The 287,106-nt window shown below is 50.1% G+C and overlaps 1 protein-coding gene, 2 long non-coding RNA genes and 1 other non-coding gene across 16 annotated transcripts; 2 read left to right on the top strand and 2 right to left on the bottom strand.

Moving 5' to 3' along the window:
- Positions 1-90,620: 90,620 nt before the first annotated feature.
- Positions 90,621-99,216, bottom strand: LOC137756586 (uncharacterized). The gene is made up of 3 exons (XR_011072238.1): positions 98,930-99,216; positions 96,287-96,380; positions 90,621-93,277 (listed from the first exon to the last, which is right to left on the bottom strand). It is a non-coding gene; the product is annotated as an uncharacterized lncRNA (long non-coding RNA).
- A 4,797-nt stretch (positions 99,217-104,013) lies between these two features.
- Positions 104,014-104,120, top strand: LOC137757585 (U6 spliceosomal RNA). The gene has a single exon (XR_011072423.1). It is a non-coding gene; the product is annotated as a U6 spliceosomal RNA (small nuclear RNA).
- A 51,562-nt stretch (positions 104,121-155,682) lies between these two features.
- On the top strand, positions 155,683-270,376 carry BCOR (BCL6 corepressor). 11 transcript variants are annotated; one of them, XM_068532962.1, is made up of 16 exons: positions 225,745-225,800; positions 226,089-226,792; positions 245,657-245,782; positions 247,099-247,177; positions 248,123-250,963; positions 251,628-251,681; positions 252,152-252,338; positions 258,138-258,398; positions 258,718-259,062; positions 259,666-259,991; positions 260,308-260,562; positions 265,470-265,636; positions 266,836-266,981; positions 267,399-267,476; positions 267,679-267,835; positions 269,367-270,376. In XM_068532962.1, the coding sequence occupies exons 3-16, from the start codon at positions 245,697-245,699 to the stop codon at positions 269,656-269,658; spliced, it is 5,274 nt and encodes a 1,757-aa protein (XP_068389063.1). In that variant the 5' UTR covers positions 225,745-225,800; positions 226,089-226,792; positions 245,657-245,696; the 3' UTR covers positions 269,659-270,376. The 11 variants fall into 11 exon arrangements, with proteins under 11 accessions (XP_068389064.1, XP_068389069.1, XP_068389071.1 ...); XM_068532963.1 differs by lacking the exons at positions 225,745-225,800; positions 226,089-226,792 and adding an exon at positions 155,683-155,872; XM_068532968.1 differs by lacking the exons at positions 225,745-225,800; positions 226,089-226,792 and adding an exon at positions 184,291-184,347.
- Positions 207,416-214,857, bottom strand: LOC137757007 (uncharacterized). Of its 3 annotated transcripts, none has more exons than XR_011072287.1 (3): positions 214,781-214,857; positions 209,264-209,339; positions 207,416-208,794 (listed from the first exon to the last, which is right to left on the bottom strand). It is a non-coding gene; the product is annotated as an uncharacterized lncRNA (long non-coding RNA). The 3 variants fall into 3 exon arrangements; XR_011072286.1 differs by having other exon boundaries at positions 209,264-209,342; positions 214,781-214,855; XR_011072288.1 differs by having other exon boundaries at positions 207,416-208,645; positions 209,264-209,342; positions 214,781-214,855.
- Positions 270,377-287,106: the final 16,730 nt, after the last annotated feature.

The following is a 287,106-nucleotide window of genomic DNA, read 5'->3' as shown; positions in this document are numbered from 1 at the left end:
CATCTATTGAGTGGTTCATCCATACAATGAAATATTATTCAGTGATAAAAAGAAATGAGCTATCAAGTCACAAAAAAGACACGGAGGAACCTTAAATGCATATCGCTAGGAGTGAAAGAACTCAGTCTAAAAAGGCTACATACTGTATGATTCCAACTACATGACATTCTGGGAAAGACAAAACTATAGAGTAAAAAGATCTGTGGTTGAGTTGGTGGGAATGTAAATTGGTGCAGCCATTATGGAGAACAGTCTGGAGGTTCCTTAAAGAACTAAAAATAGAGCTACCATATGACCCTGCAGTCCCACTCCTGGGCATATGTCCGGAAAAGACAAAAACTCTAATTTGAAAAGATACATGCACACCAATATTCACAGCAGCACTATTTACAATAGCCAAGACATGGAAACAACCCAAGTGCCCACCAACAAACGAATGGATAAAGAAGATGTGGTATATATATACACTATATGGAGTAATATGGAATATTACTCAGCCATAAAAAAGAATGAAATATTGCCATTTAAAACAACATGGATGAACCTAGAGATTATCACACTAAGTGAAGTCAGACAGAGAAAGACAAATATCATATGATATCACTTATATGTGGAATCAAAAAAAAATGATGCAAATGAACTTATTTATAGAACAGAAACAGACTCACAGACATAGAAAACAAACTTATGGCCACCAAAGGCAAAACAGGGGGTATAAGTTAGGAGTTTGGGATTAACAGACACACGCTACTATACATAAAAGAGACAAACAACAAGGATCTACCGTATAGCACAGGGAACTATACTTGATACCTTGTAATAAGCTATAATGGAAAGAATCTGAAAAAGAATATATATGTGTATATATACATATATAAAGGAATATATACATATATGTATAACTGAATCACTTTGCTGTACACCTGAAACTAACACAACATTGTAAATCAACTATAGTTCAATTAAAAAAAAAAACTCAAAAAAAAAAAATCAGTGGTTGCCAGGGGTTGTGGGCAGGGAAGCAGGAAGGGATGAATGGATGGAGCACAGGGGGTGTTTAGGGCAGTGAAATTGTTCCATATGATACCGTAATGGTGGATACATGACATCATGCATTTGGCAAAACCCATAGAATGTGAAACACCGAGAGTGAACCCTAATGTAAATCATGGACTTCAGTAAATAATAATGGGCCAATATTGGCTCATCAGTTGTAATAAAGGTACCACAACTAATGCAAGATGTTAATGACCGGGGAAAGTGGGGAGGAGGGGAAAGGGGGACATGGGAACTCTGTATTTTCTGTAAACCTAAAACTGCTCTAAAAAGTAATTTTAAAACAAACTTAAAAATAAGAAACCCAATTATATCTGTTGAGTTCCCACAGAAGAGACATAGGATATGCGGCCTACGGAGGGCCACTGTTGACCGCCTGAAGGGTCTCACTGCGGTGGGCGACAGGCTGCCTCCCAGCGTGGATCCCGGTAGACAGGTAACGCGTGAAGGTGCCAGTGCAGACATCTGAGGGAAATGTCCCCCAGGTGGTGGGACCAGGGCCTGGAGGGCCCCAGGGCAGGGGAACTGATGAGGTGGGTTTGCGGCTGAGGCTGCCACTCGCCATCGGCCTCCTCAGGGAGCCCGGCCACCCTCGAACAATCCAAACGGGAGGTTGCGGAGCCCCAGCTGGACACTGCTTACCACGCAGTTAAGTGAGAACAAATCCAAAGCAAATACTTGCGATATTTAGAGCTTTAGGATATGCCTATGTTTTATTCATCCACATTAGCATGGGGTCTGCAGGCCCCCGGAGTCTGAAGGAAATTAGAAAATCACAGAATGTCAGGACTAGAAGAGGCCTGGAGAGTGATCGGAGCCAGGCCTTCTTTTGCTGAAGAGGAAATTGAGGCCCACAGAAGGAGGTGACCTGAGGTTACAGACAGAGAAAGACAGCCCCGCGAGCCCTGGGCTGCTCACGCTCCCGGCCATGTGTCTCTCTCTCTCTCTCTCTCTCTCTCCCCGCCCACCCCCCCTCCCTTCCCTTGCCTTTCTTTTAACACATCTGTGTGCTTACTTTGTGCTACTTTCCGAGCAAGGTCAGGGAAGGTCAGGGATATACTGCCGGCTACCCTCACACCCCCTGGAGGTTGGGGACCATCTGAGGCCGCAAGGTCCGGCTAGGCCTTGGGAAATCACAGGCCCGCTCCTGGGATCATTATAGGGCCCCGAAGCCTAGAGGGCAGGTGGATTAAAAAAAATAAATCACACTGTGCGTTCATAAGAATTTTAGTCAAAACTAGAAATGGAGTCCACGGCGCCAGTGCAATCTTTCTTCCAAAACTCTCTCCCTCCAGATGCACCAGCCCTCCCCCAACTTGCCTCTCCTCCAACGGTGAGGCTCTAGAAGGTAGCTGTCCTTCCTTTCGTAATTACAAGTGACAGCACAATTCTCGGGTCCTGGATGCTGAGTATGGCAGCCGACTCTGTGCAAGTCTGATAGAATCGGGGAAGTCTGATGTTGACTTCAGGCTTAACTGTGATGTGAGGGAGGTTGTGTAAAGGGCTAAACGCCCGTGGGACATCAGGTGGAGGGGATACACAGATGGCTGAGCAAACAGGAGGGAGAGTGGGCCCAGGGATAGGCATCTGGAGTCCTCCAGCAGCTGATAAGCCTGTCCAAGACAGCAGAGGTCCAGAGAAGGTGCCTGGGAGTCCGACAGTGAGGCTGTGGGAGGAGGAAGAGGGCTCAGTGAAGGAGCCCTGGGGCCTTGAGGAGGACCCTCTAGGTTGGCTCACTCCAACTCCACCCTGACTCTCCTCTAGCCAACCTGCCTCTACTCCAGGGTCCAGAGAGCTAAAGCCATGCCTCCCCAGATTCCCTTGCAGCTAGTGGCGACCATGGGATGCAGCGCTGGCCAATGAGACATTCGTAGAAGCCAGCTGGTGCAGGTACCTCTCCTGCCCTCCCTCCTTCTTTCTGTCTTGACTATGGATGTGATGGCTGCACCTGCAGAAGCCATCTTGGCATCATGAGGGGAAAGCAGAGAGAATTGCTCTGACATCTTTGAGCTGCTGAAATGACTAAATGCTAGCAACCAAGTCCCTTCAGAATTCTTATTACCCAAAGAAAACAGAATAAAACCACAAAACTTCAAACACTTAAGCCATGATTGTTTGGGTTTTCCATTACTCAAGCAGAAGATAGTCAACAGTATTGAACGCTTTGGAGACGTGTGTCAGTGAGGACCCTTTATGTAACAGAAAAGACAACTCATGTTAACGTAAACCTTGAAGAGAGTTACTGGCTCACACAACTGGAAAGTGCATGATTGGCATAGGCTTCAGGATAAGTTTAATCCAGCAGTTTAATGATATCGCCAAGGACCTTGTTTCTTTTCATCTTTCCATGCCCACCCTTGAACCAATCACGGTGATAAAAGAGAGAGGATCAGGTTGAGTGGCTTTGGCCAATTGGACCCGCCCCTGGAGGGGTCATTCCCTCCCAGATCTCACGGTTGCTAGACAATGGAGGAAAAGGGGTCTGGGAAGGACAATCTAGGTGCTATTATGAACGGTGAATGGAAGCTAGGTGAGTAAGCAATGAGTGTCTACAACAGCTATCTATTCTGGGAGACAGAGGATTGTGTGGAAGCCATTGGCCATGGTCATAAAAAGGTCATTAGCAACCTTCTGTTGGGAAAGAGGCAACGCCAGTTGTGGTGAGCTGTGCCGTAAGTGGAAGTGAGGAGGTGTAGACTCCTCTCTCAAGAAATTTGGGACTTCGAAGAAGAGAGAAATGACACTATCTGGCGTGAGGAGGCAGGGTTAAAGAAAGTCAGCCCGAGCTGACTTAGACAAGCACTTTATCAGCCCCTGGAACCACTGAGGTCCCAGCTCACCTTCTCTTGGCACCATTAGCTAGAAACTATGCCAAGCTCTTTTTATATATCATTTCCACTGAAGTCTTACAACTGCTGTGCAAGGAAGATATTTGCATAATCTCTTCCCAAAAGGGGGAGGCTGAGATTAGGAGGAAGCAAAGTGACTATCCCAACTCAGCAAAAGGCTTGAGCCTGTGCTTTCTCCTGCAATCTGCCAGCCCATGGAGGCCACACCCTATGCCCTTTGGTCCAAGGGGGACTTACCTTGGACTTATCCTCATCATGGGTCTACCTAAAAGGTAGCATGAGCTGAGATTCCCACAAAAGCTTCAGCTTTGACACTGTCTTTGAAACTACATGACCCAGGGTGTCTACCAACCCCCGTGCTGAAAAGAGGTGTCCAAACAGCCTGCCTTAAGCCGTCGGTCACCTGGAGACCAGGTAAGGCTAGCCCATCTGGGGAAAGTGAGCTGTGCAGTGAAGACCCTGAAATGAGTGCGACGGGATCGGGGAGGGAGGGGAGTGCATCCAGCAGTGGAGGTGTGAGCTGAGCTACACTGGCTTCCCTCCCCGGGTCTCTGCGGATAGCCCCTCCCACAATCCAGGGCTTGCTTGCCTAGATGCGGAAGTCACAGTGCTGGCCCGGTGATCTATTAATACTCCCCAATTTGCATTTCTGCATGTAGCCTACCCAGCCTTCATCAGTAGGGCTGCCAGATTTAGCAAATAAAAATACAGGGCACCCAGTTATGCTGGAATTCCAAAGAAAGAATGAAGAATTTTTTTAGTAGAACCATACCCCCAAATATTACATGGGGCATACTTAGACTGAAAATATTATTTGTTGTTTATCTGAAATTCTCATTTAACTGGGCATCCTGTATTTCCTTTGGAAACTCTACCCAGAAGTTTTAGCCAGCAAGCAGAAAAGCTTAGGAAGAAAAATGCCCCATGGACAAAGATCCATCATAAAACACTTTTAAAGAGTCTGTATACAGGTAGCTCACCCTCCTCTACCACAAATACACTCTCCCTCTCTCCCTCTCTCCCACACACACACACACACACACACACACACACACACAGTTTTACTCCTCCTTGACTTAGTGTGAACCTTGAGTCCCTTGACAAAACCACCCCTGACCTAAGCCTGACCCCCAACCCCAGTCCTGCATTGGGCCTTCACAGCACCTACCAGGTACCCAATGATTTACCTGCCACCAGGGTGGGTCCTACAAGTGTGACTGATGAGGGCAACCCTGGGTGGGAGCTGAGACAGACTGGGCTTACTAGGGCTTTACAAGTGGTTTTAGCATACAGTACCCAGATCACCTTTCAAGGTATTTCCTGTGTCTCCAGGTGAGATCCCTGGGAGCTCATCCTTGTTAGTCGATGACCAGACAGGAGCTTTCAAGGGAAGGAACTCATCTGCAAGGGTGCTATGGACTGAATCATGTCCCCCTCCAAACCCGCATGTTGAAGCCCTAACCCCCAGTGTAACTATTTGAAGAAAGGGCCTATAAGGTCATTAAGGTTAAATGAGATGATGAGGGTGGTGCCCTGGTTCAATAGGATTGGTGCCCTTATAAGAAGAGACACCAGAGAGCTTCCTCTAGCTCCCTGCCCCGCCATGTGAGGACACAGGGAGAAAGCAGCCATCCATAAGCCAGGAAGAGAGCCCTCACTAGGAACCCATCCATGCTGGCACGCTGATCTCAGACTTCTAGTCTCCAGAGCCGTGAGAAATAAATTTCTGTTAAGGCACCCAGTCTATGGTATCTTGTTATAGCACCCCAAGCAGACTAAAAGCGGGGGTGACTGGACCCTGGATGTCCAGAGAGAATGCCCTCCCATGTCTTCAAAGGCTCCCTGGCAAAAAGGAAGAGGCTGGGCTCCCAGGGCACAGGGAAGAGCTGTGCCTTGTGCTAACATCTGGGTCCAGCAGGGTGGGCAGAACAGGAGGCTCTGAATCCTGAGGGCCAAGCTGGCGGGTGATGTAGTAAGAGGGAGGCTCAGAGAGGATGACCAGCTGCTCAGTTTGGTGAGGGCTGCTCCAATTCCAAGGCTACAGAAAAACTGTGGCTTGGGGAAAGGTTTTAAGTTCCCTCCTGCTATAGGGGCATAAGGCCTCTCTCCTGCCATGGGGCATGGATGTTGGAGCCAACCTAGGCTCTGGCAGGAAGCAGGCTGTATTAGTCAGGCTTCCTCCAGAGAAACAGAGCCAATATGATGTGTGGTATATATATATATATATATATATATATATATATATATATATATATATATATATATATGTGTGTGTGTGTGTGTGGTGTGTGTGTGTGTGTGTGTGTACATATGTGTGTGTGCATATGCATATATATATAGATTGATGATCATAAGGAGTTGGCTCATAAGATCATGAGATTATGGGGGCTAGCAAGTCCAAAAGCTTCAGGGTGGCCCAGCAGGCCAGAGACACACAAAGAGCTGATGGTGCAGATGAAGTCCAAAGGCCGTCTGCTGGGAGAATTCTGTCTTGCTCAGGAGAGGCCAATCTTTTGTTCTATTCAGGCCTTCAGCTGATTGGATGAGGCCCACCCATATTAGGAAGGGAAATCTGCTTTACTCAAAGTCCACCAATTTAAATGTTAATCTTATCCAAAAACACCCTCAAAGAAAATCCCAGAATAATGTTTGACCACATATCTGGGCATACTGTGGCCCAGCCAAGTTGACACCTACAATTAACCAACATACAGGCCTTGATCCTGAAGCTCTTAGACACACAGGCTTCTCTCTCATCTCTCTCGAGGGCCCAGCTCTCCCAGCCGGGAGCACTGGGGGGACCGCACTTTCCTCTTTGCTTCTCCCTGGTGCTTCACCCTTGCACTGGCTTCTAAAAGCTCCCTGCTACACTGTTGGTGGGAATGTAAGTTCGTGCAACCACTATGGAAAGCAGTCTGGAGGTTCCTTAAAAAAGTAAAATAGAGCTACCATATGATCCAGCAATCCCCCTCCTGGGCATACATCCAGAGAAAACCCTAATTCAAAAAGACACATGCACCCCAATGCTCATAGCAGCACTATTTACAATAGCCAAGACATGGAAGCAAACTAAATGTCCATTGACAGATGAATGGATAAAGAAGATGTGGTATATATATACAATGGAATATTACTCAGCCATAAAAAAAGAATGAACCAATACCATTTGCAGCAACATAGATGGACCTAGAGATTATCATGCTAAGTGAGGTCAGTCAGGCAGAGAAAGACAAATATTATGATATCACTTAAATGTAGAACCTAAAAAAATGATACAAACGGACTTATTTACAAAACAGAAATAGACTCACGGACACAGAAAACAAACTTACGGTTACCAAAGGGGAAAGAGGGGGAGATAAATTAAAAGTATGGGATACACACTACTATAAATAAAATAGATAAACAACAAGGATTTAGTGTATAGTACAGGGAACTATATTCAATATCTTGTAATAACCTATAATGGAAAAGAATCTGAAGCTGTACACCTGAAACACAATATTGTAAATCAACTATAGTTTAATAAAATGTTTTAGTGAAAAAATAAAAATAAATTAAAAAAAAATAAAAGCTCCCTCAGGGCACTGAGAGAATTTCTTCAACCACCTTAAGTTTTGGGAAACAAACTCAGCCACGATCCTCAGAGCCCGTGGAGTAGTGAAGGGGAAGGAAGAGGAAGGAGGAAAAGCCTTCTTGGGAAACACACACGTACCACCGCATACATGTGCACACACTACACACACATACTACATATACATGCACATACACACTACACATACCACATATACATACACACACACACACACACACACACACACACACACACACACACACTTCAAAATCCCCCAAACATTCCCCAGCTACCTTGACCAATGCCACCTACCCTAATACTATAGCCACCGTGGGCAAATGCTGCCGTGGGGCTGTTTAAAGCACTTCTCGTGAGTCTCAGGAGAGGCAGGGTCATTTATCAGGGCTGGTGACCTGCTTTGTCCCCATCTGGCCACCAGACCTGAGCCAGTAACTCTCTAAGCCCCCATTTCATCTGGAAAACGACAACCAACTGCCGTCCCCACCCCTGCGGGTTGTTGTACAGGGAAGATCGGCGCGTTCATCAGATGTTAGCGAGGCGCGCACTCACTCAGGCTCTGGGCTGGGATGCCGGATGCCGCGGTGACGGGTCGACGTGGTTTGCTGTCATGCAGGCCACGGTCAAGGAGAAAAGATGAGCAGCTAACTCACTCTGAGGGCGCCACGCTCCGGCAGCTGCATGGGGGTCAGCGGGGTAAGCCTGTACACGTGGGGAGGGTGGCCCCTCCTTGTAAGAGGAACAGCTTCCCGCGCGATGTTGCCCGGAGCAGCGGGGGCGGGGCTCGGCCCCTCCTTCCACCTCTGCCTCCGGGCCCACCTGAGGCGAGGAGGTCAGACCGGGCCTGGGCCTCGTCCGCCTTTGCTGCGGGCTCCATCTGTCTGCCCAGGCGTCCCTGTTCACGGGGCTGTCTCCTCTTATTGTGATTAAAGCACTGAGTTCTACTGATTGATCACGACGTGAGTACTAGCGGTTCCGAGTTACACAGCATGGCCGGCCGCCCTGGCTCCTGGATTCCCTGCCCTGGACCTCCCCTGACAGACGATTATCCAAAAAAGACAAGGGGATTTCTTCCTTGTAAGAAGAAATCATTCAGTCACTTTAGCAATAGGGCAGCAAAGCCCCCGCCTCCCAGTAGGAGCCCCTCACCTTCAAACCCTGGGAGCTCACCCCAGAGCCTCCCCTTCCATCTCTGTAGCAGCTCAGGACACCAAGAAGCTTTTAGAGCTGGAAGGGACGTGAGACGTGAACCTCAGACATGAAGGTGGAGGCCCCATCTTGCAGATGAGAAAGTTGAGGTCAAGAAAGGAAGTGACTTGCCCAAGGTCACATAGCTGAAGGCAGAGGCAGGCCTTCCCCAGGGACAGCCTTCCTGCTCCCTGCGCAGCCCTGGCCTCCTCCTGCCGACTGCTGCCTCCTGGCCTTGTAGGCAGATGGACCTTGGAAGTCCCAGCTGAGAGTAGCACGAGGATCAAGGTCTGGCAACCGAGGCCCAGAGCTGCCCGGGCTCTGGGTCTCCTCCCTTGGGCCTCCTGGGGTCACAGGCAGTCCCCTCGAAGGCCAGCCTCCCCCAAGGGCGCTGCCCAGGAATGAGAAAGTGCCTCACCGCACCCTTTAAGCAGTGCCTTCAGGGGGCGGGGGACTGGGAGCGATCCCACAGCCACGGAAGTGGGTGAAAGGTGATGCTGAGCGAGTACCCAGATTCCCCAAAGAGGGATGGGGAAAACCAAGGCCCGGCCGAGGGGGGGTGTCCAGGCGCAGGTGGGAATCAGGCCCCAACACGCACCAGCTGTGCGTGGACCACACTTAGCTTCCTCATCTGCAAAGTATGGTTAATAATAGTACTTACCTCGTAGGGTTACTCTGAGGATCCAGTGAGATACCCACGGGCCGGGTTTAGCAGTAGATCAATTCCTTGTGCTGCCCTCGTACTGTGCAAGCCAAACAGCAGGGAACACGCCCGAGGCAGGACCCAGATGCCAACGACTGGAGCCTCGCAAACACACGGTTGAGCCAAGAGCAGCCCGTAGCCAGAGAGCAGGACGACAGGGAGGTACAAAGGTTTTCTAGGCACACCACCGAACTTTACGTAGCGATACGCAGCGAGGTCATAAAAACATAAAGACGTGTATAGAAATGACGGTCATCAAGTTCCATTTGCTGGTTACCTCTGGAGTAGAGACGGGAGATGCGCTCAGGAAGCCTCCGTCGGTATTGGCAGTGCTTTATTTCATTCGGTGCAGGAAACTTAAAACAGACACAACTCCCTGTACCCTCCGGAGAGCTGTCATGTACATTTGTTGAATGAATGAATGAACGAGCTCAGAGTGACTGAAAAACCCACCAAATAGGGAGTCTCTTGGCTCCCTATTCCCCCTCCCGACTAGGGGAGCTTGGGAGCAAGCGGCAGTGGAATCAAATCACAAAAGAAAGCATCTGCTCCTAAGAGAACGCTGGCAGGGAGGCCAGGGCCGGGATGGTGGTAAGGGAGTCAGGGAGGTTTTTCCACACGCTGCCCTAGAGACCCTAGTCAAGGCGGCTCCTCTTCACTGATTTTCCTGGGCATCTCCCGAGATGGTGGCGATTATCCCTGCTTTCTCTGAGGGTGGCTCACACCACAATTCAGCTACTCCACAAATGTCAACCAACCTCATCCCTCCCCCGCAGACAGAGTGTAATGAAAATACACGTACAAGCAAAGTTCAGACCAAGCTGTCCTATGTTTAACTCAGTGGGGGGGGGGGGGAGGGAAGGGCGGGGAGAAAGCTGGGATTTCTCCCCAAACCCCCTCACCTCCCACACATCTCTATTCTGATCTAAACCCTCTGGGCAGTGGCTCTCACAATGTGCATCACCTGGCAGCTTGTTCGAAATTCGAATTCCCCAGGCCCCGGCCCACACCTAGGGAATCGGGTGCTCTGGGGGGGTGGGGCTGGCACGCTGTGCTTTAACAAGCCCTCTAGGGGCTTCGGATAGGCTGACTACCTGGCTGCGCTTGGAGTCAGCTGGGGAGCTTTAAAAGCTGCTGATGCCTGCCTCCCCCACCCTCAAGGAGTCTGATGTAATTGGTCTGGGAAGAGGCCAGGTGATTCTACCGTGCACCCAGCGGGCAGGCCTGAAACCCGCTCCCCTGATTCTGTGCTCTGGGCAGAGAAAGAATTTCTCGCTTACAAAGGTTTTCTTCCAGTGCTGACCCAGCACAGTGTTTCGCAAACTTCTGAGCACATCGGAATCCCCTAGAGGCTTGTTAAAGCCATTGGGTTTCTGAGTCAGCCCGTCTGGGGCTGCCCGAGAGTTTGCATTTCTAACCAGTTTCCAGGTGATGCGGATGGTCTGGAGACCTCTCTGGGAACCACTGCCCTAGAGGATCCTTAGAACAACCCTCCGAGGGGGTGGGGGACTGGGAGCTGCATGCAAGTCCAGCCCCCCTAGGCTTCCCTGAAGTCTCATTGCACCTCAGCCCCTTCCAGACCCACACTCTTGTGTCAGCTGTCACTTTCTCACTAAGCACGGTTGGCCACTATCCCTCCTGTGGACACCCACCTTCAACATGGAGAGAACTTATCAAAGTTAGTGGACCTCTCAGAATGGAACTTAAGGCATTAATGTGAGAACCTTACATCACTCATTCGTTCATTCATTCAATCATTCATTCAAACAGCCATTCATGTAACATTTATGGAACCTCATGTCTGTAACAGATCCCATACTAGGTGTTGGGAATTGAAGGATATGGAAGACTTGGGCACTGCCATTTTTTTTTTTTTTTTTTAACTGAGGAGACAGGCAGGGAGACAAATGCTTTGGGAAAACCAGGGAACAGAAGCCAGGGATTCTACCTGGCTTGTTCACTGCCGCCTGGAGCAGAACTTGGCACATAGTAGGTGCTCAATAAGCATTTGATGAATGAATGAATGAGTTGAATGGGGAAACTGCCTGAGAGAGTGCCCTTTTTTTTCTCCCCAGGTGTCAGATGAGCCCAGAATGTTCTAGCTCACTGATGTGTCTGTTTGGGGGTGATATTCAGGTCGACTATGGGCGCCCAAAGGGCATTTATGGACCCTGCTCAAGAAATGCCCATTCTAGGCCCTCACTGTGCTTCTAGTCTCCTCCTGCCAGGGTGCTGGGCTCCCACAGGGTGCCTGGAAGCACTCGTGGCCCCCAAGGAGAGAGTGGAGGGCAAGCAAATGCCATGCACGAAATGAGCAAAACTGAAACAGGAGGGAAGGGGGCAGGGCACAACCTTTAAAAAAAATGACATAGCCCTTGAGGATACGACATAAACTGGTTAGAAACAGCTAGGTCCAAGATGGCGGAAGAATCGACTTCCAGTGGACCTTGAGCCTTATTATATGCTCATTGTAATATATTAGCATATGCTAAGTGACACGCCCACAGGCACCATGACAGTTTCGAGGCCAACCATGAAAGGCCAAAAAGTGGGCGGTGGCCCTGTTCCTGGAAATCCCCGCCCCATCCCCAAAATAGTTGGAATAATCCTCCCACTTATTAGCCTGTGAAATTACCCAGTCCATAAAAACTAAGCACCCCATATTTCAGGGACGCTCTCGACTTCTGAGATGGCCCACACTCTGTCTATGGAATGTGTATCTCTCTCAATAAATCTACTTCTTACCTATCACTTAGCCTTTCACTGAATTCCTTCTGCACTGAGACATAAAGAACCTGAACTTCAGCAAGTCCTGGGGCCAGGTGTGTGATCTCAATTAAAAGATAGTGTGTTCAAGTCCCAATCTGAGTTCTGCGGTTTCAAAACCACTGGAGAAGAAAAAAAGGGGGGGAGGGGAGCAGCCAGAGGGTGAGCCGCAGCCAGGGAGACTGAACCATCCCAGCTTGCCCGGAAATGTCCCCATTTCAGATTTTATTGCTCAAAGTCTCGCAGCCCAGGAAACCCTCAGTCCGGGGCATAACTGGACGTGGGTTACCCTAGTTTCAGGGACAGGGAGAAAGTGGGATCTGGACATACAGGAAGGGAGAGGAGGCCCTGGGGGACGTGGAGCGAAAGAATAAACGTGCAGAGCGGAGCTCAATGACTTGTTTCCACGCCTGAGATCAGGGGCTGGAGCTGGTTCATCTCCAGATCGCCCACCAGGGCAGCCAGCAGATTCAAGTTTTCAGATGCTGGAATCAGCAGACCAGGGTTTAAATCTTCTGAGTCTGCATTTTCTCAGCTGTAAAATGGGCAAATGAACCATATTTTCCTCACCGTTATTAAAAGGGTTAAATGAGAGAAGAAATGTAACGTACTCAGCACCATGCCTGCCACATAGTAAATAAACAGTAGGTATCAGTGGTGCTCAATAAATACGTGACCCTCGATGGCCCCTCTTGATCCCTGGTGACGAGAGTGGGGTAGAAGACTGGGGCGGGGAGGCTGGGAGGTGGGGGTAGTGTGTGTGATCTTTGCCCCAGGCTCATAGCCCCCTCTAACCCCTACTGGGGGAGGCAAAATACACAGGTCTTCCCCTTAACCTCTGTTGATGCCGTTGAAGACAGTCTGGGGAAACGGGTGTTCATTCAAGAGGGAGCCAGGTCCATCTACGGGTAGGTGAACCTTCCACCAGCCTGGCCTCCCCATTTTCTGACCTCCTTGCCTCCACTGCTCTTGTCCCCATCCTCCCTCACTGCCCCAGCCGAACATTAGGCCTTATCCCTGAAAACTGCAGCTCCTCCTTCAAGTCAACGTCATGCATCCTTCTTTCTGACTAAGGCCTCCTGACTTCCACTGTCATTGACCCTCCACCTTTCCAGTGTCCCTCCTCCGCTGGATGGTCCCTGTCCCCTCCTTGCGCTGTTCAGATGCCATGACTGATGATTCCAATCACTCCCGGGCAGAACCCTCAGCTTCTACCTCTCTCTGGCCTCATGGTGCTCACCACACCAAACCACAGTCACACGCAGCTCTACACCTATTCTGGCTGCACCCACGTGGAGAAAACTTCCAAGCAGGCTGACCGGACCCACTCTAAGTTAATGACCCTGAACTTCATTTGCGCCCTAAATGCTGCCCAGCAATCATCCCATACTTCCCCAGTCCATCCGCCCTCCTACTTTCCTAGGTAACAAGGTCCCACGTCCTGCGCTGTCCTCCCATCTCTAATACTTCCTCTGACGTCCTCACTCAAAGCCGATGGCCTTGCTTCCCGGCTGATGGGGCAGACTGAAGCAATGGAAGAGGACTTGTGTGGCCTCCACCACATCGCCCTTGCGACCACATCTGCAGCATCGGCCCTGCTGCTTGGGATGGACCATCCCCTGCTCCTGGCTCAAGCCAACACCACGCCCTCTCATCCACACAAGGATGGGGCTTCTCTTCTTTATTTCTGCTGCATTAATTATTCTTCCATCACTACATCACTCTCATTAGCATACAAACGTTTCTGATCTTTCCCATCCTAAAGAACTTTCCCCTGAGCCGGCTTCCTCTTACAGCTACCACCCCATTTCTCTGCTTCCTTGAGGAGCAAAATATTCAAGACTTGTCTATGCTTGTTGTCTCCTTTTTCTCTTCTCACCCCTCTCGCTTTCCTTTTCATTGTGAAATGTAAAGCATGTAAAAAGTGCTTGAAACATTAATGTACTCATGTGACCCAGCAATTCCACTCCTGGCTACATACCCAAAGGAATTAAAAGCAAGGACTCAAATAGAGTATGCCAACATTGTGCTACAACGTTCACAGCACATATTCACCATAACCAAAAGTTGGAAACAACGCAAGTGTCTACCAATGGATTAAGGGATAAGTAATATTTGGTATATCTATACAGTGGAATATTATTCAGTTGTACAAAGGAATTAAATTCTGATACCTGCTACAACATGGATAAGTCTTGAAAACACTATGCTAAATGAAATAAGCCAGACACAAAAGGACAAATATTGTTATGATTCTACTTATATGACATATCTAGAACAGGCAAATTCATAGACGCAGAAAGTAGTATAGAGGTCATCGGGGGCTAAGGAGATGGAAGAATGGAGAATCAGTGCTAAATAGGTACGGAGTTTCGGTTTGGTGTGATGAAAGAGTTTTATCATGACCTTGGGCATGGCAATGCCTTTTTAGATATAATATCAAAGGCACAGTTCATGAAAGAAATAATTGATAAGCTGGACTTCACTAAAATCACAAACATCTGCTCTGCAAAAGACAATGTGAAGGGAACGATAAGACAAGCTGCAGACTGGGAGAAAATATTTACAAAAAAACACATCTGATAAAGAACTGTTATGCAAAAGTATACAAAGAACTCAAAACTCAGCAAAAAGAAAATCAACAACCAGCTTAAAAAATGAGCCAAAGACCTCAACAGACAACTCACCAAAGATGTACAGATGGCAAATAAGCATTTGAAAATATGCTCCATATCATATGTCACCATGAAAATGCAAATTAAAAGAACAAGATACCACCATACACCCATTAGAATGGCCAGAATCAGAGAAAGAGTAATATCATATGATATCGCTTATATGTGGAATCTAAAAAAAAAAAAAAATGATACAAATAAACTTATTTACAAAACAGAAATAGACCCACAGACATAGAAAACAAACTTATGGTTACCAAGGGGGAAAGGGGAAGGGGAAGGATAAATTAGGAGTATGGGAATAACAGATATACACTACTATATATCAAATAAACAATAAGGACCTACTGTATAGCACAGGGAAATATATTCAATATCCTGTAATGACCATATAACTGAATCACTTTGCTGTACACCTGAAACATTGTAAGTCAACTGTACTTCAATAAAAAAATTAAATTAAATTAAATTAAAAAATGAAAATAAAAAGAATGGCCAGAATCCAGAACCTGATAACACCAAGTGCTGACAAGGATGTGGAGCAGCAGGAACTCTCATTTATTGCTAGTGGGAATGCAAAATGGTACAGCCACTTTGGAATACAGTTTGGCAATTTCTTACAAAACTAAACATACTCTTACCACACGATCCAGCAATCATACTCCTTGGTATTTATTCAAGGGAGTTGAAGACTTATGTACACACAAAAACCTGTGCATGAATGTTTATAGCAGCTTTATTCATAATTGCCAAAACTTGGAAACAACCAATATGTCCTTTAGTAGATGAATGGATAAACTGTGGTACATCCCAACAATGGAATAATATTAAGCACTAAAAAGAAATGAGGTAGCAAGCAATGAAAAGATATGGAGGAATCTTAAATCCATATTACCATATTCATTCAGTGAAAGAAGCCAATTTGAAAAGGCTACATACTGTATGATTCCAACACTATGGCATTCTTATAAAGGCAAAACTATGGAGACAGTAAAGAGATCAGTAGTTGCTAGGGATTGGGGGAGGGGTGGGAATGAATAGGCAGAGCATAGAGGATTTTTAGGGCAGTGAAACCACTCTGTATGACATAGTAATGGTAGATTCATGTCATTATACATTTGTCCAAACCCATAGAATGTACAACACCAAGAATGGACCCCAATGTAAACTATGGACTTTGGGTGATGATGATGTGTCAGCGTAGGTTCATCAGTTACAGCAAACATAGCACTCTATGGGGCATGTTGATTATGCAGGAGGCTCTGCATGTGTCAGGGCGGGGGCTATATGAGAAATCTCTGTACCTTCCTCTCAATTTTGCTGTGAATCTAAAACTGCTTTAAAACAAAGTCTTTTTAAAAAGGTTGGAAGTAGACAATGATGGTTACGTAACCTTGTGAGTGTAAATAATGCCACTGAATTGTATACTCAAAAATGGTTAAAATGGCAAATTTTGTTATTTATATCTTACCACAATTCCAAAAACAGTAATAATGTAATATGCCAAAACCCACTGAATTGTACACTTTAAGTGGGTGAATTGTATAGTATGTGAATTATATCTCAATAAGGTCATTAAAAATAAATAATTAACTACTTGGGTAGATGATGTTACATTATTTTTGAAAATGTTATATCTTATACTCCCCGCTAGTAGTGTATGAAAGTTCCTATTGTTCTATATCCTTGCAAAGACTTAGTATTGTCATTCTTAAATTGTAGCTATTCTGGTGGGTATGTCGTAGTATTTCCTTGTGGTTTTATTTTCCATTTCCTTGACTACTAATAAGATTAAGCCCCGTTTCAAACATTGATTTGCACTCTTTTGTGAAACACTTGTTCAAATCTCTTGCCTACTTGTCTACTGTGCTCTTTTGTCTTTTGCTTATTGATTTGTAGAAGTTCTTTATATATCTTCAGTCAGAGGTTTTTGTCAGATATATGAATTGCAAATATCCTCCCCCATCCTGTGCCTTGCCTATCAGTCTTGTAATGGTGTCTTTTAATGAAGAGAAAATCTTAATTTTAATGTGGTCACATTTATCAACCTTTTCCTCTTATGATTAATCCTTTTTGCGTACCATTTTAAAAAATCTTTCCCTACCCCAAGGTCAAGAAGACATTCTCATACGTTAACTTCCGAAGCTTTATTGTTTAGCCTTTTACATTCAGGTATTTAATCTGCCTGGAATTGATTGTGCATGGTGTGAGGTAGGGATCAAGTTTCATTTTCGTAAATATAGCTATTCATTTGCTCTTGGACCATTTATTGAAAAAGACCATCCTTGTCCTGCTGTTCTACAATGTTGCTTTTGTCATAAATCATGTCCATATTTGCAAAGATTTGTTTCTGGGCCCTCTATTATGTCATATTTGTTTATTTTCTATCTTTTTACTAACTGCATGCTGTCTTAATGACTGTCAATTTATAATAAGTCTTGATATGCAGTAGAACAAGTCTTCCCACTCTTCTTCAAGCATGCCACGGCTCTTCTTGACTCCTTGAATTTTCATAAAATTTTAGTACCAATTTTTCAAGATCCATAAAACAAACAGACAAACAAAAACACCTGTTGGGATTTTGATTATAATTTCATTGAATATGAAGATCAATTTGGGGAGTACTGACATCTCTGTAGTATTGAACCGTCCAGTTCTAGAACATGGTATCTTTTATTTAGTTTTTTTCTTTTTAATTTCTCTTAGTAATGTTTAATAGTTTTCTGCAGAACATCTTATGCTCCTTTTAAAAAATTTTTTTCCTAGGTACTTGATCTTCTTTGATGCTACTGTAAATGGCATCAAACTTCAGTTTCTGGTTTTGGCTAGTATATATAAGTACAATTGATTTTTATATTGGCCCTGTATACAGCAGTTTGCTAAATATTAACTTTAATAGTTTATCTGTGAAATATTTTGGATTTCCTACTCTGTGTACCCAGTAACATCATCTACACATAATTACAGTTTTACTTCTTCTTTTCTAGTTCTCATACCTTTTATTTATTTTTCTAGCTTTGCTGCAATGGCTAGAACCATTATAAGGAAACTTATCCTTTTCCTGATCTCAGAGGAAAGCTTTCTGCATCTCAGTCACCACTAAGCATAATTTTTGCTCTAAAGTTTTTGTATATCGTGTTTATCAAAATGAGAAAGTTTGCTAAGAGTTCTTATCAATAAATGAATGTTACATTTTATCATTTTTTCTTCATTTATAAAATAGATTGTGTGATTTCCTTTCCTTTTTCTGTTAATGTGGTAAATTCTACTGGCTGATATTCTATTATCATAATAACTCTGCATTTCTGGATTAAATCTTATGTGGTAACGGTACATTATCCTTTTATTTCCCTCCTATTTTCCCCCTCTGGCCATGCCACGCAGCATGTAGGATCCTAGGTCCCTGACCGGGGATCAAACCCACGCCCCCCTGCAGTGGAAGCACGGAGTCCCACCCACTGGACTGCCAGGGAAGTCCTCCCTCCTGTTATATTGCTAGGTTCAGTTTGCTAATATTTGGTTAGGATAGTTTGCATCTATGTTCTTGAGAAAGATAGGTCTGTAAATTTTCTTTTTTTATCATGTTCTTGTTGCATTTTGTTATCTAGGTAATGTTGCCTTTACCAGAGGAGTATAGGAATGATCCATCTTTTTCCACTATCTGGAAGAGTTTTGTAATGTTGGTATCTCTTCTCTAAATGTACGGTAGAATTCTTGGATGAAGTCACCTAGGCCTGGAGTTGAGGCGGGGGAGAGTGGGGGGGATGGGAAAGTTTTAAAAGACTCAATTCATTCAATAGTTATGGAAATATTCAGATTTTCTATTTCTTCTTGTATCCTTTTGACATGTTTTATTTTTCTAGTAATTTGTACATTTAATCTAAAATTTTTATTTTATTGGCATAAAATTGTTCATAATATCCTTTTATTATCTTTGTAATATCTAAAGGATCTATAGTGAGCCTTTTTTTTTTCATTCCTGATATTGATAATGTGTGTCTTTTCTCATTTTTTCTTGGTCAACCTTGACATGGATTTATCAATTTCATTAATCTTTTCGGAGAACCAGCTTCTGGTTTTGTTGAATGCTTCTATTATATCTTTACTTTTTATTTCATTGATTTCTGCTCTTATCTTTATTATTTCATTTCTCTACTCTCTTTGGTTGAAATTTGCTGTTCTTTTTCTACCTTCCTGATATGGGTGCTCAGCTCATTAATTTTCAGGCTTTCTCCTTTATTAATATATGTATTTAAGGTTCTACATTTCTTAGCTTTAGTACTGCTTTAGCTGTGTCTCCCAAGTTTTGGTGTATAGCATTATCATTCAGTTCAAAATATTGTCTTCTTTTCACTCTAATGTCTTATTTAGTCATTTAGAAGTATATTTCTTCATCCAAACTTGTGAGGATTTTAAGTTATGTTTTTATTATTGAGTTCTAGCTTATAAGCATTATGGCCAGAGAACATACTCCGTTTCTTGAAATGTGTCTAGTTAATTTTTGTAACTGTTTCATTGGAGCTGATAAAGAAGCTATTTTCTATAGTTGTTGGGTACATTGTTCTTTATATGTCTACTAGGTCACGTTTGATAATTGAGTTCTACAAATGTTCTGTATCTTTACTGATATTTTTGTCTGCAATGTACTAAGCAGTTACTAAGAGAAGTATGTTAAAATTTCCCACTATGATCAAGGGTTGGGTTTTCCCTTTGTAATTATAATTTGCTTTATTTGGGGGTCTTCTGATCAGAAGCATACACACTTAAAATTGGTATATCTTCTTGGTGAATCAAACATTTAAAAAATCATTATGAAATCTCTTCTATCTCTAGTAATACTTTTTCCCATAAAGCTTATTTCTTTGAGAACATAGTTACATCTTCTTTCCTTTGGTGAATATATATATATATATATCTTGTTACTTTACATGTAATATAATTAATGATCTATTTAATTTTAAGTCTATCATTTGCTGAAGACATTCTGTTTGTCCTGCAAGTTCTGTATTTCCTTTTCTCTCCTTTTGTGACTTCATTTGAAATACTTTGGTAGTTTTTAGTATTATTGTATTTATTAGCATTATTATGGAAGCTCTCTATATAGCTTTTACTTTTTGCTTTTAATTGGTGATCTGTCATCCACAACGTTTTATTGTTTTTCTCCAATGAATCAATTGCTCCCAGAAATATCCTTTCAATTCTATAGTCTTTATAATTATTATTTCCCCTGTATCTCTTAAATGTCTGAGACATTGCACCAGGCCAATGAATTCCTTTCCATCAGTGTCCCATCCCAACTGCATTAAAAGAGACTCTTATCTCCTGCAGCCACCAGATAGAAAAAGCTGAGAGTCAGGCCCAGGACTTAATTATAAGAGTAGCAGAGCTCTAGAGAAAGTAAAATTCTCAACTCCAGCAGGTGTGCTGTACCAAGATCATGGTCCTGATTGGGAAGGAGCGGGACCCTGAGATATAAAATAGGGACATCTGGATCAGTGCAGTCAACAAAATCTTAACCTGCCATATACCCCTAAACCCTCTGGACCTTCAGAAGTGGCCTACTTCTCCATATTAAAGGCTAATGCTAGCAAAAATGGCAAAGTAACAAATGCCAAAAGTCCATCCTTCCATGAAAGCAATGAAAACAACTGGCAAAAACTGTCATAATCAACTTTTTCAGAACTCTGGAAAGTAACCAAAACGTTGTAGCAACGAGGGGAATGCTTAGTCAAGAAAAACAGGTTGAATCTCAATAAGAACAGTGAGCTTTGTGACATTTTAACTAACCCTGGTCCTATCACCTACTCCCCATTACGGCAGTGGCCTTGATGATAACAGCCTACGTTCCCAGTATTAGTGTTGGTACTGGAGGGAGAAGAATGGACCTTACTCACGAAGAACTGTGGTTGTTTATTTTGACCTGTCTGATGGCTTCCTGGAGGACCAGCTGAAAGGGCTTGCCTTTATCTCATCTAACTCAGAACTCTCCCACTGTTGAGATGACTACCAGAGGCATTTGTTGAAAACATTTACAGGCAGCTATGTTAGTCACTGCTGCCTGGGGCAATAGATAACAGTTGGGGCAAACAAACAACAGACTAACTAAAAAGCATGGGAGGAAAAAGCTGTGTAATGAGGTGCTTTGGGAGTAAGGGCTTTGAAAAGCTCTGACGTATTCCTAGGATGCTAGAAGGCCACATGCCTGCCCAGGGCTGTATGCATGCTCAGGAAAGACCTACAAAGGCTCTAAGCTCTGATCTCTGAGTGACCTTCAGGCTCTGTGCAAGCAGGAAGTGAAGGCTAAGGCAGGGTTGTAAACTACTGATACCTGGCTGAGTGTTGAAGGTGTACTCCAACATACACACAGAGCTTTTTTTTTCCTTTTATTGGTTTCTTGGTTCTAGGAGTTTAAAGAAATCTTTCTCCAATTATAGTTGACAACTAAGCTAATGGAACAGTGACCTCAATGGCCACACACAACAAAGTATACAGACTTTAAAAAATTAGTTCAAAAAAGTCTGTAAACAAGCAAACAACTACTACTACTACAACAAGAAGCAACAAAAAATCCCAGGGTGAAAGAGAGTCTAATTTCAGAGTTGCCACATTATAATATTCAAAATGTCCAGTTTTTAACAAAAAAATTTATGAGGCACGTAAAGAAACAAAAAGTATAACCCATACACAGAAACAAAGCAATAATAGAAACAGTCCCTAAGGAGGCCCTGACATTGGACTTACCAGACACAGATTTTAAATCAGCTAGTTTAAATCTGTCTAAAGAGCTAAAGGAAACCATGAAAAAACGTCTCACCAAAAAAAAAAAAAAAAAAAAAGAATGTCAATAAAGAGATAGAAATTATAAAAAGGAATCAAATAAAAATTCTACAGTTGAAAAGCACAATAACTGAAATGAAAATTTACTAAGGCGCTTAACAGCAGATTCAAGCAGGTGGAAGAAAGAATCAGCAAACGTAAAAATGTGTCAATTCAGATTGCCTAGTCTGAGGAACAGAAAGAAAAAAAGAATAAATAAAAATCAATAAAGCTTAAGAGAACATTGGGACATCATCAAGCATACTAACATGCATAATGGAAGTCCAAGAAGGAAAGGAGATAGAGAAAGAGGCAGAAAGAATATTTGGAGAAATAATGCCCAAACTTCCCAAATTTGATGAAAATCATTAATATACACATCCAAGAAACAAAACAAACTCCAAGTAGGATAAACTTAAAGATATCCACACATAGACACATAATAATCAAATTGTTGAAAGACAAAGAGAGAGTTTTTGATAACAGCAAGAGAGAAGAAACTCATCATGTACAAGGAATCTTCAATAAGACTACTGTGGTCTGAATGTTTGTGTCCCCCTGAAATTCACATGTTGAAATCTTAGCCCTCAAGGTGATGGTATTAGAGATGGGGCTTTTGGAGATGATTAGGTCATGAGAGTGGAACCCTCATGAATGGGATTAGTATCCTTATAAAAGAGACCCCGGAGAGCTCCCTCGCATCTCTACCATGAGTGGAAACAGTGAAAAGACATCTGACTATGAAGAAGGAATAGGCCCTCACTGGGTGCTGAATCCACTGGCACCTTGACCTTGGACTTCCCAGACTCCAGAACTGTGAGAAATATATTTCTGTTGTTTATAAGCCACCCAATCTATGGTATTCTGTTATAGCAGCCCAAATGCACTAAGACATAGATTAACAGCTGACTTCTCATCAGAAACCATGGAGGCCAGAAGGCAATGAGACGGCACATTCACATTCAAAGTGCTGAAAGAAAAAAACTACCAAACAAGAATTCCATATCCACCAAAACTATCCTTCAAAAACGAAGGGCATTCCAAGCCTACCTGAATTCTGTGTTTTCTCTCACAAATAGAATTTATACTCAAAAATTAGTGCTCTAAATTTCTTCTGAAATAAATTCTTGTGAAAAAGAACAAATAAAAATAATTGATATAATTTTTTAATGAAGGAGAAATTAAGATACTCCCTGATAAACAAAAGCTGAGTGAGTTTGTCACTAGCAGACCTGTCCTACAAGAAATGCTAAAAGGAGTCCTTCGGGTTGAAATGAAAGGACACTAGCAGTAACTCAAATCCACACAAAGAAGTAAGAATACTGGTGAAGATAACTATACAGATTAACTCATTATTGACCAGGGGATTTTTGCGGAAAGTAACGCCTGTGCCTAGCAATTTTTATTTTGGCCAGCCAAAAATTAATTCTGTTATTTCACTAACACTTTGTGGGTTATTACATTCAACAGTTACACCTGCCACACCTGTAAAGTCTTCTAATTTTTGTGAAATGTTTTCTTCAATCCACTCTTCTGTAGAAGCAAAGGACCATTCTCCAGCACCATGAGTTTCGTTTTCACTTTCCGTATAAGAATCAATCACTAAGGTTTTCTGTTTTGTTGGTCTAATATTCACATCGTCTGAATTAGAACTATATTCTGAAGAACTATCATCTTCTGAGACACTAGTATATATGTGACTCAGACAATCAGAGAAAGTATATGCATAAAATGCACCAAAAAATTCTTCTTCACTCAAAATTTCACAATGCATCATTTTTAAAAAGTTATTTATTTATTTATTTATTTTGGCTGCATTGGGTCTTCATTGCGGTGTGTGGGCTTCTCATTGCAGTGGCTTCTCTTGTTGCAGAGCACAGGCTCTAGGCACGTGGGCTTCAGTAGTTGTGGCACGTGGGCTCAGTAGTTGTGGCTCATGGGCTCTAGAGTGCAGGCTCGGTAGTTGTGGTGCACGGGCTTAGTTGCTCCGCGGCATGTGGGATCTTCCCAGATCAGGGCTCGAACCCATGTCCCCTGCATTGGCAGGCAGATTCTTAGCCACTGCACCACCAGGGAAGTCCCTAACAATGCATCATTTTCGAAAATTTTATGTTTATAATATACACAAGATTGGAACAAAAACCGAATGGAGCAAAATGTGAACGACAACAACAATCATAAGTTGTATAATGAACCCTTGCTCAATTTTAAGCTCTAACAACTCCGCACAGTGATGTTAATTGTATCACTCTATAAAAATGTATTGATACATCTCCGGTCAATAAAGTTCGGGTAACAAAAGACGTATTAATATGTCTCCGGTCAATAATGTGCTAATATAACAGTGAGTATTAATGTATTTTTTCAGTTATACACATATATACTCTTTTTCATATTCTTTTCCATTACGGCTTATTACAGGATATTGAATATAGTTCCCTGTCCTATAGAGTAGGACCTTGTTGTTTATCCATGTACTTTGTATTTGTAACTCCTCTTTTTCCTATCTGATTTAAAATACATCTGCATAAAAAAATTATAAATCTACTGACCATATTGATGCGCACATAATGTATAACTATGTACTTTGTGACAATAACGATATAAGGGGGAATGGAATTCTATAGAGAAAAGTTTTTCTATACTATTGAAATTAAGCTGGCATTGATCTATACTGGATTGTTATAAATTTAACATGTTAATTGTAATCCCCAGGGCAATTGCTAAGAAAATAACAAAAATATATAGTGTTAGAAATGACAAGGGAATTTAAGTGGTACACTAGAAAATATCCATTTGATATGAAAGAAAGCAGTAATAGAGGAATTGAGGAATAAAAAAATTAGAGACATACAGGAAAGCAGGTAACAAGAAGAGTCACTTTCCTGGTAGGTTTAATTGGCCTTGATCTTCAAGAGGAGGTAGGGCTGTGTTACACAATGGAGACAGGGAGGATTACATTTGGCATTCAGATGATAATCTTGGGCACTTCTTGGTACTTCCTTGGCCAATTTTGATAGGATATGGACAAACGTAGCCACCCTGGCCTAAAAAGGGCATAGTGACCAGGGCTCAGACCCCTCAGGGATGAGACTCTGCATCATGTTAACAGATGAGTCACCTACACTGACAGAGTTGCTCTCAAAGCATGGAGAGAATCTAGAACAGGTAGTGGAGAAAGGAGACAGTGAATATCAGTTGAGACCTTGAGGCCAGTTGCAGTACCTGGGTCTGTAGTTCGTCTCACTAACCTTCTTCTGGTAAGTTTTTCCAGGAAATAAAGCCCACCTGAATCTTGGAGGAGTTGCTCCCCAACTTGATTCTATGAAGCAAGTGGATCTGAGTGGCACAAGGGGTGGACTGTAGCGGGTGCCATGTCACAATGCCCAAATGTCCCACTGTGGAACTGAAGCACTCATCCCCTCTGCTGCTGGGAGTGTTGGCAGCTAACAGCTGTCTGCTTTCCCTCACTGGGGACTGCCTTCAGCTGAAAATACCTATCTCATGTTCCCTTCCCAGGGGCAAGCCCATATCCAATGACCAGTCAATGTGGAAGTACAAAGCCCTGCCTCCCTCATCTCAATTTGGAATAATTCTGAAGAACCATCCCAGCTTCAGAGCTCCCCATGGGATCTTCTGGGCCTTGGTTGCAACCAACCATCACAGTTAAATTTCCTCTGCCCAATTCTGCATCCCTCATGCCTCTCAGGTGGAGATGCTGAGAGCATTGCTCAATAAACTTCCTGCATGCAAATCTCAGTCTCAGGGTGATTTCCCAGGAAATCTGAACTGTGACAAACTGTTTTGCAGTAGTATTCTTGGGAAGTACCCAAGTAAAATACTGGGTATATTTTCAGTGACTGAAAAGTTATTGCTTCCATCCTTACAGCTTTGAGGAACCCTCATGAGTCTGAAAAATCAACACCAGTGACTCTGAAGGACACATTTCTATTCGTCTATCTTTCTCAAGTAATAACTGAGAGGGATATTTTACCATTGATCAACTGGACAATTCCACACTGACCTAACTGCACTCTGAGGTCATTAATTATTCTAGCAGCAGACCCCACCCCTGGCTTAACCCCACAAGTCTTTGCAAAGACTAACTCATAGGGTAAAAATAAGTGAAATATAGTTACAGACAGAATGGTATTCAGACATCATACTTACTTTATCTGTGTGGAGACAGCTGAGGCCATTCTTGTTGGATGGTCCCATGGTAATTCAGCAGGACTGACTGTAAAGTTTGAACAGTGTGTGACATATGGGGCAGTGAGCATGCTCATCTTTCCAGTAATCTGCTTTAGAGCATCCTTAGCACATTGTACCAGCTTTACTGTCTGCCCATTTATCTGGGGGTATGGGGGAGGATGGCCACAGTGGGATAAACTTCCTGTCCATAAATCCTCTATACTCAACTGAGGCAAAGGCAGACCCATTACCAGAGATAAGTGACTTGCAATGCCCGTGCTATAAATTGCCCATTGAAGATCTGAGCGTGTGAGAGCAGGGGGTCTGAGCTAGAACAATGAGCTTATCAAGTGATTCTGCAAAGGAGCTTATCACAGTCAAAAAGTCCCGTCTCTGGATTGGTCCTGCAAAATTCTTGGCCAGGATTTCATGACCTTCTCAAGGAGAAGGTGGTGCATTTGCTGAAAGGCCAGGCACGTATCATCAATATTACTGTCTTTCCAATATTAGACTCTATTTTCATGTTTTCCTGTGAACAGTTCCCTGATATATGTACTGTGGCCAAGGTAACAATTTGACCATCTTCCCAGAATAATTGCAACTTTGGTGAGAGAGTATATTGTGACAGATATAGTTACCAATTATTGATACATTGAAACTGGAGTTGACCTTCTGCTTGCATGTTCAGCTCTTATTGAAAACAACTGCAAATACTTGGCTCGATTCTGGCAGAACTCTATGAAATAGAGAACAGCAGCAAAAACCATAGGCATTATTTTAAAAGTCAAGAGCTGGTTCTGTAAAAAGACTTTTAAAAAGACAGACCTCTGGCAAGCATTAATTAATTACTAAGTAATGCTTAATTAGTAACAGTTCTTTACCTCCCATTCTTTTCAAGAACGAAAGGGAGAAGATGCGAATAAATAAAATACAGAAATATAAGGAAGAAATAACTACAGACAGAAAAGTGAGGATTAAAAAAGAGAAAAGCATTATGAATAACTCTGTACTACTAATACTGAAAATAAAAACGAAATAAAGTTCTAGAAATATATAAAATGTCAAAATTTAATCAAGGAGAAGATGACTAATTCCAGGCCAGTAAGTCTAAAGTGATTGAAATGGCTGTCAAAGACATCCCCTCCCCCAAAACTTCAAGCCCTGGTGGTTTTATAGGTGAGTTCTATGAAATTTTTAAGAAACACTTAATTCCTATTTTACAGAAATTGTTTCAGGGAATTAGAAAAAGAGTGAAAGCTGTCCAGCTCATTTTATGAGGCCAGTACAATCTTAACTCCAAAATTAGTTAGTGACAAAATTTTAAAAAGATACTTATAGGACTTTTTCATTTATGAATACAGATGTATAAATCCTGAACAAAATATTAGCTAACTGAATTCAACAGGTTTTTTTTAATCCATCATACTAAAAGTTTTATCCCAGAAATTCAACTAAGGTTCAATATCAGTAAACCTAGCAAACTAGGAATATAAAGAAACTTTGATAAAGATTATATATCAAAACCTATAGCAAATACACTCAGCAGACAAACTTTAGACACATTCCTTTTAAGACTGTAAGACAAGGATGTCCTCATCACTACTACTGTTTGATATGGCGTGAAAGTCCTGACCAATGTTAGAAAATGAAAATTATTAAGAGGTTATATTAGTCTAGGTACCAATAGGATGTAGATAGATAGATGAGAGAGAGAGAGAGATGGAGATTTATTTTAAGAAATTGGCTCATGCAGTTGTGGGGGTTGGAAGGGCTGAAATCTGCTGAGTAGGCTGGCGGGCTAGAGACCCAAGGAAGAGCTTATGTTGTAGCTCAAGTCCAAAGACACTTTGCAGGCAGAATTCCCCCTTCCTTGGGAATGTCAGTCTTTTTATTCTTAAAGCCTTCCACTGATTAGATACAGCTCACCCATATCATTCTACTTTATTCAAAGTCTACTGATTTCAATGTTAATCATATCTAAAAAAAAACATTCACAGTAACAGCTACATTGGTGTTTGACCAATAAACTGTGCACCATAGTCTAAGCAAGTTGACACATAAAATTAACCATCACAGAAGTATTATTTCTGGAAGGAAAAAAGATTAGACTGCTATTTGCAGGTGATATGATCATCTATCTAGAAATCAGAATGCAATCAACAAACTCTTAACTCTAATAGGAGACATACATAAGTTTTCCAGCTAGAAAATCAACCTACAGAAATTAGTAACAGTTCTTTACCCCCCAGAAATAACTAGGAACTATAAAATGTAATAAAAATAAAACATCATTTATAATAGCTACAAAACTATAAAGTGTCTAAGAATTAACTTAATCAAGAATATATATAAGCCCCCTCTAGGGAATACAATGAGGTACTAGCACAAGGATAAACTGATCAATGGAAAAGAATAGAAAACCCAGAAGCAGACATACATTCAGATCATTATGACAGTGTGACTCTGGTGTACAGTGGGGAAAAAAATGATAGCCTTTTAAATAAATGGTACTGGGTTAATATTGTACCTAATGGAAAAAAAAAAAAAAAAGGGCTTCCCTGGTGGCGCAGTGGTTGAGAATCTGCCTGCCGATGCAGGGGACACGGGTTCGAGCCCTGGTCTGGGAGGATCCCACATGCCGCGGAGCGAATGGGCCCGTGAGCCGCGGCTGCTGGGCCTGCGTGTCTGGAGCCTGTGTTCCGCGGCGGGGGGGGGCCGCGGTGGTGGGAGGCCCGCGCACCGCGGTGAGGGGTGGCCCCCGCTTGCCGCGGCTGGGGAGGGCCCTCGCACGGAGGCGAAGACCCAACACAGCCAAAGGTGGATAGATAAATAAATAAATAAAGTTACATCTGTTAAAAAAAAAAAAAGAATCTGGATCCCTATCTCGTACCATACATATAAATCAATTTTGGAAGAAGTGCAGATCTAAATATGAAAGATAAAATAATAAAGCTTTTAGAGGAAAACATCTTCATGACTTGGTGTGGGCAAAGACGTCTTTAACAGAACACAAAAAGGGCTATTGGACTATTTGAAATTAAAAGAATTAAAAGGCAACCTACAGATTGAGAGAAGATATTGTCAGTACATATATCGGAAAAAAGACTCATATCCAGGCTATATAAAGAACATTCAAAAATTAATAAGAAAAAGACATAAACAACACGAAAGAGAAACAGGCAAAAGTCTTGAGCAGACACTTCAGAAAAGAAGATATTCAAGTGGCAATTAAATATTTAAAAGGCATTCAACTTCATTAGGCATTAGGAAAATGCCAATTAAAACCACAATGAGATACAAGTATATTCCCACCAGAATGGCTAAAATGAAAAGAAGATGGAAAATACCAAGTACTAACAAAGATGTGGAGCACCCAGAACTCTCAAACCATTCTCTCGGAGTGTAAATTGGTACAACCACTCTGAAAAACTGTTTGGCAGAAAATACCAAAACTGAACATATGCATAGCCTATGGCCCAGTAGAAGTGTATACATAAGTTCAACAAAAGATGTGTACAAGAATTTTCACAGCAGCACTATTCCTTATCGCCCAAAACTGGAAACTCCCCAAATGCCCATTAAAAGTAGAATGAATGGGACTTCCCTGGTGGTGCAGTGGTTAAGAATCCATCTGCCAATGCAGGGGACACAGGTTCAAGCCCTGGTCCAGGAAGATCCCACATGCCGTGGAGCAACTAAGCCCGTGCGCCACAACTACTGAGCCTGTGCTCTAGAGCCTGAGAGCCACAACTACTGAACCCTCGTGCCACAACTACTGAAGCCTTCGCACCTAGAGCCCATGCTCCACAACAGAAGCCACTGCAATGAGAAGCCCACTCGCCACAACTAGGGAAAGCCCGCTCGCAGCAACAAAGACCCAATACGGCCAAAAATAAAATAAATAAATAAATTTATAAAAAAAAAAAAGAAAAGAAAGATTCACCATAGAGAGGGGCAAATAATGAAAGTGAGGTATACAAGTTAAAACAAATTGATAAATTTAAAACAATAATAACAAAAACACTTGGCCCACAAGTGGGTGGGGGGAGGGAAGAGCTGGGAGTTTGGGATTAGCAGATGCAAACTATTATATAGAGAATGGATAAACAACAAGGTCCTACTGTATAGCCCAGGGAACTATGTTCAATAGCCTGTGATAAACCAGAACGGAAAAGAATATATAAAAAAAGAATGTACATATGTATAACTGAATCACTGTGCCGTACACCAGAAACACAACACTGTAAATCAACTATACGTCAATAAAATAAATTAAAGAACAAACAAATACTTGGCCCAGTCCCTCTGAATAAGTTACAACAAGGATTCAATGTCTTGGACCAGTCAAGGTAATGTGAACAGCTGTCAGCTTCACAGCTGCCACTACTGTCACTGCCGCCACTACCAACTTTATTGTCCCCACCACTACCACCACCATCTCACCCATCCCCACCATCTCTGGCAGCACTGTTTCATAGCGAGTAACAACTATATGCCAGATGCAGCGCTAGACATTTGTGTATATATATATATATATATATATATATATATATATATATATATATATATATATATATTATCTTTAGTTCTTAACCCCAAAAGGTGGATAGTATAATTCTCATTTTGACATGGGAAAATTGCTAATCAGAGGGATTGTCTAGTCACCCTAGAGCACAGCTAGTAAAGAAAAGTTTCGAGTTCCCACCTGGCTGGCCATAAAGCCCGTGCTCGTTTAACCCCTGACCCCTCGGCCCTGCCATCACTTCCTGACCCCAGCCTGGTGGATTTGAGGATCATGATGTCTCAGGTATGTCATGAACCTGCCCTCCATCCTCTTGAATCTTCCAGATGGGCACAGGCATGGCCAGGCCACAGGGCTGGAATAACGGGGCTGGTTTTGCAAAGGTGGGGTGGGAGCCACCCCTGCCCTGAGTTCCCACCAGCAGGGTCTCCAGCCTTTGACCCAAAGGCTGCTCCTTTAATTGCTGCACCACCTGGGGCTGGGACATCACTAACAGGGCCTAGCCATGGGTCACTCTGTGTGCCCAGAGTTCAGGTTCATCAAGAGGTTCTGTTACATCAACCTGCATGTGTCTCAGAACATATGTAGATCCTAAGCATCAAAGCCCTCCCCATGCTGGATCCCATCTCTGATGGTTCCATTTCTAAATAAGGTCCAAGCCCTCTTGAAACAGGAGGGAAGAGGGCAAGGCACAACTTTTAAAAGAATGACTTGGTCACTGAGGATATGATATAACTGGTTAAAACTGATTAGGCCCAAGATGGCAGAAGAACTGACTTCCAATGGACCTTGAGCCTCATTATACGCTCATTGTAATGCATTAGCATATGCTAAACGACACACAGGCGCCATGACAGTTCCGAGGCCGACCATAAAAGGCCAAAAACTGGGCAGTAGCCCAATTCCTGGAAATCCCCGCCCCTTCCCCCAAATAGTTGGAATAATCCTCCCACTCATTAGCCTATGAAATTACCCAGCCCATAAAAACTAACCACCCCATATTTCAGGGCCTCTCGCCTTCCGAGATGGCCCACGCTCGGTCTGTGGAGTGTGTTTCTCCCAGGGCTGTTCTCGCCTTTTGAGACAGACCGCATTCTGTCTATGGAATGTGTATCTCTCTCAATAAATCCACTTCTTACCTATCACTTTGTTTCTCACTGAATTCTTTCTGCATCGAGACATAAAGAACCTGAAGTTCATTAAGTCCTGAGACCAGGTGTGCGATTTCAATTAAAAGACAGTGGGTTCAAGTCCCAAATCTGGGTTTCGGCTGGGTTCGAGTCCCACCCTGTGGGTTCAAGCCCCAGTCTGTCGTGCGGTTTCACTCTGACTCTAAGCCCAGAGTCCTTCACTTTACCTAACAACTACTTCACTATGATGAGGATCACGATTTCCAGGACACAGACTGAAACCAAACAGCAGGTCCAAGAGGGAGGGGATATATGTACACATATAGCTGATTCACTTCGTTGTACAGCAGAAACTAGCACATTGTAAAGCAAGTATACTCCAATTAAAAAAAAAAAAAAAAAGGGCATAGGCCTTGAAGCCAGAGGTGAGAAGTCCCAGCTGAGTAGCCCTGGGTGAGTGGAAAATGAGATCAGCCATCAGTGCAAAAAGAAAATGAAGGCTGTGAGCAAACACATCCCATTCAGGGGAACTATTTAGAAGAGGAACGCAAAATGGCATTGCCATTATGAAAACTCAAACATAATCAGCTACTTGGGGGGTCTGTTAAAGAAAGAATGTGCTGGCAGAAGGGGTTTACTCTGCAGCATTTATAAAAGGGGAAGCTCAGAGAGGCCACACGTGGCTTGGGACCAGCACTGCTCAGGGAAGTGGACCCCCTGACCTTCAGAACACTTGGGTTTTTCTGAGCAGGCAGAAGGAAATGGATGAGTCCAGCACGGAGCCTAGAACTATCTCACCCTCCCGCCGTGACTGATCTACACCCACCAAGCTGAATCCTGCCCCGTTTGACTTTCCTTCTGGCTTTGCCTAGAAGTCAGTTCACCAGATTTAGCAAATAAAATACAAGTACTTATACTAAAAAATTATTTGTTGTCGATCTGAAATGCTAATTGAACTGGGCATCCTGTAGTTTATATGGTAACTCAAACTACACAGCGGGTTGGCTGACAGTTGAGTGAAAGAACCTCCCATGTTTTCACAAAAGTGCCCAGACCGTGCTGGCCGACCCCGCATCTCATCGGCACACTTCACACATGCTGCAGTTGCCTGTTTATCTTTTGCCTCCAGGCCACGAGTTCCTTCAGAGCAAGGACGGTGCCTGATCCACCACCAAATCCTGGAGGCGCCTGGTATAAACAGAACTTTTTATAATGTCTGCATTTTATTTTTGAAATATTTCCACCTGAATAGTGTGACGTTATGTCTGTGTTAGTTAAAACTTCAATTCTGGAGGTAGTCATTTGCCCTCCATCGAAAATCCCCTCTCCAGCTAGTCAGCTAGCTTTGCATCAGAAAGGCTATATCTAAATGCAAGATCACAAGGGCTTCATCAATACCTGAGGCTTCGCTAATTAGCAAAGTGAAAGTCAGAAATAGGTTTTCATTGATGAAACTGGTGCCTTGTTAATTAGCATGACGGATGTTAGAAATAGGCTCTTGCTGGTGAAATTAAAGGGATTCAGGATCTATGGATTTGCTTACGTATGTTTGAGATACTCTCCACCTTTACATGAACAGGTTTTCAGAATCTAGGAAGACCTGTAGGCTGCACCTTAGAGATGGCACCTGAGGCTTGGTCCAACTGTTAGTTTTGGAGGATTTCTGGTTCCCTGATGCTTCTGGAATGTTGCATCTGCCTCTAATGGACCTTTCATGCAAAGAGTAGGCTGAGAGCTGGGGCTTCTCAAGCCTAGAGAATAGGTTGCAGGGACTTTTTTGTGCCTGGTTGCTAATGAATGCCTGTTTAATAAACGTTTCCGTGAACTTCCCTGGTGGCGCAGTGGTTAAGAATCGGCCTGTCAAGGCAGGGGACAGGGGTTCGATCCCTGGTCCGGGACGATCCCACATACCGTGCAGCAACTAAGCCCCTGCGCCGCAACTACTGAGCCCGCGAACCACAACTACTGAAGCCTGTGCACCTAGAGCTCGTGCTCTGCAACAAGAGAAGCCACCGCAATGAGAAGCCCGCGCACCGCAACAAAGAGTAGCCCCCGCTCGCCGCAACTAGAGAAAGCCTGCGCACAGCAACGAAGACCCAATGCAGCCAAAAATAAATAAACAAATAAATTTTAAAAATAACAAATAAACATCTCCATGTGTGATGTTTGGTCAGAGACTTGCTTTTGTGTGAACTGGTAGTGAGGTTATGGGGAGGGGCTTAGCTCACCCTCACTCAACCTCAGACTTTTCGGAGATGTGTCAGTTATTAAGATATTGTGTCACAGCTCCAAACCCACCCTTCTTTATGATGCCGGGGCTCTGCAGACCACGTTTCTGCATTGCCAGCTGCTCCTTGTTAGGCTCTGCCCGTAGGAGGTGCTAGAGGAAGACTCACAGCTAGAGGACGAGGTAGGGAATTGTTTCTTTCTTCCTTTGGGCATCTGCTGGCTTCCTGTTCGCTTCCTGACCCTGTGAGCTGCATCGTCCATGTTTCTTCACTCCGGCAGCAGCAGTTTCTTCCTGTAGCAGCAGCTGAATCCAGTTTGCAGTTTGCCTGACATCCACAGAACCGGCCAGCATCCCCTCCTCAGAGGTCTGGGTCCGAGCTCCATCAGATTGCCTTTCTGAGCTCAGAGACATCAAAATCAGCTGGCTAGCATGCCCCCCTCAGGGATCTGGGTCCCACCTCTATGGGCCGCCTCCTCTGAGCTCAGACACCAGCACCAGCCAGCAGGTGCCCTTTCCTCAAGCATCTGAATTTTAGCCCCATGTGATCCCCACTCCAAGCTTCTAGGTTTTAATCATTCCAGCTTTCTCCTTGTTCCCCCAGGAGTGGTAGTTACCGCCTGAAATTACAACCTCCGTGATGCCTTAGAGCTCCCTTTTTGCTTTTTTGGTTCTTTGGTGACTAGTTAATAATTCCTTATACAGGCACACCTTGGAGATATTATTGCAGGTTCGGTTCCAGACCATTGCAATAAAGTGAATATTGCAATAAAATGAGTCACATGAAGTTTTTTGTTTCCCAGTGCATATAAAAGTTATATTACACTATACTGTAGTCTATTAAACATGCAATAGCATTATGTCTAAAAAAATAATGTACACACGTTAATTAAAAATAACTTTATGGCTCAAAAATGCTAACCATCATCTGAGCCTTCAACGGGTGGTAGCAGGAACATCAAAGATCACTGATCACAGATCACCATAACAACTATAGTAACAGTGAAAAAATTTGAAATATTGCAAGAATTACCAAAATGTGACACAGAGACACGAAGTGAGCAAATGCTGTTGGAAAAATGGAGCCGATAGACTTGCTAGAACAGGGTTGCCACAAACCTTCAATTTGTTAAAAACGCAATAAAGCGAAGCTCAATAAAATGAGGTATGCCTGTATCTAGCTAACAATTCTCTATATTAAATTTCTCTCTGTTAAAATAACCAGTGTGATTTTTGTCTCTGGCCTGAAGGCTATGTAACCTTTCAGAAAGAACTTTTGGGTTATGCATGACCAAACTGCCTTAGGTCAGCACTCAGATATTCATGGAATAAATAAATGAGTAAATGACTGGATTTCTCACTGTAAATTAATAATAACTTTCCAGGTTTTTTATACCAATCTCCAGTGATTTTAATTACCGTGAGTCAGTCCCCTGAGCCCTCCTGCTTGTGAAGGAGAGTAACAATCAGACCTAAAAAGAATAAGATACCAAAAGTTTAAAGGAATAAGAAGTGCAGGAAGCCAGGGCCACAGCAGAGGTAAGTGGACCCACCACAATCCTCTTCCGGTGATTTTCAGTTGATTCAACTGATTGAGCTCTGCACTGGAAACTTCTCACCTAACCTAAAAGTCCGCTTCCCTCTGGCCCAGACGTCCTGCTTTTCTTTGATCTCACTCTTCTCTAAGCTCAGAACCATCTGGGCTCTTCTGGGGGAAGCAGAGAGGCACCTTTATTCACCAACCCTCCACCCCATCCACACACACAAAGTTGACATCCTCAGAAGGCATCACTCATTCAAGGGAACACGTTGGCGGCTGAGAGGCTGCCCAACTGGCCTCAGGATCAAAACGATCATTCCAGAGCCGGCTAAGACCCTAGTGCATGCCTTGACTTCTGCCTTGTTCCCAGACAGCCATGGTTCAGTCTTGATCCTCTGCATTAGTGGACATTCTATCTTCCATCCCTTTGGCAACGGTGATTTAGGTGGGTTATATACTGGGCCTTGAGCTGAAGTCTGGAGATACGAAGTTGCTTCCATGGAGCTCACGGCAAGAGCAAAGATGATTGTAACAATGGCCAGAGAGGCACAGAGGAAGAGCAGCCATCGTGCTCTGGAAGGGGTGAGGAAGTCATAAAAACTGCTTGCTCTTTACTAAGAATCATTGTTGCCAATGTCAATGTTGGCCCCGGCTTCCTCTGGATACTTCTGTACTGTTTGGGGGCGCCCACTGGCTTCAGTGAGCTTCTGTTACCAATAAGGAACACTTGTCTGTTCTTTAGAGTTCCTGCCCCCGGCTCCTGGAGCAGCTTTATTCAGGAGAGCTGGAAATGGCTGGAAATGTATCGCTCCCAAGGGCAGGGCAGCCTCTACCCAGGACTGATGGGTGGGGGGAGTATGATAGCCCAGCTCCCTCACCATGGGTGGGACCACCCTGAGGTGTAGCACGCTCCGGAGCCCCAGCCCCAGGGTCAGGCTGAATGGAGCCGCAGGACTTTATCTGAAATGGACCCCTGGCTTCTTCCCCCAACCTAAGCTGCCCAATCATCCGTGTCTGTCCCTGGGGGCTGGGGGCCTCCTTTGTTTCCCTCCCTAGGTGTCCATCCAGTGCCCGCAGGGAGCGTGAAGAGCCTTTGTTCTCAACGCACGTATTCAGCGGCAGCTCTTCTGAAGCCACTGTGTTGCCAGCCTACTTGTGTCAACTGAGGGAGGAACTCTCAAATTCCTCATGGATCCCGCCCTGACACCCGCCTTCCCTGTCCACCGGCCCCTTTCACCAGGCAGCTCTCAGCAGAAGGGGGGCCCCCCGACAGACTCCCCCCTCCCCGTGCAGCGCCTACCCTCATCCGGCATCTGCAAGTGAAACCGTGCAACTCAGATTGGGACTTGAACCCATGGTTTTTTCACTGAGATCGCACACCTGGTCTCAGGACTTAATAAAGCTGGATTTTTGATGTCTCGTCGCAGAAAGAATTCAGTGGGAGACAAAGTGATAGGTAAGAAGTGGATTTATTTAGAGAGAAATACATTCCACAGACCGAGTGTGGGCCATCTCAGAAGGCGAGAGAGCCCCGAATATGGGGTGGTGTTTATGGGCTGGGTAAGTTCATAGGCTAATGAGTGGGAGGATTATTCCAATTATTTCTGGGAAGAGGCCCACCTTTTGGCCTTTCATGGTCAGCCTCAGAACTGTCACGGTGCCTGTGGGTGTGTCATTTTGCATATGCTAATGTATTACAATGAGCATATAATGAGGCTCAAGGTCCATTGGAAGTCGAATCTTCCACCATCTTGGACCTAGCCGGTTCTAACCAGTTTTTGTCATGTCCTATGGCTGTCATTCTTTTCAAGGTTGTGCCCTGCCCCCTTCCCTCCTGTTTCACAAGCACTGGGGGCCCTCCACCAGCAACCACTCCCTTCCAAGCCCTCACTCCTGAACCTCTCTCAGCCTTTCCCCCTCAACTATTTCACCTGCGCAGATGACTCCGGAGCAAATCTCACATATTTAATTCAGCTTCAGGTACTGAGGGCCATTACTGTTCCCAGGAAATAGTCAACAGGGATCTTCAGCATCTGAACCCAAATACCAGATAATTCCTGGAGCAGATGTTGTGCAGCCCATATCCCCGTGACCCACCCAGAGGGATGTCATCTGCTGACATCCCTGTGCTTGCCAGTGGCTTCTGACTTACAGTTTCCACTTCAAAGCTGTGTGACCTTGGGCAATTCCCTGTATTTTTCTAAACTTTGGAGTCCTCATCTGAAAAATGGGAATAAAAACACCTACCCTACCTCTCCACCAGGCTACTTCCTACTAAAGCATACCTTTGTACTCAGTCACCGGGTGTGGGCTGCCTGGGAAAGGCATGACCTGCAGCAAGGTGGCTCTCTGTACTGAGACAGCTGGGGGCTGTCTGCTCGTCATATACCCACATACCTAGGGACGGGCAACAAGAACTTCCTTGAAGGTGGATCTGGGCACACATCTCTGTGTCTACCACAAGAGGGATAGGGGATAATACCAGAAGAGTGGTCCTCCTGAAACTGAGCAGGACCCTGTGGGGCTCCTGGACATGGAAGCCTTTCCGTGTCCCCCGTTCCTTGTTTGTAGGGAAGAGACTCCAGCCTCCATGACCTTCCCTGAGTCCCAAAGGGCAGATTCAAACAGTTGCTAATCAGGGAAGGGACGGGATGCAGAGACAAGGGAGAAGCAGTCAAGAAACAATAGTGCAGGGGCTTCCCTGGTGGCGCAGTGGTTGAGAATCTGCCTGCCAATGCAGGGGACACGGGTTCGAGCCCTGGTCTGGGAAGATCCCACATGCCGCGGAGCAACTAGGCCCGTGAGCCACAATTACTGAGCCTGCGCGTCTGGAGCCTGTGCTCCGCAACAAGAGAGGCCGCGACAGTGAGAGGCCCGCGCACCGCGATGAAGAGTGGCCCCCACTTGCCACAACTAGAGAAAGCCCTCGCACAGAAACGAAGACCCAACACAGCCATAAATAAATAAACAAAACAAAACAAAAAAGAACTAATCTACCGCAGAAGTCTTTTAAAAAAAAGAAAAAAGAAAAAAAGAAACAATAGTGCAGCGATTAAAGCAGGGCTCTGGTTCTGCCTCAAGGGATACACATAACAATTTCTTTGAGCTCTTTACAGAACTAAAACCCCCAACAAATGGAAGATGTTAGCATTCTTCATTCCAGAGGAGACCACCTGAGACCAGATTAAAGGAACCAGAGAAGCTCATCAAGAGACTACCTGAGGCCAGATTAAAGGAGTGCAGGCCCTGCACACACCCTAATCTTACCAGCAAGCCCGCCCTTGAACCATTGCTATAAAAGTCCTCACCAAATCCTCCTGGGTTCGGACACACAGTTTTTCAGGGCCCACACACGAGGCCACTGTGTCCCCCTTTGCCTGGCAAAGCAATAAAGCTATTCTTTTCTACTTCACCCAAAACTCTGTCTCCGAGATTTGATTTAGCACCGGTGCACAGAGGCCGAGTTTTCGGCATCACTCCCAACCATTACTTAGTTCTGTTATTCATTTAGACAGAGTGGGCCAGTCGACAGGTTTTTATCAAGGACCTTCTCTATGCAAGGGATTAAACTAGGTGCTGTGGAAAGATAACTCAAACAAGACAAGGTACCACCATGGTTTATATTCCCTCAGAAGCAGATCCTGAGATAAGAGGTGAGTGCTAGCTAAACGGTTTACTTGGGAGGTTCAAGGAACAGCACAAGTGAGACAGGGAAGGAAAGTCAGTCAATGAAGGGTGGGCTTTACTGGCTACCACAGGGAAAACTCAGGATGATGGTGTAGAGCACACGTCTCAGCGTTATCCCACCCAAGGGGCAAGGGAATTGGGGTATTTATACACTAGCTCCCATCTTTCATCGGTTGAGAGCTGTGCTCAGGAGCCATTGTCAGTCCCTGGCACTTTCAGCCTGCCCTGTGCTGCCGGGCACAGAAATGGTAATTGCTGAGAGGATATGGGGCGGGGCAGGGCAGGGAACACGGGCTGTGGGTGCTACACTCACATCAAGCACTTTACAGTATTGAGGGGAAGACTGACCATCAGAAAACAGCCTGACAAGTTCAATGACAGAGGCATGCTTGGAACACAAAACAGAAGTCCCTAATCTGAGAGGCCTCCTCAAGGAAGTAGCCTAACACATGAACTGAGTCTCAAAAGGCAGCAAAGCGTTGGCCTAGAAGAAGGGGCTGGGAAGGAGCCCCCGAGGCTGTGACAGAGTTTTCAAGTCATCCAGTGTAGCTGGAGCATAGCCAGCATGTGAAAGAAGAAGAACAGGGGGATGAGGCAGGGAGAGAAACTGGTGCTAGATCATTCAGAGCCTGAATGTGGCTTTCTACTTCCTATGGAAGGATTGGGCAGACTTGCTAGGATTTTAAGCACAGGTAGGTCATGAATCTGATATACTTTCTAGAGAAATCACTGTGGCTGCAGAGCAGAGAATAGATTTGAGGGGACAGGACTGAGGGCAGGGGGCAGGGAGCCCAGGAGAGAAATTACAAAGGTTGAAAACAGAGAGGTGGCAATGGAGAAAGAGGAGGCAATAGAATCAAGAGAGATGAAGAATGCACAAGGCTTAATGGCAAACAGCATGAGGAGCCCTCGAGAGGCATCAATACCAGTCATAGGTTCCCACCCAGAGTTTTAATCCATTCAATACCTCTGAACTTTCTACCACACCTGGAAGGACTTTTTACTTGGAACCAGGATACAACAAGGAGATGTCTGTAAGTTTTACCATGAGATCACAAGCATAAACTGTGAGTGGGTAATTGAGATGCAAGTACCAAGTCTGTGTTATTACCCTGAGAACATTCCAGGACCAAAGTCAGACAGAGGGCCCCAAAGTCTTGATTTAAATCCATTTTCAATGAGAAGATTCACCACCACGTATTTTTTTCAAGGCACACAAAATGTTAGCAGATTGCTAGCAGGTTAAAGGTAATCTTTCCAATTGGATTTCCCTGTGTCATATTAAACAAAAATTTTTTTAATTGAAGTATAATTGACATATAACATTATATTAGTTTCATGTGTACAACATAACGATTCAAAATTTGTACATATTGCAAACTGATCACTACAATAAGTCTAGTTACCATCCATCACCAAACACAATTACAAAAAAAATTTTTTTCTTGGGAGGAGGACTTTTAAGATTTACTCGGTTAGCAACTTTCAAGTATACAGTACAGTATTATTAACTATAGCCACCATACTGTACATTACATACCCATGATGTAATGATTTATTTATTTTACAACTGGAAGTTCGTACCTTTTGGCCCCCTTCACCCATTTCGCCCTCCCCCACCCCCCATCTCTGCCAACCACCAATCTGTTCTCTGTATCTATGAGCTTGGGTTTGTTTTTGGTTTTAACCCCACATATAAGTGATATCATACAGTATTTGTCTTTCTCTGACTTATTTCACTTAGCATAATGCCCTCAAGGTCCATCCATGTTGCTGCAAATGGCAAGATTTCCTTCTTTTAATGGCTGGGCAATATTCCATTTTGTGTGTGTGTGTGTGTGTGTGTGTGTGTGTGTGTGTGTGTGTGTGTGTGTGTGTGTGTGTGTGTGTGTGTGTGTGTGTGTGTGTATAACAATGTATCCATTTAACAATTTCTTTATCCATTCATTCATCAACGGACACTTAAGCCGTTTCCATGTGTTGGCTACTGTAAATAACGCTGCAGTGAACATGGGGTTGCATATAAATTTTCAAAATAGCGTTTTCATTTTTTTTCAGATAAATATCCAAAAGTGGAATTGCTGCATCATATGGTAGCTCTATTTTTAGTTTTTTGAGGAACCCCCATGCTGTTCTCCATAGTGGCTGCACTAATTTACATTCCCACCAACAGTGCACGAGGGTTCCCTTTTGTCCACATCCTCGCACTGTATCATTTTCAGCTCCTTTTTCCTCCATTGACTTTTTGATCCTCATACCTTGCCTAAAGTACGCTGTTTTGGTTGCTGTTGCGCTTGTTTTTTCCTAACAGGCACCAAAGCAACCCATGTCTCATTCAGATAAGGTAGGAAGCAAAGATGGTCATGGTGCAAAGTGTTCCTGTCTCTCCAATTGCAATGGTGTCTCCAGTAGACTCTGATGTATTGTTAAGATCAAGGCCTCAGGGGCTTCCCTGGTGGCGCAGTGGTTGGGAGTCCACCTGCAAATGCAGGGGACACGGGTTCGAGCCCTGGTCCGGGAGGATCCCACATGCCCCGGAGCAACTGGGCCCGTGCGCCATGGCTACTGAACCTGAGCTCCAGACCCCGCGAGCCACAACTACTGAAGCCCGCGTGCCTAGAGCCCGTGCTCCGCAACAAGAGGAGCCAACCCAATGAGAGGCCCGCGCACCGCAACGGCAGCCCCCGCTCGCCGCAGCTAGAGAAAAGCCCCCGCGCAGCAACAAAGACCCAACACAGCCAAAAAAATAAATTAATTAAAAAAATTTTAAAAATAAAAAAGAAATAATTCCTCTCCTCCTTAAAAAAAAAAAAAAAAGATCAAGGCCTCAAAGATAGACATTACCTGGACGTTGTATACACCCTTTCTATGTACAGCCCATTGGCCAGAACTTAATTATATGGCTGTATCTAGCTGCAAGGAAAGTTGAGAAATGTAATTTTCATTTCTAGTGGTCATATATCTAGCTGAAAAATGAGGCTTTTTTTTTTTTAACGAGGACAAAAGAAGGGACATTGTGGGGCACCTGGAGGTCTCTGCTGTGTTAGCTAGCTATTGCTACCTAAAAAACCACCCCAAAACTTAGTAGCCTAAAACAACTACCATTTTTTTTCTCACGATTCTCTGGATCGGGAATTTGGGGCGGGGGGTGGGGGTTGGGGGTGGGAGTATGACTCATCTCTGCTCTGCACGATGTTGGCTGGGGCTGGAGAACCCACATGGCTCAGCTGGGGTGGATCAAATGCCTGAGGGCCCACTAGGATGTCTGGGCCTTTGTCTTCTCATGGTATTGGCAAGAGTCACTAATATGTCTGGGGGCTTCGTTCTCCTCCAAGTGGTTTCTCTCTCCAGCAGGATAGCCTGGGCTTTACATGGTAGCTGGAAATCCCTCCCCAAGCAAAATGGAAGCTACAAGTCCCCTTGAGGCCTGGTAATTCCACCTTTTGATGGAAGCAGCTAAAGATACTTTGCAAAGGGAAGTGAACCCTGGGAGACATGATTCTTTGGAAGCCGTGTTTTAGAATCTACCACCATATGATCCTGCAATCCCACTCCTGGGCATATATCCAAAGAAAACCATAATTCAAAAAGACACACGTGGGCTTCCCTGCTGGCGCAGTGGTTAAGAATCCACCTGCCAATGCATGGGACACAGGTTCGAGCCCTGGTCTAGGAAGATCCCACATGCCACAGAGCAACTAAGCCCGTGCGCCACAACTACTGAAGCCTGCGCTCTAGAGCCCGCGAGCCACAACTACTGAAGCCCACGTGCCTAGAGCCCGTGCTCCTCAACAAGAGAAGCCACTGCAGTGAGAAGCCCGCTCGCCACAGCTAGAGAAAGCCCGTGCACAGCAATGAAGACCCAACGCAGCCAAAAAAATAATAAAGAAATAAAATAAATTTTAAAAAACAGAAAGACACACACACCACAATGCTCATCACAGCACTATTCACAACAGCCAGGACATGGAAACAACCTAAATGTCCGTCGACAGATGAATGGATAAAGAAGATGTGGTCCACATATATAATGGAATACTACTCAGCCATGAAAAAGAATGAAATAATGCCATTTGCAGCAACATGGATGGACCTCGAGATTATCATACTAAGTGAAGTAAGTCAGACAGAGAAAGACAAATATCATATGATATATTTATATGTGGAATCTAAAAAAAGACAATGGTACAAATGAACTTACATACAAAACAGAAATAGACCCCCAGACATAGAAAACAAACTTAAGGTTATCAAAGGGGAAGGGCAGGTAGGGATAAATTAGGAGTTTTGGGTTATCAGATACACACTCCTATATACAAAATAGATAACCAACAAGGACCTACTGTATAGCACAGAGAACTATACTCAATATTTTGCAATAAGCTATAAGGGAAAAGAATCTGAAGAAGAATATATCAATATATATACACACATACACATATATATATAACTGAATCACTTTGCTATACACCTGAACTAACACAACATTGTAAATCAACTATACTTCAATTTTAAAAATTTAAAAATAAAAAATAAATTAAAAAAAACAATCTACCACACCTGCAATTGGGGGTGTACTAGTCTACTTGAGTTGCCTTAAGATAATACCACCGACTGGGTGGCCTAAACGACAGAAACTTATTTTCTCACCGTTCTGGAGTCTGCAAGTCCAAGATCAAGAAGCTGGCAGGGTTGGTTTTTCTTGAGACCTCTCTCCTTGGCTTACAGATGGCCACCTTCTCATCATGTCCACACTTGGTCTTTCCTCTTGTGATATTGTGATCTAAAATAAATATATATTTGGTCTTCATCCCTGTTTCTGGCACAGAGCTCCTAAAACTATTGGAGTTTCCTAAGTGTTGAGAGCAATAAAGGCATCTTTTGTTATGTTAATGAGGTGACTTTTGGAAAGCACACAGGTAACCTGAGGATGAGGGCCGGTTGCCAGGGGACCCAACCATATGATCTGAGGATTGGAACTTTCAGTCCCTCCCCTTACCCCAACTTCCGGGAAGGGGAGAGAGGCTGGAGGGTTAATCGATTGCCAATGGCCAATGATTTAATCAATAGTGCGTACGTAGTGAAGCCTCCATAAAAACCCAAAAGGATGGGATTTGGAGGACTTTCAGGTTGGTGAACCAGAATGTTTCCACTTGCCCGCCGTGCTGGGCCCCAAACTCCAAGAGGACAGAAGCTCCTTTGTTCAGGACCTCGCCCTGTGTATCTCCTCTTCATCTGGTTGTTGATTTGTATCCTTTAATATCCTTTGTAATAAACCAGTAACCTGAGCTCTGTGAGCCACTCTAGCAAATTAATTGCACCCAAGGAGGGGGTCGCTGGAACCTCCAATCTGTAGCCTGTCAGTCAGAAGCACAGGTGATAACCTGGGCTTGTGAATGCAGTCTAAAATTGAGGGGGTAGGGCAGGAAGTCTTGTAGGACTGAGCCCTTAACCTGTGGGATCTGATGCTATCTCTGGGTAGACAGTGTCAGAATTGAGTTGAATGGTAGGACACCCAGCTGGTGTCCCAGAATTAATTGGTGGTGTGGGAAAAAAAACCCATACATTGTAATTGGTGACCAAAATCCTTACCTCTGTGCTCACACATCCCTGGTGTCTCTTCCTCTTCTAAGGACACCAGTCAGATTGGATTAGGGCTCCATCCTTACACTTTATTTAAACTTAATCGCCTCTTTAAAGGCCCTATCTCCAAATACAGTCACATTGGGGGGTTTCAACATATGAATTTTGGGAGGACATAATTCAGTCGATAACAGGGGGTAATATATTAAGTTTGATCAGTCATTTACACCATTTACCACTGCTTATAAGCTAGTCTTACAGAGACTGAGAATTTTCTTTTGAATTCCACCATGTAAATACTGGTGCCTTGGTTTGGTTACATATGCATATATCAGGGATCTGAAAGAAACCAGGAATTTAACAAAACATTAATTCTTGCACTTTTCCTATAGAAGCATCTCTCTTCTATAAAAAAAAAAAACCAAAAAAGCAGTCTGCTTAGGATACAGAATGTTGGAAATAGCACACTAGTAACAACAACAAAAATCTGGACAATCTGAAAATCACAACTTTTCTTAAACTCTTCAGAGAGCTGAGGTCACAGAGCAACCAAGTGACCTGAATGCTAAGAAAACACGGGTGCCTCCAAGGTGAGACAAGATGTGAGCACCTGTTTGCCTGGGGTGGAAGCCACTGGACACTGGCCTTAGTGAAAAAAGTACAACAACATGCAAGATCAGATGGGTAATTTCATCAGAGAGAATAAAACTATAAGAAAGAATCAAATGGTGGGACTTCCCTGGCGGCCCAGCGGTTAAGACTCTGCACTTCCACTGCAGGGGACACAGGTTAGATCCCTGGTTGGGGAACTAAGATCCTGCATGCTGCACAGCACCGCCCGGCCAAAAAAAAAAAAAAAAAAAACTTTCCTTAAATGCATACTTGTGTTGGGTTAACAATGTCTGAGTAAATTAAGTATTAGAAAAAAAAAGAATCAATGGAAGTACTGGAAATGAAAAACATTACTGTGCCTTTAATGGCTCAGCAGGAGACTTGACACAGCTAAGGAAAGAATCAGAAAATTCGAAGATAGGTCAATGGAAATTACCCAAACTGAAACACTGAGAAAAAAATTGTAGGAGAAAAAAACAGAACAGAGCATCACAATGCTGTGGGAGAATATCAGTGTAACATATATGTAATAGGAATCCTAGGAGAAGAGAGAGAACAGGGCAGGAGAAATATTTGAAAAAATAATGGCCAAGAATTTTCCAAAATGAGTGAAGCTTATCTACCACACAAATTTCTCATCCCAGCCTCTTCAGCACTACACTTGGGGGTTACCTTAAACAGCAGAGTCACCAACAAAAAGCTCAAAAATGTGAGTAACATGGCACTAAACAGACCACGAAAAAGACACTTATTTATAGTAGGAGAGCCAAAACAAAAAAGCAGAGCATCACCATGTTCAACCTCAGCTGGGAATGGGCACTTTGGATGACTCAAGTTTTTCACCCCTCTGCACAAGCCCATGAATGACCATGACTGTGCCATGAGTATTTACTTTGTGGTTACAAATAAATTTTAGTGAGAAGGCAAATTTGTAAATAGGGAATCCACAAATACAGGTATTCCTTGATTTTCTAAAGTTCGCTTTATGCCACTTCACTTTTACTAAAGACCTGTATTAGTACCTGTTTTCACTAACCCTGAGAAATTCGAAGAGGATTTTCGCTTTTTCAAATAAAGGTGAAAAGCGAAAATAGCGTTCAGTGTTTGTTTTGCAGCAAGCTGTTATAGAGGCAGCGCCCACCCCAAGCAGCAAGAGTGGTCCCGCCAAGCTCCTTCCCTGGGAACTACCCTCAGCATCAAGCCACCATAGCTTGCACCTGTGTCTGTGAGCATCTGCGTTTTATTTATCTCCATTTATTTTGTGCACCTGTTAGCAAGATGTGTCCTAAGGTAATTGCTTCTTTGCTTTACGCCATTTTGGCTTACAAAAGGTTTCGCAGGAACACTCTACTTTCAGATAGCAGGGGAAATCTGTAATGAGGAGCTATTGTATTTGCACACGACTTGGAAGGCTAAAGAGCGGCAAGAAGCCATAATTATTGTTCCTCCAGCAACAGCAGGCAGACACAAAGCGTACAGCAAGTGGAAATTTTCATGGCCACCTCCAGGCACGTCTCTGAGAATCACCTACCTTGGTCCTGCACCAGCATGCAATTCACTGTACTCTCTGACGCTCTGGGAGCTTGAAGGAATCTGAGAGCTGGTATCAGCTTTCCTGGACCTTGGCTCTTCCAACTCTTCCAATTGTTTTGTAAGCACCTGATCTCCAGTATTAAATCCCTTCCTATTTGAAGCACCAAGTGCTGTTTTCCCAACCAAACCCTGACTAATACACATTCCCTAAAAAAACATACAGCTTGGAGGAAGATTGGAACAAATATTAAAAGTCCAACTTTGTATAAGTTGTCACAGCTCAGGATTTGCCGGTAAGGCTGGGGTGTGACCTAATTCAACCTCAAGGGCTTTGCGAGTCACTTTGGCTTCTTCATCACAGAGGGGCACATGACAACAGAACTGCTTTGTCTTCAAAAGTGCTGTCCCATTTCCTATTTATATTTTCCAGGGTAAACCCTTATCTTAGGCCACGAAGACACTGTGACAGGATTTGTGTGCAAGTGATTTATGAAGGCAGTGCTTCCAGGAGAGACCAGTTAAGAGAGTGAGGAAAGCAGGACAAGGAAAGGAAAGCAGTCGAGCAAGGGCGCACACTTGGCCTGACCCCGCCAGGGCTCTTGAGTGTAAATTACACTTTAGTCTTTTTCCCAACTCCAGCCAAGGGAGCTGGGCTTGCAGACTCCCGCGCAATGAGTCATTGGCGAAGTGCCATCCCAATTCCCAGGCGCGGACTGAGTGGCTCCGGTAACCGGAAGGCAGACCTCTGAAGAGTGTTGCACGTGCCGTCTGTTAGCAGCAAAAGTACAGAGAAGTCAGGGAAGAGGCACCCAGAAATCAAGAAAAGGATTTGAGGAGGGCTGTGTGAAACACGCACCCTTTCTTTGCTGAAATGGAGAAGAAGCAGGACATCGGGGTGACTAAGCCCCAGGACTCGAAAGCCATTCTGATTGGGTTTAAATCCCAGCTGTGGCAGACACTGAGTTGACCCCTGATATCCATTTTTCTTAATACAGAAGCTCTGACTGTCAGCTGGGCCCATGGCTGCCCAGAATAAAAGCCATATTTCCCAGCCTCGCTAAAAGCCATGTGTGGCCAACGTGAGGTGAGCAGTAGTTTGGGTACTGACTTCCATGAAGTGTCTTTAAAGGGAGCGAGACCCTTCTTTAACCCTCCTCCCTCCTGCTGCCTGAAGTGTGGTCCTAAAGGCTGGAGCGCACACAGCCATCTTGAACCAAGAGGTGGAGATAGGGTTGCCAGATTGAGTAGATAAAAATATTTTATTTTTACTTAATTTTTATTCAATTGAAAAATTTCAATACTTTAATTGTACTATGTTAGTTAATTATTTAATATGGCACAGGACATACTTAAACTAAAAAAATTGTTAATCTGGAATTCCAGTTTAATTGGTGTCCTGTATTTTATCCAGCAACCCAAGGCAGAGACCATATGTTGTTTTTCTAAGAAAGAATATCTTTCTTGTTTAAGCCACTCTTTTCTTCCTCCCCGCCCCCCACTGTCTCTGGCAGCCGAACCCAATCTAGTAACACTGGATTAAGTACAAAACTTGTTGGGTGACCTTGGAGAAGTTACCTAACCTCAAGATTGCTATCGTTTAAATGGGGGTGATTATCATAATCTACACCGCAGAGGGCTGTTGTGAAGATTAAATGCATTTCAAGTGACCAGATACAGTAGGCAGGGTTCAATAAGTGTTAGCTATTATTGAAGCAGTGGGGTCCTCCTCTCACTTATAAATGATCTCCAACACATTTCCCCTCCCCAAACAACATCATGGCACAGCATCCGGGTTCACATCTTCACCCCTGAAGACCATAATTCTATCTCCTCTGAAGGTCTAACGTCTCCCGATTTACAGAACCACTATTCGGCATCAAGCACTGCACCCTTAGGAGGTAGCTCCTGAATCTATTTCTCTCAGTCAGTTTTGTAGGGATTAAAAAAAAAATACAGAGAAACTGGGACTGACCATGCGACGCGAAGTCTCCCACGGATAAGAGTCTTTCTATCTTCGCTCAGAATTAGACACAAGAGGAAAACCGCTGGCGCATTCTCACCTTCCGTCTAAATTTAGAAATCTGAAAACACTGTTCATTTTGCCAGACATTTGGTGCCTTCCTTGTGGGCCTGAAGGTGGAGAATTAAATCTCAACACTTTCTTGCATGAGAAGAGTGTATGGAACATTAGACAGTGATCCCCAGAGACAGATCCCCACAGCGCGATCCCCTGTGTACTTACAGGACAAGACTTTTCCTGCAGAGAGAACCAGCCGAACCAGTGTAGGCTTGCAGGCCTTGCAGCCACTCGCTCAGCCCCTCCGGCTGCCTGCAGGTGTCTGTTTCCAATATCTGAACCCGTTCCATGCAGAGGTCCATTTGAAATCAAGAGAATTCTGTCCCAAAGGCAAGGGGAGAGCCCACCCAGATCTGACAACTTGTAGATTTCCTCCTGTCAGCATATTCTAATGGCCTGATTAGCAATTCTATTGTATTTAATTTGCACCCAGGGTAATTCACTGTCAGCCAGAAGAGCCATCAGCATGAAAAATGGCACCAAAATTAAAAACCAATAGTCAAATTTCAGTTGGAATGAGCTCTCCAGGCATAATGATGAAGCAGGATGAACTGGAGTCAGTGGGTCCAGCCCACGGGGTGCAAGCATGTTAGTTACTAACATGCTGCCTGGAGTTTGAGGCAGGCCTTTCTGCATCATGGGAAACAAGCAGCCCAATAGAAAATCGAGAAGGAAAAATGTGTTGGTCCAAACTGTCAAGCCAAGTGGCTGTTTGCCATCTCCTAGCCCACTGTGGTGGTTTTAAAACATGTCCCCAAATTCTTTGACAGTCCTCTCATCAAAGGGTGGAGGAGGCTAATCCCTTCCCTGGAATATGGACTGGCTTTTCAGACTCGCATGGGATGAATAGAATATGGCAGAAGTGACGCTGCGTGATTTCCAACACTAGGTCATAAAAGGCGATACAGCTTCTGTCTGGTTCTCTTTCTTGGAAGCCCTGGGCTGATGTGTAAGAAATCCCACTGCCCTGGGACTTCCCTGGTGGTCCAGTGGTAAAGAATCCGCCCTCCAATGCAGGGGATGCAGGTTCGATCCCTGGTGGGGTAACTAAGATCCCACATGCCGCGGGGCAACTGAGCCCACGCACTACAGTTACTGAGCTCGCGCGCCTCAATGAGAGAGCCCATGTGCCGCAAACTACAGAGCCCACGCGCTCTGGAACTCATGTGCCACAACTAGAGAGAGAAAATCCCCACGCCACAACTAGAGAGAAGCCCACGCGCCACAACGAAGAGCCCACGCCGCAATGAAAGATCCCGCATGCCGCAACGAAGACCCGATGCAGCCAAAATTATAAAGACAAAACAACAACAACAAAAGATCACATATTAAAAAAAAAAAAAAGAAAGAAAAAGAAATCCCACTGTCCCAGAGAGCCCCAACTGAATCTCAAAGGAATGTCGTAAAGAGGCAGAGACAATGACACCATGGTGGCAACCTCAAAGGTCTAGCAGTGACAGTGCCCTACGGAGGCTGGTGGAGGTAGGGGTGGGTGCTAGCAAGTCACACACACACATTCCCCGCACCCACCAGAGTATTCTTGGTTACAAGTCCTATCCCCTTCTGTCAAGCAGGTCGACCACCTCACACCTTCCAGAAATCCCTTTACTACTGAAGTTGGGTAGCATTAGTTTCAGTTGCTTGAAACCAAGAAGCCTGACTCAAAAACACCCTCATCCTAGCTGAGCCCAGTACACAAGTCTAAAATTAGCAAGAGGCACCGAAGTGCTGCCGGTCTCACGAGGGAGGCCACAGAAGCTACAAGGATCCAAGACCACAGTGAGCTGTGTTACATGCCCATTCCCCACTCTGGCTTCGGCATGGAAACTAACCAGAGGTCACCTTTGCAAACTATTTATTACAGGGTCATACAGTATTACACGGATAATCCAATATAAAAATATATATTCTAACTAAACCTTCCTATGAACACACATGCCACATACACACACAATTTCCTTTAGGGCAGAGGTTAAAGGCCATAGTAGCTTAGTGCCTAGGCGGGTACCTAAGATAGCCTATTATTCATCTCATAGGCCTATGCAGGAGATGTCACCATCACTGTCGCTGCCCACAAGTCCCCTCACTCTTACCGCTTATTGTATCCAGGCCCAACTTTCAAATGGCAATCCCTGAGTTTCTTCACGCAGGGGCTTCTACTGATCACCAATGCTGCTCTGCCTGTCCCCGGGCAGACTGGGGGTGTGGGAATCAGTGGCGCCCCCCCCCCTGGAAAGAGCCCCCAGTGAATGACTGATGCAAGTTGGTGGATGAATCCCCCAGCTTCCTCACTGCCCTCCCCTCCCACCGTGTCTTCACACGGTTGTCTGTGTCTGTCCTACGGATACCAGTCAGATTGGATCAGGCCTCATCCTTAATGACCTCATTTTACTTTAATCACCTTGTTAAAGATCCTATCTCCAAATACAGTCACATTCGGAGGTCCTGGGGGTTAGGATATCAACATATGAATTTGTGCAGGGCACAATTCAGCCTAGAACGGTTGCCCACAGAGGTACCTGGCTCGCTTGTGCATCCTTTAATAACTGTCTTCCCGCATACCTGCATGCCCCTGCTTGGTGCTTCCTGCCCTTGAATCTTTGTCTCAGGCTTGCTTCTGAGAGAACCCAAACAGTACTACGGTACGGCCACTCCCTTCCTCTCGCCCTCGGCAACTTAGGCTGTCACTGTGGATGGGATCCAGCACCGGATCCATGTCAGAGCAAATTCCAAGTCCCCCACGGCCTCTCCCCTGGGCTGGGAGTGAGAGCCATCCAGCTGGGGAAGCTCAGGCACTTACACTCTGCGGTGGAGAATTCCCTTCGTGTGATTCGTTCCCCCAGCAGCTCTGCTGTTCATACCTTGGCTGTGATTGGCTGCATGTAAATTAGCTAAGCCTAATCCATTGATCCTAGTTGTGATTACTGCACACACTGCACTACCCACCCTGCTGGGCTGGCTGTAGGCTTGGTATGGATATGCAAATTAGGCAACCCTCATTTGTTGATGCTGATAAGATGTGGGATGAACGAAGTCCTCCTGTGTGGCATCGATAAGGTGCTGAGGCTGGAACTGAGATTCGGAGTCGCAATTCATAGGCTCACACACTCCACAGAGACCATCCCTGCACACCCAGGAGCCAGGACACACTGATTGTGAAACGGTGACGGAGTCAAGACATCTAGGGGCCCGGTGGCCTTTCCTGCCTTTATAGCCGTTGTTTGGGTGTCACATCACCCCAGCCTACCAGTGTGACCCTGCTGATATGACCACGAGATTCTGTTCCACACCATCACCACCTCACAACTGTGCCAAGTGACACAGCTTACAAAATGTCGCTTCTTACATCAGCTCCTTCGTGACAAGCCTGCAAAGTAGAGGGAACAGGAATTGTCATCGTCCCCCTCGATCTACTTCTGTTTTCCTCCTGAGGTGTCAGAAACTTTGCCTACGGCCCCACTGCTCAGGGACTACGTGGCTGGAGCCAGGGCCCCGGCCTCTGGCCTCTGGGTCTGGTCCTCTCCCAGGTATCACTGCACCCTGCTTTGACAAACTCAGCTGGCAATGCTGGGGCAGCCCGGGGCCTCGGGTCCCTCTGCCACATTCCTGGGGAGCGGGGGGGGGGGGGGGGGGGGCGGGGGGAGCAGCCTGGGTGAGGCAGGTGGAGAGGAGCCAGATTCTCACAGGTTCTGGAGCCTCACACACCAGCCTGATTCCATCTCTCCCCAACTCCAGTGTGGTTTTCAGCTGCGGCTTTTTCTCCAATCCTGACCTTGGCTCCTAGAGGCCCAGCTGTTTTCAATTGCCGGCACTGGGGGTGGGTTGGGCAGGAAAAGTCCTATTCACACCAAATCTCAAGTGTAGCAATGGAATGGCGGGCCCTAGCAGAGCGGAGCCGAGCGCACTTTGGTGCCTCAGATGGATTTATTCAAAGTTCATAATTACCCTGAAATCTCTTAAAATGAAAACATGATTGAAGAATTAAACCTGGTAAACAAATTAGTCAGAAAGAAAACCTCCGCATAGCAAATGACAAAATCCCAAGATCCAATGCAGCAAATGAATGGGCCTGCGCTATAATTGGCAGCCAGGGCTGCAGACAGACCCAGGGCCCTGGCAAAGGCACGGCTGGAGAAGCAGCCAGCCCCTTGGGCTAGGGTAGGCTGGGCCCCTGGGGCCGTGCGGTCAGGGCCCGGGGAGGGCTGTGGTCGGGGCCCTGCTGCAGCCGCAGCTGCGTGGGCAATTGTAAGTGCCTCCGGGCTCCACCGTAGCCCACCTTCGGGAGCCTTGCCCTGGCGGAGGCTGGGGAGGACGGCAGCTGCGGGGAGGCCTGGCTGCAGCCTCAGGCCCTACAGCTCTGTCTGCGAGCGGGTTTTGGGGAGGGGCGGTTTCTTGTGCTGAAAAGAGCTGTTTCTATTTTCTGTGCTCCCCCCGCCCCCCCCCTCCATCTCTCATCACAGAACCACTGGGAATTGGGGCAGGGGTGCTGGTTCACACAGGATATATTCCCTTTGTCTCTCCTCTGAATCAGACCTATTTCTCAGGAACTGCTAACCTCCGATTTGGGGCTTTCTCTAGACAAGGAGGGGGTGTCCTGATTACTATTGCTGTGAGACACACCACCCCCAAACTTAGTGGCATAAAATAGCCATTTTATTATCTTCAAATTCTGTGGGTTGGGAATTCACACAGGGACAGCAGGGACAGCTTTTCTTTGCTCCATGATTTCTGGGGCCTCAGCAGGGAAGACTCCATGGCTGGGGGTGACTGGAGAGCTGGAGGCGACTGGAGAGCTGGGGGCTGGAATCATCTGGAGGCACGGGGTGCTGGCTGTCAGCTGTCTCAGCTAGAGCTGCTGGTCAGAACACCTACGTGGGACCTCTCCATGTGGCCTGGGCTTCCCCCCAGCATGGCGGTCTCAGGGCTCCGAAAGCAAATGTTTCCACAAAAAAGGCAGACACTACATTGCCTTTTCGGATGCACCATTGGAAGTCACGCCACATTCTTCTGGTAACAAGTGAGTCGCAAGCCCATTCAGGTTCAAGGTGAGGGGCAGTGACACCACCTTTCCATGGGAGGAGTGTCAAAGACCTTATGGCCACGCTGTAAAACCAGGACCAGGGGGTTCCTACTGGTCCAGCTCTTCTTGGCAAGACTGTATCACATTCCAGGGACAGCAGATCCTTTTTCTTAGGTTCAGGGCCCTGGTCCCCCTCTTCCCATGTGTAGTGGGTTGAATGCTGGCCTCCAAAAAGCTATGTCCACGTGTTAACCCCTGGAACCTGGGAATGGGAGCTTATTTGGAAACAGGGTGTTTGCAGACATATTTAAAGTAAGGATCTTGAGACGGGATCTTGGATTATCCAAGTGGACCCTGGATCCGGTGACAAGTGTCCTGATAAGAGACACACAGAGAAGATACATGAAGAGGAAAAAAGGCCATGTGAAGACAGAGGCAGAGATTGGAGTGATGTGGCCACAAGCCAAGGGATGCCCGGGGCCACCAGAAGCAGGAAGAGGCAAGGAAAGATCCTTCCCTAGAGCCTTTGGAGGGAGCGCAGCCTAGCCAACACCTTGATTTCAACTGCTGGCCTGTAGGACTGTGAGTGACTCTGCTTCTATTGTCGTAAGCCACTCGGTCTGTGGTAATTTGTTATAGCAGCCCTAGGAAACTAATACACCATCCACGGGACCTTGGCCAAGTGGCCTTAACTTCATTGAGTCTCAGTGAGATGGGGATAAAAATAGTATCTGCCTCCTAGGGTTGTTGGGCAGATTCGTGAGATGACCTGTGTAAAGTGCTCGGCCCAGCATCTGGCACTATTCTTGCACTGTTATTTATTAATAGAGTCATATAGAAGCAGGTAGAGGCCTATTTCAAAAAAAAAAAAGGAAAGATTAGAAAGACAATGGAGTGTAACACAAAGGCAAGTGATGTCTACTTTATCCAAGTGCTGCCTACCACGGTCCCTTCACACATCACCTGCCTCCTGCCCGGACTTGGGACCCTTTAGGCGAGTTTACCCATGACCTAGGACCCACCCTTTAAGACGTGGCCTGCCCTGCCAGCTCTGGCCGGCCCTCTTCTTCCCTGCCTTTCTCCAAGGCTGCTTCTCTGCGCCCCTGGCCCCACACTCGCTGACCTGGGGACTGCTGCCTGGAGTTCTCTTGGCCTAAGAGATGTCTGCACCCTCTGAAGTCCCCACCCACACCGGGAGGGTCTCCAGGGCGGGAGCTGCACTTTTCCCTGTAAATGACCATTCCCATAGAGATCAAATAAGATTGGCGACGAGTTGGCAATTACCCGAGCTGGGCCATGAGATCATGGAAGATCACTATATTATTCTTGCTATTTGTGTGTGTGTTTGAAATTGTCCCCAGTAAAGCTGTGAAATATGTGTGTGCGCGCGCCAGCTGCGGCAGTTTGGGTTTCCTAGGAAGTGGACTCTCAGGTGGACTTTAATAAGATGCAGGATGCTTATCAGGGAGAGCCCGTGGCACCAACCCTTGTGGAAGGGCGGGAGGAGAGCCGGACTGGCCAGAGGGAGACCTGGCAGCAGCCTCCGGGCCCTCAGCCCCAGGGAGCGCTGGAGCTGGACCCACCTTCAGAGCTGTACTAGTTTCCTACTGTTGCTGGGGCAAATTCCCCCAAACTTGCTGCCTTCCACCACCGCACATTTATTCTCTTATAGTTTAAGAGATCAGAAATCCAAAATCCAGGTGTTGACCGAACTGCGTTCCTTCTGGAGGCTTCAGGGGTGAATCCGTTTCTTTGCTTTTTCTAGCTTCTAGAGGCCACCTGCACCCCTTGGCCCTGGGTGCTACCTTCAACCTCAGAGGCAGCAGGCACATCACTCTGACCTCTGCTTCTGTCCCATCTCCTTCTGCGACTCTGATCCTCTTGGCCCCCTCTTATAAGGCCCCTTGTCATTACATTGGGTCCGCCTAGATCATCTCTCCATCTCCAGATTCCTAATTTAATCACATCTGCACAGTCCCTTTTGCCATGTGAGGTGACACGCGTGTTCACAGATTCCCAGAACTAGGACGTGGACATCTTGGGAGGCTGTGGGGCATTACTCAGCCTTCCACAGAGTAGTCCAGAGGTGGGCCTAGGTGCCTAGGACTCTATATCCCTATATTAAAAGGTCACTGGAAGGGCATGACTTTGACCGAGGCACTCTCTGTAGCTGAGGCACCCCTGAAGGTGCTAATCGCCGGAGGGGGCCCCTGAAAGCACTCCACAAACCAGGACAGCAAGTGGTTTCTTTTTTTTTTTTTTTTTTTAAGATTTATTTATTATTTATTTATTTAATTTATTTTTGGCTGCCTTGGGTCTTAGCTGCGGCACACGGGATCTTCGTTGAGGTGCAGTCTTTCATTGCGGTGCACGGGCTCTTCGTTGTAGCGCGCGGACTTCTCTCTAGTTGTGGCACGAGGGTTCTCTCTCTCTAGTTGTGGCGCGCGGGTTCTCTCTCTCTAGTTGTGGCACGTGGGTTCTCTCTCTCTAGTTGTGGTGTGCGATCTCCAGGGCGTGTGGGCTCTGTAGTTTGCAGCACGCAGGCTCTCTCATTGAGGCGCACGAGCTCAGTAGTTGTGGCGCAGGTGCTTAGTTGCATGGTGGCATGTGGGATCTTACTTCCCTGACTGGGGATCGAACCCACCTCCCCTGCATTGGAAGGCGGATTCTTCACCACTGGACCACCAGGGAAGTCCCAGAAAGTGCTTTCTTAAAGGGGAACCTGGGCAGTATATTATGGCGTCCACTACCACACTCCGTCCCCAAATCTTAGCACAGAAATGGGCACCAAGTAGGCTCGTAACCTTGACTGTAGGTGCATAAGTTGCCACCTAGACACTCACCCACAGAGGAATTCCCAGAAACGGATCATAATGGCAATGGCACCCACTGACTGAGCACATACCATCCATCTGCCAGGCCCTGCACTAAGCACGAGACTCACATGACCTCACTGTGTGCCCGCCCCTGCCCTATTACTCTTCCCATTTGTTTAAACAGAAAAGGAAACTGAGGCTCAGGAAAAGTCCTCTGTCTGAGGTCACACAGCCCCAGGAAAGGCAGGACTCAAACCCATGTCCTTCTAGCTGACCAGCACCATGACACAGTCCAACTGAAGTGATGCAGCCATAGCAGAATGAACTGGACACTCAGAGACCAAAAGGGTCCCCTCTACTGTCACCAAGCCTCGCCATGTAAGTCTGGGTGTGTCCTCCCTGGACCCTGCCATAATCCCTCCATGTGGGGGTGGTCCTCATCTCATCCCCACCTCACCAGCTGGTGTGGAGAGCAGTACCCAAGTGTCTTTAAAAGAGATTCTCGTGTATTGCTGGAGGGAATGTAAAATGATGCAGCCTCTGTGGAGAACAGGATGGTGGTTTCTCACCAAGTTCCACATAGAATTACCCTGTGACCCAGCAATTCCACTTCTAGGTATAGACCCCAAAGAATTGCAAGCAGAGATTCGAACAGATAAATACCCATGTTTGAACACACCCACGTTCAAAGCAGCATTATTCACAATAACCAAAAAGTGGAGGCAACCCAAATGTCCATAAGCAAAATACGGTTTATCCATGCAATGGACTATCATTCAGCCTTAAAAAGGAATGAAATTCTGACACAGGCTACAACATGGATGAACCATGAAGGCATTATGCTAAGTGAAAGAAGCCAGACACAAAAAGACAAATACTGTCCCTTTACTCCTGAGCCTGTGTCACGTGGACCACAGCAAGATGGAGCCCAGAAAACCCAAGTGTGAGCCTGGGTCTGATCTGCCTTTGACTCCATCCACACTGGCATCCTCCTTGGGCACAGGCGGGCTCAAGGCCTCTCCAGCACAGTGGTACAGAAATAACAGGTGGTTGAAGAAATGTACACAACTGTAACAGATGCTGTGGGTACCTCTGCATATGCCTTTGGTATGCACCTTTCACATCTCCAGCTCTTTTCCCTAGCTACAGGGCAGGCTGTGAGGGCCAAGGAGTTATTACCCTCAGGAAGCAGCCCTCAACTAATGACTGATGGGACTGGTAGATAAATACCCCAGCTCCCTCACCCCTTGGGTAAACTCTATACTCATTCCCAGAGGACCTGTCAGGATTGAGTCTGTTTCCCATCTGCTTATCCACTCACCCTCTACTATTTTTTTCCCCTTCCCTGTCTCATTCCCTCCTTACTGATGTCTCTGGAGATCACCTCCCAAATAAAATCCTTGCACTCAGTGTCTGCTTCTGTGTGTGTGTCCTGGTTGTATGTTTTTTGCTGGTGAATGAGGTCAGGTTTATGCAAGTTTTGATAAATAAAAACATAAAAGTGAAAAAAAATTCAACTCAAACTAGGACAAAACATAGCACAGAGAACACATCAGACTTGGTCAGGTGAAATCTCGGAAACCAGATACTTTTGTTGTTGACATGTGAAACCTGGGCAGAGAACACATCTTCAACTGCCACGGAAAAAGAGGTAGGCATTTCTTTTCCTTCACTCTATCTGTCTCTCCCCTTTCTCTCTTCAGCTTCATCTCTGCCCACTCCCTCTGGCAGATACCACAGTAAAACATGCGCTCATTCCCTGAATTACTTATAGTTCTCTGCTCTTTCAAGCCTCCATTCCATTCCATGGGTTATTTCCTTTGCTGGAATGACCTTTCCCCCTTTGTCCAACCTGGAAAACTCTTATTCAGCCTTCAGAACCCAGTTCCATCATCCTTTGAGAAGGCCTTTCTTGACTCCTCCCATCACCTCTGTGCTTCTTCCCTTGGTGTTATAACTGAATTTGTTTCATATCTCTAACAGGACACCCCCCCCCCACACACACACACAGTGAGTTCCTTAACTGAAGAGCCTTCTAGACTCCTAGCAAATGGGACCTACAATGCTTAGCACATATTAGAAACTCAATACTGAAACTTAGTATGGCTTATTCCCTTTTTGTCTTGCATGAGAATTTTGGAAAGTGTGTATTATAAAGGTGATCCTTTTAAAACCTAAGTCGAGAATAAAATATCTAGGATTAAACCTACCTAAGGAGGCAAAAGACCTGTACTCTGAAAACTATAAGACACTGATGAAAGAAATCTAAGATGACACAAACAGATGGAAAGATATACCATGTTCTTGGATTGGAAGAATCAATATTGTCAAAATGACTATACTACCCAAGGCAATCTGCAGATTCAATGCAATCCCTATCAAATTACCAATGGCATTTTTCATAGAAGAAGAACAAAAAATTTTAAAGTTTGTATGGAAACACAAAAGACTCTGAATAGCCAAAGCAATCCTGAAGAAAAATGGAGCTGGAGGAATCAGGCTCCCTGACTTCAGACTATACTACAAAGCTACAGTCATCAAAACAGTATGGTACAGGCACAAAACCAGAAATATAGATCAATGGAACAGGTTTGAAAGCCCAGAAATAAACCCATGCACCTATGGTCAATTAATCTATGACAAAGGAGGCAAGACTATACAGTGGAGAAAAGACAGTCTCTTCAATAAGTGGTGCTGGGAAAACTGGACAGCTACATGTGAAAGAATGAAATTAGAACACTCCCTAACACCATACACAAAAATAAACTCAAAATGGATTAGAGATCTAAATGTAAGGCCGGATACTATAAAACTCTTAGAGGAAAACATAGGCAAAACAGTCTTTGACATAAATCGCAGCAATGTCTTTTTGGATCCACCTCCTAGAGTAATAAAAATAAAAACAAAAATAAACAAATGGGACCTAATTAAACTTAAAAGCTTTTGCACAGCAAAGGAAACCATAATCAGAACGAAAATACAACCCGCGGAATGAGAGAAAATATTTGCAAACAAAGCAGCCAACAAGGGATTAATCTCTAAAATATACAAACAGCTCATGTACCTCTATATTAAAAAAAAAAAAAAAAAACCCAATCAAAAAATGGGCAGAAGGACTTCCCTGGTGGCACAGTGGTTAGGAATCTGCCTGCCAATGCAGGGGACACAGGTTCGACCCCTGGTCTGGGAAGATCCCACATGCTGCGGAGCAACTAAGCCCGTGCGCCACAGCTACTGACTCTGCGCTCTAGAGCCTAAGAGCCACAACTACTGGGCCCACATGCCACAACTGCTGAAGCCCGTGCACCTAGAGCCCGTGCTCCACAACAAGGGAAGCCACCGCAATGAGAAGCCCATGCACCACAACGAAGAGTAGCCCCCGCTCGCCGCACCTAGAGAAAGCCCACACGTAGCAACGAAAATCCAACGCAGCCAAAAATAAATAAATTTTTTAAAAAAGAAATTAAAAAAAGGGCAGAAGATCTAAATAAACATTTCTCCAAAGAAGACAGAGATGGCCACAAAGCACATGAAAAGATGCTCAACATCACTAATTATTAAAGAAATGTAAATCAAAACTACAATGAGGTATCACCTCACACCAGTCAGAATGGCCATCATCAAAAAGTCTACAAACAATAAATGCTGGAGAGGGTGTGGGGAAAAGGGAACCCTCCTACACCGTTGGTGGGAATGTAAATTGGTATAACCACTATGGAGAACAATATGGAGGTTCCTTAAAAAACTAAAAATAGAAGTACCATATGATCCAGCAATCCCACTCCTGGGCATATATCCGGAGAAAACCATGATTCGAAAAGATATATGCACCCCAATGTTCATTACAGCACTATTTACAATAGCCAAGACATGGAAACAACCTAAATGTCCATCGACAGACGAATGGATAAAGAAGATGTGGTACATATATACGGTGGAATATTACTCAGCCATAAAAAAGAATGAAATAATGCCATTTGCAGCAACATGGATGGACTTAGAGATTGTCATACTGAGTGAAGTAAGTCAGACAGAGAAAGACAAATATACAATATCACTTATATGTGGAGTCTAAAAAAATTATACAAATGAACTTATTTACAAAACATAAACAGACTCACAGACTTTGAGAACAAACTTAACGGTTACCAAAGGGGAAAGGTCGGGGGGAAGGATAAATTAGGAGTTTGGGATTAACATATACACACTATTACATATAAAATAGATAATCAACAGGGACCTACTATATAGCACAGGGAACTCTACTCAATATTATGTAATAAGCTATAAGGGAAAAGAATATGAAAAAGAATGGATATATGTATAACTGAATCACTTTGCTGTACCCCTGAAACTAACACAACATTGTAAATAAACTATACTCCAATAAAAAAATTAAATTAAAAAATAATGAAATAAAACCTAAGTCGGATCATATCACTCCTTTACTCAAAGCCTTGCAGTGACTCCCTATTTTACTCAAAGTAAAAGCCAAGGTTCCGACACTGGTCTCCAAGACCACTGGGTACCAGAGGGTCCAAGAATCTGCCCCACCTCTCACATCTCTGCTCATATCTCCTATTCTCCCCCTCCCTCTACCCCAGCCACCCTAGCCTCCTTGGTGCTCCTGTAATGTCCCAGGCAATCCTGCCTCAGGACCTTTGCACTGGATGTTCCCTCTGGCTAGAACACTCTTTTTTTTTTTTTTTTTTTTTTAAACATCTTTATTGGAGTATAATTGTTTTACAATGGTGTGTTAGTTTCTGCTTTATAACAAAGTGAATCAGTTATACATATACATATGTTCCCGTATCTCTTCCCTCTTGCATCTCCCTCCCTCCCACCCTCCCTATCCCACCCCTCTAGGTGGTCACAAAGCACCGAGCTGATCTCCCTGTGCTATGCGGTTGCTTCCCACTAGCTATCTATTTTACATTTGGTAGTGTATATATGTCCATGTCACTCTCTCACTTTGTCACAGCTTACCCTTCCCCCTCCCCATATCCTCAAGTCCATTCTCTAGTATGTCTGTGTCTTTATTCCCGTCTTGCTACTAGGTTCTTCATGACCTTTTTTTTTTTTCCCTTAGATTCCATATATATGTTAGAACACTCTTTATCCAGATAATTACCCGGCCTACTCCTTCACCTCCTTTGAGCCTTTGTTCCAATGTCACCTTCTTGATGAGACCTCCCTGACCACCCTATTCAATTCAGCCACCATCCCCATCTCATACTCCCAACCCCGCTTTTCTCCTCTCCTTTTACATTTTCCATAGAACTTCTCTCTTTTTTAAGAGATGCGATAATTTACTCATGTGTTATGTTCATTGTTTGTCTTGCCCCATTCCTAGAATGTATACTCCATGAGAGGTGGATTTTTTTTTTTTTTTTGGGCCACACCTCACGGCACGTGGGATCTTAAGTTCCCCGACCAGGGATCGAACCCAGGCCCCCTGCAGTGGAAGCGCGGAGTCTTAACCATTGGACCGCCAGGGAAGTCCTGAGAGGTGGAATCTTTTGTCCATTTTGTTCACCAATACGTCCCCAGCACCTAGGCCAGCTCCTAGCACATGGCAGTCACTCACGAAGTATTTGTTGGATAAATGAACCTAGGTTATCAATCCCTCTTGGATTAGAAAAAGTAGGCCGGCCCTCCTGGAGGTAAAAGCATAAAAGCAGCCAGAGCCCCCAACTTGTCTGCCTCCCAGGGAAGCTCAGGGCAGGGGTCTCCCTCTTTCCTGGAGATTCTCCCAGAAATGCTCCTCCATGTCTCCTACGACAGCTTTCATTTGATGAGGAAGTTCTCCCCTCACAGGCACCCAGTTGCCCTGCACATCCTCAACTCTCTGAGCAGGGCTGAGACTCAGGGACGGGACAAGAGCCCAGGAGCAGGCCAGCAGAGGCCCCCATGGCCTGTGTCGGTGGCAGGGAAACCTGGCCGCCGTGGCCTGTCCTGAAATGCGCCCCAAAAGCTCGGAGAGGCTTCGCCACCTCAGCACACACCTCCCTTCGAGTTCTGGGGCCTAGCGGCCTAAACACCCCAAGGAGGAGCCCGTGGGTGACAGAGGGTCCATTCTGAGCCGTTACAACACAATCCCTCGAAGCCATCTCTCAAGCCCTAAGGAAAATTCCACAGGTTCTCCACAGTGAGCACTTACAGGAATGTCTACCCTGTTCAAAGGAAAAAGACAGGATACTCATAATGACTACTTCCTTCACTGGGCCAAGTTCTGGGAGACCAGGCAGGCCCTGCATGTAATTAGATAGCCCAAGAGGCAGGCGTGATTCACCCGTCCACCACTTACAAGCACATCAAAATTTCAGGTTTTGCAACTGAGGCTCAAAATGAAACCGTTTGGGTTTGGCAGACCTGCTACAGTGTGCTGGCTTCAGCCTCAAACTGGTGATTTAGTAAACAACTGTGTGGTGGTAGGGGGGGAACCCCAGCTCCTCGATAGGCAAGACTCACCAGCCTGGCACAGAGGGCCGCGGCAGCATTTTGATAAGAACAGGAACGAAAGCAGAGAGAGGTTTCCGAGTTGAGAGGACTCCAGGGGTGGCGGGGATGACGGCGCGGGTCTTGAAGGCACGGCAGCAGGTCAAAGGACCCCCTCAGGCCGAACCTGTGGAAAGTGCTTTGATCTCCTAATCACATCTATTTATCCTGGGTCCAGCCTGAGACAGAAGAACTGCCCAGAAGGACCAGCCTTTGAGGGCAAGCCGGGCTCCTGAGGACCTCTCTGAGCTCTTGCTTCTCTGGAGGTACTTGGGGTTCTGTGGGTACTTCTTGGGCAACCAAGAAGGCAGTCCTGGGATCCCTGAGCCCCAGATGGACCTGGTTTACTAGGGCCCAGAGAGCTGCCAAGGGGGAAAAGGGGGTAGAAGCCACTGGGCCGTGACCTCTGTGGCAGCCGGATACAGAGGCGAGAGCAGCAACGTCCATGGGATTTACTTGTCCTCAAAGACCTCCAAGTGTGCGACGTGGGGAGGAGGGCCGGAGGGCGGGAGAAGCCAAGTTCGAAGTGGCCTTTCATTGTACTCCCCGACATCTAATAACAACAGTGATCACAGCACTTACTTCGCGCTTGGCACTTTTCTTCAAACTTGCCCTTTACTAACCCATGGCCATGCTACTGTAATTCCCATTTTACAGATGAGGAAACTGAGGCACAGAGATGTTAAGTAACTCACAAAAGGTTACCCGATTTGCAAATGGTGCAACAGGAGACTTCAACCCAGGCCATCTGGCTCCACCATCCACGTGCCTCACTACTGAGCCCACAGCCTCGTCACCCTGTTTTTTCCCCTCCTGCCTTCTGACCCTGACACGGTAGCACGCGGGCAGAATCAGGACCTCAGGAGCCCTGATCTGACTCTAACATCCGGGTTTATCATTTTCAACCTCCCTGGGTCCTGTTCCTCACCCATTTTGTCAAATGAAGCTTGGGAGATGCCAGGAACGTGAACACGTTAAAAAAAACAAACAAACAAAAAACACACCACCACCACTAAACGTCTGTTGTTCTTTTCTTTCCTCTTCTCAATTCCTCTAGGCTTCCTGCGAGATCAAACTTATGAGAGGTGTGTGAAAAGAGTTTGGGGGGCAGAGCTGCCTGGCAAGAGGGGGCTGGGGTCTTTTCCTGACTGGAAAGGGCTTTGAATCTAGTCTCCTTTTAGGGCCTGCCAGCAGAGCCGTTTGGCTTTAACTCCGGGAGGTGCCATTCACATAGGATACACACTGATGGTGACCCTTGGAGTCATTCAACATGCCTACCAGGCTGAGTGGGAGAAGCTTCTCGAAGAAAGGGCACATTTGCCTGGGGAACAGCCCAGCCCTGACCACAACCCCTGGGCGTGCGGAGCAGGGACTTAAAGGCCTGAGGCCTTGGGGGCCGGGGGTTAGATGAAGGGCAGAGGCCAAGAGAGGGGTCTGGGAATGCCAGGTAGGCAAAGCGGGCCTGGGACGGGGCGGGGGGAGCAGCCATGAGGGAGAAGCTCAGGGACGCCCGCACCCACACCCCCCGCTGGGCTGTGGGAGGGAGACCCTGACCACATCAGGGGTGTGTGGCGAGGAAATGAGGCCTCCTCAGGAACGAGCTGCAAATGAGAACCGTATGGAGTTTCGGGATCCCCGCAAGAACACAGGGAAAGGATACAGTTGCATCCATGGGAAAGTTATTATCATCTCCGCTGAAGTTAAACATTCAGGAGGCTCTGTTTTCCATCTCCTCCGCCTGGGAGCCTGTGAAGGGGGAGGCGGATGGGAGGGCGGGGGCGGGAGGCTTGTCAGGAGGGCCCGGTGGGTCACGTTTTCCGAGGGGAGTCAGGGACAGAGAGGCGCTGTTAGAGGCGTCCCGGAGGAGGCCAGCGTCTGCTCGCTCTTTCTCCAGGGCTCGGGAAGCCGGTTTGCCAAGGGCAGGCTCTCTCTGGGAGCTGTCAGAGGCTGCTTCACCTCCGCAAGTCCCTGGGCAGATGGTGGGGAGGAGGAGGGAGAGAGGCCTTGGGCCCTGAAGAGACAAACAGGTCATGTAGAACTCGGGCCGAGCTGCAGGAAGGCGAGGGCTTCAGGCTTCTGGACAGTTTTCTATCCCTTCAAAGTGTACTAGGAATGGAAGTGCCGGGCAGAGAGGTCCAAGAAGGGAAGAGGATCAGCCTCCAGCTGCTGGGCCTCCACCAGCATCCACTAATGACCTTTGGGACAATAAAGCTGCCTGAGAGAATGGTCCCCCTGCTGCGGCTGCCCTCAGAGGGCACGGAGAAGCTGGGCTTTCGGGCTTCAAGGGAACAAGTGTGCTGAGCACGGGGCCCAGCGACCTCCAAGCCTGAGGAGCCCGAACACCCATCTCAGAGATGCCTCCCTCCCTACTCTCCCTCTGCCCAGGGATGTTCCTTCACTGAGCATGGAAGGCAGAAGGCTGCCTGCTACCTGCCTCACAGCTGCTCCCGACCCTCTATCCCATAGCCCTATTGAGATTTTCTGGGCTTTTCTCTCAAGGATAATAACAGGGAAAGACAGGAGGTTTTTAAAGGTTCCTTTCTCACACACACACACACACACACACACACACACACACACACACTTTCCTGGACAGAAGGATGCCTGTCTGGGTGCCAGCGAGGTGTTGTGGGATCTGCAAAGGCCATCCCAACATTGCCCAGCCTCGGAGGACCTCCCAGGCACTGTCCCAGAGACGAACAGGAAGGGGACTCCAGTCCTGTCTGCACGGATGAGAAGTGTGGTGGAGCAGCTGTGGGCTCTGGAGCCTGCAAGACACAGGCCTTGGCCCCAGTTCTGCCACTAGTCAAGCCACATAACCTCTCAGACCAGTTTTCTCAACTGTTAAAGTGAGGAAAGTAACACTAGTCGCCAGAATGGTTTTAAGGATTAGCTGACAAAACACATCTAGCCCATGGAAGACACATGCCAAATGAAGATTCCCTTTCCGGCCACATCCCTGACCCTGGAGACACAGGCCTTGAGGACTGGAACTGAAATGAGTTAGCAATCAAATTTAAATACTAACAACAGAGACCTAACTACAGAGGCTTACACAAACTTGAAGTTTATCCTCTCTCGTAAAAAAGAGTCCAGCAGTAGGCAGTCTAGGGCTGGTATGGCAGTTCTACAGTCATCAGGGTCCCAAGCTCCTTCTATATTTCTGCTTTACTTTCCTTAGCATGGGGCTCCCATCCTCAAGGTCACAAGATAGCTGCTGGAGCTCCAGCCATCATCATCACAGGAAGGAGAGGTTTAGGGAGAAGGAGAAGAGCAAGGGGCAAAGGGGACTCTTCCCAGTTAAAAGAGCCCCTTTGAAGACTTGCCCTTATTATTATGAGCCACCTCTAAGCTTCAAGCAAAGCTGTGGATGTAGTCTTTTAGAGGCACACAATGCTGCCCCTAATAAAATCCAAGGAAGACGAGGAGAAGGCAGAGTTGATATTCACGAGTACGGCAGCACTGTTGTTAAAATAGTGAAATATCTCCATACTGATGATAAGTGGCCCCTTCCCCAAGCCTCGCTCCCAATGTCCCTCCTTGTGGCCCTGACCCCTCCTCTATCTCCCTATGACCTAGCAACCGGAGGGTCAATGCCTAGCCCAGCAGAGGACCTCAAGAACCCCGGTTCAGCACTGGGCAGGCATCTGCTCTGATTGGTCATTGCCTGTCCTATACGGCGGTGAAATATTTCAAATGTCACCCTTGGAAGGATGGGTGCCAGGCAGGTGAAGAGCCCAAATGAAGTTTCCTAGTAGCTGCACAGGAAGACGGAAAAAGAAATGAGTGACAGCTCGAAGGACACAGAGCAATTCTACCGAGCACGACTTAGTCTGCTCTCTAGGATAAGAAGTACCCTTAGAACTGGGCAATCAAGGCCCCTGGCCTGGGTCCCATGCTCTAGAGGGCCCTGCTCTGGCCACACCCCTGCCCATGAGGCAAGGCATCCACAGGACCAAAGGGACACCCACTTGGAGTCTCTTCTCCCCTCTGGACATGCTCTGGGATCCTGGGACCCCAGAATTCCCCTCCAGACAGCCCTAAGTTCACTACCAGGGACTGCCCAGGCCTCCTCCCCTTGTCTGTCCTCCCAAGGGCACACATTGCCATCTGTTCACACCCTTAGGTGCCAGGGGTGACTGTTTGCAGGGGGATTTGGGGGAGGGCAGAAAGTGGACAGAGCTGGACCAGGTGGGTCGGAGGGTGAGCATTTAGGTGCACCAGGCCCCTCCCAGTGTGGAACGGGAACGGGCAGAGCGGGCCCAGGAGCCAGCTGTGCTCTAGTGCAGAACGCTGTGGAATCCAAGAATTCAAAATTCACACCTGGCTTTTCACATCACTGTGAAGTTACATTTGTCAACATACTTCGGGAAGGTTGATTTGAGTTTTGAAATATTTAGAGGTACAGAATGGGGGCTTCTGTGTGTACTCCTGTCCTGGCCCCCAACCAAGTTAGGGGTGGGCGTGTCCACAGTGATCAGCCATTTGTAAGTCTGGCCTCTGTATCTTGGGGGAGGGAATAATCAGAACAGGGAGCAGACCTGGATGGAGTGAGTCAGCAGCAGGGCCCGGGCTGTAGCCCCGAGAGGTACCTCCTGTCCGCTGTGGGAGCCCTGGGTGTTCCTCACAGTATCGTGAGGCAGGGCTGCGGCTCTGAGGTCCGGCTGCGTGTTGTTTAATGACCGCCCTGGTCCCTGCAAGGGACACTGAGTGAGCATCTTCTGGGGCTGATGAACCAGCGAATGGAGGCGGCAGCCGAGGCGCAGGTACAGCTAGCGGTGGAGAAGATGGAGTAACCCACCAATGCCTACTCTCAAGCCCACGGAGAACTACAGGTAGAAGAGGCTGTGTGTGAGCTTAATGCTGATGGACCAGACAGACGCCACCACAGCCAGGACAGCCCTGTGAAAAGGCAGCAGATGGAAAGACCCCAACCCCATCTCCAGAGGAACCCCCATTCTCCAGTCATAGGGAAATCAAGAGCCTTGGCAATGGTCTCAGAGCTGCCCCTTTCCCCGTGGAGCCTGCTGGAAATAGCAATTTCGGCCCATCTTTCTAGGCAGTGACAGACACAGAGCACAGCACGGTGGCTGTGATGGGGACCTGACCTGCTCCTCATTCTCACCCCCAGCCTGCAACCCAGTCCCTGCTCCCCGGGCTTTCCAGGCGCAATTCCCCAGCCTCCCGCAACCTCCCTTCTTCTCTTTCCCCGGAGCCGTCTCACTACTACGCTTGAGCTTCCGGAGAAATCATTAAAGCTGAGACCCGCCACACATACCGGTCAGCCACGCTCCTAAAACCCAATGACAAATTTGATGCGTAGGCACCGTCCAGGCACTCTCTGGGGTGAGGGATGGCGGAGTCCCTAGTTTTCATGGGTCACCCAGATAAAAACCCCAATGATTTCTGGTTTCTTATGAGTAAATGCTTTTTAGTATATGTGGGTCCGGCTATCTTTTTCAGTAGGAAATCTCGTTTTGCTAACTTTCAAAAGTGTACGATAAAACCTTCCACGGCTTGGAAGAAGTAAGTTTTGGAAAGCAAAGGGGAGAAGGCGGGGGGTGGGAGAGAGAGAGGGGGAGAGAAATCTCACTTCCTGAGAGAGGCTTCGTCAACACCCCAAACAAAATCTAGACCCTCGGTTATACTCTCTTAGCATCCGCATCCGGCATTTTTCCTCCAGAGCATTATTTATCTCTATTTGTAATTATGTATTTACTTATAAGGTAATTTGTTTTCTGGCTGAAGTTAGGAATGGTGCCTAACGGCTTAGGCACTCAATAAATATGTGTAAAATGAATTTATGAATTCTTCAAGGGAATGGTTCCAAAAACAAAGTTTTAAGAATTTGCAGGAGGGTGAGACCAGCTGCCGTGTACTCTCAAACCAATGCCAGTTATTGGTTGGGATTCTGCCCCAAAACAGAAGATCTGAGAGGAGGCTGGTACTGCCCTGAGCCCCAAATATGCACCCGAACGCCTCCTGCCCCTCGACCCAGCTGTCCCAGTTATCATAAACGGTGGAACGAATTTTCCCAAGACTTAGTAACCTAAAAAAAATAAAATAATTATGCTTACAGATACTGCAGGTCAGGAATTCAGACAGCGGGGACAGCTTGTCTCTGCTCTGTGTTGTCTGGGCCCTCCTCGGGAAGACTCAGAGGCTGGGGGCTGGGGGATAATGTTGGTCATCGGCTGGGGGCCTCGGTTCCTCTCCCCATGAGCCTCACCATGTAGCCTCTCGCATGAGCCGGTTTGGATCTGCTCACAGCTTGGTAGCTGGCTTCTAAGGGAGAGCATCCCAGGTGGAAGCTGTAACGCCTTTTATGACCCAGCCTCAGAAGACAATTAGCATCATGTCTGACTCATTCTGTTCATGCAGGTAATTACAAAGTCCCACCCAGGATGGAGGAGGGGGACTCAGACTCCACCTGTTGATGGGAGGGTGTCATGGTTCTAGAAAAACAAGTAGGACCAGAAATATTGTTGTGGCCATTTTGGGGAAATAAAATCTGCCACGAGCCTGACACCAATGTGCCAGTCCCAACCCTCGTGCCCTCAGATTCCCCATTCCCCACTCCCGCCCCGCTTCCTCTGCTCAGCTTTGCCTGAATGTTTACTGGCATCCATGGAAAGCCCTGGAAGGAGACTGGAGGACAGGAGGAAGGGAGAAGCCAGGGAATTCCTCCTCCTTGCTCTCTGCCTCAGTAGCTGGAGCACCTCTGTGGCCGCAGATCCCAGGGGACAGAACTGTCGCAGCTCCGGCTCCTGCCTGCTGAGCCCACTTCCGGACTCCACCGATCCAGCTCTTCCCCACCTCCCTCCAGCTTCAGGGGCAACAGACGCTTCCTGCACTTGCCTATCTCGGTGTTTTCCATCACATGTGTAAACAATTTTATGCATTAAGTTCCATCTGCTCCAAACACCTAGAGCAGTTCCTGTATCCTTGATTGGACTTTGACCGATATAACTAGCAAGGGCCAGCAAGTGCTTGCAGAAAAGCAGACAAGGTCACGGAGTGCATGTCAGAAACCCTAGAATCGAGTCTCAGCCCCATCGTCACTCAATTTGATTCACTCTGAAAAGTTTGTCTTTCTCCTGGATTCTAAAACAGCAAAATTAAACGAGTCTTTGGGACCCCTATGTTCATAGCCAGAATTTCCAATTTCCTTTTCAGACATTTAGAGTAGTTGTCTGACTTGGATAGCTCTTCACTTTCTTGAGTGTACTTTGGACCAACAGGACCCTCATTCACAGGGCCAGGAACCACAGAGCCAAAAATGTTGGCCAGATAATGCGTGTGGTAGCTCACCTCCAAGATGGCCTCCACTGAGCCCCACCTCCCGTTATTCAGGCCCTTGTATATTCCTCCCCTGATCAACAGGATGTTGTGGGAATGACGGAGTGTGACTTCCGAGGCTAGATTATCAAAGACATTGTGGCTTGTGCCCTACTCTCTCTTGGATCAACCTATCTGGGGTAAGCCAGCTGCCATGTTATAAGGACACTCTATGGAGAGCCCTGTGGAGACGTCCATATGGTGAGGAACTGAGGCCTTCTGCCAACAGCCAGTGAGGAACTGAGGCCTATTGCCAATATCCATATAAGTGAGCCATCTTGGAAGTGGATCCTTCAGCCCCAGTCTAAGCCTTCGGATGACTGCAGCCCCAGCCAACATCTTAACTACAACCTCATGAGAAACCATGAGCCAGAACCAGGGAGCTAAGCTGCTCCTAAATTCTTGACCCAGAGAAACAGTGAGGTAATAAAGGTTTGTTGTTGTTTTAAGCCACTAAGTTTTGGTGTAATTCGATGTGCAGCAATAGATAACTAATACAGCACAGTAACATTATACTCTGAGAGCAGCTCTGCGGATAGAAACTCTGCTGTTGACCCCTGGGAGGTGGGCATCCCCACATCCAAAGGTGTATTCCAGGTAGATAGGACCAAAACTTTAACAACCTATGAAAGTACCAGAAGAAAACACAAACTAATTTTTTACATGATTGGGGTAAAGAAAAAACTTCCTAGGCAAGCCATGAAGTCTAGAAGTCATGGAAAAGACGGACAGATTTGACAATGTAGAAGTAAAACCTTGTGTATGAAAAAAGACATCATGAACAATGTCTAAGATAAGTGACAGACTGGGAGAAAATGTGTGGAGGAGAAGGTGAAAGCACACACCACAATGCCACATGGAAGGGGTATGAAGAGCAGATTTTACTGGGAAATTTTTCAAGTAAATGCTCAGCAGGAAGAGGTACATGGACCCTGTGCTCTCATCAGTCCACAGAAAGGAGCTGGGACTCTGGATGTAGGATGCACAGTGGGCTATGATCCACGAAGGGACCCTGCCCCTCCCCACTCTGGATGCTACCTTTCAATTGTGTAAGATTGGAGAGGCTTTACATACAGGGAACAGTCAAGACTTGGAGGTATGTGTGCTGGAGGAAGGGGAGCCCTCAGCCCAATGCAAAGTTGGGTTCAGTCACAGCCACTCCCACTAGGGGGAAGGTGGGAGTCCTCAGCCTGAGCAGGCAACAACAGAAGGGTTCCAGGAGTCATCATTGGACCATTCTGCTTGTCACTCCACAGAATGTTTGCAACATACATAACAGGCAAAATGTTACCATCTCTGATAAGCAAAGAGTTTCTACAAATTAGAAAAAAAATAGTCTAATAAAATGTAAGCAAAATAGGACTTCCCTGGTGGCGCAGTGGTTAAGAATCCACCTGCCAATGCAGGAGACACAGGTTCGAGCCCTGGTCCGGGAAGATCCCACATGCCGCGGAGCAACTAAGCCCGTGCGCCACAGCTACCGAGCCTGCGCTCTAGAGCCCATGAGCCACAACTACCGAGCCCGTGTGCCACAACTACGGAAGCCCACGTGCCTAGAACCTGTGCTCCACAACAAGAGAAGCCACTGCAATGAGAAGCCCACGCACCTCAACGAAGAGTAGCCCCCGCTCGCTGCAAATAGAGAAAGCCCGCATGCAGCGACAAAGACCCAAGGCAGCCAAAAATAAATTTAAAAAATTAATTAATTTTTAAAAAATAAGCAAAATATAGGAACACAAATCACAGATGAAGTATACAAGACCCAAAAACATATGAAAAGATGCTCAATTTCACCCAATGATAAGAGTAATGCAAAATTAGGGACTTCCCTGGTGGTCCAGTGGTTAAGAATCCGCCTTCCAATGCAGGGGACGCGGGTTCGAGCCCTGGTCAAGGAACTAAGATCCCACATGCTGCGGGGCAACTAAGCCCGCATGCCACAAACTACAGAGCCCACATGTGCTCTGGGGCCTACGCGCCACAACTACAGAGCCCACGCGCTCTGGAGCCCGTGCACCACAACTAGAGAGAAGCCTGTGCACCGCAACAAAAGATCCCACATGCCGCAACTAAGACCCGACGCAGCCAAAAAGAAAATTAAATAAATAAAATTTTTTAAAAAGAGTAATGCAAAATAAAAACCAAAATGAAATACCATTTTTAACCTGTTCCACTGGCAGAAAAATTGAAACAACTGACAATAGCTCATGTTGGTGGGAGGGTAAATTGGTTCAGCATTTTGGGGTAAAGCAACTTGGCAATATCTTTCACAACTGTAAGTGTGTAACTCCTCCTTGCTCAATATCCCCTACAGAAATAAATCTTAAGGAAACACGAAAACTCAAGGGGACATGAACTAGTTCATTCCAAAAATATTTATTGCATGCTGTTCCAGGTACTGAGGGCTGTTCCAGGTGTTGGCACCTTTCCAGGTGCTAGGAGATGTAGCAGTGAAAAAACAAGTCCCTGGGCACATCCTAATGGAGGACACAAAAACCTGTGGGCAAATGAGGTACCATTACACTCACCAGGGATGCTACAAGTAAAAAGACTGACAATGTTGAGTGCTGATAAGAATATGGAGCAACCAGAACTCTCATACTTTGCTGGCGGGCATGTAAAACAATTTGTCAGTTTCCTATAAAGTGAAATATACACATCATATAACCCTGTATTAGCACTCAGATATTTACCCAGAAGAAAGGAAAACATATGACCACAAATCCTTGTAGATGAACATTCATAGCACTTTTATTCATAATAGCCCCAAGTATAACTGACCCAAATGTCCATCAGCAGAAGCATAGACAGATTGTGATATATCCATACAATGATAGACTACGCAGCAATAAAAAGGAATTAACTATAGGTACACACAACATGGATGAACCTCAAAAATATGCTGAACAAAATATTATGCAGTCACATGAGTGCATCCTATATGATTCTACTTATACGAAACACCAGAAAAGACAAAAACTGATCTCTAATGGTAAAGAAAATCAGTGCTTGCCTGGGGCTGGGGGTGGGGGAGGGGATTGACTGCAAAGGGGGCACAAGGAAAATCTAGGGTGATGAAAATGCTCTAGACTTTGATTATGGTGGTGCTTACATGGGTGGTGGTCACATGGGTTACGTATGCCAAATCTCATCAATCTGTACACTTAAAATGGGTCTAATTTATCATATGTAAATATCCATCACTAAAGTTGATTAAAAGAAAATGTGTGGGTAGATTCTTGCTGTCTATGGCACAATCCCACCCACAAAACCTTCTGGAGGCAAGAGCATGGCTTCTATCTCATGGCCTCCAAATAAGGCACCAAGGGCCATGCTACAATGTGTGAGAGACACTGAACCCCACAGTCACACAGAGGAGGACACAAGGGGACACCTGGCAGGAAGTGCTCTCTCTCTCTCAGGAAGTGCAAGATAGTGTTTTGATCAGAGGCAGCAGACGTGAACTGAAATAGTACTGCTCTATGATGTTAGGGACTCATTGCCCTAAAGCTGAATCCAAGATTTAAAAACTATACCTAATTATGTGTCACCCTATGGTTTATGTGTCTAACCGAAGTTGCTCTTGTCCTTGTTACCTATTGCCACATCATGCACCCAAACCTAGTGGCTTTAGTACAACAACTCGTTACTATCTCTCACAGTTCTGTGAGTTGACTGGGCTCAGCTGGGGGGCTTGCTCAGCTGGCGGGTTTTTACTCTGGGTGTCTTGTGCAGCTGCAGTCAGGTGTTGGCTGGGGCTGGAGTCTTGAAGGCTTAACCCAGCTGGACATCCAAAATGGCACACACACGGGGCTGGCAGTTAATATTGGCTGCTGGCTGGGAACTTAACTGGGGCTTCAACTGGAATGCCTTAAGTGTGGCCTGTCCATTGTAGTTTGGGCTTCTCACAGCATGGTGGCTAGCTTCCAAGAGGGAGTGTCCCCAAAGTGAGCATTCTAGTAGGCTCAGGAAGCTTCAAGTCTTTCTGTGATCCTGTCCTGAAAAAACCACACAGCATCAATTCCACCTCATTCTCTCAGTCAAAGCAGGCATAGGACCCACCTGGGTTCAAAGGGGTAGAGACGCAGACCTCTCTACTTGATGGGAGAGTGACAGGTCACACTGCAGAAAAACATGTGGGATATTGTGGCAGCCATCTTTTAAAAATGCAACCCATCCGGCTTCCCTGATGGCGCAGTGGTTGAGAATCTGCCTGCTAATGCAGGGGACACGGGTTCGAGCCCTGGTCTGGGAGGATCCCACATGCCGTGGAGCAACTAGGCCCGTGAGCCACAATTACTGAGCCTGCGCGTCTGGAGCCTGTGCTCCGCAACAAGAGAGGCCGCGACAGTGAGAGGCCCGCGCACCGCGATGAAGAGTGGCCCCCGCTTGCCACAACTAGAGAAAGCCCTAGCACAGAAGCGAAGACCCAACACAGCCACAAATAAAATAAATAAATAAATAATTTTTAAAAAATGCAACCCATCCCAAATATATAGTGAAACCTCATTTTTCTTTGCGCTTCAATGTAGTTTTAAGTTGGGCTCCAACAACTTTGACTAAGGGCAAAGGTTTGAGAAAGGCAGGATTACACTGATGGTCAGCCCAGTGGTATGGAGGTCTTATTATATACACACTAGCAGTATTAGGTATTACAGAAGTTAGCGCCTCCTCTACAGCACTTAGAGGGCTTAGTAGTGTCTCTCTTACTCCAGGATTCCCCTCTGCTGTTAGCCCTCACCCTTCCCTCAGGATCAACCTAATCCAGAAGATATTTCTCTGGACCACACCTGACTCTACAATCACATCTCCCAGCATTTCAGTCTCTGTACACTTCCCTACAGGCATCTACAGTATTTCGTAGAGCTGGGCTGCAATGCCTCATTACACCAACAGGTGGCAACCTAACATCTGACCCAGGCTTGTATTTTAGGGAAAGGGGACGTGGGATAGGGTTGGGGAGAAAGAAAGGCAGCAAAGGAAGTATCTAACGTTCCTGTGCTGCAGTCTGCAATTTTCGAGTTTGAAACATTGATTGTTCTAAAATACCCTTTTCATCAAGCTTTGAAGTTTGATAACACCAGTTTTCTCCCAAACAAAGGACATCTATGACAGCTGTACTGAATGTTCCAGAGGGAGCCTCGATAATCCAAGATTTCATCCAATATCCCGACTCGTTTTAGAACCAGTCAGCAATCCATAATGGATAAGCCACTCTGCCAAGGGCACTCTATTAGACTCTTAACGTGGGCCATGACAAGGAAGAAATCCAGTCTCTAGTTTCAAGGTGCCTACATGGTAACTTTCAAGACACCTCCAAGACAGTGTCTAATCAACTTAAACCTGGCAACTGAGGGCTCAGGTGTGGGCCAGTGGGAGCCCACGATTGCCCTAGCAGGGGGGGAAGGGGAGAGGGGCCAACGTGGGGAGGGACAGAGTGGGAGGGCCAAAAGGAAACCGGGTGTTGATGCGCACAGGATGCAGTTGGGCAAAACGTCAGAGGGAAATGGGGAGAAAAAAAAAAAACAAAACAGTGTAAAGCGTGTTGCAGGAAAAGACAGACTTGACTTGAATGGAGGGTACAGACCCTAACTTCAAATTATAAGATGTTAGTGCCAATAGGGACCCCAGAGACCATCCAGCCCCAAGCTCATTAGCTAGGAGGGCCACTGTCGGTTAGCGGCACGTCTGGACTGGAACGTGGCACCCTGACTTCCACATGAGGTCTCTCTCCAAGTGTTGAGCGAGGATGACGTAACACAGGCAGAGAAACAGTTATTAGTCAGAATTTCCAAGAGGCAGTAACCTCTCCTCTTTTTCACCGAGTCCAGCTCAGTTTGGCAAATCTCTGAGTGACCTCGGGGAGGCTGCTTCTCCTCTGGGCCTCATTTCCTTCTCTTATCAAACGCTTACTGTACGCTTTGTGCTATTCCTGATGCTTTATATGTTAATTCATTTTGTCACCGCTACAATTGTCTGAGGTAGGTGTGATGATTACTATCCCCATGTGACAGACGAGGAAACCGAGGCAGAGGTTAGTAAACTTGTCCAAGGTCACACAGCTAGGAAGTGGTGGAGAACTGGTTCAAACTGGGGCTGTCTGGCTCCAAATGTGTGTGCTCAACCACTAGGTAATCCTGCCTTTCAGCTGGCAGGGCTGGACTAGATGCCCTCCAAGGTCCCTTCCAGGGCTGACTTGGTAAGCTTCGACCCACTTGCTTCCTCTAGGACTGGTCCAGGAGAACCCAGGAGAGTTCCAGGAAAAAATCCTCCCCGAATGGCCATGCATCCTTCTGCGCTGGGGCCCATTTTACAACCCTAGACATCATGGAAAAGGCCAATGGGGACGATCAGAATCCTGAGATGAGAGACAAATGTGGAGGGCAATGGAAGAACTTGCCTTTTTCAACCCGTTCATCTTTGTTGTTGTTTCTCTCAGTGGCTGTTCCTATGCACAGAGGGTCCACTTTTCCAAATGTGATTTTTAAACTGCAGCAGAGAGAAAGCCAAATAAACACAGAATGGTCGGCCAAGGGCCCGTACTTTCTATTCCCTGGTTACAAAGTAAAATTAGCTAGCTGGTGGCCAGGGCTGGGAGATTTATTTTGGTCTGAAGTCAACCCACAGATTAACAATATTGGCAAGAACTATACAGGAGGGGAAAATATTTTGGACAAGGCTGCATATGTTTGCAGATACATCATCTGCCTCTGCGCAGCAGCCAAGGTTAAAGAGAATGGGAGTCAGGAGCAGGATGCGCTGTGTCCTTTCTGTGAACAGTCGGTTTTCTCCCGCACGATGCCAGCTCACGCCCTCTGAGAGCAGTTGCACGGTACATCGCAGGAGACGGGGAAGGTGGCCGGGAAAGGACACTCCCCATCTTTGAGAAGACGTGCTTGCTCATCTTTTATTCCTCCTTTCCTTCCAAGACCTACATTCCATTCTGAGGGTAATTCTCAGGCAAGAGCAATTTCCGGATTCTCAAGGACTAACCGAGGGTAGTGTCAGAAAAAATTATCCAAAATTGGAAATAGGCGAAAGAGATTACTGGGTGTTCTTGCTGCACCGTGCGGGGCTGGCACCTTTGATTGATTTCCTATTGACTGGGCTATTTTACAATCCCGTAGCTGCAGAGGTTGGTTAACTTTCAGATTTTTGTCTGGTAGAGATGCAAATAATTTCTAACCTAGCTATCTCACCCTAAACTTCTTCTGTTAAACTGCCTATAGATACCTAGCCCCTCACATTCTCACTGTAACCGGTTTTAACATCTTGGAGGGTCCCCTCATTAATGAATGAGCTAAATCAAATCTTTGACATGCGGTCATTTTCTATTTGCACGAGAGTCAAGTGTTTCCACCTGTGTAAAATTCCACTTTAACACAGGAATTCCACTTTAACACGACATTTTTTTCTGGCCTCTTTGTCATCCCACCTCAAGCCCCAGGTTCGAGACCCCATACTGCGATGGGGCCGCAGATAAGACCCTGGCCCCTGGCCTCGCTCATCTCCACCCTGCCCTGGAGTATGCTGGTCCTTCAGGGAACAGCCATGGGTAGGGAAAGGGATCCAGGACCAACCCCCCACCACCACCACCACCAGGAGTCACAAGCCTCTTTTAGAGAGCTCATGAGCTTGGGCAAAAGAAGGCATCAATTCTCTGACTCTGCGGAAGTGATCTCATTCTCAAAATGGGAATAGTCATTTCTACACTGCAGATTTCACAGGGAGTTTCTAAAGTGCTTCTCAAAGTTTAACGTGCATATGACTCACCTGGGGGAATCTTAATATAGAAATTCTGATTCGACAGGTCTGGGGAGCATCTGAGGGCGTCCTAACAGCCTCTCAGGTGAGGCTGCTGCCGGTCCGCGGGCCTTTTGAGTAGCAAGGCTCTGGGGCTGTTGGGAGAGCCTGCCCTTTGAAAATCCCAGGGCACAGCAAATATACCTTTGAGGAGTTAACGATTTACACTTAGGGCTCCACTCCCACAAGGCATAGGGTCACAGGTCTGCATAAATCCCAGGAACCACCATCACCTAAACCCATGGTGTGCCTGGGCCGTTACTCGCCTGATCTCCCTTAATCCCCATAACCAGCCCGGAAGTAATTCCAATTTTACTAAAGAGGAAACTGAGGCGCACACCAGTTACATAACAGCGCTGGCTTTTGGAGCCGGGTTTGCCGAGCTCTAACCACATTACCACACAGCTTCCTTCCTCCACCGTGGCCTCGCAGGGCCGGGCTCCTCGGCCACATCTGCGGGGGCGTTCGAAAGGGACAAGGGAGAACTCTCCTTCTTACCACGTGGCCCCCATTGCCCTCGCATTCCCTGGATAATTCCTCCACCCTCTCCCCCTGCAGCTGTCAGAGGGAGGGAGGGCGTGACTTCTGATTAATTCCACAGCAGACAAACGTTCCTTGAGAACCTGTGGTTGGCAGAGCTTGGTTCTTCACCCTGGAGAGGAATATGGAGAAATTCAAAGAACGAAAACAGATCTCTGCCTTCAAGGAGGTTAGAATCCAGTGGAGAAGCTATCATGTAGATACACTACTGCAATACAAATTCAGATTGTCCCTGCCAGCCCTTTTGTTTGGGGAGCCCGTCTCTCCTCTGGGTAGGGCCCCTGTTTATCAGCAGACCTTTTGGTCTGCAAAGATAATCCTTCTGAGTTTTTTTTAATGGGACTGGGGGTGGGGAGGACAAGGCAGGTGGCAGATGGGGGCAGGGGGAGGGAGGTTGTGAGCGGCAATTAGAGTCTATTCGGTTGACGGTGTGTGCTCCCAGGGACCCAGGGACTGGGTGCTCCTTTGGCAAATGTAAATATCAAACCAATAAATGCTAATGTAGCATGAAAAAGTGCTGATCTGGGGGAAAGTTCCAATCATTTAGAGAGCTTGTCGCAGAAAGCATTTAGGTGTTCCGGCTGCAAGGGAGCTGGGGAGGGAATCAAGGGGATGGAATTCGGAGCTCCCTTCTGGGTGGTAGTACTATCCTGGCCACCCATTCCAGGAAAAGGGAACCAGCAAAGAGGGTCATGGCAAGGTGTTGGGGAGCGGGGGACAGTAAATAAGACAAAGCCAGGAAAGGGGGTCAAGTTCCTGAACATCTGGCACGAGAAGAGGGAGATAGCAAAGAGCCCTGTTATCAAGGTCTCTGTGAACTTGACACCTGCCTCGATGGGTCTTTGCCCAAGGTCATTGTCATCCTGATGGGTTTCCTGAATGTGGCCCCAGCCACATCAGCCTGCCTTCAGGGACGGCTTTCTGCTTGATGGCTCTGATCTCTCTGTCCCTCACCCCCTAGTCCCACCCCACCATATGCCCACACTTCTAACACACCTGTCAAGACCACCCCGCCCAAAGTCTGCCACACCTACCCACCTCACAGAGGCCCTGGAGGAACTCTGCAAATCCTTATGAACTTGATCCAATACAAATGGTCATTAAGGGACCTGTGAGATGAGAAAGCAGGGAAGTATGTTGGAGAGAAGACTCGGCTGGGTTCCAGGCCTGGCTCTGCCACCTCTTTGACCTTAGAAAAGATATCACATCTCTCTGAGCCTGGGAGCCTCAGTTGCTTCATCTGTAGAATGGGAATAACAACTCCCACCTGGGCAATTAAATGAGACAGTGATATATATGCAAGGGCTTGGTAGCCTACACATCCAGCTGGTCGCAGGGCAGGTTGCCTGGGAGACGAGCAGCAGTGGGGGCCTCCACAGCCAGACCCCCCCATGTGAATGACATCACACTCTGCCGGGCCCCAGGCTTGCTGGGTTCTCTTTCTGGTCCCAGGACACTGAGCAAACACCTGAAGCCTCCTTACAGCACTGCTGCCTCTGAACATCAGAGAGAAAGAATGTTCAGAGGGAAAACCACTCATCCACCGTACCTGCCTCCTGCTCTCTAACCCAATCTGGCTATCCGATCCGGTCAAGTTTACATCTAAATATCTCTGGAACCTGCCTCTTCCCTTTCCTTACATCCCTTTCCCAGAGCTGCCGCCTTGGCTCAGATCCTCTTCACTTTTGCCCGGAAACTTGCAGGCTCCCCACTTCAGTCTCCCCAACCCAGCCCCCTCTTCTTCCTCGAGGCTGCCTCCGTTACCCCACTGCTCTGCTTCCACCGTCTTTCGGCCTCATCGGGCCCTGCCCTCACAGCCCAGCCCTCCTGCTCAGAGGCCCCAGAACCTGCTCCCGCACCTCAGGGCCTTTGCATCTGCTACTTAAACAGGACAGCAACTTTGACCCGTCCTTTTTGGCCCAGCTGGAAACCCTGGCCCCTAGGTTACCCTCAGTGGGATGTGAGCTCCTTCCCATGCACTTTCTTCTCTCAGGGTTTGTACAGCTCTCAGCCTGGTAGGACAGTTATTTGGGTTTTCATGAATATGGACTCCCTCAGAACATGCTCAGAAGCCCAAGGTCAAGCTCTGGAAGGAGAGTTTCCGGTAAGGAAGGGCAGCTGGGCCCTGAGCCTTAGCGGCTGTCTCTCCCTGATTCTTCCTTTCCACAACCTTGGGATCCTCTTTGAGACCTTGAGCCCACTGTCGACCTAGGCAGAGGCATGAAAAGACCTTGCAGAACAATGTCAAGGGACTAGGGCAGAATAGCTAAGGCAGTTCTCAGTCTTTCAAACCCTCACAGAATGCTCTGAGCCAGGCCGAGCTCTGGAGATACAGCGAAGACCAAGGCAGACCCAGATTCTACCCTCCTGGAGAAACCTGCTCTAGGGGATGTCAGCCACCGTGGCATGAGGACGCTCAAGCAGCCCTGTGGAGGGCCCGTGTGGAGAGAACAGAGGCCCCCAGCCAGCAGCCAGCACCAACTTGCCAGCCACGTGAGTGAACCACCTTGGAAGTGGATGCTGTGGTCCCAGCTGAGCCCTCAGACAACTGCAGCCTCGGCCGCCTCTGACTGCAACCTTTTGAGAGAGCTGGGCCACAACCGCCCAGCCAAGCTTCAGATTTCTGCACCAGAGAAACCAAGAGAGTGGAAAAAATGACTTTTGTTGTTTTAAGCTACTAAGTTTTGGGGTGAGTTGTTACCCCGCAATACATAACTAATACTGTGCCACAGATGATTGAACTCAGGTGGGGTAATAGCACATATCATTATAGTAGCTCTCATCTGTTGAATACCCACTATGTGCCAGGCATCCTACTATACTCCGCACACCTTACCTAACCTGCTCCCCACAATGATCCTGAGGCAGGGCTTATTATTCCCAATTCAGAGAGGAGCCACTTATCCAAGGCCACACAGTCTGGGACACTGTCCTATGGGCCTGTGTGAAGAATCCCGTCTCCTAGGCTCATCTCTTCCTCCTCATGTGTCCCACTCAGCTCGGACTTGGATCAGTGACCTATGATCAGGAAGGAACAAGGACTATCTAACAAAGAGGCCTGTGTGGGATGCCCAGGGCCCACATTCCCCGAGTGCCCATTGCTCCCACCCATCAAAGACAAAAGCCTTGGGAAACTGATGTGCACAGCAGACTGTATTTTCCAAGAATGGCTGTAACAATACCATCCAGCCCACATGCTCTTCTACAATGTGACACTGACATTCCCTGTTGAGAAACTGGGTCTCCGCCCCCTTCCCTTGAATCCAGGCGGGCTTGTGACCGCTTCAGTCAACACTTCCACTGTACGTGGACGTGATGCCGGCTGACTCCCAAGGCTGAGTCATAAAAGCCCATGCAGCTTCCACCATATTTGCTAGAACAATCACACTTGAAGCCCTGAGCCACCACATAAGAAGTCCCATCATGCTGAGGCCACCATGCTGTGAGGAAGCCCAAGCTATATAGAGAGGCCACCTGTAGGTGCTCCATCCACCGTCCAAGCCTTTGAGTCCCACCGAGCCCAGGCACCAGACATGTCAATGATTGAACCTGCAGATGACTCCAGCCCCCAACTATCATCACTGGGCTTTGAGTCTTTCCAGCTGAGGCCCCAGACATTGTGGAGCACGGACAAGCCATCCCCCATTGTGCCCTGTCTGAATTCCTGACCCATAGAGTCCAATGAGCATAATAAAATGGTGGCTTGAAGTCGCTAAACTTTGGAGTGATTTGCTACATAGAGATGGTAACTGGAACAATGTGCCAGAAGGTGGGTGGAAGGCTGGGTCAGCCAGTGGGTCCCTCCCTCCCCATCACATACAGACCTGCCGCAGTTGTGTCTCAGCTCTGAAACCCAGGAAACTCTGCACCCACCTTATACCACTGCCCCCCCGCCCCACTTACCACTGAGAACTGAAACCACATAATTCCCTCTCCCTGTGATTCTCACCCCCAATATTAACTCCCTTGCCTGGTCACCTTCCATGTTGAACAAGGCGGCCCTGTATAACCAATAGGATATCTTGGAAAAGATGAAGTGAGATTTCTGAGGTTAGGTCATAAAAGACACTGTGGGTTCTGTCTGGCTCTCTTTTGAATCACTTGCTCTAGGGGAAGCTAGCTACCATGCCATGAGGATTCTCCAGCAGCCACATGGGAGGGGCCCACACGCCAAGGAACTGAGCCCTCCTGCCAACTGCCAACCCCATTTCACCAGCCACACAAATGAGCCACCTTGTAAGTGGGTCCTCCAGCCCTGGTAAATCTTTCAGATGGTTATTGGTGACCCGAGCCAACATCCTGGCTACCACCTCATGGGAGACCCCAAGCCAGGACAACCCAATTCAGCTGCTCCCAAATTCCTGATCTTCAGCAACTGTCAGATAATAAACGTTTACTGTTTTAAGTCACTACATTTGGGGGTGATTTGTTATTCTCTGTCCCTACGTTAAACAACTCTGGGACCAGGCATGCTTCCCGATCCCCATGTTTAAATCGTACTGAGAACAAAAATAATTTAGCTCTTTGCTGTAAGAAATACTTGCTCCTGGAAGATAAGACTGAACCAACTAAAATAGCTTGTTATCAAGACCAACAGCTAGCTCATCAAGACTTACTACAAGACCTCTGCCTTGCTGTGTTTCCCAAACCAAAACTACTTTGTCAGAAACTCTCCCCAACCCCAGTCAGTTTCTTGCCTTGAAAGACCCAACTTCAAAATCACCCAGAGTCCAGCCTCTAAATGCTATCAATACCCTTCCCCAGGGTCCCTGCTTGGAGACATCACTAGCATTCTGTCACAGGGGTCCTCTTCCCTACTGAAGTAGGTCTAATAAATTAAGCTTTGCTTGATTGAAAAGTTTTTCTGGGGACTTCCCTGGTGGTCCAGTGGTTAGGACTCCGCACTTCCACTGCAGGGGGCACGGGTTAGATCCCTGGTCGGGCAACTAAGATCCCGCAAGCCATGTGGCACGGCCAAAAACAAAAAAAGTCTTTTTGGGGCATCGATAGTCAATACCATACACCCCCCAAACTGGGGCATCCACTCTTGGGATTTGGTCATCTGTCCAGATATAGTCGCCACTAGCCACACGTGGCTATTTAAATTAAATGACGTGAAGCACTTTGCTGTACACCTGAAACATTGTAAATCAACGGTACTTTCATTAAAGAAATCCCCAAAAAATTACATAACGTTGAAAATTCATTTCCTCAGTTGCACTAGCCACATCTCAGCACAGATATAGAATATTTCCCTTCTCACAGAAAGTTCTATTGGATAGTGGTGCTCTAGAGGAAAGTGGATCATTTGCTTCAGAGGATGGTTACCCCTGAGGAAGCTCACAGAAGCAGGAGGGGGTGTGTGGGAGGGACTGCAAACCGGGGGCAGGCCACTGCCCAGAGGAAAGCAGACGGCCCAGCTCCTCCCGGGCTCGACAAATGCCCGCCTAGGCCGCAGGCACGACTCCACCAAGCAGGCCCCTCCGTGGGCTGCAAGAAATCACCAAGCTTCAGACCCACAGGGCACACGGGCATGCTGATTTCTGGGACTGTGCACGATCCCTGCAGAGCGGCGCTGGCTCAGCTGGAACGCAAGACAGATGATCCCCGATCAACACACAGTCTCCCTCATCAACTCACCGGCCTGCGGCAGGGCCCTGCTCTTGCTTCAGGCCTGACAGCAACCTGCTGGCCTGCAGAACCTCCTAGCCGAGTTTCCTGGATCCTCGTCATCCCCCCAGGTCGGGGACGTGGGGAGAAGTTCGAGAGGAAACCATGGCCTGGTATGTGGCCCTCGCAGAACAAAATCCGAGCAAAGTTGCAAATGAGAGATTCGTCAAATCCTCGGACTTATTTGGCCTTTTCTGGGCTTTGAGAATTTTTATCTCTTCCATGGTAACTCTTCCCTGGCTGGGGAATGTCATTTTAAATCATTCTGTCTTTAAAACCGTGGGATGAGGGGAAAGAAAAAGTCACCTCCAACCAGGTTTTCACCATGCAAATCAAGGACATTTCAAAATGCTGGCGAGCTGCTCGGGGGACTTCAAAGATGTCCAGGTCCAATTACGCTTCATTTGGGGTGTGAATTGAGGAACTCTGGGGGAGGTGGCCCGAGTGCAACGTGTCAGGGTCGATACTGTGGTAATGAACCTAGGCCTTTGTTCCTGGGAGCCCAGCTGCTGACAAGTGGGCCGTTTCCTGAAGGGCGGAGAAGCGCTGTGTCCCCCACCAGGTGCAGGAAGCAGGGTAGAGACGTAGATGCCAGTCAAAAAAAAAAAATCATTTTAGGGTGGCTTTTACTTTTCTTCCTTTTTAAAAATCAAAGGTTTACGACAATGTAATATTATACATCAACTATACTTCAATAAAAAAAGGTTTACACAATTAAAAAAATTAAAAGGGGGCGTCAACGTCAAAATCTTGTCATGTCCTAAAATTAGCCACGGTAAGGGTCTCCTGAAATTTGACTGAATTGGGATCTGGGGAATGACTCTAACTTACGGTTTAGATACGTACCGCCTCAATTTCTGTGCCTGAGTATGTTTGGACGGGCACTGGGAAAGGTCTGACAGGGGAAGATTCATCATTGAATGGTTAAAAAAAACAACAACAGCAAAAACATTTTGGGCGAATAATTTTGGTTTTGCTTGCTAGTTAGAATTGAACTGACTGCCCTCTGTGGGCAAGGCTGATGGCTTAAGGGCATTCAAAAATGATTCATTCAAGTTCTTCTAGCCCAAAAAGCCCCTCAAAAAGCCACAGCATATTCAGAAATCTCAGCCAAGACTGCTGGGTAGATTCCTAGCAGGACATGTGAGGGCAATAAATCTGCTGCAAGTGTGAGAAAGGAGATCAAAAGCTGGTCTCTCCCACTCGCTAAGATGCTTATGCAATTCATTATTTTATGTCCTTGGCTCTTTTTTCAAATGCAGACACCCTGAGAAAGGTAACACATCCAGTTACTAACACCTTAGTGCAAATGCATGCATCAGAAACATTTGGAATCGCAAAGGAATCTGGGTAAGGCTGCCTGTGAAGAGGGAATAAAAAGTACAGATGCTGAAGTCACACCCCGGAGATTCAGTTTCCTAGGGTGGAGGCCTAACAGCAATATTATTTTTTAAAGCTCCCCAGGTGATGTCAATATACGGCCAAGTCGAGAACCTCCGGGATAGAGGATGGTGGGGTGAGGACAGAGAGGGAGGGAGTGGAAGAGACAAAAGAAAAAAACAAGAGTTCTTCTCATGAAAGACCTGCTTTGAGTCCTGGCACCCAACTTGCTGGCTGCACGATCCTGGTCGAGTGACGTAGCCGCCCTGATCTTCATTTTCTTCATCTGTCAAATGAGAATAATATTCTTCGTAGAACAGTGGCTCTCAAACTTGAACTTGAGAGGGCATCAGAATCACCTGGAGGGGTTGTTTAAACACAGATTCCCAGGCCCCAGCCCCATTGCCAAAAATCCTCACTCAGTAGGTCTGGGGTGAGCCCCCAAATTTGCATTTCTAACAAGTTCCCAGGTGATGGTGATGTTGCTGGTACGGGACAGCGTTTTGAGATCCCCTGGTATCAGGGGCACCTGAGCTGCTTATTACTCATTCACCAATTTTATCCATGACAAGGCCAGAAACCAAAGGTAACACCTGTTCTCTCTTGAGAAGGGCTCAAGAGCCAAATAGGGGGTTGAACTTGCACACAAATATCTCCATTGTTTTAGCATTTTGCTAAGATACAGCCCACATTCAAACCTCAGGCCTGAAGCCACCAACGAACCGTCATGGAGAAGACTGGAAGAATTGTGCCGGGCCACAGAGAGGCCACATTTTAAGCAACACCCCTCCGCCCCCCAAGAGCATCCCTGACACATGTCGTCCCAAAGAGGCCTGGCCTGGTCTTTCTGGAACCCACTGGGCTGGGGCATCGGCACCAAGAGCAAGTGTAACTGATTTACACTGCCCTGCTCCCTGGGGGAACAATTCACACAATGAAAGCTCCAAGCATTGAGGGAGGGGCACACATTTCCTCTTTAAAATGCTCAGTGGCTTTCAGGAGCTGGAAGAGGGTCTGGGGGGGCTCCTACCTTAGCTGCCCCTTACAGCAGGGCTGGTGAGACCAGGCTTTGAAGTAGAGAAGATCATCATTTATGCGCTCTGTCCATCCCAGCCACCCACCCCTGTTTTTCCTGTTCCAGAACCCAGTGTCCTTATGCCTCCTGCCTGGGTTTTTGGTCTCTCTTTGCCCCCGACTTCCCCTACCCTCCTCCTATCAGAAGGTTGCCAGCCCAAACTTCCTATCAGAAGGTTGCCAGCTTCAAACTTGTCAGTGACAAGATGATAAAAGAGCCCAGTCTTCACATATTTGGGGGTGATAGGTTGAGGCCCTTCTCATGAATCAGAGCATTTTCCCTGGGGACTCTGAAATGGGGGCCTCTCTGGCTCAGGGATTCACAGGGGACACTGCAAGCCACAGAGGAGTCTCCAGGATCAAAATTAAAGCCAGAGCATGTCAAGTCAGGTCCAGAAGGAGACCCTCCATTGAGAAAAGGGAAAGTGAACCAAGAAATAGGAACTCTGCCCATATGGGTTACATCTTCCACTTAAGGGTCTTCTACCCCGAGTCCCACAGTCACCAATTAACTAGGCATGAAGAACCTGAGATCATTCTGGCTCACCAGGGCCTCATGCCATCTCTCCACAGCTGCCACATTTCTTGCTCCCTGGACCCTGCAGTCTGGGCCCACCCCACCCCTAGTCTGGGCCACATATGATGTCACCTGCCAAAATGGTGCCAATTTGAGTGTACCAGCTTCCTGGGGCTCCAGGCTTTGGGGGTCCAAATGATCACAACCTGATGTTATTATTTTTAAATTCATCTTATTGTTGTTTCATCTGTTAAAATGTGACACGCTCCATAGGGCAGTCACTAGCAACCTTGTTAAAGTACCAGCCCTAGCACAGTAGTTGGAACATTTTGATTGTATGGGTAGATAGGTGAGTGAGTAGATGGATTTAAGGGTGGATGAATGGATGGATAGAAGAATAGATGCATGGAAGGATAGATGGATGGATGGATGGAAGGATGGATGGGAGGATGAGGATGGATGGATGGATGGATGGATGGTCAGATGGATGAATGGATAGATGGATGGGTGGGCAGACTGACCTCCACATGTTACTAACGTACTTCTCCTATAGATACCATAACACCTAGACCAGCAGTTAACAAATGTTTAGATCTTGGGACCCCTTTACTTTTTTATTTATTATTGAGCACTCCAAAAAGCTTTTGTTTATATTGACCCATGTATCAATATTTCCCATATTAAAAATGAAAACCGAGGAAAGTTTTAAATATTTGTTAATTGATATAAAAATAATAATAATGAACTTATTAGATGAGTGGTAGGCAGCCTTTGAGATGGTATCCAGTAATTCCCACCTTCTGTCACCCACATCCTTGAATATTTCCCTCCCCTTGAATGTGGGGTGGACTTACTGAGTCACTTCTAATAGACAAGACAGAAGTGATGGGATGTCATTTCCAAAATTAGATTATAAAAAGACTGTGGCTTCTGTCTTGGGTGCTCTCTTTCACTCTCTCTGGGGGAAGCCAGCTGCCATGTCACAAGGCAGCCCTGATGAGAGGCCCACATGGCAAGGAACTGAGGCCTGCCAACAGCCATGTGAGTGAGCTGAGAGCTGGATCCTCTCTTTCCTTGGTTGAGCTTTGACATGACTGCAGCCCTGGACCATGCCTTGATTACAGCCTCATGAGAGACTCCGAGCCAGAACCACCCAGCTAAGCTGGCTGCTCCCAGATTCCTAACCCACAGAAACTGAGAGATAACGTGTGTTGTTTTCAGCCACTAAGTTTTGGGGCTATTTGTTACACAGCAATAGATAACTAATACACATGTTAACGTCAATAGCACAATTTAATAAAAAAAAGACTGTATTTTCTAAAAAAAAAAAATCAGGGAGAAAAGTGACATCGCTTTACATTTTTGCAAACCTCTTTAATAGCTGGCTTCATAGAAGACAGCTGCTTTCTCCCAGCTGCTTCAGCATCCAATCTGTTGTGATATGTGGTTTTGGTTGAAATACATGAAGAAAATCCAGCCTTATGGAGCTTGCAGTTAGAAAAGACAGTCTTGAAAAGGTCTGGGGTACCACAGGGATCCTTGGAACACACTTTGGGAACTGCTGACTTAGACAATCAGGGCCTCAAAAGAGTCTAACTCTAGGGCCTTGACCCCTAATGTTGCTTTCCTGTTTGGGACATTTGCCAGTTTCTCCAGGTGCTAGGGTGACCATGGTAACTGACACCACCCAGGAGGTCTTGTCCCCTGCTGGAAGGGATAAGGCTCTCCTCCAAGGCCCAACAGCAGAAGACAGTGATGAACAAATGCCTAGTCTTGACTGGGTCACGCCCAAGGTGTCACCCAGAAGGGAAAGGATGGCCCACTTCTAGCAGCCAAGGTTAAGGCTGAGGCATATGGGGCACAGGACGGCAGCGGGGGGTTGTTCTGTGCAGTGAAGCCTTCTGGAGACTGTGGTTTGCTGTATCCTCAGGCATTTCCCCCTCTTCACCCCTTTCCTGTGCACCTCCCCCTCCCTGCCCCCCACCCCAACTATAAGGCCTCTTTCGGCAGGAGCCAGTCTGATTTTCTCTGCCTAGTTGGTCAGAGAAATGCATGCAGCTGCACCAAAGAATAAAAATAGCCTCCTCCGTGACCAGTTTCTTCCCACTTCCCTTTCTCTCTCTTCGTGCTCGCCTCTCTGTCCCCACCTTCTGTGGAGGCAGGAAGGTCCCCGGAGGGCGCGAGCATCACTGAGCTATGCCAGGCGCCCGAGTTTCCCTCCCAGGCAGCACCTGTTCCTGATTCTATCTTGCTGTGGCCCGCGCAGGCAGGCACTGGCTTCCCAGGGGACAGGGCATTGTCAGATGGGTCCCTGCCGGCCCAGCGTCCAACCACCTCATGGGGCAGCCTTGCTCTGCTGCACACAAGCACGACAGACATTGGCACATAGAGTGCCCACCGGCGGTGCTGGGATCTGGGGCGCCCAGCCTCTCCCGTAGCCAGCCAAAGGCCTGCACGCGAGCCTTCCAGACCTTCAGGCACCTTAGAGGTTAAACAAGATACCTCAAGCTGGAAGGAAAAAAAAAACAAAACTGCCCAGGTGCTATGCGCCCAGGCTCCAGGTGGTGTCCCCAGCATCCCGGGCTTCCTCTGCGCGGTGAGGATGGAATCTGAAAGTGGGCATCGGGTTTTTTAGTTTGGAAGCAGAAGCGGAGAATCAAACCAGCAGCAGCTCGACTCCCCGAGGCGAAGGTCTTGCCTGCCTTGGGCAATGGAGCGTTCCTAAAACCCCGTGCCACCAGCGAGAACCAGGGGTATGGCACGCTCAGCCTCTCTTCCCCAAGGCTGTAGGGCCCTGCGGGGACAGAGGACAGGCCATCTAAATCATTTCAGCGCTGGCTTACGGGGTCCAGGGCTGTTCGCCTCACTGTACTGCAGTTTGGGAACAGAGTAAACCACCCCGGCAAAGCTGGGCGGACTTGTCCAAACCACACAAAAGTTCAAACCACACAAATGTTGGCTCCAACTGGGCTTGGAGTGCAGGGCTGGCTTTATCTGTCCCCGAGGGCTTTGCCCTGCCTTGCAATTGATTAGGGCTCCTAAAAACCACTGAAACGGTTTATCTTGCCCACTCAGCCTCAAGCCCCCTGATGGGCTGGAGTGGAGCCTGGATTGTTCTGGCAGCCAAGCCCCAGCCCAGCTTCCTCCCAGCTTCATGGCCCCCAGGACCACCTGCCTGGCCCCTCACCCCACAAAGACTCCTCATTTTGTGGCAGGAAATAGGGGCCAATGACATGACCATGAGAATGTTATTCACCACAGAAAGGGAGATCCTTCAAACCTGATGGGAGAGGAGGGAAAGGTTTTGTAAATACAAAGATTTAACTGGGAGGGGTACGGAATTAAAGTGGGCTTTAACACAAACTAGCGGGTTAATGGGGGAGCCCAGGCATGGGTAGGGGAGAGTCCCGTGGTAGCTGACTTTTCAGGTTCACACCAGGACACCTGCCACCTTTCCCAGCCGCCACGGCATGTCAGTCATTGCTCTAACTGTGGACAGAGAGGCTGTATTCGCCCTGAATCCACAGCAGAACCCTTTTGGCCTCCGAAAGCAGGTGACGCACACAAATTACCTGAATTCTTTCAGGCTGTCTTCTGCTCCAGCAGTTTGCGATAAAAGAACGTGTAAACAAGTGGCTCGTCACAAGGGTTTCTATCATGTTTAGTCTCCCCTGACAAAAGGGACACCCTTCCTTGAAAAACACCTAACAGACATAAAGGGCTTTACAGTTTACAAAGCTGTGTAGCACCCACCATCTCCTCTCATCCCAACAACTGTGTGAGCAATGGGGTGTGACTCCTATAGCAGTTAGGGTTCAGTTGCAGGAAACAGAAAACCTCTCCAGCTATTTTAAGCCAGAAGAGATATAATACAGGAAATTAGGTGCTTACAAAATCATTGGAGCAGGCGCTAGACGCCCGTAACACCACTGAGCTGGGCTGCCAAGACTGCTGCCATCTCTGCCATCATCAGGAAGGTGGGAAGGGAGGGGGTCAGCCACAGAGATGTTGATTTCAAGAGGACACTATTGTAGTTGCCATCCAAGGTCAGGAAGCCACTGCCACCACACCACCTCTCAATACTCACAAAGCCGGTAACTAATCAGACACTAGAATGTTGCCTCTCTCTCTCTGTCTCTCTCACACTGACACACACACACACACACACACACACACACATACACACACACACACAGTGTCTTCAGCAGCAACATCCAGAGTAGCAGGCAAGTAGTCTCTTCCCCACTGCTGCCTTCCTAACCTCACACAAGTGCATCTCCTTGCTGGAATCTAATTCTCATCTGCAGCCCCAGCTGCAGAGGTGTCTGGGAACTGTAGTTTTTAGCCTTCCAACCTCTGCAGAACATGAAGGCGCCATAGAAACAGGTTGGAATGGAGGCTGAGTGCCTGCCACCTCATCTCCATTTTACAGATAAGGAAACTGAGGTTCAGAGACGTTAAGGAACATGTACAAGGTCACATGGCTGGCGAACCCCGATCTCTCTGACTCCAAAACCTGCGCTCTCATCTGTTACACGGAACCAATGGCCCCATTCCATTTGGGGCTTTGGCAGTCTTGGGGGCATCTTTTGGCCCAGTGGCCCAGACTACAGCAGAAGCCACCACACATCTTCTGCATGCTCAAAGGCTGGACAGCAGGCTGTGAGTGGAACTGAGGCCCAGGGACTCAGAACCGAACCCAGGGTTCCTGACCCCACGTTGTGTAATGTGTTCCTGTCCTTACAGACACACACACACACAGACACACACAGACACACACACACACACTTCCATCAGCATCTGGAGGAAGGGAAGACAAGCTCAGGCTCTCCCTGGAGACATACAATCCTCTAGCACTCCCTGGGGACGGCTGGTCGACATTTTTCCAGGTGAGGTAAGTACAAGGCTGACCGGTATCCAACCCCCACTACTGTGTTTGAGAAATTGCCCATCGTCCTAGTTGCCTCGCACCAGAGAAGCGAAAAACGCCATACAATCATTTTCCCAGCTGCCACTGCAGTTAGCGTGGGCTCCTGACTTACGCTCAGCCAATCAGATGCCCCATCAAAGACTTGGGAGTCAGGAGCTAGTGAAGCAGAGATGCACAGAGCACAGGAGTCCGTTCTGGTGGAGGGTGGCAGTCACCATGGCAATGACATTCCATTCCTGGGATGGCAGGGACCATATCCATGTCCGGAGGTGGCAGGGTGTCCTGGACTTGGCAGTGGGATTGTCACTGGATGGGCCTGACTTTGGCCGTGGTCCTGACCGCTGTGCAGCCTCCTTTGTTTGGCCTGCTTTCCAAACCCGGTTCTCCAGCCCTCCTGGTTATTTTGTGAACTCACCAAGACCTTTTTGATAAAGTCCTTTTCTGCTTAAATAAACCAGAATTGCTTCCTGTTGCTCGGAGCCAAGAGCTCTGGCCGTTACAGCTCAGTTGCCAGATTTTGCCTGGCTTCCCTCAGCGAGATCACACAGGACACCAGCGATTCTAGATCCCTTGTGCATCGTGGCCCACTTCCTGGGAGCTCGTGTCCCAGGACGTCAGCCTGTTGGCCTTACATCAGGAGAACTGGCCTGGTTTGTCAGAGGATCCCATGTCCATCCTGGGCAGCTGCACAATGACGTTCCTGGGCTCCATCTCAAGACTCCCTCCCATCAAAGGCCTTCTCACTGACCATGACCTTTCCTTGGGCACAAGTCAGAGGCCTCCCACACACACACACCTCCCCTAGGTCTCCCATTCAGCACCCAGAGAACATTTCCTCTTCCTCCAGAGGCTTTGCTTTTTGTTAGCCTTCGTTCCACGCTGAGGCAGAAGAGCTACGGGCCCAGTTCAGACTCCACAAATGCAGGCTGGGGGCAGTGACGCTCCTGCAAGAGATAACGGCTGGACATTAAAAAGAATGAAATAGGGCTTCCCTGGTGGCGCAGTGGTTGAGAGTCTGCCTGCCAACGCAGGGGACACGGGTTCGAGCCCTGGCCCGGGAAGATCCCACATGCCGCGGAGCAACTAGGCCCGTGAGCCACAACTACTGAGCCTGCGCGTCTGGAGCCTGTGCTCCGCAACGAGAGAGGCCACGACAGTGAGAGGCCCGCACACCGCGATGAAGAGTGGCCCCCGCTTGCTGCAACTAGAGAAAGCCCTCGCACAGAAAAGAAGACCCAACACAGCCAAAAATAAATAAATAAATTAATTAATTAATTTAAGAAAAAAAAGAATGAAATAATGCCATTTGCAGCAACATGGATGGACCTAGAGATTGTCATACTGAGTGAAGTAAGTCAGACAGAGAAAGAAATATTGTATGATATCGCTTATATGGGGAATCTAAAAAAGAAATGATACAAATGAACTTATTTACAAAACAGAAACAGACTCACAGACTTAGAGAACGAACTTATGGTTGCCGGGGTGGGGAGAAGGGTGGGGTGAAGGGATAGTTAGGGAGTTTGGGATTGACATGTACACACTGCTAAATTTAAAATGGATAACCAACAGGACCTACTGTATGGCATGGGGAACTCTGCTCAGTGTTATGTAACAACGTAAATGGGAAAAGAATTTGAAAAAGAATAGATACATGGGGGACTTCCCTGGTGGTCCAATGGTTAAGAATCTGCCTTCCAATGCAGGGGACTCGGGCTTGATCCCTGGTGGGGTAACTAAGATCCCACATGCCCCAGGGCAACTAAGCCCGCACGCCACAACTACTGAGTCCGCGCTCTCTGGAGCCTGTGCGCCACAACTAGAGAAGCCTGCGTGCCACAACTAGAGAGAAGCCCGCGTGCCGCAACAAAGACCCAGCACAGCCAAAAAAAAAAAAAGAAGAATAGATACATGTATATGTATAACTGAATCACTTTGCTGTATACCTGAAGCTATCACAACATTGTTAATCAACTATACTTCAATATAAAATAAAAAGTTTAAAAAAAAAAGAGAGAGAGAGAGATAATGGCTGGAGATGACATCCCAGGTTCAAGGCCCCAGCTTTGCCGTCAGCTCATGATAGGGCATTGAACAAATGGCTTGTCCTTTTGGGGCCTTGGGGCCTTGAGAAGAGGGGAGAGTGAGAGTCCAGCCACAGGAAAGTGAGCAATGCTCCCTGCAACCACAAACTGGGAGCGGAAAGGACCACGAGAAGGGCACTCCTCACCTAGGTGCTGGGCCTTCAGGTCAGATCAGTGGGTGGAACTGACCAGGGCCTCAGTCAGTCAGAGGCAGGCAGGAGCCGGAAGGGGCTGGATTCCTGCAGTTATCTCTGTGGAGCCAACTCAAATCAGCTGAGTGTAGACAGGGGTGAGGGTAGGAGGCCTATCTCAGGAGTTGGCCCAGCCGGTGGGCAGACTGGAAGTCCTCTGGGATGACGACAATGTGCTATAAACTTGGGCTTATCTGCGTGATATTGTCTTTGTTCCCATGACCCTTGCTTTCCAAGAAAGGGTACCCCCAAAACAGAACTGAGGTCCAGAGAGGTGTGTGTACCCTGAGGCCAGCAGAGCCAGGATGCTGCTGTGGTTGGAGAGGCCACAAGTGATGGGGCCACCTCGGTCCTGGCTGGGACTCTGAAGGAAGCAGGAGTAGCTTTCTGTAGTCAACACGGAAGGGAGAAGAACAGAGGGGGCCCAGCAGAAGAAGGGTGCTTTTCTCCCCTTTGTCAGGTGAGCAGGAGAGGTTCAAGGACATCATGGAGTGCTAGGGCAGGATGGGCTGAAGACGAGATGGAAAATCACATCACCATCCGATTCTGGTGGGGGCGGCCACAAACACCAGCCTGCCATAGAGTCAGCCTCGGCCATGCTTTGAGGGAGAAGCACGGATTTTGGAGTCAGACCTGGGTTCAAATCCCAGCTATGCCATTCAACAGCCGTGGGAGCCTAGACAAGCCTTTTTTTGGTGGACTGTGACTTGGGCATCCCCAATAAGCCATGCTTCCCAGTATGTGTGCCCTCATGTTGTCCCCTCCCACACTGACTCTGGGTTTGGGCATGTGACTTTCTTTGGCCAATAAGGACATTAACAAGCATGATGTAAAGCGGAGGCTTGCTAAGTGCTTGCATGCTGAGGCTTGTCCTCTTGGAACACTCCCTCTTGGAAGTCAGCTGCCATGCTTGGGGAAGCCCAAGCTATCCTGGAGAAAACGACATGAGGAAGAGAACCGAGGCAGCCCAGCCAACAGCCAGCACCAAGACCCCAGGCATGTGAGAGGCCCTCTTCAACCTTTCAGCCAAATCTAGCTGCCAACTGACTGTATTCACATGATAGACCCCAGCTGACACCATCTGGAGCCCAAGAACCACCCAGTTAATCCACAGAATCATGAGAAATTATCATTCATTCATTATCATTCAGTGTTGTTTTAAGCCACTAAGGTTTTGGATGGTTGTCACACTGTAATAATTAACTGAAATACTGTTTAACCTTCTGAGCCTCAGCTGCCCCCTCTGTAAAATGGGGTGATAATATTCGTTGCCAAAAGTTATGAGGAGTAAATTTAACACACAATAACAATGAGCATTTATTGAGTACCTGCTGTGTTTCGGGCACTGTGATAGATGCCAAATGTACATAATTTAAAGCATATAATCTGTAGAGCATCTATCTCTGTGAAGTAAGTACTGTTAGGCCCATTTTCCAGACAAGGAGACTGAACTCAGAGGGGTTAAGTAACTTGCCCAAGGTGGCAGGTTAAGGTCAGAACTGGGGCTCTAACCCAGGTCCCTCTCATTCTAATCACTAAGACCCAGCAGGCACCCAGCTAAGCCCTCCACTGGCACCGATGAATGAACGACCTTCCAGGGGAGCACCAAACCTTCCTATGCTTCAAGAACTTTGTCTCTGTCAGGTGGTTGGAGGATGGAGACAGGGGGCATACTCACAAGGCCAGCATCAAGTCCAAGTACCCTTGAGGGCAGGTTAGCAGGGCTCCGTTTGGTGGCCAGTCCCCTGCTCTTGGCGCTGCTTCAGTGAGCCCTGGGTCACAAGGGATGGCAGAACTCAGAGCAAATCCATTCTCACTTCTAGGAAAACAGCTAATGGGGCTTAGCAGTACCACAGTCACAAGCAAAAGGCAGCTTGTTTCTCAAGAGGCAGGAGCACCTCAGCCACGAGTGCCCCGCCCCCGCCCCCAGAAGGCCTCAAGAAGCCAGAAGCCACCCCTTTTGTCCCTCTGAGAGACAGCCCCCCTCCACACACACACACACACACACACACACACTCACACACAAAATCACAGGGGAGGGGGCAGCTGTGGGGTCCTGGATCACAATGGGGTGGGAGTGGGGCATGACCAGAGAGTCCCGCTGGCCCAGGCGGCCGCTGCTGGGAGTCTCCCACTCTCCCAAGAACTGGTGAGTGACACTGAAGAGGGTGGCAGAGGGATCCTTTCTCGCCCTCCCCAAGCTGACGGCATCACTCTCCACCCCAGAGGCCCAGGAACAACCTTGTCCTGGGTTGGGTAGGGAAGCCCGCAGCTGAAAAAACCCACACCCTCCCCCCCTTTCCTTGATTCCGCCCATCTTACCCATCTTGCCTTCACGGGGTCCTTTTCACAAGTGTTCACACATGATACAATGCGTGAAAAGAGATAATCTAAAAGTATATTGCTAGAATGGTCTCAACTTTGCTTAAAATTACATATATATTTGAAAATTTATATATATATTTTCATAAATATACAAAAACGAGTAGCAAGAACCATCTGAAAATGTTGACAATGATTATCTCTAGGTGGTAAGATAACGTTTTTTCTTCTTTGTACCTTTTGTATCTTCGACTTCTCTACAAAGGGCACGATTGCTTTTAGAATCAGAAAATAAACTATACTATCTGTGCTTTTTAATGAATGTGCACGGCCTGGAAAAGTCACACCTTAAAACTCTTCCCAGGGACTTCCCTGGTGGTCCAGTGGCCAAGACTCCGCGCTCCCACTGCAGTGGTCCCGGGTTCAATCCTTGATCAGGGAACTAGATCCTACACGCCGCAACTAAAGATCCCGCCTGCGACAACTAAGACCCGGCACAGCCAAATAAATGAATAAATATTTTTTTTAAATGTTTAAAAAAAAAAAAAACTCTTCCCATCCAGCACCTTCATTATTGGTTCACACCTGGATTATTAGTAGTGTCTCCGGACACCTGAGTCTTCACCCAGGGTAGAGATGGGAAGGGAGTGGCCCCAGTGCCCAAGGCAAAAGGGGGCAGGGCCATTGAGGCCAAGCAGAAAGGGGCGGGGTCAGTGAGCCTGGAGCCTGTGCAGTCAGTACCTAGGACTGCTTCCAGCCCTCCAGTGGACTGAAGACCCGGTACCCAGGGCATTACAAGACTGGGCTGGAGAAGTTGCTGGAATGGAGGGCCGCCCCTGCCTGGCCTGGGAGGGCAGGAAGCCCTGGCCCAGGAGTAAAATTCCGAGGCCTGGCTCACGCATGCCGCCTGGTTCACACCGGACCCCATCACTTAGATTAACAGCCCTACCTTGCAGGCAGAGCATGAATTGTAGGAGGCGAGGTGGCGCATATACAGCGCTCATCGCAATTCCTAGCACACACAAGGCACTCAATAAATGCAGCTGTGATTATTAGGAATAAACACATGCCCATCAGCACCGGCTCTCCTGGGTAAGGCCAGCACCCCAGTCATCTGGTGCCAGAAAAGGGATGAGCCATCACGGTGCTCAGCCGGCAATCCCCCGTTTTGTTCCTTGCTGGGTCCTGCTAAATATGCAAGCAGAAAAATTTTTTCCACCCCCAGAGCAGTTTCTAGATGTGCTACCTTGGCCAAAGCAAGCTGCTAATTAACATGGGTGAGAAATGCCCAGATGATACCATCAAAGGCCATTAAAGTACCCCCAGCTGGTTGTGGGTGTTTGTTTTGCTTCCCATCAATTCTGCTCAGAACGATGACAGTACCCGGCCAGAGTGGGAGCCACACAGGGCAGGGTGGGTCTGGGGAAGGCAGACACAGCTGGGAGTGGTGAAGTTCCCTCACACAGAGGAACGGACTCAAGATGAGCTCCTCTATCCTCCTGTACTTTCAGCCTTGCAGTGCCCAGCTGCTCTCTCCCTGCTCTGACTTACACACTTGCTCCCAGGAAGGGGTCTTCAGTAAGTCATTTACACATTAGTATGAATTTCAGTATTCCCAGGGGCCTCTGGTTTCATCATGGAATAAAACTCTTTATTCTCTTCCCTTGAAATCCTACCATGTGGGGGGGGGGGTCCTTGGCCTTAACTGAGAAAATGGGAAGGAGTTCTAATTCTGTTTTAGCCATTCCTGGGCTCAGCCACCCACATTCCCAAGATCAGAACCTTCTCTACTCTCTGAGTTCAGCAGCGTATGTATTCACCTTTATTTCTCATTAAGGAAACCTGAGTAAAAGCATGAAAAGCTCTTCTCTATCTTTAAAAGAGAAGGATTTAGAGAGTAAAAAAAAAAAAAAGTGTTAAACTGATAAAAAGAAAAAAAAAAAAGACACAGAACTCAGAAGTCCTAAAGGAAAAGATGGGCAGATGTGACAACACAAACCTCCTCTGCAGGGCAATACAGCATCAACCAGAGGTTGCGAGCTGGTGTCCTGTTGATCCAACCCAGCCCGAACATGGCTGTCTCTTCTAGTGCTTAAAGTTTTTTGAATGAGTTGCCAGCATCTTAAAACTGGAAGTTTTCCCATAAAAGTCCATATTTCCAGCATCTCGTGAAGAATCAGAAGATCTGGCACACTGGTTCCCAGCAGAGGCATGTGCTCTCCCCAGCCTGCCATGGCCTCGGAGCCCGCTTCACTTATTCACATCGCTTGCCTCGCCTGCAGCAGATGCCTGTGATGTGCCGTAAACAAAACGAAAAAAAGCAAAAGGTACTTCAGGAAAACATGTTTGCAACACATCCAAGGAAAAGTTAATATCCATTATATATCAATAAGAACCCCAACAACGGTTCAATGGAAGAATGGGGGAAAGTATAAACAGGTAATTCATAGAGAAAGAAATTCAAGCAGCCAATAAACGTGAAACATACTCAACCTACGGGTGATTAGGAAAATGCAAATGAAAATGAGAAGATACCTTTTTGCCAAAGCCATCAAATTGGCAAACAATCAAAAAGCTTTCTAGCACTGCTGTTGGCAAGGATGTGGGGAAAGGAGAGCTCGTGCGTGTTGCTGCTGAGCGTGTAAGTTGGTGCAACCTTTGTGGAGGGTGAGTTGGCAGCTCCGATCATTAGTTTAAATACATGTACCTTTAAAGAAATGCAGGTAAATTTTTATTGAAGTAGAGCATGCAGGGAGAAAAGGATGCAAATCCTGAGTGTGTGGCTGAGACACTGAACGCACCCAGGTGACCGCTGCAAAGGGAGAAAGAGGATACTATCAGTACACAGAAGGCCCCCTGCGCCCTTTCTCAGTCAGTAAGTCTCCCCGAAGAGAACCATTATCCCAACTTCTAACAGGATTTGACTGTTTCTGAACGTTCCGTGAATGGAATTATGTAGTATATATTCTTTGGTGTCTGGCTTCTTTCACCGAATATTATATACTTATTTTATTTTATTTTATTATTATTTTTTTATGATTTTTTAAATTAATTAATTAATTTATTTATTTATTTACTTATGGCTGTGTTGGGTCTTCGTTTCTGCGCGAGGGCTTTCTCTAGCTGCGGCGAGCGGGGGCCGCTCTTCATCGCGGTGCGCGGGCCTCTCACTGTCACGGCCTCTCTTGTTGCGGAGCACAGGCTCCAGACGCGCAGGCTCAGTAACTGTGGCTCACGGGCCCAGTTGCTCCGCGGCATGTGGGATCTTCCCGGACCAGGGCTCGAACCCGTGTCCCCTGCATTGGCAGGCGGATTCTCAACCACTGCGCCACCAGGGAAGCCCTTATTTTATTTTTTAATCGAAGTACTGTTGATTTACAAAGTTGTGTTCATTTCTGCTGTACAGCAAAGTGACTCAGTTATACATATATATACATTCTTTTTTATATTCTTTTCCATTATGGTTTATCCCAGGACATTGAATATAGTTCCCCGTGCCATACAGTAGGACCTTGTTGTCCATCCATTCTATATGTAATAGTTTGCGTCTAATAACCTCAAACTCCCAGTCCATCCCTCCCCCACAAATATTATATTTTTAAACTTCACCTATGCTGTTCTGTGAAGCAGAACATTCACTTTTGTTGCTGTATAGCATTCCACTGCGTGGCTGGACGGAACTTTATTATTCTGTTGTACTGATGAAGAACACTTGCGTTGTTTCCAGTTTGGGGCTATTGCAAATAGTGCTGCTAAGAACCATTCTTGCATGTGACTTCTGGTGCCCATAGAAACACATTTCTGTCGGGTATACAGTTAAGCCTTGAACAACGTGGGGGTTAGGGGCGTGGGGCCCTCCACACAGTTAAATCTGTCTGTAACTTAGAGTCGGCCTTCCAGATAGATATGTTTCCTCTGTATTCACGGTTCCAAATCCGAGGATTCAACCAACCCGTGTAGTGCTGTAGTATTTACTATTGAAAAAAACCCGCCTATAAGTGGACCCGAGCAGTTCAAACCCCTGTTGTTCAAGGGTCAACTGTATACCTCTTGACACCGCTCACACTAGGAGTCTATTTTACAGAGCCCCCTGAGAGAACAAGACTTCAAGTCCAAGGCTGTTGATTATAACATTAAAACAGAGTGAGGTCAACCTCTGTGTTCATTAATAACGATACAGTTAAACAAAATGATGCAATGCTTCCCTGTGACTTGAGAACGAGCTCCATAGGTGGATTCTAATATGGAAAGGTGCTCACACATCGTCAAGTGAAAAAAAAAATCCTGCAAAAAAAATTGAGTATAGTACGATTCCACCTTTTAAACTAACAAAAGATAAAACAGACCTTTACACGCGGAGATGTGTGTCCATTATATCCAGAAGGACTTTTCACATATGAACTAGAGAAGGGAAAGGCAGTGGGGGGAGGGGGAGGAAGGGGTGAGATTTTATGTATATTCTACACATCTCAAATTCATCTACTCTTCTCCATCGTTGCCGCTGTCCTATACTAGGCCACCATAGCTCTGGTGCTGAAAACACAATGGTCTCCTTACGGGTTCACCTCTCAAGTCATCTGTGCCACCATCAGGAAGGTGGGGACTCAGGGGACGGCCCATGGAAATGTTGGCCTCAAGACTCAAGGGTACACTATTGTAGCAGGGTCAGTAAGGCTGCCCGTGACACTGCCCACCAAGTGAAAAAAGAATCTTGCAAAAAAGTAGGTAGGGTATAATCCCATTTTTTTTCTAAATAAAAATTTTCAAGTTAAAACAATACAAGTGAATATATATATATGCATTAGAAGATTTGGAAGCCACGGCCAGCGTAATATCTCATTATCTGCAAAGCAGGTGACAGGCCAGTGTTCCCCCAGGAACAGCTGTACCATGGCACCCTAGTGACCTTCCATGTATCCACACGGGTCACAACACAGGCAAAGCTTGAACCGCAGCTAATCTTCATCTTGGCGGAACATGAGAAGATGGAGGTCTGTGAGGAGTGCTCTGAGGCCATCTTCCATTCATCTCCCATGTTAGTCAGCTCAGACTGTCATGCACAGCACCACAGACTGAGTGGCTTACACAACAGAAATTTAATTCCTCATGGTTCTGGAGGCTGGAAGTGCCGGATCAAGGTGCCGGCAGAGTTGGTTCCTTCTGAGGGCCAAGAAGGAAGGATGGGTTCCAGGCCTTTCCCCGTGGTTTATAGATGGCTGTCTTCTTCCTGAGTCTTTACATCATCGTCTCTCTGTGTCCTAATCTCCTCTTCTTGTAAAGACACCGATCAGATTGGATTAGGGCCCACCCATATGATCTCACTTTAATGTAATTACATCTTTACAGGCCCTGTCTCCAAATACAGTCACGTTCCCAGATACTAGGGATTAGGATTTCAACATATGAATTTGGGGTGGGGGGGGGATATAATTCAGCCCATAACACCCCCCTATCTGCCCTGGGAGGCTTTCAGGGGATGGTTTCTCATCACCTCCTGGGTTCTGATGAGCTAGGAAATTTTCATACCACCCCCCTCAAGATAGAGCTTGTACAAAACTGCCTAGTTTTATATTTTTATACTGCCAGTCTAGAATCGGCCCATCAGGCCCATTTTGTTCTGATGTCATCCTTTTTGGGGTGAGGCAAACACCCAGGGAGCTGGCACCTCCGACTAATCTTCCTTTCACTGTTTATGTAAGTAAGAAACTGTCCAAATCTGAGAGTGGCTCACTTCATCTTTATCAGCCAAGGCAGCCAGGGCTTGGCCTTTGGCTTTCCTAGAAAGCCTTGTGTGTGCTTGACAACAGACACTGGAATGTGTTGCAAAAGCAAAAACAAAAATCTTGCTAACAGAGGTGGGAGAAAGGGAAACAAGAAGGATGGCTCCCAATTCTGTGCTCCTCCCACACATCCGGCACCCGGTGCTCTTATGCGGGGATGACCCAGGCCTCCCCACCCCAGTCTCTCGGTCACCTGTATTTGCACTTGCTTGCCATTTAGAAAATGAATTAACGAAAGATAAAATGCATGCACTGAAACATCTAGAAGAACTTTTTACATATGAACTGATGGCATCAATAATCCTCGGGGAAGGGATTTTGACACTTCATGCATATTTTATACGACGGGCCTCAGAGGACACAGGTGACCTGCCAGAGGTGGGAAGGTTGGCCTCTGACAGGCAAAGTCGAGTCCATTCACAGTTAACATCCTGTACAGGAATCATTACTCTCAACTCTTTCCCCAACAAATAGAAGTTTAGCTAAAGAAATCAAAACCATGAGGAGAGGGCTTCCCTGGTGGCGCAGTGGTTGAGAATCTGCCTGCCAGTGCAGAGGACACGGGTTCGAGCCCTGGTCTGGGAGGATCCCACGTGCCGTGGAGCAACTGGGCCCATGAGCCACAATTGCTGAGCCTGCGCGTCTGGAGCCTGTGCTCCACAACGGGAGAGGCCGCGATAGTGAGAGGCCCGCGCACCGCGGTGGGGAGTGGCCCCCGCTTGCCGCAACTGGAGAAAGCCCTCGCGCAGAAACGGAGACCCAGCACAGCCATAAATAAATAAATTAATTAATTAAATTAAATTAAAAAAAAAAAATACAAGGTGCTATAGAAGCACTTTAAAAAAAAAAAAAAAATACCATGAGGAGAGACTACTTCACGCCCATCAGGATGGCTATTTTCAAAACCCAGAAGAAACAGAGAATAACAAGTGTTGACGAGGACGTGGAGAAATTGGATCCCTTGTGCACTGCTGGCCGGAATGTAAAATGGTGCAGCCACTGTGGAAAACAGTAGCCAGACACAAAAGGACAAGTGTATGATTCCACTTATATGAGGTGCCTAGTGTGGTCAGATTCATAGAGGCAGAAAGTAGGATGGTAGCTGCCAGGAGGAAAGAAGGAGTCAATGTTTAATGGGTGCAGAGTTTCAGTTTGGGAAGATAAAAATGTTCTGGAGCTGGATGGTGGTGATGGTTGCCCAACAATGCACATGTCTTTAATGCCACTGATCTGGACTCTTCAAAAAGGTTAAGATGGTAAATTTTATGTTATCTATATTTTACCACAATAAAGAAAGAGGATAGTGCTCGCTTCAGCAGCACATATGCTACAATTGGAACCATACAGAGAAGATTAGCGTGGGCCCTGCACAAGGATGGCACGCAAATTCGTGAAGCACTCATTTTTTTAATGCAGAAAAAATATGAAGACTAGAATAAAAATTTCCTGGGGGAGGGAGGGATAAATTAGGGGTTTGGGATTAACAGATACACAGTATTATATATAAAATAGATAAACAACAAGGACCTACTGTATAGCACAGGGAACTATAGTATCTTGTAATAATCTATAAGGGAAAAGAATCTGAAAAACGAGTGTGTGTGTGTGTGTGTGTGTGTGTGTGTTTATCACTGAATCACTTTGCTGTACACCTGAAACTAAACTAAACTAATATTGTAAATCAACTATACTTCAATTAAAAAAATAAAAATTTCCTGGTATCCGAAAACCTAGCTCACCACACGCACACACAAAAAAACAGTACAAAAAAGGATCTCTTCTAAAGTAAACTTTATACTCCATACACACACAAAAGTTTAGCTCAAGATTTGAGAGGCTTTGCTGCCTGGAGATGGAATTTAAGAAAGACACCAGTTTCCTTGTTGCAGTTTTGCACGTGTTGAGAGAGGGACTGGCTTCAGCCACCTGCGAGCTAATGGCCAGAGAGACTCCCCAGGCGGGGATGGTCCTGAGCCAGGGAGGCTGGACACACCGTGGGCATGTCATTTCCCTTCTCTCTCTTCTCTGTCTACAGCCTGGGTCAGAGGACACAGGGTTAAAAGCTGAGACACGCAAAGCCTTCCTCAAATCCTCTCTGTCTCTCCCCACCCTCCTCCCATCGCATTTCTTCTGTGGAACCTTCCACGAACTCTTCCTTCCCCGAACTGCTGGAAGAGTTATTCATTCCATATGTGTCTTTCAGCGTGTCTGACTTACTGTTTAATATCACGAGCCGACTTTGCGCGGGTGTGTGTCTTCTGGCCCCAACTAAACTAGAAGTTGCCCGAAGGTAAAGACTGATGCTTAGCCTCCCTTGGATCTCTTTAGCTCTCCCATCAGTGTCTAGTGCAGAGGAAGCGGCATGTACATCCAGACGATGGAATATCGCTAAAGCGCTAAAGAGAGATGAGCTGGCAAGCCATGAGAAGACGTGGAGGAAGCGGAAATGCTGATTACCAAGTGACAGAAGCCCGTCTGAAAAGGCTACCTGCCGGATGAGTCCAACTACTTGACATTCTGGAAAAGACAAAACTATGGAGACAGTCAAAAGATCAGTGGTTGCCAGGGGTTGAGGGAGAGGGAGGGATGAATAGATGGGGCACAGAGGATGTTTAGGGGGTGAAGCTATTCTGTATGATACTGTAATGGTGGATGCATGACAGTAGGCATTGTCACAATCCACAGAATGTATACAACAAAGAGTAAACCCCAATGTAAACTATGGACATTGGTTAGTAATAGTGTATCCATATGGAGTCATCAATATTGAACCAATATTCTAATGCAAGATGTTAATAATAGGGGAAACTGGGGGTTGTATATGGGAACTCTATACCATCTGCCCAGTTCTCCTGTAAACCTAAAACTGCTCTAAAAAAGAAAATTTATCATAAATACATATATATATTTATGGAAAAGAATATGAAAAAGAATGTGTGTATATATATATATAAAACCGAATCACTTTGCCGCACAGCAGAAATTAACACAACATTGTAAATCAACTATACTTCAATAAAATAAAATTTTAAACTAAAAAAAAATTTTTTTATATATAGTTGGATAGTTGAGTGAATATTGGACCATCCACATGGACACATCCAGTTATGAGGGAGCTGGGAAGATTTACCCAGGCCTGACATTTTTCAAAATCCAGTGAAACATAGTTGGGAGTAAACGAAAGTTTCTTCTTGAAGCCAAAGAAGAAAAATTAGGAGATAAGCATTTATTTGTCAGCTAAATTTTACGCAGAAGGTTGCTAGATTTGCCTGTAGGTGTTTTTCTTTACATTGTGCCCTAACTAGTGTTATCATATTTTGTATTAAAATCAGAACTAATTTTGACAGACAATCAAAGCGTCCTCAGTGGGTATCTGACATCCCCTTTCCAGGCCTTCTCCAGCCCAGACCTCTGAAGGGAAGGAACAGGCCACATATCACACGGCTTCGTTCAGAGAACGAAGGAAGGGAGTTAAAAACCAAATGAACAACATTACAGCAGTATCACCTGCCTACCAAACAGTTTCTGGAAAGACGGTATTCAGGGAACTGCACTGCACAGAGAAACACAAAGGCTCTGATGTCAACAGATACTTGTCAAGAAAGTGCTTGACCGAAAGGCAGCGGGCAGGACGGCCATTCCAGGTGGTCATTTTGTTTCTGTAACAGCCCAGGGCCGGTCCACGGCAGTGGCCTATGTGAACTTCCAGAGCCTTCCTGCCCCTCCAAACCCACAATACAATGACATAAACAGGTTTAAAACACTTCTGTATTTCCCAAATATCTCGCCTTCACTATACTAAGCTTAATGTATCTGCAGCAAGAGCCACTAACTAATGTTATTTTGCTGGCATCCAGGGCTCATGACCTCACAGTGTACATGCGCAGAAAGGAGAGGCAACCGAGTGCCTCCAGCGGGTGGTCCTGACACTGGGTTTTGAGCGGGACTTTCCCACTGTTTCTGACTCCCAGGTAACTGCGTTTCTCAGCTTCACACCGCACCACGGTTCCTTCTTTCCTTTATCATACTCCCCCAGCAGCCCCCCATGCCAACTTCTGATTAGAGGCTGGAAAACAGGCCCTAGGAGGGAACTAATTACTTAAGTAGGGGACAGAGAGGCCCAGGAATGGCTTGGAACACTCTCCGTGCATCTCGAGGGTTATTGCTGCAGGCCATGGTGACTAGCAGTGTCTTAGGTCAGGTTCTCCAGAAGGAGAGCCCCAGACATGGAGTCTCGTGCGAGTGAAGGCTGAAGCTGTGAGCTGCTCAGCTGGGATCAATGCAGGGCATCTGTCTAGACACCACCAGCAGCCACAAAGCGCTGCCCTCTAAAACAGAAGCAGGAGAGAGGTAAGGTAGAAGCAAGAAAAAGCCTCCTGAGGTGGCAGGATTCTTTAGAAGTCCTTCCAGCTGCCTGTCATTAGAACAGATGGACAGGGAACGGCCTCAACTCAAGTGGATCTTTCTAGGCACATCCAAGCAGAATGTTTGTGCAGGTGCCCTCAGAACAGACCCAATCTGAGAACCACACACGTAATCCTGCTGTCAAACAGTAGCCTGAGACCTAAGGGGCTCCCCAGAAAGCTTCCAGAATAGTTTAGTTCTGACAACAGTGGCAACCTGTACAGATGTTACTCTGCCAGGTGCTGTTCTAAGCGCTTTATGTCTGTTACCTTCACTTAATCCTCACAACAACCATAGTAGTGAGGCATTATTATTGGCCATCCCCATTTTACAGATGAGGACACTGAGGCCCAGAGAGGTTCATTAATTTGCCCAAGTTAACAGCTGGAAGTAGCAGAGCCAGGATTTGAACCTAGGTAGCCTGGCTCGGGAGGGCTACACCACTGCTCTACCGCCCCTGGCTGTCTAGCTGGAGTAGATGATGCTATAAGGCAGGAGACCACCACCGTGGATGCCTTCAAAGGAGCATGTTTATACATCAGAATCACCTGTGGGTGACTGTTGCACTACAGAATCCAGAGTCTCATCCTGAACCTACTCAGAAGCCAGGGCTGAGGGCCAGGTGGAAATCTATACATTTAACAAGCCCCCCAGGTGTTCTGACACAGATGGCAACTCTGAAACCCCACAATGATTCAGATTGAAAGAGTAGAGGCCAGGTTCAAATTCTAGCTCTTCCACTTTCTATCTGTGTGACCTTGGAAAAGTTCCTTCACCTCTCTGAGCCTCAACTGTTCTCAAATCTAAAATAAAACTAGGGACTTCCCTGGTGGCGCAGTGGTTATGAATCCGCCTGCCAATGCAGGGGACACGGGTTCGAGCCCTGGTCCGGGAAGATCCCACATGCCGTGGAGCAACTAAGCCCGTGCGCCACAACTACTGAGCCTGCGCTCTAGAGCCCGCGAGCCACAACTACTGAGCCTGCGTGCTACAACTACTGAAGCCCACGCGCCTAGAGTCCGTGGTCCGCAACAAGAGAAGCCACCGCAGTGAGAAGCCCGCGCACCGCAACGAAGAGTAGCCCCCTCTCACCGCAACTAGAGAAAGCGTGCGTGCAGCAACGAAGACCCAACACAGCCAAAAAAAAAAAAAAGAAAAGAAATTTTTTAGAAAAGCTTTTAAAATAAAACTAATACTTCTCCTATTAAGATTTTGTGACATTTAAACTGTGAGTTACTGTACATCTCGTATAATTCCGTGTATACACATTTAAAACTGTGTACATGTATATCTTACACATATACATAAATATTAGACAAAAACCAGACAGAATAAAGTAGTAAGGGTGATTATCTCTCACGAGATAAGAGGGTGGGATAAAGGGGGGTAGAGAGTGAGATGGGAAAGGCTTTCACTTCTTACTCCATGTATTAAATTTTAATTTTTTATAAAGAGAACATATTAAAGTTTTGTCTATGTAAAATGTATTTAATCAAAACCCAAAAGACTAAAGAGAATCATCTAGATAAGTGCCTGGCCCACAGTACGTGCTCAATTAATGGTAGCTGTTGGTCTTATCATCGTCCACAAACATTTGCTGAGTGCCTATTATGTGCGAGTCATCATATTTAGGCTGCATTGGGAGGCAGAGAAGCACAAAACAAAGTCCCTGCTCTCACATGCACAAAAAAAAACCCCAAACGCCCAATGGCAGTGTTTACTTTGGGACCAATGAGTGCTATAGAAAAAAAAGCCTTTAAGAGTTGAAATGAGAGAGATCATTTCCAGCTGGCCTCTTCAGGGGAGGTGGGGCTCGCAACGAGGCATTGAGGAAAGGGGAAGATTTCAATAGGCAGAGAAAGGGGGAAAGAACATTCCAGTGGCAAAAAAGAGCTTGGTTCAAAGGGCAGTGGGACTTGGTGGGCATGTGCAGAAGATGCTGAGCGGACATTTGGCCCCGCGCGGCCAGCCCGCGGGATGCAATCGTGCCGGATCCCAGGCAGGCCATCGCGGGCCTCCCCTCCCACAACTGAAATAACACAATCTCTGGCCCCATCCCTTCCGGTGCTTGGAATGGGGCCAAGATCGACTTTCTCAACGATTCTTGACCCTTGTGGACCAAACGTAGAACGGGAAGAGAAGCGGCCAAAGAGATTGAAAAAAAAAAGTGGATCCTCTCCCCCAGCTGCTGGGCCCAAGTATATGCAGGGCACATGCTGGGGATGCGGGTGGAGCCAGGTGGGGAGGTGCGTGGTAACGTGGGTCTGGGGGCGCCGTGTGTGTGTGTGTGTGTGTGTGTGTGTGTGTATGTGTGTGTGTGAACTGACGCGTGAGCATGCACGTCGTTCTGACAGGCGGCATTTCCTGTGATTGTGTGCTGTGATCTACGGGCCTGAGTTATGAGTGCAGTGTGTGCTAACCACATTCCTGAAGGCTAATCTTTCTGAGCCACTGAGGAGGACGCAGAGGGAAGCAGGAGCCAGCAAAATATCTGTCCACGGAACACACCCTCTGCCTTCCTAGGACTTCTGCTCGGGATGAGGGTCCCAGGGAGCGTGGGTGGCACCGGGAAGAGGCAGGGAAAGGTTCACACAGGGCACTGACGAGAGCAGGACGAGAGCTGCCCCTGCCTCAGCAAATACCACACCGCAGCTGTGCACTCGGCCACCTATAAAGCACCCTGACATCTTCCTGGATCTGGTGCCTGTGTGTCTATATACGCAGTGTGTATATGTAGAGAGCTAGAGATAAACACTTTTTTAAAAAGTTAAAGCTTGATTAGCTGAACACCACGAGGTCCTGGGAAATTGAGTTTTAGAAAAAATTTGGATAATTGGAACAGCAGAGAATATCAAGAATGTTAAATACACAAGTCAGCTGAGCACACAGAGTTTATGGCAAGCTCTGATTAAGACGAAGTTTCTGATAATCAAAGTTTTAAGGGCAGAGGCTCATTTGAATTTCTTCTGTCTAAAAGGGAGATTAGATATCATGTGCACAGAATATCTTGTGATATTTTCCATTCTTCCCAACCCCGGGTGAGTCACAAACATGCTTTTTTATGTATGTATTTATTTTGTAAAAAGTACTCTATCCTTTGGTCTGCCCCAAACTACCCCAAACAGGACTTGCCACAGATGTGTTTATCAGATTGTACTGCAAACGCTCGGAGAGGGCAAGTCTGCCTAACGTCTAAGTGATTTCAAAATCAAAGCCATCCCAGACACACCAGAAGCCTAAAGCAGCCAAGAGATAGGCCAAGTTTATAAACTTCCATAATATGTTTATTGCACGGATGGCAATTACCCAATATCCCTGCCCTCCTGGGTCTTAGATCAGAATAGTTCCACAAAAAGAAATCTGTGTTTGACTGCATTTAACCAGTCATAATTCCAGATGTCTGGAATATTCCAACACCAGGCGTGGGGATGGGGAGGAAGAAAGGAAGCTGTTGATCATTCGGCGACAGTCTTGTAGTCTGCGGTGGCGTGTCTAGTGGGGCTGCTTGTGCCGCTTCCTCTGTCCCTAAAGGAGAGGTGTCACAGGAGCAGTCATTGTATTTAGGGGAAGTGGCTGTCTCCAGCCACAGGCAGGCTTTTCTGTCCACCTCTGGAAACCCAATGTGTCACATCAGAGATATAATTTCTTAATGAAATGGCGAGAGTGTCCCTAATTTATGCCAGGACGGAAAACGCTGACGGGGCAGAAAGGACACTTGTTTCTGCTGTAACAGGGAGCACATGTGGGCCACGTCACTCAGGAATGAATCAGACCAGCGTTCTGGGGCAGTCTGCTAAGAGAATTGCCTCCTTGCGAGCTCCTGTAAAGTGTTAAAGATATTTACTGCGTGCATACATGCCGGTCCATTCCAACCCTTTCATTGGAACGCAGACTTATGTGAGTTCAATCCTTTGTCCCAGACCCCTTCCTGAGCATGAGTAAGAAAAGTTGGATTGTGCTATAGAATCATCAGTGCGATTCATTCTGCCCTTTCCTCTAGGGCTTTTCTGGCAAACATTAAACATCATGAGGGACTTCCGTGGTGGCACAATGGTTAAGAATCTGCCTGCCAATGCAGGAGACACGGGTTCGAGCCCTGGTCCGGGAAGATCCCACATGCCGCAGAGAAACTAAGCCTGTGCGCCACAACTACTGAGCCTGCGCTCTAGGGCCCGTGAGCCACAACTACTGAGCCTGCACGCCACAACTACCGAAGCCCGCGCGCCTAGAGCCCGTGCTCCGCAACAAGAGAAGCCACCGCAATGAGAAGCCCGCGCACTGCAACGAAGAGCAGCCCCCGCTCACTGCGACTAGAGAAAGCCTATGCGCACAGCAATGAAGACCCAATGCAGCCAAAATATAAATAAATAAAATAAATAAACATCATGACACCCCCATTAAAGGGACGCGAAGTACTCATTTCACAGACGGTAAGACTGACACACAGGTTTTGCCTCCGTGACACCTTATAGCCAACGGGATAGATTTTTTTCCCTCTCCAGCAAAGCGGGTGTGAGATGCATTGATGAACTTTTAAAAATTTTACTGAGGTATAGTTGATTTAAAATGTGTTAATTTCTGCTGTACAGCAAAGTGATTCAGTTATTCATATATATACACGTTCTTTTTCATATTCTTTCCCACTATGGTTTATCACAGGATATGAATACAGTTCCCCGTGCTCTACAGTAGGACACTATTGTTTATCCATTCTATATATAATACTTCGCATCTGCTAATCCCAAACTCCCAATCCATCCCTTCGCCACTCCCCCTCCCCCTTGGCAGAGATGTGTTGATGAACTTAACCCAAGGCTTGGGTGTGGTGTGGCCAAAGAGGTCAGGGCTTCTCCTGACGGTCGTGGGGCTGCGGCGGGGTCTGAAAGTCTGGAGCCTTTGTCTCCTGCTCAACACTGGGCCAAGAGGTATCAGTCATGGCCAGGTGCAAGAGAACTTTCTCTACGCCAGAAAGTCTCCAAAGTGGGGGCACACACACCCTAAGTGGTACACAAGACAATTCTTTGAGGGGTAGTGTTAATGGGTTGAATTATGTCCCCCTCCCCCAAAATTCGTATGTTGAAGTCCTAACCTCCAGGACCTCAGAATGCAACCTTATTTGGAGATAGGATCTTTAAAGAGGTAATAAAGTTAAAGTGCGATCTTTAGGGTGGGCCCTAAAAAATATGACTAGTGTCCTTATAAAGTGGGGAAACTTGGACAGAGACACACATAGAAGGAAGATGATGTGAAGAGACACAGGAGAAAGACAAGCCAAGAGGAGAGGCCTGGGAGAGCCTTCCCTCGCAGCCCTCAGAAGGAACCAACCCTGCCGACATCTTGATCTTGGACTTCCAGCGTCCAGAAGGGTGAGACAATATATTTCTGTTGTTTAAACCACCCTGTCTATGGTACCTTGTCACGGCAGCCCAAGCAAACTAACACAGATAGGAAGAAGATACTAGAACTTTAGAATTTCTGTTTATATCACTGTGGTGGTTTGGCTTATGGATCCTAATTCATCACCTGCATGGAACAGAATTAATACCATTTGCCATGTCACTTTGCAGTGCTTCCCACTGTGGGGGGGAATATACTCCCCCCATGCCAGTGACGTTGCACTTGACCAAAGGAGTATTAGTGGATGTGGCTTGTGAGCAGGACTGTAAATGTGTTGTGTGGTGTGTGATTTGCCCTCTTGAGCTTCTGCCATCACTAAGAGAAGAACAGGTCCTAGGTGGCTACAGTCACATCAGCCTGGGCTCCAGACCTGCACAAAACCTGCAAGCTGGAACCAAGCCTGGCCAACCTGCAGCCTGAAGTCGCCCAGCCCAGCCAAGATCCATTAAGACCCCGCAGGACCAGGAGCGACAAAAAACCGTAAATGCCTATCATTGTAAGCCGCCGAGTTTCGGAGTGTTTGTTTTGTAGCATAATTGCAGGAAGAGTTGACTGTTACAATGACCAATATGCAACATGTAGATTGACCACATGGCCTCACTCAGGCTGAATGTCACTGCTCGGCATCCAGTGTGACAGGCAAGGAATGCCAAGGGAAGAGTGACAGTCTTGGAACTTGGCTGGCATCCGCCTCGCATGATTTTTCACCTCAGTAAGTGGCCTGTTATGAGTGCCACGTCGAGTGATTTGCAAATTATATGATCTTGCTCTAACTAAACTAATCATCACAAAATGGGCAAGGGGCTTGAAAATGTCTCCTCTAAAGAAACCATGGCTTGCAGATAATACTGTGAAAGCAACTATCAGCTAGGAAGGAACTGGCCAGCTCCGGGTTCCAGAGCTCTGCCAGCCCGATTAGGAGGAAACAACGTGATCTGAATCAGATTTGACAAAGAGTACGTTTTAAAAATTTCAAACTTCAGAAGATCATTTGAGATGCAGATTTTCAACTTCTATTGTTAAGAATGGGCCTCGCACACATATATATGGCCTTATGCTCTTAGCAGAAAACATCAGCACATGAATGTGATTTGTAAGTAAATAAATATACTCAAAATGTGCAAAAAATGTTTCACTAATCGGGTCGAGACCACTTGAAAGTCGCTTGAAAGTGAGTCCAGCCTATCAAACTGATTTATTAACCTTTTGGGCGAGTTCATTGTTTTTAATGTTGAGGAATGATTAGGGTGCCATCAGTGAACATGGGAGAGACCCGTCCCCTCGAAGTGCAGTGTGCAGAACCCATGGGCTCTCCAGTGTTTGGCTGTGTTCACCCTGTTTCTAAAGCCTGGGGGAGAAATTGACGTCACGGGGAAAGTGAGGACGCACCTCAGTGCCGGGCCTAAGGAGAACCTTCCAGAGCAGGGAGCTGACGCGCTGTTCAGCAGAGAGGGTGCCCGGGGCAGGGGGGCCCTGCTTTGGGCCCAAAGACTCCTCCCAGCTTCGAGAAGTCCTGCAAGGGCCCAGCTCTGCTGCCCCATCCTGACTCCAACACCACCATTCAGGGCATGGAGACAAGGAGACACACCCCACTCCCAACCAGAATCTCACTCTGGGCACAGACACCGGGCAGCCAGACTTCATGCCCAACTCTGATTAAACCAGAAAGTGTCAAATAATGCTGACCACTCCCTCCACTCCAGAAAATAAATATCTTCCTCCCTTGAACTCTTGAGCTGCATCGTTTCTTTTTCTTTTTCTTTTTTTTTTGGCTGTGCCACATAACTTGCGGGATCATAGTTCCCCAACCAGGGATCAAACCCGTGCCCCCTGCAGTGGAAGTGCAGAGTCCTAACCACTGGACCACCAGGGAAGTCCCTGCATCGTTTCTATCTTCCCTATGATGCTGACCCCATTTTGTCTTCAAGTTTTGTCACTTAGACTTCCGCATGGGTGCGTCCCGTCTCAAGGATGTGGGCCGGGCCTTACGGAGGTGAGGACCCCATTTTATATTCCTTTGAGTGTAGAACCTATTTAGGGAGCTGGGTGTATGAGTCCCTGGGTTTCTCTCTGGGCTGCTGTGAGCACAGGGCATTGCGTGGGTTACGGGTGGAGGGGAGGGCACTGCTTGACCCTGAGGTCTCTGTTCTGAAGAATTTTCATCAATTCATGGGAGGCCACCCATGCCCGGGCATTACTATGAAGAGACTGGGACAGAAAGGATGAGGAGGTTGTACCAGTCGGGGCTGGAGCAGGGACGCAGACCACGATGAGGATTATGGAGGAAGGGCTTCATAATGGAACAAGAGCCGACCCAACTGTGGGAGAGTCTGGGAAAGGAAGGGTCCAAAGGCAAAGTTGGAGGGTCCAAGGAGAGTCACTAGCCAGCCCTCCTGCAGCCAGGCGCGAGCAGCTGCCAGAGCAGGGCCGCGAGGGGGAGTTGGGGGAACAGCCCACAGAAGATGTGTCTCTATGTCTGGTGGCGTGGCTGTGGCTCAGCAAGGCCTGCAGAGCAGGAGAGAGCAAGGACAAAACGGCCCCTTCTGGCGCCTCCTGTCTCTTATTGCATCTAACCATGATGGCCAGAGAGGAGTAGCAGCTGCTTCTCTGCCACCTTCCAAATGTTGTGCAAATTTCTCTTCTGACCACCTCTAACGTGGAATCATAAAAGGAAGGGAATTCTGGAAAAGGCTCCAGCTTAGCTGAGGTGACACGACACAAAACCACCACAAGGTTTGAGCTGTCACAGGGTCTGCCGTGGCTCTTCTGCACAGCTACTTTAGAAGTGAGGACTACGCTGCTTGTCCTCGAACATTTCTGTGCCCAGGCTTGGCAGGTGGACTGGGCTCACGGAGGGAAAGACCTTTATGGAGCAGCACCTTCCAAATCTCACCAGCAGGTCAAGCTCGACACTGTCCTGTTGACCCCCTTATCACTCAAGAAGGATGATTTCAGCTTGAGAGACTCAGAGAGGAAAATAGCTAAGGGCCTAGGGCAGACTGTATTTTCCAAGAGGACCTGAACTGTGTCCCTGCCCCACCCCACCCCACACGAATCCGTATGTTAAAGCCCTAACCCCCAATATGACTGTATTTAGAGATGGGGCCTTTAAAGAGACAAGTAAGGTTCAGTGAGGTCATAAGGGTGGGGCCCTAACCCATTAGGATTGGTGTCCTTATAAGAAGAGGAAGAGACACCAGGGACTTGCATGCACAGAGGGAAAACCACAGAGAGGGTGCCTGTCTGCAAGCCAAGGAGTGAGGCCTCAGGAGAAACCAACCCTACCAACACCTCGATCTTGAACTTCCAGCCTCTGGGACTGTGAGAAAATAAATGTCTGTTGTTTACGCTACCCAGTCTGTGGTATTTTGTTATGGAAGCCCAAGCAGACAAATATAGCCACCACACTATCTCCCATCCCACAGGCTCTTCTTCAGTGTGACAATGACACTCCAATGACAATACTTCCGATGGCGGTGTCTACACCCTCTTGCCTTGAACCTGATCAGGCTTTCATGACCGCCTCAACCAATAGAATACAGCAGAAGTGAAGCTATGTGACTTCCGAGACTAGGTCCTAAAAATGCCATGCCCTTCTACCTTGTTCCCCCAGCACACTCACTCTTAGAACCCAGCCACCATGCTGTGAAGAAGCCAAGAAGCCACAGGGAGAGGCCACGTGGAGAGGCCACAGCCAACAATCCCAGCTGAGGTCCCGGCAGCAGCCAGCATCGGACACTAGATGTGTGATCGAGGGAGGCTTTGGGTGATTCCAGCCCCCAGCCACTGAGTCGCCCCCTACCCTTTGAGCCACCCCAGAGGACATTCTGTCCCCACTGGCCTTGTCCAGACTACAGATTTGTCAGCAAAATAAATGATTTGTTGTTGTTTCAAGCCACTGATTTTGGTGTGATTCATTATGCAACAGTAGATGACCAGAAGAGAGGTCCTCAGAACAAAGGCATCCAGGAGACCGCCTAAGAGAAAATGGGGCCAAGCCAATATATAGGCTTGACCTGTTTTGGGGGGGTATTACAGTGATTTCAGACAATCAAAGCAGTGCAAACCTCCGGCATCAATGCAGAAAAACAGGCTGTCAGATGAGCGGTCCTCTGAAGATCACACCCACTTTACGATTCCTATTCATTTTCCCGCAACTCTGAACATCTTCCCAAGGAGATTTTTTTATTCACGTTGATCAAGCTCTGGACAGAGTTTAAAGGAAGCGTGTATACAGAAAGAAAATGGTGGAATCGGGAGGTTAAGCTGGAGGCTAGAATAATTAAAGGTTAAACTCCAGGTTTGCATTTGGTATTTATAGAATTTTCCATGCTTGGTGTGAGGGTTTTAAAACCAGGCTGAGCAGGGAAGCGCCTTTCAGCTCTTAAAGGAGGGAAAGGATTCTAACACAAGGAATCCAACCTGCCTAGTTCAAAGTTTTAAAAGGCAGGATAATTAAGCTGCTTTGTGGCTTCAGGTGATGCTGTTAAGGTGAACAGGGCTGGGAAAGGAGGCTCTGTGAACAAAACAAAGCCAAACAAAACATTTTCTTTCCCTACCGGGCACCCAGGGCTGTCAGCAGCGGTTCCCTGGGTCCTCGAAAGCGGTTTTCTGCCCCTGTTGCTCCCTGCTCGGAAGGCACGTGAGTGCTGCTTATAGCATTTGACACGAGCCAAGGCAAGCATGGGACAGCAGTGTTCCGGCAGGCGCATTGTGGGGGTTACCAAAGGATGCGCGCGAAGGATGTGGGTGGAGGCGGAGGTAGCGGGGACCCGGCACCCGGTGCTGGCTCGCGCACAGCTGCGCTCTGAGGCTGAATACAAACTCCCCGGAATGCACTTCTGCTTTGCTCCAAGCTTCCTCTCGCCTCCTCTATCCCCCTCCCATTTTCAGTATAGAACTTCAGAGAAACTCCTCTCTCTGTCTTTCAGCTTGTTGTTATCTGTTTGCGGGACATGGTTGTCTCTTTCTGTTTCCTGAAGCTTTGATGGGGCTGGGGATGAAAGGTCAAAGGAGGCGAGGCCAGGGGTGTCTGCGCTACAGGCTCAAACTGCTTCTCCCAAGAGTTTTCCAAATGCATCCTGCTCCCAACCTTCAAAGGATGCGGGATGCAAAGGCTTGTGAGAACTTGTCTAAACTGGCACTGCATTTCTTTGTGAAAACCTAGTTACTGAGACAGACTATAATGCAGCTATTGAGAAGGATGATTATAAAGACCATGTGGCAACATGGAAAAGGCAGGCGTGACATAACATTAAACGAAATAGTAGAACTCCAAACTGTGCCTGAGGTACTGTCACAACTATGTTCAAAGTGGATTAGGAGCAGGGACTCAAACAGATACTTGTACGTCAATGTCCATAGCAGCATTATTCACAATAGCCCAAAGGTGGAAACAACCCAAGTGTCCATCGACGGATGAATGGATAAACAAAATGATCAAAAGTTCCTTTTTGACCTTAAAAAGGAATGAAATGCGGAGACCTGCTACAACATGGGTGAAGCTTGAAGACATTATGCTAAGTGAAATTAGCCAGTCGCAAAAGGATAAATACTGTATGATTCCATTTATACGAGGCCCCTGGAATAGTCAGATTCAAAGAGACAGACAGTAGGATGGTGGTTTCAGGGGCTGGGGGGAGAAGGGAATGGGGAGTTGTTGTTTAATCGATATGGAGTTTCTGTTTGGGATGATGAAAAAGTTCTGGAGATGGATGGTGGTGATGGTTGCACAACACTGTAAAAGTACGTAATGCCACTGAACAGGACACTTAAAAATGGTTAAGGGGCTTCCCTGGTGGCGCAGTGGTTGAGAGTCTGCCTGCCAATGCAGGGGACACGGGTTCGAGCCCTGGTCTGGGAAGATCCCACATGCCGCGGAGCAACTAGGCCCGTGAGCCACAACTACTGAGCCTGCGCGTCTGGAGCCTGTGCTCCGCAACGAGAGAGGCCGCGATAGTGAGAGGCCCGCGCACCGCGATGAAGAGTGGCCCCCGCTCGCCGCAACTAGAGAAAGCCCTCGCACAGAAACGAAGACCCAACACAGCCAAAAATAAAATAAATAAATTTACTTAAAAAAAAAAAAGGTTAAGATGGTAAATTTTATGTTATGTATATTTTACAATAAAAAATTAACTTTTTTAAAGTGCATTAGGCAGATTGGTGATTGCCAGGGGCTGGGAGGAGGAGGGCATAGGGAATAACTGCTTAATCAGTACAGGGTTTTATTTAGGGATGATGATAGTGTTTTAGAACTACATAGAGGTGACTGGTTGTACAACTGTGTGAATGTACTAAACACCATTGAATTGTTCACTTTAAAATAGTTAATTTTATGTTATGTGCATTTCATCTCAATGTTTTTAAAAACTGGATTAGGAGGACACTGAAAGGGAATGTGGAAAAATGAGAACTGTTTAATGCATTAGGATGGTTAGGACTATGGGTGGATTCATTTTGATTTCTGAAAAAATGGTTAAAATACAGTTTGTGCAATGTAATTTTTACATATTTAAGAAAAAAATGTCAGGTAGAAATTCTGTTACAAAAAACAGAATGTATACAGGATTAACATATACACACTACTATATACAAAATAGATAACCAACAAGGACCTACTGTATACAGGGAACTGTGCTCAATATTTTGTAATAACCTATAAGGGAAAAGAATCCGAAAAAGAATATGTGTGTGCGTGTGTGTGTGTGTGTGTGTGTGTGTGTGTATATTTAAAAAACTGAATCACTTTGCTGTACACCTGAAACTAGCATGATATTGTAAATCAACTATACTTTAATAAAAACAAAACAAAACAGGGGAATTGCCTGGCGGTCCAGTGGTTAGGACTCCGTGCTTTCAGGGCCGAGGGCCCAGGTTCGATCCCTGGTCAGGGAACTAAGATCCTACAAGCCGCATGGCACAGCCAAAAAAAAAAACCCAAAACAGACTATTAATCAACTAAAGCAAAGTTTCTTACTTTTTCTTAAGACTTGTGGGGCAAGATTGTACAGAGAAAAACCATAGGGAAAGAGAAATTGAGGACTGGGCTAAGATAGTGCTTGTCACTTTTTAGTATGTATTAATATATACTATGTGTCATGTATTAATGTGTTAATAATAAAGAATATATATTAATGTAAATCAATAATAAAGACTATAAGAGATAATCACAGTAAGTCCTTACCAATCAATCAAATATATATATGTTTAATATCCAGTGTCCCCAGCATGATGCTGGGCCCTGTGGGAGGCCCAGAAGATGAGGCAGAGTGTCCTTTTGGAGCTGACACTGTAGGGCTAGCTTGTATGATGCTGATGGCAAGTGTGTGAGGTCAGAAAGGAGCTGAAGCACACAGAGAGGCGGCCTAAAGGGAGTGGGGGCACCTCGGCTGGACTTGGAGGGATGGCAGGGTCTGCACAGGCCAAGGGGAGAGAGAGGTCCTTCTAGGTGTGAGGGGACAGGCAGGGGGCAGGAACGCCAGTGTCTGTAGTCAGGGGAAGGAAGGGGAGAGCAGAGAGGTGTGCCGGGCGAGTTGAATGAAGCCCAGTTAAAACACCCCCCTTGAGGGATAAACACTGTAGACAGTGGGGAGCCACGGTTGGCTACTGAGCAAGGGATGGAAGCCATATTTTCAGATGGGGACTCTGCCAGAATGACAGTAGGCCTTGGATCCCCTTTCCCTTTCACTCAGGGGGCCCAGACAGGCCAAAACACAGCCAGACACCCCCAGCCCTGACATGGATTACAGTAGCAGCAGCAGGGAGCAATTCTGGAAACTCTGTTCTCTCATTGATGGTTTCTAGTTCCTCGTCCCCAAAGGGAACACTTTTAGAGAAAAATGATATGTCTGGTTAAAGATTGAGGATTGAACACAGGCGTCCATCCCTCTGCTCCAGGCCAAAACTTCATGAAGATGATAGTAATGGGATTTTCAAAAGGCATTCACCTGCAAGTATAAAGAGAATGAGAAAGGAGAAAATAGCCAAGAGTTTTGGAAGCTGGAAAGCAGAAGGTTGTTTGGTGACTAACTTATAGCAGGGCTGAGAAAGCTGAATCTCAAACTGGCTGTGGGGAAAGCTGAGAAGCGGCCTGAATGGATGGCATCGCAGAACCTCTCCCCGCTCCAAAGACTCAGAAGTGGCAATGACAGGTACTTCTGGAAGAGGAGGTGAAACTGGTACTAAGAACAGGAGGATCAACTGAAAGTCCATTTAAGAAGCAGTCAGGAGGGCTTCCCTGGTGGCGCAGTGGTTGAGAATCTGCCTGCCAATGCAGGGGACACGGGTTCGGGCCCTGGTCTGGGAGGATCCCACATGCCGCGGAGCAACTGGGCCCGTGAGCCACAACTACTGAGCGTGCGCGTCTGGAGCCTGTGCTCCGCAACAAGAGAGGCCGCGATAGTGAGAGGCCCGCACACCGCGATGAAGAGTGGCCCCCCCGCTTGCCACAACTGGAGAAAGCCCTCGCACAGAAACGAAGACCCAACACAGCCAAAAATAAGTAAATAAATAAATAAATAAATAAATTAATTAAAAAGGAAAAAAAGAAGCAGTCAGATGTTCGGATGCCTTTCCCTGTGCTGTGAACCTAAGTGACTGTCCCTTCACTCCCTCATCCCCCATCTCAGACAGAAGACTGGACTTTTATTTAGTATCTGGAGAGGGTTTTAAAAAGGGTCTTTGCATAGAAAACAAACTTATGGTTAACAAAGGGGAAAGGGTGGGGCGGGGGATAAATTAGGAGTTTCGGATTAACAGATACACACTACTGTATATAAAATAGATAAACAACAAGGACCTACTGTATAGCACAGGGAACTGTATTCAATATCTTGTGATAACGTATAATGGAAAAGAATCAGAACATATATAAAACTGAATCACTCTGCTGTACACCTGAAACTAACACAACACTGCAAACCAATTATATTTCAATAAAAAAATAAAAATTTAAAAACTTAAAATTAAAAAAAACTAAAAATAAAAAATATCTCTTTATTTTTGGATAGAGATATAAATAAAGCATAGTTGAAAGTAGGATGCCCAGTTGAAAACAGGGAGATTATATATAAGTTTTTTTTTTAATGAACATTGTACCCCCAGCCAAGCTTCCCTGCTCATTCAACTCCCAGAAACTTGACATTCAGGCTTGGACCCTCTAGGAAGCAGATCGAATACTGACATCAGAGATTTGCCAATTAAAAGGCTTACCCAGATCACCATAGAGTGGTGGTTCTCAAACTTTAGCCTGCATCAGAATCCCCTGGAGGGTTTGTTAAAACACAGACTGCCAGGGTTTCAAATCCAATAAATCTGGAGTGGGGCCTAAGAATGTACATTTCTTAGAAGTTCCCAGGTGATACTGCTGCCGGTCCGGGGACCACACTTTGAAAACTGCTGCTCTAGAGTGAAGTCTGCAATTGGCAAGCCACACCCCCACACATAGAGATTTCCAGCAGCTTTTTAGTGCCCTGCTGTAGATGTGCACACGTAACTGGTGATCACCAGACGTCTAAGGGAAACCTCTAACATGAATGACCAAGACCAAAACAGATGAAGCAGGCTGAAGGAAACAGAAACTACGCTGAGAAATGTAAATTTCACACACACGTGGCGCGCGCACACACACACACACACACACACACCCCTACCTATCAATAATGTCCCAGAAGAGACATTATTTTAATAGCATTAAAAAGAAGCATTCAGGGAACACAAAGCAACTTTTAGAGAGTAAAAATCGAGCTACTGGAAAATTAAAATATGACAGCAGAAATGAAGAAAATAGTAGAAGGGTTGGAATGTAAAGTCTAGAACGTTTTCCAGAAAATAGAGAAAAGAAAAGGAGATGAGAAATAGAAAAACAGTTTTTAAATGATTGCTCTAAAAGTCTAAATAAAAGAAGTTTTAGAAAGAGAGAACAGAGAGACAGAGGGGAAGGAAGCATCAAAGAAATAATTCAAGAAAATTTCCCATACCTAAGGGACACGATCTTACAGATGGAAAGGACCACAGAAGTATCTAATACAATGGACGAAAACAGACTCACATAAATACATATCATCATGAATTTTCAGAACATTGGAGACAAAGACCCTTAAAGCTTCGAAAGAGAAAATATATATTATATACAAAGGATTGAGAACATTTCTGGCTTTGGACTTCTTAATGGCAAGTCTGGAATCTGGGAGAAAACAGAAAAATGCCTTTCAAAATTCTAAGGGAAAGTAATCCAACTTAGAATTCTATATCCAGCCAAACGATCAGTTAAGTGTGAGCATAGAAAGAAAACTTCTCTGACATGCAAGGTCTCATAAAATTGCTGCCTGTGCATCCTTTCTCAGAAAGCAACTGGAGGAGATGGTCCACCAAAATGTTGGAAAACATCAAGAAAGGGGAAAACGTGGAATCCAGGGAACTGGGGATGCCACCCAAGATAGAGTCAGAGGGAATTTCCATGATGAAGGAGGCAACCCCAGGGTGACGGCTGAGCCCCAAGCATAAGGAGCGACCAGCCTAGATAGGAGCTGCTCAGAAGCCTCTTGATAAGCCAAGAAGAGGGACTTGAGGTGTTTGGACACAGTGCAAATCTAGTAAATTGAGAAAGAGTTTGGGTTGCAGCAACCTTCTTAAAGCAGAGGCAGCCCGAAAGGTGGTAATAAAGCTCAGTGACTACAGCCTGAGCTGCATTCCAATTTTCCATACAAAGATGAAAGGTCCTGGCTCCCGCCTCTGCCTTCCTCCACCGACAGCCACATCCCCACGCATATTTGAGAAGGCAGAAATATCTAGGCCAATTTTATCATACTAAAAAGGAAGAAGAATCATCAAAGTTCAAACTCTCCATCATCAGACGATCTCAGAGTCTCCCCGATGTGAAATTCCAAATGTCCGGGTCCAGGTGCTCTCATGTGTAGAAGGGAAACTGGTGATTGGCAATGTTCATTGTTTTATTGAACAAGAACTTGCTTGCTGGGGTATAATTAGATGACACAGATCCCTTTTTCATTTTTTATAGGGAAGTATTTTGCCGTTACCTCGGAGTATGGCGTGATATGTTTTACGGCCAGGGATTTTTTTCACCGTGTAGTCTTTCTTACAGCGGTTTATTTAAAGTCGAAATGACACCAAAATGGAGAGCGAGTGGTTTGTGTTCTCACCCCAGCCCCACCCCAGAGCTGCAGCACAGGTAAGTGTCTGTCACCTTGAGACAGGCTGGGACCTAGGACCCTTTGCTGCAGTGCTGGCACCTGGACCTTCGAGCAACAGAATACAAAAAAAACTATAAGGGACTAAAAATAACTGCACGCATGCCCAGTTGGGGCAAACTAGGAACAACAAGACACAAAAAGAGCAAAAACCCAACTGCCACTTCTGAGGTGTCAGGAGCAAAAGCAGGGGACTGTGCATGATCCCTGCACACAGCACCACCCAGGCCATCCCTCTGGCCCGACCCCTGGACGCGCCCCTATCCTCACCCCATTTAAGGGACCAGCTCATCCCCCCACTCAGGGAGCCAGCAAGGACACCTATTACTTGTTTTCGCTCCCTCGTGCTGCAGCACGAGTCCCATTAAAGCCTCGCCTGAATTCCTCCTATGGCCTCTTAACAATTTCTATTGATTATAAAGAGTCCAAGAACCTAGGTCGGTCACAACCTAACACATTTCCCTTCGGTGGAATTGGCCACCTTTAGTGGTTCACATTAGGTAATGCAGTCCCATTCTACAACTTTCGCGGCATAAAATGTAGGACTAATCAGGATAGGAAGATATCTCAACAGGTTGAAATAAATAACAAGTCCTCTGCCTATGGCCTAAAAAAAAAAAAGGCACCAAAACAATCCATCCCATTGCTCCATGATACAACCAAGAGTCCTCCAAAGGAGACAAGACCCTGTGGACCAGGCTTTGGCCCCGCCCTGCTGCCTGTCATGATGCACCCCCCCCCCCCGCCATGATGAACAACTGCCCGACACCCACTGTAAGGTCCTTCTGGGAGTCTGGCAGACCCTCTCCAGCTTCCCCACCCCACATCTCCTCTCTCCAGACCAGGGGTCCCTTCCAGACTGAGTCCAGACAGGCCAGCAGCACTCCTACCTGGTCCCTGTGCCCCCTACCCACTTACTTAGGTACCTTTCTCCCAGCATCCCGGGACTGGCCACTGCCCATCTCTCCTGGCACCGTGGCCAAGGGAGGGTGGAAAATATAGATGATTCATCTTTGAATCTGAGCACCTAGCAGAGTCTGGCATGGAATCGTGCTTAATAAATACTTGTTGAATGAATGGGTCAATGAACAAAATGAATGTATGGATAAATATGACTTAGGGGCTTTGGTAAATGCCACATGAATTTCTTGTGTCATATGACCGCCCCCAAAATGCTAATACCAAAGGCTTAATGCTGTAGAGTCGTGGTCTTTGACACTCCACTGGGGTGCATTGACAGCTTTCATTTCTCTCTTATGTTTTTAGGATAAAAAAAATCTACATAAAGTCATAATGTAAATATTAGTGGAGATTAATTTCTTTTTATTTATAGGTTAAAATCAACGTGACTAGTCTCTATGTTTAGCGTGCAGATTGCCACTTACGAATGCCCTTACCTGGCCGGTAGGACTGTGAATTGCAGTCACGGGTGACACGCACGCGGCTTCAGGAGAAGAGCGGGAGGCCCACTCCGTCCTCCACTGTCAGCATATTGTGACGCACTGCAGCTTACAGGTGCCTAGTGATGTGGATTTACTGATCATATGACCTAGTTTTAGCTTAACTCCCAAATGAGCCATAGGGCTTAAAAAGATTCCTGCAAAGAAACCATGTGTTAAAAATAATACTAATAATACAAGCACGCTTGAACAAGACGGAGGCTGGGCAGATGTTTCTTCTAGTATGAGCTCTCTGTCAGCCACATCATGTGGCAAAAACAGCCATAATCTAATCAGATCTGAGCCGAAGTCGGCCCCCAAATTGAAATTATCAAGAGACAATTGGAAACATGAGTTTCCCATCACCGCTGTCTTAATGACGAGCCTGGCCTTGAGTGTATATGGTATATTGGGACTATCTGGTGAACGTCACAAGCCTCCAGAACAGAGGTCCTTAACCATAAATAAATACATCGGATTACAAAGGATACCAAGGAGGTTGAAATCATTATCAAATTATTAAAACAAATTTGTGTTACAGATATGTATGTATGGGCTTCTTTAGTAAATCATTCAGTAACAAGACCCGTGGCAGATCTGATGACCGCCACCATTTCACAGTGTTGATGAGCATATGTGATATTTTAAGATATCTGCTAACACTACTGACATGTGTTGCCTATGTAAGTAATTGAAGGAAATGCTAAGTTGTAGTTAGAGGCTACTGAAAATGGAGATGCCATTTTTCCCCCATCCAATTCACAAACCCTGTGAATTCTATCCTTGAACCTCAGGTCAAGAAATGCAATCTAGGGCTTCCCTGGTGGCGCAGTGGTTGAGAATCTGCCTGCCAAAGCAGGGGACACGGGTTCGATCCCTGGTCTGGGAAGATCCCACATGCCGCGGAGCAACTGGGCCCGTGAGCCACAATTACTGAGCCTGCGCGTCTGGAGCCTGTGCTCCGCAACAAGGGAGGCCGCGATAATGAGAGGCCCGCGCACCGCGATGAAGAGTGGTCCCCGCTTGCCGCAACTAGAGAGAGCCCTCGCACGGAAACGAAGACCCAACACAGCCATAAATTTTTAAAAAAAATAAATAAATAAACCCAAAGTTTAAAAAAAAAAAGAACTGCAGTCTAGTGCAGATCAAAGGCTATTGGTCCCATCTCGCACAACCTTGTTACCAGGTGTTCTGTTAACAACCATTAAAAAAAAAAAAATCATAGCCAGCCTCCAACTGAATCAGAAATCACACATAAAAACGTTTATTACAAGCAGGCACAAAAACCAGTTACGCAATCTGCTCTTATAACTCAGTGAAGTGCCAGGTCTCTGCGCTTAGGCACACCAACAAGTCCCTTGGCTAAAAGCTACACTGAATATAGAAGTGACAATATTTAAGTGGCAGGATTCAACTAACCCTCCAGTTAGAACAGGCACAATGTCCTCTGTTAGGTGGCAGGCCATAGGAGTAAACAAAGCCTGTGGCCTGGGATGCCACACCCCAGGGTATTTCCCCTCTGGGTTCCTCAGATTCATAGACCCCATTCAGGCAGCAACAGAGGTGCTAGTACCATATTTCTTGCCAATTCCCATGTCTTTTTTTTTGAAGTACAGTTAATTTACAATGCTGTGTTAGTTTTAGGTGTACAGCACAGTGTATACATATTCTTTTCTTTTTTTATAAAGTATTTTTAATTTAAGGTATGTACATTTTTTTATTTATTTATTTGTTTATTTATTTATGGCTGTGTTGGGTCTTCGTTTCTGTGCGAGGGCTTTCTCTAGTTGTGGCAAGCGGGGGCCACTCTTCATCGCGGTGCGCGGGCCTCTCACTATCGCGGCCTCTCTTGTTGCGGAGCGCAGGCTCAGTAATTGTGGCTCACGGGCCCAGTTGCTCCGCGGCATGTGGGATCTTCCCAGACCAGGGCTCGAACCCGTGTCCCCTGCATTGGCAGGCAGATTCTCAACCACTGCGCCACCAGGGAAGCCCTATACATATTCTTTTTCAGATTCTTTTCCCTTAGAGGTTATTACAAAATATTGAGGACAGTTCCCTGTACTCTGTAGTAGGTCCTTATTGGTTATCTATTTTACTTATAGTAACGTAGCCAAGCCCCATGTCTTGAAAACCACTTATTTTGTCAATAAAAACTTTTTTCTAACATTTAAAAATGCTAATCAGCGAACCCTCGGGTACAGATTTAGATAGCCGATGTGTAGTAGGTGTCTTTGGACTGTGGATTTCCGATTCAGGTTTTTCGAATGTTAACTAACCATCCCAGAGGTGTGCATCCTTCATTAGTGTATTTCAAATGGAAACCCACCTCTTCTACAGTATAGATTAAAAACAAGCTATCTATACTGAAATACTTCGTTATGGACTGAATTGTGTCCCCCCCGCCCCAAATTCGTAGGTTGAAACCCTAACCCCCACTGCAACTGTTTTTAGAGATAGGGACTTTAGGGAGATAATCAAGGTTAAAGAGGTCATAAGGGTGGGGCCCTAATCCTATAGGACTGGTGTCCTTATAAGAAGAGGGAAATTTGGACACAGACACACAGAGAGAAAGGGGAATGCATGTGAAGACACAGGGAGAATGCCATGTGAAGACAATTTCTGACAATTTATTACATGTCTTAATTCCTGTGGGTCAGGAATTCAGAAAAGTCACAGTGGGGACAGCTTGCCTCTGCTCCACAATGTCTGGGGCTTCGGTTAAAAGCCGTGAAGTCAGGGCCTGGAAGATACACTTCCATGGTAGCACACTCACATGGCTGGCATGGTGGTGCTGGCTAGTTGGTTTCTCACCATGTGGATCTCTCCACAATGCTTCTTGAATGTCCTTACAACATGGCGGCTAGCGTCCCCCAGAGCAAGCTACACAAGAGAGCAAGGCAAAAGCTGCAATGCCCAGCTTAGTGATTATAGACAACAATACTGTATTATAAATTTCAAAGTTGCTAAGAGACTAGATCTTAACTGTTCCCACCATAAAAAAAAGAAATGATAATTATGGGATGTGATAGAAGTGTTAGCTAACGCTATGATGGCAATCATATTGCAATACATAAATGTATAAAACCAACATGTGGTACACCTTAAACTTATACAATGTTATATGTCAATTATATCTCAATATAAAAGAATTCTTTAAAGAAAGAAAGTCGCAATGCCTTTTATAACCAACCTCAAAAGTCACATGCCAGCACATCTGCAGGAGTCTATAGGTCACAGTAGATTCAGAGTGGATCTACCCTGATTCAGTGTAGGAGGGGATTGCACAAGGACAGGAATACTAGGCGTGGCTCATTGGGCCCACCTTGGAGACTGGCTTCCACACCTCCCATCACCTCTATATGTGGCTAATGATGCATAATAACGACAAGGACAGAAGGTCAGACATGGCTCTCCTACTCATGGCTTTTGAGAAAGATACCAGCCAAGAAACATTATCTTAAAAGATTCAGGATGTGTCTTCCCCTTCTCATATTCATCCACTAGGGATCTAGACTCATCATCGTTACCATAATAACAATCATCATCTTTGTCACTGTTGTCAGTTACTGAGCATTCAACTATGTGCCAGGCACTGTGTCAGGTGTTCTACAAACATTATCTCCTTTAGTCTTGTCAAAAATCTTGGAAAAGAAAGTATTATTGGGCTTCCCTGGTGGCGCAGTGGTTAAGAATCTGCCTGCCAATGCAGGGGACACGGGTTCGAGCCCTGGTCTGGGAAGATCCCACATGCCGCGGAGCAACTAAGCCCGTGAGCCACAGCTACTGAGCCTGCGCATCTGGAGCCTGTGCTCTGCAACGGGAGAGGCCACGACAGTGAGGCCTGCGCACCACGATGAAGAGTGGCCCCCGCTCGCTGCAACTGCAGACAGCCCTCACACAGAAATGAAGACCCAACACAGCCAAAATAAATAAATAAATAAATAAATTTATTAAAAAAAAAAAGAAAGTATGATTAGCCCCACTTTACAAATGAAGAAAGTGAGATTGAAAAGGTTAAGAACTTCACACCTAGCTAGTAATGGAACCAGAATTTGAATACGGGGCTCTCTGGGTCTTTGTTTTCTGTCATACTGCCTCCCTGTCTGTATTAGGGTTCTCCTGAGAAACAGAACCAATAGTGTGTGTGTGTGTGTGTGTGTGCGCGCGCGTGTGTGTGGAGAGAGAGACAGAGATTTATTTTAAGGAATTGGCTCACATGATTATGCAGACTGACAAGTCCCAAGATCTTTAGTCAGTAAGCTGGAGACCCAGGAGAGCCGATGGTATAGTTCCAGTCTGAACGTCTTCAGGTTCAAAACCCAGGGACAGCCAATGTTTCAGTTGAGTTCAAAAGCAGGAAAAAACAGATGTCCCAGCCAGAAGGCAGCCAGACAGGAGGAGTTCCCCCTTATCCCCAGGAGGGTCAGCCTTTTCGTTCTCTTCAGGCCTTCAACTGATTGGGTAAGGCCCACCCACATTACAGAGGGCAATCTGCTTCACTCAGTCCACCAATTCAAATGTTAATTTCATCCAAAAACACTCTCAGAGACTTCCCTGGTGGTTCAGTGGTTAAGAATCTGCCTTCCAATGCAGGGGAGACAGGTTTGACCCCTGGTCGGGGAACTAAGATCCCACATGCCGCAAGGCAACTAAACCCATGTGCCGCAACTACAGAGCCCACGCACTCTGGAGGCCATACGCCACAACTAGAGAGAAGCCCGTGTACCACAAGGAAGAGCCCGTACGCCGCGATGAAAGACCCTGTGTGCCGCAACTAAGACCCAATGCAGCCATAAATAAATAAATAAATAAATAAAAACACTCTCAAAGACACACCCAGAATACTGTTTGACCGAATATCTGGGCTCCCGTGGCCCAGTCAAGTTGACACCTGCAATTAGCTATCACACTGTCCTCCATGAACTCAACTTGCTTATCCTTGCACATTTTTAGTTTGTGAGACCAGTTTTGCTCTTGCTTGGTCTGAACTTTATGCTTTAAGGAGTCCTGCACTCACCCATACATAATTCATGTATTTTCACAATTTCATTGATGTTGATAATATCTCCTCTTAAATTAGGTGGGGGAAAATAGATAGAAGACAGAAGGAGTATTAGGGTATCCTAGTTCTAAATACTTTTTCTTAATAATTTGGGGAAAAATCAATGAAAATACTTTAATAGGAAAAAAATAGGAAAATACTTTAATAGTCTATGACAGTTCTTAAATTATAAAGTGCATCAGAATCACCCATGGGCCTGTTAAAACACAGATGGCTGGGCCCCACCCCCAGAGTTTCTGATTCAGTAGGTCTGGGATAGGGCCTGAGAATTTGCATTTCTAACAAGTTCCCATGATCCTGATTCTGCTGGTCCAAGACCACATTTTGAGTAGGAAAATGCTAGGGGGAAAAGTGTGTCCATAATGTGCCCAGAACTGATATGGCACTCGGGGACCTGTGTTTCTGCTATCTTGGTACACTTCACCATTCTATGCCACCTCACAGTCCCAGATGGCTGCCTGAGCTCCAGCCATCAGGACTAGATTCTAAGCAAATGTTAGAAGGAACAGAGAAAGACCACTCCTTTTAAGGATACTTTCCACTTCCCAGAAGTTGCATGCAAGACTTCCACTTACATTCCACTGGCCAGAACTTAGTCATACGGCCACACTTAGCTGCAAAGGAAGCTGGGGAAAAAATTTTTTTTCTCCAGGAGGCTATGTGCTCAGCTAAAATTCTATTACTTTATTACTTATAAATAGCGGGGGTGGGGGGGCGGGGAAGAGCTATTTAGGGACAATGAATGGTCTCTGCCATGGGGATCTTGCAGCTTGTTTGAAACACGAAATAATTCGTTCCTATGTCAGTGTGTAACTTGGGCCTACCTTCCCTTCTGAGGCAGCGGCACAGTCCATGCAGCTCAATGAATAGCACTTAGAACCTTGCAAAGCCTAGTGAGTAAGGAATTACCAGTCTGGCCTATGTCACATGTTCTCCCTGCTAACTGCTAGAAGAATGAAGATGGAACTCCAAAGCTAGATACGGGCATTCCCGTGTTCCCTCTCACTGGTTTGGTTAATTGGTTATCCTGTTAACTGGCAGAGGTTTTGGTTTCCTCTGGATCGCTTGCCTTCTGAAATCCGGTAAGGACCAGACGTCAGCAACTTTAGGGGGGAATGTCCTCTGGAGGAAAGACCTGGAACTCCAGCAATGCACATAATTACACACGCTTGGTTCTAGAGAGGACATGGAATAAACAGGCTTTTAACAATCCCCATAGCCGTGCCAGACGACAGAGGTTTTTCTAAGACCCCTCCCCCCCACCAAATTCTGGGCTCCAAGGTGGAGGATGAGCCCACAAGATCTTGGCTGCTAAGAGGAAAGGAGGCGTGGGAAAAAAATGCTGCCAGAGTCAAAGCCCAAACAGATATTTTCTTCAATGTTTGACTCAGTGGTTTAATTTTTAAATGCAGCTCTGGTTGATAAAACTGAGATGCAAAAAGAAACTGTTGTTCCCTGATTAACCCTTCTAGCCACTGGGTGCCACTATTGATTTGTTTGGTTAACCAAACTGTAAAAAAACACTTTACTACGGGGGGCGGGAATTCTCAGTGTAGATTACTTTTGTAAAGCAGGAAGTGAAAGCTGGACCAAAAAAAAAGTCTGTATGCGTATATATATATTTCCTTAGATGTATGTTGGTTATTTTTTTCTCCTGACTTCCTCTCACCAGACAACAACATACTTTTATTTCTCTGTAGTATCTCCTCCTTGATCTCATAATGAATTTCAGAGTAACGCTTGAAGTACTGCTTCAAAAATTATATTTTGTTTCCTAAAGTCCCTTACCGCTCTTAGAAAAAGAAATATGTACAAACTCTGCTGCTTCATGATGCTTGAAATCATTTATACATGTCATCATCATCAATAACAAATGTTTATAAAGTACCTACTATGTGCCTGGGGCTGGGGAATAGAAAAACCAAGAGGTTCCTGCCAGCAAGGGGTTATACTCTCTCTATTCATGGAAATATGACATACAGTCAAGAATATAAAGGTAGGGACTTCCCTGGAGGTCCAGTGGTTAAGACTCCACGCTTCCACTGCAGGGGGCACAGGTTCGATCCCTGGTCGGGGAACTAACATCCTGCATGCTGCCTGGCAAGGCAAAAAACAAAAACAAAAACAAAAGAATATAAAGGCAAACAGGTAGGTAGGTAGGTAGGTAATTGTGGCCAAAACTACAGGTTGCTTAGCCAAGGGTCCATTCTCTCCTTCTATGCCCTCAAGGTCACTGCATCTTCCTCGACGGCCAAGCCCAAATTTTGTTCTGGTGTTCATCCTGCAGTGTGGTCAGGGAAGGGGACCCCCTCACATTTCTAGGGGGTGAGTTATGCTCGATCCAAGCCAACCATGATGACCTCATATTCTTTACCAAAGATTGGTGGAGCACGGCCTTGTGACCCAGTCCTAGACAATGAGACTGGAAGTAAAATGCACTACCCACAGAAAAGGAGGTGTCAGTTTCTTTAAACTGAACCTGTGATGTCTGGAATTGCTCTAGTCGTCTTTACACCATGAGGATCGTCACCTCCAACAAGCCGAGGGTAGTGGAGCAGAGAGATGCTACCCCCGCCCCCAGCCCACCCCCTGAAGTGAACCTGCCTCAGGAGTTCTCTTGTGAGACACAGTCCCATTTTGTGAAGCCACTCTTAGCTGGGTCTTCCGTTCGTCGCAGCTGAAGGCACCCTGTCCGAAGCAGTGGCCACGTATGCTGGTTGCTTCACATACGTTAGCTCACTGCTGTCCATCTGCCTGCGAGGAAGACATTATCAAGCCCATTTTAGGGATGAAGCAATGGAGTCTGAGAGGTTAATACCACATCCAACGTCACACTGGTGGAGCCCTATTTTACGCACAATCAGTGCTCAATAAAGGTTCGATGGCGGGGGGATCCATGGCCCAGCATGGGGTGCAGCTGAGTGGCTGAAGGGCACAGCCACTTGGTGGCCGGGAAACACAATCCTCTGTGGGACGCACCCTGTCCCAACCTTCAGACAATTCCTAGACCCTCCAGCCTAAGCATCTCCCAATTCAAACCAAACAACAGTTTTCTGGGTTTCACTGAAAAGCCTCTAATCGAAATCCAGGTTGAAGACTATCCTTCTGACCTGGAAGTCCTTCCTAAGATCTGACCTCAGACTCCCCCGTGGGAGAGCACAAGACAGCCCTGCCCTCTTCCTTCTCTTTAGCAGGAAGGAGAAACTGTGGCCTTGGATTCAGCACCCCGCCCTCCAGGCAGAGCCGTGACTGTGAAAAGAAATCTCTTTGGAGACAAAGACTGCCGGCTCCCTGCGGCTGTCAGCACCGAAAGTCCGAGAGCTCCGTTTCCAGCGTCCTTCATGCTCCTTAGCCAAATGGAAAGCCCGCACAGCAAAGCGATGCTTATGCTTTCCTTTCTTTTGTTCAGCGTCCATTACAGGACGGCGATGACTGCTCAGCGGGCACATTTCTCTCTGGCTCGCCACCCAGCTCTGAAGCTGGGACTCGAGGGCTGTCCTTCACCCGGCGCCACACCGCAGCCCATCCCAGCCAGCTTCCCGAGGGCGGTGTTCTAGGCGAGGAAAATTGCTCCCGAGATTGCTTAAGGCCCCCGGGGAAATGACAAGGAGAAATTAATCTTCCATTGCTAATCTTCCTACACGGCTGGATCAGAACTGTTGCCTGCAGGAGATCGTCGCCTGGCTCCCGCGGGGCCTCGGATCCGTCCACACTGCCGATGGGCAGAGGGCAAGGCAGAGGAGGTCAGAAGGAGACCCGGGGTGTGGTTGTCACACACCTTGCCCTGTGTCCCCGTGCCAGAATTCTCCACCAGTTTGAACCCAATCACTGATATGTGACCTTGATTGTCTGCCTACACTTAACCCTCCAGGTGCACAGGATCTGGACCCCGTTCCAGCCTCCACTTAGGTGCGCTCCGTCTGGGCTTCAGCAGCCCACCCCCTTCACACGCCAAGGCCTGGACCTGGGCCAGGCCCTCTGCCTGGAGTCCTTATTTGTCACAGGTGTAATGACTTTCACGTCCTTGTCCCTGGCAGACCATGAGGACAGGTGCCTTATCTGTCTAATTTGCCACTGTACCTCCAGCACCTAACACGGCGCCTGGTATGTACTGAATACTCATAAAGAGGTGTTGGGTGAAGGAAACTGTTCCTGGAGCTTAGAATGTGCAAAGCACTGCCTTGGGCACTGTGAGTGAACACATAACTTTCATCATCATCATCATCATCACGGCTAATTCACTTAACTTGCACCAATGACCCCAAGGATTAGGTACAATTATTCTCTCCATTTTACGGAGGAAGAAACTGAGGCACACACAGGTTAAGTATCTTGCTCGATGCAGGTCATCCATTCCAGAACACATGTTCGTGGACCCCTATGCTATCATGCCTCCTGAACCATAGGCCCTCTTGGGAGGCTCCAGACGCCTCCAACTAGACTGTGCCCCGTTTTAGGACAGGACAGGCCTTCCATCTCCTTGGTATTTTCCCCTAGCCCGGAGCAATCCAGGCTCTCAGTTAGTACCAGTGAACAACTGTACACGATTCAGTCAAAAGAAATCACAAGCCTAGTTTTCACGGGCTTGCTTTCTAAGACAAAACGAGACAGAAAGTAAAGAAGAAATGTAAATTACAGGGGAATCAGGGAATTGTCCCCCTAATTGGATAGATTCTTATCCTTTTGCTTCAGAGCTTGCTCTCTCTGTAAATCTGAAGTAAGAAAGAAGGAAACAGAGGCTGGAAGGTGAGTGACGCAGGTCAGAGACTTGCCTGTGGTCTCCGAGGCCACCTGCATTCCTCAACCTTTAAGTCTGAGAATTCCCAAGAGGGGCCTTGGCCTTGTCCATCCCGCTTGGGAGAAGCCGTGGAATTTGGAGAGGGGCAAGAACAGGACTGGGAGCTGGCAGGGCAGGGGCGGCTGTGCTGCTCCAACATTTGCCAGCCTGCTGCAGAGCAGCTTGACTCACTGGCTCCACGACTTGAAAATCTAGGTTGCAGCCACCACTGACCTTGGCACCCTGAGCAACTGTTATCAGTTAGGTCTGCATTAGGGTGCAAGTAACCCAGCACTCCGTGAAAGGCATCCTCAACAAACCCGCGGGTTATTTTCCTTACAAAAGAAGAAGTCTAGAATTAGCTGCCTACAGATGTGAGTTCAGTGACTTAATACATAAGGGACATCAGCGTTTCTGTTATCCTCTTGGCCTTTCCTTCTGGTCTCAAGACAGCTGCGGCAGCTCTAAAAGCGTGTTCATGGTCAAGGCAGGAAGGTGGGGGAGGTATTCCAGCACCAAAAATATCTGTTCCTTTTATAAAGAAGTGAAAGCTTTCCAAGAAAGTTTCCAAAAGACTTTGGCTTATGAGCCAATACCTGGCAGTGGGTCACGTGGCCACCTATAATTGTGATGGGAGCCGGAAGAGGGAGCTTTCAGCCCTTTCACCTTACATATCGGGGAAGGGGGTCGGGAATGGAGAGTTGGCTGAGGTTCCCCCCAAAGCAGAGCCGGAGATGAGAATTTGGGTGCAGGTCGCTTATTTGGAAGGTGACCCCGGGAAGCATGGTGAGGGGGTGGGGAGGTGAGATAAAGAGGAGAGCCCATTCAGGGGGTGTTGATGAGTAAGTTACCACTGAGGGCGGCTGCTCCACCCCACCCGGCACCCCCTGAGAGGCCACGTGGGGCACACATCAGAACACATCCCCCATTCCAAACACCCAACTTGGGGTAGCAGGGTTGAGAATTTCCCCAGGACGCTGACTCCGTGGCATTTCCAGGTTGCATGCTTCCAGCAAGATCCCTGATGCCAAAGAAAGTCCATAGGCTGAGAAGAAAAGAGAGACGAGCCCTGCAGGCTTTCTAGAAACAGCTCAGCGCAGCTGCAGGTGAACTCAGAGGCGGGCTGAGGGGATGCGGAGATGGGCATCAATAGGGTCGGCTCCAGCCGCCGACACTTACTGCCAGAGTGACTCATTGGTATCCCCTGCTGTCCCTCCTTGACTGCACACCTCAGGGCCCAGGGCTTGGTGACCGTGCCAGGGGCTCTCCCTTCAGCCCTCTCCCTGCTGGGTCCTTCTCTATATCCATCCTCTCCCCTCTACCACCTACCCTCAGATTGGCCCTTTGGTACTCCAGAAAGAGTGTGATGAACTTACACCAATATTGTAACAATATCTCAATAACAATAGTGTATATAAGGCCCCTTAGAGTTCACCATGAACCTTTACACGCATTATACTGTTTAAAACTCACAACGTTGCCTAGCAAGGAATCTGAGACTCAGAGAAGTTAAGAAATTTGCCCAGGGATACTCAGCTAATACACTGACCAAACTGGGTACCTTCTAAATGCTAATACTCCAAATATCAAGCTATTCCCACCTTCCCACAATGCCTTGTTTTCCTGTCATGAGTAGGCGCTCAATAAATATTTGTGTTGAATGGACTTTTGCACCAAAAAAATAATTGCTAATTGTGGGAACTGTAGACATCAGAGTCTGTTCGGAAACGTGTTCCAGAATAAAATCCAAACTACTAATCTTAGCCAACATGGCCCCGCATGGTCTGGTAGTTACCCGCCTTTCCTTTCATCTCATCTCTCTCCTCCTGTCTACCTGCCCTCACTTCCACAGGTCACATCCTTCACTAATTACACTCCTGTACCTTGAATAGGCCATGCTCTTTCCTGCCTCTGAGCCTCTGTTTTTGCTGTTCCCTCTGCCTAAAATACTCTTCCCCTGGTTCTATCATTGCTGACTCTGACTCACCCTGAAGCTCTCAGGTTAAATGCTGCCTCTGTTGTCAAGATAGGAGTTCTCCTGAAAAACCCATTCTTTTCTCCCTTGATAAAAAAAAAAAAACTTCCAATTTTTCACTGAACCCATGGTTTGACAGAATAAGGTCTACATTTCCCAGTTAGATGTGGCCATGTGACAAAGTTCTGGCCAATAAGGGGTAAAATGAAACGGTGGATACAATTTACAATAAATGTCCTTAATGTGGATTCTGCCCTCAGAAGAGTAGCTGCCTCTTCCCTGCCGGCTGGAATGGGCACCAGAAGGCTGGGGCTCAAGCAGAGGAGACCAGGGATGGTTGGAAGCTACACGGAGAAGCCTCACATCCAACGTGGTGCCGGAGCCACAGGGCAGCTACAGCCCAGGAGGCCTGGAGGCCAACAGTGTTCTCCAGCATGAGGAAATAGAGCTGTATAAATGTTTCCATCCCCAAGATGGGCACAGACATGGCTGTGAGGCTGGAACACCAAGAGGCCTCTGGGTAGCGGTGAGGGAACTAGAGTGGACTTAATGAACCAGAGATGGTGGCAGCTCTAAAAAGATCAGCAGCCAATGCATGGAGAAGAGAGGGTGTAGCAGACCGTATTTTGAGAGTGTCCTCTACAACATTTATGAATTCACACGCTCTTCTAGTATGTGCCATTTCCCCCCTCAAGAGGTGGAGTCTTCCTCTCCACCTCTTGAAGTTCAGCGGGCTTTTGTGACCACCTTGACAAATGGAATGTGACGAAGTGATACCCCACGATTTTTAAGGACTAGGTCATGAAAGGCAAATTGGCACACCCCTCCCCTCTCTCTTCATTTACCCTTAGAACCCAGCTGCCATGCTGTGAGGAAACCCAGACCACAGGCAGAGGCCATGTGTAGGTGTTCCATCTGACAGCCCCAGATGAGGTCCCAGATGACACCAAGCAGCCACTGTCTGAGGGGGCCTTGGAGAGATCCCAACCCCCAGCCTTCGAGCTACCCCAGCTGACACCAAATATCTGCGAAGCCCTGCTCAAATTGCAGATTTTACAGGAAAAATAAATATCGTGTTTGTTGTAAGTTTTGGAGTGGTTTCGTATGCAGCTGGAGATGAATAACACAATTGGGCAGAAGTCAACGAGTACCAGTGGTGGCCTGTGGGCCCCTTCCTCAGGCCGGGACCAGGGGTCAGCCCTTGATTACCCCTGGGAGAAGGGAAGGAGGACGTGAGAATGAGGGAGTGCCGCATTTACCCGGAGAGGGGCTACCTTTAAACAGGAAGTGTCGAGCTGGGTTGAATTGGCACACTGACAGTATTCACCAACAGTGGAAACAAGAGCTCAAGAGCGAAGGTAATTCTAGTTAATGCTGGCACTTGGGCTTCCCTGGTGGCGCAGTGGTTAAGTATCCGCCTGCATTGACAGGGGAAACGGGTTCCATCCCTGGTCCGGGAAGATCCCACATGCCGTGAAGCAACTAAGCCCGTGCACCACAACTACTGAGCCTGCGCTCTAGAGCCCACGAGCCACAACTACTGAGCCCAAGCGCCTAGAGCCCGTGCTCCACAACAAGAGAAGCCACTGCAATGAGAGGCCCGCGCACCGCAACGAAGAGTAACCCCTGCTCGCCGCAACTACAGAAAGCCTGCGCACAGCAACTAAGACCCAACGCAGCCAAAAATAAATAAATAAATAATTTTTAAAAAATACATGAATAAAAAGTTCTGGCATTTTATTACCAATAAAGCAGAATTCCTTCACCCTGCCCTGCCCTGCCCTGCCCTCCACTCCTCTCCCACCCTTACCCTCCCCACACTAGTATGGATGCTTGTTTTTAAAAACTCATGTTAATAAAAATTTAGAGGATGCAAAAAAAAAAAAAAAAAGAAAAGAAAAAAGAAAAAGGAAAATAAAGAGCATTAGTGTCTGCACACCAGACTTTGTGACCAAGCAAAAATTCCTACCCACTTTACAATTTGGGGCTGGATGCTTCCAACCACAACTCTGATTCTAGCCCCCGAGCAGACATTAAATTCACACATACAAAGACTCAGTCTGCACTGTCCCTTCCAGCAGGCAATCGTGAATCAGCGGTATCAAGTCATGGTTCCTGGAACCAAGTGGGTCTCTGCTAAGGTCATTCCTCTACCATCCCAGCCCACCTGAGGCTTCTGGCAACGGGAGAGATGGGGAAAGATTTGTGCTGGGTGGAGAGCCCCATCCCAGCTCCATTCTTGGTGGCGGTAGGGAGCACTCATGGCCAAGCTGCAGCCCCACCTGTTTGCAGCCCCTCTTCTTGGCCTCTGCACGGAGGGCCACATGCTGGCCCAGTGGTTTTGTGGACAATCCAGGCAGAAGGCAGCGGGATGGGCCAGATGTGCCTCCAGGCATCCCCCACCTTCCAATTACGAGACAGACGTTTTATGACTCAATAGTTTGGGGAAGGCAATCTTGCTGCAAGTACGCCTATGGTAATATCTACAACTTAAGTTTTTACAAAATATATCTTTTTTACTTTGAGATACCTGAAACAGCTCTCTGTCCCCAAACATGCCTTTGGAACTCTTTGGCTTCCTCTGTGTACTAGCTGAGCAGCGCCGTATTTTTTTCTTCCTCCCACAAAGTAGGTGCATATTCTCCGGAATAACACATGGTTGCCATTAACACTCGTGATGTTTGGGGTCTGGTGTAAACCCACATTTTATCCATTGAACTATTTCTTTTTTCCAAAATAGTGAAAAGAAGTACAAAACACAAAAGCAATTACATGACTTAACTTTCCATCTCTGTCAAGCTGTGATTAAAAGTGGAAAATAATACTAGCACTTAGGTTTCTTTCTGGAAAGGCAAGAAGAAAAGGCAATTTGTTGTGATGGTTGTTTTTTAAATGCCATAAACTAGCAGTGAAGAGAAGTGGAGAGAATGATGGGGGTGCCTGAGAGCACAGGAGCTAAAACGAAAGGCCTTTCTCGTGAGGGACGAGGGTTTGGTGAGCGCCCAGGTCCTAGAGCAATGGGAGATGTTCCCCATCGTGTAGCTTGGGATTGTCGTTTAGCCTCTGATGGCTCATTCTGCGCTGGTAGAGTCCAAGAGAGAGTCACTGTGATCTCGTGATTTATAATAAGAAATACAGATTTGGTCTGGTCCCTTTCTGGCACAGAGCTCCTAAAACCCTTGGAATTTCTTAAGTGCTGAGAGTGATAAAAGGTGTCTTTTGTTATGTTAATGAGATGATTTTTGGACACCTTGTTAAGGATGGGAGCTGGTCACCAGAGGAACCAACCCTGTGATTAGCAGGTTGGAACTTTCATTCCCACCCCCTGATCTCCTGGGAGGGAAGAGGGGCTGGAGGTTGAATCAGTCGTTGATGGCCAATGATTTAATCAATCGTGCCTGTGTAATGAAGCCTACATAAACACCCAAAAAGACAGGGTTTCGAGAGATTCCAGGTTGGTGAACACGTGGAGACATGGGGGGAGTGGTGAGCCCAGAGAGGGCATGGAAGCTCTGTGCCCTTTCCCCACACCTTGCCCTATGCCTCTCTTCCATCTGCCTGTTCCTGAGTTATATCCTTTTATCATAAACCAGTGATCTAGTGAGTAAAATGTTTCTCTGAGTCCTGTGAGCTGCTCTAGCAAATTAATCGAACCCAAGAAGGAGGTCGTGGGAACCTCTGATTTATAGCCAGTAGGTCAGAGGCACAGGTGACAACCTGGACTTGCAACTGGCATCTGAGGCGGAGGGCAGTCTTGTGGGATTGAGCCCTTAACCTGTGGGATCTGACGCTGTCTCCAGGTAGACGGTGTCAGAATTGAGTTGAACTGTAGGACACCCAGCTGGTGTCCCAGGCACTGCTTGTTGTTGCAGCAGGTGGTGGGGGGGACCTCTCTCCCTCCATGCATTGGAATTGGAATCTGGACACTTTCACTCACCAATAGTCTATACCAATGAGGAGGACGAACTGGCTCCTGGTTCACCAGCCAAGCCTGTACGATCTCCCCTGGATTCCCTGAAGATTTTTTAAAACAAGTTTGGAGAGGTCCTCCCACGGCCATTTAGCTCTACTCTACCTACTTTCATCTGTCCTGATTTGGATCTGTTGCCCTGGCCACAGTTTAGGCCTTCTGAGGTCTCCCACATGCCCATGATCCTTGGGAAGGTGGTAAAGGAACATCCTGGTAAAAGTAAAGAGGCTTATATAATTCTGTATCACACAGGACTGCATTCAGCTGCCCATAAGAGAAACTCAACAACTGTGGTTGTTGGCTTAATGGTAAAGGCACTGATTTATCTCAGGCAGTAAGAAGTTGGAGTAATAGAGTCCAGGTCTGGAAGGGTGGCCCACGAAGGCCAAGAAGCCTGTCTGTCTCCCCCTCCTCGGAACGTGGCAACGACGGGTGCATCTCCAGCCCCAGCCCCTCACTCCAGCCAAAGGAGAAAGCAGTGGAAGAGGCAATGATAGCTGACTTCTGACTGTGTCCCACTGGCTGGAATGGAGTCACACGGCCACCTCTCTTGCACAGATGTCTGGGAAAGCGTGTTATTGAATGTAGAGCCTTGCTCTAAAGGACTGTCAGCAAGAGGAGAGTTGAAATGGGTGTTTAGGGACCCAACAACCTAACATACCTGCCCTGGTCTCTTTTGGACTGATGGTTTCTTTCTGTCTTTCTTTTTTAAATGAGATGTAATTGACATATAACAGTATATTAGTTTCAGGTACACAGCATAATGATTCCATATTTGTATATATTGCGAAATGATCAGTACAATGTAAGTCTAGTTAACATTCATTACCATACATAGTTACACAACTTTTTTTTGTGATGAAAACTTTTAAGATCTTTTCTCTTAGCAACTTTCAAATACTGCAATGCACTATTATTAACTATTATTAATGTAGAGCATAGTCACCATGCTGTACATTACATTCCTATGACTTACTTATTTTATAGCTGGAAGTTTGTACTTTTGAGCCCCTTCACCCATTTCACCCACACCCCCATCCCCTGCCTCTGGCAACCACCAATCTGTTCTCTATGAATTTTGCTTGGTTTTGTTTTGTTTTTTAGATTCCACACATAAGTGAGATCATACAGTATTTGTCTTTCTCTGTCTGACTTATCTTACTTAGCACAATGCCCTCAAGGTCCATTCATGTTGTCACAAATGGCAAGATTTCCTTCTTTTTTTTAATAGCTGAATAATATTCATATATATATATGCCGCACCTTCTTTAATGATGGTGTAGTTTCTGTCTACACTTTGCTTCAGCCAACAGGCTGGACCATGTGCAATTCAGAAATAGATCCTAACCAAACTCCTCAGGGTGTTTCTTAAGTCTTATTTTACTACTGACATAGGGTTAAAAAACAAAAAGGTCGTGTTCGTTTTGTTGTTTGAGGGGCAGTAGTAGGAGGGAAGTATCCTATCAAATATAGAGGGGCTGAGAAACACTTATACAGGATCTCCACACCTCTGCCAATCTCAATTCTCATAGTAAGACTATTCAGCATCCAAAGAATTGCTGAGCTAATTAACCTGTAGAGTAGTAAAAACTGCTTTCCATGATAAGACATAGAAATCCCCATGGAAACTGGCTTACATACTAATTGGGGAATGTACTGGTTCACATAACCTTAAAGTCCAGAGTTAGATCTGGCTTCAGGAAAGCCCTGACCCAGCAGCATCATGATACCTCCAGTGGCCTAGTACCCCCTCCCCCATTTCACTGTTCTACCTTCCAAGGCACAGGTTTCTTCCTTAGGTTTGCTCCCCAAGGCAGACACTATTGATGCCCCATTCCTTACACCCTTGGCCTGCCTGAGTTCGCAGGCAGCTATGTGAGACAATTCACTGTACTCTGACAACTTCCTTCCTCCAGCATCCACATATCTTTGATGCTCTGCCTGGATACCTTCTCCTGCAACAGGGGAGCTGATGCTACTGCAGGCTGGGAATTGATACTGGGGAGACACCGCCTTTCTCCGCAGCTACATATGTGGCTTGAGTTATATTTCTATTGGACAGTGTTGCTATAGATTCTGTGCAAAGTACAGCCTGTGCACCAAATCTGGCCCACTACCTGTTTTTATAAATAAAGTTTTATTGGAACCCAGCCACACCCATTTGCTTATATATCGTCTGTGGTTGCTTTGGCTGCAAGGGCAGAGTTGAGCAGTCACAACAGAAACTGTCTGGCCTGCAAAGCCTGAAATTTTTCTTCTCTGGCCTGTTACAGAAAAAGTTTGCCGATCCCTGATAGAGAATATTGACCCTAAGGATATTTCTAGGCTGCAAAAATATTACTGGCTTTCAGGAAAGAAGAAAGGTTTGGTTATTTTTGGAATATATGAAAAATACATATTTAATAGGTGTGTGTGCACATCACATGTGACTGGTGTGTATGTGTGTGTATTTTGGGGTGGAAAAGGGAAGACGGAAGCCATGTGGAAATTAATGCAGACAGCAATGTGGACACTTCAGCAGAACACTGAAGTCCCTGCTTCCAAGTGATGACTGACCTGACGTAAATTTTGACTAAAATGAAAAGCGTTTCTAACACACTCTTAACAACTTGCCAGAGAAGTATAAAAAAAAATTCTTATTAGGCTCAGGGTGGCAAAGTAACTTGCTCAAAGTCACACAGCTTGTGGTCTTCGATCTTCTTTTAAAGGAAACTATCTTAAACCTCCCCTTCCCCCCCAGAAAAAGGTTACCAAATAAAGTAAAGGTGACAGAATATAGCTATTATTTCAGTCTGCCCAGAACACATTCTCATACCCCTTCTTCTGATACCACCCCTACCACCTCTGATGAATCACTCTAGCCCTAGGCGTCTGGTATGTGGCCGTAATAACATCCCTGCCTACTCCCCCAGGAATGAACACATAAACTAGGCTAGAGCTACTCTACTTCCTCCTGGACAGAGCAGTTGGCTCAAGAGGTAGGCATGTGACCCAAGCCTGGCCAATTGGAGACCTTTCCCAGAATTTTCTAAAGAGTGGTAGCTGTAAGAGTGTAATCCTGGGCTCTTTATTCCACTTACAATCGCTATGGAACAAATTATGTCAAAGCATAGTGGCATAAAAGAACCATTTATCGTGCTCACAGATTCTGTGGATCAGGAATTTTGACAGGGCACCATGGGGAGGACTTGTTCCTGTTCCCCAATATCTGGGGCCTCAACAGGAAGGACTCAATGGCTGGGGGCCAGAGTCATGTGGAGTCATCTTCACTCACATGTGGTGGCTGATGCTGGCTGTTAGATGGGACTTCAGCTGGGGCTCTTGGCCAGAACACTTTCATGTGGCTTCTTCATGTAGTTTGGGCTTCCTGACAGCATGGCAGCCTCAGACTTCTGCCACGGCAGCTCAGGACTCCAAAGGCAATGTTCTAGCAAACAAGGCAGAAGCTGTATCGTCTTTTATGACCTAGCCTGGAAGTCACATAGTGTCACTTCCACTGTAGTCACAAGCCCACCCGTATTCAAAGGCAGAAAACACAGACCCTACCTCTCAATGGGAGGAATGTCAAAGTCACACCGTAAGATGAGCAGCTGGGATGGGAGATACTGTTGTCGTCACTTTTGGAAAATATAATCTGTCATTCTCTTGGTTGTCATTTTCTCTGCAAAAACAAGGCCAAGTGCCTCAGTGAGGGACCATGGAAAGAGGATCTGGCAGGTGAGGCCCTGGTTCCTAGAATCACTCTGTAGATTTTAGAAACTACCCCAGTCATCTGACCCCAAAGGTTTCCTTTTTGCTTAAAAAAACTTTAAATGGGTCTCTAACACTTGCAACCATGAGTCTGGCTGATAAAATAAGTAATTATTGATTCTGAAACTGAGAGAAGATTTCATTCATTCACCAAATATACATAAATATGTACACATGGTAATCTGCTAAGTACTGTGGGGGAAGACAACACCATGAGTAAGACACAGCCCTGAGTCACCCACAAGGGGTTCACAGGCTGTATTAGCTCAGGTTGCCATAACAGAATACCACAGACTGGGTGGCTTAAACAAGAGAAATTTATTGTCTCACAGTTCTAGAAGCTGGTAGTCCAAGATCAAGGTGTCGGCAGGTTTGGTTTCTTCTGAGGCCTCTCTCCTTGGCTGACAGACGGTCGCCTTCTGGCTGTGTCCTCACATGGCCTTTCCTCTATGTGTCTAAATTTCCTTCTCTTATAAGGACACCAGCCAGTTTGGATTAGGGCTCCCTTAATGGCCTCATTTCAACTTAATCACCTCTTCAAAGGCAATATTTCCCAATGCAGTCACATTCTGAGGGATTGCGGGGTCAGGCTGCAACATATGAATTTTGGGGGCACACAGTTCAGTCCGTAACACAGGCTTTTAGGGATGATAATTGTGAGACTGCAGTATTGTTCAGCCCCCTCCCTCTTGGGCTGTTGTGCTCCCCTGCTCCACTGACCTTGGGCTTGACCGTGTGACTTGCTTTAGTCAATGGAATGTGAGCAGGTATGATGCCAGCAAAGGCTTTAAAGGTGCTTGTGTTGTTTGGCCTGCCTTTTGCTCTCTGGTGATCTGCCATAAACTGAGGATGCTCCAGGAAGCTGCTGGGCCAAGGAGGATGAGGAGACACGTGGAACAGGCCTGGACCCAAGCTACAGCGTACAGCCAAACTCAACTGAGATCATCAGAACCCCAGCCCCCGACCCCTACCCCATGAACAGGAAATAAACGTTTTAAGCTGCTGAGTTTGGGTGTGCTTAAAACTTTTGTTACACAGCATGATTGAAGCAATAGCTGACTAATGTGATAAGTAATAAAGTAAATTACTGTGCCATGTAGACAAAAAGCTTTTCCTCTATGCTGAATTTTATCTTACCAAAGATTTTGAATAGACAGAACTCCTTTTTTTTCTAATGGTTAAACAGATGGGGGCTTCCCTGGTGGCGCAGTGGTTGAGAATCTGCCTGCCAATGCAGGGGACACGGGTTCGGGCCCTGGTCTGGGAAGATCCCACATGCCGCGGAGCAACTGGGCCCGTGAGCCACAACTACTGAGCCTGCGCGTCTGGAGCCTGTGCTCCGCGACAAGAGAGGCCGCGGCAGTGATAGGCCCGCGCACCGCGATGAAGAGTGGCCCCCGCTCGCCGCAGCTAGAGAAAGCCCTAGCACAGAAACGAAGACCCAACATAGCAATCAATCAATCAATTAATCAATAAATAAATAAATCTTAAAAAAAAAAAAACAGACGAGCCATAAATTATTTTGAAAATCTAACGTACTTGACATGGAGGAGATTTTTCTAAACACACTGCATATGTTTTTACTTTCAAGAGGATTATTACTATTTCGTTGAGTGTCAGCAAGGCACTAAGTGCTGACCTGGGATTCCAGGAAGCACAGTTCATGCCCAGAAACCTCAATACTGGAGTCACCTAAGGACCATCAGACAGATGAGGTCATAAGCTAAGAATTTCTTAAATATGTGAAAGGATTGTGAGTGATTATGTAATTATGCTGGTGATTAAAAGACCAAGTTGGCATACCTTCAGTCTCAGGTATGGCTCCCTACATATTTCCAAATTGAAATTTCTCAAAGCTTGCACGGCCCTGGTATGTCCAGTTTCTTATTTCTAATCCTAGGAATCTGCTCCCAAGGTTGGAGGCTCATCTTACACCTAGTGGGGTCCAAACACTGGAAGCACCATTTATCCATTCTTATTTTCCTGATAACCTGCCAGGATCTAAGATTTATAATCAACTGCATGGGATTTTGAACATTAGTTGAAATTACACTTTATATGGCCTCCGGATCATCTGTTTTATTTCATTTAGGCTCACCCGTTTCCATTGCATCTATAAGCAAAGGTCATGACCTCTTTTGAAAAGGGCTCAACGGAAGGGAAAATAGCAAGTCTACGTGTTGAAGTAAAAGAATTTGGTTCATAAAATAAAACTAAGGCGACAGAAGGCAAAGGGAGTTTCCGCTCTTTGAAAAGGGGCTTTCTCAGCACAAGCTTGGAAAAAAATGTTGATGATTTATGCAAATTAGAGAGGAAATGTGCCCCGAGGGATCTTGGCACAGAAGCTCAAGTCGGAATTCTGGATTCGAGGCTGGCGGTGTCTCTGATTCACTCTGTGACTGGGGCTGAGCCATTGAACCTCTCTGTTTCTAAATACCCTCATCTATAAACGCGGGCTAACAACCCTGTTCTTCCTGCCCCTGAAGGGGAGGCAGTAAAAATGAATGCAATGTCGGGGAATTACTTCTAAGAGCCATCGATTAGAACTACAGCATATGGTCTTAATGAGAGCTTGTTTCTGCCGCAAATTTTTCCCTGCGCCCTATGATCACTCCAGCTAGAGTGCCACAGAAATCAACTTCTCTCTTCAGCTATCTTCACATGCCGCTCTTAAAATCACAGAGGTCTTTAAAACAGAACTCCTGCCTGCTCCGGGTGTGCATTACGAGGCCATGGCTCCTGGCTCTTTTCGACACAGAGCCACGCAGCCCAGATTTTCCGAGATGGTGGTGATTTAAAATATTCTGTCCCATTGTCAGACCATGTGTCGTAACATGTGTCAGATCATGTGTCCTGATCATTGCTTCAGAAAATATGGTCACTCACACCTTCACGGGAAAGGAAGCACCTGCTTGTTGCCTAAAGTCCTCTTTGGAGATGGATGGGAATAAGCAATAAAGCTGTGGGGACCAACTGATTGATTGAGCAGTGGATATATAAATAGTGGAGGGGGAGGGGGGAGAGTGTTAATTTGACTCAATCATTACTATGTGCCAGGGTCAGGTGGGGCGAGTTGTCTGTTTATTAAGTAGCTAAGTTTGTGCTGGGCACTGGGCTAACGACTGCAGTTACAGAAACTGATAGACAACATCCCTGGCCTTGGCAGCTTGCAGTGCAGTGAGGGACAAAGGCAGGTAGCAATTAACAAGCCAAGGGCGTGCTTTCAGGCTGTCATGAGAGCAAGGACGGTTTGTGGCAACACAGGGAGAGCTTCACAGAGGCGGTGACACCATAGCTGAGTACTGAAGGATGAGCAGAAGCTCGTGGCGGGGTGGGGTGGGGGGCGGTGGGGGGGTGTGTGCTAAGGAGCAGGCATTCCAAGCAGGGGGGCCCTGCAAAGACCTAACCGCAAGCTCTGTTGGTGTCCCACCCATGTCCCTCCACCCAACCCGGAAGGCACCTGAAAAGATTTCCCAAATACAATGAGGACTTCCTGAAACCATCAGAGGGAGTTCTCGGGCCTCTGAAGCATGCTCAGCTGGCCACCATATGGGCGAGCAGATCCTAAGTGCTTAGCTTCCCAGAAACAACCCTCAACTAATGCGGAATGAGAGCTGGGGTGTGCTGGAGCAGTGGTACTAGCTCTGGAGAGCCTGACTGTTACATATTCAGAAAATTTGCAAGCCAAGTGTTAAAACATTGGTAGCTTCCAATCAGCCACAGTGGGAATATTTATATCGTGGCCACTGGCAAACACTACAAATTGGGACTTTCTTTGTTCTCCCAGAAAGCTGGTTTACCAGCACACCACTGGATGGGAGTTGGTGGATAAATACTCCAGCTTCCTCACCCCTCACTGGGGCAGTGCTGAGGGGTGTGCTACACAGGATCTCAGAGAGGCACCAGCAGAATTGAGCCCCAGTTGCCCATATCGGTAACCTGCTCACAAACGTACCGTATATCAGCCTTCCTCCCTTCCCTGTCTTGATTCTCATTCCCTCACTGTGCTTCCTGGGATCACCTCTCTTATGGCCCCAAATCCTTGGCTCAGGGTCAGCTTTGGGAGGTACCCAAATTAAAACAGGCGTGGAAGCAAGAGCCGTGATTGCGGAGGGCTATTATACCAGGCAGAGGATGTTGAACTTAACCAAGGTGTCTCCGGTCTTGAAAGAATTTAAAGAGGGAAAAGACAGCAAGATCAAGTTTGTATTTGAGGAAGGTCCCCTCCCACTGGGGCCTGTGTGACAGATGGAAACAAAGGGAGCAAGACTGAGGCAGGAGGTTGGTAGTGATGGTTTCGAAACATGAATGTACTTAACACCACTGAACTGTACACTTACAATGGTTAAGATAGTCGGTTTTATGTTATGTGTATTTTACCACAATAAAAAAAAAAAGGGGGGGAAAAATTGAGGTGGGAGAACCAAGAACTAGGTCAGCGGGAGAGTCCAGGGAAGAAATGATAAGAGTGTCAGACACCCATGGGAGGTGCCACCCACAGAGAACACGATGAAGTTGTCCTTGCCACAGCACTGCTTGTGGATCAAACTCTGAGCACAGCCGACGTTGTAGGAGCAGATACCAGAAGAGGAGGACGAGACCCAAAGGAAGATTGTATCAAGGAAGACAGGGTAAAGGGAATGTCAAGAAGGAAGTGTCACCAGGGTCACAGGCCAAAGAGAAGTGGTTGTGAGGATTAAATAGGTAAGGGTTTAGTAGCTGATACAAACTTCTCATTGACTCCTCACCAGAGCCCTACATTAAATTCAGTGACCTTGCTGAACTCCCTTATTAATTCTAATAGTTGGATTGTAGGTTCTTTTGGATTTTCTATGTGCACAAGCATGTCATTTGAGAATAATGACAGTTTCACCTCTTCCTTTCCAATCTGGATGCTTTTTCTTTCTTTTTCTTGCTTTATTGCACTGGCTATGACCTCCAGAATAATAATGAATAGAAAGAGTGATAGCAGACATCCTGTCTAGTTCCTGATCTCAGGGGGGAAGCTTTTAATATTTTACCATTAAATACAGTGTTTGTTGTAAGTTTTGTTCGTACATACTCCTTATCAGATGAAGGAATTTCCATTCTCTTCTAATCTTGCTAAGCGTTTTTACCATGAATGGGTACTGAATTGTATTTCTGTATTTCTCTGGGTGACCCTGGGAAAGTAACTTAAACTGTAAACTGTAAAATGACCTACTGCTTTTGCATTAGATATATCTGGTTTCAAATTCCAGCTGTACCATTTTCTAGCTGTGATTCTGGGCAATTTAATTAAGTTTCCTCATATAGAAAATGGAGACAATTATAACTCCCTCATAGGAATCTGAGATTATTTTTTGTAAGTTCAAGAGCCCAAGAGGCTGGTTTTGAAGCAGGACTAGGATTTAACATCCAGAGCCTATGGAATTAGCTCTCTGCAGAGGCTGATGTTCCCAAGAGCCTTTCCATCTCCTGCCCCTTGCTGAGGATTTCCCAGAATACTTCTGATGATGAATGGGGATGGACCTGAGCTCTTCCAACCATGTCCTTGCACTTTGCCCCCCAGGACTAAGGGAACAAACATATAAGTGGTTGGTCCACTGTGATAGCTAGTCTCCAAAAATGCCCCCACCCATGACCCAGGCATCCTGGTATTCACACCCTCATGTAGTCCCCTGCTTTGGAATCTGCGTGAGCTTCTAACTCTCTTGTAATTAGGTGAATCCACAGAAGTGATACCGCATGATGTCCAAGGCTAGGTCAGAAAAGGCTTTCTAGATTCTATCTTGGTCTTTTGGAACTTGGGCCACCATGGAAAAAGTGATACTATCCTAAGACCACCATGCTGGAGAGCCCACAGATAGGAACCACATTCTACAGTCCCAGCTGAGCCCAGCCTTCCAGCCATCCCCACCAAAGCACTACACTTGTGCATGAAGCCAACTTGGACCCTCCAGACCAGCACATCCACCACCGGAGTGCCACTGAGAGCCCCTAGCTGACCCCACATGAAGTAGAAGAATCACCCATCCTAGTCCTGTCCCAATTCCTGGCCCACAGGATAATGAGATACAGTAACATGGTTGTTATTTTGAACCACACATTTGGGGGCTGTTCATTGTGCAGCGATAGATAACTGGAATATCTACCTTATGTGTTTAGTCTTTAGTCATGGAAATACGCTAAGCAAACCTGTCTAGTGCTCAAACCTATGACATCCATCTTGTTTGACCCTATTCTAACCACTTAAGTTAACCAGATTCAAGTATGCAGTATTTAAGTACTGAGAAAACAGTCAGAGAAGGAAGTTGTTTCACTCAAAATTCTCTACATGCCTTTGTGTCTTAAAGCCTTCTATTAACAAGAAGGGGTGTAAACAGATAATCCTTACAGCAACTTACAACGCTGGTACCATTAGGTCCAGCCATTATTTTTAAGGTTGAAGAAACGAAGCCTCAGAGAGAAAAACTAACCTGCCCAGGGACTTCCCTAGTGGTCCAGCGGGTAAGACTCCGCGCTCCCAATGCAGGGGGCCCAGGTTCGATCCCTGGTCGGGGAACTAGTGCCCACATGCATGCCGCAACTAAGAGCCCATATGCCACAACTAATCATGCCACAATGAAGATCCTGTGTGCCACAACTAAGACCTGGTGCAGCCAAAATAAATAAATAAATATTTTTTTTAAAAAAACCACTCGCCCAGCAACATCACACAGCTAGTTAAATGGCAAAGTTGGGACTGAAACCCAATACTATAAACTGCAAACCAAGCTTTTTTTTTTTTTTTTTTTGGTCTGGGTTGGGGCACTTTTAGTTGGTAATCAGGGGAATCCATTCATAGTAGCACAAGGAACAGAAGGGAACTGATGAGAAGAACTCAGGAGCAGTACAGGCAGGCCCCCACAGGGGGCAGGAGCCGGGCACTGGACGCCCTTCAGGAACCCATCTTTGCCCTCTCTGGGGCCCTGTGTTTCTGAAGGCACTCTGTTTTTTACCGCATTTCTTTATTATTCTCTGCCTTTCTGCAGACTGGCTTTCCCTGGCCTGGCATCCACAGGCTCGAACGCAATGGCCCCGCGGTCAGGCAGGGCTGACTACATAATTTGTGGGGCCCAGAACAAAACTAAAATGCAGGGCCCCAGCCAGGGGCTGGGACCTCACTCTCCCCTTCCCACACGCCCACTGCCTCCACCCGAGGTACTCGCTGGCCTCCAAGGGATCACGACCTCCATGCTGGGACACATTCGGTGCCTGCATCCTCAGTGGAGGAGAGGGCCCTGCCAAGTGTCCGGCCAAGAGTGCTGCCACCTTGCCCCACCCCCAAGGCGCCGTGAGGCTCCCCAACCCTGACCTTCCCAAAGTCAGTACCCAGGGGCAGAGGGTGGTAGCAGCCCAAGGCCAGGGTGGTGTGTGGGAGGCCAAGCAGGGCCAGGGTCACAAGGAGGTGGGGAGCTGGCATCTGAGGACCCATCATCTCAGGAAGGTAAGCCGGGGCGGAGGGCGGGAGGTGGAACCATGCATGAGCTGAGGCTCCACTGTCCCATTGGACATCACCTACCAAACACAAATTTGAAATAATATTATTCAGAACGTCAAGATGGCGACTGCAGAGCATTAAATCCCAAGGATGGGGCCCATGACACAGGGCAGCGTGACTGCACTGGTCAGGCACCACGCAGCCAGCCCTGCCCTGACTGACCAGCTTTCTCTCTCCTGATCCCCCGTTTCCGGGGGAAAAAAAAAAAAAAAAAAAAGAACAGAACTGGCTCAGCTAAGGGCAGATTCCACCTGCACCTACAGCAACATAGAGAACATAGAGGCTGCTGGCATCCCAACCCCACGGAGGAGATGGAGGGCAGCTCCCAGAGAACTGGTATGTGAACCAGGAACAGAGCCCAAAAGGTCCCTCTTGAACCCTCTCCTACCACCTACTAAGTGTTGTCATACTGTCTGTCACATACCCTGTGAGTATATGAGCAGAGGTGGCTGGCTGACCACCCCAGTAGCCATCCCCCCCTTCCTTAGTAACCTGAGGCAGCAATGGCCTCAAGCTAAAAGGTACCGTTCCTCAGCCTCCCTTGCAGCAAGAAGTGGCCAATGAGACATAAGTAGAAATCACTAGGTGGGACTTCTGAGAAATCTTTATAAAGGAGGCTGACTCAGCTGGATGGGGGTGTCCTTATCTCCCCTTGTCTCTCCCCTTCTTGCTGCTTGAACGATTCAAAGCAGTGGGTGGCATGATCAGATGGAGGAGGCGAGTTTGGGGACGGTGGGTTCCACTGTCCCATGAGGAGTCCTCAAGGATCTGAATTAAGGATGGTCGGATGAGGAAGAGCCCAGGATAGACGTTAAGGAGGTAGGACCTACAGGATTCGACGGTCAGGACCACATCCAGTACCTTTCGTGTGCCAAGCGAAGTAGAATATAAGCTCCGTGACGCAGGGACCGTGTCTCTGTTGCTTACCATTGCATACCCTGGGCCAGCACAGTGCCTGGCACAAAGTGCGTAATCCCTAAGTGTGTTCCAGTAGCTGAATGAAGAATGAATGAAATTGCTCCAGGAGTCATTTGGGGGCTTGACTCCTAATTGTTCAGGAGCATCCGTCCCCAGGAAGCCCCTTGTACCCATGGAATGATTCCCAAGTACGACTCCTCTTGCTTTGTGCCACCTGTGAGTGCCCGCCATCCCCATGCTCAGACCCAGGCTGGGTTTTTGGGGACCTGGAGGACGAAAGCCATAGGAATGCCACCCTGCTCCAAGCTTTTCCCAACTCTGGCTCTGATGTGGTTTGCAGGCCAAGTTAATGCCCCTGTTTCCACAACATCACTTCCTCTGCAGCGTGAGAAAAGAGGAAGAAAACTCGCTCTGTGACTCTCCTCTTCCCCCAGGGAAAGCACAAAGCTGTTGGAAACAATAAAAGCAGCCCTGTGCAAAGGGGAGACTTTTGTCTGTGCAGTCAGGGGTTGCTGCGCCCGCGACTTCCTGCAGGGACATTCGGCAGCTTTGCAGATAAATAAATGCTCACATTCAGAATGACCAGCCTAGAACACTTTTATGAGCCTTTTCTCCTCCCCAGGCTGTACACAGATAATAAATCATATTAGCATCCTGAACCTCTGGTTCAGCATCACTTGTCACCAGTTCCCCCTGCACGAGGGGTAAGTGAATTTCGGCAAGACTGTGCTCAGCTACGATCCGGCCACGTAGGATTGAGGCCTGTGGCCTCCTTGGAAATCACTTGATGTTTCCAACCTGGGCTGGCCACAAGCTGAGGTCACAGGGTCCGGCTGGTCACTCCAGACCAGACTGTAAAAGAGGCGGCTGAAACCCCAGCCTTCTAATCAATATTGGGTTGTTACTTAGAAAATAAACGCTTTCATTTCTTGGTTAATTATCATAGGAACATGAGCCAAAATAGACAACTGTCAGAAAGAGAGAAAGACAAAGAAGGGAGGGAGGGAGGATGGGAGGGGTAGAGAGAGAGAGGGAGGACAGACTATATCACTAATCAGAAACAGAGACTAGCCATTTTCCTCCTCCATGTTCTGCCTAATATAGTGACTTACACCACAGAGGCATTCAACAGATGTTGGAGGAATCAAACTGGAAGGGAGAAAGTTTACTTTCAGGTAACCGGAAATGAAATTTGTCCTCATTTCAGGCTGCCCAATTAGTGACACAGAAGGAACAACTGGTTAGGTTTAGAAAACGGGTGGTGGGGGGGGGGGGGAGACGGCGGATGACAATATGGATTACCTGAATATATGAATTTTTAAAAATCGCATCCTCTCTTTGGCTACCGGAAGGAGCGGGACAGCCCAGAGCACCAGCAGCAGCTCTCCAAATGGCAGATATGGTCCCGCTGCCCAGCATCTCGGAGCTGTTGGTTGAGGTAGATGACTGCCTTCCAAGAGATGTGACCTCACAGCTGGTGAGGGCTGGGACTCTGGAACAAGCTGCACGGATGCACGGATCATGGTGTTCCTTATGTGGTCTGTGAATTAAAAGATAACCACTGAGCTGCAAGTCACGCTCCCCCCACGCCAACACCACCACCACCAGCCTGTGGAAGGGAAGCCAATGAGCCATGTTTGGTGGGTGTATACTCCTTTCCTGTGATATGTTCAGAATCACTTCAAATGCAGCTCCAGGCTGCCTGACCCTGAGCAGAAGCCTACGGAGAAGGAACAGGGTAGGGAAAATGGCTGAGATCAAGTAAAAGCTGCTTTGGGTATGTGCCCTAGCAAGTTCAAACGCTGCCAGGCTGATTGGCTGGGGGGAGGGGTGGGAGGTTAATATATTTTTGAATAAGAGTTTCCTGTTATCTGCAAACAGTCACAAAACAGCTAGAGATTTTATTAAGGTAAAACAGTTCTCTTAGAAGGAGCAGTGGTTGGGTCCGTTTTCTCTAAAATCACTTGCCATCAGTGATTCTGTCAATCATTTATTCGGACACCCATTCATTTCACCATTATTTATTAAGGCCTACTGGGTGCCAGTCACAATGCAACGTGGAAAATATGTAGCCCTCAAGTGAACACTAAGTTCTGTAGATGGGTCTGTACTTTTGATTCCAAGGTGAACACTAGCATAATGTTTAACCACCCCGGACTCTGGGACACCTGGGTTCAAATTCCTACTAAGTCATTTAGCTTGCTGGGTGACTGATAGTCAATTAACTGACCTTTCTCTACGCCTCAGTTTCCTGATCCGTAAAGTTCAAGGGCTTGTAAAGTACTCGGCACAGCGCAGAAGTGGGAGTTACTATTACTATCAAGCGCTATCCCTCCACCCCACCCCAGCTCTGATCCGTGCCGCACTCCACCGCTCCGTGGTATTTCGGAGGCTGTCCAGGCCCTCCGCCGCTGGGCCGTGACCCTGGAAATCAGGTCAGGCACCAGTCAAGGCGGCGTGTGTGTGTGCGTGTGTGTGCGCGCGCGCGCGCGCGCGTTGGGGTGGGAGTGGGGGGGTGGCTTTCTTTGCGCGCGGCTTTCCCCAGGGCCTCTGGACAGTCTAAAAACTCACTTGGGAGGAGAGGAATGAGCGTGAAGTGGCTCTTTCGATCTGAGACACCCCCTCCCGGAGAAATCACCCCCTCCCCCCAGCCCAGCGCGGAGTGAAATCTTAGAAGCCGCCGCTGCCGGGTTTGAACAGAATGCCGGAGTCGGTGGAAGCCGGAGCTGGTCGGCCCGAAGGTCAGCGAGTTGTTTTGAGTTCTCGTACCCGGAAGGGGGGGGAGGCAAGGAGGAGAGGACGCCGGGGCCCAAGAGACCCCGCGTCAGAGCAGAAATTGTTTGTGCTCCGGAACAGGCAGATAGGCGGAAGCCGCGACGGGGGCGGGTCACGTGCGGCGGTGGCGGCGCAGCTGGCGGGGGAGCCTGGCTGGGACAAGGGCCGGGCCGGGCCGGGCCGGGCCGGGCCGGGCCGGGCCGGGCGGGGGTGGCACGGGGCGGCGGCTTTCGCAGCCGAGGGTGGAACCGGCGTACTCCGGGCGCTGAGAGCGAGTGGTGCCCCGAGCCCGGGGCGAGGGAGGTGCGCGAGTTATGGAGGGGCTGGGGTGGGAGCCAGCGTGCTCGGAGCTCCGCGTGGTGCCGCACGGGCGGGACGAGGGATTGCTGGGGGGGTGGCACGGGGTACGGAAGCGGGCCCCCCAGGCAAGAGTGGCGATAGCGGGACCGACGCGGAGACTGCGCGGGCGTCTCAACCCCGAGAATGGAGGCGCCGCTCCTGTAGTCGCCGGCCTTGTTGTCTTCTTGCACGCAAATCCCGGAACGACCGGAACCGCCATCCCTGCCTGCGTCCCAGGGGTGCCCCATTACGCGCGGGGAAGGCTGCATCCCGCAGGGCGACTCCGGGCGGGGCAGGCTGCGGAGGTGGCTCCGCGGAGGGTGCGGGCCGGAGTCGTGGTGCACACGACCCACACGCCTCCCCCTCCCCCGGAAGAGCGGGCGAGGGAAGGCGCGGGCCATCTGTGGGGACTCCCCGGGGCTGTGGGAGCGGTGCGGGGACCGCAGAGCGGGAGAGGGTGCTGTAGAGAGACCATTGGCCCTACCTTAAAGACAGGGGTGGCCTCGTGGCCGGGGTTGAGGAGTCTGAAGCTTCCCCAAGGTAGCGAGCGCTACTCCGGCGTGGGATGGAAAGAACACAAACTTGGCCATCCGCCAGAGCCCTTGGCGACGCCTGACTTCGGTGCCACCCTCCGAGTGGCCCGAAGTGTCCCCCTCCGCTCCGTAGTCCACGAGGTTGAGGTCCGAGGCCTAGAAAAGTGGGAGGGTGTGGTCAGGCCTCGGACGGGAAACCCACCCAAGTTCCTCTCCGACGCCACGCGAGAAAGGCGCGGAACAGTCGTCTCGCAAAGTTTCCCGCCCCCCTCCCATCGGGGAAGGGCAGCTCTTCCGGCGGTGGGGGCGGGGGAATGGCCTCGGCCCCCGGGGAGCGGTGCTAGTTTGTTTTCCCGCGACCAGGTCGCAGGAGAGGGGCGTGGGCCGCCAGCGTGTTCGCGTCCCCAGAGTGGCGGCGCTTGGCCCGCTGCGACGTCTGCTCGGAGTCTCGGCAGCGGGAGCTGTGCAGAGTCTGGGACGACGCGGGACGCCATTTGCATCCCCCCCTCCCTCCTGCAGGTTGGCGGGGGCCGGGGTGTCGCCCGCCGCGGAAGCGTATTCCTGGCAGTGACACTGATTAGATGCTGTGTCGGTACGTGCACAGAATCGGGTGGGCCTTCACCTCTCCTGTGCGCATACACTTTCTGTTGGAAAAGTTGCGGGTTATTCCCCACCCCACCCCCCCGGCGCCGCACAGCTGCTGTCTCCAGGGCGGAATTTGGGGAGCACGTTTGCTCAGCCCGAGGGAGAGAGGATCGCGCCGGCGCTGGGAGGCCGCCGGGCCCAGGCTGCGAAAATCCAGCCCTGGCTTTGCGTCGAGCTGCCGAGTGCGGCGCTTACGCGCGCCCGGCCAGCCGAGGCCTGGTTTCCATCTGCCCCTTTTGCCTTCGTGTTAAGTTCGCCGGGGAAAACCCAATGATCCGTGCAGAGCCCCTCGGAGGAGAACACCTCCCCGCCCCAAGCCCGATTCTGACCGATGGAAAAAATGACAGTATAGGTCAGAACAGGCTGCCCGCGAGTATTAATGCGGCCGTCTCCGTTCCCGGTGCTTGGGGAGGATGGGCGCCAAGCCAGGAAACCGCCGAAGGAGGAGCCTGCCCCTTCCCGGGCTAGAAAACGTGGATTCTTAGAGAGACCAGACAAACATGGGCAGACAGCTGAGAGAACTTAGCCCATCTAAATACAGGTTGTTCATGTATCCTTCAAGCAAGATAAATCTTTTTTAAAAAAATCAAGTAAACGTTGAGTCAGTTATAAATACTGTGAGAACTAGTTGATCTGTAGATGAAACTCCGCTCTCTGCCTGCTATTAAACGTGTGTGCAGGAGGTGCCGGGCTGAGCATGATGTATCTTAGCACAGCCCGTGTGTGTCCTAAGAAACCGCGGTCCCCTGTGCACTCCACCTTCGAGGACTCTTACTGTAACTCTAAACGGGGATTTCGTTTAGTTGTAGTTTCTATATGGGGGTTGCTTGCTCCTTGCAAACTCCCTCCTGAGGTTGTTTGTACTTCAGACTAGATGGTCCTGGGTTTTGGCTTTTATAAGCCCACATTTTTCTCTTGCCTTTTTCTTTAACCTGCGTTCGTGCTGCTGGGTGCCGGGGAGTCCCCGCCCCCGGCCCCCGGCCCCAAACGTCTGCTGCCGCCGCCCTCGGACTCTCAGTCGCGCACCACGCGGCCTCGGAGGAGGGGAAAAGTGAACGCTCCGGGTGGCGCTCGAGAACTGGAATTCTGACTTAGGGCTGCGGGTTTGTTCCGGAGGCTGGCCGGCAGCGGCTTGGGAGCCAGAGGCTGTGAAGGGGAAGCCCCGGAGGTGACCCTGAGGCTTCGGGAGCAAACCCAGGAGGCACCCGCGTCTTTGTCTTTCGCGGGGCTGGCCGCCTGGCACGCACAGTTCCGATAAGGATCAACTGCAAGAGCGAGAGCGCACCGCCAGCACATTTCAGTGATTAGGCGAACGCCGGCAGCCACGTAAGGGAAAGGCCATTTGCGTTGTCTTTGAAAAGGAAAAGGCTGTCCCACCTAATGAATTATGAGTGACCTGGGAGAGGCCAGGCGGGGAGTGAGTGGCGCCGAGGCCTCCTCGGGGCGCTTCTTTGCCCCACCTCCGCCCCATCGCGCAGGAGACCCCATTTCAAAGGAAATGAGAAGCTTTTTGAAATTAGAAATCTGACCCATTCTATGTACGTAAATAGTGGTGCATTTGTGAGTCCCTAAAATGAGACTCACCAGCAGCCCAGGGACTGGGGCCTGCTGCCTGCCAGCTCTGGACCAGTGTTAAAATCTGGCTAACTTACATCCCCAGAGGATGTGGCTTTTGCCCAGCGCCTCTAAGAACTGATTTATAGGAGGTGGCCTTGAGCCATCAGAAAGGGTGTCCTGGAAGAGTCTACCGGACGTCCTCTAAACCAGTGCTGTTCGCCCAAGGCCTCAGGGAGAGGGTGGGTAATTGTGCCTGAGCCATAGCAGGAGCTTCCCATTAATCCAGTCTAAATGAGCACCATTAAAGCAAAGTTCCCCCTTCCATCCCTACCACACATGAGGGTCTTTAAGGGAAAATCTAGTGGAGACAGTTTGAGCCCATTTTGTCTTCTTAACTTTTGTGGGCAGCAGTGCCCTTTCTACCCTGTGCAAACCCTGCCTTCAGCCGCTTCAACCTGGTAAGAGGGTACCAAATCCTAACAACAAACATTGTAGCACTGTATGCCAGGCAGAGTTCTATGCACTTTATATATTAAACTCTTATCCTGAAAACAACCCCGTGAGTTAGACACGTTATTGGTATCATTTTACAGATAAGGACACTGAGGCCCAGAACTGTTAAGCGGCTTTGTCGCACAGTTTGGGCTATGGCCAGGATCGCCCCCGGCTGAGGAATGTAGGGCTGTGCTGCCCCCCCCCCCGTGTTGTGTAGTGAAGGTGAGCTGTTTGGGGGGTGTTGGACCCCCCACCTTCCAAAGGGTTATGGGAAGAGATGAGGAAGCCTGACATTTGGCCCTTATTTTGCACGTTATTGTGGCTCCGCGGCGGAGAAGGGACCAGGGAAGGCAGTGCAAAGGCCCCTCGCCCCACCTCGCCACATAGCATCCGGCGGTCACGTCCGCCGGAGGTGACTGGGGACTGGGGACAGCCGATTGCCGAGGAACTCCTTATCGCCGAGAGTCAGTGGTCCCGGGAGGCGGAGCTAAACTACCGCCTGCGGGGGCGGCTGGGTCACGCCGGTCCCTGGGCTCCGGGCGCGCCGCCGGGCTCCTCTCGCGGAGCTGGCCGGACGCCCGGCAGCGCCTTCCGCACCTCCTGGCTCCCCTCCGCTTGAGCCGCCAGCCCTGGGCACGCAGCCTCACGGCCGGGGGCTGGAGAGGCCAGCTAGGCAAGTCCCGATTGGGACGGCTGGTTCCGGGTTGCTCACACTCACCCTGCCTCCCCCAAACACTCGTCCCGCTTTCCGGGCGCGCGCGCCTGCGCGTGTGTACACACACACACACACACACACACACACACAACGTCTCAAGCGCGCAGCCCGCCTCCCGGGCCTCCGCCTTCCCTTCCTCCTCCCCTCTCCGGCGCTTCGGAAGCCCGTGGCGGTTGTGTGCTGCACGGGGGAAGAATCAGGGTGGAGGGGCCGCGCTGCCCTGCTCCTCCCCAGGGTCCGTGCACACGCTGGCACCCCTGGGACGTGCAGCCAGGCCTGGGGATCCCCAACTCCCCCGGGAAGCGGCTGGGGGGGACCTGTGCGCTCTGTGTTTCATGATGGCCCGGGGGGGGGTCAAAGGGGAAGGCTAGACAGTGGGGCCTACGCGTGGGTGGCGGTGGCGATAAATCCCCTCTCCGCGAAGGCTGGCTGGGTCTCGGGCCACCGCTACTGGGAGTCTACCCTGCATGTCTTGTATTGGCCGCAGCTTGACGCCCTGCGTGCCCGGGCCAGAGTGTGGCCCTGTGTGTCTTGGGGCGGGGGCTGTTGTGATCGGAGGCGGCTGGGCGATCAGCTCCCCATCTCACATCCTCGAGCCTTTACTTTTAGCTCGCGAAGACCCACGGGCCCCCGCTACCCTAGCCACCGCCGGGCCCGAGGAGGGACAGGCTAGCCTGGCGGCAGGCTGGCCTACCCGCACTTGCGGGCGTTGAGAGAGGCTCCGAGACCCCGGCCGGCTGCCGAGCTGAGGGAGGGAGCGCAGCAGCCCGCGCGCGTAAGGCAGAACACACGCCTTTCCCGGAACCTTGAAACCCAGGGGAGCCGCTGCCATCTTCGCGTGACGAGCAGCGAGACGCCGGTGATTAAGTGCTTCTTTCCGGCTCCCTCTCCGGGTTGCGGCTCTCCTCCTTGCCAGGGAGGGAAGGATAAAACCTGGGGGGTGGGGGGGGAAGCACACTACTGCGCTCTCCACTCGTCCTCGATGTCCTCACTGGTCTCCCAGGGTGCGTCTGCGCGGGGCGCCCTCCCCCCTTGCACCCCGCCTTGCCGAGGATCGAGGCTTTGGGGTATCCGCATACCTCAGTTTCCATCCGCCTCGGCCCAGATCTGGGAGTTTAATGGGGGGGGCACACATTGCCGTAGCCACCCGTCCCCCATCTCTTCTCCTCCCGTGGGGATTAAAGTTTAATACAGGAATCCCCCACCCACACCAGGGACTAATCCTGCCGCCCCTCCTGGGATTAACTCGGCTCACAGGTCCATAAAACACTTCCGGCACGGCCAGAGGGTCTGTCTGCAGAAACACTTTAAAATTGTCCTCCCGGGCCTGGAGTCGGAATTGACCCGGTGGAGGGAAGTGAGTAAACAGACGGTTGTAAGAGACTATCCCGTGCGGTTTGCAGGCTGTGGAAAGAGGTGCCTAAAATGTGGGCCGTCGGGGCTGCTTCAACCCAGAGGGTGGCTGGGGTCTCAGTAGACACATCTCAGAAAAGGATGCAGCGTTTGCTATATGATATTGATCTGGAGAAGGATGGATGCAGGCAGGAGCTGGCAGGTTTCAGCTGGCTTCTGGCCCCAGTTCAATGAGGAAGACTAGATTCCTGAAACTTGGTGGGCGGGAGTGTGTCTCCTTATCTGTAAATGGCAACAGTAACACTCATCCTGCCCCTCTCAGGTGGGATTCTGAGAACCAAAGTCTTCAAGCACTTTGTAAACGGGGCCTGACCCCCTGCACATCACTGTGACTAATGTTCAATCTCCCTTACTCTAGAAAACACAGTGATTTGCTGATTAAAAACCAAAACAAAGTAAAAACCAGCTCTTCCTCAAATCCATGCAGGAATGTACAGATAAAGGGAATCCAAAAGCTGTTTAAGATTTTGAACATCCTTTTCATTTACATCACTTCAAATTACGTTTCTGAGGTAATGGGAGAATCTTTGGAATGCTCTAAGAAAAATCCCTGTCAAAAGTGGGGTTAAATGGAAAGGAAAAAGACCTCTAAATTGGGTCAAATCACATTTTAAGGAGCCGAAAACGGGATGAAGAATATAAATTCTGAGTAGCTTTCTGGCTCCCGTATCCTTTTCTTAGTCTGGAGAGCAGATGCTATAGATAGCCACGCCACCCCCCAGAAGCCCGGAAGTAGGCCCTGACTCGGGCATGATCAGCTAAGGGCGAGGTGACTGGCGTTTAGGGTGGGGACAGTGACGAAGGGCAATAATTTGCTTAAAATGAACATAAGAAAGACCTAGGCCTGCCCCTGCGTCCTGAAGGCCCAGAACTGCTAAAACTGTGTGGGAGGGGGCGCCAGGTGACCTCCTTCCCCGCAGATGGACTCACGCAGCGTGACCGGCCCCAGGTGGCGCCCAGGCGCGCTGGGGATAGAGGCCCAGGCTGCGCATTCGCTCAGCCTCGCAGACTGCAAGCGGGGGCCTCTGGCTGGACCGCCCACCGACCTTTCTCTCCCCGGCCAGGCCCCGAGGCCTCCGGGCAGGGTCTACTCGCCGCCACCCCAATGCCCCTCGTGCTGCGCCCTCCCCTCCCTGGCACCCGGCCCAGATCCCGAGGCCTCCCCCGCCCGCAGCCGCCGTTCTTCCCCTTGTGATTCAATTAGCAACGGTGCAGAAAGCCTGTTTACCTCTGCAGGCCAGGGCGACTCGATCTGCGTAAAAAGCCCTAACGCCAGCGCCGACCAGTAGGGGGGGATTGTCCTATAGATTATTTCTCCTCCTGGTTTTTTTTTTTTTTAAACGAGAAGGCTTGGTTGGAGAGGGGGTGGGGTGGCGTGTTGCTGCTGTTTTTTAAAACACCGTATTTGAAAGAGAAACAAAAGCCACACAAAAGCCGTTTAGGAGGTACCAAGGCTGTTTTTACATATAAAAAGTGCAGCGAATACCAAGGGGCCCCCAGCAGTGATAAACTAAATGGTTGGCCGATTTCGACAATTAGCAGTTAATGTGTTATCTGCGATCTGCAAAGAAGTTTTGAGGCTCGAAGGACACCAAATTCCTGTTCCAGTCGACAGCGTTGTACTCGAATCTGTCGGGCACCTCCGATGCTCTCGGTTTCCCTGAGTGCGAATCCAGCTTCGGCAAACGTGGGTTTCCCGAGTTGGAGTACAGACTTGGGTCTCAGAAAATTCACTTGGGCAGCCGAGAAGCCTCCGCCTGCATCGCCCCTCCGGCCCGAGCTTGTCTCTTTGTTCCAGTTTCTCCAATTTTTTTTTTCACTCCCCCCTAATTTCGCAGACCTCTTAATTTTGCACGTAGTAGGCCTCCAACAAATGTGGAATGAGTGTCAGAAACCAAAGTGAGTCTCTTGGCCTCGAAGGCAGCCTGGTGCGCGGCCTCGCCCTCGGAACCCCATTTGGGTGCCCAGAGCCCTCTGGCCGCTGCAGCCTGCGCGCCGCTTCGCCCTGCGCGGGCCGGAGCGGGCGGGGGAGGCCGGGAGGAACGAAGCGCCCGGAGCCTGCACGATGATAAATATTGCGCAGACAGCCCATAAATAATTTGCATTATGTTCAGCTGACAACGCAGGGCGATTAATTTTAATAGCTACATATTTGCCTGGGCTGCTGCTTTCGTAGGCCCGGTAATGAAAGGCGAGAGGCCGCCCTGGCTCCGTGCTCGCGGTCCCGGAAGGCAGCCGGGAGGTGCGGGAGAGCCCGACACGGCGTCTCCTCCAGGCAGCCTCCCGGCGAGTCTCAGCCCCTGGGCCCCCCTCTCGCTCTCCGGGCCGTGTAGACGTGGGGTGCGCGCGCGCCGCGGGAGCACCCCCGGGGCCTCGAGCAACAGGAACCACCATAATGACACTGCGCATTTGTCTATATGGGGAGAGCCACTTGTGGACCAGGAGACCCTCCCCAAGGCGATGCGCCCCACCCGGACCAAGTCCGGAGTGAACTCCGGAGGGGATTTCATGTTCCAGTTTTGGTGGGGGTGGGGAAGTGCTAGTGCTAGCCCGCCGAGTCACCGGTGGGCCCCAGCGCGGCAGAGGCTTTTCCGCCCTCGGGACCCCGGCAAGGGGCAGAACAAAGCCCAGCTGCCCACGCGCCCTCTCCGCGCGCGTCCTGAGTCCTGCGGTCTTGCGCCCCGCGGGAGCCCGCTCTAAAATGCTTCCCGAGCTCCTCGATTAAAAGGACCGCACACATAAAAGACGGAAGAAGGGATTTGGAGCAGCTCTTAAAAAGAGGGGGCGGGGAGGGGAGCGCAGCGAAGAAGCACACGGCGCAGCGGCTGCCGCGGTCCCGTGGTGGCCGGGTGCGCGCGTGTGCGTGTCTGTGTGTGCGTTCCGATGACAAAGCCCCGCCGCCGCCTGCGAGCTCCAAGCTGCCTGAGCACTGGTGGGGGAGGGGAGGGGAGGAGGGGAGCCAGCGCTCGCGTAGGTAGCGGGGAGTCGAAGCTTCCCGGGAGAAAGAGTTCATTCATAAGCTGGAGGAGGCCTCCTGGTCGGGCCAGGTGGAGCCTCCCGAAGCCAACACCTGTGTATTTTCTTATTTGAAAAGGGGCGAGCGCATCGATCATTACCATATTTTAATTGCCTTTCGCAAAGGTCATCTCTAATTATGGGTTGCGAGGAGGGTTGGCCAGGGTCTGTAAGCCCTTTATTATGTGTGTGCGTGAGTGTGTGTGTGTCGCCGCTGAGACAATGCGCCCAGCTTATCGAAATGCCAATCCGAGGGTGTCCGTGCGCGCCTGCGAGGCGGTCACGACGTGCTGGATCCACGCAGACAGACCAGGCTGCGTGCACAATAAAAGCCGAGCAGGCGGCGAAGGGCCGCGCAGACCCACGGGTTTTCTTTTTAGAAACGGTGGTGCGAAAAGACTTGACAATAATAACACGCAGCAGAATTAAATCAGGGCGGGAATAAGAAAATGCATTTTTGTTTCTAGAACCGCGTACTGTGTTTAACCCATCCGATCCCCCAAGAGCTTTTTGTGCCCACGTGGAGGCCCGCGCAGGGACAGGTGCGGGGCAGAGAGTGGCTTTGGGACTGCCTGGTGATGGTCCAGGACAGCCACCTTATTTTAAAATAATACTAATCTCTTCCTTTAATTCAGCGTAGTTGTCAGCTACAGTGAAGTGGAATCCTTAACGATGTCTGTTTTATGGGGAATGGTACCCGGCTAGTTGAAAAGGAGAAAGAAAACATTAAGGGTTTTTTTAACTTTTAGAAGTCTGCATTTCCTTAGTTTTCATCACTTGCGGAAACCCTTGAGGCAGAAGCCGATTTTAACTTCGTCTGAGGGAGCATGCGGCAAGGTTGTTGGAGGGTCAGGGGTTCTTAGGAGGCTATTTTGGAGATGAGGGGGTGGGAATCAGTGAAGAGCTGTTGGTCAGGGGTGGCCAGCAGCCACTCTAAACTTGACTTTATCAAAGGAGGCTGACATCTCTGAGCCACCATGCTGTTTCTGGGAGTCCCGCCTGGCAGAGCCAGGGGCTGGGGTCAGAAGCCTCAGAGAGTTAGAGGGTTTTGTACCAGCTCTGCTTCCTGCTCTGCCCCCCACACCTGGCCTCCTGGCCTCACCAGCAGCCTGCTCTGCCCGGAGGAAGGCAGAGCCAGATGACTGGTCCAACCCCCGAGAGACCGCCTGGCTTTCTCCTCCCCTGTAATCAAAACCAGATGCACTTAAGCGCCTTTCATCAGAGGAAGCCCAAAGCCCTTTAACAGGCTTCAATAAAAGCCTTGCTAGGGCCTACCAGCCTGCTCAACGTCCAGGCCCCTGTGCCCATGTCTCACCTGAGGAAGCCTGGGGTTGCAGACAGGGTCTCGCTCCTCCCAGAGGGGCCCCAGAAGCCAAGGACATCTACCCAACCAAGGCAGCCTTTCCAGGCAAGTAGGGTGCCAGGATCCCTGCCAGGTGTATGAGTACGGACTCCGTTGATAGGAGAAAAGAAACAGGCATGGAAGAGAAGCCAGCAGCTAGTGCTTAAGGAAGGATAAGAGCGGCCTTGTGAGAAGAAACCAGGGGGGGCTAAGAAAGTAGAAGTGAAGTGAAAGGGTGATGACGATCAGATCAAGATATTCAGAAGGGCTCCACGGTACTTGGACCACCCCGCATTCAGAGCCCCTATCCTACTGTATTGCAGTGTTTCTGTCTCCCCCATTAGACTTCAAACTCCCCAAGGGCAGAAACTGTCTTATTTATCTTTGCAAGCCTGGCACAGGTTGGCACAAAATACGTGATCAAAATGTTTGGGAGATCACAGGTGTGGTGGAAAGCTCTGGAGCAAGACACATCTGGGCTTAAGATGGGAGCTCTGCCACCAGCGGTTATATAACCTTTTTGAGCCTCAGTTTCCTTATCTGTGAAATGGGCATGAGAATGCCTGCATCACCAGATTGGGGAAAGATTTGGTGAAGTAATTGCATGTAAAGCAATAATAAGGTTTTAATCAATAATAATAATAATAATAAGGTTTTAATAAATGTTGTACCCTTGTTCTTGAAGGAGTGAGGAAGGGTTCGGGCTGATATTGTTTGAAGCATACGAAGAAAGGTCCTAGCTGGGCACACATCTCACCGGCCTGGGATTTGGGTCAGCAGAGAGAATTGTTTCTAAAATGTGTGTTGCAGTAGCCCTGTGAATTGGAGCTGCAGGACTCCACTGTCCAGCAGGCAGGCAGCCCCAAAGCTGTGAGCTCGGGGAGCCGCGCCAGCCTTTGGACTCAGGCTCTGGGGAAGGGGTAGGTCCCAGGCCCTTGGGTGCTCCTCTGCCCATTCTGGCCTGTTCAGTAGCTCCTCACCTCTCACCTCCCCACCCCACGCAAAATGTGGCCTATTTTTCTCCACATTGCAGGCGACTTGTTCTTTTCTCCTGCTCCTTGGCTGCTGTGCTTATTGGGTGTGTGTGTTGGGGGATGGGGATTAGGACCTGGCCCCTCCATCTTCCCCTCCTCAGTCTTCCACATTCCAGATGTCTTGCAGCCCCTCCCCAGGTCTCCCCTGAGCTCAGCATTTCCCCAGGAGGGCAGGCTGTAAGTTAGGGTCGGTGGGCTGCCTGGGCAGCAGGGGCCTGTGAGTACCTGCCTCGGGGGAGGAGAAAGAGGGGGGAGGGGGAGGGAGAGGCCAGGGGTGCTGCTGGGTGATTCTGTGGGTGTGGCCAAGCAAATGTGACTCTGAGTATCATGAATGGAAACGTATTTGTCTGGACTGTGACACAAATGGGGTAGTTGGGTGCCAGGGAATGAGAAGATGTGGGGTTTGTGGAGGAATTGGGAAGAAAATGAAGTAAGCTGATCCCTCTTCTGTATTCCATCCCACCCCCTCCCCGACATGAGAACCTTCAAGAAGAGGCAAGGAAAATGTGGGGTGGGGAGGGGAGGGAGGAGGAAAGACGGGAGAGCAAAGCTAGGCCGGTGGAAATGTTCAGTCCCTCTCTCCTGCCCCGTGAACTGGCTCCCTTGTACAGCCAGCGTAGGTCAGGAGGGAACAACAAATGGGGTCCTTTCAACCAGATCCTTTAGGGGAAATGTGAGATCAGATTTGAGGAGGAGACAGGTCACCGTCTGTCCTCCAGGGATTCCATAAAGAACAAGGCGTTGTGTCATCCAAGGTGGAGGATTTGGGTTGTGATGAAATATGTCCTGTTCTCCACACTTCTGTTTTTAATCTGCTCGTCTTCTTCTATGGATTTCACAACGTGTTATAAAACTGACCTCCCCTACTGACTGTGGCAAGTGAGGGTCAGAGCTTGTCAGCTGCAAGGGAGCTAGTGTAGAAGCAATTGAATTCTGCTTGTGGACTCAGTGGGTCCAGAATTTGGTGGAAATTCCGGGAGCTGGAATCATCTGGACGCTGCCTCCCCCGCCTGTCCAGCTGCTGGCTGAGACCTCAGCTGTGTTCTGCAGCACAAGCACAGGGCTCTCTGTGTGGCTTGGGCTTCCTCATAGTATGGTGGCTTAAGGGTAGTAGGACTTGAAGTTACATAGCAGCAGCTCAGGGCTCCAAAAACAAGCATGCCAGCATCACCTCTTCCAACCCACCCTCAGAAATCATGTGGTGTCATTTCTACTATATTCTACTGCCTACCATGAGTCGCAGGCCCACTCAGATTCAAGGGGAAGGGACATAGACCCCACCCCTCATTGGGAGGAGTGTCAAAGAACTTATGGCCACTGAGAAAAAAAAAAAAAGAAAGAAAGAAAGGCATGCCAGGCACTCTTGAGAGCTAAGCCTAATTAGCACTGGCTCTAAACACAATAGTCTATGTTATAATAGGAGCTTGTACCCTCAAGAGGCTGTATAAATTATATGGGGGGTGAGGGGGAGACAGAGAGCTAAAATTAGGCCAGGGTAAAAGAAATAGAGCCATAAAGCAAATATGGGTTTTATGAAAAATAGACGATATCAAAGGACAGCTCTCTCTGTGAGCTTGTGAAGTGTAGGAAGAACTGAGGAAGAATTGGTTGGTGGAATCAGCTGGGTTTTAGGCCCTTCAGTGTTGAAAGGGAAAGCAGGTAAAGGACAGGACTGGGAATCTGGCCACCACCATCCTTCACCCGCCATCTTGGGGGGATCTGTGGTAAACCCTTCATCGCTTCAGGCAACATTAGTTTCACGATTTGCTTGCAAATCACTTTTTTTTTTTTTTTCAACATACAGATATCTTTCTGTGGTACAGAGCTGGAAATGTAGTCAGTGCATTTGCTAAAGTGTGGAAAAAAATAATACATTACTCTAATAATAAATTACTCAAATACTTACTGTTCGTCCCCTACCCCCAGGTGTGGTTTTAAATATCCAGCATGGATAGTGTTGTGACTGAAAGGAGCTGGGTACATCTCTAGGGCCTCGGGTTCCCATTATCCTTGTCTCTAACCCCTGAATGGAGAGTTTGACTTCTAATTTCATGCTAGGGGTTTCACAGGCAACATAATTGTATTTGCCTCTGCCTTTGATCTGCTATTTGATCTGCTATTTCATTGTGGCTTGACTAGGAGACAGAGATAGCAACGTAGTGGAAAAACACGATTTTGCTTTGCTTCGGAATTGGCAGTTATTATTTTCTCTGGCTCCCTTAATGTGACACACCTTCCCTAAATCTGAAATCTAATCATTTTCCCGTTTTTGAAATTCCAAAAGGCATGTGCACCCTCTGGCCTGCTTTCCTTTTTGCTCATGAAGATTTCATTTTCAGCAAGGCTTTGGGGCAGGATGCTCATGTTTTTAAAAGATCTCAATGAACATCGAAGTCCCAGAGTTAGTGGAGAACTCCTGGGTGAACTGGGACCTACCTGCCCCTTTCCTGACCTCACCCCAACTTCCCAGGATGCAGCTGGTTCACCCCAGCCTCTCTTCAGGTGATTAGGGTCTGTAGGGCTGAAAACCACGTCTGCTGTGCTGGAAACCAAAGAAACCCAGATGCAGCAGGAACCTTGCGGGTCAGAATTGACCAACCTCCAGGGTAGCCCCCGAAATAAGCTGGCTTCTCGAGCAGGGTCACCACATCAGGTTGTGTAGTTTGTGCACTACACTAAGGTTCCCAGCCAAGACGGGGAGTGAGGACTTGGAATTCAGGCCCAGAGGCACCTTTCTCCAATGCTCCCAAAGTCACCAAGTAGGCTAGTGGCAGTTCTGTTTTCAGGGCAGAGGAGAAACAGATTTTCTCTCTGATCAAGAAGAAAAGAGATGGTGACACAGGGCAGGACGGGGGTCAAAAGGGCATCTTGGGAGCAGAGCGGGCCAGCCTTAGGCTGCAGATCAAGTCAGTGTTGACCCAGCAGGTTGGAGCAGTAGGCCCGTTACTCGCTCTTTGTTTTGTCCCCTCTCATCTGCAGGGTCCAATGTTCATAAACTACTGAATTACTAGATCCCTCCTAGGCTTTATTTGGCGTTTTAAAAAAAGACAGGGGTGTCACTCTACCTATGTGTCTTGTTTAGCCAGCAAGGTGGGATTTGAGGGGGGGATGTTTTCTTTGTTTTTGAATGTGAAGCCTTTCAGGGATGTTGTTAACTGCAGGCCTTTATGTAGTGGGTGTAGGCATTTGAGTGTAAGACCCTAACAGGTGGTGCCATAGAGTTGGACATCCTAACTGGTTACCTGTGAACTGAAATTCACACTAATGTGTAATGGACGAAAACAATTTGCATTTAAAAGTGGAGGATCATCCAGAGAAAGCAATTCCTAGTCAAAGTTAACTCCAAAGAGGGATTTTTCTGGTGTCAGCAGTAGGGTCCTAGGGGAAGCCTTTGGAAGCCTTCTAAATTAGCCCTGGAAAGCTTACTCTTGTTCATTTCTATAGTGGACAGTATGGGTATGTGGAATTGCATTAATATTTGGGAAGGTATTTTCACAGTAAGGCCAGAAATGGCATCTCTCCCGAGAACAGCAAATTTGCTCTTCCTTTATAACTAGGAATGTACAGGCCAGGAGCTCCAAATCCATTCTCCTCTCTCCCTGTTTCTTTCCACACTTTGGGTAATTGGAGCTGAGTATGTTGAAGGAAGATACTTTCAAAGAACATTAGTTACATCATTGTGGCTGAGAGTTCTCAGAGTTTTATTCTTCTAAATAAGTGTGTGTTTTTAATTTAAAAAAATTAATTTGTATTTTTCACAAAGGACTGTTTACCCAAAGTTTATGAAGCCAAATAGTATGTAAAGGCTTGGTACAAAAAAGCAGTCCCCCGGGGGCACCTCCCTCTCTTGTTCTGCTGGTTTCTTCTGGTAGATACCATCATATTTGTAAGTAACACGTAGATGTGGCCTTCTCTGAAATAATCCATAATAATAATATCATCTGTTGACCTCCTGCTACGGTAGAGGAGGATTTTAGTTCTCTGCATCATATTTCCCCTCCCCCACTCTCACAATAGAACTGTATCATAATTTCTTATTAAATTCATATCCAGTGTTTACTTTGTGACCACATATAGATTGTTTATTGATGAGGCAAATGAGCTTCAGTGATTGCATTTCCTTTCTTGTACGATTTTTTTTTCCTGGAGTTAATAATTGCCTCATTTTTTATTTGCTTAATTTTCTTTGACCTATGACTAATTTTCCCACACTCTCCAACCTCTGTACAAATCATCTTGGGACAGTTTTCTGCGTTCACATCTTGGGGACCATCTGCAAATAGGCTGATCTTTTTTGTTTTGTGTGTTTCTTTTTTCATTCCCATTTTCTTTAAGTCTGAAACCTTTTTTAGAAGTTTCTAATCTCCCATTTAGTTTTATTTTCTAAAACTTTTCTTTTTATGAAGTGTGGTGGGAGTTTTACCGATTTCAAAGCGGGGGAGGTAGGAGGTGGTGGTATTGTGTTTGGATGGAAAATTGCATCTCTACAGCTCAGCTTATGTCAGGAGCTGAGAAATGAATCCTAAGTTTCTGAATCTTGGTATTTTGCTTAGTTTAAATAAACTTTCACCATTTTCCCTAAACATCAACCTTTCAGAAGTGATGACTGTTATTCCCTGGAACCCTGGAACTATTCAGTGTTAGCATTATTTTTATCCTCCCTTCCCCTCCCAGAACTGATTCTACATTTTTAGAAGTAAAGGTTATTTTAAAAATAATTAATTGGCCCTTCCCCAGACCATTTACTGCAGGATTCATGCCCTTTGTTTACATTCATTTCACTGTTGCCTTTTATTTGTGTTTAGTGAGTCATTTACAAGTCTGCCTTCCCACCTAGATTGTAAATTACCTGAGGGCCAGGGGTGCCTTTTTACAAAATTCACTTTTGTACTTTTGGATTCCCCTAGGGACTAAGCCAGTGCCTTGCCCTTAGCAAGCTCTCCATAAACGCCTGTCAAAAAGCGGACAAGTAGAGTGACAGTCTTCTCCAATCAAGATCCCTTAAAGAGAGGTAACTTTCAAATCCTCTCTTGCCCCGAAAGCGGCTTAGAGACCCCTTGAACGGCGGGGACTGTGCTGCAGGCCTCGCCCCCCGGGATGAGAACAGCCCAAGTTGCGGGATGCGCGGCCGGGCCGCTGGGCGCGGGACAGGTGATAACGCGTGGACCATTCAGGAGTCCGGGAACCGGAGGTCGTTTCTCCAGATTAAAATCCGCTCTGGCGTGGCGGCCAGGGGCGACTACAGGCCGCGCTTTGACCAGGAGCGGCCGCCCCGGGCCAGGGGTCAGCCTTGACCCGCTGCGCGGAGGGGCCTCCGGAGGGAGCGGGCGTGGCGCTCCGGCAACGCCCGCGCGGCCGCCTCGGCCCGGCCTGCGGCTCTGCTGTCCCACCGCCGGGGGCAGCGCCGCCCGCGCCGCCCGGGCTAAGATGGCGGCCGGCGTGCAGCCCGCGCCCGGGGGAGAGGCGGGCGCAGTTCCCCAGGAGCCGGCGCGCCCGGCCCGAGCCCCCAGCGGGGAGGCCGCTCCTGCTTGGCCTACGGGGACCCCTGAGGACCCAGTCCTGCCCCTTCCCCAGACAAGCTCCCTGCCCTGCGTCCTACCTGGATGGTTCCTAAAGGGATGTTTTATCACCCAACTCCCCCGGATTCCTGATAGGGGGAGGTAGGGACAGGCCCTGGCTGAGATGAGGACTGCGAGGAGGATGGCTGTCAGACTAGACACAGTGGACAGAGGACCAGTGGGTACCACTGGGTGCAGGCCTCACCCCCAAGCCATTTCCTCCCATCCTGGCAGCTCGGCCGCTAAGGCATGGGACACAATACGCACAGTTACACAATACCCATGACCGCAGGTCGCGAATCCTGCCCGATTAAGATACAGGGCCCAGAGCTCTTGAAATCAAGAATGTCTGGGAAAACGGGGTACATCCGGTTGGGAAATCCATAATATAATCCAGTAAAGGCTACAGAATGTGAGCCGCCCATCACATTTGCACTGACATCAGTATGCGCACTGTGTAGGCTGCCTTCTTCCTAGGACACTCCAGAACCTGAGGCCCAATTTACCAGAAATGGCATTGATGAATACTGTCCATTCTGAGTGGTCTCACCTTGGGCTCAGGTGGGGAGGTCAGAAGGGCCACCCGAGGGAGTAGCTGAAGCAGGTAGAATCACAATGGTAAGAACGGAGAAGTACCCGGAAAAGCTTCCCATTGCCCTTTGTAAACTGCAGCCTGACACCTCCCACTGGTTCAAGATTCCATCCGAAGTTTGCAAGTTGCTTATCAGCTCAGCATGAGAGGCTGAATGTGAACTTTTTTGTTTTGTTTTGGTGAAATAAAGTCGTTCTGCATAATGTTTGCACCGGCTGGTTATTCTCATGGAGAACACTTCCTTCACCCACCCAGGCAGCAGCCACGCCAGCCTTTCTTTACTTCTGCAGCCCCTCTATTAATTACCTCTCTCTTGCCCCAGTTTAGGCAGCCCCCGGTGCTTTGTTCAAGTACAGCAATAAACCCAAGACTGGGCCTAATCCTCCCTGGTCCTGACCTTCCTTCTAGCGGGCCTGGAGCCTGTGGGCCCTCCTGCCCCCCCCCCCCAGCTGATTAGGGCCAAGGACCCTGCTTGTTGTGTTTGTGTTTTCTCCCCTCTGCACACTTGATACTTTTCAGACAGACCGCTTCACCAAAAAAAATAAATCGTGTACAAGAAAAAGTTCAAAGCGGCCCTTTGGAGCCGGGCCTGCAGGAGCCAGCCTGCCACCTAGCCAACCATCTGATTTCTAAACCGTAGCCCGCGCCAACGGGTTACCGCAGACCTTGCACCCACCGAATTCCTCTAGTAGCGCCAGCTCGGGTGGCCCGGGGGCACCCACCTCCAGCCTTGTCCAGCCCCGTGCCCCTCCCGGGAGGCGCAGTAACCATAAACGGTACGACAGGCGCCGGCCGAACTGGTTCGGTAACGGCTCCCTGGAGACCGCCGCCTCGAGCGGCAGGCCCCATCTGCAGTGCAGCTGAACGAGTTAAGCTGCCCCGGGTGTCAGCGGCCCGGGGTGGGGCCTGGACGAGAGAGAACCAGCGGCAGCTCCGGGCAGCCTCGGCCTCAGGATCCCCCAGTTACAGAACTGGATGGACCTGACTCCTTGCTCCCGAAGGGCTGCGTGGGAGGCTCGGAAGACCCCAGGCAAGGGTTGGGGCGGCGGCTTCCGAGCGGGTCCCGAAGTGTGAGGCAGCGCTGGGGACCTTAGAATCGGAGGGGAGATGCACCCTCCTGGGTCCACCCCACCCCCCGCCCCGGCGGGCGGGGAAGACCCTTCTGCGCCAAACTAGCTGGGAAAAGCTGCAGCACCCGACCCTCAGGCTCCTGCAGCCGAGATGAGCCCATGATACAGGCAGGCAAGGGAAGCGCGGCTGTCCGCGCAGCCCCAGGTGTGCTAAGGTTAACTGGCCACCTCCGGGACAGCCTGCCCCCGCAGTGCGGCCTCTGCCTTCCACCCTCGGGCGCCGGCCGGATCCTGGGCAGCACGGGCCACCGCCCCGGGATCGCCGGGCTCAGCCCAGCGCGGCTCCGCCTCGGCCTCACAAAGGCCGCGTGCGGCTGGAGCAGACGAGGAGCGGCCACAACTCTCAGATCTCTAATTACGCCCCTACCCTTCCCCCCACCCCATCGCCGGCTTCCAGCCCTTTAATCAATTTCACGATATTAAATATTAATTTCCCGCCAGCCAGTCTTTCTCGAAGAAGGGGGAGGGGACGGGCAGGGCAGCTCCGAGGAAGGGACGGCTTTGTAGGGTGTGACCTGGATAGTAGGGCGTGAGGGCTCTTAAGTGACCTGTGCCGGGAACGCGGAGCCACCGGGTCTGCGCTTTGCGGCTGGGGAACTTGGAGAGTTATGAACGCCGGGATGCAGGCCTCCCGGAGGGGCAGCTAGGTGCGCCGAGAGTCCCAGTGCGCTGGGCGACAGCCTCCTGCTCCCCACCCCCCAACCCCCAGCCCCGAGTCAGCTTCACGCGGGCCCGCGGCGCGCAGCGATGATGGATCGCGCCTGGCGGGGGTGATTTGGTGTTGATCGCACATTATCACTGGCAGGTTGGACTGGTTGCTGATGGACGACTTCTAGCGGCTGCAACAGCAGCGTCTTCAGACACCGCGCGGGGACTCGCTTGCTCTGCGAGGGTCTCTCTTTTTCCCCCCAACTCCTCCCCCGCCCCACTTCCCAGAGACAGGAGGCCCTGAGAGTCCGAGCGGGATCTTGCGGCACCCAAGGCCGCCCGCCCCGGTCTGGGTCCTGGTGTGGGCCGAAGGCCGGGCAAGGAGGGGAGCCAGGACGCCTCTCCCACTTCCTCCCATTCCTCCTTCCCCGCCTGCTCCCCCCCTTCCTTCCTGCTTCCCCATCGAAACCGGGAGGGCCTGGGTCACTCGCCGTGCGGTTTCCCCGCTGCCGGGTCCAGGCCGCAGGCGGCGGGGGGGAGTTACCCCGCCCCACGGCTCCCGCCCCTCTCCCGGGGCTCGCAGCACCGCGGCGCTGCAGTGCGCCCCTCCTCGTCTCTTTTTCTAAAGTGCCTGCAGATACAAAAGCGGTTTCGTAATGCCTTCCGTCTGCGAGAGCCGGAGGACCTTGGCTGACCTTTCGGAAACTGATTGCAACTGCCTGTTAACAGCCCGTACTGACCGCACCGAGCGGAGCGGAGGACAATCATTTAAGTGACAGACGGCGAGGTGGCCTCGGCTCAGTCGAGCGGCCTGGTTAAGCCCACTCCGCCCCTCCCCCCGAGTCTCTCCCCACCCCTAGTTTCGGGCGCACTGCGGGCTGTGGCGGGCGCTCGGGCGGGCAGGGAGGGCGCGCCGTGCGCGCGCGCGTGTGTGAGTGTGTGTGTGTGTCCGCGATTACCGGCCGACGGGTTAACCCTTAGCCGAGCGGCCGGCCCTTTTGAGGCCGGACGCTGCTGGCTTAATCTGCCATCTGCAAAAGAGGAATAAAAGGGCCGCCTCCGCCGACTTTCCCTAATGGGTAAACTGTCCCCTCTCAGCGTGACCGGGGCTGCGTCCCTCCTGCTGCCGGGGAAAGATCCCGACCCTCGGCCCTTCCGGCACGTCCCTGGGTCCCCTCCGTGCGCCCCCTCCCTCCCCCGCACACACACCCCGACACGGGGAACAGCACGGGGACAACGCGAGGGGTCCAAAGGCTCCGAGAGACTCGCGGTGCAGTGGACGTGGGTGTTCCCAGTGTTTTCTGTTTTGGAAACTGGAGAAGGGTGGGGGGTGGGACCGCACTGGGAAGGCGAGGTGGGGGAGGGGAGGCTGGTGGCAGGGCACCTCGGGCTGCGCTCGCTCCCTCTCTCGGGAGAGATCGCCAGCTGCTCTCCAACAGGCAGCGCCCTGAAATCTATTTAAAGAGAGGGAAAGGGGAGGAGAACAAAGGGGGAGGAGGGGGGCGGCGAGCAGAGCCAGGGCGAGAGCGAGCGAGCAGGGAGGATCCGCCGCTCCGCGGGCACATCAAGCGCTCACATCTGTACACTCCGCGATCGATGGGGAGAATGGATAACATTTGTCAGCTGCAGACCTTTCTCTTCCCGGTTCCCGGGGAGGGGAGGGGGCGAGGGAGGGGGAGGGGGAGGGGCGGGCAGACCAGGCGGGAGAGGCCGCCTCAAGGACAGCGCGCTTCCCGTGAAAGCCCGGGGATTTTTCTCTTATTATCATTATTAATTATTTTTTATTATTCCACAGCAGCCAGCGAACGCTCGGCGGCGCCCCTCCCCCGCTTGCCCGCCGCCTCCCTTTGTTGAGTCTCAGCTGCGAGCGCGGCGGGCCCGAGCCGCCGCTGCCGCCGCCGCCGCCGCCGAGCACGATCTGCTCTTGCGCCCTCGGTCGCAGCTGCGGCCCAGGAAGCCTGGGCTGCGTCCCCGCCCCCCGCCCCCCACGGCGCGGCTGCCCCCGCACCCCCCTCCCTGCTGCCCGCCACGAGGCCGCCCCAGCCTCTTCGCTGTTCCTCGCTGCGGCTCCGCGTCCCCAACGCCGAGCAGAGGCGCTGGCTGCTGCCGCCCCGAGCCTCCGGCCGCGCGGGGGCCTTCGCCACCCCCCACCCCGCGGCGGCTGCACTCTGATGCCGCCGTCCCCACACATGGTCTTCATTTCGCACACTAGCTGCGTGCTTCCTCTCCGCTCCCCTCCTCGGGGCTTTTCGGAACGAGGAGGGAGGTTTAGAGGAAGTTGGAAACCCAGCGAGCCCAGGGGAAAGGGGGAAAACCCTCGCTCTCGTTCTGAGCTTCCGAGGCGGAGGGGAGCGCCCCGCGGAGGGTGGGGCAGAGCCTGGGTGTCCTCCCCTTCCTCAGGTGCAGGAAGGGCGAAGTGAGGGGTGGCGGTCGGGGGAGGACAGGGAGCTGGAGAGCGAGAGCTCCAGGTCTGCTTTCGCTCCGTTCCCTCGCCCGCACGCACCGGCCAGGGCAGAAGTGACCCGCCCCCTCGCAACGGCACAGCGGGCCGGGAGCCGATCGGATTAGCGGTCATCAAATGGGACCAAAGACACCTCAGACTGTCCCCCACCTCCCGCGCGGGGGAGCTCCCTAGGCCTTTGCCCCCTCCCTCCTCCAAGATTGAAAGCCCAGAGCCGACGCCCCACAGGCCCGGGGTCCGGGCCCACTCTGGGGGTGGGGGGGAATTGTGGTGCAGAAAGTTCTAGTCAGGGTTTAGTTGTAGCTTTGCGCCCCCCATCCCCGTTGTCCTTATGCGATTCTGGGCCAGCCTGCGGCGGCGTCCCCGACTGCTCCGCGGTCCTGGGCAGGGCAGGAAGCTGGCACGGCCGCCGGCTGGGCCGGCGCCACTTGGCCGGGCCGGCTGCTCGCTGGAACTCGCGCGGCACCTTCGCGCCGAGTCAGGTTCCCGGGTCTCCCGCCCGGTCACCCTGAGCGGCTGACCACCCCCACCCCCCCCGTCCGTCGTCCTCCCTCCGGAGTCTCCCTGTCTCCACCCGCCCTCTCAGCTTTTCCCCTCCTCGGTCTGTCTCAGGAGCCCCGTAGCGCAGTCAACCGCCCTTCCCGAGATTCAAAAAGAAGTTTTGTGTTTCCCCGGGGGCAGCAGCCTAATGCTTCCCTTGTTTTCCGGAACAAAGCAGACATTCAGTGGGGAGGGGGCAGGCGCTGACTCCTTCCCCTCCCCGCAGCACCCCGCACCCCTGCAGGTTCAGAACGCTCGCTCCCGGGCCACGGTGGCCTGGGGGTGGGGTGGGGGCCCTCCTTCTTCGGGCTCGGCTACAAAAGCCTTGCCCTCGGCGCCTCCCCCCTCCCCCCCCCCAGCCTCTGCCGGGAGCCGGAGAGAAGGCGACATGGTGTTTGGGTGAGGTTCCCAGCCTGGGCGGGGGGGGGGGGGGGGCGCACGCAGCTGTTTACAGTGTGCCTGTGCTGCTGCAAGCTCACCCGCCGCCGCCTGACAGCGTGGGGCACCCGCGCGCTGCCAGCTCAGAGGAGGCGCGGGGCGGCGAGCCCTCCGGCACTCGGCCCGAGGCCTCGGCAGCCCCGGGGCCCGGGCGCGCGGGGAAGCTCGAGGTCTCCAATAGCGCATTCCTCTTCTAGCCCACAGACCGTCCCCCCTTCCTCCCCAACAATGGTCTGAATCCGGTAGTGTATCAAAGGAACTGGGGGGAAGGAGTGAAGAGCTCGCAAGGGGCGCTCAGAGCAGTCTTTGCGCCCGGCTTCTGGGCACTCACTCCTTCCCCTCGCCGGGGGTTAGTTCTCCGGCCAGAGTGAGCAAAGCACACCACTCTTGCGACTCGGAGATGCTTCTCCCTCCCGATAGCTCTTCGCAGGCCCACCTGCCCCTGCCCACCCTGCCCGATGGACTTCCCCTCGCCCCACCGCCGGGGGAACCGCTGCACTAGCTGTGCCCACGCGCGCCAGGCCTTCTTGTCCGCGCAGCGCTGCCTTAGATCCCGCTCCAGTTCTTCCCCTCTCCCGGGCCTGTGGCCGGCCCCCGGCGCCTCCAGCGCGGCCTGAAACTTGATCCCGTGTCGGAAGGACAGTGTGTAAACACCAGGCGCGCTCCGAGAGCCCGCGGGAGGTGCCGGGCGAGGGCCGCCCGGGCAGCTCCGAGGCCCCGCGCTCCCGCCCGCCTGCTCGCCCCGGGCACGATCGGCGGGGCCGCCGCCTCGCTCTCTGCCTTCCCAGTTGGCTCAGCTAATTGGAGCCGCCGCCGCCGCCATCGCGGCGGCCTCTTGTTGAATTTTCTAGATCGTAACCGTTCAGTCGTGGCTGCTTGCGGCTCCCCTCCCCCTCCCACAGCTGTTATCTCCGCCGGCAACTTGTTGGTGGTGGGGACCGTCCCTCCGCTGACCCTGGCCTCAAGCTCGGTGTACACCCCAGCAGTTCGGGGGTGTGTTTGTGAGGGGCGTGGGAGGGGAGGTAGAGTCTTATTCGAACTGTGAGGCTTCGCGCCAGAATCTCAAGCCCCTTGTTTTGGTGAATGCAAATACTATCCAGGGGATCCTATGGACAGAAAGCCATCGTCCTTGCTGTCTTGCACCCGGAGGTAGTGGTAGTCCCTGAGAGGCTTCAGGAACAACTCCACTAGCAGTTTTGGTTGGTTCCAGGACAACGTTCAGAAGGGCGGGGTGGTGGGGAGGCCCACCAGTCCGGGGCTGCCTACCTCCTCCAAGCCGAATCAGCTCTGAGCTTGCGCCAGGAGGCCCTCCTGGGCCCTTGGGTCCCCCCAGCTGAGCCTCCCTTCTTCCTTGGCCAGCTGTCTCATACCCTAGTCACATGACCCTGCTAGGTGCAAACTGTGGGGTCTGCAAACTGTCAGGTCTGCATGGGTCTGGAGGAGGCCCAGAACCTGGCCCGATGGCCAAGGTGGGAAGGAGCCAGGGAGTTTGGTAGTGCCGAAGGACTCAGGAAGACGTTGCTGACGATGCTGGAGCAGTTGCTCTATATCCAACATCCGCCTTAGAACGTCTTTTCCTCTGAAAAGAACTTTTGCTAGTGGGTTTCACAGGCCCGGGGCCCGGTGTTGTAAAAGTGACTGCACCCCTAGCCCGGAAACGCATAAATACAGGCAGGCAAACTCCCAGGGGGCTGGGTCTGTGAGCCACCACCGAGGGGATCTATAGCAGCCAGAGAGCATCAGCTTTTCCTGTGACAGTTCTGAGAAGGGCCCCTGTTCCCTCCCTTTGATGGTTTCTCTGACAACTGTTAGGGAACAAAGAGGCAAGGCCACTGGCTCATTAACTGTCATTTTCTAACACCTCTTTCCTTCCCTTCTAACTTTTACCCAAATTGCCACTTTGGGGTTTTCCTGAGGTGTCCTTTCTATTTATAACCAGAGCAAGATTTCCGACTCAATCCATGTTGATTTAAGCTATGATAAAAAAGGGAATCTATAAAACTAATATTATAAGTTAGTGTCTGGGATGGCACTTCAATAGGTCAAGTTCACCTAGTTCTTTGGCATCTATAAACCTCCAGGTCCTTCCAATCAGATAACCTAAGTGTGTCTCCCACTGTTAGTTTCTCTTCTCTTTCTGTAGTGGAAAAAAAGGAATCCTTTCAAAGATGTTTATTCTTCTTCACCCCTTCGCTATCAGTGTGTGAGAACCTTGTTTCTGTGTAGGGGAAAGTGTATTTCTGTGTTTTGATAGAGAAGAAAGTAATTTGTGTTCCTCTTCAGGCCTGAAAAGATAATTGTGCGTCCCGGGAGCTCGCTCTTCTCCTGGCTGTTTAACAGACAGATTCTTGTTCTCTAGCAGCAGTACTTCAATGTCCCAGCCTCCTTCTCATCGTCGTCCCCTTCTCTGTCACCAGCCAGCCATCACCAGGCCCTTCAGCAGGTCACATGGCCGAGGGTTTCTGTCTTGAAGGCTGGTGGTGCCTCAGAAGACCCTGTGACTCCGAGCCTAATTCACATTTCTTTTACTGTGCAAAGAATATTCTGAGCCATTGGAATTCCCAGTCCATCTCCCTGAAAGCTTATGCCAAAAGCTCCCCATGGGGCCTATCGGTGATGGATGTCATGAGGCCCTGGGAAGGAGCCATTATGGTGGGAAGTGTTGAGTGCTTGCCTGCAGGACTCAGACCTGAACCAAACTGAAGTGCAAATGGCAGCAAAAAGGGCGGCTCCATCCACCTGGTAGCTTGCTTGGAAATAAATCCTACCCCATCCCACTCCCCAGCTAGTAAAGCCTGGGAGCACATCATTCCTTTGGCCTCCCTTTAGCGTGACTTAGGAATGGCACAGTTCAGCATATCAGGAAGCCGAGAGGCATCCACTACTCCTCACTTCCCTGGCGCTGGGCTCAGCTTGGCTGAACTTGCCGTTCCTGTCTCTTCAGAGGAGCTGGTTGTGTTCCTGAAGCAGGATCGCACTGTGCCGCCTCCCCAGGGATCCCCAGCTATTGATTTTTAATATCCGTATTCAATATTGTGTATTAAATATTGAATCCATGCACGAGAGGATGTGATGCAAATCACCAGCCGTGCCTGAGACTTTAATAGTTGTTTTATTGCCCGGAAACCACAGTTGGACGCAAGGCATCCTGCAGCCGAGGCTGGGGGCGGGGATGACAGGCAGAGAGGAGAGCTGAGCAGACAAGCAGAGCGGGGCCTCCCAAACCTCTGGAATAGCCACTGCTGAAGGCACGGCCAGGCACCGACAGCTCACCCCTGGGCAGGTGGGTTGGGGGCCAGCTCGCAGGCTGCTATGGAAAGAGCGGAGGCTGTCGGGTGAGACCTGAGTAGAGGAAAAGGTGTGAGGCTGTGTCCTTCCTTCCTGGACTCCCCTAACGGGACTGTTGGTTCCCGTCCGGCCATCCCCCTTCCCCTCCACACAGATATTCACCCAGACACTCACACACACAGCTATTGAACAGGAAAGTGAACTTGGGAGCAGGAAACCCCAGGCCTGGGGCCTCCTCCACCACTCTTAGCTCTGAGACCTTGGTGCAGACCTCTCTTAACCCCTCTGGGCCCCATCTCTCTCCTCTGCCAGTGGGGGTAACGCTATCTGCTCTACCTCCCTCACAGCCCGGTGGTGAGGCCGGTGCAAAGGAGATAATATTCAGGGAAAAGGCTTTTGTAAACTGTCAGGCCCCACATAGGCTGGCTGAGGGATTAGTGTTGGCTTTCCCTTTATGCTCTCCTTGTCCTCCAGGCTGTGGCTCCGGGCTGGCTTCTTTTCTCTCAGGCGTGCGCCCCCTCCCCTGTTATGGGCCCTCTCCTCCTCTCCCCTGGCCACCTCCGCTTGGTCTCCCGGGCTCCCCACTCTGCCGGGGCTCTGCACTCAGGCTGTGCAGTTAGGTTTCGAGGACGCCCAGCAGGGAGACAGGAAGGGCGAGAACGACTCGTGTGTGTGTGTGTGTGTGTGTGTTTGTGTGTGTGCGCGCGGTGGGGGTGGGTACAGCCAGTGTGCCGCCAAGCCAACAGCCGCGGGAAAGCGCTCAGCTTCATTCGAGGAGGAGAGGTGCGCTCCGCGGCTTGCTGCCCCGGGCTGCGGAGCCAGCGGGGGGGAGAAGTGGGGAGGATCAGTGAGTAGGGGGCGCTGCTGGCCCAGTGGGGGTGGGATGGGAGGGAGCGGCGGAGAACTTGAGGCTGGGGGTCTCTTCTCACATGACGCTGTTCCTCCTGGCGGGAAGTCCAGTCTTGATTCCCGATTGTTGGAAAGTCAGGGCGTGGGCTTTGCCGTAGGGGTCTTGCGATCGGGAAGTTGGAATGTCAATTCGGTCGAGGGTGGCGGCCTCCCAGCGCCTCCAAGTCAGATAAACAGTTGCCAGAGGCCCCCCAGGGTGGAGACTCGAGGGCTGCACTCTTGCCTTGAGAAAGTGCGGAGCTCCTCAAACCCATACCTTTGTCCGGGGGTCAGGGAGGGGCGGGGACCAGAGGGGTACCTATCATTTAAGCCCACTCCGTGGACCCCACCATCTGCTGGGAAGGTCCAAGCTGACTCGCCGAGCCAGCCCAGGCCCAACGGAGACCAGCTCTGGCAGTAGGCCCTGCCGGGAGTCCGCGTCGGCGTCCCTGGGCGCGCAAACCGTGGGATGCCAGGCAGGGCCTGGCTGCGCACGCCTCCGCGTCGGGGCTCGGGCATCTGCTGCTGCCTGCGTTTCCGGGTCTGCGGCTGAGCCTCCCTGGCTCTCTCCTCCCGCTTTGTTTCGCTGCCAACTTCTCGCCTGCCCTCGCCAGTCTCCTGGGTCGGCCGGTCGCGCTCTGCCTCTCCGAGTGCGTCTCAGCTTTTACGCTGCCTCGCTCTTTGCGCACGTGTGTGACCGCCTTCCCTCAACCCAGGCTCAGCTTGGCCTCTTCTCGCGGGCTACTTGGCACTGCCCTCGGATCGCTGCGAGTGCGCACCCCTGGCGCCCCCTCCCCCGCGCCAGGCTGCAGCGTCCGGGGCTCGGCGACCTCCGGGACTGAAACATGCCGAGGTTCTGGTTTAGCTCTCCGAAAGCAAACCCAAGAGGGCTCGGAGTATCCCTCACTGCGCTCCTCGTTGCTCCCAGCCCTAGGCAGCAACTGGAGGGGGACTTTTATGAGACCTACTTTGCAGAGTTAAAGGGAACCACTTCTGCGGCCGACCTCGCGCCGTCTGTGGCGTTCTGCGAACTCTCGAGACTGTAAGCCTCTGAGAATTTGAGTACACGGCTATGCCGCTGACACGAAAGTTGGCCGGACGTGTGGGTCCGGGTGGCGGTGCCCGAAGTGCGTGTGCATGTGCGGATCGCAGGGACTCTCGGTGGATTAGCCGCCACAAAGGGAGGAGGAGGGGGCGCGGGCCTTGGACGCTGGGGCTGGGGGCCAGCCGGGGGCCTGCGAACACCCTAGGCCGCGGGGCAGGTGAAGACACCCTTCCGAGCCCGCCCCCTCCCCCTGGGACCCGTGCGCGGGCGGTCTCTGAGGCGGAAACACCGTCCAACTCCTTGAAAGTAAACTTGCCGCGAGGGGAGCGAAGGGGGGAGGGGGCTGGCGGGGGTGTCTGCGTCGGGAAGGCTTGTGTCAAGTTTCAGCCCCTAATGACTCGCGGTGGCAAGGTGCCAGGGCCCTGGGAACGGCGGCAGGGGGAAGGGCGGCGGGGGGTCGGGGTGAGAGTGACCGGACTCGCGAACCCAGAGGCGCACCGCGCGTTCTCCGGCCGGAGGAGGCCGGCGGGGCGGGGGCGGCGGGCGGGGAGGGGGCGCTCCGAGAGCCGCCTGAGCCGAGAGGAGCGCAGGCATCTTCCGCAATCCATTCATGCACTGAAGCGCGTGCAGAGCTGCTGATCGCTGCCATTGTTACTCGCGGGCGGTGTGGGAGCCGAGCCTCCACTCTGGCGAGAGATAAATGGCCTCTGACAGCCCCTCCTCGCCAAGAGAGCTCCTCGGATTTCACCGCGCGGCGGCTCTCAGGTCTGTGCCTCGCTCGCTTCCCGGTGAGAACCTTTAAATCAGCCTCCCGGCCCTCCCTCCTCCCGGACGCTGCCCCCCGCCTGCTCAGGCCCTGGCAGGGCCCCGGGCGCGCTGCGCGCAGTCTCCGGCCCCCTCCCCACCTGGTGGGGAGGACAAGGTGGGGAGCTCCGGGCGGACCCGCGGGCCGCCGGGGGAGGCGGCTGGAGCCCCCCGCCCCGGCTCCGCACCTCCCCCGGAGCTGAGCCCCGCGCCCCGCCTCCGCGCCCACAAGATGGATCAGGCTACCGTGCGGAGAGCGGGCTGTAAATATTTAAAAAGTCTCTCGCGCGCCGGCGGTAATGGCTTTCGCAGTCGGAATGTGTGCTGGGAGAAGAGAGGAAGGGCGATGCGTGTACTGTGTTGCGAGATGGGGGAATTGTTCCTATTCCTCCCCCCCACCCCGCTCTGGTCCGGGGTGGGCTGCAGGTTCCGGCTTCCCGATTTCCCGCCCTCCGTTCTCTGCCGCCGCGTCCCACGATAGCGTTTGAGAACGCCAATCGATAGGGAACTTGAGCATGGCACGGCGACGGAGGCTCGGACGAGGTGACCTGGAGCCACTCTCCCCTTCAGGGTCTCCCGAGGTCCTAGGCTGGGACTGGTCCGAGACCCCCGGTCCAGGTCCGCTTCTCCCTGATGCACACAGGGGAGGGGGGGAAACGCACAGGTTGAAGCCCCCTGAGTTTGGGTGGTCGCTAAAGCCCGGACGGGGGTCTCTGCAGCGGGGCCCTGAGCCCTGTTTGTGCCTTTGCTCCCCTCCCCATGCCTCTCTTAAGCCTTGATGCACTCTAAAGGAGAGCCCTTCCCCCGCCCGCCCCCCCCCCCCCTTTTGAATCGGAAAGTAGCTTTGTGGCTGCTGGGACCAAAACCTGGGAGGAGGCAACGCGGAGAGATTGGGGGGGGGGGGAGGCGGCGGTGCCTCGAGCCCAGGCTCAGTGGAGGTCACTCGTGGATGTGGAGGGGGATCCTTCGTACTGCTTGCGACTGTGGGCCTGGGATCTTTAAGGCTGAGCCCAGCCGGATGGAAGAGGTGGGGGAGGGGCATCCAGCTTTCTCGGCTTCTCGGCTGGGAGAGGCTTAATGGGCCCACCACAGGGTGTGTGCTGGCTGAGGCCGTCGCCTTTGCCAGTGGCCCCTCCCTGGCAGGGCGGGGGCGCCGAGTTGCCCAGAGCTGAGGCGGGCCGGGCGCCGCGGGTTCGCGCGGAAGGTTGGAGGGTGTGGGCCCAGGCTGGGGCTGCTCCTCTGCACCCCTCCGCTCCGCCCGCTCGGGGACCAGCCAAAGTGTGGGTGCTGGCGGCATGTCAGGGCGCGCCAGGGCTGCTCTCCGCGTTCGAGCGCGTGGAGCTCCCGACTCCTGGCAGCTCCGCGCACGCCGCTTCCAGGGGCTTGTGTTGCGCCCTACTCGCTTGTTTGTCTCGTGTGAGCCTCGTAAACCGCCCTGATTTATTACCCAGACTAAATGCTTAATTTGTGAATATGAAACAGATTAAAAGGGGCGGGGGGGAGGGGGCTTGGGGTCGGCATATTTTAGCAATCAGACCAAAGCAGACCGGCAGATGTTTCAAATTTGTCGACATTTTCAGGCTCATGTGGAAAGCCAGCCAGAATGGTCAAGAGGTCCTTTCTCCTTCCTTCAACCTGAGAACTTGACAATGATCAAAAGGAGGTGATTAGTAGCTACAGAGAAAAGACACCAGCAGGCAAGGAGTTAACAGAGGCAGAGCCCTTCACCTCCAGGATTGGAATGGGGGTGAGGGGTGAGAGCTGGTCACAAAGGCGAGAGGGGTCCGGACTAAAAAGGCCCAAGTCCTAGAAGCCAACTTTGAAGAATAAAGTAGAGGATCCATTAAAAGTTAATTCAGCAAATAAACTTCATTTGCGATAATACAAACAGGAAAGATGGAAAGGCCAACTTAAAATAGCCAAAAGATAATACAAATAAATTGTTTTTATGCGGCCTGTACATGTGCTTCGCTACAGTGATCTGCAGCGGCATGGGCCTCTCCCGAGCACCCTCTCCCTTTGAAAAGCCCCCATGCGTACAGGCAGTGTTTGGGTTGGGTTTTTTTGGCATTTGTCATTTTGGGGCAACTTCACACATCAAAGGCGAGCACGGTGTTCTTATCAGCTCCCTGGTTTCAGCCGCCCAGTGAAGCAGATACAGTTTCTATAAATTGGACTTCTCCTCTGGGTTTTGATTGATCATCACCATATGAGATTATTGAAAGTCTAATGTCTCATTTCACTTTCTCCAAGGTGTGAGGAGGGGAACAGTTTATTGGAAGTCAGGCCACGTGAAGATTCTGGTGTTGTGCAATAGTAATTTCCATTATCCTAGGTATATCAGCCTCTGGAAAGTCCCATGCATCTCCTGCCGGTTCCTTGTACCATCTTCCCCCTACCCCCTCCAGGTCTCAGCTTCAGTCACTGTTAACAGGTACAGTACAAACTAGAGCCTTCTGGAGCCTTTGTAGTTAGAAGGAGAAAATGGCTGTTGACTAAAAATAAGGCAAGAAAAGATTCATTTTTTAAAACATTTATTATTAACTCAAGAATCCCCTCTTGAGGACTGTTTCCTACTCCAAACTTTTTTGTTCTCCTTTTGCCTCAATACCATCTTTCATTTTATTAAAGTTGATTATGGTCCCTCTGTCTTGTCCTCAGCCAGACAAAGGCTTAGGGAAAGTCAGAGAACGTATTAATTATATGTTTCTTGTAAACTGACTTTTCATTTCCCCCTAACACATTTAGTTGGCTTGGTGTTTAGTTCAGCACTCAATTGCTGCAAATATGCTGCTTAAAAACGCTGTCTTTATTAAAACAAATAAATGAATGCAGAGACCTTTCTAATTTCAACTCGCGTGGGCTAGAAACAGAACAGAAAACCGAAAGCGAGAGCAAGAACGAGGGAAAGGCAGCGGGGAGGAGAGAGAAAAGAGACCAGGACACACACACACAAGCACACACGCAAGCACACGCACGCACGGAGCTTTCCTTCTGCCATTCCTCCCCCCACCCCGCCCCAGCCCTGTTAAACTGGTCCATACAATTGTCCCTGGCCGCACCCTGCAGCTCGCCAGCCCGCCTGGATATTCCATCACTTGGCGCCTAAGGCGATCATTAGCTGAGAATGGACAGCCTCCTCTACCTGCTGGCAGCCCATCACTTACCAGCCAGGGGGGAGGCTGGCTGCAGGTTCCTGCGCCTGGGCTGGGCCCCATTTGCTCAGCCCGAGAGGGGGCCTGGGTCCTTGCCCCTGGGTGCATTGGTGCCTAATTAAACTCTATCCAGGGCAACGTGCACTAAATATACGAAGGCTGAGAGGAAGCTGGGGTGGGGTGGGGTGGGGTGGGGTGGGGTGGGGTGGGGTGGGGTGGGGTGGGGTGGGGGGGAGGCGGTCATTACCTGGGCAGAGAAAGTGAATCTTCTGAGAGAGACAGGAAAGGATCCCCCGATCACACTCTCTGTTTATCCTCGGCAGAGCCTCTGAGTGCACATTTAACTCTCATGCTGAAATCAAGGAGACGTGGAAATGAGGAAGAAAAAAAAAAATCCAGAGCCCACACATAACTAAACAGGGCCTGTGTCACCACCAGGCAGGAGGGAGGTCTTCCGTAGCTCCAAACAGACAATGCTAGCTGCAGAAAAATGACTCGGGTGCCCTTGTGGCATTGGAGTTATTGCTCACGTGCCACGGGCCCCGTCGCACGTGGGAGCCGGAGCTGTATAAATGGCTGTGAGGACAGAAAGGAGCAGACGTGTCAGGAGCCCAAGGACCAGGTGTGTATGTTGTGAAGCTAAACGGACCGTGGAAAAGCAGAGGAAGCATCCTCAGCCGAAGGCCAGGGACCCCACTAAGACCTGAGCCCTGGCAGGACGGAAATGGCCAGACCAGGGCTTAAAGCAACAGCTGGGAAAACAGGAGTGCGCGCAGATCTCAGAGCATAGCCGCCAGGGCTTTGATTGAGCCCCCATTTAGTCCAGCTGAGGAAATCGGTTCAGAGCGTGACAACGCTAGCTCAAGGTGACACATCAGTGCCAAAAGTAGGACCAGAACCCAGAGCTCCCTGCTTTGGGAATCAGAGGAGGAAGAGGACTTCTGGTTAGAGAGGGACCCAGGGTGATCTTGGTCACTGCAGAGCCCAGGTATTTTTGCAACATAGCATTTGTTAAGCGCTTGCTGTGTGCAAAGCGCTGTGCTGGGCCTACGAGACCACAGCGCTAGGGGCCCTCAAAGGCCCGAGCAGGTGAGTAGGGGGTAACACAGGCCATGAAGGACGGTGGGCGATGGGGCTGGGGAATAAGGAAGCTGGCCACTGGAAGGGCCACAGCGAGGTTTACGGGAGGGCAGCCTGGACTTGAGGCCACTCTCCCAGGGGTGGAGGTGCGAGAGAGGCCATCTAGACCAGGGCCTTTCACCCCGCTGTCGTCGGAGGGCCTGCCGGCGTTTCCCAAGGCAGGCCGGGAAAGTGAGTCTCGTGCGAACGGAGGAGGCAACTTTTCTAGCTCGAGCACTACTTGCAGCTCTCTCTCTTGCTCTGGACAAATACGAGAGTGTAGCTTACCCCCCAAAGGCTCCTGGATAAATGGAGGCTCTCTGGGGGAGCTGGTAAGGGAATACCGCCTCCCTTAGCAAAATAAACCCGAGACTCTCCAAGGTTTAGCACTGGAAACAGTCTTCCAGCAGAGAAAGGGGGCTGGCTTAAGTGCCCCCGCCCCCCGCTCTGCGCCCCCTGGATTCCACCTGCCCCTTGGGGCGCTCGCAGTGTGATCACAGGTGCCCTCCCTGCAGCCATCTGGCCTCCGCCCAGCCTCTGCTCTTGGTTTCTCTAAGCAGAGGCGAAACACGCTGGAACCTTCAAAGCACATTCCTAAACACTAAGGAAGAGCGGTGGGGAAGCGAAAACAAAGGCCCAGGAGCGCTGGAGCAGTTCAGCTTACAGAGTCTGTGGGCCAACAGGGCTGGCCCAAGTTCAGTCAGACTTCCTGGCCGCGGGCCAGCTGGAGCTGGCAGCCTGCCCCGTCCAGCCCACCACTCAGGCCCACGTCGCCCCCCAGCCCGGGGCACACCCTCGCACCTAGCCCGAACCCCAGGAAACCCTGCTGCCCCTTAGCAGTGCCCTCGGCCCGCCCTCTCCTCATCTAGGTGGCTAGCTCCAGACGGCCAGCGAATGGCCCCTGCAGCCCTCCACCCAGAGCTTGCCAAGAGCGACGGGGTTGCCAGTGGGCCAGACCCTTGGGGTGGCCCGGTGGGTCTGGCAGGGGCGGGGGTAGCTTCAGGCCTTGAGCAGCCAAGTGCGGCCGTTGTGAACACTTCGTCGCTGTTTACCCTTGTGCGTCGTAAAAATATCATCACGTTCTATGTGTGTCAAGGCTGGGAAGCACTGCTAACTCGCGATAAGTGTGACATCCAGGCCCCAAGAGGTACCCATACATATCACGGGGAGAGTATCGGGCCAGATGGACCCTGTCCGAAGGTGAGCACGGCTCATTCATTCCACAAGCACTGCATAGAGCCCCTTCTGTCTGTTGAGCACGGTGCCTGCGACTGTTGGGGGTGGCTGGGGGAGACCCCAGGCTACCAGGCTCTGGGCCCCTCCTTAGAGAACTTACAGTCTCCCCGAGAGATTGAAGCCCTATGTGGCTGAAAACCTCCCTGTGCTCACAAGCACCTAAAGCCGGCAGAAAGCTGCCCTTGATTTTCCTCCTCAAGCTTATATTTTTCAAGCCAAAGAGTGGATGGAGTGTTTCTGCCCACTTTCCACTTAACAGCTGGATAACCAAAGATTCCCCCACACTCTGAGCACCCAGCCTGCTGGATAGGGACTTGGGAACCGGGAGTTCTGCGCTTTCTTTCCTGAGGTTCCACCCAGACGATGTCACGTGCACGGCAGATGCTACGGATAACACCTGCCTGTGGCACAAAATTCCGAGAATATCAAGGGACGCCTCTCCGCCGTCCCACCACACCGTTCTTCAGCCACCCAGGCTGCCTCTCTATAGGCAATCACCACTCCCGGTTTCTTGCTTACCCTCCCCAACATAGTCTATTTTCTTTTTTAAAAAAATTTTGGCCTTGTCCCACAGCATGCAGGATCTTAGTTCCCTGACCAGGAATCGAACCCGTGCCCCCTACAGTGGAAGCGTGAAATCTTAACCACTGGACCACCAGGGAAACCCCCCAAGATAGTCTATTAAAGCTAATTCTTTTTATTTATTTATTTTTAATGTATTTGTTTTATTTATTTATTTTTGGCTGCGTTCGGTCTTCGTTGCTGCGCACGGGCTTTCTCTACTTGCGGTGAGCGGGGGCTGCTCTTCGTTGCTGTGCGCGGGCTTCTCATTGCAGTGGCTTCTCTTGTTGCGGAGCGCGGGCTCTAGGCGCGTGGGCTTCAGTAGTTGTGGCACGAGGGCTCAGTAGTTGTGGCTCGCGGGCTCTAGAGCGCAGGCTCAGTAATTGTGGCTCACGGGCTTAGTTGCTCCGCGACATGTGGGATCTCCCCGGACCAGGGCTCGAACCCATGTCCCCTGCATTGGCAAGCGGATTCTTAACCACTGTGCCACCAGGGAAGCCCAAAGCTAATTCTTTTTAAAACATTTAAATTTTATTTTGAAAAAAAATCCAAAACCCACAGAAAAATGTAAAGAACAAGTACAATGAACACCCATAAAGGAAGGCAGGTTTTTGAAAGCACTGTATTTATTCAACACTCCTACCCTTGGAAAGAATTCAAAACCCCTTCAAAGATCTGAATTAATTTAACTTTATCTTAAAATGTTACTTAGGCCCTCATGGATACATTGCTTGTACAGGGTGCTCCCCCCATAGCCCCCAGCACCTTATCGTTGCGCTTGGTTCGTGGGAGGTTACTGGGATTCAATAGCCAAGACAACACAGTAGCTGGTAGGGCACAGCCAGGCTGCCCTGGTTCCTTCCAAACCTGGCTCGGCCACTTGACCAGCTGCGTGGCCTTAGGCAATTGCTCTCAGTGTGGCCTTGGGCAATTGCTCTCAGTGCCTCACTTTGCCTGTCTATAAAATGGAGGGGGGGGGCAAGATAAAACAACAGATTTCATAATGTTGGGAGAATTAAGTTAGTTTATGGAGCTAAAGCAAGTAAAATAGTGCCTGGCATATAGAGGGTGCTTAACAGGTACTGGGGAGACAAGACAAACACATTTGGTATCAGCTTTGCTTCGGTGATTGCACGTGAGTCATTTGGCCCTGAGTTCATGGCCTCCCAGTTTTCATCAGTAACCGCGAGAGAGGCCGGAGGAAACCCAGAATGTGGCTTCATAATCCTTCCCAGCCTGAGAGAATTGCCCTGGCTCAGCTCTGCTCGGAGCCGGGGGCTTCCCCTGGACAGTTTCCACACTCATGAAGAGTTTCTAGCCGTGCTTATTAAAAAGACATTTGGAGGGAAAGCCTTTTTTTTTTTTTTTTCCTCCCCATTTTCTAGCCTGGCTAGTTGCTTCCCTGCTGATAGAACCATCTTCGAAGAAAGAACTAGCGTTTACTTTCGGGACAAAGCCAGGAAGAATACATCCTTCTCCCTCAGGGAGTTCCAGGCTCACAAAGGCCCGTTTCAGGCCCAAGTTGAGGGTCAGACGGGGCAAGTGGGTACGATCCCAGGAACCACCCCCCCACCCCCGCATCTGACAAGCCAGAGAGGGTCTTAAGGACCCTCAGACAAAGTTGTCCAGGATGCTCTTCACATGGGCAGCGTCGAATGGCAGATGTCTGACGAGCCAGAGGCAAGAGACGACACGGGAGAGATAAGGAAATTTGTTTAAAGGTATACTTTGCTCTGTGCTATAAAATACTGCGCCTAATGTTAGGCTTTGACGGCTGTAATGTCTGACCTTGACATTGTGGTGTTTCTGCCATATAATTTAATTAACGTGTGATGCTGGCCCGATGCCAGGGAGTCAAATGTCCTGACGGCTCTTGGAAGCCACATCAGTCCCTTTGAAGTTCCCCCCAGTGAACCGACACACACAAACCTCCTAAGGCTGAGGACAGCCCCTGAGATGGGCCACAGAAACTTAGCAGTGTCGTGATTCCATTGGATGGCGCTGGCCAAGCCACCTGCTGACTTGTCACAGTTCTGGAGGCCTGCTGTGGTTTCTGAGGGCCCTGACCACGGGGAGCGGCTCCTTGAGGAAAAAATCCCTCACCCCTCATCAGGGACAATATCCGGCGATCTGCTCACAGATTTTTTTTTCTGCACAAAATGTTTTCTTCTTCCTCAACTTTGCCTATCACCACGTCGTTGAGCTTCACAGAGGAACACAAATTAGACAAGAGGCATATTAATTGAAGGCAAAAAGGACTATCCATCCATTCCGTACATAATTATTTAACACCTGCCACGCTCCTACTAGGGCTTTGGGCGTTTACAGCAGGGAACAAAACAGTATCTTGGCCATAATAAAACTTTGTTTTACTTGAGAAACAATAAGTGCATGAGCCATATATATATATATATATATATATATATAAATGTTTATATATATATATATAAAACATTTCAGGTTATGATAAATCTATGAAGAATTAAGAAGGGTAAGGGGAGGGACTTCCCTGGCGGTCCAGTGGTTAAGACTCCACGCTTCCAGTGCAGGGGGTGTGGGTTCAATCCCTGCTCTGGGAACTAAAATGCACATGCTGCACAGCATGGTCAAAAAAAACAGGGGGTAAGGGGAGAGAAATGAGATGTTCTTTTAGATGGCAGATCGTGCATTGATGGAATAAAGTGCTCAGGTGGAATATCAGTCCACGCTTGCTGCAATTATGCTGTATAACGAGCTACTACCCCCAGACTTAGTAGTTGACATCAGTAAGCATTTAGTTCTCACATCCATGTCTGTGGATCCCCTGTGGTTAGCTGATCTAGACTGTGCCCGACTGGGCTTGACTGCAAGTGTGGGTTGGGTCCATTCTGCTCCATGGGTCTCTCATCCTCCAAGGACGAACGGGCTACTTGGGACACGGCCTCCTGGCAATAGCAGAAGTGTAAGAGGGTAGAGTAGAAATGCAATGACTCAAGTCCTAGACTCAGAGCTTGTACACTGTTACTTCTGCTTACATTCCACTGGCCGAAGGACATTCGTGGCCTGACATCAATGGGGTGGGGGGGGCCACTCCACCTCTAGAGGGATGAACTGTAAAGTCACGTGGCAAAGGGCGTGGATATAGGGTGGGGTGAAGATTTGGGAACAGTAATGCAATCTGAAACAGATGGTTCAAACCAAAACTATGTATCTCTAGCTGAGACATTTATATATACAAATACGTATATGAAATGATATGGGGCTTCCCTGGTGGCGCAGTGGTTGAGAATCTGCCTGCCAATGCAGGGGACACGGGTTCGAGCCCTGGTCTGGGAAGACCCCACATGCCGCGGAGCAACTAGGCCCGTGAGCCACAATTACTGAGCCTGCGCGTCTGGAGCCCGTGCTCCGCAACGAGAGAGGCCGCAATAATGAGAGGCCCGCGCACCACGATGAAGAATGACCCCCACTTGCCACAACTAGAGAAAGCCATCGCACACAAACGAAGACCCAACACAGCCATAAATAAATGAATAAAAATTAAAAACAAAAAAAAAAGTTAAAAAAAAAAAAAAGAAACGATATGACTGCCTCTGCTGGAATCCTCTGTTTTAGATTACATTAAATCCATGCAATAATTACAAATTCACATCCCTGAGGTGGTTTATTATGGGACCAGGGGCTTCTGAATCATGGCCGCCAACCTCAGGAAACCTGGGAAGATGGACCACAGGCCATCCCAATGCTGAGAAAGAACACCATGATGGAGACCTTTCTTCTTGCCTGGGTTTCCTACGTAAGGATGGGGGTGTAGGTGAGAAAAACCAGAGGAGACCCGAGACCTAGCAAATGTCCTTGCTGGCCTCTGAGCATGTCTTGGAGTGACACAAATCTGGAGTAAGACCCAGGAAGTGTCACCACTGGACCTCACTCTACTACCAAGTAGACATTCTAGCTAGTCTCACTGGCTGTCTAGGACAGGCCTTCTTCATGCATTGATTGTTTAAGGGAATAGGTAGAAAATTCCAGCTCTTTCTTACAGCTCCTCCCCCCCCCCCCCCCCCCCCCCCCCCGTCCTGCCCTGCCTTTCTCATGCCATCCTTGAATAGTGTGGGAGGGATGCCTAATGTCTCTTCAAAAAGTGATGTTGTTTAAAATCAGGCCTCCCTTCAATGAATTCCTCCAGGGCTCTGCAGTAAGCCAAGTACTGGAAACTGGCCCTTCCCTTTAGGAAGGAAAGCTCGCTGTTCAATTGATTCCGACAGCTAGTGGAGTATAATCACCTTTGCCCAAAGTGATCCCAATCAAAGGAATCCACTGTATAAAAATTCAAGGTGGCAGCATCGAGATTTACGTCTTGTAAGCAGAGAGAATGGAGTGTTGGGGCAGATGTCTAATGGTGGGGCCCCATGAGGATTCAGACCATCTCTTATTTGGGGGAATTCTGCCTCCTGTCTCCAAAGGTGTGTGAGGTGATCCATCTTCTGTAACTAATCCTAGCCTAGGTCTGGAGAGGGGACCAGCTGGATGTAATCGCCTCTTAGACCAGCCGCCATTATGGAGCGTGTCGGGCACTCCTGAAACTGCAACTTGCTCTCTGATTTCACTGGCAACTTTGCTTGATTTAACTGGGTCCACCTTGAACTTACCCATGTCGGAATGTCCCTCGGCTTTGTTTCTTTGTCACTCTCCATGTAAATCTCTTTGCAACTCTATCCCAGAGGCCCTTCTGTACCTTCTGCCTTCATTCCCCATCAGATGATGACGATGACAATGGTAATGATTTCGTTTTTATTGATGCAAAATAGCTGTACAGAAGAGCACACAGATCATTAGCGTCGGGCTTGATGAACACACCCATATATCCAGTGCCCAGATCAGGAAACATCTCGTGCCCCCTTCCAAGTACTACGGCCCCAGAGATAACTGCTAACCTAACTTCTAATAGCATGATTAGTGTTGCCTGATTTGGTACTTTATAGAAACGGAATCTACTATATGAAATTTTTGTGTGTCTGGTTTCTCTTGCTCCACGCTGTGCTTATAAGATCCATCCGTAGTGTGTGCTGGATGGTTCACTCATTCTCTTTGCCGTGTACTATTCCATGGTATGAATACACCACATTTTATTTCTCCGCTATTCTCCTGTTGATGGGTACTTGGGCAGTTTTGCTTTGGGGCTATTCCTAATAGTGCCACTATGAACACTTATGTTCATGCCTTCTAGTGAATAGATGGACACGTTTCTGCTGGGTGTCTGTATACCCACAAGCTGAGTCGCTGGGCCTGTGTTCAGCTTTCATAGATGGTGCCAAACCTTTTCCAAAGTGGTCATGCCAGTTTATATTCCCAGAACTGAATAGGAGAATTCTCCTTGCCAGCACTTGGAATTTTCTCTTTCCTTTTAGGCATTCTGGTGGACCCTATGAGATTTCAAGCTCCTAAAGGGCAGAAACAAAGGATTTTTCTTCCTTGAAAATTCTCCCAAGTGTCTCCTGTAAAACCATCCTGGGGAAAATGTTAGCTGATGCCCTGGGAAATAAAAGCACATGGTTTTCTTTTACTTTTCAGGAAAAGCTGAAATGTGGTCCTTGATCTTTAATGACAGTAGCTTTTGGAAACTGAGAAAATAAAAATCTGGATCGAGCCTCAAATTCCCACTCCCACCCTCCCAACCACCACCAGTCTGGTCCTGCTCTACAGTGGTTTCCATATGACACAAGCACACCTGCCCGGCAGCCCCAGGCTTCCCACTGCCCACCCACACCCTCTTGCCCGCTCTGCTCCCTGAGGGAGACTCAGCTCCTGGATCCCCCACCTGGAGTGATCTCCTTGCTCACCTTGACGCCCAGCTCCAGGCACACCTCCTCCACAGAGCCCTCCCAGACTACCTTTAAGTTGAAATCTCCCAGATGCCTTTGTGCTTATCGTCACAGCCACAAAACTTATCCTTTGTTTGTTCGGTTACACCTTATCTCCTCAGCTCAGTTGTAAGTTCTTGGACGGACCACGGTGTCTAGCAAGGTGTTCTCACACACCAGTTGCCTACGATGTGCTTACTGATCAGATACATGACCGTTAGGTTTTGTCTCTTAGTTGTGTGGGGCCGGAGAAGACTTCTCAGATGGTAAGATCAAGAAAGTCTCAATTGACTCAGATGAGCACACGTGGTGAGTGGTGTCCTGACACTGGGTATATTTTGAAGAAAAGCTTGCTGGTCCCCTCTAATTGTCTCTGATAACCTGGCTGAGCAGCGGGGCCTGCTGCTTGGTTCACTCACCAATGGTCTCAGTATCACCTGGGGTGTCAGCGTAGAATGCAGTGTCCTGGCCTTACTCCTTAGACCTGGGGTGGGACCTGGAAATCTCTATCTTCACCTCTCACCACAGTTGACGCTGATGCACAGCCAGGTTTGGAAACTAATTGATTCTGAAAAGAATGTTCTCTTCTAGGAAGTGAGACAATGTCAGGGGGCATGTGAGGAGGGGCTGTGATAGAGTTTGGCTTGAGAGAGGCAGAGTTTGAGTCTTAACTCTTCCACTTACCAGGCGTGTGACCATGGACAAGGCACTCAACCCCCCTGAGCCTCAGTTTCCTCTTCTGTGAAGTGGGAACCTCACTATGGATCTGGTTTTGGTGCAAAAATTACCCCAGATTTGTTGGTAGGTAATTTATCAACAAATTACTTTGCCCCTTAAAACAACTGTTTTATTTCGGTCACAATTCTGTGGGTCAGGAGTTCTTGGCAGGGCTCAGCCGGGTGGTTCTTTTTGGGCGTTACAGTCAGGTATCAACAGGGGCTGCAGCCATCTGAGGGATGTCCGAGATGGCACGCCCACGCGGCTACCAGTTGTTGCTGGCCATTGTCTGGGAGCTCAGCTGGGCTGTAAACTGGGGCATCTACCTGTGACTCCCCAGCATGGCCATGACTTCTTTTTGACTCGTCCCAGAGTGGGTGCCCCAGAAAGCCAGGAGGAAGCTGCATGGCCTTTTCTGACTTGGCCTTAGAAGTCTCACAGCATCACTTCTGTTGCATTCAGAGCAGTCATGAGCCCACCCAGATTTCTAGGAGTGGGATCACCGCCCTCACCTCTTGATGGGAAGAGTGTCAAATGACCCACGGACCTGTTTAAAACTGCCACGGTATCTGATGGGGTTGTGATGAGGATTAAGTGAGATATCTTTGAAGTGCTGGACAAATGTGAATTCCTCTTCTAGTTTGAGACCCAGGAGCTCCCAGGGCAAAGTCAGTGCCAGGTGCCAGGTTTCCAGTTGCTTTTGTTCATGTCTACTGGGCTGTAAGGATGGGGTGAAGGGACAGTCTTTCTCAGTTTCTTTTTTTTTTTGGCGGGATCTTAGTTTCCCAACCAAGGATTGAACCTGGGCCACGGCAGTGAAAACGCCGAGTCCTAACCACTGGACCACCAGGGAACTCCCTCTTTCTCAGTTTCTAGTCATTTCTAGTGCCTTGGGATAGTTAGTACAGGGCAGCAGTGAGGTACTTTCTGATTCCCCGATGGGGGTTGTTGGATACACAAGGTCTCCCGTGGTCCCCTGAGACCCCGTATCAGCCCCAACTGAGTGCCTGGGCTCAACTGGAACCTTCTTGGGCTCCAAATGGGAACACCCGGCTGAGGACACAATGTCTCCAGGACAGATGCCCTGGTGTGGGTCCCTTGGGAGGCCCACACGTGTTGGGATGGGGAACTGAGTGGCAGCTGAATAGAAAGCAGTCAGAGAGTGGCTCTTGGGGGCGTTGTTCTTCCTTCTCTTGTTCAGGAGTGGGTCCCATCTCTGCCCTTGCTTTCTTCACCCCAGGTCGGGAGAGAGTCGGGGGGCTGAGGAGAGGTCAAAGGGAGACCATTGGGCCAGCTCCCGGGCTGCCAGGGGAAGATGGGGGATGGCTTGCCTTCCAGAGCTGCATTCAAGGGTGCCTCCGGATAAGGCAGCGTTAAGAGGGAGGCTGGGTTCCAGCTGGTGCCAGAGTGGGTAGGATTTGCCCAACAGGGAAGGCAGGACAGAAGAGGCAGGAGCCCTTACGCGTCTGCTCCAGTGAGCTGGTGTCCTTTGGGAAGGTGGCCGAGTGCCCTCCTTGAGGAGCTCTCCCATGGACCCCTCTTGCTCACACTCTTATTCTGGAGGAAGACGGCGGGACCTGTGTTTGGCAGCCTGAGGATACTGCTTCCTTTGATCCTGCTTTTCCTTCTGGGGCTCCCTCACCTTCTTCATCACCACCACTAGCCTACCTCACGTTGGGCGACCGTGTTGTTCAGAGCAGGGCGGGTAAGGCTCAGAACCGCACAGCCGTGCAACACCTTAGCCCCCAGAGCTCACATTATTGCGCTCCTACGTGCCCGACACCGTGCTGAGGGCGAGAAATGGTCCACAGGCCTCGTGATGCCGGTCAAGGAGAGCAAATTGATGAACAGGCACCACGTGCCCAAGTGAATGATACACGTGTGGGAGCACCTCAGGAATCCATGGCCGGGCAGCTCTCGGAGGGCTGGGGAGGCCAGGAGAGGACTAACTAGGCTAGGCCATAATGCAGGCTGCTCATCCTCTCACAGCTCCGTGCCTCAGTTTCCGCATCTGTAAAGTGGGGATAACGAGGTGCCCGCCTTGAAGCGTCAGTCATGAGGATGAAATGAGGGGATGCAGATAAGCACTTGGCAGGGCCCCGGGCACACAGTCAGCCCCTAATCAAGTTGGTCTTCAGTGGTTAGGGATTTGCATAAGCAGGAGTGAGGGAAGGAGGGAGGGCAGAGTCATCCAGAAGGAGAAACCAGCGGGGAGCCCGGAGGGAGGTGGTGGAGGGGCGGCCTCCTACAGGGGTGGGTTCCATCCGCCCCTTCCTGCCCCCAGGTAAGGACAACGAAGAGCTCCCCACGCCCCCCACCTCCACCTCCCCAAGGCCTCCCAGCTCCTCCCCCCTTCGGACTGCGACACCTGCTCCCTGAGGCTTTTCCAGGTGGCTCCACCCTGGTTCTCCCTTGCGAACCTGGCCTGGCTCCTCCTTATAGACCAGCTCCTCCTATTTCTATTCGCTGCGTGGTGGGGGGATCCCCATTCTCCTTAAGCATCAAACCTTGGGGGAGAAGAAAGACTGTCACTTTGCAAGTCCAGGCCCACTAGCTTTGTGACCTTAGGAGAGGTACTTAACGTCTCTGAGTCTCAGTTTCCTCATCAACAAGAGGGTAATCCCTGTGACTAGTGACTTGTTCTGCCCACACTTCTAGGAGAATTAAATAAGAGAATGCATTAAATATGCACCTAATATTAGTAGGTGCTTAATAAATGGTGGCTATTTCCATAGTGATTCTACTGCTATGTATCCAGAAGGTGTTCGGTTAAACGACATCCGGGGATTTGACTGGCATAGGCAGCCGCTCCTTGTTGGCAGATAAAGAAATGGAGGTCTTCCTCTCTCTTGATGATTCGGGGAAAGCGCTCCCTGCCCCCTTTCCCTCCTGAGAGGTACCCCATGCTGTGCTTCAGAATTGGAAACAGCAGGCACAGACACAGTGCGGGGTCAAGCCAGAGGTAGCTGAGGGAAGAAAGAGTTCTAGATAAAGATTTTTCTCACTTAATGGAGGGCTTTGCCCAATAGTCACGAAAACATAACTTTCTTCTAAAACTCTGGGATGGAACCCTTTCTATAGTACGTTTCAATGAGCTGTATTAGTTTGTTATTGCTGTGTAACAAACTGCTCTAAAATGCAGTGGCTTAACACAACAACAATTTCTTCTTCCTCACCATCGGGTGGGTTGGCCAGGCTCGTTCATGCAGCTCACTCATCTCAGGGGAGGCCCAAGATGGCCTCATGCACAGTATGGCAGTTGGTACCAGTTCTCAGCTGGGGTGAACAGTGGCTCTCCAGCCTGTCACCTCGAATCCTCTAATACACAAGACTGGCTTCCTTATGTGGCATTTTCAGAACTGCCTGAGAGAGTGAAGCAGGTTGCTGCAAGGTCTTTTAAGGCCTTATCTCAGAAGTCACACAGTATCACTTCTGCCACATTCTGTTGGTCAGAGCGAGTCACCAGGCCAGCCCAGCTTCTAGGGAAGGGGACACAGATTCCACTCTGTATTAGTCTGCTCTGGCTGCCATAACAAAAGTACCGGAGACCAGGTGCCTAAAACCACCGAAATATACTGCCTCACAGATCTAGAGGCTGGAAGTCCAAGATCAAGGTGTGGGCAGGGTTGGTGGCTTCTGAAGCCTCTCTCCTTTGGCTTGTAGATGGCTACCTTCTTCCTGTGTCCTCACATGGTCTTCTCTCTGTGTGTCTGTGTCCATATTTCCTCTTCTTATAAGGACCCAGTCAGACTGGATTAGGGCCCACCTGTGTGAACTCATTTTGAATGACCACATTTTAACTTAATTACCTCTTTAAAGACCCTAACACCAAATACAGTCACATTCAGAGCTACTAGGGCTTAGGATTCCAAAATATGGATTTGGGGGGACACAATTCATCCCATAACACACCCTTTGGTGAGGAGAGCTACAAAGTTGTGACCATCTTTTTTTTTTTTTGTGGCCATTTTTAATCTATGACAGGAGACTATAGTAAATGCTCAAACATGCAACTGCTAGTACTGTTATTTCTGCTATTTTATTACCTGACTGTTGTGAGGTTAGTGAGGAAAAACTCCAACTCTAGGTCCTTAAACCCTCCAGATTCACTCTCTCCAACAAACACGCATCTTTCCCAGGGCAGCTGCCCTAGTACATCACTGCAGGCGCTCAGCAGGCTGCAAGGACCTCACGTGCCTGTGCCACTGGCTCCCTGGCTTTGAGGAGACTGTGTGGGCAACCTCCCAGAACAGGACAAGCCAGGCTGGCCTCACTGGCCTTTTATCACCCCACACCCCAGGCCCCAGACAAACCCCTCCATCTTCCATCTGGCCTGCCGCTTCCCCCAAGTGCCTGGGGTGTCTTTTTCAGGGCAGTCTAGTTCCCATAACACCTGACTTATACATACGGGGTGTTTAATAAGAGTTTGAAGAATAGAATTGAGTTCGGAATCTTCGTGGTCCCCTTAACCCCTAGCTCAACGATTCCCCCCAGTCCTCATATCTCAAAGTCACCAAGAGCCCAGTGGGGATTTGGAAGGTTTCTCCTATCGCAGCTTCTCTGGTTGTTATTCCTCCCCTCCCAGGCCCCTGCCCCTTCCCCCAAATCCATTCCACAGCTGCCTTTCCTTACCACGTGGCATCCTCAAAGACTCAGGGTTTTGACATTGAACCTGACTTTTATCTGCTGTGGATTGGTGGAATGGTGATGCTGGGAGAGAGGAAACATTTCTGCTCCCCCCAGAACCCCCTTACACACACACACACACACACACACACACACACACACATACACACACACAGACTTCCGGAGCCAGATAAATGCAGGAAAGTAAGACACAGCTGCAGGTCCAGCCACCCCAAGAGAAATGAGAAAGTGTGGAAGAAAACAAGAAGAAAAGGTGCGGAGTTGGGAGAGGTCAAGTGCCATATTATTTGCAGTTCTGATGGGCACACAGCGCAGCTCAGGGATGCGGTGTTGGTAGCAGCCCAGCAGAAAAGGCTGACAAAGCCAACACCCATTGCCAGAGCCGCAGCTCTGCGGGGCGGCCTGATGAGTTCTGCCTCTGAACACCATTGTGAATGGACGGGATGGTGAATGTGCAGAAACCTTCACCCCCAAAATGCGATTAACTGACTGTAGCGCCCCTACTGACTACACTGCCCTCCCGCCCACAATGACCCTCCACCCCCGTCCCCACCTGCCACTGCACACACAGCTTGGTGGCATGCCAGGTGTGAGGTACCCTCCAGGGTGGGAGAAACCGGTCCATCCAGAAGGGGAATTCACCCAGGGATTTCAGGAAAGAGCCACAACGGGGATTTCTGATCCCCAGGACCCCCCCTTTTTTTTTTTAAAGTTGCTGCTTACATGGATGGACCTAGAGATTATCATACTAAGTGACGTAAGTCAGAAAGAGAAAGACAAATATCATAGGAGATCACTTATATGTGGAATCTAAAAAAAAATGATACAACTGAACTTATTTACAAAACAGAAACAGACCCACAGACTTCAAAAACAAACTTCTGGTTACTGGGGGGAAGGGTGGGGAGAGGGATAAATTAGGAGTTGGGGATTAACATATACACACTACTATAGATAAAGTAGATACCCAACAAGGGCCTACTGTATAGCACAGGGAACTCTACTCAACACTCTGTAATAACCTCTATGGAAAAAGAATCTGAAAAAGAACAGATATATGTATATGTATAACTGAATCACTTTGCTGTACCCCTGAAACTAACACAACATTGTAAGTCAACTATACTCCAATATAAAATTAAAATTAAAAAAATAATAACGGTAAGAAACGACCCAAAAAAATTGCCTCTTGACCCACAGTGGATGCCTTTGACCTGTAGAAAGGAAGGTCAGCCAGTATCTGAGACTCCCTGGCCTCCGAGTTGCCCCAGGGCCCAGGCAAGAGGTCAGAGCCACACTAACTGCCCTACTGTGGCCAAGAGCCCCTGCTGGGCTGAACAGTTCCTGCTAAGTCAGAACGCGTTCTCCCAACAATCTGGCTGCTCGTCAGGCCCAGGCGGCAGTGAGCAGCCCCTGGCTGAGTGTGACGCTGGGCTGCGGGCCTTTGAAACAAGCACGCTTCGCTTCACTCGACTCTGAGTTGTCTGCTCGGAAACAGAGAACATCTTGGCCCCGGCGGTGAGCGATCTAAGCCCTGGTGGCAGGGGAGTTGAGATTCTCGGGATGACCGGCTGAAGGCTGCTAAGAATATCCAGCCACAGGCCTGACCACAAGCCAGTGAAGGCCCCACGTGGCGGCTTCCGTGGTCCTTCAGGCGTGGGAGGAAGGAGCTGTCTGGGCAGCCGGTGCTCGTGGGGTCCCTCAGTTGGAAGTGTGTAGACGCAGAAGTAAAGAGTAAGGTCAGGTAACATTTTAAAAAATCCAAGAAGCCCATCCTGCCCCCAGGGAATGCATAATCCCAGGAGGAAGGACATCAGCCACAAGGGACTTAGTGCGCGTTACAGGTTAAAGCGAGGACAACCAAACAGAAGGGGCCGGCGGCAAGCCACCTCACATGCGTCTGTGAGGCTGCAAGTGCCAAAGAGAGAGCACCCACACCGGCTTCCTGCAGCCAGATCAGGTGGGTCTCGTGGCCTAGCAGCTGGTGGCCTGATGGGGAGCCCGGGATACATGGTCCGTCCTCTAGACCTCAGTTCCCACATCTGCAAAGCCAGGGATTCGGGTCACTGTTTCATAAACGTTTTGAAAGGTCAGGTCTCAGACCTTCCGGACTTTGATGCATGCGCCCCCTGAAAAATGGACACGGGCACCAAGGCGACCATTTTTGCACCATTTCAAGGGGTTGCCCGGCCCCAAGCTGACCATCCAAGGATCTCAAGCAAAGGTTCTGAGGGTTTGGCTTAGGGGAGGAAGTATTCTTGGAGGTCTGGAGAGGACTGGGAAGAGTTCAGGGATAAAGTGGGATTGAAGGAGGGGCAGAAATTAAATATCTACTCCTTCATCCAACAAATGTGGTGAGTGGCAGCTGTGGGCAGGCACAGTGGGTGCAGCCACAGAGGAAACACAGGGGTCCTGGGTCTTGTGGGAACGCCTTTCTAGCTGGAGAGACAAGCCCCTTCGGCTCCAGCCACACAGGCCGTCGTCGTTCCCTTGCTCAAATAGTTCAGGGGCAGTCGTACTTCAGGACCTGTGCACTTACCCTGCAGCTGCCTGGAGCTCTTTTTCCCTTATCCCCAGACAGCTGGTCCCCTCTCAGCTCAGAAGCCATGCCCGGGATGAGGCCTCCCTGGCCATCCCCGCCCCTCGCAGCCACACTGCCCTGTTTCATCTTCTTTGCAGCTCATATCATCATCCGAAGTTATCTTCTCTATTTGCTTTGTGTTTATGGTCCGTCTCCCTTAGCACAGGGACCCTGTCAATCTTGTTCTCCACGGTGCCCTGGCGCCCAGGACAGTGCTCGGCATAGAGTAAACACCTGTCAGAGATGTGATGAACCAAATGAACTAATTACAGACTTAAAGATAGATTGCTGCAAACTGGTGAGGCCTGTGGTGTAAGGCTAAGGACCAGGTGGTTTGAGAGGGTGAAGCTGGGGGACTAACCTGGCTCGGGGGAATGTGTCTTAGAGGCAATGCTGTTTAGATAGAGCTCCAAATGACTAGGAAAGTGGGGTGGAGGGAAGACGGATCCGGGCAGTCTCCTGGGATGGCCCGGATGTGGGAAGGGGCTGGAAACAGAAGCCGAGAGCAAAGGTCTGAAGGGTAGGGCCTGGTGAGCTGGCTGAGGGTTTTCATCTTCATCTCAGTAGTGAAAGCTGTAGGGGTACCATTGCTCTGGCTCCAGGGCGCTGTGCCCCCTATTACCTCTCTGATCCATCCTCCTGCTTTACACTCTGGCCACACTGGAATCCTGCTTGTTCCTTACACACCGCAGACACCCTCCCGCCACAGGTCCTTTGCACTGGCTATGCCTCTGCCTGCAACTCTCTTCCTCCAGAAATCCTCTTGGCTCCCTCACCTCCTTCGAGTCTTTGCTCACCTCTCACCTCCTCAAAGAGGATTCCCCTGACCACCCCTGAATCCTGAAACCTTCTCCCTACCCCCTGCCCTCCTGCTGGCCCTTACCTGCTCCCACTTTTCTTTCCTTGGTGTGTATCACTGTCTACTGTCCGAGGCAATTTTAAGACCCGTTACCTTTATTGTCTATCATCCATCTCTCTCCTGCTGGAATACAAGCACCTCAAGGACAGGCATCCGTTTTGCTCCCCAGGATGTGCCGAGTGTCTGGAAGGGCACCTGGTACCCAGTAGCAGTCGAGATTTGCAGGGATGGTCGTTGCTGTTGGCTGCTGTGCTGGAAATGGACGGCAGAGGGGCAGAAGTGGACCAAGGGGGCCAGTTAGGAGGTCACTGCCAGGTCTTGGGCAAGAGATTGTGCTAGGCAGGCGCTGGATGCAGAGGGAATGGATGACTCCTAGAGCTGCCAAGAGGACAGAAAACAGGATTTGGTGATGGGTCAGGTTGGAGGGGTGAGATGGTCAGAGAGCTCAGAGGTGACTCCCGGGTCCCTGGACTGCATTCTGGGCATAACTGGGTGTCATGACCAGGTGGTGTGTGGGAACCAGGGAGAAGAAGCAGGGTTAGAGGAAAGAAGGGAGAAAGGGGTTCCCGGAGGGGAACAGTCATGGGCACCAGTGGGGGAAAGGCTCACCTGTCTAGGGGAGAGTGAAAAGTGCGGTTTGGCTGGAGTGGAAGGAAGTTCCTGCGGAGGAGAGGAAGATGGCAGGAAAGGCCGCATCAGGGGGCCTGGCCATCCGCTAACGCTGCCTACTTGCTGCCCTTGCTCTGGCATCCTGGGCCGTGGGCAGGGTGCTGTGAATCCTCACCCTGAACATGGCCCATCCACCTGGTGCATTGCTCTCAACGACTTGCTTCTATCATGGAGCAGAAAGTTTGCTTTTGTTCCCGTGATTTTAAACCGTGCTTCCTGGCTGTCTCTAGAAAAACCTCACTGCCCTGCCTCCCCACCCCGACTCCACCCAGAGTGTCCCCCACTCTCCTGCAGCCGGGTCTCCTGCCCAGGAGCTCGCATGCAATTATAAGCCTTCTCCTTCCCCAGTTTGTTTGCGTATTTTTTTATTTATTGTATTTTTTTTCTTTTTGGCCACGCCCCCGCGGCTTGCGGGATCATATTAGGTCCCCTGACCAGGGATCGAAGCCGCGCCCTCGGTAGTGAAAGCATGGAGTCCTAAGCACTGGACCGCCAGGGAATTCCCTATCTATTGTATTTTTTATTTTGTTAACATTCTATTGAAGTGCAGCACACAGACAGAAAAGTATCTAAATCCTAAATGTACAGCTTGATGAATCTTTACAAGCTGGGCACACCCGTGTAGCCAGCATCCAGATCAAGATGCAGCGTGTTCCCAGGCCCCCCACCCGGAAGTCCCTGTTGTGCCCCCTCCCAAGGGGCATACCCCTCTCCATTGTCCCCCTTCCTCCAAGGTCACCCCTAGGCTGACTTTTGACACCTTAGATTGGCTTTGCCCACTTTAAAACTTGAGGTAAATGGAATCCTATTGAGAGCGTGCTTTTGAGGCGGGCCTGCATTTTAAAATCAGTCTTCCTGGCGGCCTTGAGGTGAGTGGTGTTAGGTGCTGGAATTGATAAACAAATGGAAAATGGGGTTAGGAGGGAGTGAAGGCAGTTGAGACTGGATCTGGAGAGTCGGGCGGAGTTCTAAGAGGATCTTGAACCGTAGGAGGAGGAAGGAAAGTAGCTCACACCTGAGGGAGGGAGAGACCCCTGCCTCTGAGAAGGACATGCTCCATGCTACCCTGATCCCAGAAGTGTCTCTTTAGCTAAAGATCAGAAAGGGTTCTTGCCTTAGGGGAAGAGATCATTCAAGTTCCATTGTTCCAGTGTCCGGGAAGATTTTTCTCTGTGTGTGTGTGTGTGTGTGTGTGTGTGTGTGTGTGTGTGTGTGTGTGTGTGTGTGTGTGTGTGTGTGTGTGTGTGTGTGTGTGTGTGTGTTTATGAGAGAGAGAGAGAGAGAGAGGTATTCCTGGGAACCCATTTCTCTAATAGTAATTCCTAGGGGGCCTCATGCTAGATGGGCAGTACTGGCTTCCACCTGCGTGATGGTGATGATGGTGGTGGGGAGGCCTCAGAGATGGGCAGAGACATTTGAGGATTTTAGAATCCAAAGTCCAGAGAGGGTGAGTGACTTGCCCAAGGTCACACACCGAGGGAACCAGCATTAGAAATGGGATCTCTTGTGCCCTCCCCGGTCCTTTCATTACTGTGTACCACCCCCTTGCTTTACAAAGAACCTAGTGTTGCCACCAAAACAGCAGAATTACCTCATTTTTCCTTTTTTATAAATTTATTTATTTTTGGCTGCGTTGGGTGTTCATTGCTGCGCGCGGGCTTCCTCTAGTTGCAGCAAGCGGGGGCTACTCTTTGTTGCGGTGCGCGGGCTTCTCATTACAGTGGCTTCTCATTGCGGAGCACGGGCTCTAGGCATGCAGGCTTCAGTAGTTGTGGCATGCAGGCTCAGTAGTTGTGGCTCGCGGGCTCTAGAGCGCAGGCTTGGTAGTTGTGGCGCGCGGGCTTACTTGCTCCGCGGCATGTGGGATCTTCCCGGACCAGGGCTCGAACCTGCGTCCCCTGCATTGGCAGGCGGATTCTTAACCACTGCCCCACCAGGGAAGTCCCAATTACCTCATTTTTGAAAGGCGTTATGAACTCAGTTCTATATGTGGAACGGGGCACAGAGGTTGTGAGTGGGCATGACATTATAATTCACGTCCCACTCTATTTATCTTTGCTGGGTTTTGTGTATCTTTGGAAGCAGCCTTAAATCATTATTGGAACAAAGTAGGGAGAAAAATAATAATATATAATTACAAATGAGGACTAGACCGTATGAATCCTAGTAATTGCCTTCCCTGCAATCCTTAGTTTGGGAATTTTCAGAATAATTAAAAGATTAGGCTTTCATTGGTGGAGGTGGTGGGTTAGCGCTGAGCCCTAAACAGTGGCATCACCTCCTCCAGGGATGGCCCCGTGCCACCTGCTGCCTGGGACGCTTTCTGAGTAACACCAAGGGCTGTGCTCCAATCTCCGAGTATTTACTCTCTGCTGAGGAGAAACTCTGGCAACGGCTGTGAAATAAACCCCAAAGCCAGGGAGAAGCTGAAGAAAGGAAATAGTCGGTGGCGCATTAATCATTGTCGGCACAGCTAGAGCAGAGGACAGAGGCTGGTTTGAAGAAAGACAGAACCTGAATTATCTTGGAGATTGATCTTCCCTCCTGCACGCTCCCTGTGCCAGCAAATAGGTCAGGAAGGTCCCGGCGCAGCCACTGGCATTGAACTGGCGAGGGCATCCACCGACTGGCCAGCATGCTTTGTCAAAGAGACCAGGGCAGGGATGACCACACTCTGTCACGGGGATCATCCCAGAGCTTCTGCTTACCCTGAACAGGCTGCATCTTGGAAAGCGACAGAACACAGGAGGCATCTCAGAGAGACCTTCGGGACAAATTCACTGCTGTCATGTCCTCAGAGGGCATTGTTGGCATGCCAGCATGCAGTGAAGGCCATTTCCTTTAGATCCGAAGAAAGCACCCAATTATGATGCACCTGTGGAATTGGCAGAGTAATGACGTTGACCACAGGTGCCTGGAGAGTTGGAAAGACTGCATGGATCAAAGTTTAGGCTCTAGGAATCAGGCAATGAGTGTCCAGGCAAGCAGGCAAGTTAATTATCCTCTAAGCCTCAGTTTCCTCATCTGTGAAATGGGGATAATAATAGTACCTTTATTATGGGATAGTTTTCCCATATGTGAAATGAGATTAGTAATGCATATAAAGTGTTTAGAATTGTGCCTGGTGGATAGTGAGCCCTTAATAAATCCTAGCTATTCTTCTCCTAAGAGCTGAAAAGGGCTAGTGGCCCTCCTCCTCCCCAAATTCAAGAACTTCAGACGGGCTGTGTAGTGGGTTCTCCCAATATCCTCTCTTCCCTGCTTTAGCTCTCCCCATGGTAAGAGCAGAGTAATCTTTATCAAAGCCCAAAGCTGGGAAAAACGTTGCCCAGAAGTCTGAAAGGGCAAGGTGGTTTATAATCTCACCAAACACTGAGCCATAATTTAGTACTGGTGGAGGTGCAGAAACTTTCCAAACAGAGCTAGACAATCTACTTGTTCTGGGGAGGAAGTCCTTCCCTTGAACTTGGCCCCTCATTTTTTCGAAGCTTACCTGAGAGGAAGGCAACTCTTCACGTAGATGATAAATTCTTAGGTTCCCATGGTGAACACAGCAGATCAGCCAAGACCTGCTGATCCCAGAAAGAAACAAACTCCTTTTATGATATTTACTCCAGTTGGCAAGTTGGCAAGACGACCCCAGAGGGACAGGATTGGAGAAGCTATGTAGGATCTGATCCCAGAAATAGTTTAAGGTTTGGGGGAACAGTGCATATGCATGGGAGACAAACAGTTACTCTACTGGAAAGAGCCCAGGTTTGGAGTCAGGTAGAATCCCCATCGCCAAACTCAGTTAGATTAGCTATATATATGGGGAGGGCAATTGTGAGCTTCAGTTTCCTTAGCTGTAAAATGTGAATCATAATACTTAACCCATAGGGTTATTTTTGGGGCTTTGGTGAGGTAACTTGGGAATCTACCTAATAAAGTAACTGAAAAGAGCTAAGGCCCTCAATAAACAGTAGCTATTTTTATCATGGAGGAATTATTCATCCTTAAAAAAGACTTGCTTTGCTATCAAATGCATCATAATGACATAGTTACTGTTCAAAGTCAAACGGCGGCAGGGGACTGAGAGAAGAACTCCGACTGCCCAAGGTCACCTGTGACCAGAACCCACTCTTCTGGTTTCTGAGGGTCTGGAGAGGAAGAGTGGTCTCAATCTTTTGCCACCAAGTAAGGACCAAGTGGTTGGCAACAGGCAAAATACTCTGAGGAGCTTTGGGTTCTGTCTTGTTCTTGGCTAGGACGTCCCTCTCTCACCTCCTGGGGCTGATATTCTGTGGCACTTAGCAAGGATAGGAACGTCCAAGGCCCGCCCTCAGCATGCACACCCAGGAACCCTGGATCCTCTGACAAAAACCTGTATGCTTGCATCCCATGCTCCCATGAGCCTCTCCAGGCGATAATGGCTCCTCTGGCCTCATGCTTTACTTTCCTAATTTCTTAGGTCTCGGTCCTCACCAGAACTACAGAGCTACTCCCTGCAAGCCCAGACACCCAGCTTTTCCTGAAGCACATGCCCGTAATTATCTTACTCTCTCTTTTTAAAAAAAAAAATTTTATTTTTTATTTTTAATTTTATTTTTAATTTTATTTTTATTTTTTTTTTTATTTTTATTTTTTATTTTTTATTTTTATTTTTTATTTTTTATTTTTATTTATTTATTTTTATTTTTTATTTTTTATTTTTTATTTTTATTTTTATTTTTATTTTTATTTTTTTTTAATTTTATTTTTAATTTTATTTTTTATTTTTAATTTTATTTTTAATTTTATTTTTAATTTTATCTTACTCTCTCTTTTTAAAAAAAAAAATTTTATTTTTAATTTTTATTTTTATCTTAGTTCCCCGACCAGGGATCAAACCCGTGCCCCCTACATTAGAAGGGCGGAGTCTTAATCACTGGACGGCCAGGGAAGCCCCTTGTTTTGCTCTCTTGAACTTGGTTTCTTCTCTGGCCATGATATAGAATATTGATTAGAGTTAGCAAAAACGTATGAAGCATTCAGTGACTCATTTACTGTTTATCAAGTATTTTGGGGGGAATTCCCTGGCGGTCCAGTGTTTAGGACTCCGCACTTCTACTGCAGGGGGCACGGGTTCGATCCCTGGTCGGGGAACTAAGATTTCACACGCCGCGTGGCGAGGCCAAAAGTAAAAAATAAATGAAGTGTTTTTTTAAGCATCTATATGTGCCAGGCATTGTGCCACAAATGTGCCACAAACAACATTATGAGAACAGTATGTTTCTACATGTTCGTTCCTGGATATTGATGCAAACTTAGTACACAGTGATGGCGCACCCTGTCCTTACAGAGCGTACAGTCTCGGTGGGGAGATGACAGCCCAGGGAGGAATGCTCAGAGCCTATTAACAACAGGGCCATGTGTGCTGGCCCTCAGAGGGTGAGGCAGGCAGTGGCAAGGCATGAGGTGGCAGGGATTGGAAGCCCTGTTAAGGAGTTTGGGTTTTGTTCCAAGTACAGTGGGAACTAGTGGGGTAGTGACATGTGACATGCTTTTTTTTTTCTCAAAAGACCTTTGTAGCTGCCATGTGGAGGATGGGTTGGGGGAGGGTGAGAGTGGCAGCACAGAGAACAGTGGGACTAGTAATCCTGTATGCTAATCCAGGCAAGAAGATGGTGCCCTGGCCAAGGTGGATTTGGGAGAATCCGAAGAAGTAGGTTGACTGGATAGAACATTTGGAAGTAGAATCGGTTAGCCTTGCCATCAGACTGGAGGAAGGCGAGGTGGGAGATGAAGGAGACAGGTCTAGAATGACCCCTTCCCTCCCACACCCAAGATTCTGCTTTAAGCACTTAAGTGGTTGAGACATTTTCTGCCATAGGGAAGGGAATTGGGACAAAGGGCAGGTCCCAAGGGAAGAGCAGGTCTCTTTTTTAAGGGACAGTTTGTCCTGCTTGCCACTCTTTCCCCAGGACCTGTTGCAGGGCCTGGCATTTAGTAAATACCCCCAAATATTTGTAGATTAGTTGATTTTTTTAAAATTCAGTTTTAGGTAGGCTATGAAGCAGAGTGACAAAGAAAGTGGACTCTACGACTGACTGAGTTTGAATCTTAGCTCCACCATTTTCCGAGTGACTTTGGGAATGTTCTGTGACCTCTCTGCCTTAGTTTCCTCATCCGTAAAATGTGGATAATAATTCTACCTGCCTCAGAGGGTAGTTGTAAGGATTGATCGTTAATTTCTAGAAAGTCCTTAGAAGAGTGTTGCCAGCACTCTGCAAATGTTCACTATTGTTATCATGAAGCTGGTCATAGATGGCCAAATTGAGATGTCAGGTCTGCAGTTTGATATGGGGGTCTGGAACTGGAAAAACAAATTGAAGGGTTATCAGGTCATCAGCAAGTAGGTGGTATTTAAAGCCATGAGCCTGGATGAGGTTGGGGCAGGGGGGAGAGAAGGAAGGACCCAGGCCCAAGGCAACTAGTAGAGCATAGAGAAGAGTCCAGAAAGAGACTGAAAGAGACTCAGAGGTAGGATGCAAACCATGTGTGTGTGGTATCTGGGAAGCCAAGAACAGTTCAAGTGGGGAGTGGTCAGGGGTGTTGAGTGCTTCCAAGGCCAAGGAAAGCTTGACACACACACCCCCCCCCCCCCGCATCCCCACCCTCCAGCAACAAGGAAGTGGCAGGTGATCTTGAGCCCTTTCTGCAGAATAGCTAGGGAGGGTGGAGGTTGAAGAGTGTGGGTTGAAGAGTGTGATAAATGATGCATCTACACAGTGAAATTCCACAGGCCTTGGCACAGACAGAGCCCATCTCCAAGTGCTGATATAGAAAATGATCTGTAAGATGTAGCAATAAGTTTTATAGGTGAGGTACGGAACAGCTTGTGCAGTGTGTTCCCATTTCTGAAAATAAAGAAAGTGGTGGTGAGGGTGGTGAAGATGTTTAATCTTCCCCAGCAGTGTTGAAGATGTTTAATGTACCGACAAACGTGTGTCTGTATCCCCTCTACGTTGTGTTTTACACAAACTGTAAGGTACTCAAACTGTAACGTACTATACACACCCATTCTGCACATTATGGTTTTCCCCTAACAATAGACCTTAGGGGTCATTCCCTATCAATACTGCAGAGCAAATTTTTATTTTTTAAAATAGGTACAGAATGTTCCCTTGTATGCATGAACCATCAATGTCATTGCTGGACATTTAGGTTGTTTCTAATCTTATGCTGTTACAAACAAAGCTGTAATTTATACCAATATTTTAGAATAACTTCAAAACGAGCTGAGTTTTAGAGGGCACACAAGGTAAGGAAATGGAAATACTAATGGACGCAGACACCTCTTTTGAGAACTACAGCTGTGCAGGGGAACGGATAAATAGGGAGCCGGGGAAGGAGATGTGGGGCTAAAGAAGGGCATTCTAAAGATGGAAGATGCTTCAAGGGAATGAATACAACAGAGTAATTCAATAAAGAGTGCATGAGGGTGGGGGAGGGAGGCAGTCAGGAAGAGCCTCTGCCAGTGATATTTTAGCAGGTGTAGGAGGATGACTTAAAATGGTATGAGGCCCTGTGCTGAGTGCTGTGGGAACAGCAGGTTGGATGAATGGACACAGGCCTTCAGGAAGGTTCCACTCCAGCAGGGAAGCTACGATGTTTCACAAATCAGTTGTGATATTGTTAGAAAGTGGTTGATTCTGTTACTGAGGTATAAAGGTCTATAAACATCCCACTGGGTGCCTGCTGGTGGAATTTGCTCACACTTCCGGTGATTCCCTGGGTTTTTGATAAACCATTAGCTGGAGGAGAGGAGAATGATATTTTGCCTGGAATTTGTGGATTTTCCTATAGGGATTAAATGACATGCACGCCCTGGAAGGCTGAAAGAAAAGAAAAGGAAAGAAAGAAAGAAAGGAAGAAAGGAAGGAAGGAAGGAAAGAAGGAAGAAAGGAAGAAAGGAAATAAATAAATAAAAATCCCAAGAATTTATATTCCTGATGGCTTTGCTGATGGTCGTGTAAATTGTATATTTAATCAAAGGCACTCGAATGTCTCTTTTTTTTTTTTAACTATTGAAGAGCCATTTAAATGTCAACATAAGTGATTCCCTCCCAAATAGTGCTGTTTATACATTACTTCCCCTAATAGACCATAATGATTCATAAGGAGGCATTTCGCGCCTCTAAATTGTAGGCCTATTGAAATATAAATTAAGATGATAAATAATTTGACCTTACCTGAGAGTACTAAGTATTTACATGTGTCAAATACGAAATTACCCTGAATATCAGGGTCCCTAAAAAGGCAGCCTTCCTCTCCTGGCTGAATTCAATAAATGAAACGGGTTTAAATATCTCCTTTAGAGTGTGGAGAAAAGAGAGGGGCAGACACAAAAGAACGGGCCGGGGACCCGGCCGTCCCCGCCCTCCAGACTTCGCCTTGGCCTGGGGGCCCGGGACCCCTCCCCGGGAGTGCAAAGCGGGTGCCGGCCGCCCCCGCGTGCCCCGCGCGCCCTCTTCGACCCCTACTCCCGCGACGCCGCTGGAGTTTCTAAACGTGGAGTTTCTACAGGAACTTTGCCAGGCCGAGCTCGCCGCTCTCCCGGGTCCCCGCAGCGGGATTCACCGAGTCGGCGGCGCCGCGCGGCCTCCCCGCCCCCACGCCTCCGGGGAGCCGCTGACCTGGCGGCCTCCAGCTCCGCAAAGCCGCTCCGCCAGGTTCATAACCCGAGAAGGCGCGGAACCTCCCGGGCCCTGCACCCCCGCCCGACCCTGCCAGGGCCCCGGAGGGTGGCAGCTGGGCGCCCTCGGCGGGACCCGAGCCCAACCTGCCCGCCGGGCCTGTTTGTTGGCGGCCGCCTGAGCTTGGGGCCCGGGGCTCGGCGAGCTCTCCGCTCCCCGGACCGGGGCCGAGCCGCGGGGGTCGCCGAGGCGGCGGAGGGGCGCAGGCCACGGAGGGCCCGGGCTGGGTGCGTTGACCGCTCGCGCCGGGTTTTTGTTTTGTTTTGAAGCCGGGCGTGGGGGAGGGGCAGCACCTTGTCAATGAGAAATTTCCTGTTCGCAAGACTCTTCTTGCAGAGTTTCTGTCCTGCCCTTGAACTGACAAGTGGATCTCCGCAGCGCGAGCCCCCGAGAGTTCATCCAGCCGCGCCGGGCGCGCGCAGGGGTGGGGGCGGGGGCACCCGCGCCGCGGCGCCGAGCCCCCGGGAGCCCGGTGGAGCGGGGCCGACGCCTGCCCTCCCGGTTCCCGGGCGCACCCGTGAGCGCCCAGCCGAGCGGTGACTAATCTGCGGCTCTGGGCCTCTTGGCGCGCAGCCCGGGCTCGCCTCCCGCCCCCTCGTTCCATCCCCCTCCCCGCCGGCCTCCCGGCCCCGCCGCGCCGAGCTCCGCGGAGAGAATCGCGCGGGCCGCCGCCGCCGCCGTCGCGTTCCCGGGAGTGTGGGAAGCGGGTCGAGGCAGGCGGCTCCCAAGCCGTCTCTCCAGTCGCTCTTCTTCGACCCAGGCCCAAGTGTGCGTGTGTGTTTCCTTCCCTGTAAGCACTTTGATCAGCGTTTCCTCAGCGCCGCGGAGGAGCCAGGGCGAACCGGAGCTTTTAACCCCCTGCGTGCCGCCCCACGGTGGGCTCCGTGGGGAGGGTGCCGCTGGGAGACTAGTCGACACGGGGGCGATCGGTTTGGTTTGGCAAGCCAGTGTCTGGAGGAGCCCGACCGGATCCGAGGAGCTTGCCCAAGCGCGGCAGGCTCTCCTGGGGAGAGCAGGCCGCGAGGCCCGGGGCGGCTCGTTAATGTTCCAGCCTGCCCGGGGGCCGCACAGTAACCCGACCTGACTGGCGAGGCGAGGTGCGGGCTTGAAAGGCCCGGCAGGCGGAGGCTTCTGGAGGGGATCTGGAAGCCCCGGGGGGACCCACTTTCACGCACCCTGTCCGCTGGCGCGTGGACGGCTCCCAACCCGGGGTGGGGGCCTCGCTCTCGCCCCGCGGACTCGGCTCTGGCCGCCGCTCCCTCCCCTGGCCAGGCCTCGCCGGGGAGTTAATGATTGATTTACTGGCTCCGCGCGGCCGGCGCCCTCCCAGCTATTTGTCCAAGCTGAGGAGTTGCTGGCGAGCAGCGCAAAGGCCGGGAGCGCGGGGGTCGCCCGGGAAGGGAAGCCGCGCTGCTGACGGGAACGAGCGACCACTTGATTAGCCCCCACTGAGCGGCTCTAGCCGTGTCCGGGGCGAACCTGCTGGAGGCCCGGGGCGGGCGAAGGGAACATTGGGAAGCGCCACACGTAAACGGGTTGGCAGCTGGTGATTAGGCCGCCCGGTTTTATGAGTCATAATGGGTCGCCCGCCTGGCCCTCAGCCTGCTCGCTGTGGACTCGGCGCGCCGGGGTCCAGGCGCTGGACCGTTCCGGGCCGTGCAGAGGGGGATGCTCTGGGGGGGCTGGGCCGCCGAAGGCGTTGCGCAGGATTTCCTCTCATTTCTCGCGGAAGGCAACACAAACACCCTAAATCAAACCGCTCCGACAACCGAGGGCTCCACACAGACACATCAATAAGAATTTCGCCTCCCGCGTTCGAACGCACTGAAACACTTGTCCTATTTTTATGCAAATGACACCACACAAATAGATCTCGCAGGCCCGGGAGTGGGGCGAGAGGAGGAGGGGCGCCGCCGCCCCAGCCTGGGGGCTGTGAAGGGGGGAGGGAGTCCCAAGCCCGCACCCCGGGACCCGCGCCGGCTCGGGCAGAGCGGGTCTGGTACTGGCCAGGCGGCCCGCCCCGCGCGCAGTGGCTCCCTGCCAGCGCCGCCAAGTCGGCCGCGTCCCCAGGCTGCCTGCAGAGGCGGATTAGGGAAGGAGCGAAGCGAGCCTGTGACTAATCGCGGGGCCTCGGACCGGAGCACCAAGGCCATGTGCGACTGACAGGATCGACACTAGCAGAGGACACGGCGACGCCTCGCTTAATTGCAGGCTTAAAAAATTGCCGCCTGAGCAGCTCCGGTGCGGAGCCACGGCATGCGCTCTGGGCTGGGGAGCGCGCCAGGGGGACCTGCGCTCTCGCCCGGGGGAGGGACGTTTGGCGTCTCCTGGATCGAGGGACCCGGCCCTCCTGTCCGTTCCCCACTCTGCAATGTCCCCCCCACCCCGCTTGCGGACCGGTCTGTAGCTGAGCCGAGCAGCAGAGTAAGATCCAGCTCCCAGGCCTAGGTTTCTGACCCTTTCCGCCGTGGGGCCCACGTTCCCCCTTCTCGCCATAGATCCTATAAAAGAGGCTATACAGTTGGAGGTGAGAGATTCCAACAAACCCTTAATATAAAAACCACACACGCGAACCACTTTCTTCTCTTCCCTCCCCTTCCTTCTCCATCGGCTGATACAAAGCCCCGAATGACCAAAGGGAGGGAGAGGCAAGTCAAGGCTTCAAGGAGCGAGGTCACCGAGTGCCAAAAACTCGGGGCCCACGGATACGCACCCTAGGCTCTTCACCCCTGGTCACAGTCCCTCTAGCCCAGACCTCCTTCCTGGAGCGCTGAGGCCTCTCAGGGGGAGAAGGGGGGAAGCGTTGGTAGGCCGGCTGGCCTGTGTGTGAGAGGGGAGGGGGGAAGGCGGGGTGGCGGGGAACCCAGCGAGAGAAGTTTCCACCACGCTCTGGTCGGCTGCTGCCAAAATCCCCGGGCCCCTCCCCGCCCGCACCGCCTTCCGTTGCCACCACAAGTTTGGTTTAACGAGAGCTCGGGACAAAAGCAAACGTTTTCTATAGACCCCGAAAACAAAAGGGAAAGAGACGCGCGGGGCGGCCGAGAAGCGGCTGCTAGCGTAATGGTGCCGGGCGGACAGCAGAGCATTAGAACTGCAAAAGCCTCGCGGGCGGGAGGAAGTGCGAGGCGGGAGGCGGGAGGCGGGAGCGCGGGGAGGGCGGGCGGGGGAGGGGCGCTGCGCCATGTTTCCGTGTCACCCGCCGAGTCGCCGGCGCTGGGCTCGGCCGCCGGCTCCCGCCTGCCTCCGTAACAGCAGAAAGCGTGCGATTAGCAGCCAGACAGGCGGGGACTCCGGGCCCGCGGGGCCGCCGCACACGCCGCCCGCGGCCCGGCCCCGCGCCCCCCCGCCCGCCGGGTAATCATCCTCCTCGCTGCAGCGCTGTGTGCACTCTCATTAGAGCAGGGAGGCTTTTCTCTGCGCACTCGCTCGGCTCCCGCTGGCAAAACAACGCCTTCCCCGGCCGGGCCCTGGGCCAGGAGCTCCGGGGAGGGCGGGACGGGGGAGGGGGGGGTGAGGCAGGGCAAGCGGCACAGGTCATCTCGGCTGCCCGATCTCCTCTGGGCACACAGGAGATGGGGAGGGTCCATCGGCCCTGCCCACGCCGAGTGGCAAAGTCCGAACCCCGTACCAGTGCCGCCATGACCTACTCTCGTCCCCCGCCGGAGGCTAGAATGGGGGCCGAGGGGAGATGAGTGTGTCTGGTTTGGAGAGCGGGGGCGGACACCGGGAAGACTCCCAAAACAGGTTCTGCCCCATCTGTCTTGCGAACGACCTCCTGAGGCCAGAAGCTGGATCCCAGGGGTGGCGGCCCTTCGACCCTCAGGGAGACCCGAGTCCCCGAGCTTCGGGCTTGATCGCACAGAAAGGGTGGGAGTTGGGGGCGGCCAGGGCGCGGCTGCGCCTGGCCCTGAGCTTCGGAGCCCCATTTTCTCCTCCGCGATCTCTGCACACAACAGTAGACAGCCTCTCCCGGCACCACGCGCCCAGCTGCAGGGCCCGGGAGCAGGTGTTCCTGCCCGGCCGGAGTGGCGGCTCCGCGCCCCTCCTGTCCCAGCTGCCGGGGGAGCCGCGCTGATGGCGGTAATAGAGGAAGGTCTCGCTGGACCTCGAGAAGGGTCCTCCGGGTTTAAATGGGGATGCCCCAGGTCAAGGGCGGCCGCCTGGGACTAGGAGGGATCGAAGGTGACGCGCGACCAGCCCTCGTCTGGAACAGCCCTAGGGGCCAGCGGAGGCCGCTCGGGGCGGTGCAAGGGCTTCCGGTCCCGGTGACTGCGGCGGCGGCGGCGGGGCGGCTGGGAAGTTCCCGGGGCGGCCGCGAGGAGCACCCTCCCCTGGCTGCCGCCGCCGCGCAGCTTTCGGAACGGCGCCCTAGAAGCCTCTCGGCGTCTGGCAGCGCCGCTCTCGGCCGGCGCGGGGATGGGGGCTGCGGGGTGGTCCGGACCCAGCCCCCCGCAGGGCGGGGGAAGGGGGGCCGGAGACCCCGCGGGAGCTGTGGCGCGCCTCCCTGCCCCCGGTCCTCGCCGCCGCCGCCGCCGCCGCTGATATGGCGGGCACGTGAAGCGCAGCTCGGCGCCTCGGCGCCAGCCAGGGAGCGGCCTGCCCCGCCGGCTCAGCTTACCCGCGGGCCCAGGAACGCGGAACCGAGCCCGGCCGGGCCCCGCAGAGCCCGCGCCCCCGCCCCGCTCCCAGCTCGCCGCGGCCCCGCACCCCCTCCCCGCCCGCGCCTGGCCTTGGGGCCGCGCCAGACTGCTCGCCCGAGGGGAACTCAGGCTGACTAATGGGACGCGTGTGGGCCTTACGTGAGGCCCGGCTGTCAGCGGATGCCCGTTTGCTTGGCGCCTACGCCGGGGCCAGGCTTTTCGCGGAAGGGCGAGAGGAGGGGTTTCCCCGCTCGGCGGTTTCGGCTCCCCGGGGACTATCCGGCCGCGGCTAGCCCCGGGCTTTAGGTCGTGCCCGGAGAGGGCAGACTCGGTGTGCGCCCAGCGCCGCGTTGCGAGCCCGGGATGGGGGGTGAAGAAGTGGGAGCTCAGGAGCTGTAAGCCGGAGGTGGGCGCAGAGGCTCATCAACTCAGCCTGGGGCGCCTGCCTTGATGTTTGCGATCTGGGGCCAGCGGCTGGGCTGGGGGGAATTTACAGGCCGCCCTGCGGGCCTGGAGTTCAATACCGAAACCTCCCTCAACAAATACAAAGCCTTCCGGAAACCCCTTGGTGAGATGTTTGTGCGAGAAAAGAATTTTATAAGGCTCCCCGAGAGTCCGGTTCGGCTGAGAGTTCTCGGGTTCCGGGGCGCATGACGCCTTTTCCTTCCTTTACAGGGGCCTGTAAAGATCAGCAGAGTTTCTTATTATTTCGCATTAACAACCGCTTCGTGTTGACACAGTTATATGATCCTCCCAAATATAACTACCTGTTTAGTTTTAACACACGAGCGCGATGGTGAAACACAAACAGCGATCAGGAACTCAGAGAAGGAAAACCCGGCTGCGAGCCTGGGGTTGGATGCAGGATAAATCCTCATCACGCATCCCTGGTTTTATTCAGCCTAATTACACTAGTAATCCTGCCCCCCACGAGAAAGCCTGAAACCCTGTAGTCGAGGTGCGACTTTTCCTGGGGAGCCCCGCGGATGGGGAGGGGGTTGCTGGTGTAGAGAAGGTGAGTTTTAAATGTCAGTTCCAAATGAAAATGCTTTCCTTCAGCCTTTTTCTTTTTTTGATGCAGTTTTCGAAAGGAGCATTTTTGTGAGATAAGAAGTGACCGATCAAAATCGCTGAGGGGAGGTTGTAAGCAGCCGCTTTGCCTCAGCTTAGCGTTATCTTATCTTTCACACTTGCATGGCGGAAAAAAAAATTGGCTTATCTTTATCCCCACCCCCTTCTCGCCTTAATTGCTAAAAAACACTGGTGTATTAAACGGGGAGGAAGGAGGTCTCTGGATTGTCAGTGGAAAGGGAAGATTCAAAAATGTGGGCGCCTGGGGGGAAGCCGGGGTAGTAGGGTTTAATCTTTCGCCCAGGCCTTTCTTTTTAGTACAACGTAGAAGGTCCAGTCCGGGGTGGAAGGCTCGATGGCCAGATTTTAAAAAAAAAATCTGGGGATGGCCTTGGGTCGTGTGGCTTCCCTAGGCCTCACTTTCTCCTTGGTGCATTTACCAACCTCTTCTCCCCTTCATCCCTCAGAAGCTAGCGGTGGGTCTCGGGTTGAGGCCTCTCACTCTGCCTTCATTCCTACCCCCCCCCCATACACGTCCCCCTTTTGGGGAGCGGGATGCAAGGCTGGGGCGCACGGCCTGCTGGCAATCATTAAAATATATGCGAGTGTCTGCAAACACACACTTTTAAATCATGGCGTTTCCCCTCCACGCTGGTATATTTAAACTCCAGAGCGAGCTGGATCTCCTCCCTCTCAGTCGTTTGTCTGTGTCACCGACAGGCCGCTAATGGCCGGGCTTCCAGGCGCTGTGCATTATGCATTAGCCTCCTCCCTCCGCCGCACACAGAAGGTTCTGTCAGGCCTCGCAAAACAAACCACCCTGCGCACCCCCCCACCCCGCCCCGCGCTCGCGGCCGGGGGCTGCGCGACTGCCAACTTACTGGAGACGCCGGGATGGGGGGGAGCATCGCGGGCGAAGGCCGAGCAGATTGGACCCGGAGGGGGGAGGGGGGAGGGGGGAGGGGGAGGGGGGGCAGTGCAGCGGATTAGGCCGTTTGGAATCCCCAGCCCTGCGCTAGCCCCAAGCTTTGCTCCCTGGCTGACCTTCCCGGGGCAACCGCCCCGCGCCACTCACCTCTGCGCCCGACTTTGTGGTGGCCTCAGAGGTACTTAGGGACAGGCCAGCGCCGCGTTTTCATCTGCTGGGCGGTACTCCCTTCCTGCCCCGAGCGAGGGGCTGGCGGAGCCTTCCAGATCCCTCCAGTCCCCGGGATAGTGCCCGCGAAGGGGCTCAGGGTGGTGCATGTCGGCAGGGGTCCCGCGGCCACCGAGGAGGGAAGCTGCAAATAAACCGGCTCTGGCGGAAGGCCGCCCTGCTGGGTCTGCGAGCGAGGAGTTGGTGTTCTCCGCCCCCTCTCCCCGCGGTTCCCACTCTCTGACCCCGACTGGGTAAAATATGAGCTGGAGGCACCTCGCTAAATAAGCAGCCGGGGCGGGACGTGGCGTCTGAGTTTACCTACAGAAGCATCCAGCCCAGCTCGGTGGCTTCGAGGGCTCTTAAGCAGGGGCCAGGTGGGGCGCAAGACGGGGCCTTCCCAAGCCGCCAGTATTTATGCTCATTCGGCTGACATCCGTCTACCCAGCAAGCCCCTCAGTGTCAGCGGTAGTTCACCCACCGGTGCCTGGTCAGAGCCTGAAATCTAACCCAGACCAGAAATTCTGAGAGGCAGTTGCTACTACCATGTTGGGCCTGCCTTCTGGACCCTCCTCCCACAAACGCCCAGTAACCGTTCAAAGACTAGACAGAAAGAGCAACCGTCTTCAACCTGGAGACCCCTAAGTCTAGCAGACTCCTACCAGGGAAGGCAGCTACCTTTTGATGTTTCCAGATAGGTGAAATCCCTGGGACAAGGATGCCTTGTGCTTGGGAGATGGGCCAGTGGGTCTTCTAAGTGCCACTTGGTAAGCCCAGAGCTCTTTTGCAAAGTGACCAGGGAAGACTGTTATTGTAGGTTTGTGTGTTTTTAAAAATAGTTAACATTGACAGGCTAGCTCACACTATATAGAGTAAAAATGCATTCTCTGTAATCACACAAATCCCACCTATTCCGATAACCAGTGGCATAGACGTGAGAACAGCCTCTGAAGAGCGCCATCGGGGCCTACAGAGCTTTATGACTTAGTTCCTGCAAGTATGTTACAAACAAACCCCACGCACCATGTTAGGGTCCCAGGGTCCCCCAAACACCAGGTAAGAACCGCACCACGGGATGCATGGCCTTTCCCCTAGGCCTTGGGCAGTGACTGAAGGTGTGGAAGAGGGCCTGGCAGACCTTACACAGTCAGCCTGGCAGGAAAAGGGCGACCAGGCTCCAGGCCTGCTCCCCGGAAGTGCCAACCTGCTTGTCCAGTTGCAGAGGCTGGATAGAATCCGCAGCAGGAGAGTGCCCGAGAGCCATAGGTTATAACTGGGAGACCCTTACCAGGGGACAAGAGGCAGGTGGGAGAGGAGTGGCCCTGCGGCTCAGTTGGAAGCACCTCGCCATTCTGTGCCTATTTCTCCGCTGCCTGTGCGGCCTCCCCTCCCTTGCGCTCACTCGCTGGCTCTCTCCCGCCGCCTCCTCCTTTGCTTTCATTGAAATCCTCCCCTTGCTGAGTGCCGAGTGTAGCAGCCTGACCCCCAGGTCAGCTCCTGAGGGACTCTTGGGAGGGCAGGGGAGGAGGGAGCAGGAGTAGGCCCGCATAGGCTGCAGGCTCCACAGTGTCCCCACTCCCAGAGCCCCTTCCCAAGTGAGGACACAAGACGGGACTGCCATTCCTGAGCTTTCCGCTTCTCCTCCCTGGAATAATGCCAACTAACTGGGCCAATAGGTGTAAACTCCCTCCCCCTCCTCCACCTTAGAGCACCCCAGGAAAAATCTCACATTTTAATCCCCAGTGAGTCATGAACCCCCTCCCCCCACGTACATTCATGCCTCTTAGGACTGCCTTAATAAGATGTTTTTTTAAAGTCCCACAGAGTTGCAAAATATATCCCTCGGAGATGGAAGAGAAACCTTTTAATCCCACCAAGGATACCACGGAGGCAAGACTCCTTAAAAAGGGTGTGTGTGTGTGTGTGTGTGTGTGTGTGCGCGCGCGCGCGCGCTCGCGCATGCTGCAAATTACGTCAAAGGCGAATTTACTGGTCTGTTTGTCTCCAGCATCAAATTTCTCCCACAGTCAGCCCTCCTCTGGCCCCTTCGCATTTACGGCACCGCCCCCCTCCCCAATTCATTTTAACTTTTAAAGTTAGACAAACAGGCCCCTTTGTCAGCAGCCCCGGGAGGCCACAGGACTCGGAGAGGCAGCAGACTCCGTGTTTTAACTTGGTTCCTGGATTTTCCAAAAGTTCTGGACTGTTACACGCAACTTTCAACTCCGGGAAAAGCCTGTGCCTGGGGGGAGAGTTGGGGAGGCATGGGAAGGGGAGAGAAGGTGGCCGGGCATGGGGCCAGGGTCTCTGCGGTGGCCTAACTGAGCCAGAAGAGCCTGGCACGGCTCCGCACTCACCCAGGCCAGCTCTCCCTCTCGGCCCACAGTGGCACAGCGGCCTCCTTGCCTGGAACCGCATTCAGAGTGTTTCCCCACAAATACCCAACTTCAGTCTTCCCGGTTATTTTAGATTTGTTTTGAATAAAAGGAGTTGCTTCAAAAAGAAATGTTGCTACAACACACAACCAGAGGCCTTTTCTCCAGCTGTGTCTGTAACGTGCATGCGTTCAGTCTAATAACTTTTAATGTCTGGCCCTAAAATGTCTTTATAAAAAATAGCTTTACAGCATAATAGTCCAGGTGTCTTTCTGCTTGTTACCGGAGATTAAAAAAATGTGTGGGTTAGCCTTCAGAGACATCCACCTCCAGAGAGACCAGGAAGAAAAAGGCGTACATTCCATTATGCAGGCACGGGTCCTGGAAGCCGTGGCGGCCCAGCAGGGCTGGGAACTGCTCACAGGGGCACTTGCCCGCCTGTCTTTTGCATCAGTTGTTTTAAGCAGCTCTGGAGCATGAAGATTTAATTCTGCCCGAAGTTTCGGGTTTCAAACGGTAGAGATGTTTCACTTCTGCTTTGAAAAGGGCTGTTTTTATAACTATGTACTGAGAACTAAAACAGAATAAATAAAATCGCACCTAACACCAGTCCCGCAGTCAGTATTAAGTCTAATTTTTTTAAAGGGATCTGCTAGCTAGAGCTGATTTTGGCCTTGACCTTGACTTAGTAATCAACTTGAGATGCTTTTGATTATTTTTGGCATGGAGACACTCCAGGATATTTTAAAACTTTCCGTGTGGATTTACAAGCCACCTCCATTTCGGATTGATGTTCTCATCGAGCCTGCACCATCTTGTCCTTAGGCAGAAAGAGACTCCCCCACGTTCAGCATAAAAAGACCCTATCCAGCAACGGAGTGGGGTCACCTTTTGCGGCGGTGTCCGGGCCCGGTTAGGCCGGAACACCCCTCCCCCACTCCCACCCCTTCCCGCCCGCTTCACGAACTGGGGCTTCTCGGCTCGCCCTAGAGGCTCTGCGCTCTGGGGAGGCCGGAACCTCGCCTCTCCGCTTCCCCCTCTCGCCTGCCTGCCCCCGCCCTCCCCCCGCGCCCAGCGCCGCGCCGGGTGCGCTGGAGAAGCTCAATACGTGTCAATTGAATTGAACTGCTGCGGGCGCAGGCTGTACGCCGCCGCCGAGCTCCGATCAGCACGACGTTACCGAGTGGAAATTTATGGAGCGAACGGTGTAAGCCAAAAGTTGCTCCCTGCCAAGGAAAATAAAACGCGGGAGATAATCTCCCGAGGCAAGGGTGAGGGGCCAGGACAGACCCTCTAATCATCTGAGATGCAGACTGTGAAAAGCCCGAGAACGGGGAGAAATTCTGGTGGATCTCCACTCCCCTACCGCTCCCACCCCCGCCTCCTTGTGCCCCACGGGCTGCCTCCTCCATCCCCCGCCTCTCCAAACAATTCCCACACAATCGAAACGTCCGGGGAACTCGGGCGCGGAGTTCGGGCGGAACGGCCACCGTTGCCCAAGGTGGTGTTTTCAGGTAGCTCTTGACACCGAAATGGGAAAGGGCTTCTCCGGGACGAAGGGGCGACCCAGGGTGGGGATGGGCACCGACGCGCACTCGCCAGGCTCTGCTTGGTCTCGGAGGGGACGCCCGACCGGGAGAGCGCAGCGCTGGTGGCGAGAGGAGGCAGAGGCGGCTGCCGCTGGGGTTTGACAGCTTTGGCTGAGCGGAGTGCTAGGCGCTTTATGGTAATTGCGGTCCTCCACTGGCCTTCTGGGTAGCGAGGGGAGTCTCGGCGCGCGGCTGGGAGAGCCGCCCCCGCCGCCCCCCATCCCCTCGGCTCAGGATCAGCGGGCCGCCCGCGCCGCCGCCGCCGCCCAAGTCGGTCTCTCGCTCGCCCAGGACGCGCGCCCGGGCGGGGTGTGCGCAGCCAACTCGGTCCGAGCGGGGGAGGGGAGGACAAGGGGCGAGGGGGACGCCACCCAAGTGGTCTGGGGTTCGGACCCAGAGAGGCGAAACGCGCCGGGAATCGATGACGGCTGGGGAAACTCGGGCAAACCTTTCTTGGGGAATCACCCCTCCGAAACCCCACCGCCCAGGCGCCGCAACGGAGGGTGAGCGGAGGGTGAGCGGAGGCTGGGGAGCTCAAACTTGCGAGAGCTGGAGGCGGCGGCGGGCGGGCGGCTGTCGCCCGAGCGCTGCGCCTGCGGGGGGAGGGGAGGCGGCTGCTGGGAGGGAGGGAAGGAGAGAGGGAGGGAGGGCGGGCGAGAGGGCGGAGGGAGGGGGAGGAGGAAGAGGAGGGAACCAGGGAGGGGGGACGCGTTGGGATCGCGGCGTGCGGCGGCAGACGGAGCCTGGGCTCCCAGCGGCGAGGTGAGGCAGAGCTACGCTCCTTGCTGAAGGCGGACCGAGCTCGGCGGCAGCGGGGGAGACGCGCCGGAGCCCAGACCGCGACCGAGAGCGGGAGCGAGGCGGCAGCGGCGGCGGAGGGGGAGCCCGCGAGCTGCCGGGCGGGGAGCCCAAGCCGCGCTGTCGCCGCGCAGGGAAGACTTGGCCAACACACTCACACACACACATTCACACACCCAGCCCGAGCGGGCGCTCGCGGCGAACCGTCAACATGGCGCTGGGGCTCCTGCCCGAGCGCGGGCGGCAGCAGCGGCGGCGCGAGAGCTGCTGAGCCCGGCCGAGCCCGGCCCAGCCGCCGGAGCCTGGAGGATCGCGCGGGGCTGTCGCCACCTGCCCGGAGGCTTTGAGCCCGCCCCGCCCTGCCCCGCCCTCACCCGGCCCAGAGCCCACCCCTCGGCGGGGCCGACCCCGAGGGCAGCCGGCTGGCAGCAGACGGCGAGGGAGGCGAGCGAGCGCGGCGCCGCGAGCGGGTTGCGGGCAGCGGGGGACGGCAAACTTTGCTGCTCGCCGCGCTTCCCCGGCCCGGCCCCTTCTCCCATCGCCAACGTCGCCACCCCACTTTCCTCCAACCCCGCACACCTCTCCCCACCCACCCCACCTCCCCTCGCTCCTCCTCGCCGCCTCGACTCTGCTCCGGGGAAAACTTCAAAGCGCCGGATCGCAGGCTCCCTGCTTACTCCCCGGCCGGGGATTTCAGGTCAGTGCCCGGAACACCTTTCCCCGGGGAGGCCGCGCGGGCTGGCGGGCGTGCGTGCGGCGGGCTGCAGTCGGCCCCCTCCCTCGGGGCCCAGACTAGCGGCGGGTGGCTCCTCTGACTCTCGCGTACCCCTCGAAGCTTGTGCCTCGCGCTTCACTTTGGCTGCTTTGCTCGCTTTCGTTTTTATTTCCTAGCTGTAAGTTATTAAAAATGCAGCCAACCTAAGCGGCCCCGCGTGGGCTTCGGGGAGGGAGGGGCGCGGCGGGGGGGGCCTGCCGCCCCCCTGGGGGCTGGGAGGAGAGCAGGGAGTTCGCGGAGTGGAAGTTTGCAGGCAGTGTGTGCCTGTGTGCGCGGGAGCGCGGTCGTCGCTGAGCGCCGCGAGTCGGGCGGGGGGGCGGGGGGGTGAGCTGGGCTGGAAGCTGGGAAGCTCGGCTCGGCGTTAGCTCGCTAGCAGGAAGGGGAGGGCGGCGGGTTCCCGTCTGCTTTCTTTTTCGACTCGGGAAAGAACTGTAAAAACCCCCAGCCGCCGCTGCCTCGTCTCGCCTCTCCGGGGGCAGCTCGTTCTTGCTCGTGGAACGACGGCGTGTGCGTGCGCGAGGGTGTGTGTGGCGGGCGCCCCGGGCCGAGCCGAGCTCGACCTGCCGCCGCTGCCGCGCGACTCGGGAGGGGAGTCCCGGTTTTTTTTGTTTTTTGGGTTTTTTTTGGCTTGCTCCAAAGCGTGAATCACGTGGATTAAAAAAAAAAAAATACTAGGAAATCGAGCAGAGCGAGGGGTTCCGACTCGGCCCGCCCGCCAGCCAGCCAGCCAGGTCAGACGCTTTGTTTTGTAAATGTTCTTTTAAAATTTTAATCTGCCACCCTGGTCCACCCCCAACCTCCCCGCGACGTCGTGGGGTTGGTTTTAAGTTGTGAGACCCCAGGGGTGGGGGTAGATCGTGCGGGGGCGGAGGCGGGCGGGGGGGCGAGACCTGGGTCGTCCTCTGGGCAGCGAGGAGTCTGGTGGAAAGCCCTGTAGGGCGTGTGCGAGTCTGCGGCCGGAGGAAGTTGGTCCCACTCGGAGGGCGTGCGGCGCAGAGGCTGAGGGCGAAGAGGAACTTGCGCACCCGGGCGCGATCCTCGGCCAAGGCGGGGAGGGCGAGGCGCCGCCGCGCCGCGGGGCCCGCGCTCGGAGCAGGCGGGCGGCTGCGCTGCAGAGCCTCCGCCAACTAGGGGGCTCGGGGCGGCGGCGACGTGCTCCTGCTGTTTACCAAGCAAGCCCCGGGGCGCCGTGTGCGGAGTAGGGCGGCTCGAGGCACGCGTGGTCCCGGCGGGCTTCCCGCCGCCTGCACTCCCGAGTGGGCACGTCCCCGGGTCCCTGAGACGGCTGAGCCTGGCCGCGTGTAGGCCGAGGCCGGGGCGAGGCTTAATTTGCTGTTAATGAATCTTTTCCAGAAAGTCCGCGATCTCCAGCTAGAGGCTGTGAGTGCCCGCGCGCGAGGGCGCGCGCCGCCGGCGTCTAAAGGGTTGGGGGGTTGGGGGGATGGAAGAGCGAAGGAGGGGGGAGGGTTATGTGTATTTAAAAACAAACCTTAAAAAAAGAAACCAGCGCGCTTCAAATAGGTATTCGTACAGCCTCCTGTGTCTAGAGTAGACTGCTCAGGGTTTTAGCTGTTTTTTTTGTTTGTTTTTTTCTTTTTTGAGAGAAGGCCAGAGGAGGGGTAGTGGTATTTGATTCTAGGGGTAGTCTCTGGAGAAAAATCCTTAAAATGACTTGGGAATAAAAACGAGGAGGAAATGGCCCACCCCAGAAGGTGGTGGGTGGTGAACGCAGACAGACTTGGGTATTTCTAGCCATCTGACACTTCCTGTGGCACTGGAAACGGACACCGCGGGCCGAAATCAATCCTTACGAGGTGTTGGATTCGGTTTGGCCAACAGAATTGCTTGTGTGGAAGGCATTTTAATTGTCGGCCTCCGAGACTCCTGTACGTGGACACTTGGAAAATACGTTTGCTTCTCGACCCTTCCCCACTCCACCCCCGACCTGTTATCTGGTCTGGGCTTTGCAGTGTTGGTTCCCGTGTTTATTTTGGGCACGATTTCACCGCGTGGAGGAAGGGGGGAGATGGCGGTGATTAATATGCCGTCCAGGTTTAATCCGAGGCTGGTCTTTAGTGTGCGGGTTTACGCCGCCACTCACCGGGATTGCCTGGGGTAGTGAGGGGGGGCGCGCGGGGTTCGGGCGCCAGGCGCTCCGCGGGCAGGTCGGGGTTGGGGCTCGGATGGCCCCAGCGCTGTCCTTTGAGGCGCTGTCACCAGTAGGTGACTGAGAGTTAATTAGGAAGTGTTCTCCGGATCAATGGGCCGCACAGCTCATTAGCGATTCTCTCCAGCCCTTTGCAGGGCCGGCCGGGCCTCTGCCTCCCACACAGGCCGGGGCCCCGCGGCCCGGGCTGCGGAGAGCGCCGCTGGGAAGTGGGGAGGGACGGGCGGCGAGGGGCGACCGGGAGGCGAGTGTAACTTCGCCGGGCGGCGCGTTGCGTGCGGCGCCTCGAGGCCCGCGCAGCCCGCTCAGCCCGCTCTTTCTTCCTGCTCTCGGTCGCTTCGACTGTGTCTTTAACTCGCTCCCGCTCGCGTCGCTGCCTGGCTGCTCCTCCCCGCCTCCCTCGCCTATCTCTTGTTCTCTAAGCACGACGCCTGTGCTCCCCGCCCAGTTTGGGATTAGACAAGATAAAAATAGGACTGCCCAGCGCGCAGAGCTGTGACTGTGCCCCGGCTGCCGGGCCGGCGGGAGCGCTGGGGGCCGGGGCCGGGGCGGACCCGCGGTGCGCTTGGGGCAGCCCGAGCCCGTAGGTTCCCACCCCGACCCTGCAGGCGCGGTCACGCTCCAGGGTTCTGTCCGCCGGGAACCGTGCGGGCAGGGGGACCTGGGTAGGGTCTCCGCACTCTCGCGGGTGTTGTTGGTGTGCCTGTGATAGATCGGTCTAGACAGGCATGCAGGCTCCCTCCCGGCTGAAGGACGGGAAGGGGGGGGGGCGGGCCGCGGAGGCGGCGGCAGACTCCCGTGAGCGAGCGAGCCTGCGGGCCCAGCGACCAGGGTGGAGGAAAGGCTGCGAGGGTTTCTCTTAACCCTTTAAAGACGGTAGGGAGAGTGGGGGTGGGGAGTGTAGTAGAAATTCCTGGAGGCAAAGTAGCCCCCTGGGGAGAGGAGGCGGGAGTCTGGGCTTAGGGTTTTCCTTTCTCTTCTGTGTATGCAATCTCACATCCTGGTACATTGGGCTCGATTCTTCGACAAACCAAACGCAGCTGCTAGGTGATCTAATTTGACCCGATACTTCTCAATGGGGGAGGTGTGAACACACACAGTGGGCACCCTCACTTAAGGAACTGAGTTGGGGAGATGCAGAGGTTAGACCTTAATGTTCCCAGCGGCCCAGTATGTGAAGGTCTGCTCAGAGCTTTAGTCGGTGGGGCCTCTGACCGAGAGTGCTGCCGACCAAAGACCCAAGCCTGAAATGCCTGGCCAGTGTGTACAGGTATGCATCGGAGAGAGCAAAGGGGTCCTTGAGTTGTCTATGTAAATAAAAACACTTTTAACCATGAACTTGTGGAGAGTTCAAATAAGATATGTGCAGGGAGGCAGCCTCCAAACAGGAGTTGGACAGTGATGTGTACAAGATCGATCATTTGTATACACATACATGGGGTCAACATTGAATTGGTCTAAAAATTTAATACAACTCTGCAGGCATTGGTCTCGTTCTTTCCCTGAGGTAGAAATTGGTGGGTGGGTTACCCTATAGAAAAATGAATCATTAGTCACACTCCTCTCTCCTTCCCCCTCCTCTCCCTTTTAGGGTTTGTAGTCTTAGGGGATCCTCTAGTTACATTAAACTGCAAACCCATATTGGTCTAGGAACGAGCCACATTATAGGCAAAGCAAGAATGTAAGTCGTGGGGAGGTGTACGTGTTAGACAGGAATGCACAGATTAAGATGTGTGCCTGAATGACATGTGCTGAGACAAATCAAGACACTTGGGCTCTGATGCCCACATGGAACAAGAGATACAGAAGAGATAAAGAACTGGCCGCGAGGAATGTAAACATGGGTATGCAAATACTGAGACCTAGAGCGAGATTCTAGGAGAAAATCCCAGACTTTGTTGAGCTGGAAACTGGAGCAGAATTTCTGTAAGTTCGTTCCAGAGACAAAAGCCCATTTAAAGGTGTGAAGAGGGTCACTTGGAAACACAAAAAGCATTCACATGCATACATCCATGCTTAGATACACAGGCTGAATGACAAAAACTCCTCAATGCCTGATGAAGATTTTCCTGCCCAGTGAGACCGAGCCAGGGCACGGAAGTGTGGGCCACACAACCACATTCGCACACTCATTCACTGGGAAATACTGTGTCTTTGGCTAGAGGGAAACTGAGGGCAATGGTGCCTAGCTAAGGGTGGATGGCCCTTAGTTACTAAGATTGCTTCTGGTTATAGTTTCTTCCCATCTAGAGTGGGGAAGAGGGTATGTCTTGAGCAGGTAGGAGGATTTCTGAAAGGTTTTTGAGTTCTTGACCCTGAGAGGATGGATGGTGGAGGAAAAAGAGGAGTAGCTTTGCACTCTGGGTCGGGAGCAAGGGATGTTGCGCTCCTCTCAGTCCTGTTTGCTAAGGTGGCGCAGGGCCTAGTGAACTGATAGAGACTGAACCGAAAGAAGTGCGAAGTTCGGCCTCTGGGCGGAATCAAGGGGAGGTATGCTTTCTTTCCCTTTTTTTTTTTCCCCCTTGAGGAGACCGTGCGGGGACGGCCAGCGTAGGGAGGATTAGCAGGCGCCTCTGTGACCCCAGACGCGCGCGTAAACTCGGCTTGGGTTTGGTTTGCCCGCGGCGTCGATTTGCCGCGGTCCCTCTTTGTCTGAGCCCAGCCGGGAATTCCAGCTTTTATTGGGAAGACCGCACTCGGGTGGAGCCCGCGCTGGGTCGGGCACGACAGCCGGGCCGCGGGGCTGGGCAGGAGGCTCGCCGGCCTCCGAACCGCCCGAACCCCAGGACGGTCCTCGGGAGTGCCCAGCAGCCCCGGCAATGCCACCTCGGTGGTTTCCTCGAGGGCGCCGGGCCCGGCCGACCCAGCCCGGCGGGGCGGGGGGCCTCACGGGTCCACTTGGGCCGCCGCACCGCCCCCCTCTCCGCTGGCCCCACCCCTCCCCCGCCAGCCCGAGGCCGAAAGGAGCTCTGAAGGCCCTTTGTTAAGCTCCAGGGTCACACCCGTGCCCCGGGGGCCGCGCAGGGGCGGGAGGACCTTCTCCTGGCTGGAGGCCTCCAGCCCTCGGCTCACACGGTTCGGGCCTGGAGGGGCCTCGCCCAGTCAGGGGAGGGGAGGCCGAAGCCGGCCCCGGCCCGACCGGGCTGCTTCGCCCGAGTGTACGGCCGGCAGGATTCCGTCTGTTTGCAAGGCTGGCTGCGCTGCCGGGGCCTAGATGGTGGCGCTGGCTTGAGAAGCAGCCGGGGCAGGAGTGGATGGTCTTCTCAGGCCACCCCCGTGGCAGCCAAGCCGCCTGTGCCCCGAGCACTTGGCCGGGGACGTCTCCCAACCTCCAGCCCGGCCCGACGGCTTTCGCTGGTTGCCCCCCATGTGTTCCTCCGGAAGGGATAGCTGACTTTCTGTTGGATGGGAATTAACCAACGAGCTTTTCCCCCGCAACGTTTCTGTAGAAGGCCCCCTTTCCCAGCGCAGGCTCATTTCCGCCTGCCCCTAGTCGAGGGTGTTGGAAGTGGGGGGGGGGATCCCCGCACTTTGTTATTTCTTAGAACCATGTCTCCCTGGCCAGCCATCGCCCCTCAGCACCCATGGGCTCCGGCGCCCCGTGATTAGACTAGCGGGGAAGTCCGCTAGGAGAAGATCCTGACAGCATAAAATATAATTTGATCTAAAAGACAGTTTCCAGTATAATCTCATTATGCATCACAGACTCCCGGTGTTATTTTGTGGAAGGCGGACAATGATCAATTTACATTGACCCGGGGCTGGGCGAGCTTTTAGATGGTAATTGCCATATTGATTTGCATGCAAAAAGGAGACCTGCTAAAATTAAAGACCGGAAGCTAAATTAAACTAAATTTATTGTCTAGGTGCAAACCAGAGGAACTACTGGGGGGAAGAGGGTGACTCAGGTCAGGGTGCCAGGGGCAGAGCAGGTGAGAGCTTCGGGAGGTCACAGATTTGGGAGCGATCTTTGCCCTGGTGATTTCAAAACGTGAGGAGGGGGCTTGTTTAGGGTATGGGGACCCAGCAGGGAAAAGTTATAAACAGGCACTATTGCATTGAAGGCACTGGGATCTTTTAATGCTAATAGTAACTGCGAAGGGGGAGGAGAGGTTTATAGGGTTATAGGGGTCTTCCTGCACCATTTCCGGCACCCCCCATTTCTATTGTTCTACCCGAGCGCTCATAACCATGCCAAGGGCACCCAAATTCTTGCATCTGAAGAGTTAAATTTTTTTTAAAAAGACAGGCCTTAAACTCTCCCCCCACCAACCCCCGCGTCAGGTCTTTGGGAGAGAGCGAGAGTAGGGGGCGGTTCTGCATGCCGCCGCGAGCAGGCCCGGACCTTTGGAGGCTGCGGGTTCCTCCCCGGACGCAGCAGCAGTCCCAGACTCGGCTGGACGCCGATCGCTTTGGGAAGCGGATCGCTCCAGGTGGCCCAAGTGGCGGGGGCGGGGGAGGGTCTGCCGGGGCCAGGGACTCACGGTGCCCAGGGGCGGGGGTCACCTCCCTGGAGGTTGGAAGGGCCTGCACGGAGGGGGTGGAGGAGGGGAGGCGGGGGCTGGAAATCCTGTCCCAATCGACGGTGATCGCCAAGGCCGGAAAGTTTAAAAAAGAGAGAAAGCCACTGGCTGCGAGCCAGGGGCTGCCGGGCCGCCGGGGCGTGTTTGGCTGGCTAGAGGGGTGAGGACCCGGTTCCGCCATCGCCTCGGTCCCTCCCGCTGCCGAGGCCCTGGCCCGCCCCAGGCGCTCCTGGAGCCATTTCACACATCCAGCGCCTCAGCCACTGGAGGAGCCACCCGCCCGGGGCCGGGAAGCCGCAGGGGCGGCTGAGTGTCCGGCGCTCCTGCCCGTTCCCCTTCGAGCTGAGCTGGAGACAGCCCTCGGTCGTGGAGCCTGTGGCCTCTGTGGCATCGGGTGTGGATAGTTCCTGGAGCTTCTGAAAGCCCGGGGCAGACCAGGAAATTGAGGATGGGGTGCGGAGGGGATGTTGAGCTGCTGGGATGAGAAGTTGGGGAGAGGAGAGATAACCCCAACCTCTGGCTTGTCTCGGGACTTGGCTTTTTGTGGGGACCCCCAGGAGTCCAGGAGGGTCTAGCATCTTGCAAGCCGCTTCCCCCTCAATTGCCTCCCCAGCCCACTTTGGTCCCTGGGTTTTTCATTAAAGTCCTAGGAAAGGTAGATGTAGGCACTCTTTCCAAAGGGCTTTTGCTCTGTCTAGATAATTTGATTTATTGCTTTATGTGGCAAAACTAGGGTGGCAAGCCTTGTTCTAGTTCCAGGTGTCAGCACTTTTTACAGAGACCGAAGAGTAGCACCCACCTCCCACTGCCTGTTCTGGGCTCCTGGAGGAGGGGGAAAGTGGAGCCTTGTTGGGATCCCTGGCCTCACACCAGGGTGTTCCAGTGTAGGGAGATGGGTAGGATGTTGGCAGAAATTTCGAAAGACTTCACATGGACCAAGAGATTTCTGGGTGTAGGAGAAACTAGGGTCCAGGCTTCTTGTGGACCGAATTTCATAGGTGTTAAGTGCTATTCTTTTACCCTGTGTTGGAGTACAAGGGCTTAAGGGAGCCTTCCGAACTTCTTGGGGATTCCGAATGGCACAATTTGACCAATAATTGGCTCCTCTCCGCAACTCCAGGACTGAGTTTGACCGTGGCCCATTTTTACTAGCTGTGTGACCTTGGGGGCAGGTTATTTATGGCCTCTGAGCCTCAGTAAGTTTCTTCATTTGTAAGACTGGGAATAATTATCCACCTTTAGGATCAAAGAATACTTGGCACATAGTAGGCCCCGAGGATTAGTAATTGCTTTGAATGACTGGTCAGATTCCTATAGGTTGCTTCTCCGTTCCCTACTGCCCCTGAGATGCCCGCCCCCCCCCCCACCCACCCCCACTAAGACCTGCGTAGGACAGTGTCTGGGGACCAACCTGCAGGTTAAGCTCCCCTCCAAGGGTATTCCTCAGGCTATTCTTCCAGGTCTGCCTCCGTGGGTTCCTCTTTCCCTTTGTTACAGTTCTTTGCATTCTGGGCTTTAAAGGATTCCATATGAAAAGGCTGGGATTTTTTTTTTTTTTCTCCCCCTAAGTGGGATCATTTATATGGTTAGGAATTGATTCCAGAACCGGTATCTAGGTGCTCTTTGGCAAGTCCTCCCGCCATTCTTTCGGGGGGAGGGAACGGCAGCGGCTGGAGGGGAGAGACCTGGTGGGAAGAGGTGAAAGGGTCTGGCCCGCTGCAGAGGCCAGAGGTGCTGTGGTTTGTTTGATAGGGATTAAGTCCGGATGTTATGAGGTCTCAGTGTGGTTTTCAATAAAGTCTGTCAGGGGTTGCTTCTTTTATATCGATATGTATTTTAAAAAATTACTAGCATGAGAAGAAAACCAGACCTGTATGGATCCAGGCCGGTAGTAAGCTACTGTGATTAGGTTTCCTACTAGACTCCCAGAGGGGAAGTCAGCGTTTGATTGAAGCTACACTTGGTTCTTGACTCTCTGGGGATGCCTGCTCTGAAACAGGAGCCCTCCCTTTCTCTCCTCCCCCCACCCCCCTTTTCCCTTCTTCCCCTAAAAGCCTTTGTGCTGAAAGAGCTTCAGTAGGCATGAGTCCCTGGTCCCTCTCTAAAGAATGCCTTCCAGCCTTTGCTGACATTGTTTGTGAACAGTGGGTTTTACCAGGCCAGCAGTTTTCCCCCCATCTTAGCTCACTATTTTAGAGGTTCGAGTATGCCCAGGATGCGCCCAACTGCAGTGCTTTCCAGTGTGTGTAGCCAGGGCCTTGCCTGTAATCTGAAGACACCTTAACCTTTGCCCTAGGTGCCCCCCCGGGGGGGTGGTGGTGAAGGTGGGGAGAGCAAGGACAGGGGATTGTTGTTGAGTGTCTGTTTGTTTTCTCCAGCCACAGAGGCAGAGGGGTGGAGTGGGGCGAGGCCGAGAGTACGTTCCAGCCTTGGGTCTGATTTAAAACTTGGTTTAATTGGAGAAACTCTTAGGCATTTAACAGTTCTGTACAAATGCAAACTTGAAATAGCTCTAGGCCTACGTCATTTAGGAAAGAATAAATGAAGCACAGAAATGTCCAAACTATGTAAATCCTAGAGTTGTCTGCCCTCCCATAAACACATGACAAGTGCCAAGGCATTTCCAGTCAAAACACCCATGGAACCAGCAGCCTCCATCCTTTGTATTTATTATTTTATTAACAGCATTTTACACAGCATTTAACAAGCACAGCCTGCCTGCTTTCCACCACGGCTCTCAGCAGACTGAGGGGTGGAAAACAGATGGGGGTGGCGAGGAGTGGTCTCTAGAAGAGACTTTTAAGCTGGAGAAATCTCTTCAGATGGGCAAGGAAAAGGAACGTTTGGGGTTCCTTTCTCCTGGCCCCAAAGAGAAGACAAAAGTAATGCTTTGGAGGAAGAAATCTCCTCTCCCTTCTCCGGAGGAAAGTTGTGCAGATATGGTCTTGTCTAGTCTCCACTTCGATCCCAGAAGGTGTGAAGCAGGGTCTACTTTCCCAATACTCTGCCCATCAGTTATTGGTGCTTTTCAAAGAATAAGTATTTGTCTGCTATCATTATTCTGTATCCTGGTGGAAAGTTTATAACGAAAAGTAATGCCTTTCTTAAGTCATAAAATGAGCCTTGTATGATTATTTAATTAAAATCTATTTAAGGACCGATTAGGCGTGTAATTTGCGCTAATAATGACGATTATGGAAATGTTCGACTTAACCAAAAATCATAAAGGAGACATTTTGATCAGTGGGGCGACCAGGAAGGATTCAGGGAGTTGGATGGTTTTTCCGAAACACACGAGGCTTTGGGCTGCAGAAAGCGCCGAGCTGCCTAGCCTCTGGGACACGGTAGAGAGGGCTGCAGGACCCCAGGCCTGGCCGGGGCAGGCCGACCCACGCTTTGCTGAGCAGAGAAACCGCCCCTGGGAGTCTGAACAACCTTTATTCCCAGCTGAGGAAATGGGGGAGGGGGCCCGGGAGGAGGAAACTCTGGGAGAGAGCTGATGAACCCCACAGAAGTCTGCGCGAAATGGCTGTGTTCTCTTGCTTTAACAATCAGCAGCGACACACGCATTGCTGCCTCGGCTAGCCTTGGCTGGAGCCTGGAGGGGTGGGGGGAGGGGGGTCTCTTGTTCCGGAGAAACCTGCCAGCTGCTGGGCTTGGTGCGAAGGCAGACACAATGCTGCTGTTGTTGGTTTGATCTCTAACTGTGGATTGTTAGTCTGGCTTTAACTATGTGGTAAGGGGGGAATGTGAAGGCTGTTTACAGCGAGTGCAAATAATGTGACAGCTGTTGGTGCACGAGCAGCGCTGTGCCTCCTCGGCGCTCACACAAAGCGCGCACTATGCAGGCCCGCGGAGAGCTGCAGAGGTGGCCGCCGCTTGCTGGCCCGGGAGCCCTCGGATGCGCTGCGAGAGAGCCCTCGGCGGCGGCACCCGCCCCCCCGCACCCCGCGACACGCATCTTTCTGGCTCCTGGGATCGTGGTGGATGTGCGCGCTGGTTGGTGTGTTGTGGTTTAGGGAACTTGTTAGGCAGAGGTGGCAGGAGAAGGCCTGCGGGGTCATGAGTGTCAACTGTCTGGAGGGGTTTGGCCGGGATCTGTTGACCTGGGGCCTCGGCGGCTTGTGACCGGGTTGTTAAGATTTGGGAAAATAACTTTCCGCCCTAAAGCAAGCCTGTTGGAAAGAATGTATTATTAACTGAAGGCTTTCTGGAAATTGCAGAGGCTCTGAAGGCCGTTGTTCTTCCTCTGAAATGGCCCTGTTATTCAGACAAGTTCAAGAGACAGGCGGCCGCTGTGTTCTATGCCCTCGGCCCTGTTTCCTGGATTGGAAACACAAGTGTGTAGGTTCAGGACCCGAAGGGGGGTGAATGGGGGTGGGGAGGGGTGCACGTCGGCTTTTGATTACCCACCTCCCTTTGCCTTCCCGGTTTTTAAGAGCGCACTTGCCTTTCAGCTGCAGGACCAACGGTGCTGTCTTGAGGTCTGCCCACAGCGCCACCCACTCTGTGACTTAATCAACTAGATGCCCACAGCCCGGCCTTCTCTGAGTTCCTGGTCCTCTGCCAGGCACTGCGGGGAGGCGCCAGGGTGGGAGGGAGAACAGTTGGTGGGTGGCAGCAATACCCCGCTGGGCCGGTCCAAGCTGGCGGGCTCAGGATGGTCCGGAAGATGGGCCTGCCCCTGGGCTGTCCTGGGGCAAGCTGGGTGTAAAAACCACTCCCCCCAGTCTCAAGGTTGAAGGCTTCGCAGCCCTGGCCCCCGGGCTTTGGAGGATCATTTAGAGCTGACTTAATTCTATATCCTGCCCTTCTGTGTGACTTTGGCCCCTGAGTGTACAGCTTGCCGGATATCTGCAAATTATGGGTTCACCTCCCCCCCCCACCCCTGCCCCCAGATCTACTCTCTGAGTTATAATGTGGACTTCTACATCTAGTTGGGTTCCCTAGTGGGGAGCTGGGAGATGCTTCTGGAATGATACATGAACTTCGGTGCCAGTTCTATAAATTGGTCTCTTTTTATGACGTGTGCCATTTTCTGTAGGAATGTTGCTTGCAAAACGAGTTTCGCCTTGGAGGAAAGGCGGAAAGATAAACAAGCCTGCAACGCCAAAACACTGGCAGTCTTTCCCTCCTTCCAGCTCTCTTAAAGCAGCCGGGCTGTATTTCCAGGATTAGACTCGTGCTTGTGAAGAGGGACTCTGGTTGGCTTTTTTTTCCCCCCAAGCAAATGCAAATTAGAGAAAAATAATTTTCTTTCAACGATATGCAATGTATTAGTCACTTGTTATCGTGCTCCGAGGCAGGCCTCATTTGCGCGTCTGCCAGCTCGCTCACATCTGCTTGGCGCTGTTTGGGGCATTTTAACCTTTGCGGTGTCGTGTCTGGTCCCACGGATCAAGGAGGAGTAATTAAGCTCTGAACGGCTAGAAAAATTCACGGGCCCCCACGTCTACCGCAGTTTCCCCACAGCTTTGTTTGGGGTGTTCTGGGTTCCAAGATGAACAGACGTGGGGTTCCTATTGTTCCTTGTAAAGAAAGTGGGAGCCCCTGTCCTCCCCTGACCCTCATCCCCAGCCTTCCCAGGACTCCCAGGCTGCACACAATCAGCAGGGAACCCGGGTGCAGATCACAGGACCCTGTGTTTTATGCATCTTTTATTCGTAAAAAGTTCCTTTGTGCTTCCTGTGTGTACTAATGATAGCTGTCGTTAATAGCCTTATGGCATAGCTTGTTCCTTGTGGGGGGAGGAGTTTGCAGTGAGTTCACTTTATTTCTCCAAAGCCCTGATGGAGGCTGCAGTGCAGTGACACCCCCTCTAGAGTTGTGGTCTATGGATCGTTTATTCTGGATTTGCCTCCAGGTTGTGTAGACTCCAAGTGGGAACCCAGCCTGTAGGGACCAGACCCGAGGGGGTGTGGAGGGTGGGTTGGCGGGGAGGAGAGGAGTAAGGTTGATTAATTGCATTCAACCTAGGTTTCCTGTCCTGGGCTGCTGCCTCCTGTTGAGAGACACCAGCTTCCAAATGGGGCCCCCTCTTGCATACACACGTGGTTGTGTGTGGCACAACCGTGAAAGAAAGTGAAAGGAACAAAAAGCCGAGGCCTGGCGTCGGGGGGCGGGGGGTGCGGGGAAGGGGAAGTGTCTGAGGTTGGTCCAAGAGCTGACGGGGGGGCAACGGCTCTGTTTTTGGGAAAGGGGGTGTGTGGCGGGCAGCCCCGGTTTGGCAGCGGCTCTCCCGGTCGATCCTTGCTGGTGCCCCCCTCCCCAAGCCCCCGAGCCCCCTTTTACAGTTGGCTACACCTGGCTTGCATCTTTCAATCGGGGAAGGTGAGGGAGGCGTCCACGGAGAGAACACTCCAGACTGGCCGAAGGGAGCGCAGGACGATGGCCCGGAGCGGTCTCCAGTCAGGGCCCACTCCACTCCCCTGGGGCGTGCCGCCGCACATCCTGGGTTCTCCGTGCGCCCACCCAAAGTTGCTTTTTGTCAGAGATTCAGCGGCAGGCGCCTGGGAAGGGGGAGCCCAGAGGAGCGCGCGGGCGGGGTGAGCTGGGGTCGAGGGCTGGCCGAGAGAGCGGGGGGTCCTGGAAGGTCGGGCGGGGGGTGCGTGTGGGGGGGCGGCCCCGCGCGGGGACCTGGCGGAGGAGGGGCGAGGAGCCTGCGGCAGCGCGGGTGTGTGTGGTGGGAGAGAAAATCCCTTTGTTGCCGACCGATCGCGCTCGGGGCTGAGGCGGGGGAGGGGGCGCCGCCCCTCCCCCACTCGCAGCCGCCACCGCCGCTGCGGGCCAAGTTCACTCCCAACTGACCCGAGTGGCTCGCTGCTCTATCCTGGCGCCCTGGGAGGAGGCAGGGAAGGTTCTGGTTGCTCAAAAGGTCAGGGCCGGCCGCGTGAGTTTCCCGTCCCCCACCCCGTCACACCCCTACTCCTGCTCCGCAGCTCTGTTACTAATGCAAAACTTGGGTCGTGAGTGGGGACGCCTCTGGAGGCGGCGACAGCCATGACTTGGAGTGTGCCAAGAGACAGCGCCTGGGCAGGCTGGATCACCCCTCCCACCCCCCCCCCACCCCCCTCACCCCCACCAGCACCCCCCTCACCCCCACCAGCACCCATGCCCGGCTACAGGACCCAGTCGGCGACCTCCTTCAGCCACACCCCAGGAAGCTTGGGGTCCCCCTCTCCCCACTGCTACACATACTGGGGAAAACATCCCAGGAGGACTTGCCCCAACGCTGCACACCCTGGACCGCTTTTTCTCATCTCCCACCTCCTTGCGGCCCCCAGTCCTAAAATAGGAACTTCTTCATCCCTCCCTTCCTTGACGCCAATAGAGAAGTGCCTGTGTGTGACTCAGTCTGCGCTTGAGCAGTCCCAGGAAGGGCTCCCGAGCCATGAGCTTTGGGCTTCCATGAAAGCCACACACTCTGCATAAGGTCACCCCTCCCTGGCCCCCTCTGTGTCCCTGCCTCAGCCTTCCCTCTGCCGCAAGGAAACTATGCAGCCATTCTGGGGTTTGTTTGTTACATAGTATGTTTAGTGGAGTCAGATGCTGTTTAATGGGTTAGATGTGGCCTGCACCAGCTATTGCCAGGCAGAACTCAAGTCCATAGTGCAGTTTAATCCTCTGGAAAACACGGTGCCAAATATTTACAGATGAGGGGGCCAAAGTTGAAGAGGTCCGGCCACCTGCCCAGAGACACGCCGTGGATGAGAGTGGGAGCTGGGAGGCTGTGGTGACTGCGGGCGCGCGCGTCCTCCACAGAGAACCAGCCATGCCCATGCAGTGAGGGACACCCCTTCCCCGAAGAGGTCCCCAGCCTACGGAGGACCGTGGCACATGGCATGCTGGCTGGGAGCCCTGCCGTCTGCCCGGCCTTCTGAGCCGGAAGCTCTCCAAAACCTGTCCAGGTCGTCTTGGTCACTAACTGGATAAGTGCCTGATGCGGCAAGGGGTGCCTAGAGAGCGAGGCCCTAGGAAGGGGCACCGTTAGTATTGGAGTGGAGTTGGGATGGTTTGGTGGCGCTGCTTCCCATTTCGTCGCTGCCACTTGACAAGCGTGCTCTGCAGACTTGAACCAATCCATCAGCCGCCTCAAGGGCGGAGGCAGTGGAAAGTGGCCCGGTGCCAGGAGGAGCTGGGGTGGAGAGAAAGGAGAGGTGCCAGGAATGGCCTGGTGCTGCCTTCCTCCCTGCACTCACGCCAGCCTCTCACGGCCACTGCTCCTTCCTTTGCAACCTGTTTGTTGTCTGCCAAGGGAAGTCGCCTTTAAAGAAAAAAACAAACGTTCTCTCCTTTTCCTCGTTCCATAATGGTGTCTTCATGGCAGGAATCGGCAGAACGGTGGTGGGTGCAGCTTGGGACCCGTGTGCCCCCTCGTGTCTTTTCACAGAGGGCCAAGGTACCCTCACTCAGGGATGCCGAGGTTGGGGTGACAGCTCCTAATCTTGGTCCCTCTGACCTCTTTCTGCCAATCACACTCTTCTCCCCAGTGTCCAGGCCAAGCTCGGATGCTAATCATAACTCTTGGCTCCCGGACCAGATGACTGCCCAAGTCTGTCGAGGGAGACTCAGGCTCTCCTGTGCTTGCCCTTAGGGCCAGACCGGAAGCCGGAGACCCCGTGGCGAGTCTGCGTTTTTGCAAGCCGGGTCTCTCCCAGAACTGGGTGTTCAGCGGGCAGCCGCCACAATTCCTGGTCTGTTCTTCAGAAACCAGACGCTCCTCCGTCTCCCCAGCTGATCCCTTCTCTTGGCCACCTTCCCTCTTCATCCCTGTCCCACATCCTTGCCCCCTTCTCTCCACTGCTGGGAAAAAAGGGTTAAAACCCAGAGCCAAGGTGTAGCTTAGCAGCTCCCACTGGAAACAGGTTGGTGCTTGTAAAGTGCTTTTCATGACTGACTTCACACATCTTGGCGCTTCCAGAAGCATCACCCACCTGTGGAAGAAAAGGGGGGGGGGTCGTTGAGAAATAAGGGCAGATGAGCCTCTTATATACAGCAGCAAAGCGCCTGCTCTGTTTGTCATCTAAATCACGTCATTTGCCCCCTGCACCATGACCCACAGCCAAGGGTCAGGGAAGTCACTTTTGAAGAACTTTTCCTTGGAGGTTAAAAAAAAAGAAGAAGAAAGTAAGAAAGACCCCCAACTATTTCAACAGCCGCTTCTAGAAGAGGAGTGAGCATGGCTGTGTCTCTGACCCTGTCTCTGTGTCCCTTACGCCCAAGATCCCCTTAGTTAGTTCTACATCCCAGAGAGATGGGGGGTGGGCCCGTTCTTCAGTGATGGTGGGGCGTGAGCAGTATGGCCTTTGCCCAGGATTTGGGCTGTCACTCTGGAGAAGGGCCTCATGCCAGGCAGGGCCCTGGCTCCTTGGCCCTTTCCGCTCAGGTCCATCTTTGGCCCGGAACCTGAAGAGTTAAAAGTCTTTAGCTCGTTGCAATGAAATTATGGCTGGCAGTGGCGCCGCTGTTTGTTCAACAGACCTCCACTTTTAAACAGTTCACAAAAAGTTCATGGGGCAGCTAAAGATTATAAGTGTGTGTGTGTGTGTATGTGTGTGTGTGTGTGAGTAGGTGTAGTCAGCAGGATCCAATACTGAGCCTTGCCCCTCCTCCTCTTGTTTCTTCACGGCCAGCCCCCCGCCCCCACTCCCATGACACCCGACCACGCTCGGGGCCTCAACCCTCCATCTGACCCTGTGCACGTAAGAACACTTCATCCTGACACTGGGTGTTATTTATCTGTGCGGCGTTAATATTGAAAACCCCACCAGACAAGACCTGGAAGGGCGGGGAGAGGCTTTGAAAGCACCCAGTGGTCCCAGGTGTCTCTAAACTGCATTCCCCTCTCATGCTAAGTCCAGGCCGCCCTTTCTAAAGAAAAGCCCTTTCAAGGGAAGGGGGCTGCTGGCCCTTTTTGAGGGGAGGGGAGAGGGCTCAACAGGATGATTGTGGCAGCGGCCTTTCTGTTTCCTCAGTCAGGTGCTCAGAGGTCCTTGTCCCAAGGTGACAACTAAAGGAGACATGTAGGAGGCAGCTTGTGTAAGTTTTGAAGACTGGGGCACCAGAAGATTGGGGCTTCGAGGGCACACACGCTTCTTCCCTCATCCTTTTCTTAAGGGTTTGATGGAGTGACCCTTTGGCTTCTGGTGTAATGTGCAAATTTCATCATGACACCCAGCCAGGGGGTGGCATGGTGTGGCCCTCCCGCTGCAGCCACGGCCAGGACACTTGCACCGAGGAATGTTGCTCCTCCACCTTTTAGATGAGGCCTCCCTGGACACCTTCCTTTTGGTCTTCCTTTCGTTAGAAGGGGCGGCAGGGGTTAGGGAGGGGACACTTTGCTGAACGTGCCTTCTGGTCGGCCCTGCACTAGTGGTGGCCTGCCCCCAACTTGATTTGTATGTTCGGAACACGGAAGGACAGCCCGTGAGCCCCACACAGAACCTTCCTTGATACCCAAGTCCATCTGAGTCCACCTTTTCGGGGCACTGTGGCCAGCCACTGGAAATGCCCCAGTCTGTCTAAAGAAAGGGGCGCTTCCTAAAGAAATAGCTTCTCTAGAATCCCACCAGGCCGGACACAACTGGGAGATCTCTGCCTCTCCTCCAGCTTCATTGTTGAGCTCTAACTACGCGCTGTGTGTCTGCGCGTGCGGCTCTTGATTAACAGACGGTGTTCTCTTCTGTATAGGGGCCGACGGGGGATGCTGGTGGACAAAAGCCTGTGTTAGGACAAAGAAATGCAGAGGGATAGCCTGGCTTGCTTTGGGAGTCAGGTCTCCCAGGTGCTCCCCGACCCCACCCCTAGTCACCCTCGGAAAAAGAGTCCCCAGTCCTGGTGGCTCCCACCCAACCGACCTGGCAGTCAGCTCTGTGTGCTAAAGTGTAAAAGCAAGCATTTGCATATTTTTTCCTGCTAACAAAGGAAATGTGTCGACTTAGGGAACATTTGGGCTTTCGGAAACTGTGGGTGGGTGTGTGAGGGAGGAGAAAGAAAAGTTCCCCCATGAGCTGCACACCAGTGATTTCACACTCAGGTTTGGGTCCTGTGTAAAGAGGCCGTGGCTGGGGGGGCCCTCCCGGGGGACCTCCCCCGCCCACCCCACCCCCACCCCCCGCCCCGGACAAGGGAGTCTGCGAGCAGGGGAATTGCCTAGGGCCATCGGTCCCAGGCATTAAAGGCTCCCCTACTTATTAACCCAGCATTTAACAGCAGGATATGGGGCTGAAGCGCAGTCAAAAGAAACGGCTCAACCTCCAAAGAGCAATTAAAATCCTGCACGAGGATAAATCACGCGCCGTGATAATCCTGTTAATAAAATGCAGCTTGTCCTGACCCTTCACTCATGCAGCAAACTAGAATGTGATGTGGGTGGGGCTGGTGGGCCGGGAAGTTAAGGAGGGGGCGGGGCTCTCCCCTCTGCCTCGGCAGCCTCCCCCCTCCTCCCGGTAGACGGGAAACGGGTGGCTTCTGCTTGCTCCCCGCGGGCTGGAAACTTGCAGCCCCAGCCCGGGCCCGGCAGCCTGGGCTGCTACGACTTCTGCACTCGCTACTGATTGCTGGTCCCCAGCGAGCAGGCGTCATTGAATTACTCAGCCGCCTCCCTCTGCAGCTCCCAGGCCAAACCACCCAGGTTTGGGGCTTAATCTAATCTAGGGCTCGGGTGGGGTGGCTCGCCAGCCCACTGACTCTTTTTAACCCTCCATCTGTAAGTCACACGCGCCGCAGCCGTGGAAATGAGTCGTAGTTTGGGCTGCCACACCGGACTGTTTGTGCCTTTTATACCACACCCCACCCCCGTCCCCAATCCTTTCAGCCCCAAGAAGAATCAGTGTGGGGCTCCCTGGAATCCAGCACCGTCCGCTTTCAATCCAAGTGTGTTCTCCAAAAGGCTGCGAAAAGGGAAGGGAGAAGGGCAGGTGCAGGGTGACATGTGCTGTACCTTGAATGGTGTGGCCTGTGGCTCTTGAACCCTCTCTGCATCCCCAGCGCCTCCTGCCAGGGAAGTTCCATCTCTGCCTAGAAGGAGGGTTTCTCTTGTTCCCTCTTTGGCTCCTTTTTTATTCAACCTCCTGGGATTCTTTTTGTTTTAAACAGACTAGACGCTTGAAGAAAAGCTGCCATCCAAGAAGACGACATGCTTTCAGCAACCCCCCTGTATGGGAACGTTCACAGCTGGATGAACAGCGAGAGGGTCCGCATGTGTGGGATCAGCGACGACAGGTAAATGCGCGTGTCTGGCTGAGGCCTGGGGAGAGCGTGGGTCCTTCCCCAGGGCTCCTGAGCAGAGCCCCCCCTTCACGTCCTCACAGCCAGAGTGGGCCCAAAGGGGGTAGGGGGGAGATCTCCTGCCTAGCTGACGGCCCTTGATTTACAGTTTTAACAGGCAACCTGGCTCAGCGAAGCATTGCCGCCCTTTAAGAGATTAGCCCCTAAAGCGGCCTTTCAGTGCACTTTCGTCCTTAATTTATTATTTCATATTTATGAAGGAGAATTAATCCCAGTCTATATGCTGCTTTAACTCTAAATGTCAGGAGTGTGGGCCCAGGTGGATCGGCATTCGATGTGCTTTTAAAACAAATAGTTTGTTCAGTAATAAATGGGGCGATAGCCACCCTTCACATCATTGAAGCCCAGGGTTTCTCTGGGTCCTCCGCCGCCTGTTCAGCGAGGCCACTGGCTCCTGGTTTCAGTCACCCGACAGCTCTGTTATGCTTCCTAATCAGTAATTTTGGAGTGCGAGGTAGAGGCAGCTAAGCAGTAGATAATTGAAGCTGCTCTTCCGGGTAATGATGAAACTTTTCTCTGCGGCTTGTCAGTGATTTTATCCTGGGGATTTGGAAGTTGGCACCAAGCACTTTCTTTATCGATGCTCTCTGATAACAAGTTCCAGGGCAGCCGCAGCAGCCTGGCACAGATGTGCGGCTTCCCCTGGAGCAGCTGACATTTGTATGATATTAGTGTGTATCCCCCATCGTTTTGATAGAGACAGTCAAATATGGCTTCATCATCACCATGGAAACCAGTTTCGTAGGACATGGTACCTAACTTTGTTTGGGGAAAAGTTTTGAAAGCCTGTCCTCACGGGTAACACAGAAGTGATTGATGTAGCCAGCTCGCAGACTCCAGCCTTGAGGTCCCCCCTTTGGCTTTGGCCATTTTATTACTTCATGCCTGTCCTCAGGTAGAGCTTATAAGGGTCTGCTAGGTCAGCAGAGCCCAGACTGCCCTGCCCGGCCTCTCTAGAGAAAAAATTGCGAGGGTGACGTGGTTGTGCAGAATTTCTGCCTTACCCAACTCGAGGACGTGTTTGTGATTTCACATCCCTGTTGCCCTGCCTTTCCTTTGTTTTTCCCAGTATGGTTGAATCACCATTTGGGGACAACTTTCAATATGGGCCATTGGGGAGGATTTTTTTTTTTTTTTTAAGGGCAGTTGGAAAAATGGAGTTATTAGAAACTGGTCTATTCTGGAGCAATCTATGAAAGATGGATTAAGTGAGGAATGCTTTCATGAAGTTGGTGTGTCCTTCTAAATAGGAAAATTCCTGTAAACGATGGTGACGCTTCAAAGGCCAGACTGGAACTAAGGGAAGAAAATCCCTTGAATCACAACGTGGTAAGAGATTAATGGCTTCTGTCGATGTGCTGAGTATCAGTGATCTGTAATCAATCGTGCATTCATTTGCATACCATTAAAGGGCCTTTTGGGGGCAGGGCGGGGTGTTTCAGGGCAGGGCTGAGTAGAAAGCCTAGGCCGAAGGACGAAGCCTCACCCAATTTCTTCCTGGCTTGCTTTCTTGGCTGTGCTCGCCATTTACGTCCTTGTCCCCTGCTGACTGGTGGGATACGTGCCGCCTTTTCTTCGATAAGCTGCGTGCCACATCAGTGCTCCCAGCTGGATAAATTTGTAGCCTCCAAGTAGACCCTTAGGGTTTACCTTCCCAGTAAAATATGAAACAGAGCTGTCTTCAGATACCAGGGAGAGGAAGTCAAAAGACACAACTACAGTTTGACCCATGGCCTCTTTATTGATTTAGAAATGAGACAGCTTAAGTCCTTCATTCCTTACTGTCCCCCTGAAGATTGTTTTTTGTTATGTTAAATAATGCCTCGCTACATCCGGGGAAAAACCGCAGTGAACATCGCCCCGCCCCAACCTGACAGGGCCTGGGGAGGGTGAGTCCGAGTTCTGTACCCCACGAGGGTGGTTCTGAGAGCAGTGGAGTTGGTATCACCTCAGTTGCAGCAAAGAATTTCTGCTGAGAAGGTGGATCTTCCAGAGTTAATAGATGACTGAATTAATGCAGGGGCCTCAAGTCTAAAGGGGACCAACGTTTTACGTGCTTTCAGGATACTAATTGGACAAAGGTGAGACGGCAGGCAAAGGAGGGTTCTGGATAAGCGGGGAGGGGGCCAAAGACCTTGTGAATCCTTTATTTTTTAACCCTTTTGGCTCAGATGTTGAGGCTGATGTCCTATTGAGCTAGTCCGCCTTTTCTCTTTGGGATGGGCTGCTTTGAAGGCGTGTCCTCGGTAATACCCATTTTCTTCTTCTGTGAAGGTGGACGCGACCACGGCCCATCGGATCGATGGCCTGGCAGCGCTGAGCATGGACCGCACCGGCCTGATCCGGGAAGGGCTGCGTGTCCCCGGAAACATCGTCTATTCTAGCTTGTGCGGACTGGGCTCAGAGAAAGGGCGGGAGGCTGCCACAACCATAGGTGGTCTGGGGTTTTCTTCCGAAAGAAACCCAGAGATGCAGTTCAAACCGAATACACCCGAGACGGTGGAGGCCTCCGCTGTCTCCGGAAAACCCCCAAATGGCTTCAGTGCTATATACAAAACGCCACCCGGAATACAAAAAAGTGCTGTCCCCACGGCAGAAACACTGGGCTTGGACAGACCTGCCAGCGACAAACAGAGCCCGCTCAACATCAATGGTGCTAGTTACCTGCGGCTGCCCTGGGTCAATCCTTACATGGAGGGGGCCACGCCAGCCATCTACCCTTTTCTCGACTCGCCAAATAAGTATTCCCTGAACATGTACAAGGCCTTGCTACCTCAGCAGTCCTACGGCCTGGCCCAGCCGCTGTATTCTCCGGTCTGTACCAACGGGGAGCGATTTCTCTACCTGCCACCACCTCACTACGTCAGTCCCCACATCCCGTCGTCCCTGGCCTCGCCCATGAGACTCTCGACGCCTTCGGCCTCACCAGCCATCCCGCCTCTGGTCCACTGCGCAGACAAAAGCCTGCCCTGGAAGATGGGCGTCAGTCCTGGGAACCCGGTCGATTCCCACTCGTATCCCCACATCCAGAACAGTAAGCAGCCTAGGGTGCCCTCTGCCAAGGCGGTCACCGGCGGCCTGCCGGGGGACACGGCTCTCCTGTTGCCCCCCTCGCCTCGGCCTTCACCCCGAGTCCACCTTCCCTCCCAGCCCGCTGCGGACACCTACTCCGAATTCCATAAGCACTATGCCAGGATCTCCACCTCGCCCTCGGTCACCCTGTCGAAGCCATACATGACGGTCAGCAGCGAGTTCCCCGCGGCCAGGCTCTGCAGCAGCAAGTATCCAAAGGCTCCAGAAGGAGCCGAAAGCACCCAGCCAGCTCCCGGGCACACCCGGAAAACAGCAGGTCAAGACAGAAAAGATGGCAGCTCACCTCCTCTCTTGGAGAAGCAGACGGTTACCAAAGACGTCACCGATAAGCCACTAGACTTGTCCTCTAAAGTGGTGGATGTAGATGCTTCCAAAGCTGACCACATGAAAAAGATGGCTCCCACGGTCCTGGTTCACAGCAGAGCTGGAAGCGGCCTAGTGCTCTCCGGAAGTGAGATTCCGAAAGAAACTCTATCTCCTCCAGGAAATGGCTGTGCTATCTATAGATCTGAGATCATTAGCACGGCTCCCTCGTCCTGGGTGGTGCCCGGGCCAAGTCCTAACGAAGAGAACAATGGCAAAGGCCTGCCGCTGAAAAACAAGGCCTTGGACTGGGCCATCCCGCAGCAGCGCAGTTCTTCGTGTCCCCGCATGGGCGCCGCCGACGCCGTGGTCACTAACGTTTCGGGGTCGGTGTCGAGCGCCGGCCGCCCAGCCTCTGCGTCGCCGGCCCCAAATGCCACCGCCGAGGGCAGCAAGACCAGCAGGAGCTCCGTGGATACCACGCCATCCGTCATCCAGCACGTGGGCCAGCCCCCGACCACACCTGCCAAGCACAGCGGCGGCACCGGCAGCAAGGGCGCCAAAGCCAGCAACCCAGAGCCGAGCTTCAAAGCGAACGAGAATGGCCTCCCGCCGAGCTCAATATTTCTCTCACCAAACGAGGCGTTCAGGTCCCCACCAATCCCCTACCCCAGGAGTTACCTGCCTTACCCAGCGCCCGAGGGCATTGCCATAAGTCCCCTCTCCTTACACGGCAAAGGCCCTGTCTACCCTCACCCGGTGTTGTTGCCCAATGGCAGTCTCTTTCCTGGGCACCTCGCCCCAAAGCCGGGACTGCCCTATGGGCTACCCACGGGCAGGCCGGAGTTTGTGACCTACCAGGACGCGCTGGGGTTGGGCATGGTGCATCCCATGTTGATACCTCACACGCCCATCGAGATCACTAAAGAGGAGAAGCCAGAGAGGAGGTCCCGGTCCCACGAGAGGACCCGCTACGAGGACCCAAGCCTCCGGAACCGGTTTTCTGAGATGCTGGAAGCTGGCAGCACCAAGTTACATCCAGAAGTCCCCGCGGACAAGAACCTAAAGCCCAGCCCCAGCTGGAATCAAGGGAAGACCGTCGTCAAGAGTGACAAGCTCGTCTACGTAGACCTTCTCCGGGAAGAGCCAGATGCGAAAACCGACGCTAACGTGTCCAAACCCGGCTTCACAGCTGAGAGTGTCGGCCAGAGTGCCGAGCCCACCAAACCCCCGCCTGACCCGGCCCTACAGCCACACCGGGATTTCATTGCCCTGAGAGAGGAGTTGGGGCGCATCAGTGACTTCCACGAAGCCTATACTTTCAAACAGGCTCCGGGCCAGCCAGTCTTCGGCTTAAGCAAGGAGAATGTTCCAGCGGGAACCAACAAGGAGAACCTGGCGATGCCGGTCTCGACTCCGTTCCTGGAGCCGACCCTGGGGAGCGATGGCTCTGCGGTCACTTTCGGGAAAACCCAAGAGGATCCCAAACCATTTTGCGTGGGCAATGCCCCACCGAGTGTGGACGTCACCCCCACCTATACCAAAGACGGAGCTGACGAGGCAGAATCAACCGATGGCAAAGTTCTGAAACCGAAGCCATCTAAGCTGGCAAAGAGAATCGCAAACTCCGCTGGTTACGTGGGGGACCGGTTCAAGTGCGTCACTACCGAACTGTACGCAGACTCCAGTCAGCTCAGCCGGGAGCAGCGGGCATTGCAGGTGAGCCCCCCACCCGAATTTCAGGAGCCTGACCAGTTGTCAGGATTTTTTTAATGTGTGAAGAGGAGGGGGCCGGGGGTATGATAGGGCAGGACACCGGGCTGATTTGGTTAATGCAGCTTATGATAATTTAAATGTTTGAAATGTGTCCAGTAAGGGGACGTAAGTGGATACTTTAAGTTATTCTGTAGATTTTAAGCGAACTCCACTCGAATGCTGATAACGGAAGTTTTAATTATTGCGAAGGATGTCTAAAAGACTGCATGACATTTACCTATCAATCGCTTTGATTTCTCTGCCGTTACTGTACGTTAACAAATATACCTAAAAGCGCTGCTTAGAATGCCTTACGTGATACTTGGTGGAGGTGTGTAGCGGCCGCATGTCTGTGAGATTCGTGCAATTTTTTTTTTTTTCACCAAAAAAACAAACCAAAAAAAAAAAAAACAAAAAAACAAACCTTGCTTAAAGGGATAGAGTATGTATTTAACTTGCTAGTGAATGATAGATGTTGTATAGGAATTTCCTTAAGATATTTTACTTTTAATTAAAAGATAAATAAAGCCAAATTGTTTTGCAATGTTAAGAAAAAAATTGGTTTATGCTTATAAAAATGGATGAAGTTATCTAAATGATCCATTGAGTGCCCATTTTAATTACATAGATGGAAGGATTACAAGAGGACAGTATTTTATGTCTACCCGCTGCTTACTGTGAGGTCAGTTCTTCAAATTTTTATTACTAGAATCTTACATAAACCTTTTGAGTTAAATTTCATTTCCAAATATACAAAGGGAAGTTTGTGGGCCATGGTCGTCTTTATTCATTGTGCATTTGTTTTCTTTTCTGTTGTGTTTTTGTTTCGCTTTCTTTGCGTTGTGTTTTTGTTTTGTTTTATTTACCTTCGAAAGAGAATGTCTGTCTCTATGCCACAGTGTATGTATGCTATACATACACACCGCATATATCTCTACATACATATGGCTTTATGAACAAAGAGTGTGTGACTACTTACATATAGACACTCTTACATTTTTATCGTTAAATTTTAAAATATCTCAGTTGTATCATAAATTGTGGTTGGTTTTGGGCAAACTTTTCTTTGAAGATACTTTCCTTTAAGGTAAGGGCAGTGAAATAGCTTTGGTGGTAAGGTGTGTCTTTTTTCCATCTCCGTTCTCTTTCTAGCGTGCAATGATGCGCTTCTCAGAGTTGGAGATGAAAGAGCGAGAAGGTGGCCACCCCACGACCAAAGACTCCGAGGTGTGCAAATTCAGCCCCGCTGACTGGGAAAGGCTGAAAGGAAGTCAGGACAAAAAGCCAAAGTCGGTCGCCCTGGAGGAGGCCATTGCCGACCAGAACGACAGTGAGAGATGTAAGTGAACCCAGGCGGCTCGCGTGTGGTACCACGTCGGTGGGAACGGGGCGATTCCGCTCCCAGTGCTGAGGGAGGTGAGAGGAAGCAATACGCTTCCGATGGCCCAGCATCTGGGTGGTGGCTGTTCGGAGAATGGGCTGCTCTGGCCATCCTTCCCAGCTGTGGATTGCAAGGCTGGTTGTCCTTTTGAGCATTGCGGCATCCAGGAGTGAAGCACCTATGAAATGTTGTTTCCTGGCACGCATCTCCTTTTTCCGGAGAAATGCTTGTCCTGTAGTTAGTAATAGTCTAATACAGCAGAGCAGAGGAATGGCAGTGCAAGACCGCCAGCGTAGCAGGTATGTGTTCTGTTTTGTAGCAGGTACGGATACGGGTTTTTGGTAGCAGTGGAATGACACTTGCAGCCAGAGCCAGACCCTCCAGAGTGACAGTCTCCTATGGGAGGGAATGGAGAGTACTCGGATTCTCCCTCCGAAGGCAGAGGTTTCGTTAAAATGAGATGAGGGCTGATGAAGGCACCAGAAAGATGAGCATAATTATTTTCTGTGGCAGGCTTGTTTGCAGTCATTAGGAATTGACAACACGCTCCAAGGGCGTGGGATAAACGAGGGCGTTCTTCCTACCAGACGGGGTGTATTATGTTTTGGAGGCAAAACTGGAGAGAAAGCTAGCGTTTGCCTCGAGTCACACTCTGCGGTCCCAACAGCTGCTCCCCCACTGGGGTTGACTTCGGGCTTTGCCCTCGAGACTTCCTGGGCTAATGAGATGTGTTGGCAGGAAGTGGAGGTCTTTCTCCCGCTTTCTTCAGTGTGCGTGCTTGTGGCCTGCAGCCTGCTCCTGACCCCAGAAACCTCACCGCTGATGGTGAATGAGGGCATCTAGGTGAACGTCCAGGACAGGGTGGGCGTGACATCCTCCTGAGACAAGACAGTCGGGGGTGGTGGGCACGTTTGGGAGGTCCGGGCCCTTGGACCCAGTCGTAGGGTCGACGTTCCCCCGCACGCTTAGGTCGTGGGTGCCTGATGCAGTTCGGGAAGATTGTGGTCAGCAACAGCGTGTGCTTCTCTGCTGCTTGGAGCACCGCCCTCCCCCAGCTCATCTTTGGGGTCAGACAAAGGCCTGTGGCCAGGGTTCTGGGTAAGCCACACCGGGACCGGTTTGTCCTACGTGGCTCCCGTAGAAGGGGATTTCTGTGGCTAGTCAGTGGCGGCCTTACCCGAGCGATGGCGCTCTTGATGTGCCTGGAGTAGACGATTCCGAGCTCCTCCTCCTCGGGATTGGAATGAAAAATGGAGGGTCCAGGCCACCCTGGAGTAAAGCAACAAGAAAGCCTCCCTCCTTGCCTATGCTCACAGCTGACACGCAGCCCTTACCCTCCTGAGTGGCCTCATAACTCAGCTCTTGGGGAAGTTTCTCAGAGAGATCTGATAAAAGTGGGCAAGGCCAAGTTCACGGGGATGCACTTTTCTGAGGAGGGGATCTGCCTGTCCTGGGTGGATGGTGAGGGAGGCTGGAGGAAGGGAGCGGGAAGTTAACAGGCCTCGAGTCTTCTTGCCCTTTTTTCCAGCAACATGGCGAAACCCAGGGTGGCCGCTGCCCTTCATGTCTCAACGGCCTCACCCCGCCCTTCTTCCCAGAGGAGTTTGTGTGTGTCCTTCCCAGTCTTTCCTGCTGAGCGTGGAGACAAGAACTCGGTGTGGCTGATGGCGAGCAGGGCCTGAGCCCCAGATGATTCCGAAAGCCCCCTCCCCCCACTGCCTGCCTCCAATCTCAGACCGACCGACGGGTCTCTTCCTGGAGCACCCGGGACATGGCCCAGTGAGCCATGAATCGCCACCATGGGAGGGCGGGAGAAGGGTTGGGGAAGGTGAGGGGCTCCGTTTGAAAGACTGGGGCAACGGAGGTGGGTTCACCATCCACCCTCTGTCTTGTAGAGACTTGTGGTTTGTAAATAGTTGGTCAAGAAAGGTCACCTAAAGGAGCCATTGTTCTTACTGCCGCCTCCGCATCCAAGGCACAGCAGGTGTTCATTCCATTCAGCTGGAAATTAATGGGCCTTCTTGTTCTTGGGCCATCATGTCTTGAGCTGATATGGGCTCAGGTCCTTCTCATGGGTGTCGGTGTGGCCGAGAGCCGAGCTGTGAGCACATGGGAGCTGGGGCGGGGATTTGGGGCGGGCAGGGGTCACAAAGAGGGTCCAGGACGCCTTCAAGATGCCTTCCCCCTTCTGAGGCAGCCCCTACCCATGGAGGGACCAGGAGCTTCTAAGATGGTGGGTGCTGTTTGCACGGCCCTGGTTGTCCCAGTGCATCTTGTTGCTAGGTGCTTGTTTAAAAAATGAATTAACTTGAGAACACAGTGGCCGAGATATTCCTTTATTCTTTATGATCACACGGGTGGCTGAGTTCAATTTTTATTTTGGAAGTTCACCAAATGAGTTTGGAGGTTCCTCAGACTTGGAAGTTCATTACTAGGAACCCTCAGTGGCATTTGAAGATGGGGCGGGGCAAGGAGGCATTGGTCCCTTCCTTCTCAAACTTGGAGTAACCATCTCCCTTGCCAACCACTTGGCTGGGACAGACCTAGGACCTGCTCAGTGGCAATGCCTGGCCAGAAGCTGGAGGAAGCCTCAGTCAAGGGGCTTCATGAAACTCCTTTGCTCAGGGAACTTCTCTTCCAGCTGAGCACCCGCACGTTTGTAAACTACTCTGGAACAGAGATCCCCTGCACTCCTTCTGTAGAGGGTGTAAGTTTTAACAAGGTTAGCCCTTACTGGAGGTGCTATAGTTAAGCTACAGAGAAGGGGATTTTAATCCTGGGGAGCCTTCCAACAACTCAGAACCCTCTCGCCTTGTTTAGGCCTCACTGGGCATGGCTCAACAGTGGTGAGGGTGCTTTTTTGCCACGGTGACTTGTAAATGTTGTTATGGTGATGCTTCTGTGAGGCGATGCTATGGCACAACCGTAATGAATTATGGGATATATGTGCTGTGAGTCATATGACCATGCTGCAGGGAGCAAACATTGAACCTCAAACAATACAGCCACGTTCACATCTTGCTTAGACTGGGTGACCAAGGACACGTGGCTTCCCGCTTTTAGAAGGGCCAAAAGTAGCAGTGACGGCCTGATGATTAGGATCCCCGTGTATCTAGTTATCTCCCCATCTCCTTTGTCCTCAAGGGTAATCCTCCTGTGGGTCGTGGTTAGAACAGTCATTGAGAAGCTCCAAGTGACACGGAGCCTCTCCCCCATAGCTGGTGGCCATGGGTATCTTGGGCAGTCGGGGTGGGTGTCCTTCAGGGTTATTACTGGCCTGGGTAAGGTCACACTAGCGTAAGGTCTTGGGGGGCCTTAGCTGAGGGGAATTGAGATCTTTGCCCTAAAAGGCTCCGGGGTTGGGGGGAAGGGTGGATGGACCTAGTTTGGAAAAAGAAACTTTAAAATTGGACATGGGGGTTCTTAAGGTAGCCCTTACATTCCTCCGTGGATCCCCTCCCACGGAGCTTTTAGGGAAGGCTGACTGGACCAGAGAAGTCCAATGATGTAACCAGGGGGGCTCACCTCTTAAAATTTCATACATTTTCGGCCTGAAATTCAGGCTGGTCTGAAAGTCTTGGCATCTTTTGGTTAAAGGGGTTTTTCCAGCCTTTCTCTGTGCTGAGCCCGGCCCGTGATTATGAAGCCCACCCCCGGGAGGAGGCTAGCAGTAACATTCCCACTTTACAAGTGAAGGGGGCCGAGTTGTAAAGCGGCGCCATTCCTGCCCGAGTGTTTAAGAGGGTCACAGAGCAGCCGGAGTGAGAGTTGCAGCGCGCCCTCTTCACCGGGCCTGCGGTAGCCTGGGCTGCATCACCCGTAAGCACAGGCCAGGAGTTTGGGGTTTCTCCTGCTGCCATGACAGGAGACCCTCGCGGTTGGGGTGATTCCAGCATTCCGGCAAGAGTAGATGGGGATCTGTCCCACCTTGGGATACCCTTGGAGAAAAGGTAAGTGGGTTCCACCATTGAGAACACAGGTCAGGCTAGCCAAGGCCAGGGTGAAGTTCATCCCCACAACTGACTGCCATTAGATGCTGGGAATGCCCCCAAGAGAGGCTGATCAGGGGACCAGCCGGCTGGGCAGAAGTGGGAGTGATACTTGAAGTGGTCTAGGGAGAGGAGGAGGAATGGGTGCAGCATGTGAGGGGTGTGTCCATGATTTCATCTAGAAAAACGGGCTGTGGGAGCTTAGCTCAGGTGTTAACGAAACACCAAACTCATACACCCACCCCCACCCCCGGCCGGTGATGGACAGGGTCATCTTACTTAGGGGAACTCTTTAACATCACAGTGATCATTATGGAATTATTTGTGCGTTAGAAAAAATGTGACCAGCAAAGCAGTTGAACTGTTTCTTTGGCTAGAGCAAAAGTGAGGAGTGATGTTAGGCTGGGCTGATTGGAGGAAAGGCCCCAAGTGGATGCTAGGTTGAGCAGAGGCAGCGGAAGCAACACAGGCGGAGCTGGGGTGTGAGCAGTTTAGCCCAGCCCCGCCCACCCTGCCCCCTGCCTCCCGCCCCCCATGAAGGGGGTTGGAGTCTTGTCTTTGGAATGTCCTTAGATGCTTGCCTGGGAAGGAAGGCGTGGAGAAGTGCCAGGTGGGGTGACTGGTGTCCCCGTGGGTGTGCCTAGTGTCATTGAGGGCCTTCTTCCTAGACAGGAAATAGGAGCAGCCCTTTTTTTTTTTTTTTTTAAATTTTATTTATTTATTTATTTTTGGCTGTGTTGGGTCTTCTTGCTGCGTGCGGGCTTTCTCTGGTTGCGGCAAGTGGGGGCCACTCTTCATCGCGGTGCGCGGGCCTCTCACTATCGCGGCCTCTCTTGTTGCGGAGCACAGGCTCCAGACGCGCAGGCTCAGTAATTGTGGCTCACGGGCCCAGTTGCTCCGCGGCATGTGGGATCTTCCCAGACCAGGGCTCGAACCCGTGTCCCCTGCATTGGCAGGCAGATTCTCAACCACTGCGCCACCAGGGAAGCCCAGGAGCAGCCCTTTGATGGCAGTGAAATGCTTTTCCCCCCACGGGTGTGGAAAGAGGACAGACGGACTTGTGGCAATCTGGTTGAGTTCTTTGAAATTGCCCTTGACCCTTGTGTGTGCACCAGGAAGCCTTTCCTTTATCTTTGCCAGGCTCCTCTTCCCTTGGTCTCCCAGCTTCCCAGCCTCCCACCATTCTTTCCCTACCCTCTTTCTTCACCCTCGCCCCTGCTGACCCAAGTGAACATTGGTGCTATCTCTGTGTAGATGACATTTGGGGGATATTTGGTCTCTTTAGGACATCAGCCTTTTTTGTTTATTACAAAATAATGACCTCAGCAACTGTTTCCATAGTAATTTGTAGCTCAGCCCTGGATTGGTTGGATCTTACTGTGAGGTCACTCACCCTCAGCTGAACAGGACCCTAGAGGGGACCTGACTGCCAAAAAGTAAACCACCTTGGAGGTGGCAGTTAGGGAGTTATCTCATGTGCCTATAGAAGGATAATCTTGACGCCTCACCTTGACTCTCCTGCTCCAGTTACGAACAGGAAGATGGGAAATTGTGGGCTACACGCCTCATTTTCTGCTTTCTTTGCTGATTGTCTTCAGCTGCCCTTCCTTTGGGACGTTGTCTTTCTGAGGGTTTTGTGCTTCCAGCGTGTGAGGCCCCTGGTCTCCGAAGGAGGGTCTGTTGGTAGCAGATTGCCTTGGGCATGGGGGTCCTGCCTGCTCCTGGTGACCTTTGTTCCCTCCTTTCCGGGTTGTCTCCCCTCCCCTAGGCGAGTTTAGTGCTGGAAGCAAACACGACCCCTTCGAAGCCCCAGAGGACAAAGATCTTCCCGTGGAGAAGTACTTCATAGACAGGCAGCCCGCCAGCGAGCCCCCCGCCGACCAGGCGGCCCCGGATGCGCCACGCAGCCCCACCCTCCGGCTGGACAGAAAGCGCAAGGTCTCTGACGACAGCAACCACACTGAGACCACTGTGGAAGAGCTCCCGGAGGACCCTCTGCTGAAAGCCAAGCGGAGACGGGTCTCCAAAGGTGAGCTCGGTTTGGCTTCGGGCCCGCAGGGCCGGAGCAGTGGAAAGTTCCAGTCCCACCCTGGAGCCCTGGGGGGAGCCACTCACACCTCCCCACCCCACCCCCCACCCCCCCACCCCCAAAGCCAGGTGCCGGGGCTGGAGCCCAAAGATGGCCAAGGGCAAATAGGCCCCCTCCCGAGACTTGGTGACAAGTTCCAGCCAACACAGTGACCACACCCCTCCCCTCCCCCACCCCTATTAGTGATGTGTAAGACAGTTTGTTCCCCACCCCCACCCCGGGGGGCTTCTTCATTAATTTGTAGTTATTTCTCCATTAGATGACTGGCCTGAGAGGGAAATGACAAACAGTTCCTCTAACCACTTAGAAGAGCCACATTATAGTGAGCTGACCAACCTGAAGGTGTGCATTGAATTAACAGGGCTCCATCCCAAAAAGCAACGCCACTTGCTGCACCTTAGAGAACGGTGGGAGCAGCAGGTGTCGGCAGCAGAGAGCAAACCTGGCCGGCAGGGCAGGAAGGAAGTGACCCAGGCGGTTCAGCCTGCGGTCACCCCCCAGGGCAATAGCATCTCCGAAGAGAAACCTGGCAGGAAAAGGGCAGAGGCCAAAAGCAACAGAAGCTGGTCGGAAGAGTCCCTTAAACGCAGTGATGATGAACAAGGTACGCACGGGGCGGGGGGCGCTCCTGGAGGCTGGATCACCCGCCCTCTGTGGGAAATGGCCCTGGAGGGGACCTGAGCGCCATCCAAGTTGACAAGAGTAGCGTGTGGCAAGCGGGGAGTTTTCTTCATGAGGTCCTTTCAGACTGCACACTTCCTTATGGAATGTACAGTGAGGCGGGAGCTCGACTTCCTGGGCTGCTCCTCACCCAGCCTGCGGCTGGGCAGGAAGGGAAGTCTTGGGTGACCCCAGGCGCTTATCAGCGCCCTCATTCCAGCCTCAGGCTGTCCCCAGTCGCCCTGTCCCGAGCACCCAGGCCCCCCACGGGTGGGGACGGGAGAGCAGGAAGGGCTGGCTTCTGCCCTCTCTTGCGGCCCTTTGAAGCAACTTGCCATTTGGCATTTCGTGGGTTAACCTATTTGCCGGTTGAACGTGGGATAATTAAAATATTAATGCTTTGAAAACATAATTGGTATATCTTTAAAAACTGAAGCCGCTCCAATGATCAGTGCTAACAATGGGCTTTTCTTTCCTCACCGGCTACAACTGTGTAACGCCCGCTTCTTCTCCCCCTGCCTCCCGCCCTCCCCCACTGTGGATTCAGCCTTGCCTGTGTTCTCCGGCTCTCCGCCCATGAAGAGCCTTTCATCCACCAATGCAAGCGGCAAAAAGCAGACTCAGCCAAGCTGCACGCCAGCCTCAAGGCTGCCTACCAAACATCACAAAGTTAAAGAAAGCCAGAAGACAGATGTGCTGTGCACGGACGAAGAAGAGGATTGCCAGCCTACGTCCCTGCTGCAGAAATACACCGACAACAGCGAGAAACCATCCGGGAAGCGACTGTGCAAAACCAAGCATTTGATCCCTCAGGAGCCCAGGCGGGGCTTGCCGCTGCCAGGGGACTACTACGTGGAGAATGCCGATGGCAAGGTACCTCTTGCCCCTGGCTCTCCCCCGCCCCCCGGGCCTGTGCAAGCACATCCCGCCTGCCTACTTCTCTGCTTCTGGGGACAAAGTTTTCCTTTTCCTGAACCCCTCCCCCAAAACGTCACTGCCCCTTCCTAGGGGACCTGTCTCCTGGGTGGTGGTGAAGGTTCCAGCTAGTAAAAATGCAACCCCTTCCTCCCACCCCGCCTCCCCCAGACAAAGAGGAGGAAAAGTGCTTTCCTCCATTCAGGGAGGAGGGGAACCAGGCGGGTGGTGGAAGGGCAGCCTGAAATGTGTGCGCTGCCTGGTTTCATGATAGGTGACCGTCCGGAGATTTCGAAAGCGGCCTGAGTCCAGTTCCGACTATGATCTTTCGCCGGCCAAGCAGGACCAGAAGCCCTTGGACCGTTTGCAGCAATTGCTACCAGCTTCCCAGGCCTTGCAGCTGCCATGCTCAAGCTCCCCTCCAGAGACCACGCAGTCCCGCCCAATGCCACCGGAAGCACGGAGACTTATTGTCAATAAGAACGCGGGCGAGACCCTCCTACAGCGGGCCGCCCGGCTTGGCTATGAGGTGAGCATCCTTGTGGGTGCCCCGGATTCAGGATCCGCGGGCTGCTGCTCCTTGGGTGGGGGACACGCTGGCTGGGGATGTGGGGCGGGTCTCAGAGCCCAGCCCCCTGCACGTGGCGGGCTGGGCTAGGTCTTCCAACAGGGTGTTTGCGTTGGCCCCGCTCACACTGCCGGCTCTTTGGTGGCTTGTTCAGTCGTGGTGTGAAAAGAAAGGCAGGCCTCTCTGATGTTCCGTTCACGTTCAGGCAGGTAGGCTGCTTCGGCCAGTCCGGCTCACTTATCTCTGATATAAAATCTGACCTAACCCAGGGCTTGGCGACTAGGGGAATTTTAATGAGCCCTTTTGGATTCTGAATAGCAAGAGGGAGAGTAGTTATTAGCTCTATTTTGGGTTACTTGTGCTGTTTGGGGCAGAGTGGTGCCCCTGTGGGGCAGCGGGTGGGAAGTGTCTGCAGAGCAGGGGTGGGAGTGGGGCAGACCTGAGCAGTCTCTTTCTGAGAGGGCACAGGAGCCGAGGGCTGATGGGGGGGGAGCGGGGGTTGAGCCTTGCACAAAACTCCCTGTCCACACCGCTGTATCCTAACCCAGCACGGCTGATGACAGTGATAGCCTCTATTGCTAGAGCAACATAGACAGAAAGATAGCTGATATCTTTCTAAGCCCGTGTGATCTGTAGTAACTCCTTTCACCCTTTTAACATCTTCATGTGGGAGTAATGAGTACTAGCCCACTCTCGGATGAGGAAACTGAGCCTCAGAAGGGTTAGCCGATACCCGTACAGGTAGCAATCCAGCAGTGCTCCACAACCCACCACGCTCCTCACCAAGACTGGCTCACATTGCAATTGCCCTTTTTACAAGTTCAAAACCTCTGTGAGACAGATTACTCCCTCTGCCCTGTGCAGTTCCCCCACCATACTTGTCAGTAGAAATTGTGATGTAATAGCCCACAGGGCAAAGGCATTTTTTTGTGCTGGCATCAGCCCTCTGGGAGTTGAATGGTGACAGTAAAATGCGGCTCAGCAGGCTGAGCGTGGAGGTGTGGACGAGCACTGGGGTGGCAGGACCCAGGCTGGCCCGGAGCCCTGGCGCCCACACCTTCAGCCAGCTCTGTGCCCCTGTCCCCCGTTCCTCCCCCCCCCCCCCCCCCCCGCTATAGTGCCGTGAGCCCTTCGAGGTGTGCCTGCCTTGGCCCTAAGGCATGACTGTGGGTGGGAAGTTGGAAGTGCTAGGGCTATGCTTAGTTTGGGGGTGTTTTTTGTTGTTGTTGGTTGAATGTGCTGTGCTGTTGTTTATATCTACACGTCTCTTGGAGACCTCTCCATTAGCTAGAGAGCACTTTCTGGTAGTTAGCGCAGTTACTTGCAGGTGAAGTCCAAGGAGCACCCAGTTGGTTTCCCAAGAGCTGAGAGCAGCAGCGCCTAGGAGGACAGAGCAGATGTTGCACATAGCGCTGAGCTAGACCCCCCGTGGTTGAGAAAATAGACTCCTTGCTTCCAGCACAGGCTGGAGGTGGGGGGGAGCCCCCTAACCCCAACTTGTGGGTTAGGGTTGAGAAAATAGACTCCCGCTTCCAGCAAATGCTGGAGATGGGGGGGCGCGGTGCTGCTGCACCCACCGTGGAGAGCGGGGCTCCTAGCCCCACCTGTGAACTTGGCATCATTTCCAGCAGTCTCCCTTTGGGACCAGAGACCTCAAAAGACCCTCGTTGGTCCTCTAAGACAGTTTCCATTTTGGTTTTGGTGGGTCTGAGGCCTGGACCAAGGGGCACTTGATCCATACTTTTTTAGGCTACCTGGCCTTTGATTGCACAGGAAGCCTTGGGAATGTTTATGGTCGGATTTGTTTTTTTCTTCCAATGTAAATTTCAATATGTAGATTACACAGATCACCGGTTTTGATGCTGAACATTGTGACGAGTAGATGAACGCTTTCAACTTTGAATCCAACTTTCTGGGATTTCTCTGGGCAGGAGTTTAAATGTTGGGATGATGGCCCAGTTGGGGGATGTGGCAACTTAAACCTTTTAAAATTGAAGGACAGTTTGCTTAACCAGATAAGGGTGTGGTTTGAACATACAGTTTGGGAGGGTTTTCCTGAAGTTTTGTCTTCAGCATTCTTGGTTATTTTCTTCTGCTTAGCCAAAGATACCATGTGCAGTAAAAAGGCTGTCTGAGCTTTATGTCATGATAATCTGGTTCTGGAAGTTTAGAAACACACTCTGGCTTCAGATCCGCGTTAAATAGATCACTTGCGTGGCCAAAGACCTCAAACCTTTCCCTCCTGGGAAAAAGGCTTCTATTTCTTAGGCTAAAACGCCAGTGTGCAACCACATGCTTGTGCCTTTAGCGGTGCTGGTTAAATTTTCTATGAATTGAATAAATCATGATTTTTAAAAAGTTAATGAGGCATTTAATTAATTAACAACGTCGGGTTTATGGCCTTTATGGTTACATTTTGCGGGTAATGGCATTCGGCTTATAGCCGCTTAACAGAGAGTTGTCCAACAAAAGCAGTTTGATTTTGCTTGGGAATGGGTGGGCTGCCCTTCAAACACTCCCGTTTATTTCTAGCGGAGAAAATAAACCAAGAAATGTGTTGCGTAGACAGACTCGCCCGGCCTCTTCACCTTTCAGTTAGAGAAACTGTTGGTGACGACGGTTGCCATCCATTTAGAGGCCATCACCCTCCCAGCTAGGAGAGTGTAGTTAGCCCACTTGACCCCCAACAGAGAAGACCTGTGGGATGCTCGTCACAGCTGGATTGCATCCCTCTAGCTGGGGCCCTCTTGGGCCTTTCGAATCCTCCCAGCTGACCAGGTACCAAAGACCTGAGTTATAGGTCTAGTACTTCATGTTAATTGAACTTGGGGGGTTTAATATCTCTGGGCCTCAGTTTCCCCAAGTGTTGAATGAGGATAGTACTACCTTCCTTTCCTGATATCTCCTGGGTTCCTGTGGATGACAGAAGACGTCCTCATCTGGGGAAATGAGAAGCACTGTGTAAACAGTGGTATCAACGTGGTTGAGTTAGGACAGCCCGTGGCAAAAAGTCTGACCTGGCCGTGGGGCTACTGCTGCCTTTGCTGCCATCTTCCAGGAGAAGAGAGTTGACTTACCCATCAGCTTGGACGGCCTTTCATTTCTAGGTACCCTTGAATCGGCCCTAGTAGTGATGAAGGTTTCCAGGTGAAGGCCATGATTGTCACAGCAAATAAACCCTGGGTTGAGTAAATTGATCTGTGCACAGCAGTTGGTGGCGTTCAGACCTGATCCCAGAGCCATGTGACAGGGCCTCTCCCTGGCTGGGGCACACAACTCATTAGCTTGCAGCCGTCCACTCAAGTCTGGCTAGTGAGGGCCTGCTAAAAGAGCAGCAGCTTCATGCGGTATCCTGGATACCAGGGCTCGGGGCAGGTGGCCTGGGAGCCCAGAGGATTGTGGGCTTTCTGGCAGGTTGGGATCTAAACGGAGAAACGCATTCGTGGGCGTGCCTTTTCTCTTCCTCCTCTTGTTTTGGAAGGGAGCTGCCGCAGTGACCTGAAGTAACAGGGCACACCGATGGCCAGGTTTACCAGCATGCCCCATTAGGTTCACGTGGTGAGCAAATGGAACATTCTAGTTCGTTCCCAAGTGAATGGTCACCTTTGATTGGCGTGTCCTCCAAAGGGCATAAAAGGTTTTACAGAACCCATCTCGCACTTATGGGTGGCTAGAATGACCCCCGTTTTAGGTTTAACAGATGAGTTACCTGAGAGATGTCACAAGGAGGCCTGATGGGAGACCCCATCCCATCCCCCCTTACCCAGCAGACCATGTGTTGGGCCACATGCAAGCTCTGCCTACTCCCAGCTCTCAGAACCTGACAGCTCTCTGCTGGGCATGACTTACCCAGTATAAACAGTATAACGTGTTTTCTGGTGGCAGCTGCTTTTGATGTGTTTGAAAACTTTCTTAAGGTAATACAACATTGAATAAATTACTGCTGTGCTTACTGGGAGTGGTTCATATTAATATTTTAACAAGCCAAAGAAATAAGATTAATAACAGTGATTCTAATGCACAGTGTTGACACAGAACCCTTTCGGGGGGAGGGGAGGGTGAACGTTTTATTTGATTCTTGAAATGTGGAGGTTGCGGCATGTGGTATATCAGGTTCCTGTCATTAACTTGAGTAAATATGAAAATATTAGACTGATTCTGCCCCGAGAGGGTGGAGTGAGGCAAAATAGAGGGTGGGGTTATTTGAAGCATTTTGTGTCATTCCTCGAGGATGGAGAGAGAGAGCTTCTCTTTAACTCTACTTAACATACAAACAAGAGCATCTGAGGCCCAGGTTCTGATTTGGGGTCTTAACAGGCGGCGCGAGGATGTAGCTGACCTGGGTGTCCCTCCTCCTCTGAGCTGGGGAATGTTCTCCGGCTGATTTAAGCTCTCTTTAAGCATTGGTCATCCATACTTTTATCTAAACTTGTGTTATCATCCACTGCCACCGACTGAACGGACCCATCAAGTGAGAATGGTCTGTACTTGGCAATGTGTCATCTAAGATGTTAGCAGCCGTGACACCTCTGTACTGGTCACGTCAGCCCCTGGGCTGAGGGCTTTCATCGCTATCTGAATGCGTCCTCTCAGCAGCCCTATGGAAGCTTGGAGAAGTTCAAGGGTAACTTGCCCATGGCCAGGCCACTGGTGCATCAGAGCCTTAGACAACACTGTCTGCATCTCCAAGCCCTTCGCACACGCTCTTGCCCCCCACCAAGATGCCTGCCTCCTGCCCGCGCCATAGTGGGCTTTTGGACCCAAGGATGTATGCCTTTGAAAGTGGGCACCGCCAAGCTATGAAGAGGTCACCCTTACAAGGTTCACTGTGTGGTGGTCTGATGGCATCTCCTCTCCTCTCCCCATAGGAAGTGGTCTTGTACTGCCTGGAGAACAAGATTTGTGATGTGAACCACCGCGACAACGCGGGTTACTGTGCCCTGCACGAGGCTTGTGCAAGGGGTTGGCTCAACATTGTACGACACCTCCTTGAATATGGCGCCGATGTCAACTGCAGTGCCCAGGATGGAACCAGGTCAGTGGCGGTCTTGCTCTTGGCCTGGCCCTGCGGGGGCATAGGCAGTGGTTCTCAGGGTGTGCGGGGAACCCCAGAAGGAAAGATGGAGAGTGAGTTCCATGTAAGCACACTGATGGCGAAGTCCTCTAGAATGGAATCGAGCAGATCTTTCTGGCAAATTTACGTAGAACTGTAAAACTTTGTGACGCTATCCTGGACAGAAGTCCCTGAAAATGTTGAGCCTGCATGAATAATCAGGGGTGTTCTCTTTTAAGACCCTGGACTCTTCACCAGCGTCTGTTGAATCACAGTGTTTAAAATATATGTGAGTTGCAAGTTCCAGGAGTACAGACAGGTCCAATGGCGACTGGCTTGATAGGACCTGCCGTGTCCACCCACATCCCCGGGCCTGGCCCCCACTCTGTCCTTGACCTCGGTTTATTGGCCAGAGGCCCAGGCCTGAGTCAGCCCAAGCATCTTCCTGGTTGTACCTGGGATGCTACCACGAGGCAGGGCACTGGGGCTTTCCTGACAGTCATAAAATTAGCAAAACTGAAAGGTATTTGGTGGTTCATGGTTTCCAAATAGCATTCTTTCTGGATGGCACTGCGGACAGTGTTCCTGACCCCAGCGGACACGGGCAGGAGGACTCTGTACCCTCCTGAGAACTCACCCTGCCTGTCGACTGCTTCTGGGCGAGAGGGTTGATCTCTCATCTCCAAGTTGGTTTCAGGAGAGGTTCCACTTTGCCCCTAGTTTCTTTTACAAACTGCACTTTTTTTTGTTGTTTGTTTTGTTTGTAACGGTGTAACAATTGCTTGTCGTCGTATTGGCTTCCATGATGCTGGGATTCTCTTCCCCCCGCCGTAAGTTATCTTCTTACAGTCTGTCACTATTTAAGTTCATTGGAAACGTTTTCATCGTGGCCTGAGTTCCTCCTTGGGCCGTGCATGAAGAGAGATTTGCATTTAAGAATTAGGCCTGAGATAGTCCCTTCACCTGTCCTGTAAAGGGTTATGTGTCGAAATAACAATTTGTCGCTTGACCATGGGCCAGTCAGTGCCTCAGGTTCCCTATGTGGAATGGCAGTGACCGTACACTCACCTCCTCGGTGAAATAGCGCGCCTGCGAGGCTTGGCCGCACACGCTCCATTTTGCCCTGTGTCGCTAGAAGCAAGCGTCGCGTGCACAGGTGTAATCCCCCGCACCTCTCCTAGGCCTCTCCATGATGCTGTCGAGAACGACCATCTCGAAATCGTCCGCTTGCTCCTCTCCTACGGTGCTGACCCCACCCTGGCCACATACTCAGGTAGAACCATCATGAAAATGACCCACAGCGAACTTCTGGAGAAGTTCTTAACAGGTACGACAGAGGTCAAGAAACGGTCTTGTTCAAGCATCTAGACGGTGACTTCACAGGCTTTCACCTGGGTTCCCCCTACCCCCACCCCCCGTTTACCCTAAGTGACACTTTACTGGGAAAAGTGGCCTAACATTAGTCTGTCAAAGAAGAGATACATACTTAGAGTTTTGCAAGGGAGGGCTGGAAAACTCTTAGCTAGCCAGGCTAGCTTTTGTTTGGCAGGCTGGGGCGGTGAGGCGGGCAGTCCCTCAGGAAGGCGGGTGGACGTGTGGGTAGGTTTCAGTCAGATACCTGGAGGCGTGTGCAGTGTGGGACTTGTCGGGAGGTGACACCAGCCCCAGTGTGAGATGTTCCCGAACTCCAGCAGCCTTTGCCTCTTGCCAGCAGGCGTTATCTTGTTTCTCTCTCTCTCTCCAGACTATTTAAACGACCTGCAGGTTCCTGATGACGGTGACCCCGGTGGCTCTTGGGAGTTCTACGGCAGCTCTGTGTGTGGTGAGCAGCCTTGTTCGTTTCAGTTGGGCGGGACGTGCATGAGCTACAGAACGTTTCTCTCTGGTGCGGGCGAGGGCTTGCGGGGGTGGTGGTGCTGTGAGCAGGGCTCGCTTGGGAAAGAATTTTTCCAGGGTCCTTTTTGGAGAACAGCTGGAATCTTGCTCTAGCTTACTGACCTCTCTCTTGTTTGCCCCCCGGTTAGAACCAGATGATGAAAGTGGTTACGATGTTTTAGCAAATCCCCCAGGACCGGAGGACCAGGATGACAGCGACGAGGCCTACAGCGACACATTTGAATTTGAATTTTCAGAAAGCCCCCTTTTGCCGTGTTATAACGTCCAGGTGTCCGTCGCTCAGGGGTGAGCGTGGCCAGCGTGTGGTCGAGAACCAGCCCAGCTGCTCTATGGGGTGGCAGGAGTTAGAAATCCCCTTCAGCAGATGGGGGTGGAAGGGGGGGGGCGGTGAGTGAATTCCTCACCAAGTGTCCACCGACCTCACATAATGCAGTAGAACTTTTCCAGAAAAGTTTGGGGGGTGGGAGGGCTCCCCAGCAAACTGCCCTCATTGGAACACACCCCTAGAGCCCAAAGGACACGGGAGTCAGTGACTGGAATTGCACAGTTTCAGTCACTAAACTCTTGGGGAAGGGATCCTCCCCAAACGGCTACCGTAGGGGCCTTCCAAGGCGCGTGAGGGCCACGGGACGATACTGATGTACCCTCTTCTCGTATAAGATTAGAGAAAGCCATATGTGGCACCTGGGATCTTATGTGTCTTCAGATTTGCTTAGATCGAGTCTTGTCCCCACGGTCGGGCCACTGTGCCCCATGACCAACCCTTCGGAGTGAACACGTCAGGAGACCTTGCTCTGCTGTGTGTTGACCCCGGTGCTTCAGGAGTAGCAGCCTGCGTGGACTCTGAGGCTGGGAACGTGTCTGCCTTTGTGCTGACATTCTATTCGGGATAGAGATCATAAAGCGTGGCAGGGTACCAGGAAGGATTGTACCACCTCCCTTCTCGAAAAAGCCTCACTCCCGGAAGCATTGAGGGGCGGGTTGGAGGTGTGGGAAAGGAAAGGAAAGCCAGGTGAACTCGAGTGTTTCTCGTGCTCTCTCCGTGAGGGCCGGAGGAGAGGAGAGATCAAAGAGGTGTTCGCCATCTCCCTTGGGTTGGCATACAGACTGGTTTTCCCCAGTGACTAGAACGGGGTGCATCCACTTGGAGAGGGGTGACCTGAGCTGTGGCCAGAGCCAAGGCAGCACTGGGGTGGCCTGCACCGAGCCTCGTTCAGGGGCGCTGCTCCTGCTTTTGTCTAAGTTGGCTGATCCACCCTAGATGGTCTCTTAACACATGCACATGAGTCCAGAGTTCCCCCGCTAGAAGTAGATCTTCCGGGCTTCCCTGGTGGCGCAGTGGTTAAGAATCCGCCTGCCAGTGCAGGGGACACGGGTTCAAGCCCTGGTCCGGGAAGATCCCACATGCCGCGGAGCAACCAAGCCCGTGCGCCACAGCCACTGAGCCTGCGCTCTAGAGGCCGCGAGCCACAACTACTGAAGCCCGCGCGCCTAGGGTCCGTGCTCCACAACGAGAAGCCATAGCAACGAGAAGCCCGCGCACCGCAACGAAGAGTAGCCCCCGCTCGCCGCAACTAGAGAAAGCCCGTGCGCAGCAACAGACCCAACGCAGCCAAAAATAAATAAATAAACAAAACTTAAAAAAAAAAAAAAAAAAAAGAGGTAGATCTTCTAAGGACAGTGAGAAGTGGGGTGGGGGTGGGGTAATCAAAGTGGAAGTAACGGGCCCTTTCACCGCCAGGAGACGGGTAGTTCATAGTTGGGAGCGCTTCTAATTTTGCCGGAAACTCAAACCACTGTCCTTTCTCTGGTTCAGGCCTCGGAACTGGCTGCTGCTTTCAGACATGCTCAAGAAATTGAAAATGTCCTCCCGCATATTCCGCTGCAATTTCCCAAATGTGGAAATTGTCACCATCGCGGAGGCCGAGTTCTACCGGCAAGTGTCAGCAAGTCTCTTATTCTCTTGCTCAGAAGACCTCGAATCCTTTAATCCTGAAAGCAAGGAGCTCTTAGATCTGGTGGAGTTCACGAACGAGCTTCAGACTCTGCTGGGCTCATCCATGGAGTGGCTCCACCCCAGCGACATGGACTCAGACGACTACTGGTGAGCTCGCCGGGGCCCGCCGTGTACAGTGTGTCATAGTGTTAATCCTTGTGCATATGTGTCATAATACGACTATTTCTGTAAAGAAAGGACACTATTACATATGAAAATATCTCTTCTTTATATAAGAGACACGACTCCAGTCGGAAGGACTTAGAAACATGTTTTTTTCTTTTTAAACTTTTAAGTCAGTTTTTATGAAATTGTTATAATGTTTCTTTACTTTTCAATGCACACATGCTTTGGGATATGTTTGTTTTTACTCAGAACAATTGTTTCTTTTCTTTTTTAAGGAGAAAAAAAAAAATAAGGAAAAGGAGCTCCACACTTTGACTTAATTTCATACAAAGCTCCGATGACAGAGGCCATAACTGTTGAGAGAGTGTGGTCAGAACCGTGTGGTTGGTTTGGGGGGTTGAATTCGGGGAAGGCACTTGGCGACGTTGTAACTTTATGTTTTGTTTACAGAGTACCTGCTCAGGCCAGGTCAATGCTATTGGATGTGATCCAGTAGTGTGTAATATAAATTCAAACCATATCCACACACAACAACTAATTGTATGAAACTTTTATATCCTAATTTAAAAGCTGTGAAATTAGTTTTCACGCATCAAACCGGATTGTTTATATGTTTAAACATTTTATGCTCTTATTTAAAGAAGACTTTGAGCTATTTTTTTCTGTACCCTGTAAAATACTGAAAACTAACATAATATGTTGAGGTTGCTTGAAATTGTACATAAAACTAAAATTTTCGGAATTGTGTGTTTATGTTTGAAATCTGTGTTTTAACTTTGTAAGTAAATTCTCTGCCTTTGTATTTATATTTTACAAAAATTTTCTTAAAAGGCAATAAACCTGTTGAGGAAAGGAGAAAACTGAAGTACCTTGTTTCCTATGTATTTTCCTAAAACATTCCTGTTGTCAATTTTTTTTTAAAGTGGTGTTGATGGTCGGTTCCCTATAGATAACTTCAGGGCAATTTATAGTCTCTATAAACTGAAACAGACTAGAGGATTTCAGGAGAGTGAGACTCTGAAGACAATTTGAAGTTCTATCCTGAAAACTCGATTCATAGACATACATGTTGATGTTTCTCAGATCCTTCTCAGCCTTATCTCCTCTGATGCCCTAGTAGGCTTTTACGTTGCCTTTGACCCTGATGGACTACGGTAGCTTCATCATGGCCAACCCTTTATCTTTAGGAATATTTTTGTCCAGAAACAGGACTTTCATTGTGTCACTTCTCCCTCCAGACCTCATGTTTTTCTGTGACCTTTTAACGTGAAGTCCAAACCTGCTTGGCCCAATAGTCAAGGCTTGTAGTTTTGACCACTCAGCTACTCTACTGCTCTTACTTCTTGCAGCAGTATCCCTGTTGGGTACTATCAGTTGGCACTCAATTTCCATCCTACATCCTTTTAATTCCTTCTTTCATTGCAGAGGCTAGAAACCTGAAAACTACTAGACTCATTTGCTGCTAGGATTCTGAATGGTCGGTTTGGAAGGCAGAGAGAGGTAGAGGCATCTTCCTGCTCTACTGGCTGCTGGTAAGAAGGGTTAGGGAGACATGCTGGCCAGTTGTAGTGACTCGACCAGCCTTCCAACACTGGGTCTTCAGCTTTGTGGGTAATGAGACACAGTAGTGATTGTGGTGATGCCTGGATGACAACCTCAGCAGACTGTTCTTAAATCCAGTGGTTCCGGTGTCATCCCTGACTCACATTCCTCCAAGCCCTCCCAAAGATTTTATAAGCATCTGATTTCCTTGTATCAAATCCATTTGGGATCAGAATGCCCTTAGTGCTTTTCAGTCTCGCAATGAACCCTGAGAACACCTAGGCAGAGCAGACGGAAGGGGCCATGGAGATGATGTACTTGAGTGGGGTCGTAAAGTATGCAGAGGGAGGGGACCTGCAAGCTCTGTGACCTGGCAGGTGGGAAAAGAGAGCCGTGTTTGGGAATGGGGAAATCCAGCAGCGTCAGAGGTGGAAATGAGAGAGGGCCCATTGTTGGTGAGTACCAAATGCTGCTTGGGCTGTATCCTGAAGACAAAAGGGAACCAACAGTGTTCTTGATTTACTAATTTTTTGATCATAAAAAAATACACTTTCATTGTTTTTTTTTTTTTTTAATTAAGATATGTGAGGTACATCCTTAACTTTTTTTTTTTAAATTTTATTTATTTATTTATGGCTGTGTTGGGTCTTCGCTTTTGTGCGAGGGCTTTCTCCAGTTGCGGCAAGCGGGGGCCACTCCTCATCGCGGTGCGCGGGCCTCTCACTGTCGCGGCCTCTGTTGTTGCGGAGCACAGGCTCCAGACGCGCAGGCTCAGTAATTGTGGCTCACGGGCCCAGTTGCTCCACGGCATGTGGGATCTTCCCAGACCAGGGCTCGAACCCGTGTCCCCTGCATTGGCAGGCAGATTCTCAACCACTGCGCCACCAGGGAAGCCCCTACACTTTCATTGTTTTAAAGAAAACCCAGCATTTCAGAAATAGAGGTTCTTGTCATCCCAAGCCAACCCTTCCTCCCATTCCCCACTCCGGAGTTAAAACCAGTGTTCACAGTTTGCTGAATATTGTTTATTAGGAAGTCATCTCAAACAACAGGAGAGAAAGACAAAGTAAATGACAAGCAAGACCTGCAGAAACGATCGAAACGAAAGAGCACTGGGGAGCCTGAACTACTATAGGTAACAAGGGGCTCCCGAGAGCCCAAATAAAAGCAAAGAGTAACTCCAAGGTATTTGGCTGTTTGTATTTGCATTTGTGCTGGAGGTACGGGGAGGGGGGGGCCCGAGACCAACTGAGGTTCTATCCTGAATGAAGGTGATTTTATTAATAAAGCCAAGAAAATAAGTGGGAGCCACAGGTTTAAGGGTTGCAGAGGAAGTAAGTAATGGGCTTGGTTTAGGAGACATTTAAGGTTGTGGTTTATGCAGTTGGAGGAGCTGTTGTTGAGTTAGAACATTTATCGTAAGAACCATCAGGGTGTTAGAAAACGTGGACAAAGAATAACTAGGGTATCTGACCCAGGGTATAGATGAGCTGCCCATGGCCTAGAAAAGTTTGGATGTCAAGGAATTCCCCATGGGTAAAGAGGAGGTACCATAGGTGTAGATGCCCCCGCCCCCCCCCCCCGCCCCAATGGGAGCAGAGGGGGCGCACCCACTGGGTGTAGAGGAGCTCTCCACAGTGAAGATACGGTATAAATGAGGTCATACTGGCTGCAGCGGGCTCCCAGGTATAGATTCACTCATACTGCTTACCAAGGTGGAGAGTAGAAGTATGGTTCTTCTGAAGGTGCCTCTAAAGGGCAAGGTCATTCCCTTTGTCTGGTCCTACCTCCTGGCTACAGTGTGGTTGTGGCAGCTATAGCCACAGCACCCACCCTGGACCATGAAGCATGGAAGTCAAGCGCTCAATGTATTTGGAGGAGCCTGGGTGCCTGAGGACCTAGTGGCACAGAACCACCATACCAGCCCTGCCCTGCTCTGCCTGCCTTTTATGTTTGAGAAAAATAAACAGTTCTGTTGAAACCACTGTTACTTTGAGTTTTTCTACGACTCCCTCCCACCAAATCTAATCTTAATATGCTTATCATCTGTGTGCACTTGGGCATCTTCCTCTTTCAGCCTCATCAAATTGGCCCAATAGTGTAACAGCAAAGGGGTGAAAACACCCAAATCACCATCAGCCGGGCCCTGTCTGAAGTAACAGTGGTACATCTGCACAGTGGGTACTATGCAACTGTACAAGGAATTGAGAGCTAGCTCTAAATTGCTTTAGAAATGGTTACCTCTGGGTAAAGAAGAACAAGCTGCCAGGAAAAGGGGTGGAAGCTTCACTTCTCTGAATGTTCTTATAATATCGATTTGACTTTAGAGTTTACATAATTATAAACCAAAAGCAATGTCAAATCAAAAAGCAAAATGAAACTGACCTTAACTATCCAGTCGGAAGCATAACCACACAGAAAGGAACTACTTCAAGTGACTTTAAAACACAATAAAGTGATTGTATAATCCCTTGCCCTAAGGACAAAAAAGTACAGAAACGGTTTAGATTATTTTCACTAATCCTATCCTTGGCGATAGTGTCAGCATTGCGATGCTGACACTGTCCTGTTTGTGTCGTGAGATGAAGCAAAAAGTGTTTGGCATGGTTGAGAACTGGGGATTTTTAGCATGGGAGAGAGGAGATGCAAATATAGGATTGGTGAGGTTAAATAGAAATTGTGTAGTCCTTGGGAATTCCCTGGCAGTCCAGTGGTTAGGACTCTGTGCTTTCACTGCTGAAGGTGCGGGTTCGATCCCTGGTTGGGGAACTAAGATTCCGCCAGCCACGAGGTGCGGCCAAAAAAAAAAAAAAAGGAACGAAAAGAAAAAGAAATTGTGTAGTCCTGAACTTGAATTAGAGGTATCAGTATGCACTCATGATGAATTAAAAAAAAAAAAAAAAAGGTTTCCTTCTGTCCACTGAAAATACCTAGAAATAATAACTAATAGAAATGAGCACCACCGACTCCCAGACTGTGGTTTCTAAATACCTTTTCTCACTAAAGAGAATGGAGGTTCCTTTGAGAAATGGTTGATCCCAGTGAGAGTTGGCAGGGAGTATGGACATACACAGTAGAAGCTGGTAGGGCTGTGTCAGACTCAGTAGCCAACTTGGAGAAGCCCCTATAAATATGGGCCACTTTTAGCATCAGTGAGGATAACTGCAAAGAATATAAAGTAGTTCCCCACCCCCCACACCTGCAGTTTCGCTTTCTGAGGTTTCAGTTACCCACAGTCAACCTTGGTCCGAAAATATTAAATGGAAAATTCCAGAAACAATTCATAAGTTCTAAATTGTGCACTGTCCTGAGTAGCATGATGAAATTTTGCTCCGTCCTGCTCCGTCCTGCCCAGGATGTGACTCGTCCCTTTGTCCAGCTTATCCACGCTGTACATGCTACCTGCCTGTTAGTCACTTAGTAGGCAACTGGGTCATCAGATCAACTGTCGCGGTATCGTAGCCCCTGGGTATAGGGTTTGATACTGTCTGCAGTTTCAAGCATCCACTGGGGCGTCTTGGAACGTATCCCCCATTGATAAGGGGGGAGTACGGTAAACATTAAATATGTTCAAATCCATGAGTTCATAATGAATGGTATGTATAAAACAACAAACGCATTGATCTCTTTGGAGGGATGATAGGGAAAACCTCGTCATTTGAAACTGGCAAATATAGGGGAAAAAATGAAGCATTTCCCTGCCTTTCCTACATGAAATGTTTTGCTTTACAACAGTATTACAGCCAATATAAGGTGTTACCAGGTTACAACCCTTAATGAAATAGTAGATCCAGGCAGTGACCATTCATGAAAGCCAACATTACCGAAAATAGAAAGAAAACACAAAAAGGAACAGCCAGGTATTCTGAGCCTCCTGATAAGCAAACACTTCACCTCCTATGAAGTAGTCTTGCCAAAAAATTGAACCTGAAACTGATGAGCCTCCAGACCAGCGCTGCCCAATAGAAATATGTGAGTCACCTGTGTAATTTAGAATATTCTAATAACTACATTTTTTATTTAGAGGTGTTTTGGGTTTTTGTTTCTTTTTTTTTTTTTTTAATTTATTTATTTATTTATTTTTGGCTGTGTTGGGTCTTCGTTTCTGTGCGAGGGCTTTCTCCAGCTGTGGCAAGCGGGGGCCACTCCTCATCGCGGTGCGCGGGCCTCTCATTATCGCGGCCTCTCCCGTTGCGGAGCACGGGCTCCAGACACGCAGGCTCAGTAATTGTGGCCCACGGGCCCAGCCGCTCCGCGGCATGTGGGATCCTCCCAGACCAGGGCTCGAACCCGTGTCCCCTGCATTGGCAGGCAGATTCCCAACCACTGCGCCAGCAGGGAAGCCCTTTGTTTCTTTTTTTTTAGAGGGTTTTTTTGTTTCTTTGTTTTTGGCCACGCCACGCGGCTTATGGGATCTTAGTTCCCCAACCAGGGATTGAACCCGGGCCCTCAGCAGTGAAAGCGTGGAGTCTGAACCACTGGACTGCCAGGGAATTCCCTAGTAGCTACATTTTAAAAAGGGAAAAGAAACAGATGAAATTAATCTGAATATTTTAACTCAATATATCCAAAGCATTACCATTTCAACATGTTATCAATATAAAAATCGTTATTAATGAGATAGTTTACTTTTGTTTTTTTCTACTAAAACTTTAAAAAAAATCCAATGTATATTTTATAGCACTTTTCAATTTGGACTGGCCACATTTCAAGTGCTCAGTAGCCACATGTGGCAAGTGGCTACCATACTGGACAGTGAACGTTTAGGATCTATTTACAATTTACAGGAAATACAGGGGACAGAAGAACGTGTTAGGACATTATGGGTATGCATTCAGCAAAAGCCAGATTGAGGCTCTGTAAGGCACATGATTTGGTTTCTTCAAACTGTAAGTGGGAAAAAAAAAAAAAACAGATCGAGGGGGGAACCTATAGACTAAAAGATTTAAGAGAAATACCAACTGCAAAATATGGATCTTAGACTCCAGTTTGAACAAACTAAAAAAAGAAAATATTTGTGAAAAACAGGGAAATAGGAACACTGAACATTTTTTTGGTAGAGACCTTATCTTTTAATAATACATGCTGAAATATTTATGGATGAAATGATAAGATATCTGGGATTTGCATCAAAATCATCCAGGAGGCGGGGGAAGGGGGAGGTATGTATAGATGAAACAAACCTGATCATCGGTGGGTAATTGTTGAAGTGGATGATGGGTACATGGGGGTTTATTTGCACTATACTCTTCTACGTTGGGGTATATTTGAAATTTTCTACACTAAAAGGCTTTTGTTGTTTTTTTTAATGAGCACCAATACTTGTCTTTCAGAGCTGTGAGGATTAAATGAGAGCACCAAGCACAATACCCAACAGGCAGTAGGCACTAGATAAATGCTTAGATTCCCCTTTCTAAAAAGCTTGTATACTTAAAAATAAATAAATAAATAAAAAGACCCTAAAATGATCCTGTCTCTTCACATACAATTTGTAAATTCCTGCAGATTAGATTTGTTTTCCTTATCTCTACCATCTGGTGATGACCTGGTCACTGGGAAAACTGGCAGAGAGAGAAATTATGGCAAATGCTAGTCCTCAATGGCAAAAGCTCAGTCAGGGGTGGGGCAAGACTCTGTGTACACCTGTTATGTAGTTTTTAATGTTTTAAATATTCAAAAACCAAAAACAAAAATAGATGAATAAAGATAAATGCTGAATTTGAATATAAATAAGAACAAATGAAACTTTGTATCCCATTGACAACATTACCACACAGAGTGTACATCCTTAGTGGAATATATTCTAAGGACAAACATAACTGCAAAGATATCATGAACTTTACTTAGCAGATCTCTTGTAGTGATGTTTGTATTGAAATTGTATTTTATAGGCATTATAAGATAGAGCAAATGATAAATACATTGGTAATTTTGGGAACTTCTGTGTGAGAAAGGAGGTATGAATAGGGAATGTGCAGAAGGGAGAAAGAACCTTGTGATGTTGGATTTGAATTGTCAACTCAGTATTTAAACAAATACAAGCTCTGTCTGCCCACTAAAAGGGCCTAAAAAACATTGATACCCCGGTAGCAATGAACACATCCAGGACCAAGTTCTTGGTTTCTAAATACCATTCTCCACTATCAAGAACCAGGGGTTGCTTGAAAAAATGGATGACCCTGAGTCTGTAGCAGGGAACGTACAAGGTGAGCCTCACCCGTAGAGGAGGAGACTGGCACCATATGCCTCCCAACATGATGAATAAGAATAAGAAGGACACAGCATCACCTCTGCAGTGTTCTTGTCAAAAATTCGGAACCTGAATCCAATCATGAGGAAATGGATAAATCCAGAATGTGGGATATTCTGCAAGACAAGTGGCCTGGCTTTCTTTTATTTCTATCTTTTAATCACTGCCATGAAAAACAAAAGCAGGAGGGAATGTTCTAGATTCGAGAAGATTGAAGAGACAAGACAATGAAATGCAATGCATGAACCTTGATAGTATCCTAGATCAGGGAAAAAATAGTTATAAAACACTTGACTAATAAATTGGATAATAAGCAAAAAACAAGAACAACAACAACAACAAACCACTTTTGAGACTACTGGGGAAATTTTTAAACTCAATCTCATTGAAGTATAATTTAGATACAATAAAAGACACCCATTTTAAATGTATAGTTCTATGAGTTTTGACAATTTCATACCCATGTAACCACCACTCCCAGTCAAGAATCTAAGTTCCTTTGTGCCTCTTTGCTTTCAACATTCCCCTCACCCCAGACAACCACTGATGTGGTTTCTATCGCTACAGAGTCAATGGGGAAATTGAAATAAAGACCATAAATTAGAGGATATTATTGAATAAATGTAAATTTTCTTAGGAGTGATAATGGCATTGCAGTTATGTAGGAAAATGCTCTTATTCTTGGGCGATGTATGCTAGGGTGTTTAGGGGTGAATTATCATGATGTCTGTAATTTAGTTTCAAATGATTCAGCAAAAAGAGTATACACACACAGATAACAAAAGCATGGCAAGATAATAATTGGTGAATCTAGGCAAAGGGTATATTAAAGTGTTCTTTCAACTTTTTACAGGTTTGAAAATTTTCAAAATAATAAGTTTGAGGGAGGAAAAAAAAGAAAAAAATGTAATTTTCATCTCAGACTTTTTTCAATGCCTCTCATAACTGCTTCCGCAGAGAGAGATGAAACGAAGACAGGTTAAAACATTCTTCTTCCTTTTCTAAAAGGTCTTAGGATTCTGTCAGAAACAGAAGGCCCAAAAGGTTTTGCAGCCTCTCCCCACTAAGGCCCCTCCCAAAGCCCAGGTTCAGAGTTTGGGGTTTGGATTTGGGTCTGGTTTGGGGGAGGGGGTGTCTCTCCCCCTCACACTGAAGTCACTCCATATCTTAGTCTGTTCAAGCTGCTATTAAAAAAAGCCATAGACTGGGGACGTTATAAACAACAGAAATTTCTTTCTCACAGTCCTGGAGGCTAGAAGTTCGAGATCAGGGTATCTGCATGGTTGGGTTCTGGAGAGGGCCCTCTTCCAGGTTGCAGATTGCCAACTTCTCCTTGTATCCCCACATGGCAGAAAGGGGCTAATTAGCTCTCTGGCCTCTTCTTATAAAGGCACTAATCCCGGTCATGAGGGATCCACCCTTATGACCTAATCACCTCCCACAGGCCCCGCCTCCAAATACCAGCACATTGAAGGTTAAGCTTTCAACATATGAAATTTGAGGGAGACACCAACATTCAGTCCACAACACCCTCCTTCCCAGAGCCCTCTGGCTTGGACAAACGGGAGGATTGATCAGCCAGGCCTCACCCTGAGCAGCCTGTCCCTGCATGAAGTCCCTGCAGGCAGGCAGCCAGAACCAAGCTGCTGGGGAGGGTTGCTGTGCCGGCCATGAGAGCGCACTGTTCAGACCTGCCACTCAGGGAGCATATTTCATGGAAGGCCCCAGCTGTCTTTCTCCTCTGGAACCACTACCGCGTTCAGGCCAAGGCCACATTTCCCCAGGGGGCGGAGGCTGTTCCAGCCAGTGACTGCGCACAGCAGCAGTACAGAGGCCGCTCATTCTGCCCAGATGTGGGGTTCCTCCAATGGTCGACTTTAGCTCAAGACTCTCCACAGCCTGGCTGGAGATTTCTTGGCACTACACTGCACTCTGAGAGTGTTCCTTCCCCTCTCCTTCCACGAGTGTCTGACCTGATTGAGGTCTGAAAGCTCTCCTTTCATTTTTCTGCTTCCTCGCCGACGACTGGCTTTCCTATCTAATCCCATCTTGGCATCTACTTCTTGGGCGACCCAAACGCATACAACTTTCCCTCTGCCACACATGCTATAAAAGAGGACTAGGACCAGAGTTAGCAGGCGCCCAGTATGATTTTGGAAACTGCTTTTTTCCCTCAAGGTGTTTATATTAAAAGTAGGCTGAGGAGGAAGAAGAAGAAAGAAAGAGTCCGCTTTAGATGACTGGTCAGGACAGAGAGGGCCTCTCTGGGAAGGTGGCGTTTTGAGCAGGCAAGTGAATAAATAAATTGGTTTATAGTCAACCAAAGAGATACTAGACCCCAGCTACACCAACCAAGACCGACGCACGTCACAAATGTAATATTGACCAAAATAGAAAGCGAGTTACGGAAGAATGTGTACAGCATGACATATTTCTCTAACATTTCCAAATAGGCCAAGTACCGTGTTATACTCTTAATGGGTTTCTGACCAGTTACTAAAGATATAAAAACAAGAAGAGTGATACATACTTAGTTCAGGATAGTTGTTACCTCTGTGGGGTGGGGGTGGGGGGGCAGTGGAGGAAGGGAAATGGTTACTAGAAGGAGGAGGGCATGGGAGGGGGGAGGAGAAGGAAGAGGAAGAGGAAGGAAAGAGGGAAGGAGGGAAGGAAGGAAGGAAGGACGGAAGGAAGGAAGGAAGAAAGGGAATGCTAAGGATATGAACTTTGGAAGCAGAAATTTTTTTTTTGACTGAAGCCTGTGTGATGCTTAAAATAAAATAACAAATAGTTTCTGGTCTTCAGGCACATCCTATGTCCACAATCCTAGAAGGAAAATTATAAGAGTTTGCAATTATAGCTTATCTGTCTGGCTTACCTCTACAGATTAATCTCGCTAGCAGGTGGGATCATCACCCTGAACACGTTTTGGAGGTAACTGTGAGCCTGGTTGTTTGGCCCAAGACTGAACTTCTGCCTCTGTCACTCCCATCCCCAAATCCGCTAGATTTGCAAGGTCTATACCAGTTCTAACAATGCCCCCAGCCAAAGGCTTCAAGCTAAAAGGATGGGACGGAGAAGGACAAGCCTGAAACCTTTGTAAGTTGGCCTACTTGTTCTGTTACACCACGAGATTGCAGTTCCCCAGAAATGAGCAGCCTTCATGGCCCATTCCCTGGGGTCGGAATAATCTGCTTGTGCGTGTGCAAGGCTGGCAAATTTAAGCAAAAGATAGGCTTAAGGAGACTCAACAAGGAGCAAGGAAGATTCCTGTCTCTTCTTCCTTCAGCCATCTTTCTCCTCCATCTTACACTTGATCTCTTCTAGTCACTCCCCTCCTTGCTTCCTCCCTGTTCCAGTTACCATGGCTGCATAACAGTCACTCCCAAGCTTTATGGCTTATATTGGCATAAGGACAGGTAGATAGATCAATGGGGTAGAATAGAAGAGAGCCCAGAAAGAAACCCTCACATAGATGGGCAACTGACTTTCAACAAGGGTGCAAGGACTATTCAGTGGGGAAAGGACAGTCTTTTAAACAAATGATGCTGGGAAAACAGGATCCACCTGCAAAGAATGAAGTTGGATCCCAACTTCATACCATACCAAAAAAGAAACTCAAAATGGAGCAATGACCTACATGTAAGAACTAAAACTACCAAACTTTTAGGAGAAAACATTGGAGCAAATCTTGGTCAGGCAATGTTTTTTAAGATATGGCACCAAAGGCATGAACAACCAAACAAAAAAATGAACCGGTGTGTATATATATATATATATATATATATATATATATATATATATATGAATCACTTTGCTGTACACCTGAAACATTGTAAATCAACTGTACTTCAATTTAAAAACTAAAATAAATGAGGTTAAAAAAAAAGAAAATGGGCTTTCTCAGGATTAAAAACTTTTGTGCTGCAAATGATACCATCAAGAAAGTGAAAAGAGGGACTTCCCTGGTGGCGCAGTGGTTAAGAATCTGCCTGCCAATGCAGGGGACACAGGTTTGAGCCCTGATCCGGGAAGATCCCACATGCAGGGAGCAACTAAGCCCATGCACCACAACTACGGAGCCTGCAAGCCACAACTACTGAGCCCATGAGCCCCAACTACTGAAGCCTGCTCGCCTAGAGCCCGTCCTCTGCAACAAGAGAAGCCACCGTAATGAGAAGCGCGTGCACCGCAACGAAGAGTAGCCCCCACTCGCCGCAACTAGAGAAAGCCCGCGCGCAGCAATGAAGACCCAACGCAGCCAAAAATAAATTAATTAATTAAAAAAATAAGATTGGAACTTAAAAAAAAAAAAGAAGATATATCGATATAAATGGCCAAAAAGTACTTAAAAAAAATATGTTCAAGATCATTAGCCATCAGGGGCTTCTCTGGTGGCGCAGTGGTTGAGAATCTGCCTGCCAATGCAGGGGACACGGGTTCGAGCCCCGGTTTGGGAAGATCCCACATGCCACGGAGCAACTAGACCCGTGAGCCACAACTACTGAGCCTGCGCATCTGGAGCCTGTGTTCCGCAACAAGAGAGGCCACGACAGTGAGAGGCCCGCGCACCGCGATGAAGAGTGGCCCTCGCTTGCCGCAACTAGAGAAAGCCCTCGCACAGAAACGAAGACCCAACACAGCCAAAAATAATAAATAAATAAATAAAAATTAAAAAAAAAAAAAAAAGATCATTAGCCATCAGGGAAATGCAAATCAAAACCACAATGAAATACCACTTCACACCCATAGGATGGCTCTAATCAAAAGACAGAAAATAACAAAAGTTAGTAAGACTGTGGAGAAGTTGGAACCTCTGTACATTGCTGGTAGGGATGGAAAATGATGCAGCCACTTTAGAACATAGTTTGGCAGTACTTTAAAATGTTAACTAGAGAATTTTCCATATGCCCCAGCAATTCCACTCCTAGATATATACCTAAGAGATATGAGAGCACTTCCACAGAGAATCTTGTACATGAATATTCATAGCAGCATTATTCGTGAGCGAAAAGAAGTGGATATAAGGATTTCCCTGGTGGCGCAGTGGTTAAGAATCTGCCTGCCAGTGCAGGGGACATGGGTTCGAGCCCTGGTCGGGGAAGATCCCACATGCCAGGGAGCAACTAAGCCCATGCGCCACAACTACTGAGCCTGCGAGCCACAACTACTGAGCCCGCGAGCCCCAACTACTGAAGCCCGCTCGCCTAGAGCCTGTGCTCCACAACAAGAGAAGCCACCACAATGAGAAGCCCATGCACCACAACGAAGAGTAGCCCCCACTCGCCGCAACTAGAGAAAGCCCGCGTGCAGCAACGAAGACCCAATGCAGCCAAAAATAAATAAATAAATTTATTTAAAAAAAAATGTGGATATAAATCCAATGTCCATCAACTGATGAATGGATAAATGTGAAAATGTAGTCTATCTATACAGCGGAATATTACTTAGCCATAGAAAGGAATGAAGTACTGACACCTGCTACAATGTGGATGAACCTTGAAAACATTATGCTGAGTGAAGAAAGCCAGACACACAAGGCCACGTATTACACAATTCCATACATATGAAATGTCCAGAATAGGCAAATCCATAGAGACAGAAAGCAGATTAGTATTTGACAGGGGCTGAACAAGGGTGGAAGGAGCATGGGGCTTTTTTGGGGGGTGATGAAAATGTTCTAAAAGCGATTGTGGTGATGGTTGCACAACTCTGTGAATATACAAAAACCATTGGGTTATATACTTCAAATGAGTGAAGTTTATGATATATGAATTATATGTCAATAAAGGTGTCAAAAAGAAACTTCTTGTTTCAAAGCAGCAACAATTATTTTGCTCATGAATCCATAACTTGAGCAGGCCTCCTTTGGGAGAGCTTACCTATACTCCACTTGGCATTCCCTGGGGTGGCTCAGAGGTTGGGGCTGGAATCTTCTGGAGGCTCCTTCTCTCACACGTCTGGTGTTTGAAGCTGGCTGTCGGCTGGGGCTCCAGCGGGGGTCTGGCAGCTGGAACACCTACACTCTGCATGTGGCCTGGGGCGCTTCCCTCCACAGTGGCTGGGTTCCAAGGGCAAGCATCCTGTAAAAGCGGGGACCGCTCTGAAGCTTTCCTTTTATGATCCACCTCTGAAAGTCACACACTGTCACTCTCCCCACATTCTATTTGTTAGAAGCGAGTAACCAAGGCCAGCCTATATTCAAGAAGAGATGGGTTAGACTGCGCCGCGCGGCTTGTGGGATCTTAATTCCACTACCAGGGATTGAACCCGGGCCCTCGGCAGTGAGAGCAAGGAGTCCTAACCACTGGACCGCCAGGGAATTCCCTAGACTCCATCTAATGCGGGAAGAGGATCAAAGAATTTGGAGGCATGTTTTCAAGCCATCACATTCCCTCTGCTCCATACGTGCTCCAAATCTTTATGGAAGCGAAACCATTCAGTGAGTGTAAACCAAGGAACCCCACTGAATTTACGTTTCACAAACGGCATAAAGGAGAAGTTTGGGCCAAATACTCACACGCGCCTGACTTGGGGTTACACCTGATTGCGACGCGGGCTATGAGAACCATCGGTGCCCTGTCTGAAGGGGCAGTGCGGCTCTGGAATGGGCTGTTGCTGCGATCAGACCCTGGATTGTCAGGTCTTCTGACCTTTCAGAAGAGAAGCCAGTAATCTGGAGTTTTACGTGAACTCTCTCTAGCATTCATGACATTGATAAAACACTGGGTAGGCCAGGCCAAACAAAACCATCCCAGGGAGGCCCCGGGCCCACCAGTTTGCAAACTCTGATGTAAATCCATGGAGGTTTTTTTTCACTCACACGAAAATATGGAATACAAATTTCCAGAATTGCCCATGGTCTGGATGATTCACCCCCTGTCGGGGCGGGGGCGGGCAAAGAGACAATTTCAAGAGCCTCTGCTTCAAACGTCCCCCAAGAAGCAGTGCAGTGAGGCTTTTGAGCCTGGGGTCTTGGTTAATTTCCTGGTAAATAAATAAGTGAATCCAGTATAGAGCGTGAACTTAAAAAATTCTTTTAATTTAAAATTTTTAAATTTTGTATTACGCAAATGAACTGCAAGCCCGTGGGTGGGGGGAGACAAGGTTTTGGTGAATAGCCTTTCAACTTTCCTTTTCTGTTCATATATATGTTTTGTTTTGTTTTTTCATATCATACAGGTGTTTTTTTTTAATTTTTAATTTAATTTAATTTTTTTTTGGCCGTGCCACACTTGCGTCTTAGTTCCCCGACCAGGGATCAAACCCATGCCCCCTGAAATGTAACGTGTGGAGTCTTAAGCACTGGACCGCCAGGGAATTCCCATACAGGTTTTTCTTCTTGAATTCCCCTTCTCACTTTATTATAAGAATCTTAGTCCCGTGAGTCCTGGATCCTGTTCCCGTGGTCACCCACTACCATCACCCTGACACTTCCCATAGCTTAAGAGCAACATTTCCTAGACCCAGCAGGTGGGTTAAAGACCAGACACGGCCACAAACTGGAATGGAGGCCGAGGACATGTGGTGAGGCCTCACAAGTCCCCCAAAGTCCCCTCTTAAAAAGTAGCCTCTTAGATTCCATATATAAGTGATAACATACAGTATTTGTCTTTGTCTGTCTGACTTATTTCACTAAGTATCATACCCTTCAGGTCCATCCATGTTGCTGCAAATGGCATTATTTCATTCTTTTTTATGGCTGAGTAGTATTCCATTGTATATATGTACCACGTCTTCGTTATCCATTCATCTGTTGGTGGACATTTAGGTTGCTTCCATGTCTTGGCTATTGTAAATAGAGCTGCTATGAACATTGGGGTGCATGTATCATTTCAAAGTAGTGTTTTCATTTTCTTCGGATATATACCCAGGAGTGGAATTTTTTGAGTTTTTTTAGAAAGACTCTTATCTTGAAAGAATTAGAATTGTAATGAACAAAATAAACTTTGAAACAGGCTAAAAAAAAAAAACGTAGCCTTAGGCCCCTTAGGCCTGATGGATCTGTTGATGTCACCTGGGTCTTCATGTAAAAACTTCTGCCTTCCCTTAAATTTCTCCCTTCCTCTGCCTTCCCCTGTCCTCAGTCCCTGACCTGTCCAAGCCCCTGACTCTCCCCCAGAATCTCCAACAACTGGCCCTGCTCTCCTGACTCACCTTGCTTGGGGAGGGGGGGTGGCGGAGATAGGGTGGAGGCAGATATTCTGAGCAGATTGGACGCCCAGGAGCCCTTAGCTGAGACACTTGGTCTCACCTCAAGGAGCTCTCTGGAGACTGGAAGAGCGCCATTTTCCACACACTAGGCCCACATGCTTCTAGCTCCCACTTCTCCCTGGCTGAGGCCCACGTGACACTCTGCTGACTGAGACCCCTCTTCCCTTCCCAGCTTCCCCCATCCCACTTCCCAGCTCCCTTTCACAGCCCGTCCTTCTCTCAACCCCCAGATCAACCCGTGTTTGCTACCATGTCCCTCAGAACCACTCTCCTCTTATTCCCCTGGTCCAAGGCCAGAACCCAGGCTAGTCAGGGCCCAGCAGCAAGTCTGGGTAGCCTCAGATATCACCCCTGCCCCTAGCCCTCTCTCCCTCCAAAGCATCCAGGGCTTCACATTCCCAACTCCCCTGTCAGATCACCACCACCGACCCTCCCCTTCTGCACCAACCTTTCCAAATCTTTCCTGTTCCCAGAGCTGTGGCTTCACCCTCACAGCTGCCCCCTCCTTTAGCTCTCTCAGAAACCGTCCCCTACCACGCGGTTCTAAAAGGAAATAAAGGGACTTCCCTGGCAGTCCAGTGCTTAGGACTCCGTGCTTCCACTGCTGGAGGCCCAGGTTTGACCCCTGGTTGGGGAACTAAGATTCCGCAAGCTGCGTGGCATGGCCAAAACAAAAAACAAACAAACAGAAAGGAAATAAAACAAATGAAGTAAAATGTAAGCCACCACCAAAAATTCATGATTAGAATGAAGCTTCTGGAAACGCAGGAGGAGCTTATGTCTTTTCTGGTCCCTGGAACAGAACAGGCACACTATATTTCTGCCCTGTGGTGTCGTAAGTTCCTTGAGGACAGTGGCCAAGGTTTTTTGTGTCCACCTGAGTATTGAGTCTCCTCAGAAGTCTGCTAGGGCTTCCCTGGTGGCGCAGTGGTTGGGAGTCCGCCTGCCAATGCAGGGGACACGGGTTCGAGCCCTGGTCCGGGAAGATCCCGCATGCCGCAGAGCAACTAAGCCTGTGTGCCACAACTACTGAGCCCGTGTGCCACAACTACTGAGCCTGTGCTCTGGAGCCCACGGGCCACAGCTGCTGAAACCCTCGTGCCTGGAGCCCGTGCTCCGCAACAAGAGAAGCCACCGCGATGAGAAGCCCGCGCACTGCAACGAGGAGTAGCCCCCGCTTGCCACAACTAGAGAAAGCCCGCACGCAGCAATGAAGACCCAACGCAGCCAAAAATTAAAAATAAATAAATTGGGCTTCCCTGGTGGCGCAGTGGTTGAGAATCTGCCTGCCAATGCAGGGGACACGGGTTCGAGCCCTGGTCTGGGAAGATCCCACATGCCGCGGAGCAGCTGGGCCCGTGAGCCACAATTACTGAGCCTGCACGTCTGGAGCCTGTGCTCCACAAGAGAGGCCGCGATAGTGAGAGG

The sequence above is a fragment of the Eschrichtius robustus genome, chromosome X (assembly GCF_028021215.1).
Source record: "Eschrichtius robustus isolate mEscRob2 chromosome X, mEscRob2.pri, whole genome shotgun sequence".
Classification (NCBI taxonomy): domain Eukaryota; kingdom Metazoa; phylum Chordata; class Mammalia; order Artiodactyla; family Eschrichtiidae; genus Eschrichtius; species Eschrichtius robustus.
This window is presented reverse-complemented; position numbering and strand designations above follow the sequence as displayed.

Coding starts and splice junctions, on each gene's coding strand:
- BCOR (XM_068532963.1), top strand. CDS start 245,697: ATGCTTTCAGCAACCCCCCTGTATGGGAACGTTCACAGCTGGATGAAC. Junction 245,783..247,098: donor TGTGGGATCAGCGACGACAG/GTAAATGCGCGT, acceptor CCTTCTAAATAG/GAAAATTCCTGTAAACGATG. Junction 258,399..258,717: donor GCGGAGACGGGTCTCCAAAG/GTGAGCTCGGTT, acceptor TTTCTCCATTAG/ATGACTGGCCTGAGAGGGAA.